The sequence below is a fragment of the Bombus bifarius genome, unplaced genomic scaffold, assembly GCF_011952205.1.
Source record: "Bombus bifarius isolate JDL3187 unplaced genomic scaffold, Bbif_JDL3187 scf7180000010271, whole genome shotgun sequence".
NCBI classification, from domain to species: Eukaryota; Metazoa; Arthropoda; class Insecta; order Hymenoptera; family Apidae; genus Bombus; species Bombus bifarius.
Window position 1 is genome coordinate 4,262,625 of NW_022885586.1, and position 252,230 is coordinate 4,514,854.

The following is a 252,230-nucleotide window of genomic DNA, read 5'->3' on the forward strand; positions in this document are numbered from 1 at the left end:
AAACAGAAAATTCTATGAAAAATGGAAGTAGACTAACTTGTACCACTACGATTTTCAGCATAGCGACTACCAAAGAAAATATTTCTACGGTAATCAGTCAATGAAATCATATTCGATTCACGCGGAAACCAAACTCATCAACTTTAGTACAATTAATTAATCGTTTGACTTTTTAAACATTTAACGTATATGGATACATTTTATTTCAGTCAGCAGGATTACTTATCGTTGCTCAAACTTACAGGGAACTTCTTGAATATCTGAATTTGTTTAATTGTTATTCGTGAATCTAATTAAAACAGACTCAGTCACCAAGTAACATTTAACTTGTCCCTCGTAATCTATCGCTCTTATTTCGCGCGGTTTACCTCACGGAGAGCTCTCCGGGCTATTAGTACGAGTACAATGATTGCAATAAATATTCAACCGTATTTTCTCCGCATTAACTCTGAAAAATAGAAGAAAAAGAGTGAGGCGTATTTGAGGCTGCATTATCGCTATTCGTGGCGATTCGTTGACGATAGATCGACTTTTCCTTGGTCTCTTACAATTTTATACGAAAATCTGTTACAAATTCGAGGATTGGCGTGTCGATGAAATGTTAATAAGGCTTCCTGTGATATTTTCATAAAAACGATCCTTCGTGGCAACGCGTCACAGTTGCGCAGCGAGACGCGCGCTTTTTGTAGTTTTGCGTTCCGTTCGCCGGCGATCGGTCATTTGTTTCGAATTGCAGAGATTTCTATTTACAGTGGCGTGATTGACTGCTGTCACCGATTGATCCACAGGAACAGGTTTCTTCTATTTTTTTCGCTCGTGTGGCGAGTTGTTTGAAAGCGAAATATTTTCAATCTACGAGGCAAAAGTCTGGCCACTTCCTTTATGTCGCTGAAACTGCGACACAAAGTTGCTATTGTTAATCCTATCTTTATAGTTCAACCTGTTAACTCGTCTATCTTTCTATCGCGAAATACCTCTTGGTATTATTGGATTGTTCGAAAAGATCGTAGCGTCTTTGTTATTCAATAGTGGTATATTATCAAAAATAATGTTTGAATAAATCCTGTTGTTGGTTGAAGACTTCGCTAGAGAGAATTAAGGAAAGATATAACAAATTCGTTAAGAAAACAAATCCTTTCTTTTCAATGAGAACTTGATATATGCAAGAATTTAAATCGCAGCTGGAATGCTCGTCTCTATTCGCCTATACGTTCTACAAAACTTATTCGAAAGATACAGACAAGAAATGAAATATTCTATAAGTCTGTGAAAACTACTTGAAGAAATTTATTACCGAGAAAGACGACAAATTTTACGAGAAAAGGTCCATGAAATTATAGATGACGAAAACTTTAATTCTGCTTAAATCTTCCTTAACTTATTACGAATTCCTCGAACAAGCTAGTATAAAACGTATACAATTAAGAATAGACAGCTTCAACGTGCAATTACGAATAATTCGTTCAAAGAGGAAAAGGGCAAGATTTTTTTAATGAACGTTCTAATGGACAAATCAATATTTTATTAGACAAATCAAAGAACAATATTCTGTTTGATTAAAAAGTTATATAATAATACACACAGTTATATAAAAATACGCGTTACAAACAAGTGGCAAACATCTTAAAAGAAATCTGTCACGAAATCCAACTAGCGTAGTTGCATTAACGTTGCGAGCGCTACAATGCAGGGTACGTACCATCCTTCAGTGTCATCGTTATCAAGGAAGTTATCATCCCGTCATCATAGCGAGTAATAGCTGTGCTGTTACGAATCAGAGACCGCATTCTCGTATTATTGTACGCGTGCACAATCGTATACCACTGTTACGAGCCTCTATCGCTAGTTTCTTACCAGTGTCTGACCAGACGTCTATCTATTCTACTGTCTCTGATTCGTCTCGCGGCGGTCGAACGGCTTTTTATGCGAGACGTGCGCAAGCGATCGCGCCGATTTAAAATTCTAATGCGGCAACTTTGTTCCCTCTTCAGGCATGGATACGCATCAGCAACCAGAAAATAGGTTAGCTTGTTCCTGGCAGGGTGTGCTCTTGTTTCCTCTTCTTATTTCATTTTCCCTTCTTTGTCCCTCGTTTTTATTCCGTTTCCTTTTCCTCTCCCCTTTTTCTCCGTTTCCTTTCCCTGGAAAATTCGACGAGCTAGAGGCCCAGAAGAGAGGCTAACTGACTTTCCCTTGAAATCGGACCCGAAGTCAAAGGGTTATGGAACGCGGCCAGGATCCAGGCTCACAGGCTCATGCAAACTCGATTCCACACCATCGAGATCGTTTGCACCTCACTTGCTGTTCCGGGCTTTGCCTTCGCGTTTCTTCTCGACCTTCGAGAATTCTTTTCTCGAGTGGTTACAGGATACCCGTGCCGAATTCTTCTGTGGCCAATGCCGGCTCGCGATATATTGACTTGGCAACTAAGTGATTGCGGATTTTATCATCACCACCTAATGACAACATCCGCAATCACTTAGTTGCCAATCCAATAAATATGAATGTTAGAGATCGGCTGCAAATATTTCAATATAATGCGATTTAGGGAGCAGGCTTTACATTGCAGAGACGCCTGATGTTTCGAATGTTTATCTATTTTTTATTCGACTGGATAAATGGTATATCTAGATGCTAAAGATCTAAAGTTAAGATTGGTTCATCTTCTTTTGCACCTGCAAGTTCATCAACAGAGCAATTAATAGACTGAGAATGTTTATGCAAATTCGGGCTTTCATGGAAGAAACTAAAGAAATATAACCTGAATTAGCATTTGTCTCATTGTCTAAGTATTATAACGAGTATTCTACCGTGTTTGTTTGTTTCGTTTATCACATTAATTCTACCCATTGCTCTTGTCAAACATAATTCCGTCTTACAAAATTAAGTTATTCTTTCCTTCTTAAATTCCAAGCATTCTTTTATCTCTCGCTATATGTATGAAATTAGCAAGTCTCTGTTAGCTATACCCTTGCCATTCGTGCAACAAAATCATCGAACCGTGCAGTGCGCCCAGAAAATCCGAGATACAAGACAAAAGCACAAGAATACGTACATCCGAGAAATTAGCTAAAAAGCGTTCCGGGGTTCTCCCTGGATTTCAAATAATTCGTTTCCACTAACGGAGCACACAAAACCATTTTTTCCTGTTCTTTTCGTCGGAATGTTTTCAGCCACAAGCATCATCGAAGAGGGTGATTTTTCGTGGATTAAAATAGCTAGGGAAGAGAGAAAGAGAGAGAGAGAGAGTTAAGTTTCTGCGAAAATGCAAAATATCAACCGCGTACCATCGTACAAAAGGGATCCGTGCGGAATCGACGGATGGGAAAAAGATACAACGGTCCCGACGTATAACCTCCCCGCGACCCACATTTCAAATCGACTAAATAAAATAGGTCGCTCTGTATGCAACGCGACGATCCGGAAATCCTTTCTCTTTTCCGCGCTGATCCTCGCGTCGCGGCAGCCGAGCTCGAATCTACAGGCTCTCTTCCCTTCAACTTCCACGTCAATCTCTGCCTCCGTACTCTCGTATTTCCAACGAGGATTCTATGTCTCGATACGATTTCCAAGTTGCGTCGCTCACGATATTCACCCACGTGCGACTTGCTGCACCTGCCAGCGAAACTACCATTTCTTTTCTTGCTATCAACTTCGTAAAACGCGTGGTAACTCGGTTAGGATAACCTGGATTCTACTGACCTTCGAGCTCGCACGCGCCCACCATCGACATGGATGCCACGTTTCTAACGGAATACGGGAATCAAACGATATTTCGTTTGGAATTTACTTATTCACTCTTTTTTTTATTGACTCTACCTCGAACGATGTTCGTTATTTATTCGATTACTTAACACGATGGATCCCGATACACACAAGTTGGAATATTTAAGGTTCCAGTAAATCGAATTTTCCGCGAAGATTCTCTTGCAACTCATTACTACTGCTTGCTGTGAAAATTGAATTCTTCCGCGTCTCTCTAGCCACGCGTAATTTTCTTCGATTCTTGATATCCGAACAAATATGGGAAGCCCGCACAGAATTGTATACTCAAGATTCTGGATCTATAAACTTTTTAATTTACGAGTAGATTGCGGATTTTCCTGCAAATTCATGTTTTTTATGTACGTCGATTACAGAGACGGAAGTCAAACAGAAATCCATTTTACTTCTTACAAGTACTTACTACTTTTACTTAAAAATTCTAAGGAATATTCTACTGTACGTATATCATATATTTTTTTATGTTACGTGAATTCTCTGCATTTTTCCACCTTCAAATTCCACGTGGTTGCACGAAAATGTGCAGTTTATTTTTGAAAGAAATCTTGTAATCAGAAGTATTTAACGTATGGTCGCCGGTTTTTTTGAAGTAGCTATGGAAATAAGCGTAGTTTTGTACTGTGTTTCCCTTAAATCCTCAAATATTCGACGATCGATCTCTCTCGCGATTCCCGAAAACAGGTTAAGGTAGAAGAAAAATACCGAACAACATAAATTTTCAAACGTTCGAAAAATGTTTTTGATCGATTCGAGGTTGGCGAGGACGCGAAAAAAGCTGCAACGTCGTGATTTACTGACCGCCTGTCTCAACTTTATATCACCGCACGCGGAAACAGTTCGTCATCGATCTGTTTACTCGATCTGGCGTGTTCCATCGAGTTTTACCATCCCGACTAATTCTACTTGTTTCTGCTTCCTGTCTCGCCACTTAGCAACCTACGTCCCTTTTCTTCATGGTTACAGTGGAAACTGTAACAACTTGGCTGATGCGAATTCTCCGTGCCAAATTACCAAGGTGAACGTCGACGTCGCAGTCTAAACGTGTTCCAGGCTGAGATGAATGAAAATTCTTTGAACGAGCTTTCAGCATGGTTTCATACCGATTACCTGCGTAGAAATTATAAAGGTTCTTTCACGCGGTGATATGTTTATCGCGATACGCGATATGATGAATATTGATTGTACATTATCACCCGTGAGATTCATTATGTACATTATCTCGAGATACAGTATGGCGATAATAATTTTTGATATCCTCGATCGGTTGGCAAATCTTTTCGTATGCATGCAATTAATGACGCACGTAGACAAATACCAAAACATTCGTACGACTATTGTTACAGCATCACTCGTTTAAATTCGTTAAAATTCTGAAGCTGAGTCTACTGTCTTTTAACAGGTGATTGCGACGTTAATTTTGAAGATTCCATTTTGAATAATGGCTTATTTCGAAGATGAAACTTTGAGGAATACGATCATATTTGTTAAAATTGCTAAACCCCTGAACTTCAGTGGAAAATTTGTAAAATAAGAATCTGTGTATAAATTTCAACGTTGCTAAGCTAATTTTTCAGTATAAAAGTGTTGCTCGAACACGTCGAATCTTTTACATTGGTATTTAAAAAGTGCAATTGGATTTTCATTTTTGACCAGTTGATTTCCGAAGTAAAAATTCCCAAGTTCAGCTCTTTTTCATAAAAACGGGGAAATATTCAAATATCCAAAAAAAATCGAAGTGTTCGTATTTCTTAAATGACCTCGAAACCAACAGAATGTTGTCTTAAACCCTTTATCCTCACACGAACATCGTATTTCACTTAGAAAAAATCCCTGGCACTGTAAAAGACATGAAACTAGAAAGCAATTGAACGCCTAACTACGAACTGTATCGCCACGTGAGAGAAGCCTAAATGTTTCCAGAAGTTTATTAATAAATGACTGCTGTATCAATGTTGGCAGGAACGAGATATCGTTCAGATCGGGATTTAACCGAACGGAATTTTTATTAACTCTGTGTCGAACGTGCTCGCAGCTTCCAATAAAACGCTCATTTTCGTGTTCGATTATATACAAGGATCGAGTGGATCGCGTCGAATCGTCGAACGTCCGTGGAACGACCGACGCGAAATCAATTATCGTTGATCAGAATCGATCCACGTTGGCCATCAGGAGACTTTAATTAAATACAAGCTGCAACTCGGAACACGGAACAAAGAGAAAAAGAGGAAATAAGGAACGAAGTGTGATTCGATGTTCGTCGCCGATGTAGCCCGTCATCGGTCTGTTGAATTGCCCGTGGAACTTAGCGTTTCGAAGCTTTGCCGCTCCTGAAAAGGGTCAAAGGTTAAAGATAAAAGGGCCAAAGAGAGAGTGCATTTGTCGGCGAGGTGAATCGAAAAGGGAGAGCTGGCTCGCGAACAGGAATTTAATCAGCGGTGAAAATTACGCGTGGACGATAAAAGTTGGAGCATGCGCCGGCCTCTGCGTCTGCTTTCATCGATATTAATTTATTTTATTCCCTTTTCGCGTTACTGGAAAGAACGTCGGTTATTTTACACCGGTTCAAAACCACGTCCCTCTTTTCTATCGTGTAATATTTCAGCAATCGATACTTTGACATCGGACAAAGCGGTTAGTTCGAGGGGTAATTGGTTAGATTTAACTGATTATATTTCATTTAATTAATTTTCTAAATAATTTAATTGTCCCGTTATCGAAGGTCGAAGCGATACTTTGAACGTGACTTCGTTTATTGCAAATAGATTTTTACAGCTAACGAGATTTGGAATACAACAGAGTACTTTAATGTTCGAACGTTTTGCTATCCGTATCAAATATTTTCTAGTCATAGCGGATGTTTTTACTTTCGCTCAATTGTTCCGTATTATTGTGTGTATGACGTGATTTTTATATTTGCAAAAAGAACATACTAATATACGAAATAGGAATCCAAATAAGACATTAAATATGTAATCCAATGATAGATCAACGACAATGATGTTGATACGATTTCTCTACAAATTGAAAGAGCAAGTAAAAATGACGAGGACGTGTCTTCGTACGTCGAAGCATTCAAGGACTGAGAAAAAGACTTTGATGGTTTGAAGCACAAAAAGTATGTAACTCTGGAGTTACTTATATTAAAAGGATTGGATAACTCAGCAGTTGAAAGAAAATATGGCGTTCTTAGATATCGAAGTAAATTGGGAATTTTCGTAATCTCCATTTGCATATATATGCAAATCTAATATCGGAAAAGCAATTGTTCTATTATCCGAAAATTTCGTGAATCGAATATTTTTGTCTCCCTATTAGTTCGGACACGGGAAGTTGTATTAATGCGAGGTTTCAAAGATTGCTACAGTCGGGTGCTTAAATATGGGTGACAAGTTTCTCTTTGAAGTTTTATGAATCCGTTTCTCGCTCACCTTCAGCCAATAGTAGGAAATTACGAACAAATACAGTTTGCTTCGAACCGTTTACTCGGCCAAAGAAAGATTAAAACGTATTGCGAGAGCGAGTTTATAGCCGGATACTTCTTTTTCACGGGAATTTTATATTAAACTTTTTGCATCTTCATCTTCCATCCACAGGAATAAGAACGTCTTTCTGTCCATTGTTCCCCCCAAAACAAACAACTGAATTGCAAACTTGCCCCCTTCGCGATTCAATTTCAAGCTTAGACCCTCCTTTATCTTTTTACTGTCACATCCTTCACCGATTCAACCTTTTCCGATATTTGCTTTCTTCTATACGTAATTCTCAAGTCGATGCGGCTTATACTTGGTTCGAATACGACGATGTATCGCGAGAGTCGAAGAACGGTTCGTTAAAGACACGAAAATTTGCAGAATAAAGGAGAAGAACAGAATAAGTCAGATTTTCCATATTCAGACTATCTCATATTATTAAAGTTATTTTTTTTTATTTGGTTTTAAGCCTATGAAATATAGCTTCGTAGAAATATTGTCGAAATTAGCAGATATCCTTGTTTCCCAATAAAGCGTTTTCTTTATTGGATGGATAATATCAAATTTTCAATTATCAAAACGTAGATACGTGATATTAAATAATATAAAATTTAGTATACTTGGACCTACTTAATTAGTTTGAATTTGAAAATATTTTTTATCATAAAATTGATATATTGTTTCCTAAAAGTAATAACTTTGTTCTCTCTCAAAATTTCGTCGATCTATCAAAAAATTTTGTAAGCAGTATTTATCGTATAACTAAAGTCCATTGGATTTGAATTGAAGTCAAAATCGTATGAAATGAAGGAATTAAATTCCGGTGTCTCGAGAAATTATGCAACACTGTGCGTCGCGAATTCAAGTGGGACAACTGTGAAACACGTGGAATCATCCTGTTCATATTTCGCTCTAATCCCGAACGAATCTCGCGACGAGCAGAGCAGTTTGTGAGACTTGGTTGCAGGAGTTACGACGCAGATGTCAATGACGACGAGGATTCCTGGCACAAGCGCGTTTCAGGTCGGCGATAACCACCCTGACAAACGTACGACGCGAACGTACGTCGCGTTACTCGCGGAACGACTTCGTCCCTTGTGCTTCGTGCACGTGAAAACGCTTCCAGCGTGTCAGACAGAAGGTTTGGAGTCGGAAAATCTTGTAGCACGGCGAAAGTTGTTGCCCGGTTGCCTGGGAGATATAGTTTTGAGTAGGAGAATTTTACACGAAACACCCTCGGGACATTTTTGTAAAAATTGTTCCAATGTTGTATAAACGCGTTCTCTCGGACTTTTCGATGTGTTTGCAACATTTTATGAAAAATATGAGCAGTAAAAGGTTTCTTTGTGTCTGCTGATTTTACTAATTACCAAGGATTGTAGAAGTGGTTGGGTTGCAGGCACGCATTTATTCTTTAAACTAAAGTATTATAATAGAAATACATATTTAACGATAGAATGGAAATAAAGCGATAATAATTTTATTTTTAAATGACTTTCATCGAACACAATTTGTGTGAATTTTACATTCTGGATCTTCTTATAATTCTTTAATGTCCCGCATAACAATATGTAAATTCAGTATTTTTTGTGTCCCTGATCATTCTGAAAGATTGCACGAGTATAACATACGTTCTTAACATACTCAGCCATATCTTTACATTGTCTCGTGTAACTTCACTTACGTTCTAGGAGTCACTGCTCACTCATTCTTAATACCTTAGCACAAATATTCCCTCGGTTCTCTGTTATTCGTCGTCCACACGAATTCTTACTCGCTGCCGCAGTCTGTAATAAAGTAAATCCTCCAAGAAGCTAAACAACTACAAAAACTATGCAGCTTACCGAACACCACATTAACGAATAAAGCTGAGCGCAGTGACGTTCCAAGATGGTCGAAGGCTCTGCGAGAAACCTAGTTAATTGACCGCAATTAGCGCGCTTAAGCAAGACGTACTTTCGGCTTGCATCAGTGCTGAATCTCCCATCCGCGCGAGACTTGTCGGATGCTTGGCAAAAACACGGATCTAAACGTCAAAGGGTGTAGAGGATCGGTGGCTAGACAAAGAAACGTGCTAACACGATGGAAAGAAGGAAGATGCAACGAGGAGAGAGAAGGAAAGGTGAAATCAGAAAGCGAGATTGTCCGAGTAAAAAAGGACAGCTTCGAGAGCAAGAAGGGACGAGTGTAAGAACAGAAGAAGAGGAAGACGAAGAAGCAAAGAAAAGAGAAGAAGAAGATCGAGCAAGTGAATGTAATTGGCTTGAGCCGGCGCTATCTTGCTAGTCAAGCAGTTTCTCAGCTCGGTCGCTATCAGCGCGAATATAAATTCAGCTCCTTTTATTTTACCGCCCATCTCGTCCTTCCTCGCCCCACTAGACACATTTCTACCCTTCTTCTTCTTCTCCATCCTTTTCTGTATCTCTTTCTCGTCCTTTCATCGTGCACTACTCCTGCCGCTAGGATTAACGGCGTTAATTTGTTTTAAGTACGCTCGGCGAAAGTTTCTACGTTCTGCGCTTACCTATCGATGGCCACTACTATCAGTCGATACTCCGACAATACGTGCAAACGGTGGTAGCATCAACGAAAACAGCATGGTGGCCGAGAAAGGTGCAGCGCTATTTGATTTCTCAAACGACTCGCGTTCGACTCTTACGAGAATTAGCGAGTATTCGAGTTCTTTGCTAGCGCGTTAACGTTTCCGCTTTCGTTTTATTTGGCCACTGCCGATAGCATTTCCTCCTTAATATGTTAATCGATATGCAAATTACCCTTTGCCCACGGCCTGCCTTTTGACTGGCGTCGTCGTTCGATATCCCGGTAAACGACTGGAACTCATTGTGACCGTCGTGGGTTTTCGGTCTCTCGTTTTACCTAAATACCACCGCGGTAACATTGTACCGGCGTCGGTTCAATAATGTTCGTTTTGTGGTTACTTAACGATAAGCGTACATGTTTAATTCTGCGAAATTGTCTGACTAATGTCGGCCCACTTCTACTTAACGTTTATACTACATACTCTAGTGAATTTATGTTTCAAAATAGGCTCATAGCAAGTTCTTGTTCAGCGGCGGTAAATTTCTACTGGAAATGAAAAGTATCAAGTATTCCGTACTTTCGTTAGTTAGTTCGAAATAAGCGCGTTCTTTCATTTCATTCATTCTTTTAGATATCACGGACTTTTAATTTGCTGGAATTCGGTCGTCTAATCAGTGACGACCATTTTGTACTGAAGGAGAATACGTAATATTGCAGTTAGTTCTACAATATAGTGTAGTCCACTAATATGGCAAGATTCGATCAATGAAGTTCCACTTCTGCTTGAATATGCATATCATACTCGAGCGAATTATACTCCGTTTTAGACATGCTGCAAGTTTTCGAAAGATACAGTCGGTTGTTCGATAAGTGACGTTCCATTTCTATTTTACGATAAGTATCTGATACTTTGGTCGATTGTACTTCGATACAAATTTGCTGCAAGTTTTCGGCAGATTCGAACGTTCCGTTTCACGTAATTCCGTTGTCTGACAAGAGACGCTCCGTTTCTACTTAAGACAAATACTCGATACTCCTAACTACTCGTATCTCAAAACAGGCGTATCGTAATTTTTTTTGTCGAATACGAGACGCTATTCTCGTTATTACGAAGTTATCAACAGGCGGAAATCTCGACGAGCATCGATCTCGTTACAATTATCCACACGAACACGAGTTTAATTGGAAGTTTCTCGACCTATTTCTACGAACGTTAACTACGTTTGGTTTTTCCACGAAAAACAGAAGAAACGGACTTCTTCGCCGAAGATTATCCACTAAGCAATTACAAGGGAGCGTGTGCAATGACGTGTTGAGCCTTAACGAAGGTGACGTCAATGCGCTGTAATCGTTCACGGCAATATCTGGGAAAAGTTTTGTGCTGCGTCGGAACCACGTTCTCGTTCTCGGATCCGATAACAGTTCTATTGAAGAAGCTACGATTAATTGTGCTCTCGATTAAAGCCATTCGATATCTAGCCTATTGATAGACGTGTTTGTCGCACTTGTATAAATTTAACCTGGTTAGAAATACCGTTGTACACGAGCCCCGTCTGGCATTGTGCGGAATGAAATTACGCCGAGTCGATCTCGGGATTTCGAATGACTTCATTATATGACTTTATCGAAAGTTCTCTTCACCATGCTGTTTAATTCTGAAAAAAGATTAAGTCTCTTACAATTAGTAAAGTATTTTGTTACAGAATATCAAAGAAAATAAGATTTTTTAATTTCAAGTGGTCAAAAATTAATTTAATGGCAGAGTATCTACGATCTATTGTTCGAGAATTTGTTAGGTCGGAACGTTCTTTCAGTGAGCACGTTGTTTCTTTGATTAAAAACACGTGTAATTATACAAGTCGTAGACGGTCCGCAGTCGCCTCTCGCCTCTAATATTTTACTCATTTTAGTCGGAAAATCTTGCCACCGCTACCGTGTACGGCAGTAATTATTCATAGCAATTACGCTGTTTTCCGACTTGCACAAAGGCCCCCACATTTTTACAAGTGTTTCCCGCACACAACCTAGTGATACTATTCAAAATAATACGGTTATGTTTAACCTTGCACCATCGTGAAAAAAGTCCAAGGCATTTCAAATTTTACCTCTTGTTCTTCGTAAATTTCCTATTGACGATGCATCTCTAATCCAAATTCTAAAAGAAACAAGTACATGTCGCATAATAAAACTTTAGTTTCCAAGGAGAGAATGTCCGTGTTAAATAAATCGAAATTTTATTTCTGCGAAACCTGCGTTAAAATGCGGTGAAGAAACAGATGTAAAGCGCATTCGTACAAGTAAGCAAGAAATGTCCAATTACTACAAGTCTTCAAATGTCGGATTTCAAACGCTCATACGTTTCTTCTTCTAGTTTCTACTGACGCGAGCAGTGTGCCAGTTACTCTGTCGTTTCTCCGACCTTTTCGTTACGTTCCAATGAACGTATCAGCCGATGCTAGTATCCGTCGCTTCGTAAAATTCCACGCATTTACAGTCGATCAAATTTTCACGGCAAGTCGCGCCCGAACGAACGGAATTGCGATCGAAGATCGAGGGCGTCGAAATCGCTCGTTAGCCAGGGAGAAAAGTCGTTTCGAGGGGATATCCACGTCGCTTAGTGGTGTAGCTGAGAGTGGGAGTACAAAATGGAGGTAGTTCCAGGTCCTGAAGTTTTATTCCGCTGGTCTTCGGGACGATTTAATGCCTGTAAATTTGGGGGGGAATCGTAGTTCCCGGCGATATTGGCCTTGGCGCGAAAAAGAAGCGAGAAAGAGGGACGAAATATCGAGAAAGCACGAGTAAGGGATAGACACAGGATGAAATTGTTCGATATTCGAAGAACGTCGCAGGATGGCACGCGCAACGACGATCAGGCTAGTCACGAGGAGTTGGGTTATTACTTGGACCGTGAGAAATAGACTCGTGGAGAAAGTTTACCGATGCTTTTCCTCCATTTTAATTTCTGCTTAATCGTTTCATCGCGCTCTTTGCTTCGATTCGATTTAAATTCCCTTTCCACAATGGCTCGCTCGAAAGTTCCCTTCTTCGTTGTCAAGCTTTCGATTCGCTCTTCAACGACACGATTCTTTCTATCATAAAATTCCTTCTGAACCGCTGGAACTTGGAGAATCTTCGCATCCCACAAATCCGACTTCTCCGAGGATTCACCGTGAAGAACTAATCGTTCTCAATCTTTCCGACCGGCACTCCGTCTAATTAGATCGTTAATCACTTTGTCATACACTTCCGCGTGGGTCTGGTAAGATTTAACGCCACGACGACGTAATAAACGACCAATCTATCCACGTTGGGCCACACACAGGGATCGGCTGGCAGTTACATCGCACCGTGGAAGCACGAACGTGGGGCTTGGAAGCGCATAAAAACGCTCGCCGCACACAGAGTTCGGTCGTTCCGCCTTTCATGACTATCTGATGTACATTGCCAACGTGATAGATGTTTATGCCTCGTGCGACACTCCATTTGCCCTTATTTTCCGGACATACACCGAGTACCCTGCCTCCGTCAGCAATCCCCTCAGTCCGCGTTACTCCTTCTAGCGTTTATACAGCGTTGAATATTACCGTTCTTTATATTTTCAAAGGGACTCACGCCGGCGTCTCGCTGGAAAACGTAGACAGAGGAAAACGGTTGCTCTCTCTCTCTTGCGCTATATTACGCGTTTCCGTATCTATGATACACGTGTACTTATAAAAGCTGCTGTGTGCTGGCGAGTAGCCGTTCAGACTCGATTGAACGGAACAGAGACCCCTGGGGAAAGTGAGACTTCTTTCTTTGCAGTATCCGATATCGGTAACTCGACCAAGTTCCCCGGGTCCAGCTACCACGCAATTAGTTCGGTTTTTATTCATCCTTCTCTCTGTACGTTTGATAGAATTGACTTTTAATATCGCGTCTGTCAAACAGAGTTAGAAAAAGATTGGTGGAATAATGAGGTTGTGAAAAGATTGGAACGCTTGCTTCTGGTATCGACGTTTTTAATGCTGTTTAAACCGATGGCGAACGTTTCACACTGATAATCGCTTTCGCCTGTTCTCAGATGGGTATTTTATTTAGGCGAGATGCTTTTGTAGATGGAAGCTTTAAGTTGTTGATATCTGCACGGTAAATGAACTTTTGTATTTCTGCTTCTATCCTGTTTAAATAAACCGCGCGATGTTCGTGTATTTATAAGAAATTTAAATGTATACCAAGATGTAGAATAGTAGTGGATATAAATGTAGAAAATATCGAAAGTTTTAGATCTAAGTATTTAAAAGCAAGTAAACTTACACGTATAATATTTAGAGATTGAAATAAATCCTTATTTAGATTTTATTTCCTCAGCTATACATATTTACGAAAGTTTTAAATTTCCATCGACGAATGTGCTTCCTATATTCTCTGCTGCAATAATTTCATAAACCTGAACAACATCGTAGTTTGAATTTATCACGAACAACTACGCGTAAGCCACATGAAATAGTTCATCTTAGCAGAATCGAAAATTCCAAATTACCTTCCCACTAAATCAATGTTCCTCATCTTCTCTCGACCGAAGTTTACGTATATTAATTACACCAATAGATATTAATTACGTTTATTGGATTAATAGACCTGTCTTTACAACATTATTATAGTTTCCACGTAATCCCTTGCACTATGTATTTTATACAGGCTTAGCCCGTCAACGAGTCGTCGATTTATTCTGACGCAAAGCGCGAAGACCCGCAAAATTGATCGTTGAACGAGGTTCGTTGTCGCTCCGCTCCGTTGCCCGTCGAGGTCGGCGACGTAACCCGGGTAATGTACTTTTCAAGCTGCTACTTCGAAAGAGCTTGCACTGTAATTTGTTTATGCGCGGCCTTTTGTCAAAGAAGCCCCACTGAGACCGCGCGCCGCTCGAAAATATCACGAAACGAGAATGAAATTACGAATCTCGTTGCGTGAATGTATGATCCTCGTGGAACAGGAAAGATAAATAAAACTATGAATAACGAGTTTTTAGTGTAGCCTGCAAAATTACATTCTTGGAAGTCAATTTCAGTAGCGCGGAATAAGATTCGGTTGCTTAAAAATGTATAACAATCTTTATGTTAATTAAAAAAGAGAATTGGATGTTTCTCTAAATGATCAAAGTCGAAGAACTGTACTGTTTCAACAAATGTAAGATATTTAAAGAAACATGTTTAGTTTTCATGTATATGGTGCTCTTCGTTATTTAAACACGATTATGTAAACACAGGTGAACATAAATATGCGCATAATTAAATTTTCAATCAATAGAATAAAATAACAAGGTAGGTTGAGTTTTTTTTTCAACTCAAGCCACCTTTTAAACAGAGTTTAACAGTTTAAAAAACGACGTAAAGAACTTTCAAACTCTTGTTAACTGTGTTTTAAACGTAAATGAAGCAGAAATTATTCAGCAAAAAAAGTGATTATTAAAGCAAATTCAAGAAAACATTGTTCATAAGCGTTAGAAGAATAAACTGAGAGAAAAGTAGTACAAATAAATAATAAATAGTATTTTTGCATTCGTCAAATATTATTCTTGTTCTACATACTTTACGTTAGCAATATATAATTTCGGATTCTTATCGTTCTTCGACACGCCGATTCAATTTAATTCAATCGTAGCTCCGTAAAATCGGTGAAAATCGATTTAATCCGTTCCACGAGAGTTAGTAGTACTGCTTGTTACTATTTTACTGGCTTCTCGGTGGATTTATGGCGGGACACGCGCTACATGGAACGAAATCTAAATAATATTCATTGATATTCGTTGATTTTTTATTTAGGCGAGGGACGGCGGCGATATCGGGCAGCGTCAGGGGCGTTTGCATTAAAACTTAACGAAAATTTCGAGGAGAACCAGTCGGTTTCCGTCTGAACGGTAGATTTATGACGCTATGCAAATTCTGGCTATAGTTTGAAGCTTAAAATTTACATACAGACGTAATTTTCAGCAGCACGTTTCGCGTTCACCGGCCGAAGATATATTATTCCTCATGTTTCGTTAAAGAGTACACCGAAATGTTTGCGAAATGTCGCCCATAAAAATCTTCGCGGTTACGAGCACGCGCATCCCGACGAAGCTGCTGCTGGAGCACCATTTTTACGAGTTTCTACAATAGTTAACGGTTTCCTACCACGTTACTCGATTAACAATCAAGCGGAGAAATACGCAAGGGAAGGATGGAAGAAGTTGTACAAAATTGAAGAATGGAAACGAAATTACGTACGTAGATCTTAACGCGTTGTTGGCCTACTATTTTATGCAAAATCCAACAACTTATTTGTATGCATGGAAACTTGAGTTTACTCGTGACCGGTCAACAATATTCGTGCATAGATACTCGAACTTACTCGTAACCAGTCGAGTGTAAAACAGTCGACTGTATTAACTATTCGCTTACTATGATTTGTTAAACATGATGTGTCGTATAACAAATGCCCTAACAAATTTCTTGGACAAATTCAGTCGCGTAAATTTCAGTGGTAATTTTGAAGGCCTTATTGTCTGACTTATAACCTAAATCTATCACTGTACAATTTTCCATGTATTTGCTCGAATGAAGCGGCTGATAGACGAAATGGCTGCGAATCGTTTTAGCACAGATGATGAAGATCGTTAAGGAATTGTGTTGAGAATTAGTAACTGAAGTTTACGTTAGGTATAAGAATATATTTTTTTAGAAGGATTTAGCAACTCATTTATAGCCTGATGTCCACGTACTCTTTGAATTTCGCTTCGTTGCAAAATAAAAATATGTTTTACCTGCGTAACATGTAACAACACGAAGGAAAAAACGAGAATCAAAGAGGTCTGACGCGTTGTCAGAATATTTTTACATTACGGCCGGCTAGTTTCTTTGTCAGGTTGGAACGAGGTAAACTTCCATAGGGAGAGTCGTCTACATAATAGGGACCGACACTGGGTCGAAGTACGTTCGATTTGGATTAACGCCAGCATCGACATTAGTCTTTGGCCTCGCGTTCGAACGAGGAATAAATTGGAAAAGAGCTTATCGCGTGATATCCCAGCGCCGTTCCGCGTCTATGTTAATCTTGGAGTTGTCCAAAATGTTATCCACGCAGCCAGGAATGCTCCAGATAGCGCGTTATCGCGCGAACTCCGCTTATTTAGAAATGTTAACTCATTTATTTAGCGATAATTTGTCTACGGTGCGATATAACCTTGTAAATGCTAAAAATGCCAGTAAAAAATGATTGTAAAGGATAATTTTTCCACGTTAAGTTCTTAACAATTTCGCGCTGTGTCGTTATCATTTTTAACACGTGCAACACCTCATTATCTAATCAGCGGGACTACCCTCTTTCCTCTTAAATTGCCAGATAAAAATAACGATATTCGTCCGATATCAATGCCCACTCTTCAAAAATTTACAGAATACGATATAAATAAAAGGCAAAAGTAACTGACTCGTTCATCAACGCCAAGCCCAAGCCACTGTACTCAGAAGTGTGAAATTTAGACAGTATATTTCTTCTATGGCGTAGAAGCAAATACAAACTCTTAAGAAGTAAAAAGGGGAGTAAAAGACTTTTTTAAAGGATACCCGCATCCCGCGAAATGTTAAAGTTGAAGGCGTGAAATTCGGTGTTAGAACTTCTCGTTAGAAATAAACATACACGTGTTCAGGCGTTTTTCGAAATTCAGCCTTTACGAAGGTGAAAACGAGATAAGTTCTCTCTCTTTTTTCTTCCAAAGGATAACCATATATTCATTGAAGTTAGAGAATTTGGAATTTGCAAGCAGGGAATCCTCTATAAAAACAAAAATGAACAAACGAACGTGTTTGAACAGTTTTTGAAATTCAACTCGTAAAGGCTGTTCAAACGGATGATAATAAACGTTGCGTTAAAAAATGCTTTTATTGCTCAAAACTACTAACAATCTACTATTCTTTCGGCAAAGAAAACGAAGATCCCGCATATGCTGGTCGAATTATACGTGTGATGGGACACAAGCCGTAATCGCAAATGGATTTAATGGCTTTAGCGTTTGCTTCGCATACGATCGTGGTTTGTTCGTAACAGAACAATCTGAAAACAATTTGCGAGACACATATGTATGTACATCGTCGAAAACTATTTACTACATATGAATACGGTAATAGGGCATGCGGACAAATCTCGGGGCAGCCGGTTACGAGGCGTAGCTCGTACGACTATCCACGAAGTCGATATTAATTATACCGCCACGGCCGAGCAATTTATAGGAGTTATTATTGTTTACCGCCACTTCAGACGGCCGCAGCGAGCCAGAAATTTTCCAGAAATTCCCGACGACCCGATCGATCATTATTGCACGCCGTTATTCCGTTTCATTAACAATGCTTGCACCGCCGCGAAAATTATCAGCCACGCAATTTCTCTCGCCCGCCTCCCCTACGCACGACGAATTAATTGTCGAACAAAGCATGTTTAAAGTGAATTACGGTGCACGTACCAGCTGGCCAGAATTATTGACAGATATTTAAATATGTTAACGAATATACGTATAAAACGTACGTGAACTTTCGTTAGAACGTATTTTCCATAAAACCGTATTATATCAATTCGCTACTGACCTTTTGAGGAATGAAACGCAACAAATTAGTTGGCTTGTCGAGATAATTTTTGAAATTTCACATTTTAAATCTTTAATTTATAGATGCGCGCGCTCGATTTTAAATTACAAATTGTAAAGTTGAAAGAATGACGTTTGATGACAAAGAATGATATTTTCCAGACTGTTTGTTTTTACGGTCACTAAAATCACTAAAGTCCATTAATGTCATCTTCTGTCAAAGTTTCTGTCAAAGAAAGATTGTATACTTAATTTTTTAGAAGCAATTATTATATTATTATGTCTATATTTAAAATGATTATTCACGTTGTATGTTAATTTAATGTTAAACGTGTTTACAGACAAATATCTTGTCATGCATATTTGTAGATTGGTTTCAGATTTTATCAACGTAACCCTGACAATCGTATCTCGTTAGTGTACTAATGAAATTTCGAAATGTTTGTCATCAACAATGCTATAATATCTCTAATGAATTATTATCTCTATTTTGCAGAAATGCTAGTAAAATTTATTCGAATCAGATACGACATGAAAATTCACAATGGCGTACTCGGACAGCACCATAAGATCATTTAGGTATCGATTACTGGTCTATCCTATAGAGATGACCGATTTGTATATATAGGGATAATCGATTAGTCTGTTTACTGTGCGTGACCCTCGGCTGGATTATGCCTGCAATCGATTAACTGGAGAATCGATCGACCACATTCGGTTAACAGATACTGATACATCCTGCTACAATTAACCGCTTAGTGGTGTACTCAAATTACCTAATACTCTTCGACACGTTGTATTGACTTTGAATCGTGGCCAGTGCGGCGTAGCTGTAACGATCCGACTTGGAAATGTTTGTCTGTTGATCATAAATCTGTCTCTAATGGAAGGTCTTTCAACCGAGATTTCACCTATTCCCATCGTTTATCACACGCTAGTTTTAATTCTAATTTTCCTTAGTTTTTCCTCTAAGATATCAAACACCATCGTTTACGTTGGTTACAATCCACTCTGAATTTCCTATTTAAAGAATCACGGCATTAATAAAAGATTTACAAACGCGGTTGAATATTTTACTTTAACAAGTGTTGATGCGGAGAATGTTCATAGTGAAGTAGGAGAAATATGGTAGGTACTATAAATTTCAAGGTCTTAATAACAAATTTGAAAAAGGGGCTTTCGAAAATTAAACTTTACGAGGATCGATCCCTAATCCCTTCACAGTGTAACAGAGAAAAATATTGTAGTATAAATCATATCTTAAGTATCACGGTCTCAGAAGGAAATTTGAAAATAGGGTTGAAGCTTAGACCTTACCAGAGCTGATGTCTAAACACGTCATGCTGCAACAAGAGAAACAAAATACTATATCACATCTTGAAGATCGTCATACATGACACAATTATTGATATTTATTTCTTGGACAGATTTCTTGTACTCGATAGCACAAATGTAAGAAAGATTCGTCTTAATGATAAAAAAATAATTGTTCTTCAAATATTTCATTTCGAATTCTTCGTCGTTTGGTTATACTATCTAGAAGGAGGAAATTTCTTTTATGTTTCTAGAAAAGACTACTAACGATACTTTTTCTTGCGACTACTGTTAGACCAAAGAAAACAGATTGACATTTTTATCGAGACCAAAATGAAGAGTTATAAGAGCAAGCGATACAGTTCAATAAGAAAGAAACATTTCCTAAGAACGAAATCCTTACGGAATAGCGAAAATCGAGTCAAATTGATGATCATCGGATCAGAATCTCGCACAATATCTTCAAACGCTCGGTTGGACGATGAACTCATGTGCGAAACGGCGGGAAAGCTCCTTGTCGAACTCAGACACCCTCGTTTCTGATAAATCAGTGCGCCCATACAAAGGAAAAGGGGAAAGTAAGATTTCCCGTTCATCGTCTCGAGGAAGCTACAAATGGCGTGTGCAAACAGGGACAAACAAATGAAGAATCATCGGCGTGTATCGATGGTGCATCGACAGCGTCCCATTTGTCGAACAAATCTTGCTTCGAACATCTCATTCTTTAAGACTCATGGATAGCTAACGGTACTTGTGTATAGGGTGAACAAATAATGATAGTATATCGACGAAGGGACGCTTCTATGTGAAAAAGTAAAAAAGTCTTTGAAAATGTAAGAAAATTTCCGATTGAAAATTGAGTTTGAAATTTTGTCAAACACTCTTAAACTTGGGTAATTCTGGACTGAGCATAAGTGAATAATCGATAAGGCGTATATTCTACGTACGAAAGTAAACTGAAAATGTAGAATTGTTTCAGAATATACTAACAACATAATCGTAAGATCGGATTTCATTATAGCGCTAATGAAAAAAAATTAATGTTCAAATACTTTCGTAAGCTACTGTACGTACTGTAAACTACCAACGTAACGCCGCATGAAAAGATCTCATCTTACATTCTCAACATATTTTTTCACGCGGAAATATCCTCTTGTCGATTGCGCCGCAATTATTAAGACACCCTTGGTAGGAGGGGTGCGTGGAAGAAAACGAGGGAAAGCGGCCGCGGACAAATTCTTGGAGCGCTTACGGAGCTTGAAGTGGCACTCGGTATTCGAAAAGAGGCGGCAGAGGATCGCTGGGCCTGTTTATTCGTCCGCCGTTGCTTGAACTTTAAAGTTCGTAGGTGAGGCCGACGGTAAATCAAGCGTTTCAAACCGGCGTCGCGACTCTGCTCTAGCCTCGTACTCGCTCCCATAGAAACCTTCGTCAGTCTGTCTCGTTCCTTTCTTTCCTTTCTGCTTTTTACCCCAAAGCGACGATCCCGATCCCTCGTTCATAAATATCAAAACATTTAGAGGAAAACATGGTAAACATGACTCTAAACCCTCTTCGTCGCTAATGAATTCCCTCAAATGGATTTTGTAAGTCTATAGAGTATTTTATTGCTTACTTATGTCTTTACCTATGTCACTCTTATAAAGCCCATGATAAATAATAATTCAGCGGACAATGGATTTTCATGGGTTTATTCAGAGATGCAAATTAAAAGACACAGAAATACACAGAATCTATAGAATATACAAAAATATTTAGTTTACATTGGCTGATATTAATTATTTACTATTAATTTGTGTTCCTACTTACTTTATATCTTTCGAATGGATCTTCGAATTGTGTGTAAGAATTTTCGAATAAAATTCGCTCTTTCGAGCTGTACACTCGCTTTTGATTTTCACTGTATGTTTCTATTAATAAGAATACACGTAGCGTTCTATTAAAACAAAATCATTCAACGATCAGGCATATGATAAACAATCTCTCGAACATTGTCCAGTCGGAGCATTAATTGTAATAAGAGTAACTGAATAAAAAGTGAAATTGATCGGTTTATCTTCCCAAGACCTCACTTGTGAACGAAAGTGTACACGCGTATAGGATACGCAGTCGAAGAAAGCGAAAGGCGCATAGAAGGAACAGGTGAAAAAGCAAAAGCCAGCTACGAGGGGCGTAGACTGTCGATTCGATCGGAACATTCGATCGGTGAAAGCGAGACATGGTCACGATAGCTACGAGGTTCCTCGAGCTGACGTGGTCGAAGCTACTCCTGGGAACGAGCCTGGCCGCCATTAAGGGATTCCAGTGGCGTCCGTCGGTTCAAATGACGACCTCCAGCGATCCAGAAAATAAACCTTCCGTCTCAACCTTTCCTATATATGGTCCCCCGTTGCTGGCCGAGGTTATGAACCTACACCAACTACCACTCACCTACTATCAACCAACAGGAAACCGATCGAACTCCCCTTCCTTCCATTCTTGGTCCTCGTAACGGAATCAAACCGGAGCCTTGGCTCCTCTGTCTTCTAGCATATTCTGTATATGGGTTTAGTGGCCATCAAGGAATTTTCTCTGCTTCTAAAATCGATCCTGTGACCTTACCGAACAGAATTCCAGATTATAGGGATGCAGTGTTTGCTCGTAAGGTACTTTCTCGTGGATTTGACTGTTCGATTTTGACATCGTTGGATCGTTTAGCGAGGAAAGCGATATATCTGTTCTATCATTTTCTTAATTCTCTAATGTGAAATGGTTGACAGTTGTTTGATGGGTTACTTTAATGGAGAACAGGAAGGTTTTACGTTTCCTACTGTGCAAGATTTTAGAAAAGATTGCGTAACTGAGAAATTGTACTATTTTACAAGGCTTCAATTTGCTTAGTTAGAAAAGATATCGCGCGAATATATAGAATTTTCCAATGCAGACGCTGAATATTTTCCGATGACTTGGATATGCTGCTTTTGACTGGTTGGATTAATTAAGAAGGTTAATCCTAGTTTATTTCTCATTTTCTGATATAGATACTAAATTTTAAACATCATTTTCAACGAATCAAAGAGTTTCAAGCTTGTCGCTCTACACTGTTTCGAATTACCTAATCAGGAAAAAATATAGCCACTGCAACCTCGAAGCAAACGGTAGGTTTAATAGGGCAGAAATGAGCTCGATCGTTCGTCGAAGCGTTAAAACAATTAAAGTAATCCCGCGGAAATAATCTTCGCGACAGCAAACTGTCGAGGAGGCGAGGCTTTAAGCTTCGATGCCGACGTATCTCTTTAAGCCGAGATAAACGGGAGGAGCAGTTCAGAAAGGAAGGCTCGCTGGCTTCGCCGTTTATCATCAAGGCATAGCTATTTCGAGAACAATCCGACTCGTTTTAGTGGCTTTCAAAATCAGGACGCAACGGGAAAATGGGCCAGAAGGGGCGATTCGACGACAAGAATGAGGAGCCTGAGGAATCGGGGAAAGACAACGAGCCTGAAAGGATGGCAGGGGTATCTTATCCGTATAAACGTTAAATGATTGCCAGGGCCAACGAAAATTACGAAGAAACAAACCGGCGTGCTAATATGAAACGATAAGTCAACTTTGTCCTCTTTTCTGCTCCCCTTCATTGTTTCCTCTACAAGGGGACATCTTGAGCCTCGTGCATTCATCTTCCGGTTTCAACGGACCTCGAGGTGCTCGCAAACATTGGAAATACAAATTAATTTAGAAGCTTCGTGCTTTCAGCTTTACGTTGTTGTTTCTTTTGTTTGGTCGAACAACAGGCAACGGAAAGGAATCGGAGAAAATTAGATAACTGTGAGGAAAAAGGGAGGAAACGTTGAATACCGGAGAAGAATCGCATTTCTATCAGACATACTAAATTAACTTTCATTGTTTAACAGTTTCGAGCTTCCGCTCTCGTTCATTTTTCTATGTCGTTCTTCTTTTTTCATCTTTGTTTTTTTTTGTAAATTAATCGATATCCTTTTTGTCGACCAAAGACAACAACGTTGACATCGGGTCGGTAAAGGGGTAGAATACGGCTCCGTAGATAGAGCCGTAATTAGAAGCTATTTATTGCTGGCCTTGAGGAAATTTCTTCCGTATCCCCCGCAACATCTATCTTACTTTCGTTCCTGCCCCACCTTCGGCTGCCGCCTCCCATCTCTTCTACTCTTCTCTGGTCGACTAGCGAGCTCTCACGCGAGATTTAGCAGTATTAGCGTCGAATAGAGGACCGAGGCGTTTAAGGCAAATTGCCGAGATATCGTTAAAGGGGGCGGTTGCACGGGTTTTAAGTATATTTATTACCTCTTAGCCGCTAATTATAACACTAAAAACGGTTACGCTTATTGTTAGCAAAGAATAGAGAATCTATGACGTTCGATTGCAAATATTACAAACAGACATCACACACACTATCGTGATATATCAAAACTTTATTCTGTAATACGGATAATGCACAATGGAATGTCACATTCGAGTTCAAAGCGTCCAAAGAGAAAGCGCCCAAACAACTGTCTGTCTGTCTACACGTTCCGATTCTACTTGCAACTGGCGTTTGGTAAGCCATTGTTACAAACGTCGTGTAGTTGCACGAAGTCAACGATAAATTTGGATATCGTGATCTGTGTAAGAACGAGGTTTCATCGCAGTTTCATCATCGTTCAACGTCGTTTTATCTGCGATGTTATCAAAGGTTTCGTTTTCATAATACGGCGAATTGTGCATCACGTGAAGCGCGCTTTGAATAAATTTAGATCGATATCTTACGCGACCACGCTTTGTGATCCCCTGTCTTTTTCCCTTTTCGCCAAAACCATCCCTTTTCCCATATCCATCGGAGATATTTTCCTTCTTCTTCAGCTCGCATTATCGGTATAATGAAATTCAGAAAGCTAGTGCATTTTTAGCGGGAGTGGGTAAGCGAGCTTATGTCGCGCCGAAAAGATTATGCAAAGTATTATACTGGCTGGTTGAATCTCATTAAAAAGCGGCCAGATGCGGCCGTGGAAAAGCCAGAGAAGTGTGTTTTCATTTGCCGGCGAATAGGCAGAGTCGAGTAGGTAGTTAAGGGGCGAACTTTCAAGGCGACAGCGGACACTAATATAATTGTCCCTTCGATCGCGTGATTTCGTACCGGCTAATGACGTCATTACGTCACGCTAATAGCCTTCCCGTAACAGCCTGTCGAGACTGAAGACTCGAGTTTCGCTGTCTATGGAAACTGTTTCCAGTTGCATTTCCCTTTCCGTTCTTCTACATTGTCATACAATTTATTTGGCAGATTTACTTGACACTCACAGGCTTTCCATGAGTCATAACTTGGTTCGCAAGTATTAAGACATAAATGAAAATTTAATTCCTAGAAAATTTGTTAATGCCCTAATGATCTTTCAAGCGTACTTTAATTTTCATTTGTCCCGTTTGAAATATTCCAATGATCTCATAACAGGACAGTGTATCTCCGATGATTAACAATGGTAGCCAAGATGAGTATAGATATTCTCTGTCATGCATATTATAATACTTGATTAGACTCATTGGACAATTCTAATAAAATTTAGCCTTATCTGATATTTTACATCATAAGATGCGCATTAAATTGAAATAAATTTGCAATAAAATGACTAAAGTACGAAAACAGTGAAGAGTATTCAACGTGCACTAAATATCAGCAAGTGTTTCAATGCTTCTAGTTAGCAATACACGTACGAAGCAAGAAATTCGTAATAAACTAATTGGAATATAAAAACTGTGCGAAGTACTAGATCTATATTAAAAATCAGGTGTCGAAATATTTATAGCGAGTAGTATACGTGAACGAGAGTAACTTTCCCTTTCGTCGTGGCTATGTATAGCAAACATGTTAGCGAAGAAAAAAGAAACGAGCGAATCTCGTTCTCTTTGCAAAATTTAGCCGTCGTTTGTCAGAAATTTGCCGCGTTGTCGCGACACGGGCACGTAGCGGGCCGTTTTCTCTCCGTGTGATGCTCTCCAGAATTTTTATTTTCAAGCCGGGGGCGCCGCTCCCGCGCGGAAACAGAGACCAAGGGAATCCTCTCGTGGAGGCAGCCCTGGCAGAAGATTTTTAATGCGTTTTCCCCGTGTTTCATGGAATTCCTAACGAACCACTCGTGTCCCTCAAAGGGTGATTACCGAGGCAACGATTACAGCGTGATTCAGCCTGGATCCGGATGCAGTTCGACGCGTTTCCAGCCGCGACACAATGGCCTGGCAGACAGAAACGTAAAAAGTATCCTCGAGGCCCGGCCACGCGTAAAATCAAGCAGACGAGGCGAAACTTGATTATAATTACGATTTTCCCCCAAGTACACTCGAGGCGCGGGAGTAACGAACTGCACCCAAGAGCCACGCCAAACATTTGCGTACCTGTATGCAGTCGCTGCATTCTCCGCATCTTTGTGCAACAGGGTTGTGTGCACCCGTTATCCAAAGAGAACTTCCGTAATACCGAGCGTTCTGCGCGCACGTACAACCCGCTTCCACGCACGTACAACACACGTTTGCACACGATCGTGAAGGGCTTTGAAGTAGTAGCCTCGTGCACACGTACGCAGCAGCTCGAAGTACACACCATCGTATAGACACGATTAGGGTATACTGACGATAACGATGCCGGCGTATCGCTTTTGAGGAGTCTTGTACTACTTCGAGGCGAAACGCTGCGGCTTAATTTTATAATTCGCTTAAAGCATAGTTCTCGCTACTTGGAGAAATTTCATTTCATTTACCCTGTTCTACTGTAGTCATGCATAATTTTCCGCCAGAGATATCGGGCTTAATCCTATCTCAACGTCTGACAAATACATCGGTTCATAAAAGTATTTGCGATATTTAGCATAGGAGATTGTTGCACGTACGTTGGTTACGCGTGTTGCATAAAAATATCGTATTGTATAAAATATCGTAATGGAACGCGATAGCCGTGATTTATTGGTAAATCTTACAACCAATTCAAAAATTAATGTGAAATTCATTTACTGTAAAATACCGAATATCGGGCTTTATTAATGTAAGGTATAATTGGCTGTTTAAATGGCCGATCTCTGCGATATACATATGCCCGAAATAAATATCTTCCAACTTCCACTGAACAACAACTGAACATTTTCCAGATCTGTTACAAATTTTACATAATCATGATAGTCGAGCCTCGTTACAGCATTAATTAAATTTCAAGATGTTTCATATAACACGTATAACATATTCGTGAAAATCTTCTAATGTAAGCGTTCGAATACTTTCATCAGCTGCTCTATGTATGTATATCTATGTTCAACTGTCGTTCTTACGAAAATCACATACGTCGTTTCGTATACCGTGAGCATCTCGAGCTTCTATTTTCGCTTGTCGCCGCGTTATTATGCAATGACCCAGATGCTCGCTAGCGTCGCTACACGAGTACACTAATTTATATCGAGTCGCGTTTCACTCTAGATTTCCTATAATTATCCTCGGGGATTCAGACGTGGGTGATGGCGGTGAAGGGGGACGGGGGAGGGGGTAGAAACGAGAGAACCAATACGAGAGAAAGGGCAGGACAGGAACGCGTCGAGTTTGCAGCTCGAGTGAAAGGCGGCACTCGAAGCACTCGAGACGCGCGTATACATCCTCTGGATATTCTCGACGACTCGCGACCTACTCTCTTCCTGTCTCGACAAGGTAGCGACGAGGGAGACGAGACACGGCCTGCTGAAACACAAACAGAGTACATCATTATTGTCGAACGCAGATTCACGGCCGATCGCTTGCCGAAAGCTCCCGATGCAAGCCTCGTTAAACACGACAGGAGAAAAGAGGACTTTATTGTTATCGTCTTTTCACTGTGTCTCACCTTCTTCTCACTTTCTCTCTCGCTTCTCGTTTTCATCCCTATCCTGTCCAACCCCAGTCTTAACAATCCAACCTCCTACTACTGACAACTTTCAGCCTCAAGTATCCGGATGGTACGCGGTCATTACCGGGCTAGCTTTCCTCGGCCGTAACGAGACCGTAAAAGAGTACGTGTATTCGCGCACACCCTAAGAAAATATATATCTTTAAAGTTGGAAGGACGTTTTCCAACTATCTGCGTAAGCTCGCGTATCCCGGCTAGTTCATTCTACGGTCTGATTAAGTCTTTCGCAACTATTACGCTGCTCGTAAAAACGTCCGATTGTCTGTTGCGTTAATTAATGAGCATTTTTGTTGAGGTTCATATATGTTTCTTGGTCGTTTGTTGCTTCTGACAGGACATATCTAGCATGAGACGACAGAGGAACTGTAATTGATAAAAATTTCGTTGACTCGATTGAAACTTTCGAGTATCGCTTGTTGCTTAAATTATGTGTCGTTTGTTGATATTCGTTTTTATTCCTATTTCATTCCGTGTTCCTTGGCCATCCTTCTTTTCTTATGGAGGGTAGCTACTATCTTCCCTAGCATGAGACGACCGGGGAACTATAATTAATAAGAGATTTCGCTAGTTGAGTCGAAACTTTCGAGTATCGTTTGGTTGTCAAGCTGCCCCTTGACGAGTCTTCGACGATGCTGAAAGTAGAAGTCATCCGTACATAATCGTTGGAAACGTTACAAAGTGGTATTGAGAAAAAAGAGAGAAAGAAAAAATTACAGAATGTGATGGGAACAGAGTTATCAAGTTCGAAACTCAACGATCTCTCGTTTCATCGATGATCCCGCTATTCGTTTTCTCGCTTCGACATCGCGATCATGTTCCTCCATGTCGATAAAGAACGTAAATAGATGGCGGAACGAGGGCGGAGAAAACGGGATGAAGAGTAGGGGCGATGAAAAAGTGGAAAATGTATTCCCAGCTTTCCGCTGGTCCTTTTTCTTGGCCCGATTCCTTGTCTATTGGTTCTCTCAATTGCGGAAACTCAGTTATCTGCTCTGATTCTCCTAAATCGATCCGAGAGGAAGTCGATACTTGCGGTGACTCTTGTAACCTGCATAACGAGCCAGCGAAATAACACGACCACTCGACGAGTCGAAGTACTCGCTAGAATTTCTGCTCTGCCGTTTCTCCTCCACTGGTCGACGTTTTTATTCCCGCGCAAAAGACGGACACGAAACTTGTCTGTCACGATAATTAAATATAAACGACGAGTCTGCTGCTCCTTGTAAAACGTTGCAAAAATTTCCTTCACGAACGTATTTCAACATTAAACGTACAACTTTTATGTACATACTGTATGTTTCTTATAAAATATTTCGAAGTTTGATTAATACTGTAATGAAACATGCGCGTCGTGATTCTAATGAAATCTGAAACCAATCTGAAAATGTATCTGGGACCTACAGGTCATTTACCGTAATAGTGTATTTAGCAAAAAGTTAGTATACAGCATGAACACCTACCTTAAGCGTACAGCGACTGACGAAAGTATTCAAACACTTACCGTGGACAAATTTTGTGAATATTTTATTTATTTTTATCGATACAATAATGTTAATTAAATTTTAAAACATTCGCGTGATACTTTACGTGTCTTTTCGTAGTTTCATTTCTGAGAAGTGGAATCGTCTGCGGAAGCAACGACTAAATCAAGACGAGAGAAAGAACGGAAGAAAAATTATTATCGTTCTTACTTCTCTGTAGCTGAGTCTGATACGTGTTGATTAGTTCCCTTAACTGCGAAGCCGTTTCCTTCATGGACCTTCGACTTCGCGAAGTCGATTGGAGTCGAGGGCGATCCTTGCGTTAGCTTTTACACCTGAACGGTATCCTTTAATTGAGCCAGGCCGCGTTGCTGTTAATTGAACACGCTCGAATCGTTACTTCACGCTTCTCTTAGCCGCCTCTCCTTGCCAGTTTCTACGATCGAACCTTTCGTTTTGCCCACGGAGTTCGCGACGTTTATAGAAAACACGTTGTCACAATGCCTCTTCTTCGCTATCCATAAAAAGGAGAGAGAAAGAGAGATTCGTAACATTTCTTGCGGAAAAGAGTTGTAACAGGGTTTGGGCGCGTTTAAGATTGCAATTAATGTGGATAAGTTTTCTAGAAACAGTCCTTGAAACGCGTATTCGAGGTTGCAAGGCGTAAAAACTGGTACGGCGGATGTGAGTTATGTCTGACTGTACGCGGTCTGCTTCTACTTACGCCTCGTTTCCCTTACGCTCTCCCGTTAAACGCTTAAATTTCTTTCCAACGATTAAATGGGATTACAGTAGAGACTACAACTTCTAAATTACACCCCTTAAGGGATTACTCTCGCCATCCAAAGGGATTGAAATTACTCAAATTTTCTTACAACAAAGTTTTCAACCCATAGACATATTATAAAGTAAATTAAATTGGATTAACGTAATTGCTGTAGTGATTCAGTGGAATCCACATTCACGCTATTCGCCCGAACGAGGCAAATTCCGAAACAAGCGTATTGGTATCCGAAAGCATCGATAGCCAAGAAAAATAAATAGCAGAGATATGTGTACGTGCCTAGAAAACTTTCGCTAGCCACGGAATTCAGGAGGCACGAGGTGCTTTATACATGTTAATTGCGTCGCCGAGTGTAAGATAATGTTATTAGCGCGTGGCCCTTTGAGCTCGAAATTCAATTATTTTATAGCGCACGCTGCGTTCACCCCGCTACCGCCACTTAAGGCGAACATATACAGGGAGACAGGACTAAGTGTGCAAGTTCTTCAGGGGAGAATCTATAATTTCTTATTAGCGTTTCGAACTTGAGACTATAACTCTGAGGCTTCGCGTAATTGCAGGGTTTGCCCGAATGTTTCCACGGGGTCTGAGACTTAATGCATCGGCGATGCGAAAGCACGAGCGTGGTTATTGCGACATAGTCGCAGTTTTACTTCTTTTTGCCTTTGAGGAAACACGTGGCCACGCCAACAATCCAGCAACTGGAATTTCAATCGAAATTTCTATCATCTATCGCTGGCAGCGGTACACGGCTTAAATATTTAAATAACTCGCTTGCCGATTTATTACGGTCATATTGAAATTCCGATGCTCTTATTATTACGCAGTCTGGCCAACGTAATAATATTATTTAGTTAACGAGCATTACTAGAGTCAGTAGTAGTAGTAGTATAATAGTACTACCAAGTAGTAGTATTGGTAGAATATTTGTTTAAATACGAGTCCACGAAGAATATAGATATTTTTAAACTCAATCGAGGTGGTAAGGAAAGGGAAAGTCAACCGGTGTATAGCAATCGATCAATATGCATCGTGTCTACCTATGATATCGATTGTGGCTACTTTTGTTATATTATATTTACTTCCATATAAAATCAATCTAACGTTAACTCTGCTATAATTCTCAGCATTCTATACGACTACTACACGAGTTAAACTGATCAACTTTACTTTTTAACATGGAAATATTTCTACATTCCAAATGTTCAAATACTTCTATTTTTCACTGTATATATTTTCTTCTACCATTAATTTCAATGACGTATGCTGAAACAAAATATCATACCCCAAGTTGAGATTGCAAAGCCACGATTGTCCCATCGAGCAATTAACAAATAGTAAATTAATTGACGTTTCGATATGCAAAACATAAGGTTGCCCAAGAAATTCCTTCGTCGTGTTGGCTTTGGCCATTCAATAGCTTGAATGGAAATCTAACGAGCAATACTTAGGCAACATAATCTCCGGCAAAAGTTTCATAGGATAGTGACGATTGTACGGGGGACAGGGGGATGGCTTGATACTGTAGTGGTGGACGTGGTGATTTTGTAGCAAGAGCCAACATCGTTCCGATTGTCGTTCTTGTGCTCTTTTCTGTCTAGATGGTCGTGGTTCTTCCTACGAAAACGTCTCTCTGCCTTCGAAACTCGCTTCATCCCGAGAACTTGCACAGCCTCATTCTTCCCTTGAGCCACCAGTCCGACCTTACCACCCTGTGCACCAACCAGAGCCCACCCCTAGGGCGGCGAGAACGACGGAAGTACGAAACTTTGGCTGCGACTTCGACTTCGTGAGATCGTCCGCGAATGTTGTTGGAACTTTGGGAGCATCGTCGCTCGGGCTACCGCAATCATTGTTCACCGATCCTGACCACGTTCCCGTGTATAGCAGACGACCACAAGGAGCGGCGGATTACGCGTTCATTCAAAGGATTCCAGTTGTCGCTGTTGGTTATCGGGGAATTGCGTGGCAACGACGCGCCGCCGCTTCCATCCGATGAGATTTCTGCGTTTCTTTGATGTGGTTTCCTCGGTTGTCTTCTCATAGTTCCTTAACTGTTATATTGTTATATAGTTACATATGACGCGACAACGCTGTGCCTGACGTGTGGTCTGTATTTCGGATTTCAAAGAGAAGTAACAGAGTTCCATTTACGTGGCAGTAGATAATCCCGTATTGATCAGACGCGGTTACGATCCGTTTAGTTGCTACATAAACTAACGTCACGTATTCGTATACAGCACTTGAAATGTGTTTTGAATTTGAGAAAAAAGAGAGAACGTGTTACACGTGTACCGGTAAAAAGTTCTGTTACTCGTCAGACGTTATTTCACCGATCCCCTACGTAGTTAGTCCTTTATTCGCTATTAAAATCACAGTTCTTTATTTGCATCAGGTGTTCCGCTTTGAATTTTGTACGTGTGGCAATAGGTAATACCGTAATTGGCCAGACGTATTTACGGTCTTCCTAGTCGCTACTTAAATCAGCGTTAGAGACTCGTAGCAGGTGTTCCGTATGCATTTTGTATTTGAGGAAGAAGTGGGAAAGCTTTATATATATGACAGTAGATAATTTCTTAGTTAATCAGACAGGAATAAAATCTTAGTTTATACTGGAATCTACGTTATTTATTTGTATGAGTCGTAAGGTATGCATACATTACGACTAATACAATTCATAATCTGAAAAATTGCAATTGAACAGTCAAGCACGATCATAATTGTTTTAAATAGTTGTTTCACATTGCTGTTCAAGTTATTCATTCAAATAGAATTCTAATTCCTGCTGTGAGTAGGATGATTCGATATTACAAGATTACTAAGGGATGAAATAATAATATTTCGACCTTTGCTGCAGGATAGTTTAAACGTTAACGCCGCTGATACGTGAATATTATTCGTAAACGATAGCGATAAAAGTGACACGTATCCTACTCTTGTTTCAAGAAAAGATCGTCTAGAAGCGTATCTTTTATAAATGAACGTTACACAGGAACTGCCAGCCCATTAATATAATGGCACCGACGTGCACGGACTTCTATAATCTTTGTCACGACGCAATTACTTCCGTGAGCATTATCTTTGTTCCACGACTTCTTTACGATCCGCTGAGCACCAGTCTCTCCACCCCTTTGTATCAGCCTCGTGGAGTTACTACGCGTATCGTGCGTCCTCTTCGGTTTTCCCCATACAAAGAACTTACAAAGCTCACCACTTCCACCAGACTTATCCACTTTGTTTTATAATTTACCTTTGTTCTATATCATCTGCTGATAATCACAGATTAGAATAGTACAGACAATAGCACAGAGAAACGGGAAACTATTTGCATTTCAGAATGGGAAAGGGAAACTGCAATTAATACAGGAATTTTTTGGTCCGATAGAAACTTTCAAGTATCATTTATTTTCTCATATTATTATTTCTTATATTCTTATATTATGTTAGCTCTCATATCGTTGATTTTTCTTGCGATTTCTACACGTTTCTCAGTTATTCTTCCCCTCTTACGTGGGATAGCTGTTACTTAACATTAAACGACAAGGGAAATTGTATTGACCAAAAGAATTGGGTGAATTAGTAGAAGGGTTCAACTGGTTTCTGGGTTCGGTTTATAGCAGTCTACATGGGCTCTGGTTTGAGTCACGTTTATCTAATGGCAGGACACAGTCGACGAACGCGATTATGTTAAAGGAGAAACTGTGAGCCAAGGTTCTTGTGAAAGATTGATATTGTAATTGAATTGCGGGATCTGTGGCTAGACGCACACGAAGAATGTCTAGGATTTATGAGATTCCACGAGATATTCTCCGGCTATGGGGTTAGATGGGACGTTTCCTGCGAGCAGACTCGGAGAATTTCCGCAATAAAACAAGCCTGAAGCCGGTAACCGGTGTTAACGCCATTGAAAACGTAAAAGCTCTTCTAATAGATCATTTGGGGGTGGAAGGAACGTTTCGAAGGAATAATGGAACTGCTGGTAAAAGTCTTTTACGACTGTGTCCCCCTTATAGAACCCTGAATTACCATTTTAATTTCTCCGATCGTAATAACGTTATCCACCTCACGCGTTTATTTTCATTGAATGATTATCTTTCTGTTCCAGTTTGCGTCACGAGACGAGATAGAACACGAGACACGGTCCACCGAACGACCACGTGAATGAAAGTCTAGAGACGTCAGCATAAAAGCCAACCCATCGAGGCGATCGCGAAAGAACCAGCTCCACTATGTAATCATTCCTGTTCCAGATTGCGTTTCCGTCTCGTTGCATTTTCGAGTTTTCCGGTCATCGTAATTAGCGTGTCTCCGGGCTGATGTTCCGGCTGAAAAACTGGGATTAGCGGGACAAAATAGAATTGGCCAGCGAGTGTCGCGTGAATGGCAAAAGATTCTCTATGGTAATGGACTGTAGAAAGTCGACTTCGTTATTAATCATCCGGTCGAATTTAGCCGGGGTTTTCTAGGCGTCCTCACGGTGCGCGGCGTTCACCCTGCTCACGTTACAATTACTGAATCGGAACGAACCGAGGCCGTGAGCTTGAAACGCTGGCTAATGCCCGGGGCTGCGACGCAATTGACGCCAAGTGGAACCCATGTAATGTTCGTTGAAAGCTATTGATATGCCTGGCGCAACGTTTGCGACACGCAACTCCGGATTTAACTTATTCAGCCACGACAAAAGCGGCAATGTGTACGTCAATACGTTCCGAGATATTTATTAGGATAATCTTGGTCACGCGATGAGGCAAGAATTTTTGGAGAATTTTGACTATTCTGTAGGCGATAGGAATTATTTTCACGCAATAAAATTACGCGTATGCGCAGTAAAATATTTGCTCGTTTCTGATTCCATATATTAAAAATACAGAATATGGAGGATTAAATTTTGTTAAATGTTGTTTATTAAAATATGCGCTATACGAGCAGCGGGATTCGCAGTATTCATAGCATACATTAGCCCCTAGGGTGATACAGACAAATGAATTGATTTTTCTAAAATAAACATATCGTTGCTGAGTAATGCAATTGATGAATTCATAAAAAATAGAGTCTGGTTTTCGAGAAATACAAATATTAATTTTCATTTTAATTTATTCAAATACACGGGAAAATGTTGAGAATATACAAGAACATCTGTAGATATATAGCTTCGCGTTAATAGAAAACGTTATACAACGTAATGCAAGATGATATAGTAAAAAGATTTAACATTTGAGATTGCAATCTTTCGATGCATGAAGTATAGTTCATGAAATATTACTTTGCTCCTAGATATTTTATACATTTTTCCACGTTATATCCATTTCTGCAAATTTCTCATGATGTATAGAAATTCGCAGTCCGCGTAATCAAGCTACGTTTTATGAAAATAAGAATATTTCAACGTGCCATCTTTTTTCTCGTTCGCGCTCATTACACGCAAGAATTCGAACGGAAAGCCCCGTGTCTGAGAACCTGGTTCGCAAGTTTTCACCGGCCTGTCAGTTGAACTTGCTTGATTGTACAACAACGACCGAATACAACTAGGGAAGACCGATGCAGGCGCCTGTATGTATCTAGTCGAGTAACAATTACCGATGGCACAGCTGCAGTTCCTCTACCGGCTGCACTCGCTAATTAGGATGGCCGAGACATTCAACATAATATTTTTCTTCGTAAACACTCGCCGCTAATTCGCGTCACGCGTTTCATTTTCTCCGTTCGTTCTTCTAACTGTCCACGATTGTACGTGACATTTCATTGACAGTTCCTTGAATGTTCATTGACGCAACGAGAAAACACAAATTACACAGCTGAGAATAGTTATTCTAGGCAACGATATAATGAGCTGCTAAGGTAAAGCGCCAAATAGAATCACTCGTGTTCCCTGAAATACCTTAAATTATTCATTTCGGTTTTCGAAATTTATACATTTTTACTATTGACGAATTGAATCATTGTTATTCGAACATATTCTTCTCCGAAATATTGCAGTCAAGAGCTTCGATTAATCGACAACGAATTGTTTGATAAATAGGTTCCGTGAAGCCAGGATGGATCATCGAATTCCACACGGAGCGGACTACATATAGTAGGAGAATTTCAACGGCGATCGTCGCCATGTATACTAATGCACGCACGCTGCGATAATTCCCTGCGGCACGCTAGCTAATTAAGATAACTGAAGATGCTAGATCGTAGGTAGGAATAGATCTGTAATCACGATTTCCCTCGATGATATTATTCCAATCCTTGCGTTTGAATATTTGCCATTAGAAAAATGTGATTTTCAAATCTAATCTCTTATTATACGATTTATGTATTTATCTATTTATTGTATAGGCTTTTGCCTTTTTGCTTTATAGTTTCTGAAGGTCTTTCGTTTCTAAAATTCTTTCTAAGTCCTGTAAATAGGATCTTGTTCATTTTTCTCGCAAGAGATGCACATTCGATTCGATAATCGATCGGCGTGGCGGAATTTCTTCGTTCGAGTGACAAGAATTCCCTTATGGGGAGACTGGTGAATATGCAGGCACGTAGCATACGTGGTAACTATTCCTGGAACCGTGTCTCCGGCTGTCTCGTATCCCAGTCTACTGCGGCTGCTGCGTCAGATCGGAATGCGGCCACAATCGTACTGCCTTCCGGTTTATTTTCCCGTCCCTCTGAAAAGCCAGTTTCATCGATTTCTTCTCCAATTTCAATTTCTTCTATCGCGCAACTACGAATTTTCTTTCAACCATCCTGCAATTGCGCTTTATCCTCTCCTTCTTTATTTGTTCCATTTCTAATATAATAATATAGCAGGGAAGTAAGTTCGTTACCTTTTGGTGGAATTTATGTCGCTCTACGAACATAGTTTCTTTGAAAGAGTTCCAGAACGCCGGGATTAACTTAAAATTAAATATATTTTCAAACAAGTGTAAGTCATAAAAATACAACGCGACGGAACATAACGCAAGGCGGCTTAACTGTGGTTCTAGAACTACCCCTGGCACGTATCATCCTTTTTCTCTGTTTTATTAAACATTCGAAACCTCAATGCTAGCCTCTTTTGATTTATGTAAGTGTGTTTAAATACGTACGAATGTATAAAAGATTATATCACTGTAAGAACTCAAATATATTATTTAATTTCTAAGTTACAGTCTCTCCGAGGAGGGAAAGACACAGGAATACGCTGTAATCATCGCGAGCATCGCTTCTTTGTTAATCGGATAGCTGTGATTTCACTGCTTACTCCTTTTGGAAATCATCGATTCTTCGCATCAGCAGAGATAATGTGATTTCTCAAATTACGTTTTCCGTTTAGGCCACTCGTGATACAAGCATTACACGAAAGGTAGCCAACGACATATTAGAATAGTCGGCGCCAGTTCGCTTTACTGTTAAAAGAAATCCTCTATTCAACTTTCTCTCAAACATATCCCAACACTTACACACTCCGTCTTTTTCTGTTTCAATATTTATTCCTCTCGTTTCAAGCAAACTACTCGGACACATTTCTCAAGATCAAGATCCTTAAAATCTTCGGGTATTTTTCTTTCCTTTCATCTTGACTCCAAACGGTCGCCTTTCAGCGCATTTCTAGCGCTGAAAAGTCGTTCTCTGGCCATGAATAAACCAGTGCTGAGGGTTCCCATTGTCACAGAGTACACGGGAAAATTTTTATTTTCGTTATTAATCGAATATCTCGTTCGACTGCTGTAATTCGACCGATCCGCGCTTCGTTTGTCCCGACTCGTAAAGTGTCAATCACTGTTCCAATGTGAACAGAATCGATCCCCACTCTCGTTCTGGCTAGTTCTGGAACCGAAACTGTTCGGCGGATTTTGCCGTCGCCGGCCAACGAGGTTTGCCGAGATCATGTAACGGAGAAATTTCGTCACGGGGAGGGGGCGGGCGGTCCAAGTGCTAGAATGTGCATTTCGTGCGGCAGCAATTCCCGCAGGCGTTACTGCACCCGCTGTACTCGCACTCCCTTGCCGCTATTGCTAATTAGAATGGCGTGAAATGGTTGACCGTGCGCCGATTCCATCCAGTAATCAGCTTCTACTCTAATAGCCACCTTTCCTTATCCCGTAGACCAATACACTTACGAAAGCCTAATATGATATTATTGGATAGAGCTATTTGTTAAATTTACGAATTTATTTTCCTTGAAATTGTTGGAACACAGTTCGCTCGTGCACTTCGCTCGAGTTACTTAAATTCAAGTCGTTTGAGTTCAAGTAACAAGTCTAATGCAAAGTGGTATCTAAGAAAACGGCGCAACACTTATAACACTGTGAAAATATTAATGATGTTAAAATAAATAAAGATATTGACGATGTTAATCGTACTCGCGAACGTAATAGAAATATGATGTATAGTTGTCCAATTACTGTCGCAATATTCGTAGCTCTAGACTTACTGTCCACGAAGTGTCGCTTCATGGACGCGTATTAGACGCGTTGATGATGATAGTACGCTTCCATGTAGCGGTTGTTCTAAAGTAATATGCAAGTGTCCATGAAGCAGCAGCGAACCGTTTTCGTCGCTATACGTTTTCATGACGACTAACGTTAACATTGTCAGTAGCGAAATGTACATTACTGTTATACACAAATGTAGCGACGCAGAATGAAAGCGTCTTGCTCGTCGCTTGATATTTTAATAATAAGACAAAATGTATTTTATCGTACGCTTCGTATACTGAACACTGGCGTACACATATCGACATGTTTAATAAACTACGCTTAGGTTTCCAGGAAGCGACGCTTCGTGAACGGTGGATCTAAAAAAGTCGTCTATAATCAAAAATTAACCCTACAGCTATTAGGTATCATTGATCATACCAGAAGCGAGATAACTGTAAAGCTATCAGGTGTCATCTTTCATCAGTGTCGAACGCTTTTACGTCACGCGTAATTTAACATTCTGTTTCAAAGATACTAACTAACAAATTTGTAATCCATCGTGCGCATTCTCTCTATGTCCTGATACTAATATCCAAGTGGTACTCGGTCATTACATACGGTCGTACTTGCCTATCAGAGAGATGATAGAAGCGAAGATAACGATAGTGGGATGGGGATCGTTATAGAAACAGCATCGTTCGACCGATCGCAATTTATCAGATGGTAAAATGTTACGATGCTGTCGCGTTCGTCAATCGAACAGCAACGAATGTATATATACAGGCTGAACTTTTCTAGATATCTTTTATAAATATATTATGCGCGTTATACGAATCGTCAACATTTGTTTTTCTTTTTTAATAAAAAGCACGAACGTTCATTAACACTGTTACGAGTATCGTTTATCGCGATTGTAAAATTTGAAACCATTCTGGAAATATACAACTGTAAAAATTGTAAGATATTTAATACGAGTATATATTTCACGGGAATCAGAAAGATATTTAAATAGTCATTATCCGTTGTATTAATAAAACCCAATATCCAATGGAACAATATTTCATTCTTCTTATTATAGAATATAAATTCGCAACAAATATCTCGTCAATTTTATATTAACTTTCAGATTTGTTTCAAATTTGATCAGTATAATAACGATAGTCGTATCTCGTTACAGTGCTAATGAAATTTCAAAATGTTTTACGTAACACAATCTTTTCTATGGTCTTCGAATGTTCTGGCTAGGCAGTGTAGATTTCGCACGCGACAGTTACCCAAGAAAGAAATCGTCGGACTCGCTGCGTTAGAGAGTCGATCGAAATAAGGAAGAGGAAATAACGAAAGATAGAATGAATAGGTTCGCGAGAGGGCAAAAGGGAGGATGGTAGTGGGATTTGATTTCGGCAGAGGCTCGGTTCCGCCTTTAGCGTGTTGCCGCGTCAGCGTTACACCCCTACCGAGCTTCGCTCGCGATTTACTGCTAAATAATATCTAAACAGGCGCATTCACCATCCTGCGTTTTCCAACTGGCGTTGTCAGTCCCGCAACCCGCTTTCTATATACTCGATTTCCGGGACCAACCCCTCGAAATTGCACGACATTCGTCTCCAATGACTAACCGAGCTTTGTCTGCGTTTACCTGTGTTGATTAAATATTTGGCTTGATTAACAATCGCATGGGAAGCAGAGGGTACACAAGTTGGGATTGTATCATTCCGCTTTTCAGTTTCGTCGGTCGACTAGGCTGAATACAACGATCCGGAAAAGCGACCATCGATCGGATATCGTCGCGTTAATAGCTAATCGACGATCTGGTCTCGCACAATCTCGCGGATTCCACGAAATCCGAACTTCAACAAGCTGTTGTCACATCGTGGTCTAGCTGCTAATCGCGTCGATAATTAGGGTCTATATCGATCCCTGACGAGACCAGTGGTCCAAGCGAAGAATCGAGAGTAGTGACGATTAATCCTGGCTTTCTGTCGTTTCACTTTATGGCGAGTGGCATTTGAGATCGTTTGACGGCTCTGAGGTCTGTTATTGAAATTGCTGGATGCATTTGACGTTACAGATGTAACGATCAGATGTATTAAACTGTTTTAACTTGATTGTTTTAGTTTAGTAGGAGATTGCGAGATCGCAATACTTGAATCGTATGAGTAAAGTGTGACATAGATATCGTATGGAATAAAAGAAGTAAGAAGACGTAGAAAAAAAGGTTAGTGCGTATAAAATGAAACTTAAATCATATATTTAATCAAATTATATTCCATATGATGTTACACACTTTCCCAACCATTACAAATCTCGTTCAAAACGTCCATTCCAAATTTATAGTTGTTACAATTAAAATAATTCACGTGTTAAAAATTTTGGTGGGTTAGAGATGTTTTTAATTTTTCTAAAATGTCAAATCCACCCTTCCAGCAACTTTTATGAAACTTTCGTCCAATTTATATTCATGCGAGAAAATTACACGTATATTGTGATTGTGATTGTGATTGTTTATGACGGATAATAATAGCTTTTTTGTTATAAATTTCTTTTTTATTAATGTGCTTGGTAGTTGAGAAAATTTAATAACTGACATTGGTTTGCCAAAACCAAAAAAATAACGTTCACATTTTTAGTATATTTTCAATATGGACAATATTCTGTTTCATACTCGTCATCCATAAACCTTTGATTGATTATTATTATCAGTCAGACGATTATAAGCTTGGTGCATCAAACTCTGTGTTTCATCATCCTTGGCAAATTGTCACTGTCAGCCATGGTTTTATAATCCATCAAATGTCAATCTTCCGATATCATATTTGCTACGTACATATACCTATGTCACGTCTTTGGGAAATATCAAATTTCTGTCATCTCTATTAAATGATCTAACGCCACAACAGGCTCTCACTATGCGCTACCATGACAATGGTCATCGGTGACTCATGTTTTCTATATTTTTTAGAATAATTAAGATAACACAAATGTCATGGATCAAATTTCCAACAATGTGAATGAGCTAAATAACGTTGTCAGTTGTATATTTCAATCTACCGCGCCTCTCAGGGAAAAATATATAAAATTCGCGCGGCAGTAAACGCGGTAAGTGTCGATTTATGTATTTTTCTCCTAGAAAAACATTTTCAAATATTTTTTCGCTGCCTTTTAACTGGGAAGCGTCACATGATTCACGCGAGTCGCATAACTGATGTTTCCCACGGCAGGCAACGTGTTCGAGAACCGTAGTTCTGAATTTACCTGACGTTAATAAACTTACAAGATTATAATACCACGGGAAAATGATTGTGTTGTTTTGATTGTGGTATACTATAAAGGAAGAATATTACGAGACATTTGAACCATGGCGAATTGCCGCACGAGACAAACACATTTGACACGAGAAGCGAATTTGTCATCTGTGGGCGATGTTGTGATGCATCGCGGCAAAGTGGATGTTAAACGGATTGTCCGCCCTACGCCATGTCAAAGCGTTTTTCTCGAAAATTGCCGCGGAAATTTGTTCAGCTTGGCACAGCCGACGCGGCGCGTTCGCCTCGCCTCGACGACCGATAAGCGATTTTCACGCATGGAAAAGGGAACAGCCCGGGGTCAGTCCCAGCAATTCGTTTCGTTGAATGTAAATTCGCGTATTTATTGGCAACAAAAGGGGTCGCGACGGCGAAAATTATTTTATTGCACAACGACATTATTAATTCCTTCTACGGGACGAAATATATTTCTCTACCCTTTTTTTTTTGCCCCTCTTCTTTCACGATAAAGCTTTTACGATAATTGAGGAGATTGATTGTTTTCATGGAGCAATCGAGATAATTCGAACTAAATAGGATTGATGGGAATTTTAGATAGATGAACTAATCGTGACGTAATCGTGACATCTGGGTGGAAGTTGGAGGTGAAGATTATAACGGTGAACTCGTTTTATGAGAAAGCGTGTAATCTGGTGCCTTTTGGCAAGGAAAGCATCATGGGCCGTCTGGTAACGTAGAGTTTCGTCGTTAACCAGGTAATATCGTTAACCTATCAGAGAGCAGTTGTGCCTGCGTCACTATAATGCGTAACTACGATATTCCCCAATGACCCTAGCCATTTACCACCAACCCACCCTCTTACCATCACTTCGCAAACCTCTATCCTCTCGTGGGATACGAGGACAGATAATTGTGTCATCATTTCTAATGCACCGCTACTTTACAACGATGTCCAGATGGTTGTCCGTAAAAAACTCTTCTCGTTCTATTTATTTTTTTTTACTTTTCTCTCTGCTATTCACAGTTGTGTATATAGGACCAGACGAAGATTATTCTCTGTAGCCTCAGAGTGAAAGAAGATTTTGTTAAAAAATAAATTTCTATTCGGAGAATTCACGTGATGGCTCACGAAAATATTAAACAATTTTTATGTACGCGCATATTACGTGTGTTACGTAAAATTACACTTCAAATTTGATCAAATAAGGCCACGATAGTCGTGTCTAATTACAGCGCTAACGAAACTTCAAAATGTTTCGTATAATACATTCGTGAAATGTTTCCGTAAACGTTCAAGTATTTTAGTGAGCCACTGTATATTCTTTGTTTACAACAAATGTAGATAAATACTTGCGTCAGAATGAAGTTACGTTTGTGGAAGAATTCTATGAAACGTTAAAAATTTTGTTGAAATTTCCCGTTGCTCGGTACAAAGACTTTACTTACAAACAAATTTCGCGTCCGATCTAATATTGTTCTTTGATTTGTATCAAGTTGGAGAAAGCAACGGAGTTCAGCTAACAGAATGTTGACAGTGGAATATGTCAAGGGTTCGTTTGTCCATTATGGCAAATAATCCGTCCATTGCCATTTCTCGTTTTCCCTCATCTCTCCTTTGCTCTGGTCACCGGCCATTCCGTGCAGCCTTTCTATCTTTTCTGTCTTTGACCACGGAGATACTTCAGGAAAATCATCCACTCTTTTTCAGGGTATTTCAATCTGCGCCCCGCCTTTGTCCTCGATCGACACATACGTACAGTACTTCTGTTTATCGAACACACAAACACGGATACACTCGCGTGTGCGCCTGTCCAAGATGCAACTGTGTATATATCTATTCCATGTCAAATTCTACGATATTATATCTAAGATAGTGTACGACCCTTCTTTCCTGTTATGAAACAGAATTTTTCGAGCGTACGTTCGTCCGAGTTATCGACGATGTTTCAAAGCTGTGCAAGATATTGCTATAACATATAGTTTCATATCACCATGTATAATTTCATTTCATGTGTGGTAATTTGTTGCTTAATATGTTCAGTTAATTCTATACGAGGAAATAAATACATATGTAACATTTGTAGTATCAATTTGGACATAATCAATGTGCGTGAATTAATGATGAAGTAATAATTGTAAGCAACATTTACTACCTCGTTATGGGACTGGCGAATTATACATTTAAATTACGGATCAAAAGACGCAATAGTAACATAGTTTACCATTTATTATTTAAACGCCATTGTTTCCATTCATATCAGAAATCTATAAATATGTAATGATATATATGTATACCACTCTAGAAGATCCTTCAATTCACATCGTTAATTAAACAAAGGAGTTTCAACAATCTGTTTAATATCATTTTTAAAATCTTATTATGCCAATTTGCGTTATCAGAGTTTCTCTGATATACAGAATTACAAGGAACAAAGCTTAATCTGTGGTGCGAACGTACTAATATTACTTTTTCTATTATTTTTCTAACTCGTCGTACAAGCACACGCCACGTTTCTCTCTGTAACGTATTTTACTTGGGCGGAATACGCACGATTTCACGTAAAACGCTCTTCCTTTAAATTCGCTCATGTGTTTTTATCAGGAAAGAACTGCACGGCAACGTTCGGTATACTTCTGTAAAATTTCGTCCCATTGACGTGGACGTAAGTGCACCGTAATTAGTGTTCGCTCAATTGGACTCGAAAGACACGGAGGAAGGAGACCTACGACGGGATACGTGGCCCGATAAAGAAAGAAAAACATCCGCACATCGGGCGAAACAGTCACTGGGAGATGTTGCTGGTTGAAGTAACTCTTTCGTAATTAGGATTTACTAGCATACAAGTGAGTTTAATTAAAATTTTTTCCGGTCGCCACACTTTCGCGGTCGGATATCGAATTTTCTTTTATTTTTCCTCTCTCTTTACTTGTGGGTGCCCATATTAAAGATTGTCCCTGGTAATTACATAAACGATCGCGCGACGTTTATGGCATTAAGAGATATAACTCGGACCTGTTTCGTCATTGCTCCCGGCCATTTGTAACTATTATCGCTCATTAATGCATAAATGCTGGAGCGTAGGATAATGCTCAAGGGGCCAAGCGTAATTATTCATTATCCCGCAGCAAGTATTCGATAGAACGTGATATATAGACAATTACTTTAAATTATTGCCCTCCTACGATAACGCGACCTTTGATTTCCTCTGGTAGAATAACAATTTCAATATCACGATCTCATTCCAAGTAATTTAATACTATCTAAAATGTATTCCATCCGTAAAATCACGATTCGTATCCTTTTATTGTTTCTATAGATCTTCGTGTTATAAATGTTAGGTGTATTCAAAAGATCTATCGGTTCTATTATGTGGCTGCTTATTTATTTTATTCTATTTCCATTTAATCCTACGACCATTCCGATCAATAGGTCAATTCGTCGATAGATCAGAATCGATAGAATCAGTCGAGAAATAATATTCTCGATCGATTAAAATACCTCGTACAAAGAATCATTAGATGAATGTGATATGCTTTTGTTGAATTTCTAAAATTAATGCCACTTTCTGATTAAACAATTTCTAAATTAAATGGACAACTGTTTAGGTCAAAGATGCAAGTCTTTTGAAAATAGATGAACAGTCCGCGAAATTGTATAAAAGCCAAAGTCACGATAACTATAAAAACAAGTTATTGCTTCATTTTAACATCTTTAATATTGTGAGATTATGACAAGCAATATCTTCAAAATTTTGAACGAACAAAAAGACATATCTAGTAAATGCAAAGACAATTTTGGTGATATGGAATTTATTGACGACTTAATGAATCTTAAAACTGTACCCCTGTAAGAAGTAGTAAAAGCGAGTTATCGCGTTCCTCTCCAGCAATCTCTAAGTGGAAAGGAAATTGTAGGAGGGAAATTTAAAGCACGATAATTAGTTGGATAACGCGTTACCTGTTAATACGTGGCCGAGCACAGTGGCGCAACGATATCGAAGGATAATGTATATCTATGTATAGACACTACGAAAATCGGTAACTACTTTCGCATTATTGGAAAGTTTCGTCAGGATTGAGCCTGGCCGGTTGAATCGAGGGCAAAGTTAAGCTCGTTAAAGAATTATATAGCAACCGATCGATTGCCAAGCGAGCCCCGGTGAAATTCTCACGTGGCGAAACAGCGAACAACTCGGCTCGCTAATTATCATGCGACAACCAAGTGACCTATTTAATCCTCTTCAACTTCCATATCCTTCCGATAGCGTCTCGTCCCTCTGTTGCAAAGCTGAAAGGGCCCTCTCCTAAAGAAGAACTCGCGTTAACTCGCGCTAATCCGCTTCGATTACCGAGCAATTTACTCGCTAAATACTTCGCGTAACACCTTTGTCGCCACTCAACTTCCATCACAACTCGATACCCTTTTGTTCCCCTTAATTAATCGCCATGGACGATCATTGTTCTAGCTATAAGCGCTCGAACATACCTGTTTCGAAGTGATCAAACTTACGGCTCGTCGTCGTGATATAACGTCGAAGAATAATCGATAAACATTACGCTTCGCGTGTATAACGTTACGGAGATGCGATATCCGATACTGTGCAAAAAACTTAAGGCGCCTACGTTACTTGTCTTAGAATGGTAATCAGATACATTGGGTTGATGCATCTTAAGAGACGTTTTCTCGAATAAAATTTTAATTATCCGTATTTTCTTCGAAATATTATGTGTTCAGTATATTTTTCGTATAGTCACGGATAGTATTTCTAAATATGGTCAACTAGTATATTTTCTAAGTTTATACAAGCCAGTTTTAAAATGTCAAAAGCTCCGTATGTATTTCTTATACGATTTAATTATTGAGAATTATCCAAATGTTTGAAAAAATAGCAATCTGTGGTTACCAGAACGAGAGAACACGAAGGTTCTGGGAGAAATGTCATATTTTGTTAGCTTGCAATTTAGCATGTCTAATGTAGCAAGTTTTGTTTTCATCCCCATGGAAACGATGTTTCATACGTTGTTACACACGAAGCAAAAAGAGTTCACGCTAAATATTAATTATTTTAAATTAATGGACCTTTCAGGATTATTACTCGTGTTTGAATTAAATATTTCCTAACATTTTTCTTGCCACTGATATATTTACATATATATAAAAGTATAAGGCTGTGTGAGAGACTTTACTTATCCTCATTAAGTATTCTGTATGGTGACCGCGGTAGTAAGTTTCAGTCGTTGGAAATATCACGCGAAACTCGGTTGGTTCGACTCGAGTTCGCATCTTGTCGGTTGAAAAATTAAGCTAGCCTGCGTGAGTTGAAATATTTAAGTCCCGTAGCAGCGACCGCGACGGTGCAACAAAACTCGTGCATTATTGCGGTTGCACGAGCACCGACGCGTACCGGCCGGCGTCGTTCATTTTTTCATGGGCGTCGTTAAAATTGAGCGCTTCCTGCGCGGTCGATTTTTATTTCTCGCCACCGACAGCCGTCAAAAACGAAAAGAATCGTCGAGAAACGAACATTACATTATAGAGATACTAGAAGAAAGAAAAATGTAGAGTCACCGTAAAAAGTCATAATTTTGACTACTTTATATTATCTATAATCTTGTTTATCATTCTTAATTTTTAAATTCTTATAGATTCTTCGATGATATTTACCTACAATAATAATAATAATAATTCAATATGTACATGATTACTATACATAGTTGTCTTCTTGAAAACTCATTTATCTAATTATTTAACTAACTTAAAAATAATTTGTACAATAAAGCGCCATCGTTGTTAATCTGCACGATGATGACGTTTTCACTGTCAGATAGTCTTTGCGCAACACTATGCGACTGTGGCTTTGCTATATAGAATTTTTCGATCCAAGTGAAGGTGTGAATCGAGAATGGTTCTAGATGGTTCAAGTACGATCGTTCACTCGTCGTTCAAGTACAAGCCCGCGTCGTTGCATCCTGCTATCCGTGCAATACGGTGTTTAATATTGGGCAGTTTAAAGCCAGCTTGCGGTGGCTGGAACATTGGCACTGTCGGTCGTTCTCTTTAACGGTTATTGGCTCGCAGTAATTCTCTAATCTCTGCTGTCAGCGGCCTCTGTGTTTCCGTTTCAATATGGCCGTGCCACGGATTACGATCGCAGGTACGACGGGTGCGGTGTCGTAGGCAGCTGCCACTGGAACTTCATTACTTCGAGGCTTATCGAATCATCTTGCCGGAAAATCTGCGAGAGGGGAGAGGAATAACAGAAAGAGGGAGGGAGAGAGAGAGAGGATGGGTACTCTAAGAATCGACTTGCACTCACTGTGATCGCTTATACTTGTATTTGACGTTTCTGCTTCAACACAATTCGATCGATCGACTAGATTCCTTATCGTTAGTTACCATCTCGTTGTTTCTCTTTTTAACAATATTTTTTGCAGATTGATGTGGTAAAATTGACCTTGCAAATGAGAGAGGAAAGGAGCTGAGGAGAACGATCATCTTAATCGATATTGACTTCTATTACGTACACCGTGTTTCTGAATATTGCACTTAAGCCTCTTCTAAATATTCCTTAAGCTAGTCTTGAGTTGCTTCCTACGAAGGAACGAGATGTTGTGCGCGTGTTGATCGTAACGAGCTTCCAACGTGCACCAAGCTTTCAGCGTGCTTGAACGATTTTGGTTAATTAATCGAATATTCGAAGCAAGTCTTTCTGATGCATTAAATATCAGCTGGATATTTTCAATCATACGAAGCTTGCAATTCTTCTATTAGATTTACTGTCTAAAGTTACTAGAGGGTCGCTTCCATTGTCATAAGTATTATTTCTATCTGTATACTCTTTTTTTTCTAATGATCATTTTAATGCCAATTTTTATTACAGTGTAAAAATCTCGTTGGATAAATACGAGAAATATAGTTTTGATATAGTTGAAAAGAAGAAGAGAACCAGTGAAATCCAAAACTGTAAAAAGTTTATAAATGGGTACTATCTGTAACAATATATATATATTTTTCTCTCGAAAGCAAATAAAGGGGGAGTCTTCAAAACATAGGATGGGTTAACATCATCTGAAATTTTGAAATTATTCTACCAGAAGACTCCAATAATATATTTTATTCCCGTGGTTTTCATACGAATAACATATTCATTTACGAAACTACAGAACTCTTTTACTTCTGTTTGCTTTTATCCGATAAAACCATTCACAATAACGATCTTCTAATTGCTTTCAACTGCGTACATGCAAATTTTTCCGCATGATCGTATAATAAATTTCTACTGCAGCATACATGAAACTCACTGTATCTTCCACATAATCTGTTACCTGCGATACAATTTTTTAGACCACGACCTCCGCAGGGTTAAGTATCATCCGTATCGTACGTCCGTGAAAATTTTTATCAGTCTTATAAAATTCTTCTAACGTTTAATAGGACGAAGGAAATGTAATGCAGAATTTTATACCGAGGAGATACCTGTAGTAAATTCCATCGATTAAATTATCCTGTTTACAACGATCCACAGTTACAAATCCGCCCGACATCTCAGAAAAATGCAAACCCCTAAAGATAGTCCCTTGGTGCGTTTTATGCAGCATTTCGTCGAGTTACGAGCGCCACGAGGAAATTTGGATCTCTGTCTGACTCGCACGGTCTACCACTACTTGGAGCGGTAACTCACGCTAGTTTCGCCGTTGCTCGTTCAAAGTAGAACTCGACAGTATAGATCAGACAAGATTTCGATGGTTATGCTTGCATGAAAATATCCGCCGTTGAGATACACCAGAAATATCTGTTACTTATTACCGAAAGTAGATAAGAGATTGGACAAGTTGCAAGTCGTCGTAAAATTGTCTCGTATCTGATGATATGTACTTCGAACGAAATAAAAATTGGAAATATATAACACGAGGTTTGTAACGTTTATTCTACTATATGAAGCGACAACTCGTGTTAATTTCATTATCTCCACTTCGAAGTGGAACTCGATAGTAGATCGAACAAGGTTTCGATAATTATGCCCGCGTTAAAATATCTGGCTTTAAAGGAATAGAACCTAAGCAGTTTTATCTACCGTAATATTAATAAACTGCGCATATTTTATATACATTCGTATGTTACGAGCATACTACACATTTTCACGTTTCTGAATTTTTCATAAATATATACAAATCCACGGTCTACTTATTATCAAACGTAGACTTAGAGATGGTATTTTATACAAATTTCGAGTCGTCCAAAATTGTTTCGTATTTAAGAATACTTGGAACGAAATAAAAATTGGAAAAAGCCAGCAATGAATTTATGGCTTGCCCGCGACTGTCACGACACGATGACACGAAGCTTTTAACGCTGGCTTCGATTTCATTTATGCCCCGCCCTCGATATATCGGAATAAGGCACGAAAGCTGCGGCGTCGTTGGGCCAGGGATATCTGTCGCATTTACGCAATGTATCAATGTGCTTTTCACGCTCGGCACGCTTCAATGGTAGCGCATATTTTCTTTACATCCTCCTACCCTCTTAGAAAGCCACTCTCATACGGAACCGGCTTGTACGTCAAAGCTCTTGTCAAATAAACGTTGCAGAAGCTGAACGACTTTAAGTTCTCGGATGGAATCGATGTCAATACCGACGGTACTCGTTCGAATCTTATTTCGCTTTTCGTAGCATTCGTTGCTTCGATAATACAACTCTCTACCGGATAATATGTGTCATACGTTTCCCCTGGGGACTGGTGATTTCATTTCATTCTTCTGACACGCCGCAAAATTGCTACTTTTCGTTACAAATTTCCATCTCTGTCCGACTCACAAAATCTGCTAGTACTTGGGGCGGTAACTCGCTTTAGATCCGCCGTTGTTCCTCTGAAGTAGATCTCGGCATTGTAGATCAGATAAGATTCCGATGGTTATGTTCGTATGAAAATATGCGGCGTATGAAAATATACCAGAAGTATCTGTTACGGTCGACAAAAGTTGTCATCGCTCGTTGACAAAAAGCTTCATTCGTAAAACTCAACATTCATATGGTATTCCTATGATAATATCGGAGAAAGAAATCGGCTCGTGGCTCAAGCAAACACACCACACGCCCTGCAGACGAACAATCCCGTTTTTACGGTTCTACTTTCACGTACGAGCGTCAATTGCGCGTAACGTATTCCGGACACCAACCAGCCGAATCGTGAAGCGAATTCACCGAAGAGAAGGGATGTATTCATCGACGAAGATTCTGCGATCTAAGAAAAGTTGCCGCTAAAAGGATTCACACAGGTGCGCGAACAACGACGTTCCAATCAAGAAGTTACGAGAGAGAACGTCCCTTGATTACCGGGCATTCATTTTTAGCAGGCCGATGGAAGGGACAAAAAGGGAACGGAGGCTGGGCTAACCAAGCTCGTTTACGTCGCAAGCTCATCTCGGTTCCTCGACGACCGAGGATTACCCTCGACGAACGTATATACTATCGGGATCTTTGGAATTTATCATGAGACTTCTTCTCTGAACGAGGAGGGCGAGGAAACACGTATCCACGGAGAGCAAGGCCGGATAGGATGCGCCTTGGCTGAGAGAGCCGAACGAATTTATCACCCGACGGGATCCCAGCAACGAGACTTTCCGTAATCCGCGTTAAAGAGAAAGGAGCTATCCTCTGGTTGCAGCTCGAAGGAGACTCAAGCTTGGCTAACCGATCGAGAAGCAACGTTGGAACAAAAGCGAAGATCGAAGACCAGTAGGAGAAAGACCTTGGTCTTCCGACGAGGACAGAGACGAGAAGCAAGTAGGAGAGAAAGAGAAAAACGGAGGATTGGTTGTAGCTGTAACACGCGTAAAGCAACGACTAAAGGATACGTCGATATTTACGAAACACGTCGCGGAGACACACAACGTGAATCAGCCAGAGTCGAAGAGATAGAGAAACTGAGAAAGAGAGAGAGCGAGGTCGGTAGGTGAGGCAGAAACTTGTGCCAGGCTCCCAGCAATTTCTACCTTCCATTCCGACGTTCAGCCGTCGCCAATTTCGTAGCAAGACATTCAAATCTCGCTCCTCGAAACGACGGGGTGCCCCTGTCCGTGTTTCACCATTTTGGTCGCATCCGAATGTATTGGAATTCACTTTGACGGGATACTGGGGGTCCGAGACAGTCTTTCGGTCTCCATGACGAAGATAGTAAGACACCCATAGAGTCCAACATTCTTGGTGCACGACAGAGAGACACTAGAATAGACCGAGGGTTGAAGCAAAGGTACGAGAAGCGAGAGAGAAAAGCAGGATGGAATGACAGGAGGGATAGAGAAACGGAGGGAGGCGAGAGGAAGGACCGGAATAGTGGAGCACAGGCGCTTTACGATGATGGGGGTTTCGCTCGTAAAAGCCAATGTAGCGCCACCCCTTCGGCTCGCATCCGTTGCTAGCCCATGCTCCCTTCTATATCGCTTTCTCCTTCGTCGCGACAGGTTTGTCGGTGCTACTCGCACGCGATTCCACTTTGGGTACCGCGAACATCTCGAAGAACCGCTTCATTATCCGCCGCTGGTGATTCGAACTTTCAGCGACCGAGAAGAGCGAGTTATATAATGATCGAGCGATCTCTCCTCTATCTTTGCCCACCGTTTCGGTGGATCGTAGTTGTTGAACGGATTCTTCTCATCCAGGGAGGAAGTTGAAATCCCAGTTATATACAACGTGATCTTAACTTTGTGGTACAGGCAAAGTCAAAAGAGAGGAGATTCCATGACTCAAAAGAGGACAAAAATCGAAAATAGTAAAATTACGTTGAAGATCTCTTTGAGTAGGAGGAAAACTTGTTAAATAAATATATACGAATATACGTAATTTTCAGCTAAACAGCAGTAGGTAATCGACATGCGAAAATAAATCAAAACTATAGAGTAACATCTTTTCGCTTGAAATTTCTTTCTGGCATAATTGAGTTTAAAAATATATTTTTGGTACTATTATTTTTCGGCTAACTTTTAAGTAGCATATTCAAACTTGGTATTCTCTAAAACGAGGCCTTGAATGCTACAATTTTCTTCTATGTTTGTCATTTATTTTCGTACTTGGAATAATCTGCCATTTGTCCACTCTTGTCCTGTCAGAGGTTTAATCAAACACATGCATACTTGACAAGCTTACAAAATTGATTCTTTCGAAAATCAGGGCTCTAACGTAATTTTCTTATTCTCGATGTACATCTTGTTTCGAATTATAGAATCTCTCTGACTCATCTGTACCACGAAATTCGAACAACGGCGTGCCATTACTTTCTCGTAGATGGTTTCAAAGTTACGAAGAAGAAGAAAAGAAAGAAGAAGAAGAAGAAGAAGGGGTGATACGCGCGAGCGCGAAGGATTGCCTGAAACCGCAGATTCGCTTGGCGAAAAGCTATTTGTAATCTGCCGCCTTCGCCGCTTCTTATCGAACGGGAAAGGTCGTTCGGTCCGCCGGGAGCTGCGGCTGAATTCTTTTATCTTCCTTGATTTTCCGCTTGGAAATGAAGCGATTTAATAGGGTGCAATGAGACGGATGAAGCTCCCTGGCACGGCTGTAAAGGGAGCCATTCGTTTCGCGGCTTTCGATCCGCCGACCGTAACACGTAAATGAAGTTTCCACGGTTTATCAGAATTCAAGAGGAGAGGAGGGGGCCCTCTGAGTTTTGCGCCAGGAGAAAAGAATCAACTGGGAGAAAAATGTGTATGGAGTAAGGGGTTGTTACATGGTATAATCAGCTAGTCTGTTCCTGATAATCGTTATCTCGACGGAAAATTAACGAAGTCTCTCCGACAACTGGGATTACTCGCGCTCCCCTTTCTCCCCCTGCGTTTGCACGGCTACCAGGAAAGCAACTAATTAAACGGTTCCAGCACTTAAAACCTAAAGTCGTGGCGTCGAAACACGAACGATGTCAAGCGGCCCCCGAGGGCCACGAATCTTCAATTAATTATAGCAGCTAGTTTCGACTTAAAACAATTAAAATCGTTAAATTATTCCGTTAAATTGCCTCGAAGCATCAGCTGAGAAAAATCTCTCGTACTTCCCGTTCTCCAAGTCCATTCATTTTCCTTTTTCTTATTGAACAGTTCTTGCTTTAATTTCGCGCCATCTATTGTATACTGTAATTCAAATCGAATATTAAATAACCGTACATTTCATTATATATAGAAAATATATAATGTTCGAAAGTATAAAATCTTTTAACTTTCGACGAATCACGCTGTTTCACAGGTGTACAAATGAACAAAAAAAAAGAGAGAGAAGATTGATATATTGTTCCTGATGTATTCAACTATCTCGGGTAGCAAAAATTTTTGATATAGACCTTTGTCCAGCTTTGTTGGTACGAATACCATAACCACTGTACGAAGTATGGAACAAATGGCACCGATCTATCCGTTGAATTCAACGCGAAGTGGCAATCGCGTCGAAGTGGATGATGCGTTTTGAAAAGTTTCACGCGTTCAGAGCGGTGAACGCACGCACAATTCTCGGATCAGTGCTCTCTTCATTACACGCGATGCGCCGGCAGAGGCGAGGGGTTGCAAAGTGCTCAAACAACAATCAAGCCACGAGGGTATGGCGTTCGGTACATATTGTGGAACATCACCACTCCGGGACTCGGCCGGTACCTGTGCCTCTCCTCTTCATCCCTCTACCCTAACAGCCACCCATTTAACCCCTTTAACTCTCACCCGTGGCCAGGCTTGACACTTCGACCTGTGACCACTGTCGTTGCGTACGGGGACCGACGGTTATATTGCTATTTGTACAGTGGCAACTATCAATTTGCCGCCATCCATTACGGCGTTAGAGAGGGATTCAGCGATTTACAGGTGCCTGCTGAAACATCCACGTATGGCTCACGCGTGAACCGTTTTGGCTTGCTTGCTCCTCTTAAAGCGCGCGTCACGATCCATTCGATTTCGATGGATTGCTAGGCGCGCGAATCGTAAAATTCGATTAATGGACAATTAAGTGAGAGCTATCTGACGTTTATCTAACCCTGCTATTTCCTTTCAGTCATTTTCGATTAAATATTCTGCTGTCGCTGGAAAAATTCTTAAGTTGATAGAAAATATAATGTGTATGGTTTCCGGGAAGATATTCTTCAAATACGAAACATCCCTTTTCGGTTCGATTGAAACAAAAGCGAATTAAGCAACAGGCTTAACCCTATGCTTCATTATTCATACCTATTGTATCTTTTTTATCGTTAATGAATTCCTTTAGATTCAGGAGAAAAAACGAAATAGTAGTTATTGAAACGCGTGATCTTGCCTTTCAATTCTTTGCTACGGAATTTTACTAAATAATTACACTTTATCCTTAGTTAAAATGTTAAAATGTCCCGTTTTGCATGTTTCACTTTTCAAGATACATCGAAATATTTGACCGCGCTTTTCATCTTTTCAATTTTACAGGCCGTTATGAAGTAATAATAACGAAATACTTCAGTTTTCTTTAGTTTCCAGATGATAGAACAAATTATATAAAGAGGATGGCAAACGTTTTTAAAAATTTTGCAAACGGTGAAACTATTTGAGGTTGAACGGCAAGAAAAGGCGACTCAGTTCGCAGTAAAATAAAATTTTCCACTACTTATTTACGTTATTCGACGTCATATGCCACTAGAGCAGGAGATTCCGTGTGTCAATGTATATTTTAAATCACTCTGCCATTCACTCAGCTTTCACCGCTCCATTCACTGCTATGTAGATTCTCGCCCCATATCCAGGGTCGTTCCCCTAAATAGTTAAAGAAGGGTGTGGAATATTTAAAGTGGCACTGTTTAAGAGTCCCTGGGACAAGAAGAATCTCTCTCTTTCACACAGACCCTTCCACCTGCAATACATCTTACCAGAGGCGTTCTATACAAGTCCATAAATTCAAATTCGCAATATTTCACCAGGTCGCTGACAAGCTACTAAACTTCAGCCAGAAGAAAACTTGTACGTCACGTTCCTGTGATTCTGGCCGGCTTGTTGCATCATAAATTCTATCGGTGGCCGAATAAGAAGCCCTGATATCACCTTCCGCGCCAACCTCGATATCGGAGCAGGGTTCCTTCCGGTCTCCCCACTTATTCGCTCCCAGCCATGTATCTAACGTACGTGAATGTACACTCTCGTTCATAAGTATTAGGACACGTACGAAACGGGACAATTAATCTAAAGTAACAGGGAATCTAGTCGATCAGAATTTTATGTTCGTTCAAAAGATACTCAATGACAATTTGGTATAAAAGCAGTATCGTTCAATCGATTACAATTTATCAAACGATACCGTGTCACGATGCTGTCGAGCGAACAATAACGAATGGACATACACAGGCTCACGAACATTTGTATAGGTACCTTTACCTATTATGTGCGTTATACAAAAATTTCAGTGATACTCTGATGGTATCCGGCTGTTACGATTGCACTGGTAAAATTTGAAATAAATCTGAAAATGTATTTCGTGCGAGCACATATTTCACAGAGATCGCGAAAGTAATTAAACATTTAATTACCCTTTACATTAGTAAACCTCGACGTACAATGGAATTTTGAACACGCATTGCATGTTCACGACTATTATTCATCCTGTATATTAATTTCTTACTAAATATATTTTTATAGCAAATATTTTATAGCTCCTGTATACATTTTCAGACTAATTTTACCAATATAATTCCGACAGTTATGTAGTACATGTAATATATAGATAAATTTATTCTGTGGCAGGTGTTCAGATACTTCCATGGGCCACTATACAATACGCTATCTTTCTCATAATTGAAATTCATATTCCTCACTTCTGTCATCTCTGATTGCATTATCAATGAAATATCAAAATGTTTCGCACGACACATGTAACGTATACATAAAGATCTTCTAAAGTACACGTTCAAATATTTTCGTGAGCCACTGTAAACTCCTTTGTACTTATGAACGAGGATGTACGTATACGGCTACGGTATATGTACGACAGAGTGCACGTCCTCAACCATATGTACAATACGTATACATCTACATACATCGCCGTGTTACGACAATTAGGTAACGGAATGCAGATTGCGGTCCGTTGCTACCCGTAGTTACCATACGAAGGGGATGCGCCTCCGCTAGGGGGGTTAAAGGGGACCTATGGTGATGCCGTCGTGCCGGTAGCACCGTTCGACCATACCACCGCCGTGACAATCCCACGGGATGCAAACCAATTGAAACAGTCACTTCGTAAGGGGGTTCCCCGTTAAACTGGTAACACTTCGTAACGTGCACGCTATTACCCGTTTCCCACCGTATAATTTAACACCTCGCGAAGGAGGAGGCACAGGATTTCTCCGTTGGAATTTGATTTTCCTTGCTTCACCGGTACGAAAGCAAGTTGCACAGATACAGGAAAGAAAATGTGTATGTGTGTGCCTCGTTTAACTCGATGATCGAGCCGATACGACTATTTACTTCGTCTAGGAAAATATTTCGATGCTTCCGGAGAGATACTTTATATGGCGAATTCTTGCACGAGCAAGCTGGACCTTGTCGTTTTTAGTGGGTCGTATGAGTGTTTAACTACATGTGATTAAGATACGAAAAGTGAGCATAAAACTGAATTATTCGACGGTTACTGTGTTGATGATTTCTCCGACGATGGTTTTAGTAGAATGTATCATCTCTTAAGTATATGATCGTGATACGAGAGATGAACACAAGACGAAACTACTCGACAAGCACAAGACTAACGTCGATGTTATCCTCGTATCCGCTACTTCATAGCTCACTCATAATACTGTCAAAATGCACGAATTTTTATTTCTCAATCGATCAATTGCTACTGGGATACAGGGATAACTCGGTTAATTCTAAAAAAGTAGAAATTCTTCTGGCAATGAACAAAAATAAAATGAGGTAGACAAAAATAAGTGGAAAATTTTTAATTAAAAAATCACAACGAAATCACGTCATAAATCCGATTTAAATGTATTTGTAAAGCCTTAACAGTTCGATAGCCTTGCGATATTTGGTATTCAACGATGTTTTATATAAAGAGAATATTACGCGTGCGTACGTATTGGAATTTTATACTAAATATTTATCAAAGAGTATTTTTCATAGAGTTTTAGAAAATATGTTTGGAAGGTTTTCGTGGAAAAATTTGCGAAGATTGACGACGATATAAATAACGGTCCCGGAAAAGAAGGGTTTAATCCTGTTACAGGATTCTCTTTTGCCAAAGAATCGCGCGCACTGCTCACGCGTCGATGAACGAGCACAAACGCGGTGCGCTTGTGCACCTGCGTCGTTCAGGAACGGCATAAACCCCAGGAAATTGCGCCCTCGGGGCATCGTCTTCGCGAAGTCGATCAGCCTGCGGACGATTGCGTCTTCCGGATTTCCTCTGTTCGTGTAAACGTGGACAAGTTCATTTGTTAACGATAAATTCTTCGATCCTCCTATTATCAAGTTATTATTAACTCCGCCCTTATTGTCTCCGTTAATTAAATGATGGAATTCTTGTGCGTTTATCAGAAATTTAATATTAAAATATTTTGAATGCGTGTGAAAGCGCTGGTACTAAAATGTACACAAAGGCATAGAAATTATGTAAAGTGGAGCAGCCATAATAATATTTAGAGGACGAACGAAAGTTTTATTTAAAATACCTTTATTCAGAAATATGTAGGCTCTTGCTCATTTTCAATAAAATATAATTTAGTTAGAAATTATAAATAGGAAGAGACAACGCGATTTCATTTTTTATCAGAAATACCGTGACAAGATCAAATTTATTTTGATTTGATCAAGAAATTTTTGCTTCAAATTGTCATTATACTCGTATATTGTTAAAAATTCAAATCTAAGTGTTTTGATACTTATCGACGACCGTTATTTTAGTTATTTATGTATATAAGTTATTTTCATGAAAACGTGAATTTGCATAAATATCCATAGTGATAATTATTCAAAAAAAAAAAAAAACGATCGACGAAGTCTCGGTTGATTCTATTTTGCCTATTCATGATGGACCTAAATATCGCGAAAAAGGATGTTCGCGCGGGAATACAAAGGTTTGAAAGTATGCGCGATCGGAAACGCGATATACGAGGCAACGGTATCGCCAGAAAAGAATCAGGTGTCGAGGGATCGAGGATTTTCGGGGAAAGCAGTTTACGTCACTCCAGTGCAGAGCCATTTCAGACTTTCACGTTGGCCGGCATCAGATAAGCCAATCGGGAAACAAACTTTTCGGCAGTATCGTAGCGGCGCGCACTTCTCCGCTTTTTCTTCCAGCCAAACCAGCCAGCTTTCGTTATATCGCCGAGAGAAATCTCAAAACGACCTCGCCGTATCTCCAGTACTCCTAATAACTTCCGGTTTCTTTAATTGAATTTGATCAAGTGCCGCTCTTCTAAAACTCACCCCTATACTACTCGTAAACCTACCATTTGTACTGATCTCTCCAGCCATTCGCCATTTTATTTAACGATATCGTGTTCTTGGAAGATATTTAACGCGTCCAAAGACGAATGTACATGTTTCAGGAAGATGATATCACATTTTAGTAGTATATAGCGCTCATTAAAATTAGCAAGATGTTTCGAAATAATAATTTTCATCTGTTAAGTATAGCGGTAGTAAAGCAATATATCTATTCAAATACGTGTTTGTACTGTGTTTCGAATATTTTCATAAATAATAGTGAAAAATAGCTGTACTAATACAGTAATACAATATTACAATATTACAGGGATACAGTGTTTCAGTAATACAGTATTTTAGTATTATAGTCATACAGGAATATAGTGTTATCTACTCAGAAATGTTATATGGTAAGAAAACAACAATTGGCCGTGCACAATTTTCCACGCGATTACATGGATAACAGTATGTTCCCTCTTGGAATGTTATTCTTCTAAATCTATAGAGTATCTGCTATTCTTCTGTCCGGATTCTCGTCAACTTCTTCTAGAATTCTTTCTCCTTCGAGCTCTTCCGAATTCTTCTAAAAATACGAACTGATTTCGATCGTGCACAATCTGAAAAATTACCTTTTAGTATTCCAGAATCTTTTAATTGTTAATACTGAAAACATTACTGGTCGGTTATTCGCGATAAAGATTCGAAAAAGCTTTTCTAGACGATAAAGTCTCGTATTCTGTTATAGGCTGACAGCTGAATACATCCTAATGTCTCTAATCGAAAACCAATGATATTTGGACTCGTGTTTATCGAGATCTTTTTACTTGTTATTTTGGCACCAACTTGCTGACGCAGCCTACATGCACAGATCTTTTTACGCAAGCATTCCAGTATATCTCATATCGTAAACGCTGATAGATCGTAAACCTTGCGTTTATAGCGATTTTCATCGTTGTCCCCATCCAGTTTTCGCGATTTTTCATTCGGTAAGAAGATTCTACTCTCCTCGAAGACCCGCTCTACTTTCTTAGCCACGGAAAATTACACGGAGTTTTCCATCGTTTTCGTTCGGGACGTTTATCGAAGTCGTGGGACTAAAAGAAGTCGGAGATAAAGTCGACGATGCCTGAAGAAACTGCTATGAATACAAGCCTAAGTCAACAATTTATCACCAAGTTCGCTCTACGTTCCACTGCGAAAATACCATCGTGTCCCGCGAGAAACTATTGACCGGGATATTTGCCGCTGAAAATCGCGCGGGACGCTCCCGGAAGGATCAGCGCTTTTCAATGGTATCCGAATAAAAATTCAGCACTTTTCGTGGACGTCTCGATTCGATGGTCGCCCAAGGATGGAACGAGAGTTTTACAAACTGAAACTGCTATTTTTGGACGGTGCTTTTCGGGGACAAAAGATACTCGGTTCAGCGGCAGGATTAATGACTCGGTCGGTTCGTCACGCGTCAGGCTATCAGCTGACTAACGACGCGACACAGGAAACGTAAGAAGAGAATACATACTTACCTTTCACCTTTCGTTACCAGACTCTGACATTCTAGAATCTCTCTAAACTATGGTTCGCGTAATTTCCGATGTAGGATTACACGGTTCTAAGAATTAGTACAGAATAGAATATGAATATCGAATTTTATTTCTACACTTTTTTTTTAACAGTAGGTCGGTCGTACGATTGTGCATTTTTTATTTCGTATTTAATGTAAATCAATTTACATGCTGTTTTCATTTTTTTTTTCCTTTTAATTTTTATTTCTTGCCAATAGTTACGTATCAGACGTGCGTCTAGGGCAAGTAAAATCAAGCTCCGCTTTTGCACAGATTCCACAAGCGCGATATAAAAGAAGGTCTGTGGCGATATTCTTCAAAAATAAGGCGCGTCTGACGTTATTGAGATGCAGCGCGGAGGATAACTTTTTCCCGGAGAAAGGTGCGAGTTCACGGCGAGAATGTATAGAAAGAAGTTTCGTTCGGTTCCTTCGGGTCATATAAAACTTACCGCAACCACGCCCTTGAGTCTTTCACTTGGTTCGGATAAATATCCTTCCTGTTACCGGGGAAAATGAACTTTTGATCGCGCCGGAGTAATCACTCCGAAAGTGATCGCGTTTAAGAATGGTCTATTGTGTCGCAACAAAACCTCCTACTCCTCCTCTCCTCCTCTTTTTCCCACATAGAAACGTCAATTCGAACCAGAGATTAAATAAAGTTTCCATCATCCCTTAACTTAAACGGAACCGTGAAAAGTTCTTCTCCTGTCCCTTCGGATAGAAATTCAGAGCGTTGGTCTCCTCTGCTTGAGCCAACAAGAGGAGATGAGACGGAAGGTTACATAGGTTACTCATGGTTACGTAATCTCCGGCGTAAATCCGGACACGTTGCACTGAGCAGTAACTTCCGGTTTCGGTGGTGCCGCAGCCGCACACCAATTTGGACTCGTGCTACTGTGCATAAGTGATCCAACGATCGGATAAGTACACAAACTTGTCACTTATTGTGTAACTACGTTCTGTCAAGTAGTTTGTTACGATTTCCCCTTGCACGTCTCATCACGGTATCGTGTACTTTCTTCCTCGCTGATACGCCGGCACAAACCTCTCTCTTTTCGTTTCTCCCGCTTTCCATGTCCTCTTACCGTTTCGCTGCACTGGTGGAAGAAGACTCGTATCGTACAGTTACAAGGCTGCCCCTAAATCCTTCCGAGTGAACGGTGCCACCGTGAAGAACATACAGAAGCAACTTCTCTCCCTCACCGGTTCGTTCAACATGCTCGCTAAAGGGGGGCGAAAGCAGTATCTATCTACCTCTAGCTCGGTACCAGGCTGCCTGTGCAGCTTTCGAGATTTATTTATCGCGCGGCTCGGACCCTTGTCCCCTTCGACTATTCCTTATGGACCCCAGAAGCACTCCTTTCCACGGTTTTACCTCGGACGGTAGTTCGCCTACATAGCGGTTCAAGTGATAAACTCGCGAACCATCCCATCGAGTACCCATAATAGTTGGTACGAAAAATGAATGAATGGAGAATTCGCTGTGTTTCCTTTTTCTTTCTCTTCTTTTTTCTCTTTTTCTTTTTTTTTTTTTTTCTCTTAAAATATTCCATTCGTAGAAAGGTTTCGAAACCTAGTGCTAAGGTTTCTGCATGACGTGTCACGATTATAAATTACAATCGACGCTTATCCAAACGTCCAGAAGGTAGAAACGAGTTTCCAGATACTTTTCCTTTACCAGTCTCCGAAGGAAAAGATCGGTGAGTACAATACGTATGAGGCCAGTATAATACATCGAATCGGGACGAAATGCCTTTTCACAAGTTCTTTTGAGCTTTCAAAGCTCGGAACAATATCTGACTTGAGATTGGGGTCGCGGGAAGTCCCTCGGGTAAGAAGTGTTATCTACGTTTCCCCAAGCCCGAAACGAGACGCCCCGTCGACCACCATTCAACCCACCTTCAACCCCTTTTGCCGACCAAGCACTTACCCCTCCATTTTAATCACTACTTCTGATAGTCTCGTCGATTGGATCAGAGACCTTCTCGTACACTTGGTGTGCCTCTTCGATTTTCAAACGCTAAGCCATTCTAGTACGATCGCTACAGCTCGACTTTTAAGATCGTTCTACCGTTTCTTTTTTATCGTTGCTTTGTTCATTAAAAACGATCTCGAGCGAGACGAATATCCGGCACTAGATGATTGTCTTACGTTTTCTCTGGGTACTGTAAAACATCAAGCGATTACAATGGCTTAAGGAAATCTGCTTGTCGTCAGAGTTAATTAAACTTCTGTACCCTGGACAATAGGTTTATTATACGTACATACAACTGTTATACTCCTCTTCGGGGAGTATTCAACGTATAACAACATTGTTACCTGCGAGTATAGCTTTCTTGGTACTCAAGACGGCGTTGTTTCATTTAAGATGGAACTTGGGACAACGATCGTGGGACGTACACTCTCTGATGAAACGTAGCAACGAAACGTATGACATTCATTAGGAAATATATAATTTAATTGAAATTATTCGCCTGTGGACCGGAGCCCATTCTGTACGTACGAAACTACTATTCAGATAACAGATACATTTACTTCGCACGAAGCAATTTTAAAATCGAATGATCCGCTCCATGTTACTAAAGTTGTCGTTTCGTCTACTGTTTTGCAAGTGTCTACAAGTATTCGAGTATTTTCGTGAGCAATTGTATGTTTGAATATCTTCAATAACAATATAGAAAGTATTAAATTTTGTTAGATACTATAGAAAATATTGCTCTTGTTATTTTTACGTTCCAATTATACGAACAGTTCTGTTCTTCGTTACACGTTGAATCATGTATTATCTAACTTTTATCACGATCGAATAGGGATATTGGCTGAAGAAAAAAATGTCAATTATACGAATGATGTTGACACATCGAAATACATTTAGATTTTGCAACGAGGTGAGAACATCGAAGTTCGGGAGGCGCGTTCGTTTGAGAGTTTCTGAATGTTGGATATTAATAAGCAACGATAGGAAGTTCGTTGCTCCGTTTAGGGTAAACGTATCCATAGAAGCGCTTCGCAACCGAAGCTGTGAAAAGACCCTAAAGACCGTACTCCCGACCCGCTATTAAACCCTCGATCGTTCAAGTGCTAATTATTCGCTTGAGTCTAATGATGCCAATTAAAATTTTCCTGCGATGCCTTCGACCGGCGGGGAATTTCGCCTTGTTAGTTTCCTTCTTTTCCTCGCCTGGAACAACACTTCACCCAGAAACAATTACTTCCTCGAATTTATCATTTTTCTTCCTTTCTTCTGAATCTGCCTTATTAATTTCAACCACCACCTTCTATTTTTTCTGGTTCCTATGAAATCTAAGTTCGCTATTTACAGTATCATGGGTAGTAAACTAACTAAGTAATTCTATATATGTTTCTGTATTAATTAATAAAACAGCTCTTCATCTACATAGACCGTACTAATCTTACACTGAAATCTTGTCACACTTTATCTTAAATAAAAGGCGTAATTAACACATTAACTAATTTCAGTGATAATCATAATTAACATTTTATTTTGAATAGCATTGTATAGAGTATAGGGTAGAATGACTGTGGAAGATAATGAAATGGTGTTGGTTATTGTTATTGAAATTCTGTAAATGTAATATCATAGTGTGTATCTAAAGGTGCGTGAATGTACCTGCTGCCACGAATATATTATGTACAGTTTAGGGGTACGAGCAGGGCAATGGTGTCGACGTGGGGTAAAGGGTACAAGGAGGTGGAAGGGGCGGATTTGGTGATGTAGCAGCCTGAGATGTAACCGCAAGCTATGCATGGAATGTTCCTGCTCAAGTCGGTAGGTAGGGGGGTGCGAAAAGGGGTGGTTTGATCCCGGGCAGTGCCATCTTAATTAATTTCCTCTCAATCTAGATTCGCGCCGTCGAAGGATGCTCGCACGATGCGCTGTACAATCGTGCATACAATATTCTCTTGTACGGTCCTGGGCATGCATTCTAATTAGAGCTCAAGCAAATGGCGGCGTAACGGATCCACTTTCCTTCCAGTTTAAGACAGTACTCATCGATCTTGCATTATTTGTTAATAGAGAATTGTCGCAACGTCGAACGAAAATAATATAGTTTCAAGCCCTGACGCATTAAAATTACAAGGCAATAATTAGAAATTTAGAATTTATATTTTATTTACATATTAATAAATTTAGTAGAGGAATTTGTGTCATGAAGATAGTGAATTCATGTCATAAGGATAATGCACCCTTCTCATAAGATTTTATGTAATTTTAAATTTCATTCCTGTAACGTGTTATACTAAGGTTTATATATGAATTGTGAACTAAAAGTTTAGAATCACAATATGTTCCATAGATCCGAAGAATTTAAAAAGGGATGTCAATTTAGAATTCTGTCGTCTCAGGAAAATTCTGTAACCAAAAATGTATCGTAGTCGGAAGAAGTTCAATTCAGATTATATTAACGATAAAATCGCAAGGAAATTCAGTATAGGTATAACTATGAAAGTGATTTCAAACATTTAGCCAGTAGATTTATTTATTATAACATTTTTTATTCAAATTAAACACATTTGATTGTCTCACTCTTGTAACAATCTACATACCCACATGTATATGAGAAATGGTAATTTTAACGAATTTTCAAGGATCCATTACTAACACATCTGTTAGCAAGATGCAAGAAAATCAAATTTAAAGACAATGATGTTCGAAAATTGAAATTACTGTTTGAATCGTGAAATGGAAGGAAGGGAACCATAGGAGGAAAAAGAAACAAGGAAGGTCCTTAATAAGAAACGTCTCTAAACGACCATCTTGTACAAATCGGATTGGGCCCGAATGGTTAGAACGGATGACTAGTCGACCAATTGTCCCTCCGAAGTGGAAGTGCTGATATCCAGTCTTCAGTTGGGACGAGTACAGGTCAGATGGTCATCCGGAGATGTTATATTTTCCTGTAAGCCTGCCTGACCCTGACAATAAGAATTAATCGACAGCTCTTTTCTTCTATTCTCAAGGTTCATCGCCATTGTGCTTGCGAATCTAACAAATAATTTCCTCGTAACGTTTCTCCCTTGCGATCATTCCTCGAGCCGTAAAATCTTTGATCGAACGAAATCGTAATACGTAGAACCGTCGTAATTCATTGAATTCGCGATAACTTTGATCGTCACTCGACGTACATTATTTATTTCCTCTATGCGAAAATTTTACAATCTTCTACCGCTGGACTTTTATTACTTCGATAACAATTGCACCTTTCTCTCTATTTTATTTGAAAAGTGAGAGAGTGTCTTAACCACGGCAAGGGGGACGTAGCACAGTGTGAAAATTGATGTCTTTTAGTATAACGTCGTATAAAGTGTAATTCTTCGAACGAAAGAACGGACAGAGACGAATGGATGTAGGTCAGTGTCCTCGTTATTGTGACCGGTCTCGCCCCTCTATTTTTTCGATTCTCTTTTCTTGCTTTTGGCTTTTTTTAACCCCGACCCAAGTAGAACAATAACTATCACCGTCGAAAACGACAATCGTTATTTCGTTGGTTCTCGCTCCGTTTCCACTAGACAACCTTTTCCTCGTCGTCATGGTCCCATCGTTCTGCAGTTGCACCTGCTGGCATCGCGTATTAACTAACTTTGTTTCGCGGAATACAGTCGCAATACTCCGATATAACGAATATTTAGCGGTAGACGATAAAACATCGTGCCATATATTCGTGTCTATCACTTCTGACCGAAGAAAAAAAAGACGAAAATGTGATGAGAAAACACCAGGGGGGACGAATGTAAATGTTTTCGCAAATTAATCGCAAATACGCGGTGTTGATTGTTTTTAAAGTACATTGTGTTTACTGAATACCGATTGTTTAACAAACAAATGCAGAAGCATTCAATATTATTCGGGACTTATGGAGTCCAGAAAATTATTATTTGTACCGGTTTCGGTTGTTTATATCCGACCATTGTTCGATCCGTTAATTATTCAGAATATCGTGAATTTATTATGTACACGGTACACGATATTGTTATAACTTTATGACAGGAAAATAGGAGTAGGGAGAGTTCGCTGCTCTCATACGTTTTAGAGATAGTAAGCTATTGAGTTAACTATCCTCGCCCATGGGATCAAGCAGCGGCACGTTAGGGGAAGTTATAAGTCTTTAAACTTTAATTTTAAGTTGAACTCCCGGCGGAAAGTTAGTTTAGTTCCAGCTTACTTATACTTTTGCGGCCGAGTTTTGAAACCTTAAGAACCTTCAAGATTTTACAATAAACTTCGAATGGTTTATACCCACAGCACTGAGAACGCAAAAGTACAGTGAAACATATGTAGCGCACTTTACGTATGCTTTTACAACGCTTACTTGTGTCGTGTTATGTTTCGTTCTGCCTTCGTTTTATCATAGCGAAGATTACGAGTCGAGTTATTCTAAATGAAAATTCTATGGTGTTCAATTAGGTAATTAATTTGGAATTATTAGGTAATTAACAAATTGATAAACGTACAGCTTCTAAAGAGTATTTAATATTTCTTCGTCAAATCGATCCTGATTAATTAAGCTAATCATTTATACAAGCTGATTATCGTGTTTATCACACCGATTGCTGATCGGCCATTGAAACTATTATTATATTAACTTTCGACAAAATCTGCTTGTAAAATATTCGAATTCAGAGACTCGTTAATAGAGTGCGGACATTCGTACGAGCTCGTATTTCGACGGAGTAAATAAATAAATTTATGAATACGATCAAGTATTGTAAATGGCAGCTGGTATTCAAATTTATACGAATCATACATATGCGAATCATTATATAGTATTTTTGCACGAATATCCTCAATTAGTTCTATCGTTTGTCTTCTAAACGATACCATTCAATAATTCGTCGTCGATAAACTTTCGCAAAACCAACAAACAACAGTCCTGTTCGATATTTATTTCTTTTAATTTTTTTTACGACGCGTTTATAACCAAACTTTATCTCACAAATTTGATTGTTTTAACTTGTAGATTGTGCTCTTACATTTCAGCCGGGAAACTAGGAAATGATACGTGCAATTGATAGTTAATAATCTTCCATAATATTGGTTTCTTCAAATTGAGTTCTTCGAATTCAAAATTGAGTACTTCTTTCGATATAAATAATATTAGAAAAAAAGATTAGTGTAGGGTGATGTATGTGGTATCTCCGCCACTGTTACCACCCCGTGGCCGATAAGGGTGGTGGACACGGCATAGTGGGGCGCGGGGGTGACGATTCCGCTTTGGCCCGAGTCGCGGCGACGCTAGCGCCGCGCCGGAGGCTCCAGTCCGAGCCCAGCATCACTCGTGGTGGTTTCGCGCGCGCATCCCCCGCCAAGGTGCGACTACTTTTCGAGGAAAGGGAAAGAGATTCCGTCCTGGCGATTCCGCCACGCTTCCAACCCCTTTTTCACGCGACACCCCGAAACACGCCGCGAAACAATCGACCGATTGTGTCATCAAAAAGACGAGCAAAATACGAGAAGAAAAGAAAAGAAGAGGGAAAGAAATCTCAGCGCATTGTTTCCGACGTGCTATGATCACCAGACGAAAGAAGGATCCAGCGAACGTGAGTGGACACCGTGAAGCAGCACGATCGTCGAACATGTGAAGAAGATGGAAAAATCAGCGGCAAAAGGATACGAATCCTCGAGGAGGAATATAAAGTCAAAACTACGGGAGAAAATATCTGCGTTCCCGAGGGAATCAACGAAACGTGTTGAAGAAAAAACGCGAGTGATTGTTTTCGAGACTCGAATGCGGTCAATTGCCACGACTTTGTAAACACAAGTATCAACGCGGGTTTTGTTTATCCCTCGTTCATTGGTGAGTCTTCTAGCCATTCGTGTTCAGTGGCCTGGAATCGAGAAATCTCTGGAATCTTCGTGTTTATTCGCGCTCACGTTCCGTAAAGTAGCGCCTAGTAAGTGGAAACAGTCGCTGAGATACAGACAAAGAGAGTCAGAGGACAAGGGACATTGGCAAAAATCGTTCCACAGGACGCGCATCCTCGTGCGTGATTTTACTCGTCGTTTCTCCAAGTGTGTGCGCGTTTCTTATCGAACTGTTCGTCTTAATGGAAGCTAGTACGATCTTAGCCGCGTAGTTGGACGGACCGACGAATCGTTGGTCGTTGAATATTCACCGTGGACGAGGGTGGACGATCCACGAGCGGAAAGTTCTCACCTCGCATCGTCGCTTATAATCACGTTATATGAATGCACGACACGCCGTTCCGGCTTCGTAGCGGCGCATCATGCTCGGCTGCTTGAATGTACCAGTGCAAGTGCGAGATCCGTGGTATCGACCCGTCGATCGCCGATAAATAAATCGGGCCCCGTGTTTCGCGTAACGTGTTCCGCGGAAGGTGATAAAGGGGAGAAACATATAGAGGAAGGAGAGAAATTTTGCGTCAGAGTGAGAGAGCAAAAGTATCGAGGGAAGAAAAGAGGAACGAAATTAAAGTGCGCGCGGGTTGGTTACTGGGGCGCGAATGATTTGTAGGTCGGATATTTCGAAAATTGCGATCGCCAGCTGTCGGAGGAAATGTTTCACCGAATGATGGCCAGATCGTTAGATCGATCGGCAATCGAAAGTTTTCCTTCCTTGTAAGCTCCTACTACCCTGTACTTTCTTCCCTTTTGTGTCTCCACCAGTTTCTACCTTAAGCTTTCTGCGAATTGCGAGCTTAATTACAAGTGCCGCGGCTGAGAAATATTACAGGTTTCGTCTTTCCATGGAATAAGAATAACAGTGTCGTTGCAAATCCCTTCGAGGTTGCTCGATCGAATATTCTTCGCGTAATCGTATGTCGTTATTCGTTCGGTCACGCGATAGAATGGCTAGTAGCTGGTGAAGCTCGAAAAATTTATCCTGAAAGCTTGTGAAAGTGCGTGCGTATTATTATTAGAACGGTTTTCTACCAAGTGACGAACGTACATAGAGAAAGGTGTTGGAGGGCCGATCGAGGATTTCGGAGTGTGTAACCACGGAGTTTCTGTCGTTCCACGAGTTCCATTCGCAATCGTGACGCTTGATTTCGTAGCATTGTCCGGCTCCCTGCACGCGGTCCAGTGCATCAAAGGCGAGGATCGCTTTCGTGTACACGGCAACGAACCAACAAAGGAAATACGATTTATTTAGAGGTGAGCTTCCAATCACAATGCGATCGTCTTTCTCTACTTTCTTTTTTTAATCACGTACACATCGAGGGGAATTATCCTTTTTACAATTTTCATTGAAATTTGATAAAACACTATCCGATATTCTGCTAACTTTATACGCTGAATTTCGTGGCAGTATCAACGGTTAGGTTTCAGGTCACGTGAAACGAACTTCCGACATTGTCTCGTAGCTGCGCACTTCGTTTCGGTGCGTCTGTTCGCGATGCAGCAAGTTTTGTTAGTCGAATCTTCCGAGAGCAAGTGTTCTAACTAGGTTGAATTAGGGTTTAATAACTTGCGAGCTAGAGCGTGGTGGCCGGGGGAGGATTTAACTGAAAGAGTAATTAAAACGCGTCCTCGAGTTTCATCTAGATTAACGCGTAAAAATATTATAGAACGATGAGGAGTAGTTTCAGCTGAAGTAGAATATTCGAGGGTGAAATATTGTTTCGAATGTAATAGATTTCGATGATCGAGGGAAGTCGAGTGGTAGGGAGAGGAACAAACTTCTCTGAGATCTTTATTAAAATTTCAGTCGGTCTTCTTTCCCGATAAAGTTTACCGATACTCTAACTGGCATTAGGTCCTCGAAGGTTGCTTTTCACGGGACGTTATTAGTTTTCTCAGACAATGCCCCGTTAAATTTATTCCCACCACGCCGCGGGTTCGGATACTTTGATACTTTAATCATCTTTCCTCGCATGCACCATCACGATTTATAAGTTCTAATCTCCGTAAGTGAGAATGAAACGAAAAGGACATTAAACTTTGCCCTTTCGCCTCGCCAGACTTTAATCTAGGTTTAACAAAGGCAAACGATATTTAAAAGAGGATAAAAGACACGAGAATAGGATATCGTTGGGTGATATATCCCATGTTAAACAAAAGTATAGAATGAACAGGGAAAGCTGTTGGTGAAACGTTTGACAAATATTTACGAACCGTTCGCATGAGGAAATCGCGTCGACATCATCTACAAAATTTATCGAAACAGTAACTTCGTGCTTGGCCAAGAATGCAGAGAGCGTGCCACCGAGTGTCTCTGTCGTAAAATGTTTACGATATTTTACGAACGTGGACCGACGTTCGAATCGAACGACTAAACAGCAGATAATTTTGTTATCCAATCGATTCGAAAGATTTCTGTCGTGTTAAACGACAATAGAATATATGAAACTTCGTCCGAATGCAATCATAGATAATTTTAATGGGCAATTTGTCTTCTTTTTACCGCGTCGAGTAATTGCCTCGCAAGAATTTAATGACATTTCCAGCTTACTTCTTCTATGAAATCGTAACGAATGGTCAAGAGAAAGGTTAATCCCTCGAATCGAAATCGTGGATTAATTTCTCATGAAAGAACGTTGACTTTGCAACTGGGAAATAGTCCATGCAGCGTACTTAATCCGTCCTCGTTGCTCGCTTATTATCACTGTTACGCGAAAAATTCGTGGAAATAAACGCGCGTGCTCGATTAAGCGAATCCAATCAAATTCAATACCGTCCTGCGAGAAATCTGATCATTTTTTAATATCATTCCATTCGCCGCATTTCGCCCGTTCTCCAATGGCAACAGCAGCAGGCGGTGCCGCTTACACGCACTGTCAAGCGATATTTTTCGAAAACAACTGCCGCTGCTACGGTAAACAGGATTTTAGTTTCAATTTATTTAATAATCCCTTCGAAAACACAATTACTCGTTCGCGTTTCCGCTATATTTCTCGGATAATTTTCGAAACAGTCGTTCGATCACCACAGTGAAGTGGAAATAAATTTCCTAACTGATAATGAATACCGACAAATAATCCCTTTTACATGGAATTATTCTTGTTACGCGGACTATTCGAGTGGAATTCGGTACTCGTTTGAAGGAATACTCAATGCCCTATTAAAACTACTAAGCCACACGTTCCACCAGCTTTTCGTTCATTACGCGTTTATTGCTTTTCTAACGCTATACACCGTCTTATACTATTCTCACGCTACATACACTACCATCCATAAGTATTCGTATACTTCCATGTTATCGCAATTACTTGAAATAAAACTGTTTGAACTGATTTTGACATCTAATCTTATTTAATATAATTGCTAGATATCAATGAAAAGAGTAGTTAATATTAATTGGTAGAAATAAAAAGAACAATGATTGAACAATGAATGAAAGTTGATCCTGCAATAGATATCTCAATTCATTGATTTTAAGTATCTCCAAATTACATTTATTCAGATTGAAATAAATATTTCTACAAATTTGTATAGATTTTGTAAAGTGTTAATTCATTCATTATAAATATACAGCTAGATGCATTCAACTTAAATTAAAATTTAATACATTTGATCGCAGTAGGAAGTAAAAATTTAATAGCAGAGGGAATTTGTAAATAAGACAAATATATACATTTTTTTGATCAAATTCCACCAAGTGTCCAGATCCTTATGGACAGTTGGTGGTGTATGTATAGTCGGGAGATTTCTCAAAAAGATGGAAAAGCAAAAATGTTATCGAAATTCTGACAGTCGATGTAAAACGAAATTGTTCGCTTTTCGAAAATCGAAGCTTCGAAACGAGCAGAATTGACGCGTGTGGGTGGTTGGGGGACGGAGAATCGAGTATAATGGGTGAATCTAGCGCGAAACTCAAATGATTGATGGAAGAACGAAGGGGCGTGCAACGTGAACAGGGCGCGAGGAAACAGTTCGACGAACAAAAGGGTTGAGAGGAAGTAGTTATGCTTGTGTACCGAGCATGGTCGACACCTGGGATGCTCGAACGCAGTTAACTCGAATGCTTCTCGTAATAGCGATAGTACTGGAAGTCATCAATCGAATATTCCCGTTTAGTGACTTCTCTTGTCTTTCCTGCTGACAGGTATTTGTCATACGTTCGACTTGTCTCGAGAAATTTCTAGCTTATTCCATCGCTGTCAGCGTCGAGTTTCTTCCTCTGTATTTTTCATGAAATTCGGAATTAAAGCTGCTATTTAGTACTAATGCAACGGAAAATGTAATTAGAATCTCTAAAAGATGAATATATCTCTCTGCAAAAGCGTAATGTCAGTGTAATTTAGAAAGCTTTTACCACTTGAACTATCAAAGGAGACATGGCTACTAATTTGTAGCTTTTCATAGGAATTTTATAGATTTGCAACAGAGTATTTTTGAGGGCTTGTGAAATGTAAATTCGTTTTGGTAAAATATGAATATGAATACAAGCTTGTTCTCATCAGTTTATACATCGCGTATTGGAGCAATTAGAGGAACATTTTCTATGTCATTTTCACTTTTATGTCAATTGCTTATGTTTCTGTTTTTTTTTCTTTTTTTTTTTTGCTTTTTCTTGATGACTTTCCTGAAGTCAATTTTTATTATACCGTCATATGAACGAATCTATGAAGTTGTCCGTAATGGTCTTCAGCACTGTATAATATAAAAAGGAAAACAAGCTTTTATTTATATACTTCATGAATACTCAAGTAACTTAATCTTTACAAATCTCTAGAAATTTATTGTTATATTTTTTCATATATCCTGCCATTTTCATTTGTCCGATACAAGCTTCATACTTCTATTGTTCAGTGGTTCGAATGTTAATCTGAATTTACAGGTTTTATATCGCTGCCATTTGCGTGATAGAGACACGTATCACCGAGAGAATGCTGGAAAATCCAAATCATGATCGTGTTCCATAAAAGTTTGTCGCATTCTCACGAATTTATTTTTCTTCCCAATTCCCGAGAAACGTTCTTAAAAGTTTTCACTCGTGATCTTGATATATTCCCGCGTTAAATTCGAATCGTACCGCGTTTTCAGCGCGCGTCTGACTTGGCAATTATTCTATTTCGAGATCCAGTCGCGGCCGCATCAGATAAAACGTATCTTCGCTAGTGATCTAGAAACGAACCAACGATATCAACGTGGAATAATTTTCCCACGTAATAAATTCATGATATCGCGGCTATTTGTATCAATAACGATGCGTCATAATATATCACGGATCGCGATCCTCCGTTAGGACATCGCTGATAAGGCATCTTACGCTACATTCCAATAGTGTGCACCTTTACACCCAGTTTCAATTAACTTTGCATACCGATTGAATTATTGCCTATAATATCTAGAATTCGAATGTTTATGCAAATTCAAGCTTGTTTGGATATAAAATATAAAAAAATACAACCTAGAGAGAAATTTATTTTATTCTTCGTGTATTGTAACAGATCCTTTGGATATTTTGTATGTTTTGTATATTATGTGAATTTTAAACACTTTAGTATGTTAACAAATTAAAGTATACTTCTAAATTTTTGTTTTGTAATCGATATTATAAAACATGATCTATATATTGACTTATTGTCAAGTGAAGATTAACACGTTCTGGAGCTTCGTCATGAAGTATGTAACACAAAGATTCTTAACGTTTTAAGAAAATGTTGGTGCATACAATTGAAACAATGAATCATATACAGGGTGGTTGGTAACTGGTGGTACAAGCGGAAAGAGGGTGATTCCACGCGAAAAAGGAAGTCGAAAACATAGAATAAAAAATTTTCGTTTGAGGCTTTGTTTTCGAGAAAATCGACTTTGAATTTTCGCTCAGTACGCATGCGGTACGTTATAACGGATCTCACTGTAGATCGTTGTCTCGATGGAAAAATTAAAAAAAAAAGAAAAAAATAAAAAAAAAATGTTTATTCTATATTTTCGACTTCTTTTTTCGCGTAGAATCACCCCCTTTCCGCTTGTAGCACCAGTTACCAACCACCCTGTATATCTCTTATGTTTTTCTTAATTTAAAAAATTGTCTTGCTATAGAAAAATATAATTATATCAGCAATGGACGAAAGAATGTGGCGTTAAAAATACCAGAATATTATTTTGTTTTCTCGGAGGAAGATAAAAATATGGACAAGGTTTTTTTTATCATGAGCTTTCAGTCAACCGTGAAATATTGAAATTCTCTACATATTCCAACTCCCCTTTACACTCTGCTTAAAATAATATTACTCATTCTTTTATTAATATTAATTTGTATATATATATTTTTTTTTAAATATATTCAGAAACATTATATATACAATATTTATTCAATATCTTTAATTTATATTCTCCGTATTATGAATACTTTTTCATATTCATAATATCAAACATTTGTAATCATACACTGCAATACTAGTAAGTGATACGAAATTTAATGTACTTCAATTTAATTAATTGAAAGATAAATGGTGCAAATAAACACAATAGTATGCAAAAGCTTTTCCATCTACCGTATATGATGAATTATCGATGTTGAGGTAAAAAGTACAGAATAATCGCATGAGAATACTACTAAACGATACGAAATTTATTCACACCCAATACTATGCAAATCATTTTTTCACCCACCGAATATAACAAATTCTCGTTGAAATAGAAAAGACAATCTTCCGATTCAAACGTGATTGGTATTTAACACGTGTAAAAAAGCAGTGGATATCGAGGGTGCAAAAGCCATGGAATCGTCGTCGGAATATGTAATCCCGTTTCCGTTCAATATTCAAGAAGCCGGCTGCGCCACAAACGGGTCAAACTAATCACTCATGGGCTCACGCGGCCATAACGATTCTATACGTTTCAGAGCAAAGGACGATTAGCAGATTTGTCATGCGACCAGGATATTCGGGGCCTCACGAATACCCCATTAGTGATCTCGGCCAGACAATAGCCCTTATGCAAAGACGGAGGCAGACTCTGCTAAGTGAACGCCGGCCTCTGATCAATGGGAATCCTATATTTCGCGGGGGGGAAACAGTACGTCATCCTGTGCAACTCTGTCCGTGACATCGTCCTTTTCACTGTGAAATGGATTAATGCACGACACGCGGGACTGATGTTACCGCGCTTGCAACAAGGGCCACGTTACAACGTGTACTATTAACGGAGCGGCACTAGACGCCACGAATTTATGGCTGTCTCGAAAAATGTTGTCGAGAGTCGTTGGTTAATTGTTCAAGGCTCGCGCGAGTGCACCTGGAATTATTTAAAACGGCCTGTTACACCCTGGTTAACGAGATTCAAGTGACACCGTTGTCGTTTTACCGGTTTACATTTTATTATTGCGAAACTATGAGTTTGTAAACAGTTGTAGGACGATGTTTTATGAGACTGGTTAGAAGTGTGGTATGGTTACAGTGGCTACAGAAAGTATTTACGATCGCCATTGTATTTATTATTACGCTTAAACGCTGATTAGCTAGGCCCAGTCAGTGGGTAATACTTTCATACGACTAGAAAGATTTGATACTATAAAAACGCCCTGTTACACCTTTGTTAACGAGATTCATGCGTGATGATAGCCATTGTCGTTTCAGCGGTTTGTATTTTATTATCGCGCAGCTATGAATTTGTAAACGGTCGTAGGACGATGTTTTATGAGACTGGTTAAGAGAGTGGTGTAGTTACAGTGTCTACAAAAAGTATTTACATGGCGTTATATTTATTATTGCATTTACAGTCACGAACAAAAGTATTGGCACAGCTTGGTTTGAATCATATAGCTACAAATAAATCAAATAAAGAACATGATGTATGTTCGGTTAATTTTTATATGAATAGTAGTTGTGGGATTCATATTTTTACAAGACTCTACATATTGCGTTTGAATTGTTTCCGTAACAAGGAATAATGATAAAATGTAGAGTAACAGGTATTTTTGTTGAAACAGAATAGTGGCACATTTGTAATTCTGTAGTACAATATGAAGTGAAATATTTTCCATGTCGTCCTTTACTTTTTATTATTGTCTTTAAAAAGTGTCCTGAAAAAGTTATTTCTTCTGCAACATAATCCAAAGCAAACTTTAATCTTTCCTTCTGATTAATTTTACTTATTGTTGCCTTTCCCCTTGCAACTTGGGATTGGTATCATCTGATATCTTTCAATACTTGGCTTATAAGATGAACATCTTTATTAAGGTCTTCGTTAATTGTTTGCTGAGATCTCTGAGGAAGAGGTAATGGGATCATTTGCCACAATATTAATAATATTCTTTTTCTTTTTTTGCTTGGTAAACTTCTCTGAACAATCAGATTACGAAGCATTTATTACATTATCTGCGTTAAAATCGTTTAATTACACTTTTAATGGTGAAACGACTTCTTTCCATTATATTCTCATTTACTTCTTTTACAAAATTTATTATTATTCTTTGCTATTAGTATTATTATTTACTTTGTAGATCATAATGTTTTCTTTTAGAAATACGTAACTGAATAGAAAACAAATGAATGTCATTCAAACGCACTGAGCTCGCAGGTACGAAAGAATATACCAACATTCTAAAAATTCCTAGGATAAGTTTAACCGATATTTTTGTTTCTATGAAAACAACTGTTATTGTACATTTCATTATTACTCGTTGTTATGTAAACAATTAAATCGCAATATATAATCTTCCGAAAATATAAACCGAATAATTACTATTTATATAAAAATTAACCGAATATTGTGTTCTTTGTTCGATTTATTTGTAGCTATATAATTAAAGCCAAACTGTGCCAATACTTTTGCTCGTGACCGTATACATCGATTAGCTAGGTGCAATCATTCGCTAATACTTTCAAACGACTAGAAAAAATTGGTACTATGAAAATAAAACGTAGAGCGTAGTAAAACGTAGTAGGTGATTGTTTAGGTTTGTTAATTCGTAAGATAACTCACAAGGGTTAGAATGTAATACGTTCATCGTGGATCCGATTTTCAAGTTTTTAAAATACAGTACCTTTCTTCATAAAACTTGATGTGTCAGAAGTAACAAGGGGGAAACGTTATAGTGAAATCCAAGTCCAAGTCTGTTGATCCGATCATGATTAATGATACTTAGTGGTTAAAAGGGCGTATTTTAATATGGCATAGTTGGAAAGGGGAACAATCAATTTAATTCAAAGATATAAAACTTTCGGGTGATAAATCCATCAAGTTTCGTAAAAAAAAAAGAACGCTAACGACATACATAATCTAATAACCAATATTTTAAACATCTATATTTTTCCAGAGAATTTAATTCCATTGATTTACTATCTTCGATGGCAATATTTTTCAAGAGAATTCCACAGACAAGCCCATTGACAGTTTTCATTAATCTATATTTAATTAACGAGATAATAGATTTTAAAATTGCTTTCATATAAAATCAGAAAATCTGACTTATCGTATCTTTCTCCTGCGTCCTCGTACGTAAAATATTGTGTGTAAAATATTCTTCCGCAATTTCGTACCTTTGGTTATCTAAAGATTATAATCTAAAGCTATGTACTTATTTGCCATTTCATATGCACGTCGTACACAGTGAACTTTGTTTTTAGCATGCTGCGTTAATTTTTACCTCTTACGCACTTCTAGCCTCTTAGAAAGTAGTACACGTCAAAGGCTAAACCTTAAGTCACGTTTATCCCAACTTCTTACGAGAATCAGTTATATGGGCCGTAAAAAGACGAACAGCGAACAATAAAAAGGAATTCTGCTCTTCTTTTGTAATGTCTGCACGTTTTCGATGTCTTATCGTTTTATCACTGACGAAATCGTCGAAATTAGATCACGTGTCGGCACGCACATCGACTGTAGCATATTTACTAATCCGTAATATTCGGTGTTACGATGGAAAAATGCCGCTAATGGTTATCGGCTCTGATATACGGCGTAAGAGTATAATAAACCAGATATATTTGACAGGGTTACGAGCGCGCGAGGGAAGCATGGAAAATGTGTTGCATTGCGCTTTTGCTACATACGCCGGCCATAGCTGCCTATATATCGTGTAAGAAATCGCGCGACTTACGCGATATAATCCTTCGACGCGCGGCAAATATCAACTAATTTAACGAATTTCACGAACGCGGTGAACGCTGAATCCCAAAACGATGAAATTTCCGCGAGATTTTTCGTGGCACACGCTGTAAATACATCAGCAGCGGAGTGCGTGCGTGTCCAAATCCGTTCGAAATAGTAGCGGCGATAAATTGAACAGAACATTGCTGTGGTTGATAGAAAAAGGTTTAAATTATCGTTTCTGTCCGCTTTCACTCCGGGGTGAAAGCTTTCCATCAACATTTGACGGTAATTGAATGTTTTAAACGAATAATATAGTGTGGTGGAAAAAATAAAACGTAAATGTTGGCTTTTAAAAAAGAATGGGGGATGTAAAATGGTAAAAGATGTAAGTGGTTATAGTAGTCAGTTCGAACATTATTTAAATAAAACGTTTAAAAAGTGAATTTCACAGTGAACTTTTATATAAAAAATACATAGTCACATAATTAATTGGTATGAAATTTTATCGACATTGTTTGAACATATTTTAAAAATGTTGTATGTTACTTTATTTGCGCGGGCGAATTATTTTTTTCTTTTTTTCGAATTATATTTCATTATTCAGATGTCAAATAATTTTTGTACGTTATACTTACTGAAACAATTTCTGAAATAAATTTTGATTTTATTATTTAAACATTGTCAACTGTGCTACAAATGAATCTTTTCTCAGTCCCCGATATCCAAGTTAAAAGTATATTATTCACAAGCAATTGAAATCAAAACGGTTGGGTGGGAAAATACCGTTACGCTGTAAAATAACTCGGTTTCATTATTTGTGATTGAAACATATTCAAAGTTCAACATTGAAAATTTAGATTAGTAGCGAAATACAAATTCCTTGTTATTTTGCTTGAAAGGGGAAATTTAAACTGTCCTATTCATAACTCAGGTATGTTCAATATTAAACAATACGAAAATTTTAAATTTCTACTACAAACTAAATTGTGTTTCTTGTTTTATCCGGTAGAGTTAACTAAGACTGAAAATTATTTGAAAATAATTCATTTGGTCTGTTAACAATATAATAAAGTACAGTTTCATCTTTTTAGACAATAGGCAATATTAGGTTGTCCGAAAAGTTTTTTTCGTTTTATAAGGAAATAATAGACGCACAATGTTTTTTTGTTTTATATTATTTTATTGAATTATGCACGAACGTAATAGTAGAAATATAACGAAATGGATCATATCAAATTCAATAAAATAATATAAAATAGAAATTGTTGTTCACCTATTATCAGCTTATGAAGCGAAAGAAACTTTTTGGACAACCTAATATTATAGCTTTAAAAGCAAAAATAAATTATTCTAGCGCTTAGCATCGTTTCCCGATAAAAACTGGTTTTTTATTTTTCTTTCTTTTCCACAAACATCGTCTGGCATTTCATCTTCTCAATTATTAGAGTTGACAGAAGAATTCTACGGTTTACATTTCTTCACGCACGCTTTGAGCTTTGTTTACTAACTATATCGTCGCCCTGTGTAAGCACATAGGAGGAACGCGAAGTTTTACAAGCATAATTAACTTCGTGCGAAGCAAACGCTAGTTGCAAGTCACCGAGGAAACAAGGTTGTACCTTTAAAAATTCGTGGTCGAAAATAAACGCCGATTCACGAGGTGATCATTAATCCACGCTTTTGAGGATGCTTTTCAATTGGTCGGCATTGTTGCACGCGAGAACGTTCTAGATTCGTTACAGCTCGTATCGAGCTGTAACGTGCCAATTAAACGTCCGGTTTCCTTGTCTATTACAAAATTTGAATTTCACTTGAACTCATCTTCCTGTGGTTCGCAATAAATATTCATAATATCGATTGCTCGTAAGTTACATGGGAAGTATTCATAGCAACACGAGTAATATTGAGTTCTTTTGAATATCGATCGATGCGATGCGATGCGATGCGATGCAATGCGATGAACGAGCGATATGTTACGTTGACAATTGGACTGATTAATTTCCATTAACGTTGCATTAATTCGTGTAATTTCGTCTCTGAGTGTTGGTGAATTTAAAAATTCACAGGATACACATGTTGATATAGAGACATTATATATACGGTAGACTTCATACAAATACGATGGCATGATACAATGATGCAAAGTAGGATCCGTGTTGATTTTCAGCTTTTGCAACGAGGGGTCGCGTGTTTGCACGATCCCAAGCACGCACCCACGCACGCAATACGTCCGCTTGACACCAGCCCAAAGTGATTTACATTGTAGGTACAGCACGGAAATACAAGCAATGTATATAGCACGATATCGCGATAGCGATATTGTACGGCGACATCTCATAAATATGATGACGCGTTCATGAGATACAGTCAAGAATTAGTGACGATTGGCAAATAATTTAACGCTTTCAGCTCAAGTTTGTTTGCCTGATAATGTTCTTTTCGCGAGGCAAGTTTCTACTGAAAACTCACGTCTTGCGTTTATATATCTCTTCTTTATTATCTCGGAGTGAACTTTGAATCACATTATCGTAGGAAGAATGTCGCAGTCTATCAAACTTACAGGATTTCTAGTTTGTGTCGATTGGTGCGATAGAATCGTTCGCAGTAGCAATCCTCTTATTGTTATAACTGAATGAACCTCTCAGAAGACTTCACCTTTTCATTAGTTTCTTAATTTCACAGAATTAATATTCAGCTTTCAACAGATTCCGAGGTAAAGTGAAAAAAATAGTGGTTGTAAAAAAATCTGCATCGTTACTTCTTTGCACTTTTCGATTCATGAAATTGACCAATTTATGGAATTGGCCTTCTAAACTGACAATTTTCTACTTATAACATAAGAATGTCCCACAATAATCATACACTATAATTATAGGCATAATAAACACATAAATAAGCAATTAAACAACAGATTTTTCGAGATATTTTTCACGTATCAGCATTGAAAATTAGTCCATTGTAATCTTCAGTCACGAAACACTAAGGGGAATAACGACAAAACAGCGACATTCGATTTATAAATGATTTTATTTAGCCGAATAACCGGCCATACAAACGGAACAATAAACGAAACGCGCATTAGCAACAGGATAGACTTCACTTCCGCAAATTACCCCGCGTACCGTGCTCGTCGCAAATCCATCCCGATAATGGCGTCGATTGTTCCCATTTAAACAGCAATCTGCATTAAGTTCGTTGGAAGGGTGGGCGTTTCGATGCGCGGATTACGCTGTTTAAACCAGCGGCACCGTGAAATTACGAGGAAAAACGTTTTCAGGCTTGTCTTACGTATCGCCTGCTACCCTCGTATACGAATCGCAAACGAACAACCATAGAACCAGATACATTCAGAGGGATGGTAACATCGAGGGACGATTACCCTGAAAACGAACACGCCGAGAATCGACACCGACGTGTATTTTTCTGTCTGCCTGCGGAGAAGTTCACGGAAGCATGGTTCGGTTGCACGTGGTTTGTCGGAAACGCGCTGTAACCTGGCTCTCGAATTTCAACTCTTGATTCTTTTATTCGATTCAAGCCGGCATGCTGCAGTCTTTACCGACTCGTTTGTACGTCCTACGTAGTGTGCTCGTTTCTTTCTTTCTTCCTTGGAAAAGCGAGGGGGTGAAAAAGAGAGAGAGAGAGAGAAATAGGGGTGTCTGTTGAATAAGGGCTGAGACTTAACGTTACGTTAGTTTAGAAGCTATTGTCGGTAGGGGGTTGCACATGAGCGTAGCGGAGTCGTGACTTGTGCTCTTTCGCTACTTGAAAGCGGTAATACAAGGGGTGGTTACGGTTTCTGACTCGGCTGCGAGAGGTACGTGTATGAATATTTTACAAAAATGCACGCTTCAAAGAACCCAGTCATCCCCTATTCACGGTTGCTCGAATCTCCAGTGCCGCACGGCACATGCTACTACAACCGAGCTGTTTCCTTGTTTTAAAACAACCATTGTGTGTTCTTTTTGAGCGTTTTAGTCGTCCCTGGTCGGGTTCGATGCGTGTATCGTTCTTGCGGTTCGAACGAAGGTTACACGATGTTCCAGGAGGGTATAGATTGTTTCCTAATCTTATTTGAGAGTTTCTCGGTATGTAGAATTGTATTAGATACTCTAGCTCACGAAAGTATTGGAGTACGTATCCCCGGATACTTTTCTGTCTACGTTGCACGTGTCACGCGAAACATTTTGAAATTACACTAGAGCGGTAATAAGACACGACTGTCATGATTATATTGGTAAAATTTGAAACCAATTTCAAAACGTATGCAAGGATTGCAAGATATTTATTGCAAACACATAATTGAGAAAAGAATAGTATGCAGCATGGATAGTTAACGTTAAGCATACAATAAATGTTAAAGATAGTCCTACTGAATATTGAAGTTTATTAATATAATAGATAATTAAGTAAATATCTGGACATTTCTATGTATACTTTCAGATCTGTTTCATATTTCACCGATATGATCAGAATACTCAAGTCTCGTAATGAAAATGTTTCATAGAACGCACGCGATATACGATAAAAGGTGTATCTGCAAGTGTTCGAACACTTTTGTAAAAACTGTGCACGTTTTCTCTCTGACAGCTAAATGTATTTTCCTATATGCGAGGACAGGATATATTATGAGGGAGAAAGTTGTAAATGAAGATCGATAAACATTACCTGGAAGACGCACAGCGGGTCCATTCTTTCGAGGGTGAGATAAAGTTTCTGGACTTTCGATGCCGGTGGAAACTTCTAAACGTATAAACCGATAACAAAGCGATTCCTAAGAGGCGTACCACGTTGTTTGCAGCAACGTACGCCTCTAACTTTCCTTTCGAAACGAACTTCCCACTGAGACGCGACTGAAATTTCTTCCCGCGACCATCGTCAGAGAGTTTCGCGATCGTTGATTACGGGATTAAACGATCCGGTCAAACTACCGCGTCGTTTATCATGAATTCTCTTTATCTCGAGGCTGAACTCTCGAGCAAACCTTCGCTTGGTTTTCCACCCAGGTAAACGTCGTTGAACGACGTGAGATTTATTTTCACGCGCTCTGCTTCTTCGATACGTCACACGACTTAATCGTAAATTGTTCCCGCCGCAAAGTCTTTCAACGCCAGTCAGACAGGACATTTATTTCCCCAGCTTTCCCTCTCCCTTATGCGTCATGATTTATGACCGCGGATCGGTTTCATCGATTTCTTTGCTCGCGATACCGCATTAACCAACTCTTTCCATCGTTGTTTCTCCGCCTTTCCCTTTCTTGCCGATCGGATCGTGCCGTTGTAAAATGAGATTTCACGGATCTTGCAACGAACTCGCTATTCCGAGCAGCGAAACCGACCCAATCCTACGCTTCCTTGTTTGTTCCTGACATACATCCTCCTTTGTGATTGCGCGTAGCATAGAGAGGAAAGGCTAGTACACGTGACGCGACGTGCACTGCAATCTCCTGAAAAATAATTACGTTGTGTAATCTGAATTTCAGAAGCTGTTGGGTTGTTATATTATATTTATATGAAGAATACAAAATATTTATATTAAAATTCGTTTTCTTTGTGATAAAAGATAGCTGAATGTATGAGAGGAAACAGTATATAAAGTTACTTGCGAAATTGTATTTAGATTTGTAAAGCTGCAAATTTGTAACGCACCAAGGGTATCGTGTGTGCATTTTCAAATTCCAACAGTCGTATTATTTTATTCGATAACAACGTAGATTTTGTCCTCGTTCTAGTCTCAGTTGGAACAAGTATCTCGTAGTAAATCGTACAACGTGCATGGCCTGTTTGCGTTAGGTAGCTGGTCGGTCGAGTAAACTCGTCGCGAGTAAAAGTGTCCACAAGTATGCAGAGAAAATCTCGTTTCCAAGTGAGCTTTGTTTGTGTTTTAGCGTACCTTCGAGAACGTATCCACCAGTAACTTGAAAAATAAGGTATTTGCGCGTGTAACACGAGCCTCGCTGGAGAAAGAAAGAAAAGAATAAAAAAGGGAGATCAGAAAAGGAAGAGAAGAGGGTAGGAACGTAACGAGCTTCAGCACCCACCATCCAATTCGGTGGAAGTTCATTTGCAAAAATTTTATTGCCACGCGCGTGACTTCCTTTCCCCTTCCTCACATTTTGGCGTTTATTAAATCCTCTTTCTTTGTTTCTCGCGCCTTTATTCCCCCCGAACAATGGTACACACGGTCGATTCTCGAACCGCGGGAAAAATTCTGTTTCACAGCTTGGAAAGAGCTTTTTCTCGTTCGAAAATCGGTACGATCCTCTGAAAAGCTTACCTCTCAATTTCGTACAAATGACCTTTTCATGTGTCCAGGGGGATGTTTATTAGAATGAAGCAGAATTTGCAGCTCGAAAAACAGAGATATTGGAAAATACGATAAGCTAGGATTATTTAAGTTAGAAGGATATTCGAGACAAGCCGAGTAATTTGCCTTGTAATTCGTGAAATTCGGTTTGCTGACAATTCTTGAGCCAGTTACGTTTGAAAATCGACTATTTAACTCGCTATTTAATTGTATGACGAACAGTGAAATGTGCTTGATGTACCAACGATATTTAATCTTCATTGCAAAAGTCCATCAAAAGGAAGAAAGCTTATTCGATATTAATATTCTCATCGGTTATGATCATCGTAATTCAACAGCGCGTAAATTTTATTAGTTTTATTATTCCGTGCAAAGTTCTAGATTGAATTGTGAATATCAAACTAACTCGAATGAGCTTCTCGCAATCTAAATTTAATAATTCCACTCGATATAAAGTTATCCATTTCATGTAAATCCAAGTGCGCGATCAAATATCCAGCATCTCGCAAAAGAAATCTTATTTTCATAAATTTGTTTATTATAATTGGATACTATAAATAATCATGAATTCCAATATTATTTGTAATTTTCACCCTCGTATGAATTATAACTTATGAAGTTGATCAGCGCGAATATCTTCTTCGTGACTCAAACAATCTCAGCTCGCTATAGGATCAAAGGAAAGTGAAGAAACAACTTCGACCATTTGCGTTACTAAATTCAGTCGCGATCTTTATTTCTCGAATAAGAGATCGTTCGCAGCCTACGGTGTTTGGCTGCTTGTTCGACTTCTGGGGAAGGAGAAACGCAAGAAAAATACAGAAACGAGCAGCAACCATTTCTCCGCTAAATGAGATTTTGATACAGCGATCGGATCGCTGCGGCTTGGCACTGTGGCGGTTCGATAAGAGAGGTGGGATTGGTTGCGATGGTGTGAGGGTGGTAGGGGCTTGATTTATCGGAAATTAATATGCTACGCTGTCGAGGCTGGTCGAAAACACCTTGCCACGTTCGTCGTTGGGATGCAACGCGGCTGGGGAAGGGAATAGCGCGGCACGAGAATTTAAAATAGATTTGCTCGTGCCAGGAGCATCCTCGTTGCTCTTTCCTTGGCTTATCGGGCCTAAGAAGCTATCTAACGAAGCATAGATCGGTTTGGCTGAAGCATATTAATGTTACTGCAGCGTCGAGCCACTTGGAGAAGAACTAACACTGGACTCGAGGGACGGAAGGACTTCTGAACAGTGGAGATAGAGTTTCGTGAGCTCTAAGAACCGTCGTGTCCCCAAACGAATTCGGGAAATGAAGCACAGCTCGCCCGAGGAGTGATCTTGACTTATGGTTTCGGACCAACCCTGCGGGGATGCTGAGTCACGACGAACATTGTCTCTCGGTTGTCTTACGATTCTGTCGCTTCCATTGTAGACATAGAATTGTCGTGGGGAATTAGGGAAATTGTTTTATAGTGTAGAATAAGATTTTTCTAACGTTAGAAGGTGTCGTGATTTAGTAACGACGAAGGTAAATATTATCGACGAGTTCTTTGAAAAAAGTGGTATAAATCTATGTAAATACATATACTTTTGCTAAATGTATTATAAGATCTTATATTGATAAAGCTTGTAAAACAAGTTCAAAATTGCACGTAAAAATAAGAAAAGCATCTAAACGATTAATAACGAGCCTAAATATTTTGTGAGACTTACTATATGCTCTAGACAACCGCTCAAACTGTATATTAAATGTATATCTGGAATAAATGTCTCGTAACTTTTGTATACATCTCGAAATTAGTTAAAAATTTCATTGTTAGTTAAAAACTCATCACAGTACCAATGAAATTACAAAACAGTTTACACGACAAACGCGAAATAATATATTCGTAGAAATTTTCTGTGGTCAGGCATATCGTCTATTTCGTAGTCGAATAGTTATGAAACATTCCTTCGTTTTGTAAATACGAAAGGAACAAGATTCCTTGAGAATCAACGACTTGAACTAGAACCTGCGATGCGATTAATCCCATTCTCCATTTTGTCCTATGAGCCCTTCACTCACATGGGATAAAGTTTAATTGAAGGATAGAAGAAGTAGCCTAATGCATATACAGTGTTCACATTTATCGTCTTGAGACTCATTCGCGGTTGCAAAGCACGCTAATGTAACGCGTGTTGCAAAGTTTTCTTATTAACATCATGTGTATGACGTTTATGGCGTCAAGTTGCAAAACATGGTTTGCACTATTAATATAAATGTTTCGCACGATGTAGAACATAGTCAAACTTTGTTCAAACGAATGAAGTATGTAACATGTATCGATTAATCGACAATTTCATTGTTGGTTTCAGGAGTTTCATGGAATAACGACGCAACGATGATCAATATGAAGTTTTTTCGCGTGTTTTTGGCACTCCTAGGAGGCACGCACGTCCTCTGCGCACAACCATCCGCATCTCCAACTGTGAAAAGCACCGGTGAGTCTTTTCTTCGCGTTCGTACATTGATATTCGAACGACGAACGAAAAAATAATGAAAAAAGTTCGGTTTGCTCCGGAGAATCTTGGGCGCGTAACTCGTCAGATACGAAATAACTCGTAAAAGCAGAATACTTGGCAATTATACCACTCGTTCGAGTTTTATTCTCAGTAGAAACGAGGTCAAACGCATCCGCTCCTCGAACGTTACAACGAAACGCCCACTTCGTGGAAGATGTTATGCCGCAGCACGAGCGAAATAATCGAAATCAAGATCATCAACTCTTTAATGAAACTTTTACCGGTGATGTCAGGGAAATATAGGTCAAAGTATAACGAAAGAGAGTGCAGAACACCGTCCAGGTACTATACAAGTTTTCCACTTGAAATGTTTCCACCAAAACCGTAGATAACATACCGACTTCCACTTCAACCCTTAACGAAATCAGTTCGCTCGAGTATTAGTTTAACCCATTGACATATTAATCTTTTCACGCTGAACGTGCCTCTGTATATATCAGAGTGGAGTGAAATGTAGGGGCAAAAACTTGTTGTACGATTTACGACATTCTTGTTTCAAGTATTAAACGAAGGTATGTATATGAAGCATATGAATGAAGGTATTTTTCAAAATACGTCTTACAGTCGACTGACTAACAAATATATTGTAGTATACTTTCACTGTTATTTGTCATATTTCTTACGAAGACTGTAGGAGCTATTTCGAGAAATTCATTCGCGAAAAGAGGAAAGATTTTTCAAGAAAAGCCTCGTGGACTTATGAACTACACAGATCTAAAACTGTAACTCTAATTAAATTGTTCTTAACTTTCAGAATTTCTTCGTAATTTTCCCATCGATATACTCGCAACGTGAAACCACCATAACGTCTGAAACCAGTTGGCAGAGTGTTCATAGCAATAGCAATAGTCGAAGCATATTCGTCGACATTTGAAGTAACGAATAGAGCAACGTTATCAAACGTGTGTGTGGATTCTTTGAAGCGCGTACTTTATCACGGTTGGTAGTGGGGACAGTCGGTGGTTTTCGCGAGAATGCTCGAAGGTTCGTATCGTTTCAACGTGGTTGGTTAGATAGCGACGAAAGCGAACGGGTACTGCCGGCATTCTATGTAATTAACGACTATCCATCCTCTCCGTAATTATGAAGCCGAGGTCGTTAATGAAATCTCTACAAGCAGTAGCTCGCGTGGAAACGAAGCGGCATGCGAATGAGTCTGTCAAGAAGACTGACGACCGATGTGTACGTACATCATTGTAACGATGTAATTATACGATTCCCTTTGACATATGTCGTCCGTCGACTCCACGTGACTCGTAATCCTCAAACTGACGTCTGTCACTTTGTTAAATACATTCGGCTTTCTGCGAAACCGTTTTTCCGGTCTGATTTGCCAACCGAAGAAACGATCCCCTTTTCAACGGATGATCAAAAGCGAATAGCCTTCGCGTTGCTTTATATAAGCTCGAGTAGGTGTTTGGTTCGCCTGTGTAGCCACGTATTGGGATGATTGAGAAACCAAAATGCCAGCAGGTTTTCGTTTCTTAATAGAGAATGCCGCTCGAGTTTGAATGAACGCTTTGGAAAACTCGAACAGACCGATACGAGAGTACGGCCGATCGATAACGCCCGTTTCTTTATATCTCGACGTTTCCATTAAATATCCCATAATTGGTGCGATTTCGTGGATCGACCAGCCACGTAATCACGTTTGTTTGCGTTTCGTGGAAATTTTATTTCAACCGCCCGCGTTTCATTGCTACCGATCTCCGAATGCGATTAGCGTTTCCTGGTTATAGCCGTTTTCCATTGGACCGGAGACTGGCCATCGTAATTTAGAATAATTCTCAGTCGTGATACATGGAAATAACACGATTGAAAGTACCATTCGCGCGGCGCCACGCACGGCCGAATCATATCGCCTCGTAAAGTATCGGTAATTTATCGAGCAATATTACGTTGCAGAGTTGGAATCGTTTCGAAGCTCTTCTCGAAGCAAAATGTAGGGTGCGGGGCGGTGGAGAATGGGAAGAGAAGAAGAAAGCCTCTAGTCTCGTTCGAATGGAAAGGGGGACGCGATAAATTCGATTCCCATATTCGTCATCGCGTTTAATAGACGAAATTCCGCGGCGTGTTTCGAGTTTCCATTTCATTGAAAACCGATATCGATGCATGGTCTCGAGCCGACAGGCTTGCTCTATCCTGTATCGTGTACCAACATCGACTTTCTGTTAAGGTGCTCTTGTGTTGTCGTCTAGTTGTTCGAGTACCACTTGCGCCTTGATTACGTTCGAGCGGAAAAAGCCAATACCGCCGAGCATTCGCCGTTTTTCTCGCGGTTTCTTCGGGAAAAGGAACGAGCATTTTTTTACAGCGCAGTTGCTTTCAATATTTAATCACCAGCGTGCTTCTATCTCTTTCGAAAAAGAAAAGCGAATTCCCTCGTTGTTCGATAATCAGCAAGCGGTATTTAGTTCGATACTTTCAATTTAACGTGCACGGTGATTAATGACAGAGCCTTCTTGCGAAGAATAACTTTATGTACGCTGGGTATTATTTGTTTTTTCTTTTTTTTTTTTTCATTCAGAAACTTAAGTAATCCGCTTCGCATTTTGTAAATTTTTTTAGTTTCGTTACTTAGGTACGCGATTAACAAGTTTGGTTTTCGTAAGAAAGTGGTATAAATGATGTAATAAAGTCTGATGAATTTAGAAAAATAATATTTGCGACATCGTATTACTCTACTTTTCAATTTCCGGAGTTGATCAACTTTCAGGACGATTTATAGAGTGACTTGCATATAAGTCACATAAATTCAGTTAGTAAGGTAATTATTTCATGAAAAGTCTCGTACCTCTTTTTTCTTTATAATATAGAATTTTAAAACACATTTCTGATAATCGGAAGCACTGTATACACAGAACAGCTTTCAACTTCTTACTTCGAGTAATGGTAGCAAACTGAATTAAATTGAATTTAACGTAAGAACTTTATATATTCTATTTATACGCTCACTATTTCATATCATTTTTAAAAAATTACAGAAACATTTCTACACTGTCGCAAGTTCGGATACAACTATCTTTAAATCTCGTTTCTCTTTCGTTTGAGAACAAAGTCGATTCTACTATACATTCAAAATTGATTTTCCTTCTATCATAGACAAAAATAAAAGTATACGTGCTTTGCCTATTTATATATTTCTATCTAGAGTTTTTAAAAACACACAAATATTTTAATACAATTAGGCCCATAATATCGTATAAATAAATCCACGATCTTTCATTACAATCACGGAAATCAATTCCAACGCAACTCACGATCGAACTTCTGTAATAGAGAAAAACCTTGGAATAGAGACGACTCGTTCAAGCTGCGATTCCATGAAAGCGAGAACGTGGCGAACGTGACGAACACGGCTCACAAATTTCGATTTTTATCGCTCAAATGTCATGCTGTGCGACGAGTCGATCTATCAAACTCATCGGTGACAGGTTCGTCCGATATTACCATAACGCTTCTTTTCTTGGTCATTTCCATTGAATTCGTTTTCCCTTTGGTATCCTCATTCTTGGCGGAATTCGACGGGATCGCGTGTATAATGCGGTTCACGACCCCGATATCATTCGGTGCGGAGCGAACACGAATGAGAGGAGGGCTCCTTCGAGCAATCCTAGAACTCGGTAAAAACTAAGATTACTATGCAATGCAATCAGCGGCGTACCAGGGTTCTTTCAGATTAAAACACAGCTCGGGATTACAGGTCGAAACTATTGTTTTGCCAGGAGTCGTACCGAGGCAGATTGTGTGACCGCGACGCGAATATTTCAGAGCAAAAAAAGTTCGAGTAGAACACGGTGTTCTAAAGGGAGAAAGTCGAGATCGAAAGAAAATTCCACGGTCAGTTTCGCGGGTTGCGGGCACGTCGTCAACGATTCAACACGCTTGGCCGCTTATTTGCGGACGCAGTCGGCCACGTTTGAACTCTATCAGGCATTTGCATATTCGCTGGTCATTTTTACAAAAGTCACGAAACTGCGGCAGGGATCGTACTCGCGGAACGATACGCCCGTTACCACTTGTTGAAGCGACGATAATATTAGTTTTGCGGTTATTCGCGCCGGCAACTATGCTGTTGATAAAACATATTTATCTGCAGCCTGTGCCCGCGGTATGGATCCCATTGTTTTCTGTTTTCCTTTGCGTTTAGTTTTCGCATTTTCGCTGAGCTTGGTGGCAGAAATTTTTCGGTTTGTTGCTCGTTTTGTGAACAATTCGTAAGCGGAATGGATAACAGAAAATTTGCGAATTATTCGATTGAAATGGAACGAAATGTTCAAATTCGTCTACCTTCAAATATTCCAGCGTCAAGTTCTCAAATCTTCGAACTTTTTATATTCACGAATTTTCAAATTTTTCAAAAATATTCGGAATTCCAGGTTTTCCAGCGTTTCAACGTTCCAAATTCGAGACTTTTTCGCTCAGAAAATTTATCATTCCCCAATTTCCCGGTGGAAGAAGCCACTCCATCCAATTACAAGTCGCAATGTTTCGTCTAAAATAATTTCCACAGTTTCGAGATACTCGCCGCGAGTGTAATAAGTTTGAAGTGCGTTTTTTTGAAAACGGCCTCGTAACCAAAAATTGGTCGAGTTTCTGCGAAAAATGTATCATCACGGTGACGACACTCGTGCACGTGAAAATTGAAGTGTACACGAGCGGTTCAAGTTGCTAGACTACTCGTTGACTTCATCCCGTTTTCGGGCTGGACGGTGGAAACGTTGCTCTCTCGTCGAGAAACGAAGAAATTCCCTTCGAAATTACTGCCGCGTCTTCACCGCTTGGAATTTTATCACTAGCTGCCGCGCACCAGGTTCGAATTAATGGTTATTTTATTCATACGAGTCGGTCTGGTTCCTTTTGTTCCGCCTGTATTTCGTAGTCCGATTGTCCGCGACAGAAATTCGTGATTAATCGCTTCGGTTCTTATCTACGCGAAGTCCGATTCAAACGATGACAGAAAAACCGCCGGTACTTTCTTCCATTCAATTTTCGCTCCGGTTTCATTCATTATCCCTCCGCGGAATGCATCGTAAATAACATTTTTCCTTTGAAAGAAGTATATTAGCACGAACTGTAAGAAACATCATTAAGAGCGCTACGTCGGATACCGGATCATTTCGAAGTTCTAACGAATGATTCGCCAAACTCTTGTCTTGTTCTTTCTTCCAGCCAGCTTTCATTTACCATGAATAAGCCGGGAAGAAAAATAGCATCGCGAGGCATATACAAAGCGTAAAAGGGAACCATTCTTTGCAGGTGCTTGATACGTCATCCATTATCAAAAATCAAGTTGCAGTCATGCCTTGAAAAATATTCCATCACACCGTTTCACTAATTATCCACAGGAAATATTAGTGAGAGTCGCAAATTATTTTGTACCTCGGTGAACGAATCGAAAAGAAAAATGTACAAACCTATAAAAAGGACTGTTCTCTAAATGTTACGTCGGCCGACTCTTTACGTAAACCAGGCCACGTACCGCGGGTAAGATAGCAGCCAGATGTCTTCAGATCCTTACTGCGTACCCTCAATAGTCTCAAGTAGCCTACATAAATCTCAGGAATTTTCTAGTTAAGGTCCTTCAGACCGAACAAATATATTTCCACTGAATTGTTATCTAAAGTTTATTATCCACCACAGGTTGACACGGGAAAGTTGGTCTTTCTCACGTATGAGGCCTTCCACTAGTAACTTTATCTCGAGGGCTGTTAGCATCGGTCCTCACCCACCAACATAGCAAATAATCAATTTACAACGAAGCCTATTTCCCTCACTCTCCTAGCCAAAATTGTCATCAACAAATATTATGGTCCCGTGCACTAGACACACCCATCCTTAGCTTTTCTCCTGATAGCTTCACTGATTTTCCATCTTTCAAACAGTCAACATCTTTTGACCGGGTTTCCACCCTTAGATCAGTCACTTGCTTAACTTATGCATACGCAGCAGCGTAACTATCTTCTTTACAAAGTTGTTGGAATAAACTGTGATTTATAACTTGTTATATCAGTGTCATATTTAATTTAACTACCTCTATTGTCCTAATCGAAATAGGGGATCGATCATTCCGTGGCGTCGATTATCTAATCGTAGCGGGAATTCACGACTCTCGTTGACGTGCTTCCTCGCGATCGCGTCTCTCCGCGAGTGATCGAAACACTAAATATGTTTGATATATACGGTCCGCTGTTAAAATCACAGTATCAAACTGAAGAATAAATTTCAGAAAGCTATTATCTTCAAAATTTAAGGCAATTTAATTCGTTTCATGAACAGGTAGAGAGAAACGTCAATAAGGTTAGTAGATCACAGATTATTCAGTTGAAAAGAGATTTGCAAAGATATTATCTCGGGAAATATAATTTATTTGACGAATTGTTTAAGGGAAAGGTAATAAGGGTAGATCACAGATTACGTGGTATCTCGGTAACGCGTTAAACGTAGACACAATTAGCGAGGGAAGTTTGATGGGCAGCAATGTGAGAAAAGGGAGAATCTACTGAGTGGGCAGATCGAGAGATGGCCAGAGGCAGGGTGTAGGCTAATGCATAAACAATGCGCCGTTTATCCACGTTGGGGATGCAAGCTCAATGAATAATAAACTAACCTACAGACACGCGGGATAGATAGACCGGTTCTGGTACGGAGCACAGCGTCGCCCTGGTGGGAGGATTATCGACGAAAAAGTGCCTTTGCTCGTGCACACGATGACCCCAGCAGGATGTGAATATTATTGCTTTCAAGATTTCATCCCCCTATACGCGCCATTTAAGCTATACCCAGTGCCGTCGATAAATTCCACGAGACTTTGTGCGTGGAGTGCATAGAGACGCGTACAATTGTCTGCGACAATGGTTAAAATGAGAATGATATCGGATCAGGGATTTATGTTATGGATGACTTATGTATTTATTTATAGGGTACTTTAGCAAATAACGTTTATATGTGAAATCGATGTTCGGCGTTATGGATAAAGCGTGTGTACGAGAAAAAAGTATTCGAATTTAACGCGCTTTTTTCCAAATTTAATTTTCATCTCGTACGATGCCTGTAAATTAAAGTGATACTAAAGTTTGCATAGGATTATTTACTGAGAAATAAATTTCTGTGATTTTATGTTATGAAATTTTATGTATTAGGTTGTCCGAAAAGTTTCTTTCGTTTTAGAAGGAAATAAAAGACGCACTATGTTTTTTGTTTTATATTAGTTTATTGAATTATGCACTAACATAGTAATGGAAATGTAACGAAATGGGTCATACCTAATTCAATAAAATTATATAAAACAGAAATGGTTGTTCATCTATTATCACCTTATGAAACGAAAGAAACTTTTCGAACAACCTGATACACACATAAGTACATGGATAGTTTAGAGGTACGTGGACAGTTAATTTTTGACAGAATGTAATTTAGTTAGAAAGGTAGGGAATATCAGAGGGAAACCGAGTACGGGAGATTTTATTTTTTGTTGGAGCTGTCGTGGCATATTATGACACAGCGTAATTTACCTGCGAAAGTTAATACGCAATTTAAAAGTTGGCATCTATAAGTGTGGAACTTTATGCAGCATTCTTGTTATTTAGAGAATTTATTACCTTCGGCACTCGTTTTACTATCAAACTATGAATAACGTAGAGCAGATTTTTTCAAATTAATTTCAATATGTTATCGATAAGGTTGTTATTATTATTGATAGATAAATAATTTACGTTCCATATGATACACAACTTTTAGTCGTCTCGTTCATCAACCCCATGCATTGAAAATTTGTATTGTTAATAGAAACCGACTAAAATATACTTATAAGCGTTACATCAGTGCCATAAGCATGATCTAAAAGTACTTGTATACAGAGTGGTTGGTAACTGGTGGTACAAGCGGAAAGGGGGTGATTTTACGCGAAAAAAGAAGTTGAAAATATAGAATAAAAAATTTTTTTAATTTTCTTTTTTTTTTTAATTTTTCCATCGAGACAACGATCTACAGTGAGATCCGTTATAACGAGACGCGATAAAGTGCACACGTACCGAGTAAAAATTCAAAGTCGATTTTCTCGAAAACAAAGCCTCAAACGAAAAATTTTTATTCTATATTTTTGACTTCTTTTTTCGCGTAGAATCATCCTCTTTCCGCTTGTACCAGCAATTACCAACCACGATGTATATAGAAATCTACATCGTGACTCTAAAGAACAAACAATATTAAAGAGAATAATATAGCAAAATGTAACTATACGAGTTATGGAAAACAATTAGTAGAAATGCGTCTCAAAGTTACATTTAACTCTCCACGATCTTTCCGACGTATTCAACGTTTTCATTCGCGACAACGTCGTTATATGTCAAAGAATAAAGCAAGCGACGCAGAAAGACTTTATCAACATTGTGCTACGGTCATAATTACACTGATATGTGAACCTCCGTGCAAAATACCGCGTCAAATTACGTCAAACAAATAACAGTTTGGCAACAGCTGCCGAAAGAATCGCTTTATATTTCCGCTAGGTATCGGTCCTTCGCCTTGTGTTCTTCGAGAAAACGTCTTGACAATTTTCAACGTTTTAATGAAACAAACTCTCCTTCGCTTTTCTCTTATTTTTCCTTCTCGTTGCCGAAGGAACAATTTACCGACTGGAAACGAAGAAGGGGAGCGAAACTCGCGGCGGGATTACTCGGTTGACGGACCGTTTAGCCGTTTGAATTACCTCCAACAAATATTTATCAAGTTTTACAGAATTCATTATCTCGACAAGGAAGCTCGAAGCACGCAAAAGCTCGGACGGTTTAATTGTGTAAAACCGGCGAATTACGGGGAATAAGTCACTGGCAGGAAGCGAATACGCGGATAATTAAAACGACTCGGGGAGGAGGGAAATGTGACGTAACCGGTTTTAAATTTCCGCCGATTCTAATTCCAGCCATTCATTTTTCCCTTATTAACATATTCCGTGGTTCGCCGTAACTGTTACGTGGCTGGATGAATTGTTGTTTGTGGCCGCATTTCGGAAAAATTTACCACGGTTTAACCGTCGCTTTAACGTTCCTTCGCGTTAAGCTCGCATCCCCGCACTGTCGCAACTCCTGTAGCGTTCTGCCAGCTGCGCAAAACAATTTCAATTTGCCCGCCGCATGCGAACACACCGTGTAAAAAGCGTACACGCTTAATTTCACCGTAGTGTCACGCGCTATCTCGTTTGCCCGTTTTGTCAGCGAAAACTGCATCGCGCATCCGATGCACGTAACGCGCACTCCATCAGCGCAGTTCGTGGCTAAGTCGGTTACGCCTCCGCTGGCAAAAAGGTGTGACTTACGTGGAACAAGTGATTATCGCTTTATCGTGACCGAAACTGTCGTCAGAATGGAATTTATCAGACGAGCCGTAGATAATAAACGGCCAAGCGAAGGGAAGATTGGGATTAACGAAGAATTTATGCTATTCCGGGTTTTTAGTGGTACGTTTAACCCTTTTGTTCGAGAGACGTTAGTCGAATAGCTATGTAGGCACGTAGAAGTAGGAATAGGAGTAGGTACTGGTGGATAATAGTTAAGGTTTAAGTTTGCAGAATTGTTGAATTCATTTTAAATTAAGACGTAGCAAACATTCATTTTGAACATTCATCGTGGCCGTACGTCTCTGTAACGAATTTGTAGAAATCAACAAACAAGTGGACTAAATTACATGATTATGAAAATGCAGAGATATTTATTGTTATAGTGCTGCAACGAAATAAATTAAATAATTGCTGGATACATACGTTGGCCCGTGAAGTTAAATAATTGTTACATGCTTCGTCTTTATTAATAATTTGAACAACCGAGGATCTGTTACTTGTCCGATATATCGTAGTTGGAAAAATGAAATCAGATAATTGTTGCATATTATTTGACATTTCGTAGCTAGAAAAAAGTGAAATTTCTGCGGTGGATGTGGTATCTAGAAACCAGTCTCATATGTAACAAATAAAGCCACCTTTGAGAACAACGGAGTTAAAAGACAACAAACGATAGTTCAATCGTTATAACTTTGAGAATTTCGCAGAAACATTCAGGATGCTGGAGCGCGGAATAGAGCGAGTGTGGTAGTTGGAGAAGGGTAGCACAGTCGTTAGCAAGCGCAGGTTCGAAGACCGTATTGTTCTGTAGTTCCTGGAGGATGTAGGAATTTCTCTGGGCAAAATTCTCCGAGGCAAAACATTAAATGTTACAGTATATCCCGTCGTAATTAGTATATACAATATTAATTAATCACGAAAGTAGCGTGAATCTCGCGGGAGGCGAAGATTCCGTGTTGGAATGAACGTGGTGGCGCGGCCACTGGAGATAACAGTCCAATTAAACATTAATAGAACAACTTGAGCGAAATATGAGGGCTCCGTTTCGTTGTTTAATTCGATTGAAAGTTAGTAACACGCGTGTAGGATATGCGCAACTTGCTCGAAGACACAGACCTAACGCGTTTACGTCAAATTAGATAAGGCGAGAAACGTATGGATCTGCTAAGGAAGTTCGTAAATGCGACCACGAAACTAGGCTAAAACGGAGAGGCGAAGGAATAAAAATGCGTACTAGTTCGTAATGCAAGATACGAGGGTAAAAAAGGATTAGAGAGAAAAAAAGAACGGAGAACATGAACAGAGGTAAAAAAGCAAACGTAAAATAAAGAAAGCAGTAGAAACGGTGAAGACGAAGAATAAGAGTGAGAGAGAGAGAGAGAGAGTGAGAGAGGAACGAGGAGAAGGAGAGAGAGTGTCGGTGGGAAGGGTTTTCTTTAACCCGATAAAACGTGATCCTCGCTTTATCAAGTTAACGTAATCCACTTATTTTCAACCAACAACTAGGTGGGTTGTGGAGGCCGTCGGATGAAGAACGATCGTGGAATAGCGAGTGTGGGACGAGATTATGCAGGTGTAAAGCCTGCGGCAGAAAATACTGCCTTTTAAATTAATTTCAGGGAATGTTCGTCGTCGTATACAGAAGCGACGAGCTGTTTGTCCCTTCGCCGTGTAATTCCACTCCTCTATATCTCTTTCTCTCTAGCTTTATACCTTGTACGTCTCTTCGTCTCTTCCTCTCTGCCTCTCTCGTCGGTTCTCTAAATTCTGCCCCGCCACACCTCACGGGTTTGCCCAGGCCTTCGTCTATATCACATCCTGCCGGTTGGACCGGTTCCAATTGCGAATTGAACCGTTCGTAACTGTTGAACGTGAATTATGGCGTTTATTTATTCTGCCCTGTCCCTCGTGCCATTCCCCGTTGGCTATCCTGTTCGCAACCATCCATCCTACAACGCCCCCGAAATCAGTGCTTCGCGGACGATGGCACGATTGTGTAACGACGTCGATTTCCCTTGATTATAATCGAATCGGTCAATGGAGGATCGTTGTAAACCGGGCCCTGTTAGGCCACAGATTGAAAACGATAGAAATAAATAATTATTTGTAACGTTGAATCGCGTAACTTCTCGCAGTTGATCGAGAACGAGAGCTGAATGAGATCGATTCATTGCTGCGTTTTGTAGTTCGTCGTTTGCTGGAAACAAGACAAGCGAAAGAAGTGCAGCTTCGATTGGTCGTGATGGATTGGACCCATCTCGATTGGAAGTGGTCACATCTGCTATACCTTGCTTGGTTAAAATGTCCCGTCTAACATTTTCAGACTGAAAAGGACTTCACTTGAGGTTTTATCATCTTGTTTATACCAGTTTTTCCATTTTCTCTTACCTTCTACTCTATTCTTCTTCCTTCGTAACTCAATTAATTATGAAACTAAATGATTTTCAAATTCATCACTCAGACACCACTATGATTCTCGAACTTGTACATAATATCGCGTGACGTTAGAGAGTGGAATATTTCCCTTTCTCCTGTGCTTTGGAAGCTTCTTTCCATCCCTGCGTTATATTAATAGCATCGCCTGGTGAGCGATGCAAACAAAATATCCATTTTGTCTCTGTACTACTATTCTACTAATTCTCTATCCATATTTTCATAGCATTTTTCTAGCTTGCTCCCATTTCACTCCATTATCAACCGATATACGTACGTTTGTTTAGAAGCACAATTTGCCATCGACATCCTGAACTTTCGCATAGCACGCGACCGCGCTGGCACAGAGAAAATCGAACCAACAGAAGCAACAAAACGTATCATTCGCGCGGGACAGTGGGCGTCGGTGACTTATCGCCATGCGATGTATGCGTAAACATGTACAATCTTCATTACTATACCGCCACCATTATTCCGTATCAGAGCATCGCTGGTCCGCCGCGTGCAAAGTTTCAGACGTTGTCTGAGTAGTTTATGAATACCGCGACACCGGGGTGAGTGTGACCGTGGAGGATGACTGGGGTCGTCGAGATGCCAGTGAAAACGCAGGGGTGGTACCAGGAAGCGTTTATCAACCCTCTGTGCCTGACAAGCGCGCATACAGACGTGGAATATATACAAACGCGGATCTCTCGTCTGCTTTGCAGATATTTCTCTCGTTCTCTATACCGCGCAACAACGTCATCGTGAGGCGTTATAACTCAAATGCCAAGACTCCTTTGACTAGTACGTATTCGCACAGCAGATATTACTTTTATACACGTGATACCGCATCAGTTGCTCGAGACAAAGGCAAAACACATATGACGTTTCGAAACAACGAAACGTGGCAATTGTTGGACGAGTACTATGTGTGCTTCAATTTCGTCGCAATGACAGCAATTTTCGATTCCCTCCTCCTTCCCCGCTTTCCATTTCATCCCTATCTTCCATACAGACCTGCTTTTTCCTTTTTTCTTGCTTTCTCGTAATTTTTTGCTTCATTGGCCCTCGCGGATTTTCCAAATGGAAGGATTAAACGACGAACTTTCGCGAGAGAAGCAAGTTTTTTTGTGATTCTACATTTGAGCTTTGTACTTTTTAAAATCTAGAAATGTTGCCCTTGGAGGAGTTCTCGGAAACAACCCAAGCGATACGAGTAGAATCTCCGTTTTCTATTTTTCTTTTTTTTTCTTTTTTATTTTTCAATGTTCAAACGATGTTTGAGAAGAAACATTAGAAAGAAAAAAATTATTACAATGCAGTACCGTGTGCCGCGGTGTATTATGAATTGCTCGACTATCAATTCATCGTGCGGTGATTTGTGATGGAAATTAATTCATGGCAAAGCGGCTAATAAAATTTCCTCAGCGAGATTTCAGGTTTTACGAGGCAGAACCGCGATGAGAGACATGACTGATCGCGGTCGCGGGTGTCATTTTATCAATGCATAGCAAGGCGAAAGGACATTGACTAATGATATTACCGTAGCAACTTATTTGTTATCGAAATTGCCTATTACTTACTCTATTGGACGATATGTCTACCGTCTCGTCGATATCGCCGCGGCCTATAGCAAGCACCAACTCGTCTTCAAGGCTTTCCATCGATTGTTGCCGACGATATTTGTCTTCGTAGAAATGATTCCACTCCTGTTGCTGAGATACTCGTACACAAAATTAACCGCGATAGGCATCCTGCGTGGAAAATTTGTCTTCCCGGCCAATTTCGTCTCTGAAAATGAAAGCTCACTCTTAATTACACCGTCGGCTCGGAACGAAAAAATATCTGCCCCTTCGTCAGAGATGGAAATTTTACGAAACGCTCAGAATTTGTGGAAATGAGATAACGAAGATGTCTCGACGTTGTTTCTTGGAATTTTACCCTCCCCCTGTTTCTATTCTATTTCATCGAAACTAAGCAGTTTTCCGGATAACGCTAGATATAGAAAAGAAAGCGGAAAGGAAGGAAACATACGCAAATAAAACACGTCTATCTCGATTTATTCGAAAGTTATTCATATTCTATCATAGATAAATTCATATTTATATTCGTCATATGTAGATAATGCAGTTGAGATATTACGGAACCAATGAAACGTAAATATAATTATCAGACCAAACATCCGAAAAGCGAGTGTATTGCATTTGCGTGGCACGGTGATAATGGTAAAATTGTAGGCGAGATCTTAGCAGTGGATAGTACGACACGGATAGTCATCGATAATATTGGAAATTTCTTTCTTTCATTTTTATAATACTCGGCTAACGAAACAGCTTTGTGTTACGAAGAAGAAGAGATTGGGATTCGTGGCGCCAGGCACGCAAGATCCGATTAATGGCAGTTCATCTCGGTGTAGGTATCGGAGATAGCAATCGCCTGGTGATTAATTTGATCGTTTGTTTCGCGTCACGTACACGCGCATGCATAAATATGCTCACGGACAAACACACAAGTTCGATTTAATTGAAAGGCGAAACGCGTGTCCCGGGCTTCGAAGATATTAATTAGCTTTCAGAGTTAATCGCGTTCTCCATGATGCCTGCCGCGGTGTTCACGGAATCTATGCGTTTTCACACGGTCCGCAGTAATATCTCTGACCGCACTCGATCAACGCAAAGAGGTCGATGACCCCGGGTAGATAAATCATCGAAATCGGCCAGAGAATTCACGAGGTTCGACCGTTCTGCTTTCCGATAATCTCTCCGTGAATCTCGGTCGAAGATAAAGGAAAGAGGGAGAGAGAGACGACGGCTATTGCTATGAAACTTGGGGTTTAAAAGATTTATCTATTGACGAGAACTGAATCGATATTAATAACTGATCCGTATCAAAGAAAGCAGAAAGTACTTTCAGTAATTATTATTACATAAGTATTGGCGGGTTGGCGAAGCGAGCGGAGAAATTGCTTTGATATTGCCGGAATTGCCGAATCATTGTGTGGCTGGCTCGTTGAACAATTCTACGAATTCTCACACAACAATTCTCCCTCAGAGTAGACGTTCGCGTTTGAAATAAGTGATTTGCCATTGCGACGTACAAACGGCTGTGATTTGTACAAATCATCCTTTGAATCCAGCTCGTTACCAAGCTGCTTTGGCAAGTGTATCGCGTATCTGTACATGGAATCAATATACGTGTTTCATCCGAATAACAGTCTGAGCACGCGTGTTATTTCAACGATACTGTGTATCGAATTTAATTGTCCGTTAATTTTCCAGCGACACAAATATTGAAATTATGGGAAGATAAAGGCGAGAGAGAGAGAGAGAGAGGGAGAGATAAAGCGAGAAGGAGAAAGAGCAAGTGCAGGAATAATTTTCGTGTAATAGATTGCAATTTTTGTACTCGAATCTTGTCGCCGTCGCATAATTATTATTCATATTCCATTGTTATTTTACGCCGATGTTTAATTACGCCTTTCAAATATTCCGATCGGCCGTTTTTAATATGCTCGTATCAAACATTTATTTTCACGTTGTCATGGAGGAAATAATTTTTTCGAGAATAATTTACATAGATATCGCGCTCGAATCGATCTCGCCTCCCTTTCTTTAGATTTGTATCCGGTTGAAAAATATTTGCAAACGAGATTATTAAACCTTCGCTTATGCAAATTCATTTCATCGTGTTAAAAAATGAAATCCAGATAGAGAACGTCATCCTGGAAATGTTATAACAAGTGCGTTATTTCGAATATTTTTTTTTTAATTATTATTATTCTGCGTGCATATAATACGCGCACAGATTGTGCCGCATGTGACAAAAATATATAATTAAATAATTATATATATAATTCAATAATATAATTATATATATAAGTCAATAATTAAAACAAATATATCTAAGTTCCATTCAATATAAATTTGCTTAAAAATTTTTCACAACTAAATGAACATCAGGGGTGATCATGGCGCGTTTTGTCAAGCGTAAACCGACTAATCTTTCGTACGTATGAAACAGGAAGCTTTATCGTGTTAGACGGAAGAATTTCAGGGAAAATTGGAAACGATTTTCCTCATACCACGAAAATGTACCGCGTATTTTTTTCATCTGAGTTTCCGTTCCCGTGTTCGTCCGTAGATTTGCCCGTCAGTCCCGCGGCACCGCTCTGAAAGTGCAATTAATCCATAAAATAGGTATGCGCGGTGTGCAACGCATGTTCAACAGCAATTTCATCGTCCAGGCTTCTCTTTGTCCGCACCGAAACGGTCATACGGTATACGCGAGGAAACGTGACACGGACATTTATTCAAAACACCACGACGCGTTTCGTTTGCACGTCGCGAAAGTGCAATTCGCTCCTAAATCTTTCCCCGCTGCAGTCAAGGGAAGATTTACGTGTGTGACACAATGACTGTTTCAATGACAGCGTGAATAATACAAAGGAGAATGAAAAAAGGGACAAAGTTCATTGAGGGCTTATCTCATATGTTAAATCAGGGCAAAGTTATTGCTTTCTTCCTTTTCATTCCCTTTCTTGTTTGTTTTTTTTTTCTTTCTTTTGAAACAAATAAAATATAACGATGAATGAGCAAGGTGGATACTATTCATTTATTTTATTCGTTATTTGTTTCTTTTTTTTTGTCGTAGTCAAAGAGAAACAATGTCAGTGTTGATAATATACTAAGTATAAAGTGATTGATTCGTTACTTGCTACGTTGACAATTAGACAACACGAAAAACAAAAATAATCGTTTTGCCTTAGTTTTCGCTATCGATTGCACGAGTTTGAAGTATTTAACATCTAGTTTAATACCATGTTAATTATATTACACTCGACGAAACTTATGATACTGTATTGCTGAATTTGTACTATCGACTGGTGGACTAAAAAATATTTCGTAAATTGAATTACTGGTCGTTAAACCGACCAATCTTATCTTACGTTGCCTACGAAAGACGTTGAACTTTGGTTTCATGAGCCTTGTAACGATAATGTTGAAATTCAACTAAATAATGACAAACGAGTACCATTGTAAGCTCGTTACAGCGTCGGAATGACTATAATTTACAACAAACCGCGATTCCACAACCAACAACGTAATACCCAAATACAATATGCAGTTAGCTAACCCTTTCCTGCCCAACCTTCTGCGGTCTAGTACCGTCAAACGAAAATAACGGAGAATTTCGACAGCCAAGTTGATGCGTAATGGCAGCAACGAGAACCTGACGCAGAATAAAAATCAAGAAGGGCATGCTATATAAAAGAATTCACGTACCATATAATTAATTAGAAAATTAATGGAAATTTTTTTCAGTTTAAAGCTCGTCTCTACTTTCTCCCTTTCTTCTCTCATTGCTTCCATCAACAGCGCACAACGTATACATATGTACGTACATACGACTAATTATCAAATTTAAACAGAGATAATGCATAATTCTAATTAAAACATTCGCGAAATATGAAACTTCAATAACAAACTAAATGAGATACTTTTAATATACTCAAATACTTCTATATTAAAAAATTCCCTACGGTAAAAAACATTTGTAAAAAATATTTCACCGAAAATGGTCGTCGTAGTTGTATATAATCAAAATCCTAGTTTAGACTTTATATGTTAATCTAATAAGCCTGCTGCTTCGAATGTCTCTAATCGTTTCAACAATATCCGTTGGAACAGCGGGTTATTGTATCCAGGATGATGATAATTGTCCATATTTTCCAGCAAGCTGTCCAAACTCTGCGCATCCTTTTTAGCAACCAAAGCGAACGGCAACGTGTTCATCGATGATATCATCCCGTATACGAGTCGTTCGCTTATGTACTTCTTTATTTCCTTTAAAGTAGGCGGTTGCGTTTTGCAACCGATTTGCTTCATGGTGGCAACCAAAGTTCGCTGATACTCTTCGACTAGAGAATCGGTACCGTTGTTGGAAATTTCCTCGTTGACGCTAGTGTTGAGGAAGTAGAGCAGGTCGATTGCCGGTGAAGTGTAGACAGGGATTTGGAAATCCACCTGCAATGTCGATCGAATTTCGATCGATGTGAGCCGGTACGAATTGAATTGGAAATGAAATCTGTGCAACGCGACGAGGAACGAAAGAAGCATGCGAGGGTTCGTGTTTAGGAAATCATCGTAGTCGAGAGTTTGTGCCCGTAGGCCCTCGTCTCCACGGGACAGGTGGGGAATGTACCTAAACGCGATCGAATGGGATTTATTGCATTATTCATAATGCAGCGTCTTCCACCAACGTGAAATCAGGATCTTTCGATTCGCTGCTTCTCGGCCTCTCGCGTTAAAATAAATGTTTAGTAATACCGTGTTGTCGAATTAATTCAACGTAGTACGTTATGCAACACGATTATTATGTAATGGAAAGTGTTAATAATAATTAGTAATCTCACTGTGTTGAATTGAATCGTCGAATTGAATAACCGAATACATAGTGCGTAACGTGAAATGATGATAATGTATTTAAAATATGTATTAAAAGGTATGTGTAGTTACTTACAAAGATGTGATCGATAGGTTTGTCGTTTTTGTCGTATCGGAACATCATGTTGTTCGTCCATGCGTCACCGTGGTTAATGACGTTGAACTCATCGTCCTTGCGTTTCATTGACTCCAAGCCCTTTTCAAACATTTTCTCAGAGAAGTTTTTAACTTTCTCCGCGTACCTGGAGACATCAGGAACTTTCGACACGTCGTCATCGATTCATTTCCAATAGTATAATAATTACGTGTTTTTATTAGTTTCACCTTTTTCCATTTTGTGGCCAGCTTTCCATTGCATTTGCAAGAGAGGTGCACGAGATTTTAAAGAATTTCACTATGTCCATTGTACTTGCTTCATGAAACATTCCTCTCCAATATAAGTTTTTTTGTTTTGGTTCCTACGGAAGCACAGATTATCGAAGTATTTAGCACAGTTTCTCTTAATTGCTATTTTTTCAATATCAATATTAATTAGTATTAAGAAAAATTAATTTGCTTAACCATTTTACTGCTTAGTCAATATTGCAGCTGATAAAAAATACATTTTTAGCTTGTTGGTATCTGGGCCTAATGGAAAGATATTTTATACAAATTTTACTATTGACTATAATGACCTGTTTGGTGTGTAATTGAAAATCAAATTATAAGAGAAGTACCTTTCACACTGTGATGTAGCCTTAAGTAGTCGTGGTTCGAAAAATTGTTTCATGTAGCAGTCAGATGTGATTTAAAGATTAATATAAGAACAATAAGACAAATTGAAATATACATGAAACGTATAGATACATATAAATAATCAAATCATGGCTTTCTAACTATGTTACTTTAGTGAGTATTGAAAAGATTAATAGTAAATATGACGATCAAATTGCAAATCTTTATGCGTCCATGGGAATAAAGATGCAAAAATGTAAAAATATAGAAATTACGATACCCCTTTGTCATATTTGATAGATGATACAATTTTCTGCCAATATCATATTCTTTTAATCGTATTCACAAACAAGATACTAACATGCATAAACATTCGTAGCTAATTACGATTTAGAAATTGAAATTTATCATTCGACATAATCATTACCTTCTCGCATAAGGCGACCGATGCAGCGTGGAATCTCGCCAATCCTTGAACAGCCAGTTTACAATGATCCATATCGAGACCAAGTTGACGATTGGCCATACGAAATCCTAGTGGAGCCAGATCTTCCAGTATCAAACACATCGGTCGTTCCATTCTTATGTAATAAGCTTGCGCACTTAAACGATTGCCTAACAATTTGTTCATCTTTCGCAGTGTATTTGTCATCATGAAGATTTCAAAGTCGAAGATTTGTATGTCCATGATCTTAGAAAACGTTCAGAAATATCTGTCGTGAGATAATATAAGATCTGAAGTCGCCTATCCACGTTCTTTATAAGTACAACCTTTCCACACACACTCTACCATTTTTAATAATTAAAAGATCGTAAAGATAGTTTTTTACATTAGAAAGCTTATTGTTCGGTTACTTAGGAAAGTATCTTTGAAAAATTTACATTTGTAAGTATTTACCATTTCTTTCCTTGGTCCCTCGGCTATCGGCTCGAACTTGAACAAAAGCGACTTTTTTTCTTTCACCTTAGTTTTGCCCTCATTTCGCGTGAACTCCGCCACCACTCTAACTAGATCACTAGCGTAGTTGTCACCTACGGCAGTCGCAGGTTTCGAAATTATATCGGTCACATTGATGGTACTGTCGAGCTCGGCGAATCGTAGGACCCTCTCGGCGAAATCGGCGTTCAGCCATGTCAGGGTCTCGTGGGCCATTTCTGAAATTGGAATCGGAATTGCAGAATTTCATCGGCGAATCATTGTTCTTGGTGGAGCGTCAGGAAACACGGAAACGATCCATTATAGTAACTTATTGCTCATGGCCAGATTTACGATATCGCGGTTTCCTTTCATTTTCTTTTCATCTCCCTTTCCTTTCCACTCTTTTTAACCTTCTCATCTGTTTTTCCTCTCTTTATATGCATATAAATATATACATATATATATGCATATATATAATAATATATAATATATGCATATATATTTACATTCGCCTCTCTTTCTTCGATTCGTACTCCCTTTCGACTCGACGATTTCCTCTTCGAGCCTCGATATTCACAGGGATCGTTTCTCGCGTTCGAGATCGCTGTTTCAATTAGAAACGTAATGGAACGAGGCGTCTCCTTTTCATCCCGCCTCCTGCTTTCCCCTTTCGGCGGTTTCAGCGCGATGCAGCACGTTTCACTGCCGAAGGTTCCATCGAACACGATCGAATCGTGGTATTTTAAGGAAATTTACGACCGGTCTCTCTGGAACGCGAACAAAAGAATGCGTTCCTTTTTTTCATTTCTTCTCTTTTTACCATTTTTTAATCTTTTTTTTTTTTGTCTTTGGCCACGATCAACATTCGCGAAAAACGAGAAACTTTTGTACCAGCAAGTTCGCGAACGTTTCGAGAGATTTAAATCAGAAGTCGAATAGTGTACACGGAACTTTTTAATGGCCATGGATACAGAGGATTTTAACTAAGTGTATTTAACTAAAGTTTCAACGATCACGTGGAATGTGCTGGTGCGAAAGTCGAAGTGGAAGATAAGAGAGAACGTTTGGAAAAGTACATAATTCGTTGCGTATATCGATAGAATTTCGTTTTGATATCGATTAACTGAAAAGGATTGAAAATAACTGTGCCACTATTCGAGGTTATCGAACGCTTTTTAGATCACGCGAGGGCACTTAGTATGAATCGCACGGTTGATTATTCTCGCGGAGAGGAACGAAGAAATCGAGGGCAAACGATTATGACGTTCCTCTTTTAGAAATCAGGTTCTTACTTTTTTTCTAGTTCGAACATATACATACATAACGCAGAAAATGTATTTGAGTCTGTTATTATTTACAACACTGTATATAAATATATATATATATATTTATATAGATGTTATATATATATGTTGTACAAACAGTCACAGTCATATATATATATAACATCTCCTGATATCCTGTAGCGTACAATGTGTCCTTTACAAAATTAATTTCATTTAACATATCCAGACGTGATCAATGATTTCTTGAAAATATTGAATTGAAAAGATTGAATTGAAATGACGTAGAGAATGTATTTGAGTCTATAACTATTCTCGGCACTGTACATATATAAATATAAAACGATGTCTTATACTAGCGATGACTCACAACCGTTCCGTAAACAGCCCACAGCATAAAATATTTTCAGAAAATAGTTTCACAATTCGACAAAATTAAGAAAGCTTGATGCTCACTTATGATCGTTAAATATATGTTAATATATGTTAATATATGTCGTCTTAATATATGTTAATAATTTATTTAGTAGTTTCGGTTTGATGAAGCTGTCGACAGGCTGTGATACATAAACATTAATCACGCAATTAGAACGGAAATAAATTCTTTTCGTTTTAAAATTCCATTGAACACGTTAGAACTGTTTTTATTCCTTCCGTTTGCTCACAAATGCCATCATATTACTTTGACATTATCTGAACCTTCGGTAGTTTTGCCAAATTTTGCATTCTTCGTCGTTTAATGTCATTCGTTGATTTTCCACTATATCGTACACTGTGTATATTTTGCATGCCAGATATTCTACGCAATCGGAATAAGAAACTCGAGAGTGATGTGAATTAAACAAACTGGAAGAGCACAAGAGTCGTAAAAAAGCAAACACGATTGCTTTCGCTCGTACCTGTTTCACTAGTTTCACTCGTTTTTCGTAAATCTTTTTGTAATACCTTGCACTGATGAATCTCGCGCGTTACTTTACCAAAATACAACACGATAGAACGTAACGAAAGAAGAAACCACGAAAAATGTAGGTTATCATCGGACACTAACCTGCGAGAGATTGAAGCAAATGATTTAAGGCGCGTACACGAAACTATAATCACTTTACTTTGCCTCCGTGAAGGTCTGATACGGAGTGAGCTACGCGGAATAGACGTGTCAGGTTTTATACGGCCAATCGCACATTATTTATGCTCCAATCAGAATTTGCCCGGATCGTGAACGTCATCTATCATGAAAACTGTCTGATAACAATTAAGCGGAGTAAGATGTGCTCGACGAATAGCATGGCCACTTCGGATTCAGTGCTGTTTGAAAAATCATTGTTTCGGATAACTTGGAGATAATCACAATTTTCTAAATATTTGAGAAGCGTATCACTTCTTCAGCTTCTAACTGGACTCTTATCTCGGATGCCTCTGACAGTTAACCTTTATGTTCTAGCGTAGGCAAGATGTATCTGGAGCAAATTATTTTGATATGAACAAGATGCAGACTTAGGCTGACGAAAATATTCGAACACTCATAAAAACTTTCTTTCGATGCATTACATACGAAACATGTTTAACATTACTGTAACGAGGTACGATGATCAGGATTGCATTGATAAATGCACGTAATGCCTATATTCATAAAAAATCGTCCAAGGAAAGTGTATAAATAATTTGGTAAATTGCTATACGTTCAACATTCATGTTGTTCATGTTGTACACTTTTACAATAAACGTCTGATAACTTCTGTATACATTTTCAGATTGGTTTTACATTTTACTAACAAAATTATTAATATTAATCACATGTTACAATATATATATATATATCTTATATATTATATATTATATATATCTTATATATTATATTATATATATCTTCTATATATCTGTGATAAATATTCGAATATTTTCGTGAATCAGCGTCGATAACTAATAACGAGCATAATGAACGGACCGCGGAAATTTATGCAAATTCATATTTTTATTCGTATAATTAAAAATATAGAATCTAGGCGGAAATACTACCTGTTAGATGTCATAAATATTGATGAGCGGGTCGATCGCAGTTCGATAGACGGAGAAGGTATAAAAAATAAAGAAGATATAAAAAAAAAGACTTTTTAATATTCTATTTTAGATGTTTCGCATATCATTCTACGTTATGTGCATTTTATCTATTTTTGTATTTTCGATTGAAAAATAAGTCTGGTATCCCGCTGGGAGTAGCCACCCACATGATAATCAAACAGCTAAAAAATTCTACCAAATGTCCAAATTGGACAAATTGTGAATATAAACAACTAAATAAAAAAAAAATATATAAGTCTAAACGTGGATCGGGATTTACGTGTATCAGCAGACAAGAGATTTCTTTATTTCCGTAATTTATGCTGGTATTATTATGGTTCATTACGAAAAGAGTGTTGCGAAATAACAATAGAATTCAGTGTACTGAGTTTTAATGCATCGATGGGAGGATTCACGATGGCACACGTCATGATAAGATAGTGCAGAAGTCATCCTTATAGGGATGCCTCTATCGTATTGTTTCCTCGATTTTGATGGGGGGAGTTCGATTAGAGCAAACGATAAAATGCGCGTTGTTTTCAGCGTCTGGAAACACCTCATTCGTAGTGTTCATTCAGTGCGCGATTATCCATCCACTGCGAAGAAATTAAACGGAGATTGATACAGCTCGTCACGCAGCCGCTGCACCTATGGCTATTAATTTAAACCATCACGCAGCTAATTATTCAGTCGACTTCTTACGTTGAATTTATCAAGTAGCACTTTTTATAAATTGCAAATTGCATTACCTGAGCCTTGTCGCGCATAACGAGATTAATATTATTAATGAAATTTTATTAGTTACAGATTACAAGTTACAAATATTAAGAAGTATTCTTGTGTATAATTAACAAGTATTGTAATAAAATAAGTGAAATGTTACAAGTCAATTTTTACCTAATAAATTATAGTTTATAAACTACGTGATCATCTTCTTTGACCAAAAAATCATAAAATTGTGAAAAACTGACCTCTGATCAACAACTTGTAACTTGTCAATTTACTGATATTATTGATTAATAAATTATCGTGTAGGAAGGCTTTGGTTATATGATTAACTTGTTAGATTTTCTTAATTCCTTAATTGCAATTTCGTTGGTAAAATTTGCAAATGTATACGATATTTATAAGACATTTATTGCCAATATTATGGATGTACTAGATAAGAAAACTAGCATGAATAAAACATACAGTTCACGCGTCTTACGCATAAAATTATCAACTGATACTCTAAACGTCTATGTAAATAGTGTCATTAAACATTGTCTTATTAAATATTCAGGTTTAATAATACGATGAATAATCGACTGTTGAAATATTCTATTTTATTTTAATAATATTTTGGTAATTTCTCATGGACATTTTCATATTCGTTTCAAATTTTACTCATGCAATCACGATAATCGTAACGCTAATGAAACTGCTCATTGCATGCTAATAAAGTTTTAAAATGTTCCTTGTAACAACGCTATACTGCAATATGTATAATCACTTAAGCTATTTACAATCCGTAACACATCCAGAAGATTATTTATCGTTAAACTGCGAATTTTTACTCCAATTTATCTCTTTAGCGTGCAAACACAAGCAAACAAATGAATTCCAAATAAAAACTTATTTTATCTTTGGATGTTTGATATATCTTTTCATATCTTGTACCTAATTCTGTACCTAAATTTCTGTGCCATTAATAAATCTCCACAAATGCAAAAAAGTGCTCAGTATACTTGCTAAAAAAAAAACGCTTAGCAAGACGGTAGCATAAATAATCATAAATCTCAAGCTTTTCAACGAACGATATTCGTAAAACGATGAATTCTTTACTGTTCTATTTTTTTGGAGTTAATCGACGTGGCTTCTGAGTGGCTTATACATAAAAGAATTTACATAACGAAGAATAAAATTCAACTGGCGGAATTGTTGATCATAGAGACGACGTTGATTAACATTGGTTGCCTGGTCTCCATTGGAGGCAGTGTCAGTGTTACCAAAGCGACACTCCCACGCGAACTTGAAGCGTTTACGTAACCGACAAACACGTTTATTGTGTTGAGGTTGAAGGAAGTCAATTGGCGCTGTTATGAAATCCCCCTCATCTGACCGTAGGGATCGCGGCGACTATACAAGTCGCTGCCTCCATTATCATCGTCATGGATAGCATTGTACGGTTTCGTAATAGCGAATGACTATATGAAACTATTTAATTTTTATCGCGTGATCGGTGATTTTTTCATATGTGAAGGAAGCTTCACATATTTTCTGCAATCGCTCACAAATTCCATGTTTGGATTTCTGCGTAACCTATTGTTTATTTTTTTTATCTCTGAAAGTGTAACTGACAAGAGGAACATTCGGATTGATAGAGCAATTACATAACGTTGATAATAAAAGTAATGTAAAAACAACATGTAAAATTAACCTATCGATTAATCTGTTAACCAGCACGTACGTAAACCTTAAATTCCTATGATTGGTAACGAAAGTTCTAATAGCAAAAGTAAATCAAATTTAGTGAAATCAGTCTTAACGCACGCAAACGAATATCACAGGCAAAGAAGGCTTTATAAGTAGTTCTTTTAATTCAATAAATTCCCTGGTCTCCTTGTCATGGCTTCGTTTGGAAATAGAAATGAAGCTATACGTAAAAGGATAAAAGACCTTCACGCGAAAAAATAAGTAGTCAAATGATGAATTAATTTGTCTTTCCTGGTTAACAGTTTAAAAAAGAATCTTGAAGTTGTGAGAGGTGGGACGAGATTGGTTCTGTTACAAGTGCAGCCTGTGGCCACTATCAGACTCAATTTGTTAACACGTGACGACAAATCGGGGAACTACGATCATTCAATTATTATTGGTGAAACAGAGTGAAACGACGCGATAAAGGAACGTATGCAATGGAATTTTATAGCCACTTTTATGCATAATCTTGGGATAGGAAGCGATTGCATTCACGGCACATGGCTCAATACGCATCTCCGAGCGGAGTATACGATCTCGCATACTGTTCTTCATCCTTGTCCATTTTAATCGTTCTGAAGGAAACGCCGATAAGGGCAATACCAAATGTATTCGATTGGCCTGAATCGCGAAACAGGCGCGTGACCAAAATTATACAGCTGCGCGTAATTCTAGAATTCTAGCACGTACCAATCACAATCCGGCCGATTTATTTACATGAGCCGATTAAATAGAGCCGTCCACTAGTTTTCAATTACATTATTCAACGATCGCTTGCCGCGAATCGTGTCGATCCTGACGTGGTCGTCGAAAATTCCAATTACTATCGACGATAACCGACGAAATATTGGATCATATGCCGCATGGAACATTGTTCTTTTGTTTCTCAATAATACAGTATATTATTCTTATTGTAGACACTTTAACACGTGCATAGTTTAAAAAATAGATCGTTACAGTTAGTTTTATCCTTCTCCTTAAACCGAGTGACAAATTTTACTTTTGCGTGACTGTGGTTTTTCATATGGGAACAGCACAATGGTTCGGATTCAAAGAAAAGTTTTTTAAATCCACGAAAAAATAATTCGGAAGCTTTCATGAAGACGATTTTCGTACATGTTTCAATAATGTACACGTATTCAGGTCTTCTGCAGAAAAGAATGTTGCGGCAGCGTTCTTCTGTGGACGTTACATAATTTAACGATTTTTAAGAATTCTTTTGATTTCAATGAATTTTCAGGGTGGACTGGAACAAAAAGATCAAGAAGATTCCCAGTCAGTATACTTGTCGTTATTGTCTGAATTAAAATAAATGATTTATGTTGAATATTGGCAAAACGGCGAATGTTCCAATTGCAAATTCCGAGATTTCGTTCTTTTTTCGGTAATTAATTCGATAAAAGAAAGTACGAGAAACTCATCATAAAAATAAAACAAATTATTCAGTTTGATATAGACGATAACGATAAACATACTGATTAAGAATCTTCTTGACTTTGTTTCAATCTACTCGACAGCCTTGATCACCTACGTCAGCGAGATACGATTTCTAAACACGTGTTCATTGCAGGCGAGATAAAACCAAGGAACAAATAATTGAAACTGTCTTAAATTTTGCAACATTTACAGGAGAATGCCCTCTTAAATATTAGTAAAAATGAAATCATACAACCGGCGAAAGCCATAGCAATAATTAAAGTGATCAATGCATCGTTGAATGAAGACTCGTATTTAAGAAGATTATATCTATTTTCATAATTAAAAATCTAAAATTACACTACATGTTTCACTCCGCGACACATTCTAACTTATCATCAATTTTTTCCTCGATGCACATATTAATCGTGACAACTTTAACGACAGAATGTGACGACGCTTCAAAGAAAATATTGACTTTAGGCCTTATCGGGAGTTAGATTGTAGTCACATGATATGAACATCTTGAAAATTCAATATTTGCGCTTAAATGCAAATTCGTAGGAATATTCCTGGACGCGAGTATATAGTTAGGCTCTATGTTGCCTTCGGTTCATATAAAGGAATAAACATGAAACATCCTCATTATGTAATATACGTACATCGTGAGAAGGCGCTACGTTACTTGCGTCGATTCGGCCTTGAGCTTGTGCCATATTGATAGACATACATCGTAATTTACATACATTGCAAGTCTCTTCTGTTTAACCTTGAGAGGGTTTACTAAAACAGGAAACTGCAATCAAATGAATATTTGCGGTGGTCATAATCGAAGTCTTTAGAGTGCTGATTACAGCTGCGTTTGACGTATGGCATTCGACTAATCCATTCATTACAGATAATGAAGAAAAAGTTGATATTATTATTATTACTCAAGAAAAAACTCGCATCAGCTCGTTAAACAGTTTTTTTTTCTTTTTTTTTTTTTATCGAAATCAAACGTTCTTTCGCAATATATTGGAATTCATAAATGTTCGATCATTTATAACAAATTGTCATGAACATGTACGTAGCAATATAAAATATTTTGAAATTTCATTAGCATTTTACAGATTGAAATACTTTTACGAACCACTGAATAACCCCGATTCTCAAAAAAAAATAATTTCAAAATTTCCTCGACATCGATACGTTTAACGTTATTAATCGACCTCAGTATCTTTAATTTCATCGATTTTGATGAATGATTCAGCGTGGCGTGCTACGTGGCGTTGGTCCAAGTTGCTATATTAACCAGGCAATGAGAAAAAACGCCTCAACATTGGTCACAGTATGATACGAACGCCGCGCTAAATTATCGGACCGTTGCGCAATGAAAAATTATATCGCTATATACGAAGTGAATTTACAACCTCTCCGTTTTATCGATATCGTCGTATGGTCGCCGAATGATGCTTTAAACCGGCGCGGAATATACGATGCGATTTCTATAACACCCTGAAGCTTTGATAAGTGGAATTTTATTCTTATAATATTGTGAAATCGAGAGATTAATGCAAACGGCTTGGTATTATTATAGAGAAAAAATAATCTTTTATGATATCTTTAACTTTAACGATATCGTTTGATATCTGATTATTCGAAATAAGTTGAGAATGCTGCTGTGAAAAAAGGGGTAGCCGACACATTTTATCTTAACATTGTCAATCTCGGAGTGTATACGTTATCAGGAACTTCCAATTGAATCAAAAGATACATACGTAAACATCTCCAACATATAGACATTTAATATTTGATTATTCAATACGACTCGAAAGTAAAAAAAGAGGAGAGTCATCGTAGCATGTAAATTTGTTAACCATGTATGTCTCTTAGCCTATATAATTATCAAGTCGGATCGAGCCATAATTTCATTGACACATTATCATCATAAAACGGACAAAATTTTAAGATTAGACGTTTGATCACTCGAGATGACTTGAAAATATTTCAATAAGCATAACGAGTCCTTATGATAATGCGGCTATTAAAATACACATTATTTAGACACTATTATCTGGATATATTATCTAGATTTTTTGCTTTTACTAGGCTTCTTTATTTTTCGCTGTAGATATACTTTTATCTGTAATAGGCTTGTGAGTATGTTGTGTACTCGTCACTATATTATTCGTTTACTTTTCTGCTTCCTTATTCATTCATTCATTTATTTATTTGTTATTTATAAGGGTAAACCCTTTGATATAACAGATTAACGTAACTGACGGAAGAATAAAAGGGCAAAAGAAAGAAGAAGATAAAGAAACGAAACAAAAAGCAAATGCATATGCGTATGAGATGCGTAAGAGAGAAAAAGAACGAGGATAGACACGAATAAGAATCAACGAATTATCAAGAAGGCCCAGCAAATAACGCAGAAAAGTAGAACAAATATTAACACTATGGATAAATATTATTAATAATTATATCAATGTGTTAATATAAAAAACTCTGATTAATTACAATGACTTTTGCATGTAGTGCTACGAAAGAGGCTAAATTACAAAATTACATGTGATCATGCGATATTTCAAACTATACATTATCCACACATTATTAAAAAAAATTCAACAAAAAGTGTCGTGCCACAAATATACCGGTCCCAGTTGTATAACAACTATCGCTTGTCTTTTTCCACGAAGTAACGAGGAATTCATTAGCGAGGATAAAAAGAAACCGTACCCAGAAGGATCGTTTTCCAGGAACATCCAGCTATGATATTACCAGGAACCGGTGAAAGGAGCATCAATTCTTATTGGATGCAGGCGTAATACCGGCATGCGCCACGTTTGGAAGAGTATTTTGTAACTCTTTCTTTACCAGCACGCGCTGGATAACTGCGTAAGAATAAACGTTTACTGTTATCGCGGTCATCGAACGTGATCCTGAGACGCTGCTGGAAGGCTCGTAATCGCCCGGTATGTTCGAATATCGAGTTCGAATATCAATAAAAGCTGCCGCTAAGTCGTCGCGAAACGCGCGACGCGATTGCAAGCACTTGGCTTGAATAAAGTCGTTACATTTTCTACCACCCGAGGTCCTACGTGTTCATCCCGTTCGCGCAGACATCCCTTTCGAGTCTTCTTCGTTTATTCCCTGGCCGATCCTCTGCTCCTTCGAAACCGTACTCCGTTTGCTTGCCGTTCGAGACAATTGTACGACGAGACGAGAAAGGTTACCCCCAGCCAGGCCGACTTTTACCAATTGTAGTTCGAACTTCGTAGAAAAGAGACGCTTTTATCGCTTTTATGGCTAGAGAGAGAAAGAGAGCGGATTTGCAAGAGAAACAGAGGGTCGATCGATGCTGCGAACGTGCCAGGTAGAATAGGGAAAAGGGACTTACATTCTTTTCGATGTTCTTGCTCGGTATTAAATAAAGACAAACGTGGGATAAAAGGGTAATAAGGATTTCGTTTCTCAGATATGATATCGATAGCGTTTGTATATGTACGGTATCGTTTAAAAGTTTCACTTGCTTAGTTTCAACAAGATGTACTCTAATCGAGGACTACAGGAAAAAAGACTTTATGATAGACTTTGTGACACACTTTGTGACTGAAAAGAAGTATATTAATGTGATATAGATAAAATAGGGAAGGTTCTACTAGGTGTAGCCAAAGGTGTAATTGTTAAAACGAACAATATTTCAATATTTTCAATATTTTAATATTACAAGCAACAATATTTTTTATATCGTAGAGAGGTTGAAGAAATTGGTGTTGTGTCCAAAATCAAATAAAATTGTCGTTTCTAAATGTATACTTTGCCGATTCCATGAAAATACGGTAAATAGACAAGCACCGCTTCTAAATATTATTTCATCGTTAACTTTGCATTTCCATTTTCATTTACTCGAATTTTTACATATCCATCAAATTCAAATGCTGTTATTTCGAACTGTTCTTACGTGCCACAAAGTACATGACTTATGGCATCCTCGAATATGTTGCCCTCCTCTTTCCACAGCTCATGGCCATACAAATCAAGGTTCAAACGTTCGAAGTTTCACCTTCTCTCGCAGTATTTAGAAAGTGATAAAAGGATTTGTAATTCAAGTTATTTGACGTTAATACAATGATTGACAAGCTGATAAATATATTGACTGATAGAGAGGTATAATATTTGGTAATAACAAAACAAAATAATCAGTCGGGGTCTTTGTTACAATAAAATGTACTTGAAGAGATTGTGAATACGATTTATAGGTTTTTATTTATTAAAGTGGAAATTTTCTACATTACTATATATTCGATGAAACGCGTACAGCGATGCCTTGAAAATTTTCCAAGTGATCGCCTGCTACGATATTCGCCCCTTGTCAGGATACTTTATTCAAAGAATTCGCTTTGTGTCGTTATCGTTGCTGCGCCCTTCTTCGCGAAGTTAATCCAATCACCCCCTGCCGGGTCTGCAAAATTTCCAGTCGATGTCAGTAAAAGAACAGAAGCCCCCGGAAGAAGGGCTGGCTCGTTTTTGGAGCCACTCAATTTCACGTCGAGGCTCGCAATTTTCTTTATCTTCCCTATCGCGGTGTGTATCTTCTCTAAATAATGACAAGCCGTAACGTGTTTGTTAGGAGAGTGTTGCAAACAGACTACTCGATTAGATAACACTGCTATGACGTATCAAGACGGAAGAAAAATGACATGTATGTACAGCACGAGTGTTTGATTATTATTAATTACCGCGATAGAGATGATTTCCCTGTTATTTCATTGATTGCCTACCAAGCTGCGTTATCGTGCCTCGCGTATTATATAACATCGCAATATAATTGAAATTTGTTTTCAACTGAATCTATTAATCAAAGTGTTGATTTCCTAAGTTATTTTGTTCGATTAAATCTACACATTCCATTGACAAAATCAAAATGAAAGGATAAACGATATAAGAAAAATCTCATCCATGTACTTTAAAAAAAAAAAATTACAAAAAATCTGCCAAAAATTATGAATTAATCATTTTCTCTTGAAAGAGTTTGCATCTCCTATTAAATATTACAACAAGTACATTGTTTTGTATATTTTATATATATCTGCATCTATATCTCCGTATCTGTTCCATCTGGAGCACACGAGGAAGTATTTCTTAGTAAAGTTTATAGCAGAACCGTACAAAGAGCTAGTTTTCAGTCGGAACCTTAAGGAGCACGAGCAATTGCATTTAGGATTTTTAGTTTACTTCGCACTCGATAGACTGGCACGTGCTATAACCTCTGTATTTCCGAAGGGTACTTTGAAACCATATTGTGACGGTACAAGTCGTCGAACTTATCTGATCTGGCGGGGTAGCACGACCTTTCAAGAAAACCGAACACTTAACATACATTCGGGTATCTCCCGACCCTTACCAAGAGAAGTCGAAAGGAAGGGTGGTCGTAATATTCGGGACGTCGATTGGAAAACAAATTTTTGACGAAAACTAATCAGCGCGTGTCCCGAATAACCTTGAAAACTCGGACAGACACTGTAGCATTCAACCAGTATACACATTTTAACTTTCTAAGCAGAACGCAATTTCGATGAATTGAGACATACTTTAACGTTCATTCAGTATATATCTTTTAACATCGGTCGATCAGCACAGCCGTACAAACATCGAATTACGTACATTGTACTATATTCGACTACACGTCTAGTTTTCATTAAAACACGAGTGACCTGTTACTATTATTACTATATACTGATATTCATAGTTATATCAACACATAACGTTCGCGTCCAAGTCGACGAAGTACCGGAGGCAAACACGTCCGTACAGTATCTACATACAATACAATAGAGGAAGCACCGAAGGCTACGTTAGATGATTGTTTGGCCTGATTTCATACCGAAGAAATTTCTACGGGCATCGAGGTATCGAAAGCATCGAGATTCTGATCGGTAAAGTGTCGTTGGCTCGACGAGCCCTCGAGTCTGCTAAGAAGTTGGTGAAATGGTGTTTGCAATGACTTCTCGACGAGTGAAGTGACTTTAGATTGGTACAGCTGATTCGATTATTATTGGAAGGCAATATGGTAACAGTGCTCGTTCAATTATCGTCGATGAATATTGACCATAAAAGATTAGAGATCGAGATCACTAAACCTACCACTGCTGGTTAAATTGACCGTTTTCAAACTTCTACACAAATTTAACCATATTTAAACGTTATTATATCGCTTTATAATTTATAACTATTCATAAAACATGCAAACAATATATTTTTCGGTATTTACTTCTAGCTTGCTTTTTTCTGAGAAAAAATTGTATTCTGTCCTGCCTATCGCTGGTGGCCAATTTGACCAGTCGATAAAATATTTGATTTACTCTTAAAATAAATACAATCAGTACAAAGATCTAGATACGTTCGATCGACGTTCCACTTCAGGCAATTAAACAACTCATAAACTCAAAAAGTCAATTTAAAAGCGCCAATGATACAGTCAACGATAACGATAACGTATCGTCGCAGTCGAATTTAGATGTCACAGTATAAAGTTGAATTTCTGGTCGTTTCTACTTCTGTAAATTATGTTTCTAGACGATTACGAAAGTACGAAAACCGCTTCTTATCGGACAAAATCCGTGAAATACGAGCCGCGTTCCTTCGTGACATTAATTTCCTGTCGATAATGGACGGAGTTATAAAACGAACGGCCCATTATGGGATTTTCACGGTTAATTGCTCATTCATGACCCGAACGCATTTGTACAGCCGTTTTCTTTTTCCCTCTTCTCTCGCTCACTTTTAACGTATCCGTGTTACATTTACTTTTTCCGTACTACGACACTATTCGATCGCGTGGTTACGTGAGAACATCGTTTATCATCGTTGTTATATAATCGACGGCAATTATTGTCACTAATGAACCACTGTAAATTGCGATAGCTAATATTGTGTACAAGTTATCGATCATAATTGCAAAACTGGATAGAAAAATTGCTGTTCGCCGAAGTGGAATATATATTAAACTGCGAATATTTATGCATTTATTGGAAATTTTAATATTCAATACTGTGCAAAATATGAATAATGTGTAAAAGTATACAAAATAAAATACTTAGACAAATATTACTGATAAAATGTAGCCTCGAATATGAAACAAAGCATTTTCTTAGATTTCAGTTTTTTCTCTGTGATAAAAATATGAATTTGCATAAAAATCCGCGGTTTGTTGATTATTCTCGAGGATTTAATTAACAAAATTTTATTTAATTCGCATCATGGATATAGAGATTTTTGAATGGTTTCCATAAGAACAAATGCAAGATGCTCGTGTTACGGATTCATGGGATCACTTTGTACATGATCAAATTTATTAGGGGAAACCAAAATAAACGGCCGATCGCTATCAAGTTGGGAAGTCGAATCACGCCCCGAACAACTCTGAAATCTCAATTTCAGATCCCGGAAATGGCTTTGTCCCTGAATGGGCTTCGATCTCGAATCAGGGACCCTTCTGCTTTGTATATCGGCCACTGTCTTCTCGGTTCTTACAACAGGTGCAGGATAATAGCGACTACTGTCTGAAGTTTCCAATCTCGAGCAAGACGTCTATTTAATTTAAAAGCCATAACAATTACAGGAAGGCAGAGTGGCATGGGTCCAATATCATTCTGATGAAAATATCTCTAAGTTCAAGGATAACATTTTTTAACTTGAAACATTATGTTTTTAATTTTATCTTCGCTTCATTCATCGTTTTATCTCCTAATTTTTTAACGTTATTTTCGAACTCAAACGAAATTCCTGTATCTTCACTTTGAACTTTCAAGAAACCAAACTAAGCAGTACGTAGGAATAAGGTTTAATCGAACTAGTATTACATGATTTTATATACATCGATTATACTTATTAAATACCTCTACGGTACGTAGATCATTTGGTAAATAGTTGAAATTGTTATGTTTTTGCGTAAACAGTTGGTATTGAACGAAACTTCATTGATAGCTATTGCCGTTATTTGTCCTGACTGTATGGATTACCTAAATAACTAACAAATTGTTGTACGATATCGCCCAAATAATGAATATACGAATTAAGCAATTAAAATGGCATCGTATGCGTGAGTGGTAAGGAAAGTATTCAGAATGAAAGTAGAATGGAAAGGAAGATAAAATATGACGAGCGTTTTAAACGATGACGTTGGAGAATGGATTGTGTTTCAAGCGTCTGATGGAAAAGTTGGTCGTGCGAAAAACTGACACGTTCCGCGAAGAAAAATAAATGTATTCACAATGCGTGCAGAAAAACTTAAGAGTCCTTGAGTCTTTGTTACCGGAAATGTTGGATCTATGCGAAGAAAGGTAGGTGTTCGTGTGTTACTATCGCTTACGCAATCATTCGCTGGATAATTTTCAAAATCGTAAAATTACGTAATATAATTTTAACCGATATTACGTGTTATTCGATTCTGTGTGGGAACCAATGTCATGGCTTCCATCATCGTCAGAAATGTTACATCGCATAAATTTTCGCAAGTGTTTCGTACGATTAAAACATTCCCGTTGAAATCATCGATGTTACACGGCTATTGTTACACGATATATTCTACATATTGCATATTGAACGTGATAGATAGACAATGAAATTAATGACGAACGTAATAATCGTCCGGGTGACCGTTCAATATAAAGCACATCAGGCAATTCTGTTTTATCATGACGTTCATAACTAGATCGTAATGACACTGGATGTGCTTAGTATCCTTATGTAAAGCACAATTATCATAGACTTTCCGTGTTTTGTGTTCCATTAGATTATCCTGCTAGTTTCAGTTTATTTAATTTGTGCGTTTGCTAAGAAATTCTTTGCTATCGAGCGTTAATAGCAGAAGGCATAACTCGAGATAAGTACTTTTGACCTTATATATACTTTTTATCAATGTGATAACACCAAAGATGTGATCTATAAAACGAGTTCATTGGAATGTCTATGAAAATCGTTTGGTGGCCATAAAAAGGCAGCATGGTTTTGCCATTGCAGGTCGAAGCCATTCAAAGGCCGCGAGAGGTCAACGAGGTCGTGTCGCTGAATGTCTAAATCATTCGTGGATCGTGGAGAATCACCAAGTTCGTGTTACTAGCAATCTAAGTCACTTGAAAATCACAAAGAGTGATCAAAGTCGTGGCATTAGGTATTCCAATCAATTGGAAATTACGCACTGCATTGTCAAGGTTATATTATTGACTGTTGAGGCTATTAGGAATTTACGGGAAGTCATCATGTTCTTGTCATTAATATTAATAGTCACTTGGAAATTATAGTATTTCGAATAGAGTCAAAATTACGTTTTGTTATGAAGAATCAAAATCATTTATGAATGATTGTTACGAACTTTTCTGATAATTAATAAGATTGTGAGCTACACACCATATGCAAATTGTTGAGGTTGACTGATAGAACGAGTGGATGAATTTGCAAGAGAAAAAATATATTGAAATAAGTATAGGTATAAGTATAGGTATAATGTATACTAATCCAGATCCTCACTCTTACAGTGTTACAATACAATAGAAAGAAGGATAGGGATCACGTTCATATATTTATAGCAAAGGACATTATCAAAAAGTTAACCTTGGTGTGTAGCTCCAGCTGGAGGCTACAAAAAACAGGAATGGAAATCTACTTATACCTCTTTTATTTCTCGACCTTGTAACACAAAACAAAATTTATATTCAAGGGCACAATAATATGGACCTCTTCTTATTTCGATTTTTTTCACTAAATTTTATTCTCTTCGTAACAGGTCACGGATATACAAAAGTAAAGATGTAGAGTTTTTCTTGAAGTAATTACTTCAACACAAGTCAACGAAATGATCTTATTCACGTTACAAACTCATCTAGGTCAAAGTTTCTCGTAATTCACCTGATTCGTGAATTTCTTCTTCTGATCGTAAGTTTTAGCTCGTACTCAGCATGTACAAGGAGGATTCTACTGAAAAACGGTACGCTAGATTTGATTTTGCCATTTGCCGGTTCGCCCTATGGGCAATGTTAGATTTGGTACACAGTTAACAGGGAATATCATAAATTCCCAGCCGCTGCATTAGTTCACGGTTCACCGGCTACGATAGGATATAATCAGGCCAAGTCGAGCTGAAGATGACGCCCAGGAATATCCTCGATTCTCCTCTTCTCCCAGGTTTCATCTCGTTTCGTGGACCCCAAACCCCGAAATTCGCGGGATTATCCACGATATCTATGATTAATACCCGGCCCGAGGGCTGGTATCCGGTTTCGTTTCGCCTTGTTATCGATTTCGTTGTCGTGGAAAACCCGGACGTCCTTGTACCAATGATCGTGGACATTAATTTGCGCCTGGCTTACGGGCATAGTTATGATTAATCCGAGCAATGAGAAACAATGCGCCGTATGACCAAGCCTCTTGCAATGTTGGCGACAAATAATGAAACGGGGACAATACAGTTTCCATTCGACCGCCACTGGATGTTATAAATATCTAACTGGCCAATATACAGATAAATACACCACGTTCTTGCACCAAGTGTATTTAACGTTAGATTTAGAATACTAGATCTTGCAGCGAATAATTGTTTGCTACTGTACAGTGTTTGACTATTAATGTAATGACACTATCGTTTAAAGGTGTTAGGTGATATCATCTGTGTTTGATAAAACCTTGGTATTTAATGCAGATTGTGCACGTTGTGTATTTAATTTTTTTTTCAAATTTTGAAGGCAATATAATAACTTAATCTTAAGATTGTCATAATTACGTGTTTCTACATCAACTACCGGTGTCACATTGTCATATCTCGGTCATTGACTTGAACTGTGAATCAGAATTTCCTCGTTCGAACAGTTGCTTTGGACCATTGATAGAAGTTATAAATATCTAACTGACTAACACAGGAATGAGTAGGTGACGTTCCTTGGATTTAATATCCCCTTGCTCTTCCTCGTGGAATAATTTTACGAGACTGTATCACGTTCGTTTACATTTGAAGATCAGCAAAAATACAATAAGTTTTATTGCTCCTCTTATTTCAATGTCATTTCGTAACCGAAAGAGAATATTTTAATATAAAACGGAACAACACATTGAATTTTAAATCTGCCGTCCTGTAAAAAGTGGAAAACACCACCTATCATGTTCTTCCCGTGTAGGAAAACTTTAGATTTATTCTATTGAAATTTAAACGTTGAAATTTAGATACTGAAACGTTGATTGCCATCCTACACTCGTGCGCCAATCTTAACAGCCAATAAAATACTATCGTGTCCAAGCCATTGATTGAAATTCTTCCTCAATTTTCGTCACTCAAGAAGCCATCTCATAATCCTAATTGTGAGCACAATTTGTTACGTAAGTAAACCGCAGTCAAAGTACAAGGTTAACTGAAACGGTAGTGATACTTGACGTCATACGTAATTGGAAAACTGGTTTGTTCGAAATGGTTGACCTCGGTTGAAACTAAACTTCCAAACCGACACGTGCCAGCATGATAGACGGAACTATGTAGTTTGTGTAAGCAAGAAATTCGCTCCGACGGATATTTAACGACGAAATTACACACAGTTCGTTCGATAGTTCTTTTGTGACTAGGAGAGAAGGTTGTGCATTGACGCCATTTGCATAGTTTGCCTAACCGATAGACGGTTTTGATCGTACGTTAAACCAGGCAAAGGGATAACATTAAATCGGTGTGGCCGGTGAACAGACGAGGGTAGAACGGCTTCGTGGTTGTTAAAGCAGCCAGGTTAAAATCGCTGCTGGCCGACCAACGTCATTGCACGATCGAAGGTTTATCGGAGTCTGCAGCAAAGGCTTTAATAATCATCGTTGCTCTATCGCGTTCCAGACCAAAGTTTCGCTCATCCTTCCACACTCTGCTGAAATTTTGTCACGTAATTAAGGCGCAGACTGACGCACGATGGGATTAAAGTTTCACCCCCTTCGTGCACATACATACGCCTGCCCTTTCTCCCTCTCTGTCTCTCGCTCCGTCCCTTGTTATTTCGCCGTGTGCTCTGATCTTCCGATATCCCCAGGAAGCTTAACCGACTGTAATCTGTTCGGCGCCTCGCAACTTGCCGGCTGCCGGATTTTCGCGACTCGAACGATTACAGAAGGGCGAACGCGTGTTTAGAATATTAATTGGCCCGGTTTAGAGAAATCGGGGGTACGTGGCGTGCGAAACACGAGCTGCAATCCCTTCGTAATAACCGTGTAGCGTATTCGTGCGGCAATTTAATCGTTCGCTGCGTTCTCTTCTGCTCGAACCTAACTTCTTGTCTTCGCTCCTATTATTCGTTGACGCTAAGTATCTTTACTAAGATACAGCGATTCTATCGGAACAATAGACGTTCTTATATCGAAGGTTATAATTAGACCGCGGCTGACGAAGCGTTCGCAAAAAATTCGACGACGCGCAAGTTTATAAATCGCGCAAGTTTATAAATCGCGCAAGTTTATAAATCGCGCATTAAATGAGAAAGGTACAAGAAATATCCACTGTGAAGCATGTGTCACAATATTTACAAACAACTTTTACTAGATCAATTTTATTAACACGGACATTTCAAACACCTTTCAAAAGTAGATGATAAATCTAATTTGTTCTACATTAAATGAATAATATTGGTTGACTCGTTGTGTCAGTATAGCTTCATTTACATTAGTCTGTATATAACCAACCTTGTTAATATTGTCTAATTGCTCGAGAAGACGATAAAAACACGTAGATAATCCTAAATACAAAGATAATTTCGTTAATAGATAATATACTCGTTTTTAAAATTGTTCTTCTATAAAGGATAGCAAATATAACTTATCGTATTGTTGATTTGTGGTTGTCACAGATAAATGAAAAGCCTCGCAATATTATCTAAAAAAAGACGATAAACTGAAATTTAAAAAGCATTAAGAAACACTCTGTGTGAGGATTCGAAGCACGGTCGCAATGATAGTTTCCGATAAAACGACCGAGGAAAGCGGACAAAGAGTTTCGCCCTTGGAACGTTCACTCGAATTGCCAGGTTTTACCAAGTATCAAGAAGCGAGGCGCGTTCGCGTGCAACCGATTACGTAAGAAATAACCGGGAATAATGGATTCGAACGAAATTGAAACGCGAGCACACTCGAACGTGAAATTGTGTCTGGTTTAATTTGCCTCGACCAGCGTAGTTGTTAACAACGTGCGCCTCGTGTTAGACGCGAGCAAATTCCCGAATATCGGAGATACAGGGAAACATCGAATTACTCGGAACAAACGGCCACCGATAGCAAATGCCGTCATGCCACGCACCTCTCTTTGTTCCTTTAAAGAAAACCAGTCACCGTTTAACCCGGTTATTGCAAGCTGTTTTCGCGACGAATTCCCCTGGCTCCGTTTAGACGAGCGAGATTGAAGGCACGTTTTCACGCACGCCAGCTTGAATATCGCCACGATCGTTTTTATGGTTTTGCTTCTAAATGCCTTTCGTTGGTTCAACGGTATCGTAATTGTAGCCTGTATCGTATTGTAAACCAGCGACGTTATTTTTAACCGATCGTATTTTAGCGATAATTTCAGAAGGAAAACGAGTATAGCGCTATTTCTTTGTCCTTTTACTAGTTTTTTATACAGTCTTGGATAAGAGTTTCAGTAAGCTATTTATCGGACGAAAATGTTTCGTTTTTATGAATGGATACGCTGAGTATTATTGCAAGCCTCCGATAATTGACGAAGAAACGAGTATAGTCATATTTCATTCTATACTATTTTTAATTTATGTTTCTCACGTATTAAAACATTAAACTATCTTTCAAATGGAAATGAATAAATGTAGAAGAATGTTCGACGTTATTTTAATCTTGTCGCTATTTCGTAAGTAGTATATGATCCGAAAGTAAATGATCATTTCGAAAAATATAGGTTTTGCGCAAGCTGCTTTTGTTCTCTTCACAGGAACAGATTTTTCAAGTATATTATCAAATAGTATTTTAATAAATTTAGTTCGTACTTTCTATTATGTTCACGATATTTCAAAACCTTGTTTTACATAATTCCGCGCGTCTCCTATCGTATCCAGATCAGGGTTATATTCGCTATAATATTTTTAAAGAACCTATGAGTTAAAAGATGGATAAACGAAGATAATATTTAAAGATTCATTTCCATGCAATAGTACGTAGAAACATTTCCTAGAAATATATTCGGCTTCCATTTTAAGATACATAACGTAGATAATTAAAAGCTTTTGCACAGCTTAGTTATTCTAATTTGAAGATTAAAATTACATACAATTTTTGTTGCTACTCAAACACATGCAAAAGCGTTTGCGCGGAGATTAACGACCAGTTCTTTAAATCTGAAGAGAGATCTTTCACGAAGTGACTCGCGGCCGGCATAATTAGCCTGATTAATTCAAATCCGAAGAGGAGGTAAAGAGACGTGAAAACCCTTTCAGTCAGACTGTCTCGCACCTCATAGACTGAGGTTTTATGTAAATAGACGTGTGTAAAGGGTAATGGCTCTTCCAAGTATTCCATTACGTTGTATTCGGCGGCTTGAATAAATTTAATCTCTAAACAATTACCTCCGTTAATATTCATGGCGAGTAAATAGTGTTATATCCGCGTTTATTGTCTGGCTACTGTTCGCTAATACTACTTACCGTAAGTATCTTCGCGATTCTTAGACTTTTCACAATATCGCGTCGTTTAAAATGAAGTGCGCTCTCATTTCTTAATAACGAGAAGAAAGGAAGGTTTCCAAGGCATGGCAGAACACGGAGGCGAAACATAACCGCGCGAAAGCACGCGTTTGGAGAACTTGAAACGAGTGGTCTAGTTATACGTGCGAGTATACACGCGATAATCGTACTTTGCTGTAACGGACTAACTCCACGTTGGCAGCGTTGCCTTAAAAATCAACGATGGCCAGGCAAACAATCCCGCGTAATCTTAATCTTCGCGGACAAGGGAAGAAAATTGTCGTTAAGCATAGCTCGAGCACAACTCCGTGCACACAATTACACTGAAGAAACACGTGAGATCCATGAAGACACGCACACCTGCTTAAGAGAAGGTATAACCAAGTTGCAACGTTCAAGCCCATTTCCTTGATCTAATCAAACTTTCTTCCTAAGGGTGTCAGGGAAACACGTTTGACGAGCGTTATCAAAAAGAGACCATCCCTTTCTTATCCTTCTTCCTCAATCTGCCGATTGCGTGGGACAAAGATAGAGAAAGATAGAACACAGTGAACTGGTTCCCTATCGAGCATACGGAAAACCGTGCCGCCTTTTCGCAACCCCTTTTTCTCCGTGATAGAAAAAAAAAGACACACACACAACTGGTTAACACGAACGTTCTTTTATCTCGGCCGTTTCCTTCGAGTTGATCCACCGGCGACGAAATGCCGGCTGATTTATAGCGACCTGATTTCAGCCCCCTCTCCGCTAGAGATTCACCGTTTGTCCGGTTTATTTACGGTCTGAAAAAAGCTGAAGCGTTCCGGACCTCGCTTAGATAATTCGTTATTTATCCGGATACACGAGCTACGTACGAGAGAACCACGCCGTTTTCATCCCCTTTCATCGAATTGTCGCGATTCAACGACGCGCGGCGTTTTCCGGTCTTCAAAGCAACCGGCGGCTATTTATCTCCGGGGATCGAATGACCGGGTCGCGCCGTTTCCGGTCCTCGTGCCAACGAGATTTCCACCGCCAGGAAAGCGAACCACGTTGCATCGCGACGATTCTTCTCTTTTCAATGTGGTCGCTGTATAAGAAGGTGAAGAGACGACGAAGCCAGTGAAAAGGGATTGCAGAGGAGAAGGATCGTGGTTAGAATCGTCGTCGACGTACGCTTTGGGGGTAAGGAAGTTTGAAAGAGGACAGAAAAAGAAATGGCTCGGAGGAAGGGTGACGAGTAAGGGTTGTATTTTCTAAAGACGCTTACGCTTCAGCCAGCCGCGAAGTCACGGCGAGGAAACCAGGCTGCCGTCTATATTTACTCATTTTCTTTTGGGCGTTTGTCAAAGGGAGCGTCGTCTTGGTCGTCGCTCGGCGTAAAAATGCGCAGCTATTCCGTCTTGCCTAAAGGCTTAAGCTCGCATGCGGTAATCCACACACCGGTTCCAGCATCTCGTTTGGCAGCTTGGCTGGCTGATCCTCCCTCGACGCCCCCGCACACCTAGGAAATTTCGTTTAGACGCTTCGGGTTGGACGCGCGCGCAAAGGAAACGCAAGACCCGGTGTGGAATCTCGCTTACTCGAAAGGAAAAGGTCGATTTGAGCAATCCTCGTGGACAATCAGCGAAGTATGGATCCGCAGGAATTCTTATTCGGGATTTTTCTACTTTTGGTCATTCGATCAGTTCGCGTTATTCATTTTTCTATTATAGAAATTTATTTATTAGCTGTCAGCGTTGGTTGCATTTCCATATGTTTAAAATATCGATGAGCAGTCGAACTCTCAGAATATCCAAGATTTTTGACACCTATTGCAACAATAAAGTTATTGCTACGTTTAACAGATAACGATTTTTGTCAATTTCTACTTCAGATGATATTATAATAAATCCATTGATCCATTCACTCGTTGATCACCAATGTAATAAGCAGGCTTTTCGTATGATTTTATGTTAATTATATACCTAAGGAAATAAAACCCACTTCGTTAAATATAACAAATACTTCATTTCATATATTACCAAAATGAGAAGTAATTCGAGGAAAACGTAGTTTGTAAATTCTAAAATTTTATTAGATCGATGGTAACGTCGTGACGCAACATTCTGTAGGAATCTTAAATTGGTTTCTTCTGAAACAAAACTCTTTGTTCTTATTTTCCGTCTTATCTGAGACGTGAAAGAAGATGAGTAATAGGGAAAGCTGTTTCTTCTTTTTTGCCAGATTTTTTATGTCACTGGGATGAATGCTAAGGAAGTTTTCGAGGGGGAAGTCTTCTTTTTGAGAACGATTCGTCGTCGATGACAGGAGACTGCGTCCCATATATTCGAGGAAATAAATGAATAGCAAGATATAAGAGGATTGATTCGGTTTCTTTCACTGTAAAAAAATGATCGTAATTTGCTTTAACGGATAGAAATATGTAACACGGTACATTTTCATACAAAGAAAGATCGATTTATATTTGCGCGATAATGAGTGAGAAGGAGAAAGGGAAAGGGATTTCGAAGAATGGGAAAAAGTATCAAGATCGTAATACGACGTATAGTATCCGAAAGAATTCGAAAAGAAAAGTAGAGACGTGTCTCGGACGATACTTGTGCAAAAATGGCCAAACTTAGAAGTTTCCTCGAGTTCTACTGCTTTCTTTGGCACATTCGACTCGTCTACGCTTTAACTATTTCCGTCTTGCTCCCGCCCATAAAAATCGCCCGTACTGATTCTCAGAAAGTCGATGAACTGATTTAAAATTTGGCACGATTTCGTGGAAACTCTTATCTTTGCCAATAATATCTATTTCTATTATGCTGCACAATAATCCTGGTTGTTTAACGCGTCCCTCGAAGATCGGACAACCTGGATCCATAAATCAGGGCCGAATTAAAAGAAATCCTAAGAAATCCTGTGTATAAATCGTGTTTTTTGCGCGAGGAGACGGCAGTTTGGAGCCAAACGGAAGAAAAAGCGGTGCGAAAACGGGCGAAACAAGGACAAGGAACTCGCAACGATCCAGGGAAAACGTCAAGGAGAGCTTTTTCTCGTGGAACGTCTGGTCCTCGCGAGCCCTTCTTAAAGTCGACGTGTTCGCTAGACATTTTTTTGACGGAAAGATACAAAGTATCGTGTGAACGAATCACTTGAGAATGCTACAGAACGATCCTGTTAACTTCGTGTGTCCCGACAAAGGACGATCGATCTGGAATTTGGACACAGAATTTTCTTCGTTCAATTTCAAATATCAGAAACTTCCAAACTTTGATTTGCGCATCCTCGTACTTTCACTAACTAGATTCAATCTATAATCTCGTTTAAATTAATTAGGACGCTCGAATGCAAACTACTTGAAATCAAATCGTACGATTAATAAGAGCAGATGTAGAAACTAGAACGGATACTTCAGTAGCATACAGCGAAGTCGTTTGAATTCAAGCTATTTGAACCACGTTGTCAGTGCGAACTAGGTATTTTACTTAACTTGAAATATAACTTCAATTTGCTAGATAACGTAGACAATGCCATTTTCAGTTTCATACTTGCTGATATTAGACTTTTTAATTTCGGGTTTCTACAATTGATATACACGATACATATTTGCATCAAACGTCTTGCAGCTTCTACATACATTTTCTAATTAGTTTCAAACTTTGCGAATGTAACCATGACAGTGGTTCCTCGTACAGTGCTAATGTGATTTCAGAATGTTCCATGTAACACAAGCGACATGTGAATAATTTAAATTCTTATAAATACGTATAATTACATTATACAACGAACGATAAATTACCATAACTGTCCGAACGCTGATTAGCGCGAATTAGCGTTTTTAGTCAATTTAACTAACACTAGCGAATTTTAAAGATACATCGCCGCTAATGTAATTTACTCAAATTCGCCGACGGTTTAGTGTTTCATTAGACAAAGATGCTGTGTCCCTCGTTCGAGAATCTTCGCGAGACTATACTGAGGCCATCCACTTTGGACGCCGTGGTAAACGTCGGTCGAATTGTATTTCGGATTCGCGGCGAAGTTACGTGGTCTGCCGACGTCGAGATCGTATTTCGATCAAGCGCTGGAGAGACGCGCGAAACGCGGTTTTATGTGCTTGCCTGGCGATAAAGAAAATATGCCGTGGCATTCCTTGCAAATATTCTCGCCAGCTATCTTCGAGATTACTACGATATAACGTCGTTGTGCGGACACACCGGCTAAAAATCGAGATACACACGCGATTCACCGATGGATTTTGTTGCTACTCGAAACTTCCTCGCGTGCATTTACGTGCCAAGAGTGGTTGCCGGATTGTAAAGTTACCGCTGAAGGGTCTGCGGTGTCGTATGTTTCGTGAAAACTTGCTGCTCCTGTTTCTCGAGATTGAAGTTAGCTTAGGAGAAGCAGCGGGGTATCCACTTGCGAGCCGTTTCGTTTACGAATCGATGTTGAAAGGATCTACTGAGGGAATGCTTAAGTCACAATTGCACTGGTTTGCAGATGTTTTAGAAATTTGGTCGATGAGATCGATCCACATATACGAAAGGAATTTTTATGATCGTCATCTTACATACGTTACACTCTCCTTAGTCGAACTCAACAAACTATTCATTCTATTCTGTAATAAGATCATTCGAACCCTTAGAACACTGAATTTCTCGTACTTAAATGAATTCTATAATAGTCAGAATAGATGATAGTGCGACTATGTTACGTTTGATGAATAAACTAGAACATTCCAGTGAGATTCGTTATTCTTTGTCCATTCTTCATCGATACATTGGGCCTATTATCTTGTCGAACAATGATTCGTAACTAATGAATTCCGCATACTGTTCGCCAATTCACTTTTAGTGCTCAACTAGAAGTAGAATTTATCGCTGATATTCATTGAATTATATATTTTCCGCTTCCGTTAAATAAGGAACACGCATTTAACTACTAATACTCTACTACTATATAGTGCTAATTACCGCGTTAATAATAAATCATTTGTTGTATTCTTCTGCATATACAGTGATTATATCGCCCTATTACGAAACAATGACTAAATATTTTACAATTGCAAAATAGAAAAGGAAGAAATGCTAAAATATCAGTTTCTAAGGATATTTTAAAATGCTGGCAATATATTTTATCGAAATTGTTCTATCTATGGCAGCGTTGGCGAACGTAGGCTGAAATAGCAGAATCTGAAACAGTTTGTTACCCTCGGTCAAAGAATCGTTGCCCATCCTCGAAACGAAAGCGATATCCCAGCTAGGGGTTAGGAAAAAATTATGCGGCTAATCAAGAATCGCGAGTGTCGTTCTCCGGTCGATGTATCACTGAGGATCCGCCGCAAGAAATAGCCGGATCGCTCGAGTCTCGGGTCAAGGGGTGGTTTTAGAAGGCAAAGGAGGGTAGCTGGTACGTGGAGGGCAACCGCAGCCCACATCCGACTTTATGAACCGCCATCACTCATAGAATCTTCGCCGCAATCTTTCGTGAGAATCCCTTAGAGAGGCTTGCACGGGGAGAAAAATGTCCGACGGTTTGGAGAATCGATGAGTTTGCATTAAACATCTCCAACCGACCTCCGAAAGTCTGGAGAGAGGATACTCTCTCTCTCTCCAAAATGATAGCCCTGCATAGCCCTACAGTTCCTCAGAAATCACGAATCCACGCTTCCAAGAGATAGAAGGTATAAGAACAGTGGAGCGAGTTTGGAATCAGGAGAACCGAGCTACCTAAGAACCAACCTGGACTATGTAGGCCAGGCACGTGCCATTCGCATTGTTAGGAAAATGTTTCACCACTGGTGAAAGGGCTGAGAGAATAGAATCGTGCTAGAAGAGGTTCAGTTTGGAGTATAGAGAAGGAGAGTTGTAAGTGCCACGTATGGAGCGTTTTATCTGTCGATAAGGATGGCGATTCAATTAAAATTCTTTAATTTTGAAATAATTGAATCTTGAAATGTTGAAATCTTTGGAATGCCGAACTTCCTGACCTGCGAAATTTCAAATCTTTAAAATTACAAACTTTCAGATGCCTAAAATTTTTTAATTTCAAATCTCTTTTAATTTTCAAACTTTCGACATTTTTAATTTTCAAATTATTGAGATTCCGAGTGCCCCACTTCCTGAAATTTTTAATTTCCCAATACCTTCTTGACAAAATTACGAACCTTCGAATCCTTGAAATGTCGAATTTTCAAACTTTCAGAATTTTATATTTTAAAATTCTTATCTTGAAACCTTTGAAATTTTAGATCTTCAATGTCCAATTCTTTGAATTTAAAAAATTTTGATCCACGAAATTTCTTGTTCCATTGCTTCAACGTGAATAGGTTTCTGTGTATTTTAACCAAGGCTAGAACTGTGGAATATTTTTTACAAGATCGTACGATTTGTTTGGTAGAGTATACATATATGTAATAAAATGCATTAGCGGAGCTTTAGCTACAAAGCGCAAGCCATCCACGGACACAATGTTCCCAATCGATATATTTCATTAAAAACGACGGAAAAGGAAGATATTAATCAAGGAATATTTGAAGAGAGAAAATACCAGCTAGAAAAATATTTCTCGTTCCACTGCACACTAAAAACGAGCCAGTTAATAATCTTCCTTTTTTCTTTTTACAACATCCAACCGAGATACGAGATTGTTAGGTTCGCATTGCTGGAAAATTGACTTCGAAAAAAGGTCCACTATTTTCTTCTGTTAAAATGATTAAATAATGTTGTAGTAGTTCTCCTGAGTTTATGATTCTAATCACATAAACGAAATGCTTAAAGAATTTACTTTTATAACCTGGTGCTCTAATCGTAGAAAATTTAGGAAATTATTGCTTAATTTTTTAAAATATTGAAATCTCTAAGAATTATTAACTCATGTGGTACCTTAGATTGGAAAGAATCGTATGCTTATAAAACTCTAAAAAATTACTATAACTTATAATTAATATAATTTTCTGTTATTTAATGAATTGGAAGAACGTGAAAGGATTTTCAAAGAACGAACTTGTGTAGCTATTCGATGTAACTTAAAACCCTATGGAAATACATTGCCTTTGAATCTTTTTTTAATTCTACATTTTTTAATTCTCCATATAAAATTTTAATCGGTTGATTATTACCTTAGCAATTTAAAATCATTATATTATATTCTATCTCTACAGGACGTGTAAAAATTTTCAAATAATATATCAACGAGTAACTTGTGTCAGATAAAAATAAATTTGGTGGAACGATTCTCCAGTGTTTGTAACGAGTTGCTATGCCAGTTGGTATCTATCATGCCAGTTGGCTCATCCCACAAACGCCTCTGTTCGCGACATTTTCTATGGGTCGTAGCTCAGTCACGTAGAAACGTAATGTGTATCGTTTACGTGTCCCACGGTATTTGTTCTTCCATTTCTCGAACCGTTCGTGCTATGTACCTTTACGCTATTATCCGTGGAACCGAATGCAAACGCGTGGACCGCGCATAGTATACGATGCCCAGGAGAATACGTTCATTTTCATCGAATGTTGGGAAGGGGGGGGGCGGACTTGCATTCGGTACGACGCCAGACAATACTTTTTAATCGTGCGCCTCTTTTTTCAAATTGAATATCCATTGGCGATATACTTGCCACAAATTCTACCTGGGCTATTACATAATGGGTTTGATATATGCCGATATTTATTAGCTGTTGTAGCAATACACTAGGATTCGTAGTACGATCGAAGCCCGAGACATTCTGTCTCATAAAAATTCATTCATTTACTTTTCTCAAATATGCATTTATACCGTATTTATTTGCATATACAAAAACTACAAGCTATCGCTATTTTATCGATGTAGAGGACGCGGGTCGGTTGGACTGTAAAAATATGAACCTTTATGCGAAGTTTATTTCTGCTTTCGGTGGAAAAATAATAAACATGTTTCGTATAAAACAGGAAAAGGAAGAGAGAGAAAGGAAATACGGAATTGAAAGAAGAAAGAGAAACAGAGAAGAAAATGATACGAAAGGAAGGAAAAAATAAATAGATGTGAAATGAAAGCAGAGAAAAGGAAAATGGGGTAGAAACGGGAGAAGGACAAAGAAGAAAGAGAAGGAAATGGATTTGGGTTAGTTTGACTTGCAATTACACAGATGAGACGCCATTGTTACTATTTCCACTTACTGTTATTTCCTATCGAGCAAGCGTATAGTTACTCAACAAAAATCGAGCGGTCGACGACTCCATCAACCATAAATTGTTGATTAATTCAGGAATCGTCCGGAGACTTGTTTCGAAAGTAGAATAAACCGCGGAATTTCTTGAGATCCTGGGGGCGGGACCCCGGGGGGCCGTACGTGTCCTGCGGGTCGAAAGTAAGTAAAAAGTAAAACGAGAAAGGCAGCGGGGAAGAAAAACGAGGACGCCGAAAGTACAAGGCTCGCCCAGAGCAATAATAATATCGGAAAGGTCGAGCTTATACTGCGGCGAGGTTTTCCCGATAGTTCGAACCTGGCGAACTTTCTGCCAAAGTTGCGAAGCTTTAAAGCGAAGGCTTTAACGGGGCTTCGCGCCTCGCGAAACTCTTCTTTCCTTTCCTTCTCCCATGGAAACTCGCGTGAAAGAAGAGGAAAAAGGGCAGCGAAGAAACTGAAGGAGGAAAAGAAAGGGTTAAGAATAAAAAAGAAATTGGAAGAAAGAAATGATAGGTACAAGAAGAATGCTACTGAGAGTTCTGCTTATATATATATATATATCGATCTTAAGACGCGCTCGAAGTTCATTTTCTGGTGCACTTGACTGTTCTACGTTCCCTTTGGAATTTTTATTATTCGCTGTATTTATCTTACCGATCGAGAGTGGCCGGATGGAATAAATTGTTTTGGAAATGAGCACCTACGAATCGGCACGTGAGAGCTATATATCCCCCACTGGCATTCGCGAATCGAGTGAACATTTAATTCGTTCTCTACGAGCACCCCTAAATAGGCTTTGTCTGTTGTGGCCAACTTCTCGAGCGTTAGCACGGGATATTCATACCCGTTTATTCGTGCCTCTGCGCGAGTCTCGCCTGGCATGGACGCATTTAATAATTCATTCGGATTAATGCGAATTGCACTTGAATACATAAAGATCTCGCCGCGTGGACGGATTCATATTTGATCGTCATTTTAATTGGGCTTGTTTTCAGTTCGCTGGAAGTATCAACGCGTGTTAATCACTGTTATGTCGTTCTGGTTCGGTGAGACGCAGCCACTAGGAACGAGTTATTCGAAAAAATCGTCAACCGTTTGTTATCTTCGAATAGTATGTTACTAGGATACTATATCGATAAATATTTAAATGTACATGTAAATGATTAGAAGCAAAATGGCGAAAATGGGCAACTAGTTTTCCAGTTGCACCTATACTAAACTTTCTGCCAATTTGTGTTGTTAATTTAACAATTTAAGAATTCATACGATAGGGTTTCATAGTAATTCACGTTGTTTTTATCGATTTTTGAGTAGGAATGTTTTTAAGGAAACATAACATTTTGACGAAATTCGAATTTGAAAGCGAAGGGGCATAATTATTAAGACAGTTAGCAATATCTGATCGTTTTTAAAATTACGATATTCTGAGGAACGATATTTTGAACATTTCGAAAAAGCTGAAAAGATACAGATTTAGCAATTTTGCTATATTGATTGACAACGTACTGAATTTTGGAACTGCTTTTCTCTAAAAAACAAAAAAAAAAAAAAAGAAATGTGACTTATCGTGTCTTTCCCCCGTAGCTCTCGAATGTTTTCTACCCTCCAACAAATAGAATGTCGATATTTGAACAATACAGTCGATATAGAGTCAGAGAGACGCCGGATACAATCTCTTCGAAAGAGCAACCGAAGATTTCGATCACGTCGAAGCGTAATGGTCAGTAAATAACAAATGACCCATGTCTGGATGGGAGGGGCAGTCATCATCCTTCATCGGAGTAATAGTCGAGGAGATGCTTTGGAACTTTTGTGAGCGGGCCAACGAAGGCGCTCGTCGTTTCCTTATTCCCATTCAAGCGGCGCGAAGGGGAAACTTTTGCCACCGATTCCGGGCCGAAGCTTCTGTTCTAATTTCCACTCGATGATAAATCGGTAATAAGTCTGTTCAACGGCTGCAACTTTTCTTCTCTCGCCTTCATCGTAGAGCGTTGCTCCGTGGCTTTCTTACTCGTCGAACAAACATACCATTGGTTCTCACCGAATTTTTCTCGCGCGTCTTTCTGGCCAAAGCAACGCACTTGTTTACCCAGTGGAATTCTCGCCGATGGCAAGTGAAAATTGCGGGATGCTTTCGTTGCAACATTCATCGATTATTCATTCAGGAATATCCGATGAAACTCCGTTTTCCGTAACACGATTAAACAAACGCTTAATTTGCATGCCACTGGAGCCGAAGTCCACTGGAATTGGAAACACAGAGAAACATATACGAAATCCTCGAACGAATCTACTTTTGTATCCTGTTGATGTATAGCGTTTTCTTCATCTTTGTGTGAGTATATTTTAACATTAGAGTAAAACCAGTCTCGGATCTATATAAGGTGATAGGTTCGAAGTGAAATAAGCAATGAAATATATATAATCGTCTTTCGATCCCCGAAGAAGCTCTAAGAAACGAGTCGTATAAGGCTGTAAAAAAAGATCTTAGAAAGTTCCAAGAGGATGCAGAAACTAGCTTTCGTCTCTAGTCGTGTTATAGAGCTTTAACAATTAACTCTAACACATGTAGCCGTAGCAAATTGTAAACGTTGATCCTCAAAATAGCCAAATGCCTCGCCACGTACAATAAACTCGCTAACGCTGGTTACGTAATGTAATGGTTTCCTGATTGGAATTTCCTCGAGTCGAACCGTGCTCGATTTTGTACCCCCCGTCCCCCTCACTCGCAATCGATTTGCGTTAACCGAACAACGTACACTGCCGGCGATGTTTCGTTACTAGCGAAAAACAAATATCAGAGATATTTTGTTGCAACGTTTCGATATCATAAAGAATTTGTTATTGTTTTTCCCAATGGCGAAACGATTTGATGAACTGTGCAAATTTTATGAGACGTGATGAATGTTCGCAAAATGTACAACACAGACGTTATTTATTGAATACGATGTAAAGAGATTGCGTATTTATACGTATCGCGTGATGGCAAAGTGTTTACATTCGAAAATTTTATTAAAAAAATGTATTAAGAAACGAAACAGACACCACAGATTTTTGTAATTTCATTGTGACAGCTACACAATAGAGAAAGTTCTGATCAGACTTGAGACTTTGCGTACGTTTTAATTAGTTTTTTTTTTAATTTTGCAATACAGGTGGACAGACATATTCACGTTCGAATCTTCGAGGACGTACTTACACCGCCGTTTTGGACATCCTCGCGGGATCCGGACGTCCGTGAATTTAACCGCTGACTTAGCTTGAGATACGACGTTCCCTCGATGCGCGCTAATGGTCTTCGAAAAGTTTAATCTGTACTTGGGATATCGTATGCATTAGCGACGTACTTGTATTATAAACTTGGTTACTCTTACGCGGCAAGTTTGATCATCGATACAACTTGAACGTTACTGGAATATCGTTAACGACACGGTAATCGGTTCTCAGCTGTTCCTTTCAGGTGCTTGATGAAACATATGATCCTATAATACGTGGGGTGCTGAAACGATAGGAATGTCACGTCTAGAATTCGAACATGTTTCATTCACATCGAAGCAACGTTGACTTTCAGCCAAATTTTTACACTTTAGATATAAATTGGTACGTATTATTTTAACGCGTTATCTACAATAACTCTCGAAATTTTTTAACAATTCACATCTCCCTTGTTTTCTTTCTCCAATGAGCTCTCTTTCTACGCAAGTCGAAATGTTTATCCGTCTTTTGATAAAGATAAGAACAAACAAGTGACAACTACCGTTTAAAATTACAAGAAATTGATTCATTGGACATAAGAAAAAAACGTATAAAACACTTCAGTGTTGTAATTATATCCCGACTCTCTTATTTCTCAATCATATCACCTTCATAGAAATATTACGCATACAGCACACATTTTTTCCATGCGCACGCAAAGCTCCACGTATCTTGTTTAAATTATTTTTCGCTAGCTATCAATTACTCAATGGACATTTACTCAGTTCTCTGTCATTCGTCACCTACATTAATTCACATTTCAAAAAACGTTCCGCGATTATTAAGCTTCAGATTATTCAACAGTAGAATGTTGTTTGTTGTCTCGCGAGTAAATAAAACAGAAGCATAGAGTTGACAAACGCAAATACATTTCCGTGAAAAAGTGCAGTAGCAGCTGAGTAATTAACAGAAAGTTGCAACGTAATCTCTACGGTTAAAGACAATCCCGGTGATTAATGCACCTTTCTGTCTCGTTCTGATGACCGATTTTATACCCGGCAAGGGACGTACCATTATTAAGCGAACTTTCAACCTGAACGAATCCCACGGTTCCAGCTGCTGCATTTTAATCTCCAAAGTCCGGTCGCATAAACGGCAGTCGGATATTCCAAATAGTTGCGCATATGTTTGCAGGACAGTATGCCCCGTATAGTTTCGGCGAAACTTTCTCAACGTGCAAGAGGGTACATGTTCGTTTCAAGATTTAATAACTTTTTAAACTATACGTGCTACGAATTCCCAACTGTGAACTTTAAAATCTATGAAACTACCTCTAGAGACGGAAACTGGAGAAGACCGATCCTTCAGCTCGATATTTTTATCATCGAGCATTTGGTAGTTCGATAATAGAATAATGCTTTGTATTCATTAAGAGCTTATATATTGTGCTATTCAAAAAGTCCGTAGTCCTTTCTTCGTGCGTTTATATCCGATAATATTCAGCAGAATTCATTGTATTTCAGCGCATTCACTGTATCTAGACTGCGTACTCTTGCAGCCTGCATAAAGACTTATTTCAGCCGTTAAGTGTCGTAACAAGTTTGAAAATATTTTATTACTTTGCATATTACATGCATTTTGTACGTTTCCGCATATTTCATGTTTCTCGTAAATGCATAGAAGTTCGCAATTCAGTTACAATGGATGCGTATTCTGACGAAATCTATTTGTAAGAATAGCTTTGTTACAAGTTCCGGAACGCTTATAAAATTCCTAAAATCACCATTTCTCTTCTGTGTTCTTCTTAGATTCTTTCTGATCTTTGACTTATCTAGAATTATTATTTTCTATGCTACTTAAGGAAAGTTACAAATGTCATACGAACGATATAAAAATTCGTTGTTGGCGAAAGAAAACAGGAAAGAGAAATAAATAAGAAGCTTCTGCATAGCTCGTGCCATCTTTTCCTGCCAGGATGCATCGTTGTACACTGATGAAATTGGCGAACGAAACGGTAGCAAGCTTCGATGCCCTCCCACGGTGTGTTAGTGCGCGAATCTGTTTACCGGTTCTATTTACGAGGTTGGGCAACCGTGTAAACCATCCTGCTAATAGAATATGCCCATATTCTGGCCCCGTAGGAAGCATAAGGGCTCAGACCCGTAACGAGCAAGCTCAGCACCGGCGCGTTATCGCGATTTTCCCCGGTTACATTCGGGCCGAGTTTCAACTTTACACACAACGAGCTATCCCGTGCAATCTGCCTCGTTCCTGGCCGAAACTATTGAGTTATTTAGCAGTTCCGGGACGATTATTGAAACGAACCTCGAATCGCAGCCTGATTTGTGGAATGGAATGCTTGCACTAGAGTTAACTCCACGGATTGGATAACGTCGTACCCAGTCATACTTTATGGACTAATTTAGGTTGTTTGCGAGGTTGTATGTGAACTACGATCTGCGTGGAAACCGTGCTTTGTTGGTGAATTAGTTTTTCAATATTTATTTCCTAACTCTGCCATTTCTACTTTAGTTTGTGGCTATGTATTTGGAATTATAAAATGAATGTTATTATAGCCACAAGCCAATTATGGTCGCATAATCTACAAACTACACATAAACGACGCTTAACTCCGTTGTTTTTAATTTTACATGTTCGCAATTATAAAATAGAACATGGTGCAAATTTGAAACAAGTCATGGGATCGAGTTAGTCAGAAACTATATTGATGAAAATATTTGATGAATTTTGTTAATTTCACTTGGAATTTTCTATTATTATACTATTTTCTCGCTAAGAAAAGAAAGAACTTACGAGCAAATCATTTGTTTCTGGGGGATTGAATATCAATCATATACCGGTGTAACGAAATTAAAAAATCTATGAGTGAAGCTCATCAATCTTAAATAATCGTAATAATCGTAAATAATCTTCTTGGGTTTTTTAATTTTCAAATATTTGTACGAATGGACAAAAATATTATAGACAAATTTGCGTCACTATTAACGTTACAAACTGTTTAATGCTTTATTCTTGCAGCTAATAAATCAATCATTTCTGTAATTACTAGAATCAATGTTTTGTAGACGAAGTGTTTTCTACGGAGATAAATGTTCGCATATTATTATATTTGTTTTTCATCATATCGCTTCAATCATAATTATTTATGCATGGTAAATTTACGTTCATATTAAACGACGGTGTTACGCCACGAGGCTTACCACAGGTTGTATTTCCAACCGTCGCTCGCGGTCCTACAGTGTCGTAGACAGATCGTCTTATCTGCCCGACGGAACATATACAATGTATCGACGAGCGCATAGTTGTCACCAAGCAGCGAGTTCTAGAAACGTTAATGTCGGTCCGTTACCTTTTCCACACAAGAAGGCGGCATACGTGATCATAGGCGCGAACGTGGCGTGACCCGAGCGTAGTGGGGGTCGTCTCCCAGAGAAGACAAAGAAATGATCGAAGGGCAATCAGTCCCTTCTGAAGAGTCAAACGTTATACATCGAGAGGTCTGACGATTAAAATTAAAGTCGCATAATCTAACGAATTCATTGAGAGATATCGGTAAAGTCGGGCGATTTTCTGCAACATATTTACTGTATTCATTGTTAAACAATTTGTGACGTTTTCATTATATTATTTTTAAATATTGTCAAATATACTATTTTATGTTAACCTATTAATACAGTGTTAAATTCATTTGATTAGCAGAATCGTAGCGATAATTTACGCCTCTCGTTGACGCGTTTTCCTAGCGACCGCGTCTCTCCGCGAACACCGTAACAGACGGTATTTTTTTTACCGTGAATTATAATTTAAGGATGAAAAAGATGAAAATGTTCTTAAGTGAAACGACGTTTTAGTACGGGAAAGATATAAATCGAAATTAAACGAAATTTCGTACAAGGAAGAAAGGAGAGCACAGGTTGCGTTAAGTAGGAACAGTTTTAATTAGAATCACATTTGATAGTGAAATATACGCAGAGCAATTGAGTTGGTCGCAACACGGCTCTGTTGAATATTTTAATTGAGTAATTAGAATCCCCTGTTTCCCCTGGCTTCGTTCTTCTTCTGTTCTCCGTACCCCAATATTCGTTTCAAAGGACGAACTGAATTTCCTGCTCCCAATGCTACGTAGGACGGCAAGTGCTGATTAGAAAAGGGGGAAACAAGCCGGTTCACCAGGACATTTATATCCAGTGACCCCTGTTGAATTACTAAAACGCGACCGATATTTAATTACCCCGACTCCATTTGCCCAAGCGTTAATTTTAATTCAATCAATTAGCGGATTACGTGGCACTAACCGTCGAATATTCCTATGAAATTAGCTTTTATTAATCCTACTAAAATAATATGAACAATATCCGAATCTATTCTATTACATGGCTATTGACGCTTTGGGTATTAACTAAATGTTCTAAACGCTAAAGAATTTATAAATTTATTCGAAACGTGTACGAAGCGTATAAATTAACGATGGATTAATAATTAAACTAAAGCAGCAGTTACTATTGGAATTATTAAAATTATACCAGTAATATGTTTTATTATTTGTTAGATATATTAATAGATACATTTACTGTTATTATTAACATCAGAAGATCTTCTACGAGTTTAAAAGAATCTTGTCATCTTCCCTTGTAATAAAGAAATTAAGGAATTAATAGCTTTATAAGATTCGGCAATGAACTGCAATTTTATCATTTGACTTTTGACTTTTCCTGTTCTGTTATTATTCCAATGTCCACGTGTAACTATGATTATAACAAGTAGAGAGTACTATACTATTTGTTATACTATTTGATGTCGTACGATGTCTGACAAAAGAATGCTACGAGCACTTCAAAGAACCTAAGATTATGCGAATCGATCGTTTTGTATCATCGGCGATGCTTTAAACGTGAACGAGAAGATCGAGAAATGTGAGAGATGCATCAAAATCGTCGATTGCATACACAGGCACCGAGTTTGTAAAGGAAACGGTAATACGAAAATTCTAGCCGGTAGAAGAAAAAAGAGAAGCAAAAAAGAGGACTTTTGAAGGCCTGGCAATCGTATAAATAGCCAAGGTTCAGGCGTATAGCTCCAGTGAATCGGTGGAAAATCATAGAGCGAAACGGTTGAAAGGAGATCCTTCGGCAATGCTCGAAGTGAATTCAATGCCGAAATCAACGATACGATCCTGTAGGAAAGAATCGACGTCGTAGTTCTAGAGCCAACTACCAGTTTCGAATAGAAACTATAGGTGCCGTACGGAAAACTCTGTCATGAAACAAGAAGTGGGTAACAACGGTGCATCCTTTGCAGGCATTCGATCGTGCTCGTAGGTATTTACCCTTTGAAACGATCGTTAAAGAGAAAGAGAGGAAACGCGTGGACTAAGTAAATTTGTTCGTAACTTGGAACTATTCATTTGGAAAAAGTTATAACAATGCGGAGAAAGAGAGAGAGGGAGAGAGAGAGAGAGAGAGAGAGTTTATATCATTAGAAAAGCAGAACTTCGCGAGGTTCTCCAGATTTCGTCGATTTTTCTTACGTCAGATTGCAGGCGAGCATTGTTCAGAGCTTCAATTACGATTTCTTATCTCTGTGTGATGCATTCCATTGAAATTACAAGGCACGAACACGGACGAAGGAACCGACGAATTTAAGGGGTCGGTTTGCGTGTCAGAGCAGAATACGTACGCTGACTGGTATTACACCATAATTTCACTGCGCTTTTTTTTCCTCTTGCTTCACCACGCGACGCGGTACGGTACGAGGCTTTCCGTTGTTCCTTTGATTACTTCAGACCACCCTCCTCCTTTCTCCCGTCCCTCTTTTTCCATTCTAGCCCGCTTCTTCCCCGTTCATTTCCGGGACGACTCTAAATTCACGGACGAGGTAAACGATAGGAGCGGGTCGAAAGGTATCGCTGGCCGTGCTTTTGGCCAACTTCGAATCTAAGGGGAAGATCAAATAACTGAACGTACGTGCTGTGACTAGAAGCCACCGAAATTTGGAGAATCACCAAACGGTCAGAGATTGCGGTGGACCCTGTGGAACACGTTTGTTTAAAACACAGTTTCCTTGTTTATCGTTTCTGTGGGCAGAGAAAAATCAAGAATAACCAGTAGAGCAAGATTGCCATATAGTATCCTTGGAAAAATTCTCCGGATTTTCCTGGCTGTATTTAAATCGACGGCATTCATACGCGTGCTACGTGGCAGATACTGCCCGCATAAATTCAAATTTGAATAAATTTGAATAAACGCACCATGGAGGAACGCGTAAAGAATATTTCTCGCGTATCGTCCCGGCTCGTTTCTTCGTTCGTTCATAACTTCCTATTTCGAGAATCAGCGATAGTTCTCCCGGATCAGACGTGTGTTTATTCGTTCACCTTGAAATTAAAAATGGCGGACCGCAATACGAACATGTTAAGTTAAAAAGGCGCTACCGTGCATAAGCTATTGGCACCGCAGATTATTAGACAAATTAATCCAACGCCTCTTTTTACATAAATTTGTCGGTTCTCATGTTAGTTCAATCTGAGATAGAAAGAGTGGAAGAGAGTGAGAGAAGGGGAGAAGACAGATAAAACTAAAATTTCTGGAATTTTTAAGATATCTCTATGTCTGGTTCGTACGTCAAATTCTGATATATCGACGATCTTCCCAAGTATTCCCTGGCGCAGGAATCCGATCGATAGTCACTCTTTTTGGTCCATTTCCGCGTGTGCAGAGCAAAATTTCTCCTCGTGGTGCTCGATAGCGCGTCCCATCGACATTCGTTTCGCCGGACGCTTACAGGTTTTCCATTTCATCGGCCTGCCACGGGACACCATTAAATCGACTGTTCCGTGATAGTAGCGAACAACCATGACCATGGCGAGGGATGGACGGTCGTGACGGTAAATTAATTTCACGACAACTCGTCGACGCTTCGTTATCGGCTGCCAATCCCTTCCGTTACTCCTTCCTTCCCCGGAACGCATATCGATATCGTCTGGGATATCGTTGAGCGATTTCCAACAATTTCGCGTTTGCCTTGTAACAATTTCAATTTCTGCCCCGACGAAATCCCATTTTACCCGTGGAACACAATGGGAAATTTTATCGAGCGCCATAGCTCTGTCTCACTCTTTCCGTTCGCGTTCAACGCACCCTCAACCCCCGTCGACCGTTTCGAGCCTCGTTCGACACAGCACCGTTTTTCCACCGTTTCCACCCACTCTCACGGGATTATGTTAATGGCGATTCCCTCATCTCTGCGTTCGACGAAATCCTGGTTAATGGCGAATCGAGTGATTCATATAAATCAGCTACAGCGTAACCTAATTCGGCGGAAAGATAATAGTCACCATTTGTGACCCCTGAAATCGTTGGATGGTTGTTGAGTTATGAGAATGTTTTTCTTTCTTCGGTATATATCATTTGGCAAACTCCAATAATAAATCCGAGATGGAAAGGATCGGTGAAAGTGACTGTTGCGCCATTATGACACGGTAGCTATATATCATACGCGTTTATTTAATCCGACCAAGAACGAAACTTCATTCACGCCCAAATCACGTTGATCTGGTGTATAATGAAGTGGTTAGCGAGATAAACGTCATCATAATGCGAAGCATAAATTATGTTGATCGGAGATCAAGTACAACCAGTGACAAAATTCTGCATATAACCTGAGTTTTATGTAGGTCAAGTTATTTTATTTTGCCAGAGAACCGTGTACATTTTCGTGTCTGCATAAAGTGGCTTTGTATTTGCTCAGTATATTAACGTATTTCCGGGAAGAATTAAAGGAACACGAGACATTTAAATCGCAGAATTTATGAAACGAAATTACACCAGTAATTACTCAATCTTTAATTTCATCAATGTCAAATAAATTGTAAAATTATTTTCAAAATTTAAAGTACATATCTGAGTTTAATTAATAGAATGTTTAATATTAAAGATATTGTTAAAACAACATTGACATCTTTTTCATGATATCTCAAAAAGTGGTACATGTAAACTTTTATAACTGGTTGTATCTGTAGGTTGAAATAATTTATTTCTCACATGAGAGCCTTTTCACGCAATTGTACCAGTGTTATTAATAAAATTTTACAAGCCACAGGTTTCAAATTACAAATATTAATAAATACCCTTGCATAACAGTGACAAGCTTGATAATGAAATGAATCAAATTCTAAAATTAAATTTTGCAAAATATACATTATCTGACCTATTTGATAAAAAATAGCATAAAAAATTACAAACTTGTAAAAGAGGTATTTATACTAAATGATTAGTTGACAAATTACCTACTATACAAGATCATACTGTTGTATTATTTTCACTGTTGCATTCATGATGAAATTACGATAGAGTCCGTTTTCGTGTACCTAAATCGAAGGTCAGTGAGGCTAGGGGCGAAGCAGGGATGGAAGCATGCCACAGGGAAGCCAGGCATTCTCGAAATTATTAGTTGGCGAACTATTTGCATTAACGGTGGATCAAAGAAGAAGACGATGGGCTGTCCTGGTGCAACTAACACGGTATTTCATGAACGTTAACCGTGATTGCGTACCACGGCCATACACAATACCGTGACGCATTAGTATTGCTGGAAGTTCATCCTTAATCAAGTGCTTATTAGAATTACCCGCGTGCGCGTCAGTGTGTGCATTTGTGTGTGTATACATTTCTGTTGGTAGAAAGCGAGTCGGCAACAACCAGCTCACTCAAGAGGTAGAACTTTTGATGTTGCAAAGCAGCTGCATCGTCTAACCTCGTTTGAACGTAAAGCTCGAAGAGTTTCCATATTCATCCAACTTACTTTGACTTTGCGAGAAATACTCACGCTCCTCTGTTGCCGTGACGCCTTGTTAAATAAGAATAGATTTCTCCATTATTTATGCGCTTCTGCGGGAAAATTTCACCGTTTGCGTTCGTATAACTGCGAAATTTTATGCTCTCGGAATATTTATTGCGATTTCTAGGTGATGTACCTAATATAAATACGCCTCTCTTAATAAATATTAAAATACTTGCTAGTTTGATACGGAATGTAACAATCATACTATATTATCGAAATAAAAACGAACGATCAAGCAGAATTTTATATTCGTGCAAGATAGCGATCTAAGATATTGATGCAATAAATGTAGGTAAAATAATTCGTAAGGATTATAGAAAAATAATAATTCACCGTAAAAGAATAGCTTGCATATCACAGTATTATAACCGTACACTTAGATATTCGACGATTGAATCATGAGATCAATACTACGTGTAAAAAAGGCTAATCAATGTTCCAGTTGAATATCGTTGTTTATTAAATAACTTGTGTGCTTTAATTACAAATTTATTTACTTACCTCTGGTAATATGTTGCACTTCACTTCGATTTTAGCTGAGCTGTGTAAATACCACGTCACCATTTTGAAAGAGTTCGATTAAAACTATAATATATGTGAATACACAAGTATTATAGGTAAGAATATACTCATACATACATACATCCTTGGATGTTTCTCGCGACACGCCATCTGGTACGCCAAGGTATAACTATCGTCATTACTAAACGTGTCTCGGCCTCGGTATGTTTACATTTAGTGCGGCTAGATTCTGTTCGCGAGAAAAAATTGTAAATATACAACGAATGTGGGTTTCACATCGCAAATCGTCTTCAGTTACTGTGCGGCGCAATCAACCTCTTCGGTATGAACCTCTTCGCTCGTTCGCGCGTAGTATTAGTTGTCGGTCGCGTGCAATAACGATTGCGTAGTGTAGTGCCTACTTTAATTGACGTTTCTACGGAAGAAGTTAGGGAGAATGCAGTGGAAACGATCGAAATTATGGTAAGTTTTTCGCAACAATTATCGCATCAAGATACCGCGAATGTATAGATATTCAATATACAATTGAATCAATATACAATATGGCGGAACGAATGCTCTCGAAAAAACATACTGCGTACATACACACACATATTACGTACTTTGCTAACGTAGTTTGATTTTGACGCGATATGATGTATGTGTCGTTTACGATGCAAGGAACACACACTGATATATTAACAGCAAAAACTGTTACCGGAAATTGCTATGTAACATAACGATCGATAAACAGCGTTCGTTTCTGGAACAACATCCGAGTTAATCTTTCCGATACGAAGTTCGTTTGTATCTACACGTACGTATCAGTTTTTCCCAGTGAGATAATAAACCTTGAAAGTTTTAGCAATTGCCTAATAATCAATAGAATTCCCTCCGAATCTTTAGAATAAACGTTTCAACGAAACGATAATTTCCTTAATGGTATTGTCCATACTCTTTGCAGGTGGATCAAGCCTGGCGAGCGTGGTCGCCGGAAGTAAACCTTTGAACAAGCCAGATTTCGACGACATCGCCCCACGAAATGTTACTGCCATCGTTGGTCAAACAGCGGAATTGAATTGCTTCGTGAAGCATCCTGGAGACAGAGTAGTAAGTGACGACTTATTTTTCTAAAGGATATTATAGCGTCCACCATTCTGGGGTTGTCTATGTAAATATTTATCTACCGATGATCGCGGATCATACAATTTTTCGATATAAATCAAGCGAATCGTTATTTTCTCGTGACACATTGATGCTGCATAAATCATCTGAGCAAATCATATAAAATAGCCAACTTAATGAATCACTTTTTCCGGGATATTCCTGTTATTCGATAATATTCGCGGAAAAACTAGTAGACAAACGTTTATCGTTTATCGTCAAAAACATTTCGAAATCGTTAGAGAAAATAAGAGAAGGGGAACATTTTCATTTATATTTCATGGTATTTCATTTATCGACTAATTCCATGAATCAATATACTCACTACGGTTGGCTGATTGTATACAGTTGTATTTTTCTTTTACGTAATCCGTACATCAGGAACGTTTACAATAATTGTATGAATACAATCGGGAATAATTTTAGGCGGGACGAGAAAGGTCCGATAGGATCGGCCAAACTTTAACGAGCCGGTACCAATAATTTTCTAACACAATACAGTTCATTAAATGCCGGAGGGAGAACTGTTAAAATCGGTAGGAACAACAGCGAACCAAAATCTTCGCATAATTATTGGTATTTATTCATTAGCATACGTACCTATAAACTGTATCAATATGCGTAATGACTAGCTTTCGCCCCGGACTCACGTCCGTGGAGATTGTGTAATATTTACTTATTGCCGCGTACACGCATATTGTTGCTACATTTTCCGGTCACCTGCTCACGGTTCATGAGATTCGCGTGAATTATTAATCATCGCAGAAATTAGGGGAAATTAAGATAATAGACACACCTCGTTTCTAATTGTGGACGCTGTAAGTTAGTCTTGATTCAGCGAAATCAAGTATCGTCCGTACTGTATAATTTCATCGATAGAAAGGAAAGTTTGATAGATAAAAATCGTCATTTGTTGCCACGGCCGCTATCGCTATAAACTATAAATCCTATTGCCTTCTTTCGATGCTCGTGAACGACGTTCCGACAATAAAAATCACCTTTCTTTCGATAGCGGTCGTCGTGAATTCAATTACCTTACACTACAGGGCGAATCCATCAGCCAAAGACTATCGCGTTCCGCTTTTATACGATGTTCACTACGACCGATGTCTCTTTGACATCACGTGTTCAACTCGAGTCTACTTTAACGCGTCACTAAACGTCCATCGGGTTAGCAGCAAGAAAGACAGCCCTTAAATCTCTTCTTCTCCTCGACTCGCATTCTCGAATCTGTGCTGAATACTCGACGTCCGTGTATGCACGTAAATACATACATGCTTCCCTGTACTTGTCAATAGCGGCGTGTCTGTCTTTAGCCCGTGCTGCTCAAGCACTGTCTTTAATTGCTGGACAGGAGAGTCTCTAGTAGCGGAAGAAGCAAGTGCAGGTTAGACTAGGATTGCCAAGTGATCACAGGGTGACTGTACCTTCGCCAGCGGCAAATGAACCGATCAGGTATACTCAACCAAGTGGTTACAGAGCCAAGCCTCTTTCTCTCTATCAATACTTGGCGTACTGTATGCATACATGAGATGTAGAAGCGTGTGCGGCGAACGCAAATGTAGAGGCTACGGAGGTGAACAAAGATCAAAGAATATATGTTAAATAGTGAATTAGGAATTTTTAGTCGGGTAGAGGATTATGTAATTTTTGGAGATTTTAAAAATGTTATAGTACGTAAATAAGGAAAGTTATATTAAATTCAACTTAATTTAGTTTTTAATTGTCATGCAAAATATAGTAGTACAAGTTTATGTTTAAATCCTCTATAGTAGAAAAAATAGAAATATTTTTAACATAATTGGTCGAATATACGAGTGAACATTTGTCTATTTATACGTCCATCGCTGTGTATTGAAGAATGAGTTAAATGATACAGCCGGTGCAAAACCGAATATTTTGGATTATACTATCGAATTTTATGCAAAAATTTATATTTTTCTGAATACAAGTAAAGGAAAAGAGCTTTATAGTTTACTTTGAATATTTAACCTTTGCACATTCTGTACATATTTGAGTATTTAAAATTCTCGTAAATTCATAAATATCCGTAATGTGAGATATAGAATGATAATACTTAGTGATCAGTTTCGAATGAAATAAAATCATTCCTTAGATGATAAGAAGGAGTACAGATGCTTTACATTTTTGCTTAAATACCTTTCACGCAGTCGAGATTTCTTTATCCTCCGGTTCTTTTTCCACGCTTACTACGCCGTTCAATTTATTGCCTCACTGCACGATCGTATACATTAATCGCATATTTTTATTAAAAACTACATAATTTCATGTTGTTTCTTCCCCATTAAGTGGTAAAACGCTTTCTGTAATTCACGAAGGGCGTTATTCTCTTTTTACTCTATTTTCACGTACACTTTTCTTCCAAGTAACCGTACTTCTATTTATTCTGCATCGTGTTTAAGGTGCATTAGTAACACCGCGAATTGTCGAGTGAAATCTATTCGGTACTTATTAGGGTTATATATTAGCCTGAATAATGCAGTAGGTTTGATACGGTGATATATGGGCTTCTTAAAATTCTCCTGGAAAACTGTTGCTTCGCGCTAGATCACTGTTCTCTCCTTCGTGAAGAAAAATAGTGGAGGGGGTTGCATCTCGTTTGCAACCGGAGGGCAGCAGCACGATTGTAACGTGCCGGCTCCACGGAAGTGATCTGTTTAATCGAGCCCTTCCCATCGCATGTACCGGCGCAAATAGTTCGAATGGCTTAGGCTTAATCGTGTACGATGTACACCAGCGTGATGCTAGTCCGCAGAAGGAATTCGTGATGCGCGTGGCAAGAGTGACCATTTAATTATTCTATCTAGTCGGTTTGCTTTTTCCCCGCTTAATCAATCGTTCGCTACGCATATTCATCGACTTGTTTTCTATTGGAAACAGTTCGATCGTTCGCAAAACATTATCTTTCCTGTCCGTCGCGTTAACGAACACAGGAACACACACGATCGATCGATGGAACGTAAACGTTTCGGCGTATCGAACGAGCTGGGAACGTTAATTTACTGTCCAAACGATATTTTCGAAGGAAAATGAAAAGATACGCGTTCTACGGGAATATTTCGAGCATTAGACGAATGCATTTGTAAATAAAAATCAGAGTAATTATAACGGTTAGGGAAAGTATTGGAATCTTTTATGAGTACATTAAGTGTGTTCTATGAAACATGTTGAAACTTCACTAGCACTGTGATGACATTCAATCGTCATAGTTATATTGGTGAACTTTAAAACAAATATGAAATTCCACTGAAATGTCCAGTTGTCATGTCTTTTTTCTACAATTTTTATATAATTACCATAAAATCACATATAGATTGCAATTTCTTTTTTTTCTATTTATTTATTATCTAATCTAAACTTAACTCAAATCCTACGTCAAACTTGAATTTAAACCTAAAAGATATAGTACATGATATAAAAGATACTTTTATATGTATCTGCGAATCTGAAACTTATAAACGATATTACTCTGAATGTTGACCTGAATAAGAAAATCAATAAAATCGACGAAATATGTTCCTATGTAATTATCAAAATCAGTTTTGTAATAAAAAGTCAGACGGTTTATCGAGGCATCCGAGACGAAGTGTAGTCACGTGACACTCCCTGGCGTTTGTGTAACTCCGATAATTGATTTAGCGGCGGATCAGGAACGTAATACATATAACTGCTTTATACCAGGGGCAGGAGGGATCCGTTTAAACTTAGTTTAATTAAACCGTGGATTTATTGGGCGTCGCTTGATACGTACACACGAAGATACGGATGCAGTGTCTAGCGACAAGGGGTCCACGTTCAGTGTACCCGGTTTCCGAGGGCTGGTAGGGGTAGCTACGCCGTCGAATGAAATGTTGCACGTGTTTGCAGCCGTGTGCGTGTGTAACACAGGTATATTTGTATGCGCACACCCGCGATAAACGAGATAGTGAATCCTCCAAGTGATTCCGGCAGAGATAGGCATTGCTGATAACGTCAATTGACATAATGGCATCGATGATGTAGGATACAAATGTCAGCACGAAGAATCTATGGAACATGGCGTAACGACACGGAGTAAATCATAAGAGCGAAACGAATAATTGTGGAACGAATAGTCGTGGAACGAATAGTCGTGGAACGAAATGTCGAGGAATTAGTTAGGATGGCATATTCAGTCAGGTGAATCGTAGTTTAACGAAGGACAGACAGCTCTTGCTAGCTCGTTGGAAATGGTAAATTGGCGTAGACGACAAGGGCGTAGTTAATTGAGATGAAGGAGTTGCCGGGGAAATTGGGTTGAAGTACGACGACCGGTTGTTTTGTGTCAGCTGTTCAGCACGGATGCCCGTGGAGTTTCTTCTGTTTGTCATCGATCACACGCCGTGCACGACTTTAGGGTGAAATAATTGTCTTCGAATATATTTACTTGTTCCTGGCACTGTTATACATAAAGAGAGTTCGCAATGTGAATAAAAATTTCTGTTTGGTCGAGATGGATTCGAGGAGAATATTTAAAGAGACCATATGTGCATTGAAATATTTACACAGCCAGGGCAACGTTTTAGAGAGGTAAATCTAATCGACGACAACTAATTATACGAAATACCAATTACAGCGAGGCCGATCCAAGAAGTTTCAATCATCTCGGACGGGCGTAATGTACCCTGTGTTGGAGACGAACCGTTTGCAGTAGATATCTTATTAGCACTATGGTTACGTTCATTAAAGTTCAATGAACAAATTAATCGATCGCTGTCGCTCGTATAAAGCGGGTTTCGCCTCTTCTATCGAAACGCTAACTAAAGACATTAACAGGTTAATTGCAGTAGTGCGTATGTCATTGTCCAAAACTATCTTCGACCATTGTTCATTAAACACGATCTAAAAATATTTTCAAATTATCGCTCATCCTAAAGTTCATAAAAATTCTTTTCATATTACTAAAAACGGAATGTCTTTTATAACACGCTCCACGCGAAGTTTAATTAAAAGAAAGAAGTATGAATAATAAAGGAAGCAGAGGAGTGCCTTCCTCTGGGAAGAACTAGCCAGTATGAAACAATGAATATGCTTTGTTGGCCGCAATCCGGCCAGGAAAAAATTTCCAGTTTCCGCGAGCCACCTGCAACCTGTGTGCCGGACACGGTCAGTAATGAACAAAGAAAATGCAAGTCAGCACGCTGGTGGATGTAGGAGAGCAAAAGGACGAGAGGCAGCAGCTTTCGAGCAGACAGATGTTATCTTTGGACAGGCTGCTTTATCATAATCCCTCTAACCGTGGCAAAAAGGTCTCCTCGTCGTTTCTTCTTAATTACCCGCCACTCTGCTCTCGTGTCTCCTGGAATCATTAGCCGGGCTAATTAATAATCGAAGATGATCGATCGACGAGAAGGTGGTTCGGTGTGGCCACCATCCGGGGATCGTTGAGAGGTAAAGGAAGCAGGAAGTTGGCAGAAGCGGCGAGCGACTTTTAATTGCGGTGAATCCAGGAAATTGTTTTCCACGCCGGTGAAATAAGCCGGGACATCGAAGAACGCCACGATGCGGAAGGGGAAAAGAGGGGAAGGGTGGACTAAGTCCGATTTAATCTCGTAATCGACGCGTCGGCTCTCCGACTAAAGGGACAGAGAGTCGAATTGAAACAATTTCTGTTGGAAGAACCGAGAAATGCAATCGTCAGCGAGCCGACTGAGAGACACGGGATTCTTCCTTCCTAATCCCCGCCTAGGACGAGTGTTTGCGAACGAACGGCATTCTCGAGGATTTCTGGACTCTCGAGGAAAGCTCACCGGTCCCCCTAGTCTTTCTCGATTACGAGCCTCTGTCCTACGGAGTTTGCACAGCGGTCGGAGGATCCTGTCCATCTAGGAGCACCACGCGAGACACGCCCACTTGCACGCCACCGTTCATTTTCAATAGCGTATATTTGCGGATTGGAGGACGAACGAGGACGAACGAGGACCAGAAACCACGAGGAGTGTTAGTATCCTTTAATATACGAGATACATATATGTGCAGGTACAGTCATCGTTCGACGATTCTTCTAATACCATGGGCAATGAACGCGGGTGGAGATTGGAACAATAACATAGTAGACTGTGGGGAAGGGATCAGGGGATGACGAGGCGCAATCGAGAAGAAGCTTTTATCTTCTATCCGGAGAATTAAAGGAGTACCGTCCGTCTCGGTCAAACGATTGCTCTCAATTAGCTTTATCTGTATTTACGGTGGACGGAGGTGAAACGGACACGAGGACCCCGCTAGCTGTTTGATTCTTCGGGAAACTGGGATAGTGAGAATCCTCTTCGTTTGCAGTTAAAAGAATCCGAGGGTAATCGCCGAGAGGCCGTGAATTATAATTCCCAATTAAAACCTAGTAAATGCAGTTAACAATTCCTCTTCATCGACGAACAAAATCGTATTTCCAGTAGAATTGATTCCAGACAATAAAATATAGGATGCAATATGAAGTTAAAGGCACGATAGTAACAAGTAGTAACAAGTCAAACTGATGAATTCCATTTGTTGTAAATTTTTTAATGTTAATACCTAATATGATTAGAAAGCACAAGAATGTAAAATTTTATCGGGACGGGATTTCTGTGAACACTGTAAACGTTTAATTAATGCATCTTAGATACTTTCAAACGTATGTAGATATAAATAGAATATAAAATCATCAATAAAATAGATTATAAAACGAATGGTGTTGAGAAGTACAATATACGAAGAAAATAATCCATAATCGCACGAACATTATTATGAGATTCTCTTCAATCAGTTTTACGACGGCTTAGCGCGGATAAAAAACTAAAAGCGACCATTACGAATTCGCGAAAGCTGCTGGACAAAGTGCGGCATCTAACAGAAATTACCGGGTTGACGCTTAGACTGATTGTGGGTGTGATCGACTAAATTTCGTCGATCAAAGTGGCTTTATTGCCGTTTCTATCGACTCTATGGACGAATTGAATTGACGTGGTTATTGCGGTTGCGAATCAAGGAGACACGAGCAGAACAAGCCTGTCGATGGAACTCGAAAGGACGCATGATGTTGCCTTGCTAGAGATTCGATCGGAATGATAAGCAAACCCCCTTGTTTTGTTGAAATCTGACATGTGACAAATTGCAACGGTGATAGGTACATGTACTACGTGCTAATTTTATCAAGCCTGAAAGATAAAACAAAGTAGTGAGATTAGATCTTGATGAAAAGAAATCGTCCATTCTACAGTAGGTTCCTTTGACTTTGGGCGATTTTTTTACATTTAGGAAAGTCTGGAAAGTTTCTAGATGTTTAAGGAAAGTTGAAGACGCAAAAATGAATACGATGTACGTAGTACGCGAAAATGTATTAAATATTGAAATTCCATTTTTTTTTATTATATTCATAAAAATATGAATTTGCATAAGTATCCGCAGTGTAATAATGACGCTTTGGGATCACGTATAGCAGAGCTTGCGTAATAAATTTGATAAACTGTGGAGGATTGGTTTAGGAATCCTAGTCAATTTAAATTTGAGAATTTGAGGGTTCGAAAATTGAAATATTTTGATATTGGAACATTTGAATTTGAATCTTCAGTCATTGAAGAAAACTGGTCATTGTGTGATAGGCTTCACCTAGCCTTATTATTGGCACAATTGAAGAATTCACAGAAAGTTCATTAGGGTAGATGAAAAAGAAACGTATTTTTCAGTTGTAACAAATAGCCGGAAGATTGACTTTAAATGCGAAACTTCTTTAAACACTTGGCGAACGACGGTACGCTTCGTTAACTCGAGTAATCTTGAACCGAGACTTCTCGAGTTATCAAACCATTCTGAGAGCTGTCTGTTAAAGGCGAAGGGAGTCATTTTCCGTCGCATGGACGATGAAGTCTCGACAAAATTATTTTCTTTCAGCCTTTTATTGCCCAAAGCTCGTTCGGATTCACCCGTTTCGAACCATTTCATGAGCACTGAATAGTTTCTTTCTTTCATTTCTTTCCTTTTCCTTCGTTCTATCGGTACTTATTTATTCAGCACGAAATAACATGGATAAATGATAAAGCGTAATCAAATCTTATTTCACTGGCTTTCGTGGAACTTGTGACTTAACAAAATGAAACGCTTCCAAATTCTTCCTGAAAACTGCTCTTTACACGTTCCTCCGAGACGCTACGAGTTTTTGATTTGGCCGTTAAGAATTTTAAATCTATCATAACCCACTTTCCTACTGCAAGTTGTATTCGTAATACATCACAAAGTCTCCAATTTCAAAGCTGGCTGTCGTAAACATTTATCGCCAAGAAACGAACCCATTCAACATTTCCAGTTATTTTCTCCTTCAGAATATTCTCGAAACTTTACTATTCACTCTGTTTATGAATCGAGGATATATAGAAAATTGTACGATTGATAAAAGATTAAATTTTCATTAACATTCCAATGTCATGCTACATATCATAAGCTTTGAACAAATTGAATTTTAAAAAGGCAATAAATATACAAGCTGGAACGTACGAAACGTTACAAGATGTTTTTCATTATATAGATTCCTAAAATGGTATATAATTTTCCTGAGAGTTGACTTAAGAAACTTTTTTTTAAGAAAAATCTCATATTCGATTATCTGAATTATTTTGTTTGTAATATAAATTATTCTTTTCCCTCGAAACGTTCTCGAAACTTTGCTGCTCTCTGTCTATGAACCACAAATACACAAAAAATTCTATGATTAGCAGACAAAGAGAAAAGCGCAATTTATCAATAGGGATGGTTGACTAAGGCGATGGGATTCCGATAATTATTTTTCCTGAAAAAGAAATTATTATTATCTCGAGTAAAAAACCAAATCTGTCGTAGCGTGATCTATTAAACCGGGCAAAATGAGCTACGTCCTCGCTGGTGGATATCGAAAGAGGAGAGTTGCGACACGAGCCATAGAAAAAAAGACGCGGAAGCTCGAGTCGAGGGTGAAAGAAAAATGGAAGGGGGATGAGAACTGACGGAGAATGCTAGGCGTCGATGACGGTCGATGCTAAAAATGCCTTCCAGCTTTTATCAGCGGGTCGCAGACATAATTTAAGAGGGGGCACTATTAAAAATGTGGCCTCCGGGACTAAAAAGGAGAGAGTCTATGAGACATCGTTCGCGAACGCGGGAGGCTATTAGGAAAAATTTTTGAAGTAGGTAACTCTCCTCGTAATGAGTTCGTCACTTTGTTCACTCTCTTCTATTCGGGTAAAATGATGGGGTCTTAATGATAATCGTTTTATCAGCATCTGCTTTTTACAATATAATGGAAGCCATGTTCGTTAATGATTGATACGTTCGTTGTATTCATCTGGATAGATTTGAATTACTTGCAGAGTTGCTGGGTACAGTCAGTCACGAGAGTCTACTAACATATCACAAATTTTATAAATATTATATATCCTGTATATTTTATTAAAAAAAATTACAAAACTCAAAACAAATTTGGTTATAGAACTAGTTACGTTCACATATCAACGATGTACAATAATTTTGTATTTCCTCGTTAGTGTTAAAATGTTTGCAGGAGGAATGGAGAAAAAACATGAAACTCGTAAAAGATTTAGGACGAATTATTAATAATTAGAAGATACTTAATGTTATCAATATTAAGAAGGATATTTATAGAAGTTTGTAATTAACAGATAGAACGATCAAATGTTATTTTTATAAATGTGCATCTGATTCCAACAGATAAAATATTCGATTCCAAATGTAAGGAGGTGTATGTAAACTTTTGCGCCTGACTGTAAACGTATGTACGAATATACGATACAGAAAGTGAATCGGTATACGCATTGAAAGACACGTTGGCCATTCATTAATAAAACAAAATTAACGATGTCTTGATAATGAACGTATCGCGATAATTTATGAAATATTACCTTTTCCGACGTTATAAAAGAATATTAGTGGCTCCTTCGTGCATATTTCCTCGTCCATTAAACAATTAATTAATCCACAATACAACGGAAAAGAATTTTAGTTGCCAAGCGGATTAATTTGACATTGGTTCATTTCCTCGCATATCAATTCATCAATTTCACGCGAAACGTTTGATTCAGGATTGACGTTTGAACAATTTTTACATACTCCGCGTACACGGTGCACAATAAAAGTTGAACTATATTGTTGGTGATTCGCCGATGTTCATTGCGCGCCGCTCGTAAAATATATACGAGATGCCATAGAATGCCTTGGGATACTTGAAAAATTTTCACGATAGCATGCTACGTTCTTCGCTAGAAACAAAACGAGCTCGCTCTTTTTCATTCCCCGAGTTCTTCACGATACATTTCTCCGAGAAAAATAAAATTTACGCTTGATCTCCGACTTTTCTCATTATCATTCCCGCTGTATCGTTCGTCTGCTTCGACCACGTCCTAATGCACTATGGTATAAAGAAAAGACGAGGGAGAAAGAGGAATCTTATATAACTGAAACTGGTAAACGACAAGAAGCAGAAAGGATTGTGGGTATTGTTGTCAACCGCGGCTGTGTAAAATGTTACGCGATACCGGTTGACTAGGTAAGAAAAGCCGGTATCAAGCAGCCAGGCTGGACTAATCGTATCCGCTATCCGTATCCTTTTGTTGCGGGTGCTAGTCTAATGATACGGCCATTGTGCCGGGATTCAAGCCACAGAGATACGAGAATCTTTTCTTAATGGAAACTCGATGTAAGACTGACGCCATCCAGTCGAAATCGTGACGATCGTAAGAGTTAATAGAACGTGACTTTACAGCGGAGGAAATGTTCATTTTTATGCTTAATAGCTACGTCTTCTTCATTCAGTATATTAATCGCTTGCTTTACGATTTTATCACGAACGAGCTTTAGTTGATCGCTGCTGTAACAGTGTCAGGTGCAAAATATATTTGGAACGTTGTACATAATTATCTCAAGTTTTGCGAAAAACAGATTTAGCGAATGACTTGTGAAAATGTAATACTATACGCTGCATCAAATATAAGAGGATTAAAAAAGCGCATTGAAAATTTAAGTCAAAGTTAAATTTTACTACAGGCAAAGATAAATTCAAGCTACTGAGAATTTCATTTAGAAAGGTACTGTGTTAACGTAATGAATGAAAAATTTCGATTCTTTTGTTTTCTCTTAGACTTTAATGTTTTATGCAATCTGTGTTTGAAATTGAAAAAGGATTTGAAAAAACGACACAGCGAAGTATCATTCTTACGTATCTAACCCGAGATATTATAATTCCGCAGGTGTGTAGAGTATTACAGAAGGATTAGTTGCTACGGTTTATTTCGCGATACAAAGGGACAGGTATTAATTTCTTGTCTTCAGTTTGTTTTTCATACAAAATAATACTTTCTGCCTTGGTTATTTACGAGTAACACGGCACTCTACAGATTTGCCAGATTAAGGGTGGGTCCGCCAGCTATAAATTAAAACCTTAAGCTCGTCTCTGCTTCTTTCTCTTTCCTGTTGAAACTCTGTCGAGGATCCGTGTAAGTATCCGTTCCCAGCGTTTCTACCGGAACTGGTCGGGTTCAAGCGGTTTTATTCCGTTCAAGATTAATTGCGAACTGACGAATGTTTTCTCTCTAATGTAAAAAGAAAAATAAAAAAACGAAGAGGATTCCCTTTTGTACTCTGTAGCCTTAGAAATCTGACACTCTGACGAATCGATCCGAAAAAAATATAAAACAAAGCATCAAATTGTTCGCAATTTCCGAAACGAACTTGAATCCGATCGCAAATTCAAATTTATTTCTTTAATTTCAAATTCAACTGTGATTTTATACATCAAACAATGGTGAAACGCTATTGTTACAAGTATGTGACAGCCGCTGAATTGACCGTTAAAACCAACATGTGCTGTGGCGGAAAATTAATCCACATTTGCTGGAAGAATAATATTTTATATCATATAATATATATAATATTACATTTTATATTATGTGTAAAATATTGTTTCCAATATCTTTCTGTGAAGCCCTTTTACGAATTAATTTAATGATAGCGGCAATTAGATCTTTATGAAATAGCCACTCATTTAACAAAATATTCGATAATGCGAATAGTGGTGCAAAAATCAGGAAACTGTTAGATAATAAAATTTTATATTAAACATTCAAAAGTGAAAGATTAAACAGAAAGTCATTTTGATTAAATAGAAAGTAGATTTATATACTACTGCATAGTAAATAAAATATCACGTAAGAGAAGGAACACCGATATCATACGTAACAGTACAACGAAAACTACCTAAATACTTCACAGGAGCGACTGATGTTTGCAGCAGTCTGGTCCGCAACTCAAACATTCGGTTGTTGCCTCGAAATCTGGCAGCTCTTTTGCCACCTCGTAGCTCATTAGTCGTCGATAAATGAATAAGTACACCGTTGGCTCTATCGGCTCGTTTAAATTTCGGTTCGTGTTGCCATAGTTTGAGAAAAAAGGAGAAAAACAGGGAAATAAAAAAGGAGAGGGAAGAAAAAGTAACAAGGTACCAGAACTAGAACGTTAGGTAGCCGTGGCGAAGAACAAAGGCACGGAAAGAAGAACTTAGGCGCATAGAGTTAATTAACGTTCGAAAGTCACGGGTCAGCACATTCTGTTCGTTAATTGAACCGATCCAAGGGTTTGCCTTTGGTGAATAAGGTTCGGCTCTAGGGAAGGGGGCCAAAGTGCACGGGCAACACTTTTCCGCGGGTAGAGTACACCAGGCGTCGTAAGAACTCTGGAAACAATCGGAGAAGTTCAATCGCGTTAAAGCTAACTCGAAAACGGTTGCGCAGCTGCGAGCCCTTGGATAGGTTTTGTGTGGATGTTTAAGAGGCTTTGAGTAAAATAAACTTCTGATCGGGCTGCGATATTGAATTAGCTAGCGACCTGGGACTTGGTGTTTTATGACGAGTTCCACTGCATTCAGAACCCGGAGACGCTTATACCTGACAACTTTCGTAAAGTTACCAAGGTATTATTATAAAACAGGTATACGTATTCAGAAACGCAATACGCGTTGGTGAATGATCCTATTAATTTACGACAATGGAAAGCCGGTTAGAAACTTGGACACGTACAATTTTTTCAATTTCTTGTCCTACGAGTTCTTTGTCAATGTTTTGAGATCTTTCGAAGGTTGTTTTTAACACGTTTATTGCGTACAACTTTTAGCTTACATTGTAGAGTTACATACAGTCTCAGGTTATAGGTACGAATTTCCTGTGTGTATGCTTATCGATTTAACATGGAGAACATTAACTGCAAGTCAGGAAATTGGAGCAGAAATTTCGTAATAATTTGTATTGAACTCTTTCGAAGACCAGAAGAAAATATTTTTTATTCTTTATATGGAAGTAATTCAAAAATTCTTTGTCAATCAATCATAAATTGATTCAAACAATTTTTTGGATACTTTAAAAAAATATATCGTATATCGTTGGTCTTTCCTTTTATAAGACTCGACGATGACTGAATGAATGACGAATGAATGAAAATCAACAGCTGACGTGTCAAATGCCGATCAGATACGACAACGATATCGTACCATAACAGTAGCTTTGGTTACTCCCTTTTATGCTGTTGATTGATGACATTAAGTAGCTTTCTTTTATTCGTCCGCAGCTACTACCCTTCCAGCAGACGGTTTTTCAATGGTGACTGATTCGCCGGTGATTAATGTCAGCCGTATCTTCCGCCGGTTTAACGATATAACGCGGCGGTGTTCATTTATTACGGCGACGCGCGTTATTTACGATCAGCGCAGTACTTAATACTATTTCCCCGGAAGTGGCTTTCCTTTCGGCGGATTCGCGGGCCCGCGTTTACCCAGCGAACCAGCGCCTCGACCTCTCGAGTGTTACGTAAGCAAGATTTATCGATTCGGCCTGTTTCTTTAACTTTTACCGTCCGCTCGTATTCCGTCCGTTGAATCCTTAATTTACTATCAATTCCGCGTTATGAATTGTACTCTGTGGCCGCGTGACGTCTTGGCTAACCGGGTTCTGTCCTGGCAGAGAGTGCAGATAAATCATGGCGGCTGTATACGCAAAATCTTGCTGGTTATTATTTTTCAGTATGACTGGCGGACCTTGCCATCGAATATTCATGCGATTGCGCAAATAAAGGGGATGTAACTCTTCTTTGAAATTAAACGCCAGACAGCAGGGCGAATAAAAAGTATTTATATGAGAGAGAAGCAGGAAGTAGAAAGAAGGTTCGAATAGTTCGAGTAGGTGCAATAAATTCGTGGAAAAGCAGGAAGGCAAAAGAAGAGTTTGGGCAAAGAGGGGGAGCGTCTATTGACCCGTTTTCCAATTGTTATCGGTGTTCCGTGTAAGCTCTTCCGTCTGTTGAGAGCATTCCCGTTGCTGTACCGTCAACACTTCCGACGAATCGACGGAAACGAACAACGAGGAAAGGGGTGAACGTTCGTTTCTTCGCTGATTCCACTTAATTGGCCAGTTAGGTCGTGGGTGAAAAAATAACCTGGGGTGGAAGAACAGGAAGGGAAGATTTACGAAGTGTCCAGGGAAGCTTGGAAGAAGCAATTTCGTTGAGAGATGCCCGGACACTCGAATCCCACCCGCTTTTCTAACCCCGTTGACAGGTGGTGCAAATAGACAAGGCAAAAAGTTTGGCGTATTTTGCTTTACTAAATCACACAACTAGGAAACTGGAACATTTACCGAAACTGACCTATCAATCGAACTATCAAACATCTAGCAAACTGAAACGTCTAGGTTCACTCTAACTAAATGTTTTGTTTAGAGAATTCTTTTTGCTTATCCTTTTTATTTCTTGCAATTCGTTATACGAGATTCTTTTATCGAATCGTTCCCAGTTCGAAGATTTTCGCAGCTTCGAGCATAATACATCTGGAAATCGTAGCTTCCTTCGATTATAAACTCCCCCGGTCTCACGTCGGGTGGCTCGTTCATTGCTCCCAGGACTCATCGGGTTGTCTTTTCCAATTCTGTCCTGCGAATCATCCCCTGGCGCTCCGAAAAGGAAGAGATTATGGGGTCGCGAAGAGGGTGAAATCGAAAACAGACCAACAAAGAAAGAAAAAAGACGGCCGTGAGCGACGCAATCTCGCGCACCGTGGAAACGATACGAACGTTAGACTGTTGGAAATCTCCTTCGGGAATCCTCGCCGCGGGACACCTGCGCTCCTAGATCTTCGAAGAAAAATCCACGGGAGAAGTTCTGGATCTGTCTGTGTGGTTGGATGCGCGTGAACAGTGAAAATGGAAAAAGTAAAAGGGAGAAGCAAGGGGAGAGATATTCGAATGTTTCGACGTCGATATAGACGATAGAACTCGACGTTCAGTGACCGTCTGATCGATTTCTCGATCGTTCTCGTCGATCGTGGGTTATCCGTGACCTGATTCATGATGTGTATCCCTGAAAATGGAATGTGGACATTGTACTCGATCTTCTGGGCATTTTTGCTCGGCCACGATTCGGAACGCATTATTGAGCCGTACGTACATTTGTTACTAGGAGGGGCAAGAGGTCGACAAAATTCGATTCGCGGCTGTACGACACTTGGGAACGATATTGTTGAGAAAATCGAGACGCGAGAGGGGAGCATAGATTGAATCGTGTCTTCGCGAGTGGCTCGCTGTGTCATAAATTCGTCGGAAAATTGAAAAGTTTAGTAACAATAGATGTGCGTTGGAAATACATGGTATCGAATGGAAAATGATAGGTAAGCGGGAATCGAGAGGAATCGGTGCAGGATACGTCTAAATTACGATTCAACGCGAGCTCGAATATTTCAATGTGAATTCAAACTGTAATTTGGATATTTGAATTCGAACTCTTGTGCCTGATCGTGTTTGGGTTTGAACGTAAATTCGATTTTGAATATTTTAATTGAAATTTTTGTGTTTAATCGTTTGGGTTTCAATTTAGCTTTCAATTTAAATTTCAATTGAAATTGTTGAACGCGTTCCTACGGATTTTAATCGAATTCAAATGAAGCAAATAAAATATGTGACATCTTCGTTGAAACGCTACATTTGTTTCTTTCATGGATAATTCGAAAATCGGTTGATAAGTTCATTATTATGGCAAAACTGAAAAGTAGAATGAAGGCGTCGAAGAAAATTGCGTTTTACGTTCAAGATCGCCGTCGGTGCTAGTAGATTATGGTAGCTTCATTGATAGCTTCATTACGGTCTATATGATTTTAATAAAGGTGGAAGCAATTTGAAAGTTTAACAGAAGCGCAACTCCAGCTTTAGAAACTTTCGATATTTCAGGGATAACGATCTTGTTGAAACCTGGCGTGCTAGGCCAAACCCCGATTTAAAGGTTAAAGAGGCGTGAACTTACGACAATTGGATGCCACTGGCAAACATATGGCGTTATTGGAAAAAGTTTCGAATATCAGTTACCCTTTCTTACTTTACAAAAAGATACTTGTTCTTTTGCACTTTCTGTTACATATAATTTCAAATATCTTCAGATCGCTATTTAAAACTGGAAATTAAAGTATGACATTTGCATTAAGGAAACGACATGAAAAAATATATAATACTGTGGGATAGTGTGACGTCAGGGAAGGGCGTGGCGTGAGGGGTAATTGTTTATTAGCGTTGTCAAGATATGTTAATGTTGTCAAGGAGTGTTGTGAGCGTTACCAAGGTATGTTAAGGGAAAAATGAGCATGGAAAATGCTGTCAGAGTTGAATTTATCGTGGTCGTGTGAAGTTCTTTGTGTTGTTGTGTCGTAGAATTATTAAGAAACGAATACGCGAAACGCGGTATTATATTCGATTTCGTGTGAGTGCAACGATATTGTATTTGTCATACTGTTTTCTATAGACTTATAACATAACATTCCTATAATACAAAAATATTAAAGTTCGCGGAACCACACTCTTCTAAATTCGTAAATTTTTACGAAAAATTACAAATTGATCATTTAGATACGTTCATTCGCTTTTAATTATAAAGTTCTCCAATTCTGCTCGTTTTAAATCACCTACTAATTTCACAATTAATTCGAAATTAACGAATTAATTTGCTTCAAGGACGATTTCGTCTTTTAAAATTACACTATACCACCAAAAATGCACGGAATTGCACTGAAAGTTTCATAATTTTTTGATTTCCCCTAACTTTCCTTAGAAGGTAGGGAAATTCTAAATTCTTCTCCCTTTTTTACATTCTTAAGTGATACGAAACCTGTAAGCATTCGAAACCTTTGAACAAAGTTAAGAGTAATGGAGCAAAGCAGATTATGGAACGTAGGAGAAAATGATAAATTAAGTCTTCTCCTGCAAGAATATCGTAATACGAAATAAAAAGAATAAAATACAAAAAGTATGAAAGCTAAAGCCACTCTCTCGCGTAATGAACAGAAGGGTACAAAAGGAATGCACGATCAGGAAACTTCACTTATTCACCCTGTGAAGAGTCCAGTCCGTTCTAGTTTGGTCTGTCAGTTGCAACGTGCAGCCGCAGTGTCTGCCTCGCGTTAGTTTTCGCTGGCAAATCAGTCGCGCGTCCACGAAGATTGTTCGCGCGATTATTAACGGTGACGGGCGTCGCGGACGATAAGAGGAAAAGGGTGGAGATTGACGGGCAAATCGATCGGGCGTACATGTAAAACGGGAATTCGTCGATGCGTGTAAATGTCCAGTGCTCGAGGTAGTCAGTAGAGACAGCACAGAAGGATCGGAGGAAGAGAGGGGAAAGGAACGAGAAAGTGAGATGAAAAAAGCGTGGAGTCCATCAGGAGAGGGTCGATGGAGCGCGATCGGAAAGGCAGGCAAAAAGGTGGGGCAGTTGGAGAGCGTTGGAGGCAGCCCAACATCCAGACAACGCGAAATAACATTTTCAATATTCGCTAGGAGCTTGCGCGAACAAACTCGTCGCCGTCAACTTTTCCTCGAACGTTCGCTTGATTTTTAATTTGATACGAATCGAGTTCGATCGAAGCTGGACATCGTTGCAGTTTCACTCACCCTCTTCCCAGATTTTTTTCCCCCTCGCAACTTTAGTTTCAGAAACGAAGGAGTCTACGAATGGGGAATGCGACGCGGTTGAAAATTCTTCGCAGGCCGGTCACGAACCACGAGATCGATACTAAGCCACTTTGATACCGACCACGGAAGAGGTCAAAGTTTTCCGAACGAGGACAGGGGACAAGTAGATGCAACGATACGTAGAATTCTCGATAGCCAATGGGGTGTGTATGAAAGTTTCTACGCTCGGTGAAATCCACTTTTTCCGACCCGTTTTCTATGGGAACTCGCAGGACTACGTTGCCTCGCGATAAGCAAATTTAATTTGAACCCCCATAACGATCACGTGTTCGTGATTATTAACCGCAAAAGCTGATTCAGAAAGTTCGCCAGTTGCCGAGAATTCAAAGCTGGTATCTGTTGCGAGAAGCCGGTGGTTCGCCGAATAAAGACCTTTCGTAGCAAATCTCTCGAAAGAAATATTTCCACTGGACAAGTTCGAGCGACTGCTTATTGCTGTCTTCTGCAACTTGTCTCGAGATCATAAAACTTGACTCGGCAATGAAAACATTCAGATACTCGGTTGAATTTGTAAAACCGCTAACTGAGAAACTTGAAGACACCTCCAGAGGGACCGGAGAGAAGCTAACAGAGTTTCTACGTTCCAGAAGCAACGATCATAACTTCTGCTACGTATTACCAGTGAAATTTGTATTTCGAATTGAAAATCTGACGAATCCAAACGAACATTGAAAGACCAGGCGACGTAGTGAGAAGAATACGGAATCAGGTCCCGCGGATGAGGTAAATGGAGGGAACAGAAGAAGAAGGAGATGGAGGGTGAAAGGATGAAACAACTAAGGAGCAGAGAAAAGTCGTCGAAGGAGGATAAATTCATTGAAGTGGATAACTGCATTGTGCCAGAAACACTGCAGGAACACATCCGATTATTGGGAAGACGGGATTTCGGCATTTCTTTACCGTTTGGCCGGATTCCAGGGGATGTTGTTTCCTGTCGTCGGAGGCCGCTGGCTCGGAAGAATCGGTTCGGTTATTGAAATAATGCACTTTTATTGCTCATCGGAAGCCGATGGCGCGCAGAGCTACCTTCGATCTCTGTGACTACGCGATGTACATATTGTACATAGGCCATGACTGGTGTAGAAAAGTACGCGGGTGAATAAAGCTGCGCCTTCGGAAATACCGCGTGATGTTCCACCAAGGGGAAACCACGAGAGAGCGAATTATGCACGCTCAACTTTATTTCTTGATGCTCCGGACTCGGCTAGCATTGGCTTTGCTTTTTGTCTTCTTATCCGGCAACGAGTTCCCCCGGTTTCTTCGGAAGAATCTCGTGGCCGGAATACGGTTTCCGGCCACGGATAACCTCCCCTCGATTCCACGAGGCAGCAATATTGAGGCGAGCTAGCTGAAAGGAAGTGTACCAACCGAGATTACCGTAAAGATTCGATATAGACGACCGACTTCTGGAGACCTTCCCCTTACCGATATCGATGATTCGCGAGCGTTTCGCGGCTTCCACCAGGAATTCCATTAGTGTTTCACAACTTTGGAACGACGCTCGAGGATGAATCTCGAGATGAAGCTCGGGATTCATGCTTAACTCGGATCTATCCGACTCGCTGCATTTGCCAGCGACTTCTGTTTCACAATTTTTCTTTGAGGATTATTGAATATTTCGTTTGCGTGGCAGAAATGTAAGCTTCAGATACAATTTCGATCATTACATGCGAGTATTTCTATGAATTTCTGTATTATTTAGTTATGACAATTGCCGCAGTTTTACGTTGTTCGTTATAAATGAATATAATCGTTATGGAATTCTCTTGTTTGTAATAATTTCTATGAAGTTTGATTCGTGTTTTCGAGGATAAAACAAGAGACGATTAAACAGTTGTTATTTCAAACGAAATAGATATAAGCTAAAAGCATAGTACTGTGGAATATATCCGCGTAGAAAGGCAAACCAAGTTGCAGAAATTTTCAGAATAATTTAGTAATTGAATTTTGGATGCCCTATTATTTTGCAACAATTAATCACGTGATGTCCAGTAAACTTGTAACAGTATATCAATTTTAAACATACCGGAACAAAAATCTAAAAGTAATCAAGCAGTATTGAAATATTTCAACAGAATCTCTCGACTAGAAAAGCTTCGTTTTTCAAATTACGATCAACGGGGCGCGTAAAAGTCGAACGTGTTTCGCGTGTAGCGATATAATAGCTGGCTGTTAACGGTAACCTGTGTAACACCATAGATCGGGATGTAATTTGGCTTGGCGGAGGTGGAGATTTCACGGTGTACTGGCCAGTCCTGACGTAATATCTCGCGTCGGTAGATTATACGAACAATGTGGGGTTCGCGTTTGGGAGGACGGCTGGATTAAAGAGAAATTAATGAGAAACCTGGACGCAAAAACGAGTAATAATGGGCATGTGAATTATGCTGCAGCCCAGGGAAATGAGCTCGTAATATTCCGCCTTGGCAAATATTTTAAATCGGTTTTTCTATGGATTGGAATTTCATAATGTGCTAGGCAGACACACGTACACGCGCGCACATACAAAATATTTTACATAACATCTTCTATTTATAATTTAAATCTTATCCCGATGGACCCTTTGAACTTATTACTTCATGCAAAATTTTCTGCTCATTTTTCTTCCTCTTTTTCTATTCGTTGCTCAAACTTCGTTACGTTGCGTTAGTTTGATAAAGCGATTTGCAATTTTTCTTACAATGGCATAGTTAGTCGTTCGCTGACAAAGGAACTTAATTCACAGATTAAAATGCTCATTAACTAATTGCCAAGAGATTAACGAAAGCCTCCATATAAACGAAGCTTGTTAACCGAAGGGCATCTTCAAAGTAACAATTGCGAGTATTATTGCGGTCTAACAAGCTGTCTAAATATTTTCTGGAGTCCTGTTTCATGTGACATCTTTGATAAATTTTAAAATTTTCGTCTATGCATTCCCGTCTATATCTATAGTCATTAACGCTTACCGCAAACGAATTCATAATTAATAGAACAAAGGTCTAGCGTATAATTGGATCGAAAATGAAGGTAAAATTCACGAGAATACTTCGACTTGTTCGCAATTAACATAATGAATCGTTGCGTAAAACGAAGGTACCATTGGAACTCCCAATGTAGCAATTGTAGCACGAAATATTTCTCGTCAGGAGCGATTTCTATTCGAAACTCGAAATGTGGCCATGGGAACAAAGAGAAACAGAAACGATCCGCGGTCGCGTATGAATCTTTTTGAACAGCAGCAATTTTTCAGAGATATCGTCAGCGATCGTGTCCCTCCCCGCTCCTCTCTTGTGTGCGAATTTTTTTCTATCTCGCTTTTTTTTCGTTTCACGTTTCAACTCTACTACCATTTGAGCGACGCGAAACGTCACGGACGAATTCTCCGCATCCGTCGGCGCTGAATCGCCGGCTTATTCACGTTGCAACGATGAAAGAGGAAAAGTGCTTCATACTGGCAATAAATAATAACGAGATCCACCCGGTTGATGTGCCTTGCGAACGATATTACTCCGTCTCCCCCCTCCCCCCTTTTCTTCTCACCAAGTCTGATTCCTTTCTTGTTTTCTCTGGCTCGACACAACCGCGGCCACTTGTTCGCCTCTTCTTCTTTATCGGTTTCGTCCGGCCGAACGTGATAATGGCTGCTGAATTCCACGGTGAGAAAACTTGTACGCCTAAGAATTGGTTTTTGGGAAGATGACACGTCTCATTTGTCTTACATCTGTCCCCTTCGTAATTTATGGAGTACCGTAGAAATCTTTCCTCTAACGAGGGTTGAAAATCAGGCATAGGGATGCTGGAAGAATTATAGTTAGGCGAGTTTATTTATTCAAATTATTGTATTATTCTATTCTAGAAACGATACATCTAATTTATCTTCTGTTTCGATTTCTGAATTTATGAACTGTAGGAAAAGTCATTTCTACAAGGAGGGTTGAAAATCCGGGAATGAGAAGCATCTATTGCTGTTATGCGATATTTAAATAACTTTATTTACTCTATTTATATTCTAATTTTAAGTTTAACTCTCCTCGTAACTTTCATTCATAATCTTGTATAGCGTGCAATACTGAATGCAATAAGAACATCGAAAGTATGGCGAAATATTTTCAAGTCATTTTATTTCTCTATCACAGAGATAACACGTGTACTTCATCTCACTTCATAATAAAGGGTTGGGATGCTCGAGTCATTAAAAGAGCCCTAAATTATTTTATTGCCATGTCGTAAAGATAATTCTCAGTTCATAAATCGTGCCTGTTCATTTCGCGATATAGAGCAGCAATAACTCGTACGGGCAATAAATAATCACGGATCTACCGACTGGGTTCTCGAACGACGCGCCATTTTTCCCCCAAATCGTGCTCGTTCAATGCTCGTTCCATCTCTACCTCGAAATGACTACGTACCGTCAGCGGGACGTAATAATGGGCCCGTGAACTTTACGCTGCCGTTTCTCCCAGCCTCGTTTCTCAGACCTTTCTCCTTCGTCTTACCAAAGCCACGGTCGTTCGTCTGCCTCCGTCCATCAAGCTCCATCTGTATTCTCCTCCATTCCCAACCGACAGCCAGCTCGTGTTCCGCCTGTAACGGATAACTCTTTATTACCAATGGGAATTCCAAGTTTCGTGCTGCTGCCCCCTGGAGCCAACGTCTGCCGATATTACGTATGCTAATGCCGAAACCTGGAAATCCACGCCACTTTCTCACGAATCTCTCCCTCTTTCTGTCTCTGTCTCTCCCTTCTTTCGTTCTCGTCTCTTTCCCTCTTCAAATTCTCCCGTTTCTTGGTTGATTCCAACTAGCTTGTAGCCCTAGCAGGTGGAAATCCGCGCAGTTCATCATCGAGCTGCATCCTCGCTAAAGACTCTTCTTTTTTCCACTCTCTTTCTCCCTCCCTTTCTCTCTCTCTCTCTCTCTCTCTCTCTCTCTCTCTCTCTCGTGAAATTTCCATTTCTTCCCTGATGTATTCCTCGTTGGCGTGTCGATTCGCACCCAATATGGTCAACTCTGGATCGAAATCAGCGTGAGTGAAAAAAGCGATGGGGAAATTCGAGTCACGGATTAAATTTGCGCCGAGAGATCTAACCAGCGCGGTACGCTTCCGTGTCAACGGCACGCCGCAATCCTCTTCGGTTTCCATCGTCGAAATACGAGGCAGGTTTAAATCCGCATCGACCATGCCCTCCGTCTGCGTTCTCGCGGAACGCTCTGACAATTATGCGATGCTCCACTCAGCGAACTCTGCTACGCGATTCTCTCTGCGTTTTGAAAATATGGAATTGGGTTTATGAGCCGCTGTGTCGCGGAACCACGACTCGTAGATGCCGGGATGTGGAACGTGGAATAAATAAGTAGATATATTCGCTGTTGTATTTGTAATGTTTGGGGCTAAAATGAGCAACGACGATTCACGCTTCATGCGCGGAAATATTTCCTGATTTTTTCTCGATTATGGCGAGCTCTTAGAAACTCGACATACGCGTGAGAATGGATATTCTTATCACGAGTAACATAAGATCTTCATGTAGCGTGTTCATTTTTTATTCGCTATTAATTTGCATTCACTGGTGATTTCCATTCGCTCGATTTTCAATCTCGTATTATTCGTAACTATCGCTCTGGTCTCTTATTCTAGTCGCAAGTAATTACGATTCTGAAAAACGCAATAAGATACATTCTCCATTCTTTTCAAGAGAGCAGTTCTTAAATTCAGTACATTGTTAATTAATTTCGCCTTACCAAATTTGTTTTTCTACTTGCTTTTATATCCTCTGGATAATTTCTACGGATTTTTGTTCATCTATCAGCTACTTTCAAAAAGTAAAATCTTTGATCCTAATAGATTCTCTCCGTTTTCGTGTAAGTCACGTAAATAAGAAAATACTAGTTTTTAATCACAAAGTAACGTCAGAAGTGAACAAAATCAACAAATATTAGGTTGTCCGGAAAGTGTCTTTTTTTTACAGACACGTCTTTTACAACAACGCATCTTTATACAAACATGAAACCTAATCTATCGAACATTGTGATCTTTAGCTTGTTGAATGAAAAAAATGGATCATACGTAATTCGATAAAATAGTATAAAACGGAAAATGTTGTGCATTCATTATTTCCTTATAAAACGAAAGAAACTATTCGGACGGCCTAATATATACTGGTCAGATTTTTCTCTTGTGATCTTAATTTTTTTATCTAAACAAAATAATACATAATTTATGTTTTCCCGTAACTTTTATGCACAGTTTTCGATAGTTTGGCCTCGCGCGAATAAAATTTCATTATTGAAATGGGAGAGATATTGGACAGCCGGCACGATCGTTGGTAATTAAAAGAGCAAATAACGCGTGTGCTCGTTTTATGAGAGGCGTTTTGGAAAACGACAACCGTTGAATTTCGTTGAACTGATTTTCCTGGTCGCGTGTCACACGTGCGTCGACGATAAATTATAATAACTGGAGAAAATGTAATCCGCTCAACAAGTTCAAAATGTCAAACATGCTGGCAGGTAACAGTTAATAACGTTAATTCGCCAGTCGACCCCCGTAACTTCGGTGCGGCGAATGGCATTTCGCAGTGGTGATTAAGTCCGTAAGTAAAATTCGCGTATCCGCGGCTCTCACCACCGTTCAAAACTGTTTCGAGGCATTTTCTGCCAACGAACTGTAGTACGATCAGCTGTCATCCAGTTTGCCAGGAACGAGCAGAATTTCAGCCTGTTCCGTGCAATTGGCGATGGAATGGATTAAATGCATTCAATTGCACTCGGAAATCGTAATGGCTCGTTTCCATCCCCTTTTTTAGCCTCTTGCACGGTGTGTTGTGCTTGTTTCATGGTGGTCGATGAATGTCTCGCTGGCAAACTTTCACCGAACATTTCACCCGTTAATGTTTCCTCCTGTCTATCGTCCTTTTTTGCCTGTAATATGCATATAAATATTCTGTATGTGGATCATTTTAATTCAAATATAACATATAATGAACGCAAATAAATGTACATAATCATGTTTCTATAATACGTAGATAAAAGCCAACGTCAATCTTATCCAGAGCGTGTGTATATTCCTGCGAATTGTAAAAAAGGCTAAAAGATTTTAGATGCATTGAAATGATGAATTTGATAGTTGCTAAAAGATGATAGTTGATAAAAGATATCCTTAAATGAAGTAAAAGAATTACTATTTCGGTAACGATTCGTATTTCCACGACTATCGAGAATTTGTATTCCATTTCTAGAAAAAATTCTAACAATCTGACGGGCTTGATAATTCTGGTGTTATTAAAAATTAAAATTAAAATTACATTTCTGTGGAAATAACATTTCGTCGACTAGCAGAAATCTTTATTTTATTCCCGGCAAAGACTCTAGGATTGCAACAAGTTTGGTAATTGTATTAATTACTTAAAGATGTTCGTATACAGAATAAAATTTACATTTTTATTTTCCCGGCCAGCAAGAATCTTTGCTTCATTTCAAAAGAAGATTCTTGGATACATTTTGCTGAAAGTAACGTAGCTGCATTAAGAAGGGACTTTTCCATTAAACTCTTTAGCAAGCCCCGTGCGCTTCCTTAACACTATCCCGATGAAAAAGAGGGACAGATAGGGAAGAAGGAAAACGGGGGAGTGCTTCAATCGAGATTCATTTTCTGCAACAGAATCGTGTCGTTTAATTAATAGTCGATCTTGCAGTGCTTCGTATTCATTTGGTCTCTTCGGTCTCGGCCGTTTCCCTCTCTCTTTTCATTTCCTTTTGATACCGTCCACGTCTTTCCATACGCCGGTGTCTCGACATTTCTTTTTCTTCTCTTCCCTCCACTCTCGTCGAAGATACCTTTGGTCTCCGGTTTTTGTAATCGAATAATAGTTTAGCGGGCCAGCTGATTGGCGTTAATTAAATTTCATCGGATCAATTTCCATTCATTACTCGACCCACCCCCTCCTTTTCTAACCGAACGTCAAATCTTTCCTCGTGTTACTGCACTAGAGATCCGTCTAATGAAAGCTCATCTTTATTAAACGCCGTTTGAATCCCTTTTCGCCGCATGATTTTAAAATTCATTTTTATTCATATCGTAGCGCGATCCCCGATGAAATCTCATTTCGTTATCAATATTTCCAACCGGATTATTTCCATGGAACAGTGTTTTTCGTTAATAAAATACAGTTGGTAAAACTATCACGACTTGCCTGCCTGCCTCGTAAATTTCATTTGCTTCCCGTTACCGAATCAACGAATTATTTTTACATTTTTCCCCCGTTCCATGTTACTCCTGTTCCCTTACGTGAGAGGGTAATGGAGCAGAAGGCACGTTAAGCGTCGAAACGAAAAAGAAGAAAGGCTCGTTGTGCGCGGAGATACGACGTACACGTGTTTCGGGACTTATTGCAAAGCAATTTGCTCCAGCAACATGTTTTATTAACTGTTTTGTTGGTGTTCGTGAGGTGGTATCGTCCGCCTAATGGTATTTGTGTTATAAATAGAAAGAGCCCTGTGCAGGGCTGCTCAAACGAAGAATTTATACGTTACTGCTTCCTCGGCAAAGATTGCTCTCTCGAACCTTACCAAAGGTGAAACTTCACTGGATTCTTGGATTATTTAATTAAGTGCTCGGTAATGGAAAGGCAGCCGGTCGTGAAGCACAGGATATTACCATCGATGAATTCACTCCTTCTCTCTCTCTCTCTCTCTCTCTCTCTCTGGGTTTTTCAATCCTATTTAGTAGCGAAATTTATGAAATTGACTCGATTTCGTTCTCGAACTATATTTAATTAATATTTCCTTCCAGTGAAATAACTTTCTCGTGCTCGAAAGCACTTCGAATGAATATAATTTATTTCACACCGGAGCGATAAAACGTTGATGGTCATTCTGTGCCGAAAAGTAAGACGAATAGAAACTTTCGTAAAATCTAGCCATCACAAAGGTGTTACTCCAGTCGATCAGCGTTGCCTCTTGAAATTTTTCCGCGTCCTTCGACACCCGCAAACATTTCCTCGGGTCAGAAAATATTCCAGGACGCGATCGTTAGATGCGTGCGTTTCGGTTGGCTGACCAACGATGACGCCTCTGTGAAAACGCTTCCCTTGCCGAGGAATTTCGTGAACGCGGTCTCTCAGAGGGTGAGAACAAGCCACGAAGAGGTGTTTCCGCGGCTGCTCGATTCGCCAGCCGGAAACCAGTAAGACAATAAACGCCGCACCGCTATCCAAAACGGCGTGGGAACAGGTTATATAAAATCTCATAAATAAAATTCTCATAATCCCCGGGACAACGGAGACTAGACTAGACTTGGAAACCGGGGTAACGCCTTATATTCTTCCTTAATTGTTTCCGGTCGTCGGTGGCGACCGTTTCGCCGACGACGAGGGTAGGGGGAGGGTTGAACGTGGTCGTTTAAAGCCACCGAGAGAAAACGTGCCATACGTTTCGGGGCGAGCTTGCAGGGACATCGACATAGATCGTGCCCAGACTACGACCATTCCTCCTACAGCGAAGGGTAAAGGGTAGGTAGAAGCTTACCACACGTGGTGCGGTGCGTAATACCGGAGGGAACACACGGTATTTCGATAACGAGCCGTGCGACGATGCACCATCACCCTTGCAACGACCGAGTCCACGTTCGTTGGATTTTTCGACCACGATTCTCGAAACACATTCTCTCGGGGCTTTGCGCGACAATCTGACACGAATTGTTTCTGATCATCCTTATTCCTCTTCAAGGATACGTTATCGTTTGAACGCGGAATTGATGTGTATTCTTATCCTCTTTTTCTTTAGGGTCGATTCTGCCTGTGCTTTTAAAGCCTTGTCTCTTGAGAACATTTTAAACTACAGATAGTAATTTATAAACGAGTGGTTGTGTAAATTTCCTTGGTATTTTACTTCTCATAATTTGAACAGTTTCGTGTTTCAATTAATACTTTTTAACTAATTTTGACACTAATTTTTCTTATTTTTAGTTGGTTGTTTTCTTTTCTTATAACTGCGACGTTTTTGCCAGTCTTATGATTTTTCGTGCAGTCTCATTCCCTGGTGACTGCTCCGATTTCTTTTAACGAAGCGCCATTCGTTTTCCGGCCCCATTTACCCTCCGTCTCGTCGAACAAGAAACAAAAAAAAAGAAGAAAGATGTTTGGTGGGGGAAAGGAAAGGAAAAGCTGAGAATAAGTGAGCGAGAGGAGGGGAGTGTCGCTGGCTACTCACTAAACGGCGTCTAAAGCTCTGTCCGCAAGCTAAGTAACGAGCTTTCGACCAAACTTTTTTCCCGAACGGCTGCCAAGTGGTCGAGCAGGTCCCAAGGCGGCAAAAGAGAAGGTTGGGAGCCAGAAACGGGGGAAAGTAGAAAAAAGAAAGAGGTGGAGGAGAAGAGAAAAAAGAAAAAGAAAGATTCCGCCACTCTTTCGCGAACATTCTTGCTCTCCAGCCAGCTTCTCTGCCTTCATAAGTTTTTTTATTCGTGACAAGCTCTCATTAAGCTCATTTTCCGCTTAATATTAAGTGTCCTTTCTTAAGGAAGGTCCAAGGCACGCTCGCTCTTCTTACGGAAACTCTGATTCTTCCTCCTGCTTCCTTGCAATTTGCATAATCGTAAAGTTCGTCGCTCTGGAACAATCGTATGCCTTCAAACGAACCCTTTCGCGAACAAAGCTGCTCTGAAATGCCACGTCTCGGGACAATTGAACGCGATTAATGTTAATCATTCGTCGTGTTTCCTGCAGATTTCTGCCTTACTGCCTTCGATAATGTGCCGAGCTCCTTGGGAACCATAATTTCGCCAGTGAATCGTGGTCCTTCTATCCCGAATTCTGGCTCAGCTGTTTCTACATATAGAAACCAAGCAATCACGCGAGATTCCGAACGTGCGGCTGATCAGCTGGACGCGGTACACCAGCCGCCGGCGTTCTATGCGAAATCGTTGCCAACGGCGTTTGTTTAGTAGTTCAATATTCGAAGGCCAGCCTCGAGCGGCGTGTTACACATTAGTTGCACCATATGCGTTCTATTGCTCGTTACCAAAGTATTATCCACACTTTCACCTGGCTATCGAACGCGTCCATTCTCGCCACACAATTGGAAGTACCTAAAAATCGTTCAACTATCCGATAGAAATTATTTCCGATACAGATGGATTTATGACGTGTGATTAACTTCGTAAGAATTGTCGATAGATCTGCGTGTATACTTGCGTTCATAAATATTAGGACACTTCCAGAGCCTTAAGTAAACCAGGAAACTCATTAGGTAATTATCTAAAGAATTGAAACGTTAAATTATAATCATCATGATAATAGTTTCACCAATTTGATATAGCAAGAAGAATTCTCCTTTTGTCTAAATATATTACGTCCTTTGCTTGCCATTTTGATTGATTCTGACATTCACATTGTTACTACGTTGTATTTCTCCATGATCATTATATCTGCTAAACTTTGTACCTTCTGAACGCCACCACTCGGGCGTTTAAAAAAAAGGAAACGAGAGTCGGTCTCGTTGAAAAATAGCAATTCGTGTCATAAATATTCAAACTGTGTCATAAACCGTATAGTTGGAGTCCTTCGTACATTGAACATGGGACCGATTAAATGACAGCTTAAAGAGATCGAGAATCATAGAAAACGACGTGGTGCACGTTGATTGCAAAGTAGCCAGCTTCCGACAGGATCTTGGGGAGAAAATGAGCCGTAGCCTGACGATGTGCAATGGTAAAAAAAGAAACGCGTAATGCGGGATGTCTGGATGGCCGTACAAACGGCGAGAGAATTAGAGGCGACGTCGTGGACGGTGCAACGAGGTAATAGCTTGAATTTTGGTGATATTACGAAGCCAAGTTGACGACTAACGAGACACATTCATCAACCACGAAGATACAAGGAACGAGTTTCGTTTCCCTTCCCTGTCAACCTACTCCAATTCAACCCGAATAACGCATTTCATCCCCCTCTCAGAACGTGAATACAAACATACGTGTGTGTAGCCTGAGAGACTCGTCGTCGTGTCCCCGTAGTCATACAATTTAAACGATATATACAAGTGCACAGCTGCGCGGCTAGCTCGTAGGATGGCGCATAGTTTCGCAAATTGTGTCTACGTGTTCATTCTAGCCTTATTGTTGGTTGGCCCATCTTCTCGTCTGGATTTCCTGCGGTTGTTCATATATATTCTTTTATTTCTCTCTCTCTTTTTCCTATTTCGTGGGAAAATTGTGGAAATAATAAATTTCTATCGTTCGCCAGCTGCTCGTTTCTCAGTAGTCACTGATAAAATTAATTAATTCGCTGCTCGCAATATTTTTTCCCCCCTTATAAGTGGCCTTGTCCATAACGTATACGCTCGACGATATTCATCAAAGGTATTTAGTTGTGATTATCCACCAAACAGAAGTGTTAAATTAAAAGGGACAGAAGAGAGAAATTAACTAGTTGTATATTTAATCAGTGGAACCAATCAAAGAAGCAATTACCACGGTTAATATTTGTATCGAGGCTCGTTCTAAACTCATCAAAACCGTTATAATTAATGTCCTGATCATCGATGACGAAGCGAGGTTGACCACGCGAATCGAATTACCCGTTGCATGAATTTTTCTTGATAACGCTCGAGCAACATCCAGATCAAATCATTGTTCTTCGATGGAATTACACGCACCTCATTAAGTACGTTCACGTTTCCGCCACAGAAAATCAGGTACACGACTATGTCAGCCGGTACAATTACATTATGCAGGTCTCGTCCTTTTTCTTAGTCGTAAAGGAAAAAGAAGGACGATAGAGGGAAGACAAAGATAAGGAGAGGAGAGATTGAACAACCACCTGCTACTGGCCTGTTCCACAACAACCGTCCGTAGTTCTTCGTAACTCGTAAATCGACAACCCTCGTACCCAACAGTCCCAGTGACATAGCATTGATTTCATACATCCTACGAATTTCCCTATTTCCAGATATTATTGCCGGTTTTTGTACGCCGTCGTTTGGTAACCTCGATCCTCCATGAAACCAGCTGGAAAATCTTCTGCTTCGAGAACGATCGGTTGTTAGTTGGGAAGTTAGGCGAATAAATTCGGAAACAATTTCCATCGATGGTCCGAGATTTTAAACTTCGTTTATTTACCATCGTGCTTACGATCTCGTCGCGTTCGTCTGGTTTCACGAGTCTTACGGAAAGTTGATACGGCAGTTTCCACGTTCATTTTTCATTTATGACCGGAAAGTTTACCGGTCGGGATGAAAGTTCGCGCGACGGAATCTCAAATTACGTAACACAGTACGACAACGAAATGGTGGAATTCGAATGATTTCTGCAGCGACGACGCGGCGCAGCTCGGAAATCGATGCGGCGCGGAAGATTTACGCGGTAGTTTCAGGTAGTTTTACGCGATACGAACCGCAAAAGTTGCACGGTCGAAACCGCAAATTGGCTTCGCTGCTTAATTGTATCGACGAATTAGAAATTCCATTTAGGACCGTCGATAACGCCTGCCATTCGCTTGATTATTCAGAAAATTCTCTCCACCGTGAACGAGGGAGAAGTATAATGGTGTATGTAGATAAGGGGTGTCGCGATCGTTACTACGCCAATTTCGCCGATAATTGCTCCCCTTCGTTTTACGTCACCGTCTCGCGCCACTGTCTTACAAATTTCACGCTTCCAATGTCTAGAGAAACACGCCCGGTTCTGCTGAGTGTCTTACTCGGCGAGCAAGTCGAGCTGCGACTTACGTCCGATGTTTCGCTTTATCTTGGCTTCCGATGAAATTGCACGGCTGGAGCGGTTCAAAAGTAATCGATGCCATTTAAGATTGTCGTCTACTTAACAGTATACTGTTCGATTGAAAAGGTCGAGTTGAGTTCAATACTATTTGCTGAACACTTAACGTATCGACATGAACACTTTAGCACAAGAACAGCATGGTATTATATATATTTCTGTGGTTTTTCATATCATCATATTTTACATGCTTTATGCCATACGAATGTTATAGAATCTCTAATATCAAATTACGCATATGAAACGAATTATTAATTGCGTTTAACTTTATGCAGCAATAAATAACAGTCATGTTGCGTCATACAATCGCCATAAAATCAATGTATAATCGTTGCTAAACATCAAAACGTTTATGTCAAAAGCTCTCCTACAGAGATCATACGTAGAGCTATCAAGTGTTGTTGCGGACAAGTGGATGTGTTTATTCGAACTTCATGTAGTAACCAGGATACGTCAATGTTGGTTTGATGCCGTTTATGCGCGCTGTTAAATACTCGAGAGCTTTTATCCGTTGCGATTTTCACGGTGAAACCAGACACGAAATTAGAACTCGTGTAGATAGAGCTGAAATTTGTTAAAACACAGCGCATGTCGTTTCGTTCCGTGTAATTCTACTCCAGACGAAATTCTTTTTTGAATCGACCAAGGAAGCTAAAGAAAGAAACCGTGTTACGAACTTGTTCAATTTTCTTGAGATAACATTGATGTTTCTCGTAGCAGAGCGCACCGAAAAAATTCTTCGAAATTAGTTACGTTCTTCGGAGCGCAATTACGGATGACGAAAACGCATTTCTTGTTCCTTCACTTTTGGCGCTAGTGTGCCCCGTGGCAGTTCACAGATGAACACGATTTTCACAGAAAACCGTGCGTGAACCTTCTCAAGTTAAAATGCGGTCACCGAGACGTCCAAGAAGGTCCAAGGAAATGGATATTGGTACGTGAAACGTATGTAACTTTGTGCTCAGGCCCGTCGTAAGCCCTGTATCTTGCCTGCAGTGAGTCTGGATTTAAAGTTAAATCCGCTGGGCTAATGCCTGCCAAGAGTTATACGCCATCCATTTAATAAAACCACCGAAGAATGGAGTGCGCCGCGCGCAATTTCTGTAATTGGCCGAGTTAACGTGCTGCCCGTTAATTAGCCATACGCATACCAAACTTCTTTGCGTTCGCTAATTACCAGTCCAGGCTAAATACCACGTCCTCCGGCTGATTTATATTTTTATTTTACGGACAATAAAGTTTTCTCGCGATTTTAATACATTCGCAGTAGAAGCTATTTTTCGCTGTTGATTGTTGTAATTTTTAAGAATTGGACAGATAGAGACGTCTATTGATCTCAAAGAAGGTTCTATCGCCTTATCGGTACGAAGAAAGATTTGTTCAGATTCAGGATCCAATGGAATATTTTTACGTCAATTGAATCTGTGACACGACATGAGTTAAACAGCGTGTGCGCAGAAGTAAAAATCTGCCTAGCTTTACTTTAATCCCACGGCACACATAGTTGGAAGTTTAGAATGAGAGATCTCGCCTCGCATGTACCATATTTCAGCTACAAATTGCCTACCATTTCTTTCGTAATTTACAAAGTAATACGGTGAAGAAACTTGTAGTAAGCGCGCAGACATATCAAATTATCTAATTTATAATTTTACAAACAAAGCATAAAAACGCACGATCATTCCATGACGCCTAATAGATAACAGTACTGTATCAGTGCTCATAAATAATGCGTCGTTAAGGAAAAGAAGGTCATTTTGTAAGTAGCAAGTAATAGGGATACGTGTTAAGCGGAAATAGCTCCACGTGTCATCAGACACTGACCTTAGAGACGTAGTGCAAATCAGAAGCGATATGCTACGCAAGTAAAATCAACATCAACGAATATCAAGTGGAATCAACCCGTATATAGTGAGACAATATTATAGCATTATTATTTACAGACCAGTGCTCATAAAAGCATTATCAACAAAAAGACACACACTTCTCAAACAGGTACGAAGCAAGAACAATACGCGTTATGTAGGATAGCTACGCATACTGTGGACCATTACCAAAGCAGCATAAATTGAATGTCATCCGATAAGTAAAAGCGATTCACCTTTGATCGGACATTCTTAACAAAAGCTTAACAAAATTTAAATAGAAACACAAAGTCAATCGTCAAAGTTTCACAAGGCGGTGTCGCTATTCAAGCAAAAGACTATCGATTCTTGTTTTCAACAGCTGGCGACTAGTGTCGGAAACGGAAGCTCAGATGAAAATTAAATCGCGTATCCTGCGAAGGATCTGGCTGCTTCCTAGAAGCAGCGATCCATTGGATGCCAATTAGATGCAATATCGGGTCAGCAGGACAATTCTCTATCGAACTGTCGGCTCCTGCGTTTTCAATAATCCGCTTAATACCGTGGATGCGCCAATGGGAAGCGCACGAACGTTAAAGCGATCAGAATCGAATTATTCGATTTCCCGGCGCTTCTACGAGTCGGGATTCAACAACGGGGATTCAGCGTTCGAACCACTTGAATGGAGCAACGCATAACGATCATCGCATGAATTGCAACATTCGGCTCGATGCCGACTCGAGCCATACTGCACCAGATTACGCTGATATTCGTGGCCATACTCTACTGTCATTACAATTTCAAAGCGGCTGAATAGCCTCGCCGATTCAACGGGGAGAGACACGGGTGCTTACTCCCCGTGCAACTTTTTCTCCTTCTTTTTTAGTTTTTTTTTACATTTTTTGCATTTTTTCGCTATTCTTCCCCTGACGCGTCTCGCTTCCGGCCGCAATCAAGCGGCGACTTCAAAGCGATTTTTCGTAGCCGTCGACGGTATTCTTCCGTGAAATATCCCCGATTCGTTTCCGTGGTTCCTGTGAAAGTAACGCTGGCAGAGGGATTTCGGTGAATGCACCAACCCTCTTCTGAAAGGAACTTATTTACATAAAAGGAGGAGAGTCGAAACTATCGGAAATTTATTAGGCAGAGGATTATACATCGAAGGCAACTTTCTACTGACATAATTCGTGAAGCTCGTCTAGCGTGATTTCGTCGGGGTCAATTTCAGTTGTTTTCGGAAGACTACCTTGAAGTGACAGAAGCTCGACAGCTCGATTTTCGGAGTCATATCCCGCCTTTGATCTTAGCCCTGATGTTCCAAGACATCGCTAGGCGTTACTTTCCTTAATCGTTGCTCCGTTGGTAACGCGGATACGATGTTTCTCGTCAGCAAACTGGAACGGTGATGCGAAGCTTTCCTTTAATGTCCCCGTGTCTAAACGCTCTAAACAGTAATCGACCGTGATCCAAGCTTCGTGCTACATTTTCTACGTGTGTAAAGCATAAAGCTGTTGACGTAAGCTTACTCGTAGGATGACTACCCCATTATACGTGCAATCTGCTTAGTATCATGGTGCTCCCCGGCGCATCCTCTCTAATGGGAACTCGACTCTCCTCGAATTACGTAACTCTTCTTTGTGCAACTTTGCCCCGCTGCCTGTCGTCGATTTTATGAAAGGCGAACGCCTTCCATCCGAGACATGAGATACCGCCGACGTGTAACGCTGGCTTTCCTATATTGTACGTGCAAAATTACTAAACGAGAGCCTGAAGGAGGCGGAGAACTTTGCATATCAATCTCGCGCATATACGAAGGACTATATTAAGCGGTTAATTGGTTTGCTTAAGGTAAATTTCTGACGTTTATGCACTTGTAGAAAATTTAGAGCTGCACAGATTGGCAGAACCTACGTATTGTAATGTGAGGAACATACAGAATATTCGAAGTATAGCACGCGTTCTAATAGTGAAACAAATCTCTATCTGAGTTTGATTTTGTTGAAGCAATTACTTCAAGAAAAACTCTACAACTTTTCTTTTGTATATCCGTCACCTGGAGATCGCTGTTACGAAGAGAATAGAATTTGGTGAAACAAAAATTTCGAAATAAGAAAGGTCCATATTATTGTGCCCTTCAATTGAATATTTTGTTTTGAATTACAAAGTCTAGAAACAAAAGACCTATAAGTAGATTTCTATTGCTGTTTCTTGTGGCCTTCAGCTAGAGCTACAAGGTTAACTTTTTCGTAATGTCCTTTGCTATAAATATATGAACCCTATATGATCCCTATCCTTCTTTCTATTGTATTGTAACACTGTAAGAATGAGGATCTGGATCAGCATACACTGTATGTACTTATACTTTTACTTATTACAGTATATTTTTCTATTACAAATACATCCACTCGTTCCTCTATCAGTCAGCATTAACAGATTTTATAATTACGATGCATATAAAATGTCAAAATTAACAACAACCAACTTCTTGCCGATGAAAATCAAATCAATTTTACAAACACGTCTTACATTTATAACCAACAAATATATCCTGGTAGTAAACTTGTACATTTTTCAACGTGAAAATCCTGTACTTTGGAACACTTATCCTTTCGTTATCTTTCAATAAATACTATTTAAATATTAAAGCTGGCTCCTTATTGCCGCAAGCCGTTCAATTACACCTCGATGAATAATTGAAGGCAGGAAAATTGCAGTGGGAAATTTCACGGAGAAGGGAGCGCGTAAACGAGCGTATAATCGGCAAGCATAGTTCCCTAGGGCGCGTTTTCAATGCCGCAGTCTCCCGTCGGAGGAAGATATCCGCATCGCACATTTCCAATAAATTCATCATCGTGCAAATGGAAGTCATCGAGCGGTGAAATCCAATATGGACTTGCGAACGGAGCCAGCTATATCAATCGAAGATACCGAAGCTATTCCGTCGTAAAGATGAAATGTTCGTGAGAAGAATGCGCGGGTGTAACAAGAAGCTGCTGATGGCTGGCGTCAGGTGAAGGGAAGAATCGCATAGGCTAAATAGAAAGAGGAAGGATCGCGAAATGAGATGTTTAAAAAGGAATAGAGACAAAGGTACAGAGGTAAAACAATGCTTCTAACTAATGCGTGCCTCGATATCGATTTGTACATGTACATATTTTAGATTTATGTCAGCAGTACATGAATGTTAGTAGGGTGTATAGATTAATATAAAAATAATAAAAAAATGCAATATTTAGTATGATTCTATGGAATCAACAAATACCAAGTTATGAGGAGGATGGAGAAATGTATGTTTAGCTCTAAAATCAAATAGAAGACAATGGAAAGTGTGATCTATTCCTGTAATCTTGTTATCTATCAGCCATCTAGAAACAATTTTATCGTGAAATAATAATGAAATAATGTAGCGACCATTTATCACTATACAATTTTTTAATTAAATATATCTTGTAATAATAGTCCGAATAGTTTCAAGAAACAGTATACGTACAGTTAGATATATGTTACGATGTTAGCTTTGCCTAAGACAACTTGACACGTTTACCTGTTTCCAAGGAGTTGTTGCCGGCGTGTTTCCAAAGCTCACGGACCTATTTCCTTGTCTTAGGCTTCTCCCTCCACTTTCTACCTTTTTCTCAACCCTTCGACCAATGTATTCCAGGGTCGACGAGAATCCTCTCTTTTGACCTAGTAGCTTGCTTATCGCTTACATGGCTCACGACCTCGTGTACGTGTATCCTACAGATGCATTGTTGCTGCCTTATGAAGGGTCTGGGCGCATTAGTGGCGCCTGTACTCGTGTAATTGAAGTTGCATCGTCAGTAACAGCTATCGTGTTCTCTGTATACGTTTACTACCTTCCTGTTATACCTCCGTGTATTAAGAAGCTTCACCGCGATTATTATGCTGCTACTGTGGCTTTTTGGTAATGGATGTTTCTTTAAAACGTGGGAAATTTCACAGATACGAGACGTTGAAAACTTCTAAAACATAATAATCAATTTAGAAAGTATTTTTAACAATTATATTTCATTTCTATTTCGATACTTTAGTTTCGATAACTAATTCGATAGCACAAAATATGTTTAACAAGCTACACCTAAAATCTGACAGTCTATAAATTTTCAAAAAATGAAGATCGGAGTCAGGCTGTGAGTAATTCGTAGTTTGTGCCTTTATGTGAAATTTGACAGTGCGAAATTTGAGGACGTTATTGAACAACGATATCGAGTCACCGAGGTTGTCTGATCACACGCGTTCCTATTCTACTTGCGTGTCTTTCCTATACTATGCGTCTCACTCTTTGGAAATCTGAACATAATGCTCATATTACAGAAAAATACATAGAGTATCCGAAATAAATTGTACTATTCAGTAAATACAACAAATCCCTGTTTAGGTTTCATATTTTTAATTACAATAGGAACAATATGATCTTAATAAACATTCGTATTCTAGATGTTGTTAGTCATGATTTTGGTGATTAATTCCATAGTGGTTTTCAACGAGTTCTCTGTTTGATGTTGAGATTTCCAATCATTGAGATACATAGCACAGAATAAATGGTCAGGAAACTTTGTTAATTCGATATTGTTATTCAATATGGTCCTAAAATTTTGTTGCCGGCTATTCCTTAACATGGAGAACGTTTCAACGTTGAAATGGGAACACTGTGGCGGTGAAATGAAATTCGAACACGTAAACAATTTCAGCATCTTCGACTCCCTTTCCGTGCATGCCAGCATTACAAAGCTTTCATAGACATCGTTCCGCTAATACTTCCGTAATTGGAGCTGCTTTGTGTGTATTCAGTCATGTAAATGCGCGCGTTGCCATAATCAAGTCGCATTAAATTACATCCCTCGGTAACGTGAACACAACTTGAAATTACATACTGCAACTTGGTTACGTTGCAGCTATACTGACAAGCTTTCTTCGACTCGTTTTGCCTATTAGTTCGCTCCAACTATTCGCGTTTGAAACATCGCCTGTCTTATCATCAAATTATTTATCATACTCGTTGAAAAATCGATCGGGGATAGCTATGAAAGTAGAATGGGAGACAATAAATCAAAAGTTTGGCCTTTTAGTTCACTCGATCTATTCACGTCTCGTGTCCCATCATCCAATTATTTAAGTGTCGCGCGTCTAGAGAATCGATCGAAGATAGTTATAAAAGTAGAATAGAAGACGATAAAGCAAACGTCTTACTTGTTACTAGAACTATTCGTGTCTTACTATCGAACTAGTTATCGCACGTGTGGAAAATCCATTGAGAACAGCGACGAAAACAGAATGGAAAGCACCGAGTAAAAGCCAAATCAACGAAGAGGAAATTTCGTCGGCGAAACACTTATTTACAGCGAACAAATGGGTGTAGCGTCGAAGATTGACAGGGGAAACGCGAAAAGGCGGCAAGAGGGGAGGAATCAGGAGCACTGATCGAATCTGTCAAGCAATGAAAAAATATCGGTGGCTCAGTCAAACGAAAGATGAATGCATCGGGACAATGAGTACGGCCACGTTGTTTTTCTCTCTATCTCTATCTCTCTTTTCTTGCACGCTGACACCTAATTTTCCGCACTTCAACCCTAATCTGACTGATTCTCCCACTGTCCGCCTCGAATATACGGAGAGGACGCGAATCTCAGCGTTTCCTTGGGATTGTCTTGTTCGTGGTAAAGCTCCTGGAACGAAATTTGCCGAGTGTACTTCAATTTCCTGGTTCTTCCACCGTGGATTCTGCGGATTACCCGTGATATTTTAAAAGTAACGCGCGTAACCTTTTAAATTATGGCGCCATCAAATCTGAAGCTGCAGATAATAACCAACAGATAGTAGATACGAACGTGAAGTTTATTAATATTAGGACACTTATGAAAATGTATTAGGGAATTATCAAAACCTCTAAAAATGATAGTTTCGTTAGACTACGAAGGATCCATATATTCATATTATTATTCATATATATTCAATATTATTATAATAATCTCGTCAATTTGATATAACAAGATAAATTTTCTTCGTGTCTACGTATATTTGTCGCGTCTTTTAATTGTCATTCCAATTTTCAATTGGCTCCACGCATGTTACAGATAATCTGATAATACAGATTCGAACTTTAGATTTCTTCAAGTTTCCTACGTAACTCAGCTTAACTCTTTCCTATAATATTTGCACTGGAAAACTGTTGCGGCCGGTGTATAGTTGCTTCAACTTATTGTATTATATTAATGTAATTCTTTGGAACAGTTTTAACAAATGCTTGTTCGATACATACGAAGACCATGATTGGGGGAAAGGGGAAAAATCATGGCTCGATCAGGGTGGAAATCGCTGGCCGGAACACCGGCGAATTATTCGATAAACCAGTCACGAATGCGCATTTTTCTTCCAGGGCAACGACAGGGAGTAAGATCGGTGGCAGAACTCAATTCCCATGGTTCGCCGTGAGGCGAGCCCGCGAACTATCTCGAAATTTCCAAGGAGCAATTTGTTAAACTTCATGGTACTTTTCAACCCTCGCGTTTCTCTTTCTTCCCCGCTTTGTTCGTTCTTTGGATATTTTTTCTTTATTATTTACGACTGGCATAAATCGGTAGGGATTGTCGATCGGTTCGCGAAAACTTTCGCAATGTGTAGGCAACGGTCAGAGAACGTTGGTGGATCGTGCTAACGCCCACACCTCGTGGACATTGGTCTCTGGAGAGGGAAAGCTCCCGATATGAATCGCAACAGGACCTCTAATTCTCACCACAGTTTATATGTTATTGCATTTATCACGCGTACGTGCCGTGGATTCGTGCACCGGATGTGAAAGGCACGTGTACACACACACACACACGGGCGAAGGAAGACCTTTAGCTGCGCGATAACATACATTACCATCGTCGTTACATGCGGTCACATGTATCGTGCTGCCGTGTAAACGAAATATTTCCAACGAGAGTTTTGTGATGGAACTCTGTGTGTTGTACGATTCGCGAAATTAATTAATCAAAGGCTACCGTGTAACGTGTTCATGATTCGCAAAATGTTCCGATATTGTGTACATATTCTTGCAGATAGTTAATTTTATTGTGCGAAATGTATAATAATACGAGCGCGTAGCAAGTGATTCCTTGTACATATAAGAATGAATTAAAAATATAGAATGAAATTTTCTAGCTTGAGACTGGCTCTTAGAATAATCGATTTTGAAAATTCATTTCGTTTGCATACGGTTATGACCATATTTTTTAACCAGAATTTTCTATGATCATAGAATTGGCAGTGAGTAAAGACGAATCAACTTCGATTAGGTTGGTTTCAGTTCTTGTGAATATACATGTAATATGATATATTTTTAACAGGAATAAAATAACAGGTGAATAAGAAATCTCTAACAGAGAAATTAATCTGTCCAAGAAATTAACAATTTGACGAATAAATTTGTCTTCCTTTATCAACAAATTCATTGATAACATATTACCCGTAAATTTTTTCCTTCTGCTATTTTCAATCCAGCAACTCGTAAGAGTCACATGAACACATATAAACGATGTATAGTAATACTAACAAAGCATGGTATATAAAAACAACGTCCTATGTACGATAGAATCTGCTATCCTCATATTCATACTTAAAAGGCAATCAATCGCTATGCAGACATATCAGTTCCCCTGCTTTCATTGGTCATTCGAAGCAGATGAAAAGTAGAGGAATAATAAGTTGGATGTTCATCAAGTTGCAGCAGGGAATCATAAATAATTTATGTTAGAGCGGGTAAGATGAATCGCGGGGACAGGTCGTGAGAAAGAGTCGGGAAAAGTTTAACGGTCTACGTAGCCACGGTATAATCATCAGAGAGCCTCGTAGTCTAAATCAAAAGCGGAAGGACGCCAGGAATTTTCGCAGAATACTTTGGCAAACTTATCTCTGTCTATGTCGCTGGCCAGCGCGCGAACCGAGCTCTAATCAATGCGTAATTACGAACCCAAGCCCGGCCAAATGAAAATTAAGATTCGAAATGAATGCAAGAAATAAATTGGGTTCCCGGGAGGTTGTCCTCGGGTTCCCCTGGCGATATTATCCCGAAACGACGGCGAAGACATTATTTCAATTATAGCATGGCGTCATGGTAGTATTCTCTCTGGCTCCGTCTCCTTCTCTCTCTCTCTCTCTCTCCCTCTCTCTCTCTCTTTGGATTTGTGCGGTCCAAGTAACTTCATAAAAGTTGTCCTTCCACTTTCTTATTCTCGCGCTTAACCTATCCCAAGCTACTATGAGACGTATCGTGAAAGGTGGCCATGATAGAAGACGTTATCGAATATCATAATAAATTATTGAAATCCGATCGGGAGTTTGGCAAAAGGTGGATGAAATGGAATATGAATATGTAACAGAGAAGAGTATAGCCAATTTCAAGGATTTTATGTTTGATATCAATTTGCCACGACCAATATTTTCGATGCAGACCGAGAGGTTATTTTAATCCTCGCCGAGGACAATCCCTCTTTTATCGGTCGATATAGGCTGGTCGCTTGATTATTTTCTACTGGGCAGCATATTATTTCATCCCGTTTATGCGCCTTTTTAATTACTTTGCAAATGAATGCCAATGGAAATTAGCGCGTGACCATACATCACTCCTGTGGTTCGGTACCTCGTCTTTCGATGCACGAACTTCATTTTCGTTCAGGCAAGAATTAATTAGGATTCGTGATTGCGATCCGGATGATCGTGTAATTTTATTTTACCTTTGTTCGTCGGATTTCCTTATCCGAGTGACAGAAATTTACGTAGGACAGCTGACCGCTTTAAAATATCCGGACGCTAGGGTGTTTTTAGCAGATTGTAATTTTATTGTAGTAATATATAAAAGGAACTTCATTGATTTTACCCTCCACTATTATCGTTATTATTATGCAGTATAAATAAGGAAATGCTATTATGAAAAATTGTATTTCTTTTTTTTCTGCAACATAGGATTTAAAAATATGTTTCTTTACTTTACTTTAGAACGCTATAATTAAAGAATAATTTTCAGATTCTGTTTACTCACCGTTGTAACGGATTCAGCGATTTGTTTGAAATAATATTGATTAATAATAATATTGAGTTTCGTAATGTTTGCAAGCGATTAGTTTGTTTTACAAATTTTAGCGATTGTAACGTTTCATTAAAATTATTCATATTCTCTTGAAATGTTTCTTCCAAATAATAATTATAAACGAAGGTGAAGTAAATTTGAAGTTGAGTATACTAAAATGTTTAAATACTTATACGTGATGTTTTTCACTTGTGTGACATTCGTGGATTTTATACGAATCTTGGAAGAAGCTTTGCCATGCAGATGTCTCGAGGATCAAAGTTATGAACGTGTTAATAATTTCCGTAATTCCGGCCGCTCATGCGGCGATATAAAAAAGAGGATTTATATTCTCCAACAAGGTATATCTTTCACGTGTTATATTAAGGCGGTCTTATTCTGTCCTGGTACAGCCAGCGATTCCAATTTTGTGGCTGCTTTTGCCTAACCCCGATATTAAATTTCTCGGACGTTTCTCGTACCGTGTAAACACAGAACATTTAAAGCAAGAACTACCAGCAATTTCTCGCACAAAACTACCACCACTACTTATTTACCAAAATCACGAACTAATTCTTAATATACTGGAGGTACCTGGCTATATTATACATACATGACTATTATTAAATTGGTATACTAAATATAAATAGCAGATAATATATTACATATTATATCTGCGGATATTTATGCAAATTCATATTCTTCTAAATATAATTAAAAAGATAGAAAGGTAGAATTATACTTTGAATACTTTATATGTTTTTGCATATTACATACATCCTGTGCGTTTCCGCTTCTTTGAATTTCCCATGAAACATACGTATTTTTAATAACCATAACAATAAAAGTAAAGGATCGAAGAAAGTAAAGAATCGTGTCATCTAACGAGTTTGACAGCTGCAATATTGAATCGTTATGTTGCTCGATTCGCTTCAGGAGTATTCGTCGCAATCAACTCGGAACATCTCGATGAAGACGAAAAACGAAAAAGGTCTCATTAATTTTCGCCGGGAGTCTGGTCTATAGACCAGCCAGACGGTTCTGTAGAAGATAGCCCAGCATTTGCCAACAGAAGTGGGCCAGAAATTGAAAAATCAGACAATCTGACGGAGACAAGTTGCATCGAGGCATCGTCGACGTTATAACTCCCCATAATTATCGCCTCTTTGTATAATTGCAAACGTCTCGTTATCGCAGTAGCTGGACTGCCGAGGCGCCCAGGGGGTGATGGACTTTGAACGTGGCTGTTAAATGGAAATAATTCTCTCGAGACAGCTTTCCGTGACCCGTTTCATTCTTTCTTCGCGTTCAAACGTTTTAACTTGCCCGTACCTTTTCTTTTATATAATATCCACGCGTTTCCCGTGCTCTTTGTTCAACGTGTCTGACCGCGTTATCTCGCTTAACTTATGTTAATACAACCGCCAGAGGGTTGCAGAGGAATAAGGGGCAGGAATTTCGTGTCACACGCGGATTAGAATAGACGTACAGTATGCATGGATGCACGTGTATACGTATGCATGGCCGAACAAGTATGCATCTAGTCGGCCGCTTAACACCGTACCTCGTCTACACATCGCTCGTGCTCCAACACATCCATCCAGAGCTGCAACGTGTCCACGCGTTTCCATCTATGAATACGGTGTTTACTGACGCAATATGCCGAATCCTGTGTTTACGTCGTCGGCGTACATATCGCTGGCCGACGATAGCAATCACCGACTGTGCATCCGTATTTCCAGCCAGGACACTGTTCGCGTTTCACGCCCGCAGGAGCTACGGTAACGCGCCAGGGGTTTCGCCCCTGTAACGCGTCCTGTCATTACCTCCATTTGTTCGATACCCTTCGAACCATGTGTTTTCAATATTTACAACGGATCGCGTTGAACCGGCTGCAAGTGTTGCTTCTTTCTTCTTCGATATTTTGTAGATTGTCCCATTTTTGTTTGAGGAAGATACATGTAGAATGATAGGAACGTTTTAGGAGCATACGAGGCGGTTGATATTTAAAAACTAACAGCAATTCTTTGATCGAATGATTCAGATAGTAATTATTTCGTTTTCAATACAAATTTCTGGTATTTTTAACATTTCTAGTAAGTCTGGTATCAGGTATTTAAGAAATGCGTTCATTTAATATGTGAAACATATAGAATAGAATACTATGAAGGATCGTGAAAGAATTGCAGAGTAAGATTCCATCTGGGTAAATTTTCTTTATTTCGGGGGTCGCTAAAGTCAGACAAATGCGATAAAATGTTTTATTATCATTCGCTATTAGATGAGTGGTAGAATAGTTGTAGAAACGGTTTGCACTGGCTATAAATGAATTGGTTATAAATGTAACTGCGATAATATTGAAATAAAAAAATTCGAATGGAGCGAAAGTTCACTTGTGATAACGTTAAGATGACTTCCTTCGACGATTTCAAGGGTCAAAGTGTCTGAAGTGCAGTCGAGGAGTTCCATTGAGTACCATATTCCTTAGAAGATGTTCTAGTTCCGTTAATGCCCGGACGCCTACATCTTTCCGAACTGCTGCACTTGCATATATTCATTTTATATTCAGCCATCAGGGTAAAAGCCATCGATTCTCATCTCTTTTGCCTTGGAGAGAACTTAAAGAAACGAACACGTAACTATACCTACGTACGTGTCCAAGCAACGATCGTCGCACAACTTCGAGTCCATCGGACAAAATCACTAACATCGAACTCGAACGGACGAAAAGGAAAAGAAGAGGAAGAACGCGCTGCCTGTGTTTTCCACTCCATTTGATATTTCTTTCACCATGCGTGCACGGGCGTGCTCTTTATAGCGAGGGCAGTTGTCCGTAGTACTAGGTTCCATTTGCCGTGCTTTTCGAACGTGTAACTTCCTTTCCAACCGATGTAGTCGATCCTAGAACTATGTATCTGTCAATCGAATTCTCTCACGTATGCTGCTTTACGTGTGCATTGTTCTGTTTGCACGTGTATCTTTCAGAAACATACATTTCTTGATGTTACTTCGTTATATTGACAATGAATAGTAGGGAACTTAAGGAACAAACGATAATGGCAGTAGTAGTTATTATTATTTATATTTTACGTATGCTTTACAAAATTTTGTACATGAAAATTCTCAATAGATTGGTAGGATCAAAAAAGCAATTTTAATTTGATTTGACATTGAACGTATTCTTAGCGTTAGACCAGCGATTAAATTTTGTATTACACATAATGATATAAAAGAAAAGATAGTAATCTTGAAGTTTCATAGGGCACAGGAGTTATGGATAACAGATAGTTCCATAAATCGATCAATTTCAGGCACAGTTTATTCATAAATAATTGACATGTAGCCACGAATAAGAAAGGTTTGTTGGAAAATACAAAGAACTTGTACAGTATGTATGAACATAATAAGATATACCTGACAATTCTACATGAAAATTACATTATAGGGATCAGACCCTTGACGCTCTTTAATTGTTATCGCAATACTTAGTGGCTACGCGGCGAAACTTGGGAAGTTACGCAACAAAGGAGCAGCAACAGGATACCTGAAATAGTTTGTAGGTAATCCGTGCTGGAATTTCATTCTGGCTGATAAGCAGAGGCGCGTGGTATTAATCATTAACGTAACAGTTTCATTAACTCAAACACCAATGAAGATGACGTTTCATAGGAAGAGGGCACTTAGTGGGATATCTTGACGTATCCCCAATTACTCAGACCTTTCTCTATGATGGTACGTTGACTGCGCGTTTCAACGATACAGCTTGAACAAATAAAGCCAAGCGAAGGATGGATTGTTCGTGGCGAGTTCTATAATTCCGGGCACGGAGGGAAGCCCACGGAAACATTGAAAGATATACACGCTGTCGCGCGACTCACACAATTCCCCGGGCTTACAAATTTCTCGTAAAATTCTCGGAAGTATGTATTTCGCGTTGTGCAACTGCAACCGGGCGTGGAGCAACGAAGTAATCGCGAATGCGCCCCAATGCGGCGGACCGCAATCGCGTAGAAATACCATGAAAATAAGAATAATCCAGACTTCCCTTCCGTTACCCGGCTCTCGTTTTACCCTTAAGGTATTGTGGAATGCACAAAAAACCAGAGTTGGCGGGATCGTTTCGTGGTGCTCTATTAATGGAAAGGGATGCAGAGTTGAGTGGAAAAAAAATCAAAGAGTCTTGCTGAATTCTTTTTACCGAGTATTATGCTTGGACAACTGCTATTTGAAGCGGAAGGGCTTCGAGTGACGTTCAATTTTTTCCGCCCGCATCTTCGCGACTAGCTTTCGAGCTAGTAGTATTATATCGAGTGTAGTCAGACGAGAATATCAGTGATATAATCGTTGGAACTGTTAGCAGGCGAATCAAGTAGTATGAGTCAACATATATATATATATATATATATATATCGAGACGAACGCCAATCTCAATTCCAGACATCTGACCATGGACGTTTGTTTCCACTGCGTGCTCTGTCGACTACGTTCGTCATATTTCATGGAAAATCATACACGTAACGTATTTCTACGTGCTGTATGACGATGACAAAGGTTGCGAAAGGAACACGAGAGACATACTTAAGTGATTAATTTTCATATTGTGTGGATTATGGCGGACGTTTCGTTATCTTCGAAAAATTATACCGACTTATCTCCCGCATGTTACCGAGTGTAGCACGTTATGGATTGTTTGCGGCTGAGAGTATCGTGCTAATGAATGCTATGGCACGCCATATCTCTTTGTCAAGAACACGCCAGAGGCTAGGGGAGCGGTTGCCGGTTGAAAGACGCGGTGGCAAATATTTTTCCCTTAAATATGCACGGGGGTTGGTGTATTTCATTGATAAGGCTAGCAGCCCCTACATACGGAACTTTTATTCCCTCGTTCTCCGTCGTTTCTAACAATGAATCCAATTTATCGACACTAAGAAATTACGGCCGGAAATTTCCCCCGTCTCTATCTTTCTTTCTTCTTCTTCTGCCCCATTTTTTCGTCCCTCGGAAGGAAACTGAAACGAAATGTTGCGGACCATTTCTAATTAAGGCAAGTTCTTCTCGTCGATGCTGCGCAAGTAGCATTAATGTTTGATGACGATTCCGTTAATTCGTATGTAATGATGGCCGATGGCATCGTACATTCAGGGCAAATCGAATATTATTTCGAATCAGCTTACATTACTGTGTAAGCATGTGTTCCATCGTATGCACCATCTAAACCCACTTTGCTTTCGATCACCCATATAAGCGATGTTGCAGTCTATTTGCTCTCCGTTTGTTTACAAACACTGTTTCACATTTACGTAACTCTCAAACACATCGATCGGAATTCCGCAATCCGTGCACCGAGCCGTACTTCAAAAACATTTATGTCGCAATAAGCAATTCGCTTTAATATCATAATAGATATTATACTTTTCTTTATTGAAAAGAGGATCCTGATCGAATTCTATACCAAACCATATCCTATCGGATACTTACAGATAATGCGGAAGGCAATATTCCATCAAGTGAACGAAGAAAATTTGATTATTTAGCAAATTTTTCCGCGAATTTATTACGCAAACAATAGCGATTCGATGGCAGCAATATTACGTTTGAACGTATAATGAGATTTGAAAATAGTGCATAAAGCGAAATCTCGAATCTACGATACCAACCAACTTTCACAATTACTGCTTGCACGATGAAAACGTTTACATTGGATTCGTGTATTATATAATTAATTATAATTAACGAGAAATAATTGCATAGAAGAGCATTGAATTATAACAGACTGATTAACAGCGATGGGATCGAATTGAATTTATACAAGACTGGCACGCTAAAATTTATCAATTCCGGTCCTATATCTCACGTATTCTGCTTATAACGAGTAAATCGATATACATTGCGATTCTACATATGATACATTACCATTATTGCGTTTTCATTGATATAACATGGAAAAAAATGGAACAAAAATTTATAAACATTTATATAGGATTTTTAGCATAATAGCCGGAATAATAATAGCATTATTGCAAATAAAGTACACAGACATTTATTTACTTATATTATATATATATTTTAAAGAATATTATTTTCAAAAAGAATCTCAACTTAAGAAATTCTATTTAAAAAATTCTACTTCCCTTAGAGAAACGTGCTGAGACTATTGATCGATATCCAAAAAGTTTGAAGTGCAAGATATTAATATATCACCGAGGATACGAACCGTCGTATTAAATGAAATTCGCGCACGTAATCCAATCATTAAGTATAGGCATTATACGTGTCTCGAGAAAACAAATTTGTCGTCGCTGCAAACAACTACGTATTTTTTAGTATCGGTAGATTATTTTTATTGTAGTACTTATTATATAGTAGATTCATATTTGTCATGCGATCGAAACTCTACAAGAAAATGAAACAGGAACAAAACTCGATGCTTTAACATTGCTTTTCATATTTCCTTTTTCTTTCTTTTTCTCTCACGAAGCAGTTACATGGGTGTCAAATGATCATCTCGGAAAGGATTACGCTTCCCTATCAGATATTCATGAGATTCGTGTCAGGACAGGTGCAATAAAAAGAGGTAAAAAAAATGATAACAAGGTTACTGTCGACGGAACGTCATCAGATATACCATTAATCACGTTGCTTTTGCTCCATCCGAAACTAGGCGCAAGATTGGCATGAAACGGAAAGCTTTTATCGCGGCCAGTGTCAAAAATCGCTGGCCGTTTTCGAATCAATCATTTAAATGTATTCTTGCCGGAAATCGACTCGGACACGCAACTGAATTTAGCGGCTTGTGATTCGACACGTTTTCAGGCCGGCAGTGGCTGCAAATTATTTCGCCGTTTATTCTTCCGTGAAACAGATATTCCATGTATCGTACTGATTTCGTCGATGTGTATCGGCTAACGTGTACACACGGTCGTAACAGCATATTACATATTTTGAGCTTCGTGATTTTCGTTCCGTTGAAAAAGCAACACTACAGTGACAGACGATGATAGATCAGCTAATAATCTTTCGAATTCGTTACGAGTCTTCGAAACAAAGTTTAATATTTAAAGCGAAGATACATTGAGATGTACAGTTTCGTGAAGAAGTTTCCAATCAGATAGATATTCCACCTTACGCTGCAAAATCGAGACCTGAAAGAATTTTAATTGATATAGCGAAATTAAAAAATCAACAGAAAATTGATTTATCTCTTCCTTCCTTCCTCTTATTTATTAGACGTGGCAGGGAATTTTCTGTTTAGTATAGGAAGGTATTAAACCGAAGCTTGAAGCTATCCAAACGCGATATAAACTGTGTTTAGTCAATCATTTTATAAAAGAGAGCCAGGTTTTGTATCGAAGTGAATCATCAATCAACGTGGAATTCATTTTTTTTATAAAACATTAAACGTCAAACTGACGCTGTTAAGCAGCATTAAGATTAAAAAAAGTCAACAGAACATTTCAACCAACGAAATGTTCGACAAAAATGTGAAAATCTATGATTCTGAAATTGTCTGTTCTATGAAAACATTCAAATATCAGGAAGAGACATTGAAATACGGAAAGTATTTAACACACGAAAGAATCTATATGGAAGACGACGTGGTCCACGTAAAGAAAGCAGAAAGGAAAGGCTCGTTTGAAGCAACGACGCGATTTCCCCGCTATTCACGAAAGTGTCTCAATTTCCTGACGAAGTTCCGCGGAAATCGGATCGCGTAGGTCGCCTGGTCCCGATTGTACACGTGCTTAGCACGCCAACCGACCGTTCCTCCCTAGCTCGATCTTTTTAAAACAATCACAATCTGGCACGCGATTCTTCGACCCCTGCAATCTTCCCTCGTTCCTCCCTCACGGTTCGTTCGACTTTTCGTTCCTTCGTTTCTCTGCCGGCAAGCTAAGCGAACCGCGGTGAATCGTTTCGAAATTTTCATTTAGCTTTCGCCCCGTGGCTTCGGCTACGCGGCGATGGTCTCTCGTGGTCGTTGGCCGTTATAGTAAATCGTCGTGAATTTATAGGCGCCCGGCGTTACAAGCCGCATAGACGGTCGAAGCGTACACCGACTTTTCGTTATTAGTTGTCTGGATTTGCTTCGCTAACGCGATCTGGCAGTTGGCCAATTTTTTTTACTCTTAATTTCCGCTCGAGCCACGGAATCAACCCGCCCGGATGGATTTCGCTTTGCGCCGATCTAGCGTTTTCTTCCGTTTTTTTTGCTGCACCCTGTCCCTCGAAAACACGATACGACCACGCTACCTTTTCCCATTTTTCTAGTTACCCTTTCCCATTGGAATTTAATCGAGAGATGCACGCCGATTCGCGACTCGCTAGATTCTATCCACTTTTTGTACGAGCTACTCTTAAATGGAATCGGTGAACATTGGTAGCATATATGGGGAATCATGCCGAGTAAAGATAGTTATACACCATGGGTCGGTTTGTTTTATAGCTCTTGCGATACATACATAAAAATATTGATACGATCCTCTATAGATTTTCTTCCATAGAACTGCATAAAATCGAAGCTGTGTTTAGATCGAAAAGCTCGATATACGTAAGTAATTGACAGCAAATATCACGGAAGCTGCTGTTGGCATTAGCGTTGATTTGATCAATATTGAACGAATGTTGTCGTTCATATAGACACGCGATGGTCATTCATTTCAACAATTTGTGTTAACCAGTATTATTCGGCATGAAAACAAGTTCACGTAGTTTCAAACAAGTAATTATCATTCAAAGTCGGGTGAATAGCATACCGTGAATCCGATTACGTGGAATCTGATTATGTCAGAATATATGTCTCATCATATCGCAATAGCTTCCTAAAAATTCTGGCCAGGTTTGCAAGTTTCATTCTAGATCGCCGTGTAGTTTATCATTCAAAAGATACGGGCATCGCTGAACTGATATTTATCGGAAATATTCGCAGAAAGACGAAAGTATGCGAAAAGTAGACTTCATATCAGTCGCTTTTACTCGCATACTTTCTTCGGCGGAATGCGTCGTTTCTGTAGAGCGCGGTTATGCATCAGACCTGTGGCTGTTTTTCTTCGAGAATGACTGCTGAAAAATGTGAACTTCCTCGTAGCTTCCCTCTTATTATCCCTGAAAGTAATTTCTCGTCACCGTTCAACGTTATCCTCGTTTTCAGACTAGCCCACCGAGAAAAAGAAAAACAGACAACTTTTTACATTTTTCTCGCGATGATTTTCAACTTTCAAAGGTGCGTGCATCGCTTTAAATTTTAAGTAACGAAGGTTATCGATTGATAGGACCGACGAAAGCTTGCCAATCGTATGAATTCCAGTGGATTTCGTAATTGTTTTGAAAGAAACGAATATCGGCCCTACGCGTTGTTACCTTCATTTTTCCATTTGTATTTTATCGTTCATTATATTTGATTCACGACCGGTAATATGCACTTCACGAACGTGTGATGCCCATTAATTATGAGGATGGTAATCGATATGGTTATGCCCGCGGCTTGTATCACCCGAGAAATAAAATTACGCACATCGTACGTCGCACTGACGGACAGGTTAGTTGTACGTTAAATATACATAACGCAGCTGATACTATGATCAAATAACCCGTAATCAATGTGTCGAGTGAGGGGCGTGACACTTTATGATTATACTGTGCTCAATGAGCTAAACGTGCAACGTATGGAAAGTATTCGAACATTTTGTTAAAATATCTTCAGGATCGACGATATGTAAAGCCGTAACATATATCGGATGAGATTATAAAGCGTGATCCTCGTATTCATAGATCGGTCTGAATATCGGAAACCCCGTTATATAATACACAAAAGTGTGACTAATACTAAACATTTGTACAACGCTTGTATATCATATATATGTTGGACAAATATTTACATTATAAATTTGATATCATATTGAATTGTAGCTAGATCGAATTGTCTATTAATATTATTAATTCGAAATTAATACCACGATAAATGTAGACATATATGATACAAATATAGTACTACGGTAGGCTTCAAGATTAAATAATATTTTCTTTACTACACAACTTTTAACATAGCAGAATTCTAAGCAAAGTTTTGCTTCGAAATTTTATTAGATAGAAACTGTTAGCCAATCCTGATATCTAGCCAATTCCTGATATCTTTTGGAATATATTTGAAAACAATTGCATTCTCTATCTGCCACTTAAATGGAATATGTTGATTGGGTTTTTTTAACGGATGCATTATAATAATAACAATAAGAATTTTTCTTCTTGCCATAATGCCATGATAATACACTATCTTTGTGATAATCTAGATGTTGTGATATAATAATGGGTTACCGTTAATCCTTTTACAACACATTAAGGGATCATTAACAGCCCGGGTGCTGAATTTTAAACTCCATTATAGGATTCCCTACTGAACTTTACCAAATCACAAGCAACCTCGTTAACATCAAAAAGATGGAGTTGATCATTTCATTTTATTGAGATACGCGAAATTTTGTGTGCTACACTAGATTAGCCACGTAGTAGTGACACACATATATGAGTATGAGTGTGTGGAAGTACGTGCGTGCACAGCGTTTCGTAAAACAGATTAACAGACGCGTGCAAATGTGTATCGACGAAGACCTTGTAAATCACATATTAAATAAATCTGAAACTATTTTGATATCAATTCTAAGTGTAATTGAAATGTTCCTATACATTTATTTCTACGATTAAGATCCACAATTGTCAACACATTTCTACATATATAAAAAAACAAAAACATCGTTTGCAAAAATCATTCTCCATGAGCATTCTCTCTGGTGTAACCGTAGCAGAACTACCACAACGAATGCAAACTTCATCGTATTCGTTTGTTTGTAATTTTCTTTCCTTCGTGCGCCTTATTGCTATTCAGTTTGTCATCGAAAGGGAGAAGAGGATACGAGCAGGGAAAAAAGGACGTAACACGCGGAGAAAAGACAGTGGCAATCTCGACTCTAAGTAAGGGACAGTCGGTCGGGTACAGACAAATGGTCTCGAAGCGCGAGAACACGCAAGAACAAAAGCGTCGAAACAAGAGACAATCGGTTATGATTTGCACCCTCGCATCCAATCTCGCCATTTACCACCTATCCCTTTTTCCTCAGACTATGCGCTACTACGTTCTAGGTGACGACGTCGCCACGAAAGACAGGAACATTTCTCCGTCCTTTGTCGTGGTAGCTCTGTTTGCTTTTGTTTCTGCCGTCTTATCTGCGCAGCCAGCATCGCGAAACACGCGTTGTTGGTTTTGTTAAGGTGAACGCGGCTCTGATTTACGGGGACCTGTCTCGCGAGAAATCGAGCCTCCTACCCTTCGTTGCGATCTCTCCAGAGATACGATTTCAAGTAATTGCGCTGGAAGGGTAACGAGATGCCTAGCCTCTTTTTCTTACCTTCCACTTCTCCTCGCTTCCTTTTTTTTTTTTTTTCGAGGTATTCCGAAATCTCGGGCTTTTTTAGGTAATTCTTCGAAGTAGGCACTTTGTCAAGGGGAATCTTCCTTTTCTGCATTATCTTCGGTATTCGGAGAACCTCGCTATTATAATTTTGTAAGGGGAGATGATTGTCAGAAGGATTTTTATTTGAGCATCTCCAGGGAGGTGAAAAATAGAAGGAGCGTGTGAAATAAATTTAGACACCAAGGAATATATATGTATATATGTATATTTAAATAATTCTGGGTATAAATACGTTTAAATAATGAAAGGTTTCATAGGGGATTGTTATAAGGATTTTTATTCGAGTATCGTGAAGAGGGAGAAAAAGCATGAGGTTGTGAAACAGAGTTTCACGTCAAGCAAAATATAATATGTAGATAGATATATCTAAATAATTCTTACATAGAAAAGTAGAATTTGAATACAATTAACTTCATGGTGCATTGTAAATCACAGTTCTCATATAACGATGCATAACAAAGTATTCAATCATCCAGTAAACGACTAAGTTTCCAACAACCACAAAATACCTGCAGGCTAGCGAGGTTGTTTCTATTTTCCCCTCGTTGCTTTTCTCGCTTTATTTTACGTAATTTTCGCCGAGCTTTAAAGGGGCGCGCTGTTACGTAGGACAACAATTCAGATATTCAACGGCATGTTCGTCAGCAGCGCATAGCTTCAACTATACTGTGAAAGTTAAGAATACACGGTCGCGATTGTTATAAGATTTTGTGGTGTGAATATTACAGGCATCCGGTAGACACAGTCAGGCCAATGTTCGTTACGAGACTGCGTTAACTTATTATAGTATGGGAAACTCCGTTAAGCCATAACATTCTCCGCATCCTACCGCCGAAACCTGTTAACTCCCAGCTGCCATAACACCGGCCGTTACAGCAACGCGCAAATACACCATTATGTTTCACAGTGTTTCGGTTATTTGAATCTTTCGTTACACTGCACCGAGTCGAATGAATGTACTACGCATCAGATTTGTGCCCGTGCATTATTTCTACCCTTAGTCGTCGCCTTATACTTTCCCCTGCAACTTGAATAAGTAATTGAATTTCCCGCGGCTCCACGTTGGATCGCCAGAAACGTTTCATTTGTTACGTTTCAACCGCCTGAAATGCCAGTTTCAAAGATTTCTGTTATACAAAATTCCTGTATTTTACGAGATTAATGTAGGTAAATGTTTAATTTAACAGACAATTGTTAAGTCGAGAAATAAGTAAACGATGGATGTGATATATATAATATTTGTATGATATTTGTATATGGATATTTATGTATATATGGAAAATTTAGAGATATACAAATGCGCATAATGCGTAGAATCGTGTAAAATATTGGAGGTAAAATACGAGGTAAAATAGAGTCCTCTCATGGACAAATACTTGTTCACAGGTAAATAGGTAATTCATGTTGGAGACAAATTTTCTTACTATCCTGTTCCTAAAAACTGAAAAAAACTCTAAGATACTGATTAATGCTTCCACTATATCATATAACTATTCGTGAGGTAAAATGTTGTAAATTTTTTTCAATGTGAATGAAGATTAGAAAGATAGAAATTCGAGGTTCAAATAGTCAGCAACCTGTAAAGAACTAAAGGAATTCGAACGAACCTGTTCTACAATCTAACGATTGAATAATTTTCTCTCAAATTATCGCTCGAATAATACGAAAAATCTCAAATCGCCAAATTCCAGCATCTCTATGATCAATACCTCTACACGAGAGTCGTAGACGACGCAAATTCACCGAGTCAATAGCAATCGGTCAAGACTTTCGTTTCCACGAGGAGACCTTCATTTCCAAAAGTGGAAGAAAGACGTACTATCACTGAGAAGAAATAGAGAGACGAGAGAGAGAGAGAGGGGGGTAGGCGTTCATGTTCCGTCGAGGCTGGTTTATCCGTCGACGAGGAAAGGCGCCTGCCGAACCACGAGAATTTAATAGAAGGACTTTTCAGAAAAGACAATTTTCTCTCCGTATCCCGGACGATGTGCGAGCTAAGGTTCCTTGAGCAACGAGGACCATGGAATGGAGAAATGTAGTTGGACGTAGAGGATGGCCAGATATAGAAGCAGAAATGCCGTGGAATCTGTAAATTTGAAATGGTGAATGGCGGCCACGATAGAAGGCCATTAAGAGCGGAACGCGTATATATGCTATAATTCCTCCGATATGAAGCTTACGAAGGATTCTGCCGGTGGTTTATGGTGTTTCAATTACACACGCAATCATAGACCGTGTTACAGTCAGCTTTCGGGACCAGGCAACGTTCAGCTTCTACCGAAACATAAACTTTCGAACAGGTTGGTTAACAGTGTTGAAGGTGAAGCGTCGATGCGGAGGGTCGGTGAATGGTGACGTTGGCTACGAAAGGGATGGATGGACGGAGACTAAAAGGGTGGTAGAGTGGTGACGGAGGGGGCGAGCTGTCGCAAACCGCACGCCTCCGCCACTATTGGTAGCAATTCGACCGATGTTCCCCGACCGTAGTTCCGCCACTGGATTCGGCGCTATTGCCGGTGGCATTGTAATTGGCTGTCAAATGAGAGCGCGACCTCCCCTAAATCTTCCCAAGTTGCGCCACCATGGAATTAGAATGGCGCTAGTTCGTTCGGCTTGAGAAAACGAGCTGGCACCTCTTGATACGTTCTCATTCGAAACGCTCTATTTTGAAACTCAGCTCTCATATTTCGTGGAAATAATGGATAATTCGACCGAACGATTTGGTTCGTTTAGATAATTCGTGACCATGTGACAATACGAAGGGATGAGAGGAAGATAAATAAGGAGGAAACAAAGCTACATTTTGTTGAAAGTGTTTTAATTAATTACAAAGGGAAAGTCTACAACTTGTAGATTGTTAATCCATCGATGTTATTAGTTGATTAAATATAATGCAAGAGAATCGTCAAATAATAAATAAGAATTGTTGTGTGTAGGGATGTTGAGTTGAAGTCAATCTATTTGTATGTTTTTTGAATTATGCTTCACTCGCTACCAATACTTTAGAAATACTTGAAGAAATTCAGAATTTTTTGCTTGGTCTCCTATTATTCGTCCTTCTTATAAATCCTCATACTCCTGCAGTAATTAAGTACGTACTTTGAAAAATTATTCTTTCTGATATGCATTCCATTGGTAGCCAACGTCGAAGAACCATCATACAATATGCATAGTTTGTACTTCATCGAGCAAGAACGTGGAAGATCTTTATTTCCCATGAGATTCGTACGTAAAACGAAAAATCCCAGCATCGTAAAATGAAGAATCTTGCTGGATTTTTTCAAAAGCACGATCACCCACGTAACAGAATATAGGCTCGATGAGATGCTGCACGTAGAATAACGAGTTTCTAGATAGTCGAGGCAAGCATCTGCCTCGCTCGAGAAACTGTAGACAAGACACGATCAAACTTTTACCTGGCTGAAAACTTCGGACTTCAATTTTATACTAAGCACCGAGTCTCTCGCTTGTGCGAAGAAGGCTTCGTTAAAGCTTCATTCCCGAGGACGATGCTTTTCGAGAATCGATCCATAGAGAGAGAGAGAGAGAGAGAGAGAGAGAGAGGGAGAGGGAGAGGTGTTCGAAACGGAGTCCAGAAAAGATCTTCGCGCAATGACGAACGCCATGAAAACGGAACAAAAAAAAATGGAACGAGAAGAGAGGTTTAACGAAGAGGGCTTTTGACGCCGCTCAAGCTCGCTTCGACGGTCTTCTATGAAGCGTTTTGGCCCTGCGCCCTTCCGTTTAATCTCAGACAATGGCTGGTCTGCCGAAAAAAGAGGCAACCGTGGCTTGGTTTCGAAAGGATGAACGAACCGCGACGAAAGTATACGAATTCTCGTGCCCGCCCTTCTATTCCCACGTCAGTCTACGCGGAGCAGTCACGTTGACTACCGATTGAAGGGGATTTTTCCCTTCGAGTCAGACACACAGACACCGGACAGACCCGCGTGTATTCACAGACACAGGGGACGTTTTGTGCTCGCACTGGCACTCGTCTGGGTCTGAGCGACAGTCATTAACGGAGATGATGGTTAGGTGTGCAGTCTGCTGCTCGAAAATGATTTCCATCGGAGATACGCGGTTCGCAATAACGTTCGTGGAATATTACGGACCGGCCCTCTCTTCTCTTCTTTCATTTTTTATCCTTCTCCCTTCGGTGCATCGCGTTCAGTCTCCGCGTTGCCCACGGTGTGTTTCACTCGGAACGCGTCTGCATCCTGTGTGCACCGGCTGAAAACGAGTTTGCTAATCGATTCTGTCGCGACTCCACGCCAGACGCTCCTTCCGTCATGAGCCTGAAAGGTCTCCGTGACCAGGAGCAATGGAATATCGCGACTAATCGAAAACTACCCTCGTGTTTCAAGCTTCGCCCTCCGAAGAAATATCACGATTTACGTCGATGATGTTCCTTTGAGTGGTGATGAGGAATCATTCTCTTGGGGGCTGACTAAGTGTGCGTCGATTGAAAAAACTTTTCTTCTCGCTGCTCGCAAAGAATCTGTCGGAAAAGAGTTGAAACGTACGTTAGGTGACTCGCATCATTTGCAGCATTCGTGTCAAGACTCCCGTATCAAGGCTTTTCTGCTTCGCCGGTAGAAAATGCTAGACGGTTGATGGTAGAATCGCATAGATTTGTTGAAAATAGTAAAATAGAAAATAGATTCGATAGCTATTTTATATAAGCTTTTTTATTCACTTTTTAATTAAAGTGAATTTAAAGAGCGTTAAATGATAGGATGCCTATGATAGGATATGATAGCAAAAGTATTTAGGAAAAATATTATTAACTTGGGCGCTACATCTGTTTTTGTGGAGGACATTAGGTCGTAAATGATTAATAGTTGATATATCTTCTTTTATTTCTGTAATTGTTTACCATTTGTCTATTTAGTTTCTACTAACCACCTTTTAATGGAATTTTGGTATCTATGAACTCGTTTCTCAAATACACCAAATTACTTGGTTTTTATTCATACTTATTCCAATTATATTAACTGAATCATTAACAAGAAGAATATTATTGGACGATTGCTAAAAAATCTCACGAACTGTTAGTCAAAGTCCACTGAAAGCACAATTGTGCAAGCTGACGAATACCTTTTATACCTCGCTCTTCTCCGATCCGAGAAATATACCGATATCGAGGATTTTGTAGAATAATTTACAAGGACAATTGACTAAAGAAAAGGAAAAGAAATTATTATCAGCGTTATTAAAATACCTTCCGGTTTGGAAATATTTATCGCCTCATTATAACTCGATTTCGTCGGGATTGTGCTTGTAATTTAGGAGAGGCTATCGTTAGTCTCATTAATCTTTCATCGAAAGCTTATACTCTGGCTGGAGCGCTGAATTTCCGCGTTAATTATTATTACAGTAATTAAAACGCGGCATCTAGCCGTGGAAGAAGAGCGCCGGGTCGAGGGACGAAAGTTTTGAAATCGAGAAGCGGATCCGACTCGCTCTAGCGAAGCTCAGGGCTGCCTGTAATTACGTAATAAAAGGAAGTGTTTAATAATGTATCGCCTGGGTACGCGAAGGAACGTCCGAGGAAACCGGTTGCCGGGGTCGCCGGTACCAACCTGATAAATTGAAGGTACGAATGCGCTTTAAACTTTTTAATTAAAGTGAATTTAAAAAGCGTTAAAACGTTGAATGCCAGACGGTCGAGATCTTTCATTCTTGACACCCTGTTGCCGCGTTCTGCGTTGCAACAAAAATTTCAATTTTCTCCAGTGGCCTCGTTTCGAAAACGTCGTGGGCCCGGTGCATCGAAAAAATGAATTCGCGGTCTCGTATTCTCGATCGAAGAGACAGAGGGCGGAAAGAACGAAGGTTTTCGACAAACGACAGGTTTGGATAATGAACGAAATTAAGGAACTCTTGGAAGAAACCGGTGAATGCTAGGCGCGCACCCTAGTGCACCTCGACACGAGAAACCCTTGTGCGTAACAATCGTACAGAGAAGGGGTGTGTTTTGAATGGAAGCGTCGTAATTGCAGACAGACAAAAGAAGAAACCTCGACGCGAGATATAGCCTGCTATTTCTCTTGGCGGCGTCGTGGAACGTCGCTTACGGTGATGACGTCGACGTCTCGACTGGATACGAAAGGGGTTGAAAGGGTTGGAAACCATGACGCTTCTGTCTTTGGCTAGCACATAATGAGAGCCGTTCACGTAGTAATACTTCTAGTCAATCAAAGAGACTCGTTATAATGTGGCTAGGTTGAAAAACGAGATGTCGAAGACAGCAACATTAAAGACGCGAATATATGGAACATATTCGAAGGAATAGACACGTTGTATGTAGGTTTAAAGAGATGGTAGGGGTGATGAATGTAATCGTAGAGGATCGAGTTAAATCTCGGGCGTTTTTTTGAATTTTTCATGAGAGCTCTCTTCAGAATAGCTTTCACGCGTTTACTCTCTGCTGGCTTTTCACTGACTTTTCACCGGATTTACGTACACGCGTGTGGAACTAGACTGGTTTTTTCTAGGGAAACACGAGGCTATAGCTGAGGCTCATTATTTCTGTAATATGGTAGACGTCATTTTTGGCAACTAAAATTTAATTTAGGTTACCATACCTTTAGTTCTCGACGTCCAATTATTTCAAGTATTTGCGTTGTCTCTTGAAGGTAATAGCAAGAGGGAAACGACGAGAAGGAAGGAAGGAAGGAAGTATTAAAACCTAATAATAAATTTAGATAAATGTAAGTCTTTCTATATTGCAGAGTCTTGAATTTGTAATTTATGTTTTTAAATGAGAAATTTTATTTGCTAGTTACTGTAGTGGAGATCTCGCGCAAGTAATAATTAAAGTTATTCAGTTGTTAATTAACACTCGGTTATTATAGAATATAATATGACCGAGTTTGAATGAAACGATAAAATATAGAAATAAATATTTAATATAAAGAATTGTGCATTAGCTTTCGCCTCGTTTTCAGTGTACAGTATTTACCGAAGGTAAACAGTGTATATTTCTAGTGGAATCAGAGAAACAAATAATTCTTTGTGCCGAAGAGTATTGAATTGAAGAAGCGAGCAACCATGATGTTAAATAATTACAAGTGGCCATTGCCGTAGAAATTGTATAAGAATATAACTTTGTTCGATTTGTAGCGCGAATATCGAAAGAAAGAAGAAGAAAAAGGAAACGAACCGATAGGAATAATCGACGAAGAAGTAGCTTTCTAAAAGAATTAATTGGCTCTCGACAGCGTTTGGATTGATCTGAGCTAGTAATTACAAACACCAAAGAACTTGGATAATTCTACATCGACAATGATCGAGCAAGAGTTAACAGACAGTAGATCGACCCGTTCATAATCAGACACAGACAAAAAGATCTTTTTCTTTCGTAGACACTTGAAGCTACGATATCATTTTTAACTCGCAAAGTGTAGAATATAAATCATTAATTGTTAAAGTCGATTATCTTCTATTTCTATTCTGTTCTTATGCAAATGACGCAGATCTTAACAAAATTTTTCAACGTTCGTGCTGTTCCTTCTTCCAAAATTTCGTTCATTTTATCAATTTCTATTTTCTGCTCGACTAAAATCACATAAGGAAGCGAAATTAATGATACAAACATGATTCATAATATATTGAATTTCAAACTTGCTTCTTATAGAACACGAGAATCGTGAGTCGTTATGTTTTTTTCTCGTGAACTGCATGTTATTTAACAACGTTTTTTGAATACTATATTCTGACTGATTTTACACGTCTGCAAAATTGGCTATATCATATTGACGATAATCTGATATCTCGTCGAGCTCGTCCTGCTTTCCCAATTTGTCGTTCTCTGACTTACGAAACCATATTCGTAGATTTTGAGAATCCAGAATAAATAGGATGGAGCAGAGAGAGGGAGAGAGAGAGAGAGAGAGCTTTCTGGGATTGTGGTGCTGTTCCTGAAGGCCTATTAGCGAATCCTCTGGCCGTCTGACCGGCTGAACAGGCCAAGCACACTCGACTACAAAGCTCCTCTGGCAGAGGTTGGAATAAATGCGTTGTCTCGAAACTAACTGTCCACGTAATTGCACGCGAGTCCCTTATTTATCCCGCGACTTTGCCCGTTGACTCCGGCGCTCTTTGTGCGCGGGTACGTGAAGAGAACGCATTCCCTGGAAAAACGAATCTCTGTTGGAGCGTTTAATCAAGATAAAAGGCAATACCCTTCAAGAAAAGCTGCGCTTTGCAACGCAACGTTGGATTATAAAGCGCTTATGCATTGCAGTTCCTTTAAGGAGCCCTTCCTTCCTCAAAGCAAGTCAGTAAGGACTATTATTAAAGATTCGATAAATGCTCGCTCGGTTACTCCTGCTTCTTGTTCTTAATTTCCTGATGATAAAATAGAAATTGCGACCGAGGATTTCACGACATGATGAAGTCGTTGGTTTGATTAGTTCCTACGATGTATCGACGTAGAAGCGATCGTTACAATTTCTCTGCGGAGTTAAAAGTCGGTTTAACAAATGATCCGAGATCGCGTGGTTCACGTTGTGAACGAGGATACAGAGATGCAGCATCGTACTGTTAAATAAAATTATTCCCTCGTTCGAGTAAAAACAAAGATCAAGAAAGGAACGTTCTCTCATCGAAGCATTAGAAACAGAAATTATTTCAAGTTTACTCTGTAAAATTGTAGAGTTCTAATTACAAATTAATATATCGCTGTCTATATTACGGCTGTGTACATCAATGTCCAAAACTCAATGTAACTGCACGTACACGTGTTTTGTGCGATCCTCTGTATCGATCATATGGAAGAGAGGAAGAAACGGAAATTTACAGGACGACTGGCTGTAAAAGAAGAAGTGGAAGCCGAGAACTGGTGATAATCGAAAACTCTACCGTTATATCAGTCTGTCGTGCTACTCTTCAAGTACGGAATCAGCAATCGTTCCCCACAATCCTCATTGGCGGGCATTGTGCCGGTAACATAATGGCCTTGAGTGGAAAGCTGTGGGAAAGAAAGTAATAAAAAAAAAAAAAACGTGCAGGAGAAGGGAAAAGAAAGAAATAAAGGAAGTAACCGAGCGGTGAGAAAGAAGAAAGAGGGAAAGAGAAAGGCAGAAACGAAGAGGGGAAGGACGAAGGATGAAATTCGTACACGAGAAACGAACGACGGTAATGACGAGCCGAATATAGACCCCGTAAAACCCGTAAGGCTTTCCTCATTATATTCTCCCCCAGCCACCCTCCTACATTTCCCTTTCTCATCCTCTCTCTCTGTCTATCTGTCTCTCTTCTTCCCTCGTCTCAAGTTCTACCCCTCTTTTTCACCTTCTCGAGAGTAGAAACCGGGTACCGACTGTCGTCGCCCTCTCGGAATGCTCTTGGAACAGACGATTTCTTTGAATGCGGGCCAAAGATTGCCCACGGTAATAATTATTGCGGAGGCTTTCTTTTAAAAATCACCGACCTGTGAATAACAAATGAAAAAGACCAGGAGTGGGCCGGTGTCTACAAAAACGAGGTCACCGGCGAAGCTCGGCCGACCAACCGGAGAGAATGACGAAGACAGTTGACGCGATGTCTCGGTCTTGGTGAGATCGATTTGCGACCGTGGTAACGCCAAATCTCACAAAGCTTTCCTCTCTTTCTCGTTTCATCTGTTCTCGCGCCTCTCACTAGCCCTGCTCTGCCTTTGAAGTCTCGCCTGAAGTACACGCGTTTAACTCCGCGATATACGAAGCTTTCTGTGCTTTATGTTACGAATCAATTTGCAGATCCGTTGGATAGAGACAAAGAGGATTCCACCGGAATATTTCAGGAAATTATGCCGCGATGATATAGCATCAACCGATTGGTCTGAAAGAAGTTTTCAGGGTAATAGAATATCGCGAAAGGGGATAATTAGACGAAATGGTGAACCGTTTCACTGAAATGTCAATGTTTTTTGTTAGTCCACGAGGATTTACAAGGATTACTTTTATAATTTGGAAAGAGCAGTCGAAGTGGACCGTCGGACACGAGATATAACATCCGCTTTGCGTTCGAAAAGAGAGCCCAACAATATCCAGGATATTTCGTTCCGTAAAATAATACGTCGAGCTAGCCGCGATTTTTCGTCTGTTCATGAGTGAAAACGTTCACTCGCGTTATTTACCATGAAAATTCGCGGTAAATATGCCGCGGTAATAACTTGCGCGAAATTACAGATGCAAAAAGAAGCTGATCTGCAAGTGCCATTCGAGCCAGAAAAATATAATCAGCGGTAAACGAGAGGTAGTCGGTCAAAAAACCGCGGTTTTCCACTGATCGATTTGATCGATAGAATAGTCCGTTTATATCATTGCGGAAAGGTGCATTTTTCTTTCCAGGCAGTTCCGTCCGAACGAGTAGAAAAGAGAAGGAAATTCACAATTTTTCTCCTTGAGCGTATCGTCTCGCGGATAAACAGTTCTCCTTGTTTGAACTCTTTGGCTGTTAAATTAAGCGACATTGAGAATTCCTTCCATCTGAATAAAACGCTCGAATCATTATTTCTGTCTGGATTCATAACGATATTGTCTTTCGAACTACCTTCTGTCTATAGACTTTTAATTTCGTTACGATTTAACGAAGACGAATCGTTTGCTAAATTTGAATCTCGTTATGGAGGGATTTATCGGAGCCGGAAGAATTGTTTCTAACATTTAAATAGAATTATCTCACATTTTTCTGATACTCAGCAACGAGCAGAGGATTGTCATTCGTAAAGGAATTTATTCTACTACTATTTCCGTACAAATCGGATTATTTGTTCACGGTAATGTTTATTACATTCTTCGAAGTCAGTTTGGAGTGTTTACGTGTTCCGTAAAACCCAAAGAATTGGGAAAGATATCAATTGAAAATTCTACTATCTTAGAAATGAGAGACGTTTGCAGAGAGATGTTATCAAAGTTATACTGAAATTAAGAACTTCGAGTTAATCTGTTTGATTTTTGAGAGATTCAGTGGGCTATATGAATATATAGCACGTATCAAAAAGTGCTCCTACTTTGATCGAACTCGAATTGCTTTGCTTCGATTATTTAAAGTTGCAGTTGTCCCCTTATTGCGACGTCTCTTTCAACTATGAACTGTTTCAAAAATCAATATATGTTTCCAAATATCTTTTTACGTTTTCTTTAAAAACAATCGCTTAACACAACATTTAAAAAAAATCTATTAACACGAAACATATCCCAAATGTTGTCGCATCGTCGTAATTTCGTCTTGGCGAAAGAAGAGGACGCGAACACAAGGATTGGGAGGTTGACCGGCGCGAGGCGGTGTACACGCGCGCCGAGGGATGTTTATTTTTAGGGGATGCTAGTACGAACACCAGGCGTACTTTCCTAGGTACTCACTTGGTCGTGCAAGCCGTTTGTCGAGTATCATATCATACAACACTCGACCTCTCTAGCCTGGCTACACTAACCTATCTCGAGCTAACTCAACATCGTCGAAGCCAGGCCAGCCCCTCTGAGCTACCCCCACGGACAACGTAGATACTTTGTTTGCCTAGTGCTCGACCATTACTAACCCCGCTACACCCCAGAACCTGTGTTACCGTACAATACTGCACGGATGAGCTACAACGTTGTACCAGGCTATAACCGGCGGACAATTCGAGACATGGCGGCGTATGCACGTTGCACACCGATGAAACACACAACCCGGGGATACATGTCCGTATTTATTTATTGTATCCTGCAATACTTTTTACAGTTCCAGTTTCCCGTAATTCGAAATCAGGACGGCCGGGCTTGTTTACTGCAAATATTGGCTGCTTTCGTTTCCAGGTCGAGATACGATGCTTTTACGTAATTGATAGCGCCGTACCCCTGATGAAACATCTGTCGTGATTATTGTGTACGAACCTGTCTCTTTGTAAACGGAATACGATCCGAACGATGAGTCCTTTTTATCGTCTTTCTATTGATGGTTAAATGTGATCTTTCGTATTAGTAGATAGTTTATGTCTATATTTTATGCTTTATATAAAATATTTGGAAATTTTGTTAGTATTGTAACGAGACAGGAGTTTCGTAATTATACTGGTAAAATATGAAACCAATTTAGAAGAGTTATTTTTGAATCAGCAGAATGCTCCAGTTGAGCTAAGTAATTTGCCTAAGCTAAGCAATTAAGTTACGTAAATATTTAATCGCCAAATTCGATTATGAACAAGTCTCAAGCGAACCACACTTGTGTCCCGTTTAATTATTTTGTACGTGCAAAGTCCAAGGTTGGATTTTAAGATGTTGAAGTCTTGCTATATTTTTGTGTATCTTTCGCTCTTCTTTTTTTTTAGTCCCAGAGAATGTATCTTTTGTTTATCACTTGGGTATCTAAAAGTGATACGTATAACTATTTTCCAACTGGTTAACCTTCGCAAACATTTCAACATTCAAACCGCATTATCCCTCCTTTATGAATATTTCCCCGTTTTCCAAACGCTGGCTGGACGTGCCCAGCGTTCTTATCTTGTACCATAAAAGGAACTGACTTCCCTGATAACAACTGCTTACCAGCCATCGAATGCCTCTTGTATGTATTTACGATACGCTTTTCGAAACTTTTTGTCCAATCTCGACAAACTTCCGGACTTGAATGTTTCTGAAGAAACCTGACCCACATCATCTAGGAAGCACGGAAAGAAAGAGAGAGAGAGAGAGAGAGAGAGAACGCGATACCCTGGTATGTAACAAGTTCCTTTTCGTTGATCTTACAAAATTGAGTTCAGTCTACTCGTTCCTCCGTTGGTACACAGAATATCACGATGGATTTTCCTCTTTCTTCCAGTCGCGCTAGGGATTAATATCTGTACACACAGTCCAGGTGAAAATCTCAAGGGTGAAAAGGAAAGGTACAAGGAGAGGAAACTTAGTGTATTTAAGGTAACATTTCCTGCTGGTGTGTTTGAGACCCTTCTATTTGCTCCTTTTCTTCCTCCATCCTTCTCTTCCCTATTACACGTACCATCGACCTAAGGCCCGAGGGCTCGACCCTCCCTCTTGACTTTACGACCTGTGCCAGATTAGGATTTATTTTAATCCTAAAGGACTGGTTTGCCTTCGTGGTTTCACCCTTCTATTCCCGTGTATACACACAGTGACGTTCCCTCTCAGGACTCCCACGATCGAGTGTTCTTCTACACGCACGAAACGATCCTTTTCTCTTCAACAACTTCGGAACGCGATTTTCTATATCAATTTATAACGGAGCGCAACTTTCACGCCCATTTGGAACTTTCTTCGTGATAACCGAAAGGTTCGCTGGAAACTAGGACACGTATTTTTTCTTACGAAAATGAGGTCACTGTTTATTTCGAGGATCCTTTTTAAATCGAAAATGCAATCTTGTACTTGCATATAATCCATGCATAAAGCGTATGATGGTAGTATACTGTAATTCCAAGTATAAAACACGGTGTATTTTTATATTTAATAGAGAAAACTTTTTATTGAATTTTCTATCTTCATTCGCGTCTATGTTTAGACAGACTAAAGAGATTTCTAACTCTTTGCACGAACGGTATTTCAATTTGCCTATTCCCTTTGTATGCCAAAGGGTACTGTATCTTTACTGCTGATATTAATAGCTAGCTATTGTCGATATTAACCAATAAATGAATAAATACAAGGTACTTGCTTTACAATAATTAGTTGATAGAAATTTTAAAAATTTCCTAATAGTTTTACAATTACTTGCACCGTTTTTTCTTCAAATCCCTCGATTTCTGAAATGAATATTCATGTTTGCGATTAGTTGTTCTATTTTACGAGAAATAGCGTGTAGCTGAATAGCGTGTGTCGGACGAACAGAGTATCAGAGGCATTTATATCCGGTTCGTCTAATTTATGCACGCGCGCCAGGTACCACGAGTTGTGCGTTTTTTCTTTTCCCTGATTCCTTTCATCGAGGCAAATGAAACGGTCTCGCATCGGTTCCATCTATCCCCGACATTGTTCGAAATTCACCGATCACGAGACCGTGTGCCGTTGCTCCTTTGAACGTGGTGCATCTCCCCGAAGGTTTTATAGGAAATCGATATCGGGAAGCGTGGAATGTTCGTTTCAAAGGTATGATCGACGGCGGGGGAGGTACGCGTGGACAGGCTGACGAAAAACAGAGAGGTCGACAACAAACGACGACGACCGAAAACAGAAGAGGTGGGGAAGGAAAAGAGGGGAGAAAACACAAGGAAAGAGGAAAAACGGGAAAATAAACTACCGTAAAGTCGTGCGATCAATCACGTGCCGCGCTAGACCGCGCGTAATCTTCGTTAGAATAAATAAATCCAGTCACGTAGAATACACGCGCGTTGCACGCTGTTGTAAACGAGTCCAAAGTGAACGACGATGACTACAGAGGATCGAAAAAGAGTAGCGTGTCACGCTTATTAGAGGCAAGAGAGAACGTTCACGGCAATTCCATTTAGTCGATTCGATTTCCAGCTTGGTTACGTTCCGGTGTTCGGCGCTAAATTCACGATTAATGAAATAACCTGGGTATCTTTGAACCAGCGCTGACTGGTCGTCTGTATTCATCGGCCTCATAGTTTATTTTACACGAACTATGCGACCATTAATTACATCGAACAAACGCGTGTAAACGTCTGTCCCACTTATGCGAATAGTTTCATTTTGCGGGAGCCAGCCTGCGGTGGCTTGTTTGCCGCGTAAAATATCCGTAACGAGACTCTGATCTTCATCCGCCTCGCTAACCAACGGCCTGTAATTTATTTCGTCGACTATCGATCGTTTACTTTGACTATTGTTATAAATAAGCTGCGATTGTTCACGTATATCTATATCTTTTTTAATGAAACTAGAGAAATGCAAGCTCAGGGGAGATTCGTTGTAGTAGTACTCTATTTGGATATTTTGTATATTTTGTAAAATGCTGATGTTTCTCGTATTTCTTGCTTCCTTTTTTTAAACTTTCTTTTTTGAACTTTCTTTCTCATCTTCATAGTTCGATCACGTCCTACTGCTAAACTTCAAGTGGTAAATGTATACACGACCATAGTCTACATTTGTGTGGTTTCTCTCAAACTGTGACTTGCAAGTTCACTTTACAGACAACATTTACCCAAGATTGTGCTAATTGATAGACGTACGGCGAGTTGATTGGACCGACACGTATTAATTGATGTATAACGATCGATACGATAAGAGCCATTTACTAATATTCGCTGTCAGTAAATAGCAGTGTGACGTGTGTAACTACGTACACGTACCGTGACAACGTTAAAGGGGGTTAACAATGTTTAGAGTAGGTTAGAAGACAGTTGTTTGGGAGAATGGGGCGGCGGCGAAATTGAATTTTCAATACGCTAAATATTCACGAACACGATGACGCATTTCCATAACCGGGGACTGTACACGCGTCGAACATAACTTTTCCATTTTCCATTTGCCCGGCCTTTCGTCCGCTTCGACACACGGATGATTGATCGATTACCGATGGAAAGCGAAAGTGATGCAACGAAAACGAAAGAAAAAGATTTGCAGAATCGATGCTGCCAGAAGACGAGTTGCATGTATGAGAAAAATGATAGCAACAGGCTCCGAGTAGTACGAATGCACACTTGACACTACGAGTATTCTTCGTAGTGCTTTATATTCAAAACAGCATCGACAAAGAAACAAAAAATTCCTATGAATCTTGAAACGAAGTATTTTCTTCCTTTTCCTCTGGTATATTCATAGTCGCGATTTCCTTCTGATTCGCGCTTGTATCCAGCACACGTATGTATCTCACGATAGAGAATACGCCTTATCTATACGTATCCACTACTACAGTGACTAGATCCAGATAGATCCGCAACCTCAACATTTATGCAGCCCGCAAAGCCCGCGTCGAGTTGGCGCTTTAGCGTTGCTTAACATTAACATCAACACGAGTGCATGAAAGTGGCTGGTGTTCCCGAAGGAATCGAATAACGGAGAAGCGTGGAGGTGCAAACGCATCGCGAGATTTGTCGAACGAAAAGGAAATTTCAAAGGAGCCGTGGCTGCGTTCGAGGGCAGAACGCTCGACCAATGTCGAGTTTCTGTTCCGACCCACGCGACGACTTTATAAATTTATATTGTGAATAAATCTGAATTCGAAAGCGATAGACGTCGAAGAAGTCGTAGTAGACACTCCGTGATGATCGAGAAAAAAGGGCCGTGCTTTAAAGGCGAGGAAGAGGGAAGAGGGACACGAAGAAACGCAAGGGAGAAAGAGGAAGCGTAGGAATATCGAAAAAGTGGAAAGCAGAAAAGGGCCGTACTCGTCAGACGACGCTACGAATGCAAATTTAACTTTTCCTTTCGCGCGAAAGAAGCTACGCCGATGAAAGTCGACGAGAGAAGGTTGGATTGCAGACGTTGCTGGATAAGGCCGTGGAAAAACGACAGCGAGGCTGAGTCGACACCACGAAGCCACCCCTTCGATCCGACAAGCGGAGCTTACGTAAGCGACAGTCGTGTGCTGTCTTTCAAATTATTTCGATGTCCTAGGGAAGACCGCGAGTTTCAGCGTGATCTTTCGCTCGGGAAAATTTACGACTACGGCGAACAGCTTTTCTTGCGACCGATCCGTGCACACGTTTCCCTTTTGAACGAATCGCTTCTATCCGTTCTTTGTCCTTCGCCAATGTCGAGAAAACACGATGGACCGATTCAGGATGAGCGGTTGCTTCTTTTTAAGTCATGTAGGAGAATGTACTAAAATACTTTTTCGAAACCATAAGAAAAATAATTCAATTAATTTAATAGTATTCACAGTCTTTTGGAAGAGAATCGTCTACATTGTATACACGGTAATTTATTAATTAATAATGTTAGTGGCTTGAAAAGATACTGGTTGCAAATGACAAAGGAGTTTTTTTTATAATCTTATAATATGATGAAATAAGATGATCACAGTACTTGTAATTTATAAAACTTTATTTACTTGATAGAAAATTGTTCCTATTATATAAGAGAATATATTGGCACTGGTAATTTATGATTCATTAAACTTTACATCGGTTAGTCTAATTACGAAGAAGAGATCTATATTCTCTATATTTTCGCCTCTTTTGTCGGAAACATTTGAAAAACTAGAAAACACAGACGGTGGAAGCCAATTAATTAAAAGCGAAGTACAAATGCTAATTGCCGAAGTAATGCCAGACCGACTTTATCAATAACTTTAAACAAATGACACTATTACTTTAATTAAAATCACGATACGAAACGTGATGTTTCAAAGCGAACTTTAGACTATAACCTTACACAACTCTTAATTGCAGCAGCTCATAGCTGCCTGTTATAGGACATCGATAAAACTATACTCGGCCATGAAGTTTTTAATTGAGTACGTATGCATATACACACATACACATATATAGGATAAACCATAGTAACTTGAATTATAGGATAGTGTGGAAAAACAGTATAGCGAAACAAGATTAGATTAGCGTTTCGAAAACATAAGACCCGACGAAGAAGCGAGTTGAAAGTACTAAGCGCATAGGAAAGAGCTTTAACGTTCACGCGAGAAAAATGTTCTCGAAGAAAGTAATTGCAAGAGACGCCAGTCCGCTCTCAGAAATAGGAATAAATTTCTACCGTACGCGAATACTATTTTCACACGGGGAAAACATTGGTTATACAGGGGTCTTACGCGAATTGCACTTGCTCGCCATTCCAGGCTGCGGAAGACGAAATAGGACGATTTTTCATTCAGAATGAAGAGTAACGTTCCCTTCTTGACCTCGTTGTTTCACGCTTCCCGAATATCGACATTATCCTGGCATAATCGTTGTCTGGTGAAGCTTTCTTCGAAACTTGTCCAACCTATAGATCCAACAAATCGAGAACCAGCAGTGGATAGAAGGACAAACGACAGATAAATTATTCGAAATAGCTGTTGAACGTATCTCCGATTCAGCCGCGATCTATCTGCCAGATTACAAGCAAATTACATCGAATTTGACGTCCGGATAATGCAGCAGAGATCAACGTGTCCTATCTAATTTACGTAACACCGTCCATCACGTTACTTATTAACGTTTATGCGAACACCAACCATTGAATTATCGAACAACGTTCCCTATCGTGTGGATAGTGGAATTTCGGCTATTGGACCGGAATGGGTCGAGTCCATTCGTTAGCCAGTTCTTTTATTTTTCGAAAAGCAACGAGACGTATCCAACTGCCAAAATATCGAGACGGAAGGCAACACTGGGAGGATCGTAACACTCTCTCTGTCTTTGTCTTTGTCTCTGTCTCTGTTTCTCTCGTTGGTAGCTGCACTCTACGCGTTCGCTTCGATCGCATCAGTCAATTTACGCTCAGGACTGTCGATTAAACCGAGCGCGATACTTTTAATGGCGACGGCTTGTTTCCTGTCTGGAACAACCATTAATTTTAGGCCAGCACCCAAGCGATATCGATAGCAGAACAGATGTCCGTACTGTTGATAAAAGCACGTCCATAAAAGTGAGCTTTACAGGATAATAACACGTGTACACGTGACGTATGTGTATTCTCCGGCTGACCGTGGCGCAACAAATGAGTATGAACGTTTTCCAATCAAACCGGCATCAAAACCGAACCGCGGGAGAGAAAAAGGCAGAGAGAGGGATGAAAAGAAGGGAACGATCAAAAATCCAACCTAGAGGGCCGAAAAAAAACACAGCACAGAGACTTGGATACTTGATACCTTTCAAACGATTTCCATTCGCGAGTGAGTTCCGCCGTTTTCCGTTAACTTTTTAGAAATTTTACCGGTGTTTTGTGATTGGTCAAACTTAGTTTCTATCGATCGGAAATCGAGGAAAGCCACTAGATGTAGGAAAAAGCCTCTGCGATCGAAATTAATCAAGAACAGCGCGATTTGACTCTCTGTTCACATTTATTTGTACAGAAATTATCCTTAACTTCAGAGTCGGTAGTTTGCCATGGACTTGCCACAAAATCCATTCCCTCGAATTTACTTTCAACCATCGAATTAACCGCTCGAAATCCATTAGTCGGCTAATCTCGTTTCTTGCCCGGAATGCTTCGGTCCTGTTGAATTTCCGACGTTGCATCGTCCACAGAAAGCGAATACACGATACATCGAAGTATATACACCGAGAAAGGGACAGGCAGAGAGAGAGAGAGAGAGAGACAGACAGACAGAGAGAGAGAGGCATTCGTAAATCGCCATATCTACGGAATTTTGCCGAAAATACGCGACCGGTGACAGAATGAAAAGCACACGGAGGTATGCCCATTCCACCGATATATTGCTCCGTGGCGACATAGTAATAGCAAACGCCGCTGCGGAGACGGCAAAGTAAACAGGTGATCGATATTGTTTGATTTATGCGCTACGGGAGGGTGTGCGAACGTAGCGAGATCACGGAGTGTTTTCGGTGCCTGCATTTACAAGCAATGGTCGAGGTTACGCGTCCACCTAGCCACGTCTATTCACGTGCGCCAACCCCTCTGTCACCGAGCAAAATGTCTACATACACACGTCTCGCCGTACAGATACATAGACACGCATGTGAGAGACCTGCTTCGAATTTCTAATTTTCGATATTGACAAGCGGACAACGCCAGCCCTTTTCACCTCACGCTCGTCCTTTGCCGATCTACCCCTTTGGCCTGCACCCTCTTTTTCAACCGAGGCGACTGTGATTCATGCCAGCTTGCACGTACCGTTTATTGGCCACTGGCTGGTGCACGCAATAGCCGAGCAGGATTTATGAAGCGCACCTTGGTACGAGCTGCGCCATGGACCGCGCGAGGCGAATTTTAAGGGAAACGAGCCGCGAACTTTCCGCGAAAGTTGTGATAAAGAACCTGCCCTTAGTGGCGAGCTTTTCTTAGAATCTATCGGCGAACTTTGAAGATCCCTTAATGAAGACATTGTACACGATTGGCGAGACCATTAGGAATAGCAATTTGAAGGGCGAAGTAATTCACACCTTCGGTGAAAATATCGTTAAAAAACTCAGTGTAGCAGACTGACGAAATTTACGAAAATTTCGATTGAAGGAGATTCATGCTGTGAAAAAATTGTAAAAAATCGTAAAATAATTATATAACAAAATAGATAAATATATATATCTACATATATAATAAAATAGAGTAATGCGTATAAGCATTTAGATTTAAGAAGACTCGCCGCTGTATAAAATGAATTGTAAAGAAGAACAATGCAACAGAGTAGGGTTGTTTAGGAAAATTTCGATTCGAAAAAATTCACCCTTTGAAGAATTATGAAGAATTATAAAGGAATTCGAAGGAAGAGGTTAAACATATCTACGAAAACGTAAATTTAAAGAGTTCCTTGAAAACAGAAAGCAAATAATAAATACAAAGTGACAAACTAGCGTCGTTTGTGTAAATTTCAATTTGTCGAGAGAACGCATTCGATTAAATTCATAGCCGTTATGCCCATTGGAAATCCCCGAATTCCGTTTCTATATCGAAAGCACGAGACGTGCGAAGTGCTCCTATGTATAATTTAAAAGTTTGGGAACGGTATTATTCCGTCGCGACGATTCCGTGGCGTGGTGCAACGAACGTCGAATACAGAGGATCGCGAATATTTGGCCGACTCTCAGAATAGTTGAATGATAAAGGTGAAAATGGGAGGGATGATCGAGTGCAACGAGGGTTGTAAAGGCGCGAGAGAATGCACCGGGTTGGAGGCTAGAACGAGATCTCTCCAGGATATATGGGCACGGAGGAAAAAGACGTCGTTACCAGGAGCTCATTAACGGGGAACTATCCCCAAGACAGCACCTAGTCGTACCTTCTAGTCGAGCTACTGGTGGAAGCTTTTGGAGGGTGTAGCCCGCGCGTTAGGCTGCGAGGAAACTGCGCAGCTCCGATACTAATTAGTCCATCGGTTCGATCGTTCACTGGTAAAAGCTTCTCTCGCGTTTACCTTCTCTTGTTTTTTTTTCGCCTGACTTCTTTTCGTTACATCCTGTTCTCATTTTTCTTCGAGCTTCTCATTGGAACTTGGTCGCCGACGAAGGTGAAGTAAAATCGTGGCACGACGAATTTACACGAGAACGAGGGCAGAAGTTTGTTCGAAAGAGCTTCCAGTCTTTCGCTTCTTTCTCATTTTATTTTTGCTTCTGTCCTTTTTGTTTCTTTCCAAGTTCTTTATTTCTGTCTCCCTTTCTAACGTTTTCGTTCAGACTTTTGCACGAGAGTAGGCGAAATTTGGACTCTTGCCATGTCTAACTACCCGCCCCCCTCCCCGGCCTTTCTCGTGAACGTTTCAGGTTGGCGTTCCTGAAGTTCGCCCAATTACCAGGCATTAGTCTCGTTTCATCTCATCGGGGGTGCGAACAGCGCAATTTCCTCGACGCTTCTGCATTCGCTATTATTTCATTAGGAACACCCGATACTTCAAGATGTGAATTACATCTGTTTTTATCGGAGGAAATTCCAGTAACCTGATTGGATAGTCAGAAATCTGATTTACTTGATGCAGTGAGGAAATCTGTGCTTTTTAACAATTTAAAGATTCGAAGACTTTTCTTTATTTCGACGATATCGCAGTTCTATTCTTCTTGCGAAGTAATAGGTATAATTTTGTTAGGTGAAGTAACGACACTCTTATCTTAGGAAATAGTTCATTGACAAAATCGTTTCTCACGTCACTGTTCCAGCGAGTCAACGATGTTATCATCAAAATGAAAAGATACTTTGCATACGGAAACTATTGTTTTAAATAATAATACATTTAATCACATTAACTCCAGCGGAATTATTTTGCGTATGCAATTAACGAAGATGTATTTGAACTTTTTTGTTTATACTTGTGTCTGTCTTCATTCAGTATGGCTTGTATTTGTACTTGGTGTTTATTGACAAACAGCATACGGACATATGAGAAACGCGTTAAAAATTATAATTTCATTGTCTGAAAAGCTATCGAGAACCACTCCTTGCACAATTATGTAATAACTGGTAAATGAAAAGTATTCATCGTGAACCGAAAATATCTCATATCGTCTAAACGCGCTAGATATCCTGATACTTATGGCGGACACTGTATATACGTGGCATTATAAATGTTAAGCCTCGATTTCGCCGTTAACAGCGTAGCGAGTACGGATGGGCAGGTAATGAACGACCATGCGAGCGAGAAGATGAGCGGCACAGATACAGGACATATAATAGCCTGGATAGTGGAACAGAGAGAAGCTGCAATCGATGGGATATTCAAGTAATGACAACGATAACGACGGTGACGATAATCAACGAGCAACACCCACGTCGAACGCAGTTCGCTGCAACGACGATGACGAACGACAGCGAGGGTGGCCATTAAATTGATACCACCTGCTAATTGGTATCTCTAATTTCTATCGGGCTGTGTACCAACCAGCTTACGATAAAATGATCGGCCAGAACCCATAGGATGATTGGCGTTTCCAGCGTCGAGGAATAATTTGTTACCAACGTTTCCATCGTTTGATCTTCTCACCACTTTGTTTCACAGGATTCGCGAAGTACGATTTTCATGTCATGATCCCCGTATCACCGCGTTCGAACGGATCAAAGGTTTCATTTAATGCTGTTACAGTTTCACTTCAAAGCTTCGCTCGCAACAAACGACTTGCAACGTTCTCGCGCGACTAACACCTCAACATCGTTCCATTTCCCAGCGTCTCAGCGCTGTCGTACTTTTATCCCCGGCCGTCAGTCAATGTTTGTCGCGCATCTGCCTCGCAGAATGTACGAAATAAAATTGAGGCAAACCGATCTGCCTCCCTTAAACTGATTGACACGCTCGACTGCGCCCGTGGATCTTGCGAAAGCCTGCGAAAGAGGCGAAATAAGAAAAGCGCGAAAATAAGACGATGGCGCCTAGATAAGTACAAGTGGAAAACCCACATCGCAGGCGTTTGTAAATCGAGTTTACCAACGACGAACGGTTCCCATCATTTCCACCCCTTCCATTTCCACCGTTGCACTCTCCAACCCTCTATGTCGCCGCGTCGTCTTAAATGTACCTTGCCTGGTAGACCTTTTATCCTGAGAAATTACCTCGAATGGTTGAGAAAATCATCGTTCCACGGGGCGGATCGGAGGCTTCTCCATTTTCTTCGTCAACGGTTGGGACGCTTCGTCGCTCGCAACCCTCCGCACGGAATCGCGACACGACTTGCCTGCGTGTCGAGGCCGCAACAGTCGTTGCGTCGACGCCGTTTAGAAAATGCCTGCACGTACGTTGCGGCACCCCCGCGAGGGGTTGAGACACGCTGCGCCACGAAAGGGAGACACGAACAGGAAATATTCCCTGCCTCGAGGAAATTCTTCGTATCCCCGGGAAAATTCGTTCGACTCCCAGCTGCGCTCTACATTTCTTCTTTTTCCACGTCTTCTACCCTTACCTCCCACTATTTCGCTGTGTTAAACTGCTACGTGCCCTTTATCCGATGTTAAGGCGTTTCTGTTTTCCTTTTTTCCTATTCCTCCTCTCTTTCTTTCGAAAGCTTGTTTGATTCAAGAGCACCGGAATCTCCGGAGAATCTTGAAACGAATAACGTTGCCGGATTAATAGGAGATGAAGATCGCAGTTGGAGGTGCACGTAGCGATTCAAAGGGTCGCCTTCCCAGGCCACTTTCCAGGACGCTTTCGGGTTGGCCTAAGCAGAAAATGGCAAGTCCTTCTGACTTTGAAAGGGCAAAGCCACTGAAAGTCTTACGCTGGTTACCACCCGGCAAATTGCGCTCCGAGATGTTTTACGTAGCGAGTATCACGAGCATCTGTTCCAAACAACCACTATCGCTTCTTTATCTGCTTTCTCTTAACCATAGATAGCGTACAAAAGGAAAGGAAACCTCGCGGGGAGCAGGTAACTCTCTTCTTCATCTTCTTTGGTAGTTCCTTCTTAAACAAGGCACGTTTATTGCCAAGCACTAACCTGCAGCTAGTATAGATGGCGCTCTTTGTTCGTCGGTAATTTCTCGTAGTCGAATCTCAGCGAAGAAACGCCGTTGTTTCAAGCTTGATCCTTCAACAGAGACTTAAATCTTTGTCGGAACAATTTTCACGAGAGTATAGAGATTTATTACAAGAGAAAAAGAAAAATTAGTTTGAACTACTTTGAATGAGATTCAAAGAACGTTAAAGGGATCGTTGATTCGTGATCAGATCCGTGCTAACCGAACTATGGCAAACTGTAATTCCAACTTGGGGAGCAAAGAAACTTCACGTGCAGTGGAATTTGCATTACATTTCCCCATAAAACTCAAACGATATTTATGTTTACCGGGCGCGAAGATTTTTGTATTCAGTCCGCCGTCTTCCCCGCTAGAAAAATATTCCTGTAATTAAAACGCTGCCACGTAAGCGGAATGTTTGAAGCACAGCGCCGCCACCCAGAAAGCACGTTCCTTCTATTCGCAGATTTCTCGCCTCGTTGTACTTTAATAGGGATAAAATTCCGCGATAACACGTAGAGCACGTAACATCCTTGTTCTCCACCGTGTAATCTCAGCGCCGAGAGGCGAGTTCGAAACTATAAGATGTCCGTGGCTGACTTACGAAGATATTCGACCCCGTGGGGCAATGGCTGACGTAAGGGCTGGAAGATATTTAATTTTCCCCGGTGGAGCTAGTCCGCTAGATGTAAAAGGCGCGAGATGATAACTGGCCTATTCCTCTTCTCTTTCGTAGAAAAGATTACGCGACGATAAAGAATGCTCGTGCACGAAATTTATATTTAAAAGATCCTTCTTCGTCTCTGTCGTGCGTTTTCCCTTCTATATCTCTCTGCAACGTCCCTCGGTCCTCTCGTTTTCTATCTCTCCTGTGTGTTTCTCCGCCTCTTTCCATATCGCTCGTTACGGGTGCTCGAATTCGCAGAATAAATTCGCGGAACATCTCTGGCGTGAAACGCGGCCTCAATTCGTATCAAAATAACGCGAGTTCCACGGCGGAGAGGAATTTTCTGCATAGGGAAAAAAAATTTCACCCCGCAAATTCAAATCTCGCGGGAGAACGGATTATTTTCGCGGATTCGATCGGAAACGGAATTATTCCGAACGACGTGCTAACGTCGTTTAATTTCCGCATCGAATTTTAACGCGGTTGTCTAGAAAATATTCGTCGTGGTTACGGCGCGTGATAAACATCGGCGATATCAAAATACGTGATATTCCGATTAATCTCGCGAAAGTGGTCGGTACTATGTGGGGGTTGGAAGGTCGTAAAGCGAAACGAGGAATCCTTATCGAACTGTCTGATGTCGAAAACTTCTCGCGGGATCCAAACGTTTCGACGTCTTCGTTCTTGACAGAGAAGGATTGCGTTTTCAACCCCCTTCTTCTCTTCAGCTCCCGGTGTGGGACTACCCTTCCGTTCCATTCACTGTGTCTCTCTGTATGTCGCAGAAGGATGCAGTGGAGAATAATTAACGAGGGTGAGAAGATCTTCTTCCCGGTGAACATACGTTTAACGAGCCCCGTCGTTGGGGTTAGAAGTACCGGCATCCATAAGCGCGCGACGCTTTCCAAAGAGGGGTAACCCATAGAGGGGTGACTTTTGGCGCAGGAACGGCCGTCGTACGACCGTCACGTACTTGTGTAATTGTCGGACGGTCTACGGGAGACATTTAACGATCAGCCATAAATGTCGATAAGCGGATAAAGCTCGGGAAATTTCGGGTATTTTTCAACCGCGATCATACCCGGCTGAATTATCAGGACCACTTTATTAAATTTGTCGAACGTCTCTATCGATTCATTGCGGTCGTTAACGCAGCCAATTATTCGCCGATAACATGTTCAAATATGCCGCTGATAAAATCTTCAATTTCGATTACGATATAATCGCCGATGAATATTTTTGAATATTGCAAGTCATATATCAGATTACCCGTTTGATAGAGCGAGTTTGTATAATTTATCTGGTTTTATGTGCCTGAGTTACGATCAGCGTGAATATGATTTTTTAAATAATTTCGAATATATTTGAAATCTCTTATTAAAAAAAAAAAAAAAAAAAAAAACACGAGAAAGAGGAAATTCAATATTCTTTTTAATTTCGAATTTTAGATTTGTATTAAATATGTGTTATTAAATATACTTATAGTGGCTCGTCTGTGGTTTGACTTGAACTAAAGAAAAATATATGTTACACCTTACAAAGTAGTTGTATTATTATACTTTGAAACGTCAGAGACTGCTCTGTCAGATCAATAGAAATTTTATTACACAGCTGCTAATAGATTTAACAAATGTATTATATAAATCTGTTAAATGTTACGTCCACTTCATCGACATTCTTGTTATTTCGACCTACCATTGCAAAATTAGTTACCTATCGATCGATCGTCAATAATGGACAATTTTATGAGAAATTAACATTCTTTTCCTTGGAACTACTTTCAATGGAACCAATCGCTAACGATAAAATTACGCAATTAGAAGAACCTCTGGATCCACTGATCTAGCTGAGGACAAATTACAGTGATTCGTGAAAACTAGGTCGATCGAATCGGATCAAGCGTGCAGCAAATCTTTTCGTGGAAACGAGAAGAAGCTTTCTCCGACCTGATGAGAGAGAATACCTTTGAAACGTCGAGACGAGAACGATGTTGGAAACGAGTAACGTCGACGGTCCTAAAACTTTTGTTGAAATTTCAATGATGCTCAACCAACGCTATTTTGTTTTCAGGTGTCTTGGATACGTAAAAGAGATTTACACATACTCACGTCGTCCATCTATGCGTACACGGGGGACGAAAGATTCTCCGTGAAGCATCCCGAAGCATCTGACGAATGGACGTTGAAGATCGATTACGTTCAGCAACGTGACGCTGGGGTTTACGAATGCCAGGTTAACACCGAGCCCAAATTGAATTTAGCCTTCGTGTTGAGAGTCGAAGGTAAAACTGCAGTTATGTTAACATTATCCTTACGATTAATCCTTTCGCGTACTTGACACGTTTCAAGAAAATTTCAGTTCGATATTCAAGTGGTTACTGAGTAGAGATGGAATATCGACTATGTAGAATTGAGAAGAATTTTGTCTAGAATTTTTACCATTAGAAATAATCTTCCTTTTTGCTTGTGTTTTCGTTCATGTCATATAAAATATTAATCTCGCAATAGATTTTCTTCCAATAGATCGGTAGAAAGTATTCGTAAAAAAGTTACGCGAAAGGATTGGTCATTCCATTGACGAAACAAAACCTCTATACCGCTGTAAATATTCGACTACTTCGTAATAGAGTCTAGATGAAACAGAGATTATTTCTTAATGTTTGCGTACGTGTCTACCACCTGGTCGATCAGGAAAGACACTTCCGGTACCTTGACTACGCACCAGCATGAGAAAAGGGACTGAAGCTTTCCGCTTGCATGCCTGTTACCGTGAAACGTTAACATTTTAAAGAGGTCGGCACCCCCCATTTCACATTTCTTTTTCTCACACGTTCGATCCAACCCCTTCGTTCGTATTTTGTATCTGACGGGATATTCTGATAAACGTGCCCTACTAGCCGTCGATTTCATCTCCCAGTACTTCTGTTGTGCAATTAATTCGCCTAATTGATGGTGCTGTCAACGTCGAGCGCAGGTTGCAACCACGCCGCTACGACAACACTTTAGATTACAAACAGCGGTTGACGTTACGGCGTCAATTAAAAGTCCTTGTGAATTATCGAGCATCGTGCTTGTTCGCGTTATTAAGTATGTTCGAGTCACCGCTATAAGATCAATTGATCAATATCAAACGATGTTAGCACGTTCGCGTAATCTATTTTTCGAGTATCTTTCCTCCTCATTTATTGCCTTCATGTTTGTCTCATAAAAGTATGCGTCAGACGCGTTTTATGGATTTTCGTATCTTTAAATTTCTCACAAATGCATAAAATTCTGTAGTTTAATTAGTGTCTGTGGACAAATAACCGTGATCGATGGAACGTTACCAAGGAATGCTGACACGTTGTTCACGTTTGCATAATTTATTTTTCGCGTATTTTTGTCCCTGTTTTCATCTGCGTGTTTGTTCCGTTTAATTATCGATTTTCGTTATCAATTAGCACTTGTATCGAAGTTCCACGTAATTACGTTACTTTATCGAGTTACAATTACTCGACTCCTTTTTATGTTCCACGGGTTATCTGTGTAGTGCACTATTACGCGTTAACGAGCATCAATTATTTAGTACTTTACACGTTTACGAAAGTTAATCATCACGCTTTATCGCAATTAATCGCGCTACTGATGATTTGTGATGAATAACAATGTACAATGTTTATACGTAAATTAAATGCAAATAATCCGATGAAAGAGCTATCCAATTTTATATGACGATAATTTAATATCGACTGACTTACTGATTACATTATTTTCATAAATATAATTGGACGATGTTTCGAAGTTTTTCGCGAACCATTGACTCTCGATCGTCAGTGTGGATCGAGAATTTCCAGGTAACAGTTTAATTAGATAGCTTCTTTGAGTATTGCCACGTAAACTGATTCACGTGATTCCGAAGAGTGTGCGTGCACGAGCAACGCTGTTCATTAATTATGTTCGTGGCTCCTGCGTGTATCTGTCTCTATCACGAGACAGCATACGTGCGTGCATAACAGTAATTGCTCGTCAGTTGGCGGGCATCGATTTTTCCAATGAAAATCGACGATGTTGCAGTTAATTTACTAGAATTACATACTCCCTGAATATTAAAAATTTTATTCATATTATTTAAACCACTAGGGACCTAGGTTGCTTTAACGCATCGTTTCATTCGCGATCGTTTTCAATCAATTTTTATTATCGAATTCTATTCTCTAATATCCTGAGTACGAATGGGAATTCCATTAAGCATTCGTTTAATATTTCTTTCGCCGTTTATTTCTTCCAGCTAGATTTTCACGATTTTATGAAATGTAAAAGAGTTGACGAACTTATAATATTATGATAAATACGTGGTAATGGGTTAAACGGCCAGAAGGAAAAATATTTAAGATTCTCTTTTAATTAGTTCAACGTCAAATTATTCACCGAGAAACAAACTTTACTCGCCGTGAAAACTAGTACAGGAAAGATAAATTCACATAGCCGGTAAAGGAGCTGCGAAGCTGTTATCACGATAGAAGAAAACGACGGGCCGTTACTGAGGACAAGAAAAGGGGCCACGAACGCCATGAATGAACAACGATGCGCTATGCATACGTACGTGTTGTATATACCTATATACATATACATATACCAGTTGAACAGCGAACGTAACCTATATCAGGATGGTTTCGGTGGCAATTCAATCCCCGGGCCACCCACGAAACGGTAGATCTCTCTCGACGAAATCGATTAACTCGATATCTTTTCTGTCCTCCCATTCCAGAAAGTGCCCCTGTCCCCGCCACCACCACACCGAACGCCATTCATCGGACGTTCAACTCAGGTTAGAGAATCACGCAAGAACAGAACTCCTTTTCCAAGCTGTTGAACTTGCTGCTATAGACGTTTTATTGCGACCAGTGTGTAGATCACCGGATGGCTGCTTCTGCATATCTATATATATATAAAATCCGTTCACTGTGCATGTGGCCAGCATGTCTGTATATGCCGGCTCGTGCTCTATCAGTGCATGCACGTCCACCTTCCGTTTAATGTTAATTAATTCAACCCCCTCAGTACCGGATGGTTTTGTTTTACGAGGGCTGGTCGAGCTGACATTAACTAGTAAAAGGGGATCCGTTTCACTGATCGTCACACCTGCTGACCTGGAATCCAGCCACGTATATGCGACGACACGCGTTTTCTAATTGCCTCGGAATTATGTGCCCGCGGAATAATCCAGTCTGGTGAACTTTGTAATGCAACGAGATACGTTAAAGGGATAATAATCGCACGTGCTCGACCCGCCTTGGGGTGGCTGCTTCAGGTTGCACTTCGTCATGCTTCTGCTTTGATGTTCGATAATTTGTTGCGTTTTGACTTTAATTACCGTAGATGCATACATACGGAGTGTGCCAATAGTTAGAATATTAATAGGAAGAAGGTGATATTCTGCGAAGAATAAGTCGACTATATGAAATGATACGTTTTTCGTAGGACTATCTGTTTTCGAAAAAATTGACTTTCAATACTCGTACTATTCTATCCGATACTGTTTTTTAGCAACATTTTTGTGGCGCTGTGTTTCTTTGCTTAATTTTTATAGAACTGATAGAACGGTATTAGAGTAACGTAACGTTTTGGAAGACCATTCAGTTGCTATAATTGTTCTAGCTTTTCTGATGCCATTATTATTTCATTGTGAATGGAACTATATATCAACTTATATTTTGTCAAACTTGTATTATGATTTGCATTATTATATTATTGAGTTCATTGTTAAATGAAAAATCTATTTCGAAACAACTCATGTGAAAGAAATCTCAAATTCATTTTCGTAATACAAAAGTAATTTAAAACACTGTCCATGGTGGATTTCTGAATGAAATTATTACACAGTCTCCAACTTAATTTGCATTTTTAATTCTTCAAGTGCCAGAGGAAGTCCCGGCATATAAATGCCGAACAAAGATATTAAAAATTGAATTTCCCGAAAACAAAGCTTCGTACGAAAAAATATTATTCTACATTTTCAACCTATTCTTCCACGTTGAACCACTCTTCTTCTCCCTTCTTCGATTGTATCATTATTGGAACATCCAAGGTATATATTTTTTTCTAGGGTAATTCTTTTTTATCTTTTGTACGAAGAATGTACCGTGGAGGTGAGTGATTTATTTTGACTTTATCGATCGGCCAAGGTAGTAGATTTTTTGTTTCGAGATAAACCGTGGCCCATTTCGAGGAATGCGATTGCATCGAGACAAAAAGCATATAAATGGGAAGGTTTTCTGGTGCATTTATCATGGCACGAAATGGTGTTTCACGTGGCATTTGGCATGGTCCCGATCCTTTTGTCAAGCTACGTAGAAACCATAACTGTAGTATTAATAAATAGTAATTTCTATTTTATGAACGCTTTTACGTGCACAACACACGAGGCCTAATTAGTCTGCTCTGATTATCTCTATCTCTCTACTTCCATAGCAATTAAAATATTCACGGCAACAACGTAAGTTTCGGCTGTGGTTTTTCCTTTCTGTTTTCACCGACCTCAACTTCGAAGTTCCATTAAAACTTTCGCGAAATTCGTTTCGAATGTTAGACACGAGCACGGCTACCAACTTGGTGAACACTCGCCCGCAAGCATTTGCATACGGTATTACACACGCCGAATTTAAGTTCATTCGCCCACAATTTGCTGATACCGGATCTTATGATTCACCCCCGATTACGTACAATTTACAGAACGATTCGGGATAATCCCGTGAAATTCGAAATGCCGACTTTCCGTTTCCACAAATAGACGCACGGTTTACTCATTAACACTAGAACTATCTGGTGTATTAAACGTGCCAAATATATTATGCTACAATTATACTGCAGTAGACATATCAAATATACTATAGATAATTACAATGGAAATAGTGGTAGAAAAGTAAATAGGTATACAGTGACAAACATATAAACAGATGCAAGAACTACTGACAATTTAATTGAAATTATTTTTCATTTATATATTTCGAATATATTTCTGCTTAAAATTCTTTGAACACTTATTACAGTTCCTGAATATTTCATTTCACAGAATAATGATACTATGAATAATGATATTTAGAAATGAATACTATCTATTTCATACGAGTTAGAAAAACAGAATTTCATATCCCTCATTTTATTATATCTTCGCTATCGTATAATCACGTTTTTACCTGAATAAGCGTTGATATTAATTTTGTCAAATGAAACCTTCGTAATTTCGCCTATTACAAAAATACGAAACAAAATATACAGTTGATAGTTCTGGCGTTAACGTTTCGACGTTTTATTTCTAACTCTGTTACCGTCCGACAAATATCCGCAATTATAAAAACTTCTCCACTCGACAGGCGAGAAATGAAACGCAGCGGCTGCACGTGCACCGTAAATTTTGAAATATGTAACCGCGTGTCGTGTTTTGACTTCGATGTCGCTTTGGGGGACACGCTTTAAAGGGAATCTGCAAGATTCATGAGACAGAGTAGACACCACGATGTATCCGCGAGTATCCCTGAGAAAAGAGAACGAATAAACGAAATTTAAGCGGGACCGAGGACGGAATGTTTAAGTGGCCGATTTCCGATGTGTGTTGCAGCCGCTCAGGCGAAAATCCTGGGTCCGGAAGAAGTCTACGTGAAGAAGGGTAGCACGATAAGCCTCACGTGCACCGTTAATGTGCAAAGTACACCGCCCAGCAGCGTTTCGTGGCATCACGGAGGAGCTGTGGTGGATTTCGACAGTCCCAGGTACAAGCCACGAGAATCAAGTTCTCGAGTTCTCTCCGTAATGCCTTTACTCCCCGTGCACCTCTCTCTATTTCTATCTATCTCTCTCTTTCTCTCTCTCTCTCTCTCTCTCCTCTCCTCTCTATTTTGTCCCGCGACTCCCGCCAAAATGGAATATGTAGAGGAGTGGTGCGAGAATCTATTTGCTTCCGTTCGATTACCTACGTTACGATTATTACCACGCACCCTATAGCAGAGATGCATCGAAAACGTGCACCCTCCATCGCCCATATTCGACCACCATGAACATCTCTGTCGCTTTGGTGGATCGGTCGCATAACAGATTCAGCAAGAAAGCTGTACGAGACTCGATCTCACACAGAAAGAGATCTTAATTCGGGTAACTTTTGTTTTCAACGACTTTCTCGCTTCTGCAATGGTCTGGAAAATGGTCTTTTGTCTCGCGAGTCGGAACTTTTGGAAAATAGCGGAAGAGAACTGGCGAACAAGCACCGGCAAAGGGGCAAACGGTTTCTCCTTTTGGAAACACGGAGACAAAACACGATAACGTGACAACCGTCGCGTCTCGGTGCATCTCGACGCTCGCGTTATACCAAGTTGGTGTAACGCGGCCGTCACGACCCTTAGAAAATACACCAACATCCTCTAACAAACGTAAATGCGAACGTGTGCGCGGTGAATAGAAGCAAAGTATCTTTGATAATTCAGCGTTCACCGCAGGGGCGGGGTTTCCTTGGAGACCGAGAAGACGGAAAGCGGCACGACGAGCAGACTTCTGGTGACACAAGCCAGATTGACCGACAGCGGAAATTACACCTGCATTCCCAGCAACGCGAATCCAGCCAGCGTAATGGTCCACGTGCTGAATGGTAAGAGCCCTTTTTATTCCCTGAACTCTCATTCGACCCCCGCCGACCGGCCCACCAGTTCCCTTTCCCTTCGTCCCCTACTCCGTCATGGCTTAACTTAATTTCTTCGGGACTCGAGAGCGACGATCAGTCTTGCGCCTAGACGTAGCTGCGCCGTGACACACAAGTTTCTTAATATTGATCCGCACTCTTCTTGTAACGCCGCTTATCCTGGCTAAAAGAACCTCGTCACGATTCTTTTTCACCCTCACCGCCCCTCCCCCCCCGAAATATCGTTTCAACTTGTTAACGCGTCCATCCCAACGGAATTTGACCGCGTTATTCGTATCAATTTTCAGAGAGGCCAGAAATTCATCGCTTTCGATGTTCCAGCACGACACAAAAGAGTTTATTAGCAATTTATCAGCAATTTCGATTATAATAATCCATCGGCTATTACAACGTACTTTCAATTGTTTCATTTAATTATTATCAAGCGAATTACATCCAAGGGGTGATGAAACGTGATGGATGACTTAGAACATTGATTCGAAAAGGAATGGGTGTGAAAGCGTTTGGCGCGTTTCATCTAGGAAGCTTGAGCGTAGAATCGAAACCCATCCGTCTATATCTCTCCGTTTATTGATTCACGTTTTATCCGGATCCAGAGAAATTTTATCCTCGTCGATTTATTTTTATGCTATTTGCTTTGAATCTCTATAGCAGTTTCCTCAATACGCCGCGTCAATGCGCGGCCGTGTTCATTTTTAGGCGCGTGTTTCTCTTATTTTTTGCCAGTGATATACGGGCATCATTTCAAACGTTCTGTTGCGTCATGCACACGGCCTTCGATAAACGTCGCGAGCAAACGCATTTAAAAGGTGAAATCGTGCGGAAAAATCGACAAGCATCCGCTGCCAGGTTAAATCGCGAGCATTTCAACGCCCGCGCGATTTCCTTCGCTTCTTAAATCGACACGCATCGCGGAACGTCTTCTGACATCCTATCTCTGCCTTCGAGCGAGCATTAGCTCTCGTTAAAGGGAAATGAAATTTGGAAATCGTCATAGGTTTGGAAAACTGGCGCAAAATACAGTGAGAGAAATAAGAAATAAGGCTAAATTTCGGAAAGATCTGTATACTGCATAGACAAATTGCAGGATCATTTTCCACGTCATCTGCTTTTTGTGCTTGTGTGTAGTTTTTACATTCAATCTGCAGTGTGATATGAATCGTTGTTATTAGACTGTGGCTGTTTATGCAAGTCCGGCTCTTTATAGCAACGCTTTGTTCACTAAATGTTATAACGAATAACATATTTTAAATCTACGTAAGTCACACAGTCCAAATGTTATCATAAACCCGTAACGATCCTCTAATCGTTTCGAACATGCATTTCAACGCAATTTCCGTTTACGCAAGCTGCAAATTTTACTTTATATACAATTTACTTCGTAACTTGTTCGCCGAATTATCAAGAATAATACATTCCAATTAAAACATTTCCAAATAATACATTTGGAATTTTTAGATGGAATATTAATTCTAGATAGCTGTGTAATGCCAATAACTTTACGTAGGAATAAAATATCAAAAACTATTTTCCCGTTCTGTAAGGTTATAAAATTAATACTAGCTAATACGTGTTCGTAATTATGTCGCAAGTTTTTGATATAAAATTCCCTACATATTAATCCATCAGCCTCAGAAAAATGTTAATAAAATTTCAAAATATATCGTACAACGCACATAATACACACATTCATAATAGATATTTCTAAATATCCGCGTGTATTCGCGAATTTGTCATATAATTCATATAATACAGATATTAAAGGAAATTCTTTATCAATCTAGGGTCCCCCAGCATACCATAGGAAAGCAGCTGCACGCGTGTCCACAACAGAAAGCACGAACTCCCTATCAATTTTATTTCCCTAAAGTACGCGATGGAACCATCGAACTATTCGTCTGACACTTTGAGAATCATGGAACGTGGCCATGTTCGTCCACCCACCGGCGGGTTGGACGTCGAAGATGTATCGCCGTCCCTTTACGCCGCGATTGTTCGACAAATTCGCCGACAATGGCTGTCCTCCAGTATCGTGAGATGCAACTTGAATGGCTCGCGCCAAGAGGAGAGCTCCTGGAAGCGCTAGGTGGAAAAGGGACGAGACATATTCATTCATCAAGCATCGAAATCCCTCGTCATAAAGTTTGACAGGCTCGTATATTGGGGGCCGCGGCAAGTACTCGGCCTCTCCCTCACGTGTACACTTGGTTTTGATCTATTGTCAGCCGGCAACATTCGCGATAACACATGCAATATCTTGCGCGGCAACTTCACCAATCCAGTCTGTCAATCATCAGGCGCGGCTCGCGCCAGCCACGCATTCGTGTAGAAAGTACCGGGATTGGAACACGTCACGCCACGCAACTTGACGACTCACTCTCCGCGCCTGTTGTACGGCTCCTAAATTGCACACCATTTTAGCGAAATTACCAGCGGCGAAGTGTATAAGGAGCAATTAAGCAGCGTTAAAATTAGGCTGCGAATGTTTTACGGAAATTCATACTTCTATCAATATGATTGGAAGAACGAAAGATAGATAAACATGTTTTTCGTCCACCGAACATTCTAACGTGCGTCGTTTTCTATATTTTTTATATCACACGAATTCTATGAGATTTTTGCGTAAGATTTTCCATAAATTCGTAAAAAAACGAGGTCCAGTTATAGTCTGAACAGTGGGCATACCTTATTTTGCAGTCAAACGACTATTTATCAGTTTCTACTCCTCGTTTTTCTTTATTATTCTCTATTAAACCACTACTGAGTGATATAAAATTATATATCAATAAAATTATTATATAATATACATATATAAAGTATATATGGAAAAGTAGATATATACTAAAGAGTAGTCCTATATTACACCGAGCCAAAAACCACATATAATTGATCGACTCGCTCACCTGACAATAAGATGCTAATCGATATGATCCGCATTATGACGTCAAGATTAGCCATACACGATCCTATTAACGTATTTCAACTGAACATATTTTTGTAATCGACCCAGGGAGCACGAACAGAATCAATCTCCCTTTCAAATATCGTCGTAGAGACGTGGAATCCCCGTGCGGATTCGCGACCGAGTAAAACGTGAACACCTCGCGCTGGTATGCCAGATGAAAATTAATGCGGCGCAGTTCGTCTGCATAATTAATTTACAATCGTGCCGGTACGAGCGAGGGATATAGCATCGACGTTATTTCAAACGCAGCTGATTACTCGGCAAAATTGACCGCAAATTTCAATTATTTCGCGATAAACCGGCGCGCAGAGCCGCGAGGATTATCCGTAGAGGAGCGCACTATCCGCGCATTAACGCAATTACGAGGTCCAAGCCGAGAGCTGGACGACGAACGATGTCGTTTTTCGACGAAAACGCCAGCTTCGTTAGCACAGCGTGGCACAGGCGATGGTGGCCCTTCGAAATCGGCCGAATGAGATTTTCGATTCGGTCGTAAATCGCGACGATGTTAGGCCACGTTTGCTGGGAACACGAGAGGAACACGACTATTCGTAACAAGACCTGCGTGCACCGGCATCGTGCACCGGTCGTGATTATCTTTATTACCACCGGATGCTGCGTATACATCGGCAACGCTCACCCGGCCGATACACCGTTAACATTTGTCTGGATATATGAAATGTATATATGGAAATCGGGCAGCCGAACCGAGGGGATAGTTCGTGATTAACGTTGCCTCGTCGCTTCTGTTGGCCTCGTGCTTTCTGCTGCTTCCGTGGCTGGTTACATCTGGCATCATAATTATTCAATTCCATGGACGCACCTTGGCTGTTAAATAATTCGATCGCTCAGATAGGAATAGTTTTATTTGAGAAATATAGCGATTTCAATCATTTCTCTTCGAAATATTCTCCGCTAATATTTACTCGCCGCTCTGCACGTGTTTTCCACGCTTCGAAGCAGCGCTGCGGTTTGGAAAATCGAACATCGCTGCATATCAACGTGTTTCTCGCTTTTGATAAAAAATTGCAGATAAATTTTAGGTACTACCCACCAACGTGTATTTGATTTTTAGAGGAAGAGAAAATTACAAGTTGCTGATTTCGAAACGTACTAAATCGGAAATATTTGAGCTCTGGGATACGTTTATCAGTGAAAAACTACTTAATTGAAATGGAACTGTGAGCCGTTGCACGATTCCAGCAAAGTAATTTAGTAACGTTTATTTGAAGCAGTCCGATAAGAATTCAACGACGAATCCACGGTTGCTCACGAAATTATTTGACAAATATCCGTAGAAATATCCTTTTATGAATATATCATGTGTGTTATATGAAAGATTTTGAAATTTTATTGGCATTTTAACGAATCATAATATTCTTGGAATTTCCTCCGGTAACTACGATATCAATTCACTGGGATTCAATAATGTGAATTGATTAAAGAGGAAAGAAATTACAAGCAAAACGTTGTCCCTCAATGAATTAATGAAATTATAATTTTCTTGCGGAGCACAATCATGTGAAAAACGGGGAAAATGTTTTAAAACGCGATATCGTAGATTTCTATGATTTCTGCAAGAAACTTTCGCCTGCTTTGCTATCTGTCGTGTTTGGAAAATGTTTGTCAATTAGATTGTGGATGTTTATGCATTTGTGAAAAAATTGCAGGTATAAAACTACAATGCACGTATTTTTTATATACTGAGACGCAAAAATATTATGAAATAAAATACTCGTTACGATATTTAACGAGCGAAAGAAATCTTTGGTTAGCTTTCTTTCCTTTAATTATATCGACAATAATATAAATTTGCATAAACATCCGCAGTCTGTGAAACACGTGTATAGAAAGACGATTGAAGAATAACGCGAGACGTTTTTCTGTTGCAGGCGAACATCCTGCGGCGATGCAACACGGCGGAAGTTGCGGCGTTACACCGACCATCTTATTAGCGACCTTTACCCTGGTGATATCGAATCTGCTAAGGTGAGCAGTATCGTTGTGAATCGTGCGACTTCCAAGCCACACGGTCTGATCGAGCTCGTTTCGTGTACCGAGACAAACATGTATCACCGAAACCAGGAATCGTTGAAAAGGTAAAACGTGAACGAAGAAAACCGCGTTCTCCTTTAGGAAGCATACGGAGGTCATTGTGCACGAAAGAAAGAACGCGAGATTTCGTTTTAAATAGCAACGTGACTGGCGTTGTTAACGCGTGAGATCATCGGAGATTTTCCAACGAAAAAAACAAAAGAAAGGACCTAGGCGTGGACAAAGTGCAGTGGATCTGGCCATGTGTGATAAACACAGTGACACGGAAGTGGAGCTCGACTTTGCACACGTACGTTTTTACCGTAAATTTATTCCACATAAACTATTCCTATGTCTATTTCTCTAGCAATTTTCCGTCGACGTTGACCCATTCACGCGTGGTCCACGTCGCCGCGTGATTCCTTCGCAAGTATCGTGTGTGAGAAAAGAAAAAAGAAGACAATCGTTCGCTTTGTGGTCTCTGTGAATCTGAACCGACACAACGACGGTACTCAAAGAATCTCGTGAGAATTGCGAGGCTGCAAAACCGATGCGATCGATGAACGAGTGTGTCCAGCGTACTTACTTAGCCATCTCGTTGACTCTAAACGATTGATACAGATTCGTCGTATAGACTGTTCGAACAGTCGAAAACAAGCGAAATCAATGATTTACAATCCAACGTTGGATAGTCGATTAATTACCATTAAATCGTATAGGTGGCGTGAGTCTCTCTGTATATAAAAGAAGAAGGTCGTTCAATAAATAGGATTTGTCACGACTTCGTTTGTACAGTACAACGTGATGATCGAGAATTTCGAAGAAACATCGTCGGACCTGGGCAACGTTTGTACATAAAGGAACCACATATTTCGATTTTCTCTGGAACGTTTAACGTGTATGGAACTTCTATCGTCGATCGTGGGATTAGATCGTTCAGAGTTTGCCCAGGTCTGATTCGTCCATCCAATGGACCCATCGAAATCACTGTAATTTAATCAAAACCGACGTTCGATTCTTGATCGACGAAGTGTGTTTTCCATCGACGCGTAAAACGTCATCGCTCTTTTTAGCAATGAATAAATGCATTAATCACGCTCGATATGTTTCTGTTTGTTCGAGAAACTTCGGTAAACGAGGAGTAAGCGCGTCGATTCGTTGTTGCTCACGATATCTGCTCACTTTCTGTTTCTTAGGAAACGCGATTATTTCGTTGGTACCTTTTTTTTTTCGAAGAAACGTTTCTTTTTCTTCATCGTTTTCACTTGCAATTCGTCGCGATCGATCGGTCGCTGGTTTATCGCTTAACGTCTAATCAAAAAGAAGATGCAATCACAACTCTCCCTGAGAATTACATTGTAAGAATTACGAATTCTACGAACGTGACTTAAATATAGGACTCGTGTATAGATAGGCATACGAAGGATAACGTATGTGTACGATTTAAGAGTATCGCTAATAGATATTCGTTACGCGAAAGAGAAGCATTCTGTTAAGACTTCGAAAAGAAAAGAAGCACACGCGTGTAAAAATTTGCTATCGAGTAAGCATCGAATTCGAAGATGACACAAATACGAACTTTATCGAGACGATGGTAAGAGATAAATTTTCATTGTTTCGTAATAGTCTCGCGATTCAAGTTTTTCTACTCCTTTTTGTTCGTTCATCGTGTGTCGATTCGTCAGCCTCTCTTTAGAATATTCGTGGCGAGAATAACGCGAGGTCTAAAGACACGACGATAGTAACTTTAATTAGTAGATTTACTACGGATAAAATAATGTAACGAGTAAAGGAAAAACGATATCATAAACGGCATAGCGAATTAAGATGCGACTTAACCATAGGTCTAAAATAGATTTTTTATAATGTTGTACCACGTGGACGAGAAACTGGGACGTACGGTGTAGAACAGACTGCTAGAACGCATTCACGGTGTTACGTTGCACGGATTTTACAATATGAAACAGAAGGTTCGCGATATAATATATTATTCCTTCTTGTATAGTTTATACGGTAATTTATGTCGTTGTGAGAGGACAATATTTTGCAGTTGACGCGTGAGGATAGCGTTAAAGTAAACAGTTAAATGCGGTTACTTAAAAAGAAAGATAAAAAGAAGAAAAAAGGAACAATTCAACGAGACGCGAGAAATAAAACGATCGGTCAGACGCCAGGTTTTTGAATGTTGTTCCGCGTGTGATATTATTATTCAAAGGGAAATAGTGTTATCGGGATGGACGTTAATCGATTTAAATAATGTTGGATCAGGAAAGAGAGAAGTGGAAATCGTCGTTATCGATAAAAAAAAAGTGAATTTCCTTCGATTTTTCAATACTTTGTTCCGGACCACCTTCGAGTCTCGTTCCTTTGGAATGGTGTTCGGTTATAATGATCTAGGTTCGATGTTACATAGAGATTGTCAACACTCCACGTGGCATCGATAACGGTCTCACGCGTGAGATAAAGCGAAGAAAATAAAGATGAAACGATAAGTGTAGCTCGCTCGAAGCACGCGTTAATCGCTGATAATCAAAGAAAGAAACAGAAAAATATCGAGAAGAACGTTACACGTTAATTGTGTCACTAGATAATCGATATCCGCGACTCGCATAATTACGAAATGTTGCACAATTTATAGTTAAGCCTAGATCGCATTGTACATACTAACAAGAAAAAAAAGAAAGAAAACAGAAAAAAAATTCATAATCGATAATGTACCATGTTATAGAGGAACGTCAGCATAAATCAAAGTGGCAGAGGTAAAGTGCGGCAAACGAGTACAGACTAATATACTGTAAAGATATTCATCGACGTGAATACTGTTTCAATAAATGTAATGATGATATAAAACAGGCTGTCACAATTCGTTCCTCCCGTATTTCAATATCAGTTTCTCAACGTTCTTCCTCCTTTCTTCATTCTTTCTGTTTCTTTTCTTGCATTTCATTTTTATCTTATCCCCGGGACTAACAATGAATTTCCATTATATTGCATATATTTTCTTTCGTTCTTTTTGTATATAGTACATTTCTTATCGACGTTATCCCGAGCCGAAGCGATACGCAAATTGCTCGAGCGTTTGCCTATCGTTCGACGCAATTTCTCGCTGCAACGATGGAAACGAGTTTGTTATTTGCACGAGTAGCACGCCGAACGGTTACCAAACAGCATCGACGATTTAAAAAAGAGCAGAAAAAAGAATAGAAGAAAAAAAGAGAGAGAGAGAGAGAGAGCAGGGTGAAAAAAAGAGAAAGGTGATCGATGGTACTCAACCTAAAAATTCCGACGATACCGACCGTTCGAAAATTCGATCCCGATGATTTATCATCGTCAACGGCAACGCAACCGCAAGAAGTATCACTTAATCTCGCAAATGTCAAATTCTCCTCGGAACATTTTCAGATTCAATCTCTCAAGCCTGCCTGGTTTCGTGGAAAGAACGACAGGGAAAAAAAGAAAAAATTACAGAAAAGAAGAGGACACCCGGATAATACGCTTACGACAAAGCGCCATTACGTCATATTTCCCCAGACACCGTAGTAATCAATTTCGCCCGTCGCCGAAAAACAATCGACCGAGTCCCGAAGTGTCTCTCGACATTATTCGCCGCGTGAATAACGGCGTACAGGTCTCAGGTAGCCCAGGACTCGATACAATCACTCGCCGCGATCCTGTCGAACCTAACCCTGAATCGAGCAAGGGAAAAAGAAGGGATGAAATGGTGGAAACGTGTGCCATTGCGAGTTTCGTTCCCCTTACCGAAACTTACCTTTCTCCATTTTACTCTTTTTACATCCCTTGATGTTCTCGCCCTTTCCATCGACAGGAATTTTCTTTTCTACCCTTACAGTTATGTTTCTCTGAACTCTGCTTTCTCTTGTCATAGGTACAAGCATTTGAAATTGTAATTTTACCAAGGAAGAATTTATCAACGATTCGCATAAGCGTATTAAGATTTATTCGAAATTAGAAAATTACAAGTAATCTACAGTGACTGTAAAAAGCATTGGCTCATACAGCAGCGGATAAAAAAGCTTCAAAATTGAAAAATTTCGGAATTAACGATTCTTCCTAATATGGTGAAAGGTTACTGGCAGCCATATGCGATATTTAGCAATTTAAACTTTATTTTATTCGATATTGTACCGTTATTCATAATACAGTGAAACAGGGTCATTCGAGTTATCTGATCTCCCGTATTTCGTTCTACAATTTTTCTTTCTACTATTTTTCCTTGATTTCTTTACTGGTTTGAAATTCGTTGGAAAATATTCGGGTCGTTAATCGCAATAGCAGTTGAAAACAATCGTGTTCGCGATGGCTCGAAGCCTTGTTCCGATATTCGTTTCCCATTGGCCTGGTGTGCGTGAAAGTTACATACGAGGTGATTTCCACGCGTGAAACTCGACGTTCAGGGATTGGTAGAATTGAACGTGTACACGCACCAACTAAACAGCAAAACATACTATACAAGAGAGGAAAAAGAAGAATGGAAAAATCGAGGGGAATTGTTGAATAGGAACGAGAGGATTAATTTTACATATTCGCAAACTTTTCGAAGGTAGGGGAAATGTATTGCGAAAAATTGTACGCGACTCTTCATCTTTTAATAGTTCCATGGTCGAATGATATTTTTCAAATGGTCGTTGAACCAATCTCGTATCACATAATCTCTGTTGATTGCGTACGAATGTTCGATAGGCTATCACCGACTGGTTCCATCTAATGAAAATCGTGTTTTCTTGCTATTTAAACGAACGACGATGAATGTTTTCGAAATAGCGTCACATGTGGAATATTTCAATGTGTTGCTTTTTCCGATCAATGTTTTATTCGTCAAAGAAAATTGAGGGTATAGAATATGACAGTGAAATGAATCGTTAGATATTTTCTATAAGCCGGTGGGAAAAGTTGAGAGAAACGGCTGCAAGCTACGACTGATAAAATATCAGCCGTCCATCGAGTCCTGTTTGCCGATATTTTACGGGTTTAATTGTTTTTCGATAGTCGAGAGCAATTCCGGCTTTTCGCGTGCGATTCGGGAGACACATAAGGGGTGGCAGAGGTGCAAGCGTTTCGGATCTGGCTATTCGTTACAGTGAAACTGAATCGCAGGTTAACGGCCCAAGATGGCGTATAGCTTTTATTGGTCACGTAATTCTCGTCTCCTTTTCGTCCCTGATTGGAAAACACTGGAATCATCAACGATGTATCGATCGTTATAAACCATTAAATTTCGTTATTTTATGAAAGAAAATGTTTAATCGGAATCGAAAATTTTCAATTTTAAATTCGAGATCTTTTTTATTTTTGAAAACTTTTTACGCAATAACTGACAAATTGTTCGGTTTATGCTTGTTCCAAGACAGACCATTTTTCCGTCGATTTTTGATGGAAATATTGATATCCATAGCACGGTAGATTACTTTGGTAAATTGAATTTTTAGCGAAATCGCGTCACTTAACGAAATTCGGGACTGCACCCATGCTATGGTGGCTTTAAATCGGCCCGGTTTTTCGTAGCCATTCACTCGGATCTGTATCGAATTGGAGTGAACGCGGCCGAGAGTCGCCCGATGGAAATGGAACATTCGTTTGCCGCTGTTTATTCGTTACAGCGGAATTGAATCGCGCGTCAACAAAGCAAGATTACAAACATTTTTTATGGGAAATGCAATCCTTACGCGCTCGTTTGCTGGTTAACGAGGCAAATGACACTGAAAATTGATTGTCATTTCCTCCGATCGTGCAACGTTTCATGATTGAAACGCGAGAATTTTTCGCTCCAGCGAAAGGAATTAATTACACGCGTGATTGGTTTCTCATAATTCCCGTGTCTATTGAATAACAATCGTACCATTTTCTACTATCGTTTCCATTAATTTACGTTTAATTTCACATAGTGGAACAATGATGCTATTCAAACACGTATTATAGAAAATTTGTATGAACATATTATGTGATTTTTACAAAACATTTTGAAATTTTATTATAATCCATTATTATATAGAATTTCTAAGACATTTATCGTTAACATACACATAGTAAACAAATAGTACAACTAATTATACAAACATATTAATATTACAATACATTAATATTATACATTATAATAGTACAATAACATAATGTATGACCGTCCAAGTATTTTGGTGATCTCTGTGAATTATACCTTTTTTTTACCAATTTTTTTCCTCATTTTTACCGATATAATCTCAATGGCAATGTCTCATTATATACCCCATGTTCAAACTGTTTTATGTAATAACCTAATATATTCATAAAATACTTTTGTCAACTACCGTGTTTCCTATTATCCGATTGGTTAATCAACCGATACGTTTTCCACACATATATACAGAAGCCTCGGTTGTTGTTGTTGTTATTGCTGCATTTGCTGAATCGAGTTGATCTTTAATTTGAGCAAGGATGAAAGACGGGAATGTAGAAGATATGCGAAATTTATTGCCAGTGGACGATGCTGCTAACGAATGTGTCCCACGGGAACAGAGCGGCTGGACAATGCAGTTTTCCAATTTTCACCCTGCTACCCTCTCCGCCCTTTCGAACTGTGCGAGCTCTTCGTTCGACCTCTATGGTCTACCTACTTCTCCGCTCTCTCGCCCTTTATCATCCGCAACCCGAACAATCATAAAGCATGTTGATTCACGGCCGGTCGTAAATTTAGCGTTATTTTATCCTTATTCTACGCGTCGTTTTAAAGGGATACTTTAAACGACGATCCTGAGGTTCGCGAATTCCAATTTGCATCGCGGTTACACTCAGTGACACGATTTGTCGATTTGTCGTCTCGAAGTTTCCCCGTGTTTGGTCCGATATTTTCCATATCAGATCAATTTCCTCTGGAGAAATATATTTTTTATATTTCGTAGATAAAATGGATAATTCACAAACAAATTTTGCCTGTATCGTCAATACAATCCGGTTTATTTACTAGAAATACTACCCTTGGTAAAAAGTTTTCGATCAAACGCAATAACACGGAACGAGTTAGAAACACAAAATTTTTTCTAATAATAAAAACCAGGATATTTCGTGTATGAGATCATTGTGCAACGAATTTTATTTGGACATTTATATCGTTATACCAGAACATGGATGAACAGTAGAGCTGAACGCACCGCTCGATCCACGAGGATTAAATCGAACCGTGACTTAAGTGATTATTATCGGCCATTATTTAACTTCCCTGGAAAGTTAAATCCGAAAGAATTCCACTTCGGCGCACTGATTAATTTAGAAGACCTACCTAGCTTCAACCGCTTTCCATCCATCCACGAACAGTGGCCCCGAAGCCTCAAGCAATTTTATGTGAGATCCGACTCGAAGTTCTCAGAATTTATAAATGAAAATTCACCGGAAGCCCGATCTGCCCTTTCCGCCTCGAAATTGGCTGATTCCTCGGGAATTTTATATTCAGGACATTACTGCGTGCTGAATTATTTTTCAAGTTCGGACAGGGTCGGTTAGTGGCTGTAGTTGAAGTTGCCACGCTGGTGGTGGTGTTGCCGGTGGTAACTGTTTCCGGTTGAGAGCCTTGTCATCCAGGTTCAACTCCAACCAGTCGGCCCCACCCCCTTACTCGCCGAATACCGTTTCACCCTTCCCTCGGTGTCACTGGCCTGTGCAAGACGACCAGCAAACTTTTTGCCAGACCTCAACAAATTTAGTCTCTAACGTTTCCCAAGCAGACTGATTTTATTGTTACATTTCATACGACTAGACTGAGATGAACTTATCTCGCGTGGTTCGTTGAAGATACGACCTGCGTTCAAGAAATTTTGAAAAAATTCTCGTCTAAAATATTCTATTCGCTGTGGAGACACGACCGCGTGTGTGTTTTCAAATTGTAATTAGAACAATCGCAAATTAACCCATAATTAGGATTCCATGCAACTCTGTATTTTTATTTTCGTGGTAATTTAGAAGCTACACGATATGAGGTGTTGTACTGCATAATTTAATAACTATCGATATGATTACGATTTATAACTTAATTACTATCAATGTAATATGTGTAACTTACAATATTACTTTCTATAAATGCTCAATCTAATCATCAGACTTGTAGCTTGATAAATTCCTTCTTTAAATCAGAAATCAACAGATCTCCAGTAAACTATATGCAAAATTATAAATTCTTCGAGAGTATTTTCAAAATTCTAATCCACAGAATCCGTCATGTTCTTGCCAATTATAAATTCCCTGCTAAATTTTAGTGCAACGTTTTAAAGAAGGATTTCACGTGTCACTCATGCACACTCATTCGACCAATTATTCTCTTATTACGTTCTGTCCAGGTCATTTATCCCGAGTGTTTAGCTTCTGGCACGAACGATCCATAATACCGAGGGATGTCGTCACGGTTTTATTAGTATTCGGACGTATAGTAGCGTGTCGAAGAATGCGTTGAAACGTTACAGGATATTGTTAAGTTGGCGAGGTGTCGACCGTGTAAAAAGGACGTGGTGAAGTGTAAAACCAGGCCGGCAAGAGTTACGTAACAGGTCTGACCCGCGCGTATCGGAGGGTCTGACCGGAGGTAAAAAACAGAGGGTGTAGCACATTCCCTTCCCCAAGTTACGTACTCGTAACACGACACGCAATTCACCGGGACGATCAAATATTTAATCTGTTCGTCACCCTGGCATCCGACCGCGCAAAAACCTCCGTCCCGGGTTATTTGTAATTCATAACACATCAAAGTGTTGGAGAAGGAGGAAAATCCGCGATCCGTGAAACGATTTTTCAAGCTTTGAACTGGCGTAGATTTGAACCTCGAGACATTCCCTTCGTCTTGGGTCACGGGCTTACTGATTTCCTGAATTTCGTTTCGAAGTTCCCTTCTATCTCTTTTC

General features: G+C 39.5%; 2 protein-coding genes across 6 annotated transcripts; one reads left to right on the forward strand and one right to left on the reverse strand.

Moving 5' to 3' along the window:
- The first annotated feature begins 67,758 nt into the window (after positions 1-67,758).
- On the forward strand, positions 67,759-243,573 carry LOC117216634 (basement membrane-specific heparan sulfate proteoglycan core protein-like). Of its 5 annotated transcripts, none has more exons than XM_033463512.1 (8): positions 67,759-69,631; positions 87,115-87,240; positions 150,704-150,849; positions 231,756-231,966; positions 234,432-234,491; positions 237,282-237,432; positions 238,141-238,301; positions 243,210-243,573. In XM_033463512.1, exons 2-8 carry the CDS (start codon positions 87,141-87,143, stop codon positions 243,308-243,310), a joined length of 930 nt encoding a protein of 309 aa, XP_033319403.1. In that variant the 5' UTR covers positions 67,759-69,631; positions 87,115-87,140; the 3' UTR covers positions 243,311-243,573. The 5 variants fall into 5 exon arrangements, with proteins under 5 accessions (XP_033319403.1, XP_033319401.1, XP_033319402.1 ...); XM_033463510.1 differs by lacking the exon at positions 67,759-69,631 and adding an exon at positions 76,887-76,945; XM_033463511.1 differs by lacking the exon at positions 67,759-69,631 and adding an exon at positions 76,887-76,945 and having other exon boundaries at positions 238,153-238,301.
- On the reverse strand, positions 103,708-109,620 carry LOC117216633. The gene is made up of 6 exons (XM_033463508.1): positions 109,481-109,620; positions 107,129-107,385; positions 106,658-106,921; positions 105,841-105,974; positions 105,593-105,758; positions 103,708-105,096 (listed from the first exon to the last, which is right to left on the reverse strand). The coding sequence occupies exons 2-6, from the start codon at positions 107,381-107,383 to the stop codon at positions 104,698-104,700; spliced, it is 1,218 nt and encodes a 405-aa protein (XP_033319399.1). The 5' UTR covers positions 107,384-107,385; positions 109,481-109,620; the 3' UTR covers positions 103,708-104,697.
- Positions 243,574-252,230: the final 8,657 nt, after the last annotated feature.

Excerpts from the sequence above, each read along its gene's own strand:
- LOC117216634 (XM_033463510.1), top strand. The coding sequence starts at position 76,918 with ATGTCATTCAAACGCACTGAGCTCGCAG. Across the intron at positions 231,967-234,431 it reads CTTCGTGTTGAGAGTCGAAG|AAAGTGCCCCTGTCCCCGCC; the intron begins GTAAAACTGCAG and ends CTCCCATTCCAG. Across the intron at positions 238,302-243,209 it reads AATGGTCCACGTGCTGAATG|GCGAACATCCTGCGGCGATG; the intron begins GTAAGAGCCCTT and ends TTTCTGTTGCAG.
- LOC117216633 (XM_033463508.1), bottom strand. The coding sequence starts at position 107,383 with ATGGCCCACGAGACCCTGACATGGCTGAACGCCGATTTCGCCGAGAGG. Across the intron at positions 105,975-106,657 it reads CGGTCGCCTTATGCGAGAAG|GAACCAAAACAAAAAAACTT; the intron begins GTAATGATTATG and ends GTGCTTCCGTAG. Across the intron at positions 105,097-105,592 it reads AACCTATCGATCACATCTTT|GTGGATTTCCAAATCCCTGT; the intron begins GTAAGTAACTAC and ends TCGACATTGCAG.